The sequence below is a fragment of the Pseudopipra pipra genome, chromosome 1 (assembly GCF_036250125.1).
Source record: "Pseudopipra pipra isolate bDixPip1 chromosome 1, bDixPip1.hap1, whole genome shotgun sequence".
Lineage (NCBI taxonomy): Eukaryota > Metazoa > Chordata > Aves > Passeriformes > Pipridae > Pseudopipra > Pseudopipra pipra.
In genome coordinates, this window is record NC_087549.1 from 140,674,565 (window position 1) to 140,909,230 (window position 234,666).

The 234,666-nt window shown below is 40.3% G+C and overlaps 1 protein-coding gene and 1 long non-coding RNA gene across 4 annotated transcripts; one reads left to right on the forward strand and one right to left on the reverse strand.

The window, feature by feature from the left end:
- Positions 1–32,000: 32,000 nt before the first annotated feature.
- On the reverse strand, positions 32,001–45,294 carry LOC135403131 (uncharacterized). Its single transcript, XR_010425311.1, has 2 exons — positions 45,164–45,294; positions 32,001–44,890 (listed from the first exon to the last, which is right to left on the reverse strand). It is a non-coding gene; the product is annotated as an uncharacterized LOC135403131 (long non-coding RNA).
- Positions 45,295–45,333: 39 nt separating this feature from the next.
- Positions 45,334–167,904, forward strand: ZEB1 (zinc finger E-box binding homeobox 1). Of its 3 annotated transcripts, none has more exons than XM_064636839.1 (9): positions 45,334–45,446; positions 143,340–143,540; positions 148,773–148,835; positions 150,487–150,648; positions 153,574–153,776; positions 158,808–158,913; positions 159,979–161,789; positions 163,187–163,367; positions 165,429–167,904. In XM_064636839.1, exons 1-9 carry the CDS (start codon positions 45,389–45,391, stop codon positions 165,968–165,970), a joined length of 3,327 nt encoding a protein of 1,108 aa, XP_064492909.1. In that variant the 5' UTR covers positions 45,334–45,388; the 3' UTR covers positions 165,971–167,904. The 3 variants fall into 3 exon arrangements, with proteins under 3 accessions (XP_064492909.1, XP_064492892.1, XP_064492900.1); XM_064636822.1 differs by lacking the exon at positions 45,334–45,446 and adding an exon at positions 46,173–46,273; XM_064636830.1 differs by lacking the exon at positions 45,334–45,446 and adding an exon at positions 56,937–57,028.
- Positions 167,905–234,666: the final 66,762 nt, after the last annotated feature.

Here is a 234,666-nt window from a genome sequence, read left to right on the forward strand (position 1 = left end):
TCTGTATCTGAGGTGTTTTACCTCTCGTGACCACACCTGAAAGGCACACTTGACCATGTAGCCCTGTACAGGCCTGAGGATTAGCAGACTAAAAATTTAATCTCTCACTTAAAAGGTTAGACCTACACCTGAAGAGCTCAGCAGCTGGAGACTTGGCCAACTATATCTAGACTAGGCAGGTATGCTCCCTGGTGCACTCACAGTCCATCATCCAGAGCACTGAAATCAAGTTTTCCTTACCTTTTCCATTCTTTGAAAACCACAGCAGACAAAGAATGCATCCAGGCATCACCCCTGGATGGTTTTGGAATTTCAACAGGTTACGTAGCTAGATGTGAGGTAGGAAGTGCCCTTGGTCCTCTAATTCAGATGAAACTCAGTGGAACGGCAATGGCAGTGCAGAGGATTATGAGAAGATTTTCACCTTGACTCTAGCTCTTGTAATTTCTGGATGGATCAATCATTAAAGGGGCTTGGATGGGCTTTTTGAAAGTTTTTGAATGATTTACGAACATCCAACTTTCTCCATTGCATTCAAGAACCATCAAAGAGGCTGCCTCTGATCTAAGCTCTGTTAAGCAGGAATGCAGTATTTAAACTGAGATACCATCTCAGCTGCAAATTTTTAATAAAATTTCTAAATGGCAACATTACTGTCATTAGTAACGAAGTAGATACAATTATTGCTAAGTGAGCAGTCAATACATATTAATAGCCTCTCATTCAAATATGCAGGAAAATCACATTAGTTCCAGATAGTATCCTGCAGGGAACAATCTCTCATTGCCATGAGAGCAAATTCCCATGTTGTTCAAACCCATACAGCCAGAGGAATAATTCTGATAACTTCTGATAGGTTTGAGAGAAAAGCGTGTTCAACAACCTTCTGCAAACCAAGGTTCTGATCCCTTGTGACTGAGGGGTAAATCCACAATGGAGTATGGTCACTGTAATGCTCTTCATCCTGCTTCTACTCCACAGCCTCACTGATACTCCCTGTCACTCTACGTTTGTCAGCTGGGTACACTTCAAAAAAGGAGATGAGGGTCAGAACCCCTTCAGGCAATGACTGCATTTGAAACCAGATTTCTAAACCTCTAAAAACCTGATAAAACCAAATGTCACGGAGCAATCTGGTTCTCAAATGCTGCACAAGTGGGTGCTGAGCCTCAGGAGGAGCTCCCACCTCTGTGCCATGCCTGGGCAGAGACTGGTGACATGAAGCTCTGAGCCAGCTGTATCTCTAGAGAGCAGTGGCACCTCTGCTCATTCCTATTGCCTTGTTCTAAGTATCTCCCTCAGAAGCCAAGACCTAACCGTCCCATGCCCTCTCTAGGCTGTAAGCAGGCTAGATCTAACTCTTGCTTCTGTATCCTCTTCCTAGTCCCAACCACCTTCCTTATAGCCATCCTTCCAGGAGACTTTCTGAAGTCCAGCATCATTGCTACTGTACAAATCTCTTGGAAACAGCTGTGTGCTGAAGTTTGCCCTATCTTCAAATATTTTATGAAATCCTTATAGAAACAGTGGCTGAAATTAAAGCAGATAGAAGAGTTTGGTAGGATTTGAAAAGCCCAATTCACTGGGAGTCATGACAGTCACTTGAATCAAACCTCTCTGAAGTGGTACAGTCATCGCTCTGGATGAACATATGTTTGCCTTGCCTCTGTAGGAGTGGAGCACATTCCCCACTGACACACAGTCTCGTTGTTCTAAAGAGGGATTTTCTGAACATCAGCAGGTTGTCCAAATGCTAATCCCGAAATTATTGAAGCAACTCTCTAAAGACTAGCATTTTTCCAATACGTGTGAGGGAGCTATTCTGAACACTGTTTTTCTCTTCATTTATCCACAAAACTTGCAAAAGATTTTCCTATTTAGGGCATGAATCTGCACCTTTGAATTTAGTAGGAATGTTATTACTGAAATAATATAAATTAAGATTTTTTTACATAGTACATAAAAAAGGACATTTACAACAGCCATAACTTACAAACATCATGTATTTTCCTTTTTAAGGGGAATGGCATAAGAGTGTTGCCAAAAGAGAAATATTCCTGGTTCTCTTTCCATTTCTCTCTCATACACACATATTTATAGTGAATGTCAAGAAAATTACAGCACCATAACTGAGAGTTTAGAATTTGCCCAGAACTATAAAAATGTTGAACTGAAAAAAAACAGAAAGAGCTTTTGACTTGCTAGCACTGACCATGAGTACCACAGTGGAAGATGGACATAGAGCTTGTAGTAAGAGACTGGCAGGCTCTTTAATGAACTCTCACTCTCTGTGACTGAAAACATCCAAGATAACACATATCCCCAAAGCCATTTGGGCTGAAACATAGATCTCCTCCTCCTAGTACCAGAGCTGGATCTCTGCACATTGACAGTGGCAGTGTTAGTGCTACCAGCCATCATGTGGTAACTCTTTCCCTTCTAGACAGCTCCATTAGTATAATGCCATATTTTCTATCAGTTTTATCTCACAGTTAAAGCTCCTAGTGTAATGTTTGCAGAGGACTGGCAATCCAGGATTTACTTGGAATGTGTGACTGCTGGCAGAAAAGCCAATGGTAAATGCTGTGAATAAGCAGGAAGACCCAGACATCAAGGTCTTCACTGTAAGCACGACAGCACTGCAGCCTTCATGCCATGGCTCCCACCACATCCCGCGTCTCCTCTTTGCACCATGTCTTGCTTCCATTACATCTCTGTTTCCATCTTCAAACATCAACATTGCATGGGTGTGGTGTGGTTTTAAACCGCCCTTGTACTTCCTTCATTTTCAGTCAGGGAGTACCATCACATTTTCCATAATGTATTTTCTTAAGAATTTTATTTAAGACCAACATATCATAGCTAAGTGGCAGACATCAGATTCGAGCTTTTCAGAATCAGCATCAGCAGAATGTGTCAGAATAAGGCAGGGAGTATCTTGGGATACTTGTGTTGCTTTCCCCAGATATATGGGAAAGGTGTGGATTCAAGACACTGTGACTCTGTAATTTACAAGCCATTTTCAGAGTTTCAGTTTCACATGCAAAGCAATGACTCCTTTAATCCTGAATATTTTCCTACAGTCTTCCAAATGCTGATGATTATTTGGAAATTGCAGCTGCAGTGGTAATTTTTTGTGGGAAAATTTTTTTCAGACAGGTGAATCTACTTACTCTTTGAGGAATACACTGAACTCACAAGGAGGATGCCTCTATACTCCCCTAATGTAGAAAAACCAATAGTCTCTTCTAGAAGTGAATGTGCAGAAAGTAAAGTGACCCATAATGATTCATAATTTTCTGGGAACCCAAGACTGGGTAATCAGAATGGGCAAATATCATAAGCACAGCAGCTTTGCCAGTAGCCACCTGAGGTTAAACAACTTGCTTGAACCTCATTCAGACAATGCTGTCATGACTGTGAAGTCACCATGGCAAACGATAGATGATACTGTGTGAGTCCAAGGACATAGCTGAGTTTCATATGCTTTGTTCCTGGAAATGGCTCAAAAATATTTCTGTCCTTTATTGATCTTGTCATTATCCCAACATGAAGTTGGGAAATAACCAATGCAAGGTATTTCTCAGAAGAAATGAGAAGGGAGAGTGAGGAGCTTTCATGTTCTTTCTTAACTGAGAGGTTCAAACGCCACTGCAGATTTTCCTCTGAATTTACCGATTTTTTCCTTTGAGCTTTTTGCTGGTGGAAATATTTTCTGGGAAAAACAAGGCTCCTAAAGAGAAGTAACCACGTTGTTGCAGCAGCTGAAACCTTGGAACTATCCACAAACATTTTCATAGGTTGAAGGAGTAGCCAGGCAATAAGCTTTTTCAGATTGTTGCTATCTACCTTAAATCATCCAGAACAGTCCTGTGTACTCCCAGTTTTTGGCCTGAGGTGCAGGTTTCTTGGGCCTCCTGGAATAACTCCAAATCCCAACCGAGATGATGGTGCCAAGGCCTTAAGTGCTGCAGCCCTGCTTCTATCACTGTGCAGAGCTAGGAAAGAAAAGCAATCTGGGTCCTGCCAAGCAGACCACAAATGACTCGCTGAGCCCATTGTTGCTTTGTTTCCCTCAAAATAGGGGTTCTCTTCTTTTCCTGACCATGTTTTTTTACCCGTATGTGACACCGATTTGTTCCCAAATGGGAAAGGAGACCCGGGTGGGCTCTGAAACTGCGGGGGCTGGAGACTTGTCAAGTGAAAGGAGGATCTCATGCTTCCTTTCCCAGCCTTGACAGAGCTGGCAGCTGTCCCCAGTGGCAGGTAGATCACCATCTTCCAGGGACCAGACCGCACATTCCCAGTGTCTCAGGTTAGGCCAGTTCCAGGATTCTGGTTTATCGATGACCCGAATGATAGCAGCAGAAAAGGCTCCCTTAGGACATCACTCCTGAGCCTGTTCCTCATCATACTTTGCACTCACCACTCCTTGCAATGCGACAGTGGCGTGGGCTCTGCTAGGCTGGAGGTAGCCAAAGGGAAGGAAAGCACTTGGGGCAGTAAAACAATGCATGTTAAAAGTTAATGCCATCAGTCAAAAACCTCAGAGATGGAACATTATCAATCTTTGAAAGTTATTATGCAGAAGCAAGCTGCTGAGTGCATAAATATTTTATAGACCTTAAACTATTGAACAGTTATTGGAGCTGGGATTTAATCTCCTTCACCCTGACTTGACAAAATAACAAAAAAGAGGATCATGGTGAGAAAACAGACTGCAGACCGGTATGATGAAATCTTGGAGTCTATCCAAAGAGCCCATTCTCCTCCCATATCGGTAATTGTTGTAATTCACTGACTTTAGTTGAATTACTTTTTATTCACACCCAAAATAAGCAGGGAAAGAATAGAGCGCAAAGCTCTTTATTAATCTTTAAAGGTTTGCAGTATTTGAACCTCATCACCTGCAATGTAAGGTCTTCTGCATGGTAAACACTCCAAATGCCCTTCAGTTGCAAATGCAGACTTCATTTTGTCACAAAACCAAAGGGATTGACTTGATATATGAGGGCCTCTATGCAGACCCTGAAGTTCTTCCCACAGATATATAGGAAAAGTCCCAGTGTTTTCCTGAAGGAGTAATTTATACTGTGACTACGACCCTTTACATCACCATAACAGCTTTATTCGCTGTGTAAATTTTAAGGAAAGTTGGGAAGACCTCCTGTGTGGTTTTTCAAATGGTAAGATTGAGCTTCTCCCAGCTCCACAGAAAACCCCATGCATTTTCTGAGCTGTGTAAACCAAGGATGAACCCACTAAACTGCAAACTGGGCTTTGCAAACCCTTTCCTTTCATGTTGACTGCTTTCCAGCAAGTGGGCATGGCTTGTCCTGCCCACAGAATGTCCCTGGAAAAGTCTCTCCTTCTTCCTGGGAAGGGAAGAACAAGCCCTGTCAGACTCTTTCCTGCCATCAGGAGCTCTGACTGTTCTGTGCTGTGACTGAACTCTATACGTCCTCACAGCACAGAAAATGGCCTGCCCTTAAGCACAGCCTGACAAATGTCTTCTCTTTCTTTTCCCTTTTTGGTTGTTGGGTTTTGGGGGTTTTTTCCCCAAAATCTCTGTGTGTGTAAGGCAGAAAGGTCTGCTTTCCTGAAGTCACTCTATAAATGAGTTGACCAGCTCTGACCCTGTGGTATAAAGGCAAACTTCTCTATTAATCTACTAGAAAAGGGTCTCATTCAGGTTAAAGGGAGGTTGATTTCTAACCCCTGTTTTCACTGAATATTTTCACAGATTTTCTAATGCAAAACACTGGAACAGATTTTTGCAGTAAAGGTTAAAAACCATTTTCTTTAAAGAAAAGTGTCCCCTTCCGTTATTTTTAAGACTTATTAGCCTTGGTCATACTTGTACCAGCGCTGATTGAAGGAACATTGGGCATGATTAGACTGTGTCTGTATGATAGCAGCATAGCTTAGACCCCATTAAATTAAATTAGAACCCCCATTAAATTAAATTAGACTCCTCTTTAATTCTTGGGCTCACCTGACAAAAAGAAAGTGAATTGCTGTTATTTACACACTGTTTTGCCTTGTAGCATCTTTCAGCTTCTCCACATGTAAGATGTACATATTTAAATACATGTAAAATAAAGTAAATAAAGGTAGATTGAAGGAAACACAGAAGGGATGCAACTTTTGGTGACCTGTAAATTTGTCCTATTAGCCTCAGTCCTGGCAAGGAGGGAAGCCTTAGCAGGTAGAGCAGGCCCTTCTCCATTTCTGTCCTCCCCTGCAGACCTAGCCCTATTGCCACTTCTGGGTTTCTTTGGTTTCCCTGAGGGACATGGAATGTTTTCTATATATTCCACCTCCTTTCTTTATCCTCCCTTACTCCTACCCCTATGACAAGCAAGGAATAATACTCCTTTTATTATCACTGAAAAAAAAGAAAAACTTGTAACATTTCATTCACTCATTAACAATTTTTGGTTCTTGTTTCCCTCCTGTGTATCAGTGAAGCTGGGTAAAGAAAGAGAAACTACTTCATTTTGACTTTCTGCCTACTCAATATCCCTCTCCTGTTCTTATGCAACAGCACAGCATATTATTAAGAAATATTTTCTGCATTTAAGCAACTGTTTCCAGAAGCAGCTGGTATAGAAACATTCTATTAAACTTTAGGCTGTGTTTTATTTTTAAAGTTACTTCTTCACGGTGTAAATTCTAACTCTGGAAATTTCCTTCCGATGTTTAATCAACCCTTGGGAAACGCACTTGCAGCAGCTGTTCTTTTGAAGCTGGCACACCAGATCCAGCTCTGTGTTAGATTTAAGTGTGTTTCTCATATCTCCATTCAGAATAGTCAATATTTAAAGGCTGAGTTAGATATCTTCCAGCTTTGGCAGCGCTGGGGAGAATCCAGTCAGCCTGTGCCTTCAGTTGTATACTTTCAGACTTTCAGGACTTTATAGAGCTTTAGGGGTTCAGCACTGCATCATACACTATTTGTGAATTTGCCTTCAGCCTGGCAAGAGAATTGCCTGGATGTTGCATTTTCTTTGATTTTTCCTCACATCCTCTCTTCCTCCACTTTACTCTTTGCTCACAGACACCTGCTTGCTAATGTCTACATATTAGAGGGGGGCATCATATTTCCTCCATGTCCACCTCCATTTAGGAATGGTTCTACATGATGCTGAAGTTCTCAAAGCCTTAACCTTGGGCTGCAAGAAATCCTGCATTACTGAAATTTAACCGTATCTGAGAACCCTGCTGAATTAATCTTGATGTCAATGATGCTGGAAGGAGCTCAATCTTCTTCAGAACAAGTCCCTGACTGTGTAGGGCATTTCTTGGAGAGGTGCTGCAGTTCTCCTTCAGGGAGCTGAAGGTACTTGTTGCATCACAGGATCCTTTCTATTATAAATCCTCTAAATCACTGATTTTTTATGAGAAAATATTAATGAAATACCAAAGACACATCCAAATGCCAGTACTCTAGTTGCCTTGTGTTGTGCTATGCTCTTTCATTGTAAAATAACAGTCTGATTTTATACAACACAAGGCTGATTTACTTTTTCTGCATGTAATGCAGAAAATTTTTTCACATACAAGTGGCACTCAATAATACTAATTTCTTACCGTTATGTATACTGTCATGTCAGTGTGTCTTTATCAGCTCAGGGTGTTTTTATCTGTATGGGCCAACATTTTTGGTCCTAAATGCAGCAGTATGAGTAAAAACATTGCCAATTTCAGAGGTGCAGTGAGTAAAATGCCTCTCCTGGGAGTCACCTGGAGTGGAGAGCTCAGGAAGTTTTAAGACTCTCCAAACTCCCAGTTGAGGGAGTTTCAAGACAGATGGACATAAGTAGACTACAGATGCCATCAGAGGTTAGCTATTGTCTTAGGCTGCAGTTCTGTTTGGCTGGTGAGCTGCAAGGTACCCTGCTGATAACTACTGTCCTGCTCATGTATGGCCCTGTAGATAAGTAACGGACCTGGCCCCTGTACACACACAAAGCAGAAACAGAGTCCCCCTGTGCCCTGTCTATAGAGGAAGATAACAGCAATGGGTAGTGAGAGCATGTCAGAGGCAACAGAGGATGTCACAGGGATGATAAAAGTGAGGGTCATGACATGCAAGGACTAAAGCCTTTTGGTGCACGGCAGGAGCTGTGAGGAGACTCTCTGCTGTCCTGCACAGTGTGGTGTGATCCCACTCTCTCCCCCTTCCCAGCCCTGGACTCAGCTCAGCATAAGATATGTCATGTAGCATCTGCTCTTGTTGTGAAATAAAAAACTTAGTGAAAAAGAGTAAAATAGATACACAGCCCAAAATTCATTATAGCCAGGCTAAAGTGCCCACTGAAAAGTTTTCTATGATCACACAAGTTCGTAGAAGTTTCAGTAATAATGCAATTCAGGCCAAGAGGTTGGTAGAAGGGGAGAGGATTGCAGAGCAGAGGGTATAAAAAATAAGCAATCTTGCACAGATGGACAGTGCAAATGATAAGATCTCTGTGAGTGCAATTAGTGAGACAAAAATGGACGACCTCAGAATTAAAACACAAATTAGAGCACCGACATTTGGGAAATAAAGACCCCCACGATTAGTAGGTGGAAAATATGTAACAATTTGTCCCATCTTAAGAAGCAATATGTAAGTCACATGAGTGGGGTCCTTTTGGTTCAGCTTTTGTGTACTTCTGCACATACTTTAGGGCTCAGCAACTTAGAAAGTACTTAAGAAGTCTTCCTTGAGCCTTTTTTTTCCCTAATGAGTCTCCAAAATATAGTTCAGTATACTTTTTCCTCAGTGCTTTGATATCAGGATATCATACACAATTTAAGAACCTGAACTAAAAAAAAATGAATTTAGTAATACATACTAATACTATGCTGCTGAGGATCTTGGCAAAATTGCTATGGAATATATGCTTTTCAAGACTTTTAGCTTGGGCAAAGCAAGCCCATGGATGTAGCTCATGAAGACTCTCTAAAAAGCTTCACTGTCACTACAGCATGTGTTTTAAATGGCCTATAGTTCTCATTAATCTATTTTCTGGTTTCCTTCCAGGCCTCTTCATTGCTATCTCCACTTGCTGCAGAAATCGAGTACTTGTGTACGTGGGAGGCATGGTGTAGCACGGATTTATCACGGAAAAACAGAGCACTCCTTATTGGAGGCACACTGCTAATACCTCTGAAAGGCTACAGGGCCTGTTGGAAGGGACTTAAATCATCCACTGGTATTTATTTCAGCTCAAAGTTATGCATGCAAAATAGCCATAAAAAGGGTAGCTCAATGAATCTTTCCTGCCCTGAACTTGCACTGCACCTCCTAGGTGACCTGCTCTGGTGCAGACACATGGCACACATGCTCTCCCATCCCTGGCTCCTCCCTCCCCCTCTACTCCCGAGGTAAGAACCACAATGGGAACCTCTTAGGTGCAAACTCACTGTCAGTATCCTTTGAGGTGTGAGAGCCTCTGGCGAGAACCTGGTGGTCCAGCAGTGCCCGACTGGTGCCATCCCATTCCTCGGCTCAGACTTGCCCTGCAGGGACACCAATCCCAGTGCTGAGGTCCCTCTGGCAGCCCCCAGTTGGAGCCCCCAGCAGTGGGATTGCTGCTGCCTTGGGACATTTAGCCAGACCTTGGGGGTTTACTGCTCCCACCTCGTGCTGCTGCCCAGGACAGTTGTTATGTCTCAGCCCATATGCTTCATTTCAGAGGTGAATGGCATGACTCCTGTATACATTTGCTTTCCCAGTTTGTCAAGCACTTAAGTGCCTTTCATCTTGAAGTATCCTAGATGATAATATGCACTTATATAGCTTAAACTCCTCTAATGAATGAGGTTCTTCATAAACACTCAGTAATTAGGCTTCACAACAGCCTGAGGAGCTGAGAACAACTCTTTGTGGTGATGCAGAGGGATGAGCTGAGGCTGTGAGGAGACAGGCAGGGTTTGGGCTACCAGCTTGACTCACAATAGCAAGCAATGTGGCACAGAGAACTGCGTCTGTGCCGAGGATGGTCGCCCTTATGTCCACAAGGAAAGAGCATAGAAACCACAGTCTTTTTCTGAGAAATTACTTTACATATGAATGAGAAGAGTGAAAACTGAAAGGTTTCTGCTTCCTCAGTGCCTGCCCACTACCTCTGCCCAGAGCTTGTGATGATCCAGCCCAGCCCCTTGCTTCAGTTTTGGTGCTGTGGGTGGTGGGATGCGGACCCTGGCACAGTTGCCCAGTCCTGTGGGGCATAGACACTGAACTCTATCATTGCAGCCTCCTGGGAAATTCATGTCCATTTTGGCCAGAGAGTGACAGGAGGTTTCTAGGCAAGACAAGAGGAAATTGACTTCAGACATGTTCTTGAAGGAAAGGAAAAAGAGAAATGTTGATATAGTCAAGTGAGCATTTCCCATAAGAAAACATTCCAGTCAAAGGAAAAAAGAAAAGCACCAAGTAGGTCTGCCTACAGTCTTCTCTTGCTCTGGTTCTTTTTTTTTACCTTCCTCAGCACTGCTGTCATCTGTCACTGGCAGCTCTACTGTGGGAATTTCCTTTCTCTCTGACTTTTTTGTAGCACTTTTAGCACTGTGACAATTAGGAATTGTACGTATCACAATTGTAGCTTTCAGCTAAGGAAAGGACCTCTTCTACAAGGTCTTTCATTGTGTCTTCCACAGTGTCTCTTCCAAAGATATAATGAAATCTACTTGCTTGGGTCAAAGAAATTAACACCGCTCAGACAAATGTAGCTGCTACTTTTCCTATGGTGGATTCTCATGCAGCTTCCAGATACTGAACTACGCTTTGTGTGTGATCTTTCTATCTCCTTGCTTCTGCCACTTATTTTTCATTAACCCATAGGATTCAGGTATCCCACTGAAATATCTGACAGTAACGTTGTTGCCTTCTTTCCACGAAACGATAACTTTCCCGTTACTCATTTTTCTGAGCCCTGAAGTTACCCACTCCAGCAGCACAGCAGGACTGTGTTTTGCCTTGCCAATCCATCAGCAAAACTAAGACAGCAGCAAGGCATTGGGGGAACCTGTTCCTGTGCTTCTTCCCAACTCTGCTGTGTGTTTGCTGGTGCTGCCAAGGCATGTTTTTGGTGGCCTGTTCTACTTCCCCTCCTGCCCTACGGAGGTGGTCCCCCCCTTGTTATTTTGTTGCTCCTCGATGCACCTTTTAATTCAGTTTGTGCTTTTGTTCTCCTCCCAGCTCCCCACTTCACCTCCTTCCCTCTGTGCTGAGGGTTTTCCTGCCCTCTCAGCCCCATCTCTATTCAGCTCAGCAAGCCCTGGGCCTGCCTCAGTCCCCAGCAGTGAGGGACTCCAGCCCTGTGCCCTCGGCACACACTCACCAGCAAAGTTGCACTAATGCTTTTCTTTGGCTCCTTTTTCTCCCCTCCCTCTCCCTTGAGGTGAGATCTGTCTTTCCTTATACCAGAGAGTGTGAGCAGAGAGAAACCAGACTCAAGGCAAAATTCCCATTAACTTCAATGGAGGCAGGATTTCACCTCAAGTGTTTCATGTTCTGGGCGCTGGACAACAACATGAAAGGACTCCGCACTTGTAAAACCTGAGACACCACAGCCATTCAAGACAAGCAAATGCAGATGCAGCTCCCGGTGCCCCCTCCAAGCCCTCGCTGCAGCCACACATAGTCCTCCAAGGCCTGTGAAGGTCATTAATCTCCCCTCTTAGCTGTTTATTGTCGCCATGGTGGCAGCTATTGCTGAGCTCGGAGTCACCCCTGCACAGCCTGAGCTGGGCTCTGACTTTTACTGCTACTGCCCAGCAGTACTTAGAGCCTTTTTGTCTTTCAGGTGTGCCCCTTCAGTCCAGCCTTCCATGTCTTGTTTGTGTTATCACTACTGATGAGCCATTACGAGCCTCTTTGTCTAGTACCCTGCTGCTCCTGTGGCTTCCTGGGACACTCACTTCCCCAGCACTACTATGTCAAATCAGTGAATTCCTGAAATCTTTTTATGTCTTCCTTGTTCTCCTGTGTGCTGCCTTCTGCTGATCTATCTTCAGTTTTACCTCCACTTCTGCCCTGAGTACCAGCCGTTGTACCCACCAGTGCCCAGATCACAGTGCTGCCTTGCGCCTCATGGCTGTTCTGCCACACAGGCACTGTCCTATAGTGGCTTTACCCTTGGCTCCCTTTATTGCTGCAAGCCACTGGTCTATCCCAGAGTCCTGATGCCTGTAGCTGCTGACAGCCTGTCTGTCAGCTTACCCTGGGGTCTTGATTTTCCTACTCATTGGTCTCTTGCTGAGCTGGTGTTTAGTCCCTGGGAGGATTGCTGCAAGAGCACAGCATTTCCAAGCAGACATTTCTTCTTGTCTGTGCAGTTTTTGCTCCTGGCTCTTTACTGTCATTCTTGCCTTTTGCTTGTTTTGTAGGTACCCAGGGGAAGAGGTCTTGTGCTCAGATTCCCATGGTACTGAATGATTTGAATTTTGCTGCTGTGCATTACAACCTACTGTCTGAGGAATGTACCTTGAATTTCATGATCTCACTTCTTGCTTGAATGCCTTCCACACAGTCTATTTTTTTGGAAAGAGAAACAGCAATTTTACATGGTCATGTAGTTCCTGCCTTTAAAATGGAGCAAATCAGTTCCGACTCTGTTTTAGGGCTGGTATTTTTCTGGCCTGATTGCTCAGTGGTCACAGTATTTGATGTACATCAGCTGAGCATCCCAATCTGACTGGCAGAAATAATTATTGGCTTGCCTGAGTGTCCATCTTCTGAGGACAGTCTGCTGAGACTACTGCTCACAGTATTGCCATGATCACAGATGTTCTTTTACCTAGCAGCATGGGTAGTTTCTTTGGCACTATCCCTTTTACAAGTAATCATGAACTGCCTTAATCTCTATAGCACCTGGAGTTCTTCAGCACTTTGTTAGATGCCTAGACACTTCTAACAGAGTTTTGTTGTGCATTAAATATTATTTTTTCCTCATAGACATGCAGATTGGGTGTTGTTCTAAGGGCAGTACCTTATTTTCCAATGTAGTACTAAAAAAAAATTAAAAAATCATGTAGTTGCTTGGTGTAATTATATGTGTCATCAGGACCTCTCTGGGATACTAGTGATGCTCGAAAAGTCAAAGTTGAATTAATGAACCTAAAGAAAACAGAGGAAAGAAACTTTTCTTGGTCTTGCTCTGCCCGACAGTATGCTGGGACTCTGACATCAAACACCCAGGGCTGCTGGAATTTGCTCTGTTTTATTCACAGTTGCCCTTCTGAGGCAGAAGACTGGAGCTCTGGTTGTCCCATAGAGACCAAGGCTGGTGACTCACTGAGGAGGCCCCCAAGGTCTCCTCATGCCTCTTCCTGGGCTTTCCAGGGTGAGGGAAGGCAGATGCCTGTCTATACAAATGGGCAGGTTTCTTCTTTTGGTTGGGGCTTGTCAATCAACGTTCTTCAGAAATCAACAGACATCAGATGCGGAGGAGTAGCATTGGGCTAACTTTGCCCTAATGTTCTCTGTCTGACCTTTGGCATTGGCACGCGGCCCAGTGGCTCATCCACCTCAGAAAACCAGCGCCCGTCACTGCTACAAGTGGTGCATGCTATCCTATACACTATCAGGTATAATAATGTTATGTAATAAGTCTTTTCCATATTCAGTTTAACTGCCTTCAGAGGCTTTGGTTACCTCATAGTTTTCTCCCAGCCACTGGCAGACCCAGTCTCTGCTGGGATTGGAGGATGAACAATGCCTGTTTATGCAGACCTGCCTCCTTTATCACTGTCTTGCAGAAACAACTGGTCTGCAGCTTAGCAATCATGGGAGCATTCTGTGGAGCAGGGCAGGGGACACTATCTCTAACTTCAGCAACATCTCGGGCTTTTGAAGGCTGATCCTCAGGACCTACCTCCCAGGAGGATCAAATAGATACTGCCCATCGATCTACCCACCCTCTCTCCTTCAGCAGAAGCAGTGGGTGATCCTGGTGACAGCAGCTCTGTCTTTAGTTGCCTCAACATCTGCCTTCCTCTTCTTACTGGCCACAGGATGCGTTTGTGCTATGACCCACATGCGTTTGTGCTATGATGGCTTTTCTCCACCTAATCCTGCTTCTCAGCAATGCTCCATTCACCCGGTTGCACCCACAACCAGAGTATTTTTTTTCCAGACAGTGCAGGAGAGGACAGACAGCTCTCTCTGGTGTTCCATATCTGTTCTGCCCTTGTGTCCATTTTTTTCCCAGGACAGTTTAGTGGCCTTCGCCATTTTGAGGCCTTTATCTGCAGTTTAGAACTGTTTTATCACTGATCATTTCTGCTGGAAACACATGTCTCACAAATGACCCTGTCATTAACTGTGGAATATTTAATATCTCCAAATTCATAGTCAATGCCAGATTTCTCATCTGTGTAGTATAAATCTCTATTTTCCTCTTGGGTAGTCTCATCTGCCTGGAACAGGCTATTTGTCTGACTCTCTTATCCACTGGTTCTGTGGTTTGGACATTACTCCTTGCTGAAGTCTCACTCACTCCTTGTTATTTCCTGTGTGTGTTGAGAGCAAAAGCAAGAGAAAGTAAGTAAATAAAAAAGCTTTACCTCTAATTTTATCTTTTCATGACTATGGCCATGGCTCTGTACAAGCATTTAGGTTTTGCTGCCACTTGCCCCCTACTCAAAGAATCTTTACGGACTATCTACCTGTTTTATCTACTCTTGGAGTCTCTTCGTTAATCCTACAGTCTGCTAACAGAATGTATCAAGTGTTGCAGCCAAAGCTGGGAAAATAAAGTCAATTATATACAAAGATGTCGCACCTGTGGCAAACACTGAGCCATGTGCACACAAATTGACCTTTTACTGCCTTCTCCAAATATTCTGCCTTTCAGGCTGTTTTCCTCCCCCAGCTTCCAAGCAGGTTCATATATCCAGAGTCTAGCTCAAGACCTCCTACCAGCATGACCTCCTACCTTGAAATCACTTGTTCTATTAAAACATTCCTCCAAGATTGTCTGGGTCTATTTCACAAATGGGGAACCACAAATTCCAGAAGTTCAACTCCTTACTCGGGGGAGAAATAATAAAAAAATGAACATTTATTTGAATAAAAGCAAATGATAAGAAAGAAGTGAAGAATGTTTTATTCCTATATGATAGGAGAAGAGAAAGTTTTAGATGGTTGGATAAAATGGCAGATTAGAAAGTCAGATGCTTCTGATTTGTAATTCCTCCCAAGCTAAGAACAAATGTCATAGTATAATTATTTTAATATTAAACAAGAATAACAACATTTTCCTGGAGGGGGGAAGAGTGTGGAGGTCGGCTGATAGGAAGGGAATGCTGGGACATCGTGAAATTTGGACTTCGTAATTGCTTCATAGAGTAAAAGCTAGTTCTACTAGGCTTTTCTGTTTACTTCAGCTAGGCAATACAGGTGCTTGCAGGTCCCACTCCAAATGTATCACGTCTTGTATCAGGGCAGGATCTGGCTGGTATCTTGAACTAATAGAGTTCTGTCTGTCTTCTGCAATGAGAAGAAACCACAACTTCTTAGAAGCATATTTTGGAAAAGTAAATAAACAAGGCAGGAAGAAATTGTGGTCTCTAAGGGAGTTCTAAAGTTTCAGTGAAGGAGAAGGCTGAATACCAAGATTCTTTAACTTTTATTATGCAAGTAGCAAGAAAAAAATATATAAATTTAAAATAAAAACTGTCAATAGCAAAAGGAAAGAAATGTGTTTGAGTCCGAAGAATTTGTGTCAACATCTGGACCTGGGGGTTGAAAATTAGGTGGCTGAGGTCATTCCATTTTATAAACCCAGCTTATGAACAGTATACACAGCATATGAACAAGTGCAAAACCTGGAGTCACATAAACAGTGTATTTCATTCCTGAAAACTGAAATAACAAAAAGGGCAGAGTCAAAGGGCTCTTCTCAGCATATGCACTTTAAACATACGTGGAGGGCCTTCGTGACGCAGAAATAGCAACACTGGGAATACAGAAAATGAGACTGAGCAATATTTACACTACCTTTTCTTTTTTACAGGGGTGAAGGGTAAAATTTGGTTAATGATAGGCTGATTTGGTTAAGGATATGGGCTTCACCAGCTTTCCAAATCTTTCTGAACAAATAAAATTAATAAAATGTTTTCATAGGATCAATTTCACATTGTAATCTGAAGCCATTTCTCCTAGTAAACACATATTTACTTAAAGCAAGTAAGAACACCCTTGCTTTACAGTTAAAACTGAAATTAAAAAATTAAATGAATTGTTCCTTCAAATCTTTGGCACCCTTCTCTCCCACACACCTTCCTGCCCCAGCCAGGAAGTCAGAGCTACTCGTTAGTGCACAGGGATTAATTGTGGCAGCTGTGCTTCACCTATGACTCTATTAGCAAAGCCTGCTCTGCTCTCACTGACAATGGAGAGCTGTATCTGCAGCCATATATTGGCCTTATGCTTCTTCACTGGAATTAGCAACCACAGTAAGTTAAAGGGCAGCTCTACAAACAGAAGGTTCTTCACTGCCTCAAAAAACAAAGCCCATATCCCTCAAATCCAATGATGTTTCTGAGACTGCCAAGTCTGAACACACCAGCGTAATGCTCTGCAACAGCTGAGGAGACAAGCAGCCTGTAAGAGCTATTAGGAGAGAAAAAGCAAGCAGAAACCAGTGTGCCTCTGTGTCAGCCCTCAGTGCTCCTACTTCTTAAATGCTGCACACAGGTCCAGTTATCTCATTTCAGAGAGTACACAGCGGAACTGCAAAGAATAAAGGATGTATGATGCGGCTCAAAGATCTGGAAAAGCATTTGTAGATGGAACCTGCTGTGGCTAGGATTTTCAGTTTCAGAAAGGAGATGATTTCTCTTTTATATAGTTGCAATGGAAATTTGAAATTATGAATGGTGAAACTATAGCTGAGTGAAAAAAAAAGTGATTTGTTACTTGGAATTGAATACTATCATAGCAGGTATATACATCTATTGGTGATGAGCCCAATGGTCCAGACTGAACTTCTTATTGTAAAACACCTTAAAATATTGATTGTCATAAAACAGGAGGATAACAAGAAGTCTCATTCTATAGTTGCCCCTTTCTCCATGGGGCTCTAACATGGCCCTAAAACACATTAGGGACAGGACTTGGGGCTGAAGGGGCTGGGTCTGATCCAGGGTGCTAGTTTCTGTATTCTTAAGAGAGTTACAGGTAGGTGGCCACACAGAATGCAACCATCATGAAGGTATGTGAACACCTTCATGGTGGAAATGTGAATATACAGACTGCAGTCACTGTGAGCTTGGAGTTGCGAGGAAGCAGTGTAGAGGAAGATCATACCGGCAGACCTGATTCCTGGGGATATGGACACTATCCTTCACAGGGGATTTGCATTCAAATTCAGCTTAATTCACTCTGGTCTGAAGACGAATGCACGGTGATGATGGCATCTTTTTTGTAGATACTTATTAATTTCATCTAGCTGATGACCCCAGCTTTCTCAAAGAACATGCTAGTGATCTGCATGAATCATAGTACGAAGCATCTGTTTAGGTTTGTTTCACCAAAAATTCCCACAAGGTAATCTTTATCTCAGATTGCCTTTAAAATAAAAACCTGCCCACTTGGACTTAAAAAAGTCTTTGTCAGCTTTGAAAATAATAATTGGAAGCTCTTTTCCCTTCTCTGCCCTATGTTTGTTTTGTTGTATAAAATAGTTCTAAACCAGCACTGTCTTTCTTTCAGTTCAGACCAGGGCTCAGACAGCAGTTCTGTGACAAATAAACCACTCAGAAATCATGGACCAGAAAGCAAATGAGAGATCATAAATAGGTGATGGATGAAAGGGTGTTACTAAATTGTGATAACTTTTGATCCTGGTTGCAGCACCCAGTGGTTAGACAATGTCATTTTCAAGGTGCTATTCTGGGCCTGCAGATGTTACAGACAGGGATAATCTCTGCAAGGCAAATGAATCTAATTTACATATAGCACTCCTAAATAGGGCCAAAGACAGAGTAGAAGGATTGAATGACTTGGAGAACTGTTAGGAAAAGAGAAAGCCTTTCACATGTTGAGGACTGGTAGCAATCAAAATCTGTTCTTAGTTGATGGCTGAACTCATTTGATGCCATACACGAATTGCAACCAGCACAGCCCAGGTATCTTTCCCTTGAGTGTCTAGATAAAACCAAGGATTTATTATGTCACAAAAGCCACAAGGTTTTATCCTGATGACACTAGTTCTTTGGGCTGGAGCTGGTGCCCTGCTTGTAGGACAGGGAGGACAAAGCTGGTCCCCCACTGCAGCTGCTTGGTGGATGGGCAGAAAAACCTGTGCCTCGGCATGCTTGTTTCAGCTGGGTTTTACATGACCCTAAAGCCCAGCAAGGGGAAGGCCTTGGGTAGAAAAAGAAATGTTCAGTTCATTTTCTTCAAAATGTGAGACCGTTTCCTGATCTCATACATTCATAGAAAAATTTCCAAGAAAGCTCATGAGATTTTTTTTTTATACAATTTGTCACTAGAGACCTATGTTTTCATTCTTTGAATTTTGCCAGTGATTTCAAGGGTTTCGGCACCGAGAAAAACATCATCTCCATAACATCGCAACAAAGGAGATACCTCTTCCAATTTCAGACTCAGTCTAACAATTTATCAGAGCAAACATTTCGTAAGATTTCTGAGTGATTTGTTTTTTCTGCCATGAAAATATTTTTTTAATTAGATTTACAGGTTCGACATTTCTGTTAATGTTGCATTCCCAACACTATATCCATGGTGGGGCTTCCTCTATCTTTTTCCTTCATAAATAGAAGTTGGTGACAATAGGAACTTTTGGTATTTGTGCTTTTTCAAAAGAGGTACTACTACAGAAAAAAACGTCCAATTTTCCAATGTAAGGGTGAATATATTTGCTTAATGTATGTTTCTACTGTGCTCACAAAGTGCATATGCCTTTCCCAGCCAGAAAAAAACCTTAATGGAAAAAAATCTTACCCTGCATTCAGGAGAAAGATGGTACATCACTGTAACTCTAAGAGTTCTGTAAATGTGGAGTGTACAATATTTGCTCAATTTTTAAAAAATTGAATCACATTTTTATTTTACCTATTTTTCTCCCAAAATCTTTGTTATGACAGCTCACATATTTTAATATTAAGATTTATTTCCTTCTCATTTCTTGATATTCCCCAGAGACAACAAAACAGCTTGACTATCAGTTAACTTATATTTTACAATGAAGTCCAAATATTTAATTGAATTGGTTGTTTCAGTGACTTAATCACCTAATCACTGGGATTCTATTTCTATAATACAGATTCTCAGTGAGTTTGGAAGATGAGTTACATTGCTGAAGACTGGAAATAATCTCCTTCCAAATTACATGAATAGTTGAACAATTCAGGCGAAATATGCCCTGAATGTACATCCAATGCAAACTTTGGCTTAAGTAAGTCAGAACATCATGTCTGTTTTTCTTTAAATAGATTCTATGGAATAGTAGGTGTCTGTTTGAGTTATACTTTAAGATGATGGCATTATTAATATTAGGCTTTTGTGTGTATATGCTCAAAGCCACATTTATGATTTTTTTCCCAAATGTAGTCTTATATTACTTGGATTAAAGATGTGGGTGCAAACGGCTCATTTTTAAACAGATGCAATCAATATCACAATCTTCCAACATCTGCTGTGCAGAAATGGAGAGAACCTGAAGGGTTGAGGCTTTCCAAGAGGAAATATCATGAGATGAAAGCGAATGAGTATTTGGAAACTACATCTCATATATTTGTCTTAAAGATGGATTCTAGATAAAATCTCATCAACCTTTCTATTTAAATAAAGCATGTTCTTTAATGGTTAATAACAGCATCACTCAAAATCTCTATATTAGTATCCTTTATATGCTTTAAATGTTTTTTTATAATTAATGGTTGGTGAGTGTATATCAAACCTGGTGAACTTGGCTAGTGTTCACTCAGTTCCTCAGTTTGTCTGGAAAGAGAGCCAAAACACGTTCCTGAAACTGAAGGAGAAAACCTGAGGTGTGGCATGGAGCAAGAGCAGAGAGTAGATGTGCTCCATAAAAAGGTCCTTTGCCTGCTTTTCTAGTAATATTCACCTTTTAACACACTAACGTCTTTGGAAGTGGTAATTTTATGGCAAATCCAAAGATGTAAACACCCAACTTATGTTCCAGCACTACTAGGAGAAAAAACCCTTGCACAATGCCAGGAATTCTCTTCAAAAGTTTCGGTGGGGACTTTGGGGAGGTAACTGCTGCTGAGGAGAAGGAGGAGGTTCGTGGCTTTGTGGAGAAGGCACTCCTTCTTCATCACCCACTGACCCAGCCTTGGGGACTGTAACATCAAACATTCCCAGCAAACCCAAGGGGAGGGCATGGCAAAAAAAAAAGCATCTGAACACGAAATCCAGTGGCTTTAACAGCTTTGCCATTTATGGGACCTTTTCCTATGTGATTGCTAGGAAATCAAAGGCTGGTGAAGTGGAAGGCAGTCCAGCTCTCTGTGCAGCCCTGGGCTGCACTGAGTGGTACAGGATGAGGTGCCTGGGCTCCTGCTGCCATGCAAGGACGGAAGGGGAGAGAAGACTCAGGTCCTGAGAATAAAGGTACAAGCGTAAGTGAAACAGGCATCTCTACTCAACATCGCAGAAGGTCTGGGAGTTGGTTACGAACGACGAAAAACTGAGCTCTGCCTGCAGTGGGGGCAGTGGCAGTGCTACCTGGAGAAGTGCAATGCACAATACTTCTGAAACTCCACCTTTGGAATTAAACCCACTGCAGCGCGCAAAACTTCATTAAGCATCGCAGGCTTTGACATAGTTGGATTTTATGATGACCTTAAAAGGTGAGGCTGGAGCGATGTGTCAGGCAGGTGGATACTTCTCCAGCCTTGCTGTACAGTCCACTCTGTCGCTAAAAATCTAAACAATTGTAACTTAGATACAGCCAAACAGATACTGCATTGTTCTCACTTTTTGTAAAACAAATTCATTGCCAGACTGAGACCTTGCATGCCAAGTTTCAGACTGGAGCGCGTTTTATGGCTGAGTTATAAGCCCTTGGAAGAGGTTTGCAATGTAAATGCTGACACAGTCAGAGCTATAACAGAATGAACAGTATTGCAATGATATCTCATTTACCTCTAGCAAGGAGCATATAAGGAAAACTAAATAATGTATTCCTGCTGCTACAGATCATTTAATCAGTAAAACTTATCTCTGATTTTATTTGGTAGATTAAAACTACAAAGTTTGTGCATTGATTAAGCAAGACTAACAATAGTCTGTATATTCCTCTGCACCTCAAAATTTACACATTTGCACACAATAAAACACATATTTATTTAAAATTTATTAAAAACTATTTTACAGAAAAGGACAATTGAGAAAGAACAGAAAAGCATAACACAGAGTAAGCAAAACTGCAGCAGCTTATTGCAAATGACTATAATCATCACAAAAGGCACATACAGGTGACTTGTATGTGATTGAATACCCAAATATTAGCTGGTCCTCCTTTTTTCCAGATATGAATAATTTAGCAGAAACCCCAGAAACACTTTGCTGTAGCATGACATCTGCTCAACTGAACAAGAAAGCTTTACATTGAGCTAGGAAGTTAAAAATGGGAGGACAGTCATTCACAGGTAATCTGAAGAGAGTACTCTGGAAATTTTGACCACTGACTGCCAGTGTCTGCCACTGACCATACATGCAGCACATCTGTTAGGGATCTCCATGCTGTAGAATGTGCTCAATCAGGTTATCTCTGGGTTGGTCCTCTAAAAGAACGAGTGCCTATACTTTGTCATTCTGTATTGTGATCTCTCTGATGTCCATTACTGGGTCTAGAAACATGGGCTTGGCAATCTGCACTGCAAAATAAACCTTCTAATTCTGGTAAGTGTTTTTTCAGGCACTGCTGTCATTTGTGGATGAAATACGTTCAGCCTTCTGGAGCAGACAAATAAGTCTACCCATGCAATGTACAATGTTTTCTCCTATCCTTTACAAAACCGAAATAGTCTTTCAGGAGATGATTTTGCTCTCCTTGCTCCAGTGTGCCTTGGCAGTCCCCACATAGTGAATAGTTTCTCCAAATTCAGTGGAATGCCTCTTGGATGGAAGATAGGGCTCATGGTGAATTTAGCTGGCCTGCTGCTGCCGCAGGAATTCAGGAACATGCTCTTACACATTATACAGGAAAAATTACACAAATGTCCAATAACAAATATATATTGTCGACATTGCACCCAAGAAAAACTATTGTGTACATTAAAGTCTCCTTGGGACTTGCTGAAATAAGAACAGTCAAGAGTTTGTGGTCTCGGGTCTTTTTAAGTCTTTACGTGATTAGACTGAGCAACAGTTTCTGAGCATTTTTGCAACACTTCCCCATAATGGTCCCCTTCCCTCTCCCCTCCTCAAAAGTTCTATACAGTTTGCTGAATGTCCACTTGAGCTCAGAGATTACGGATAAATCCCACACTTTTCTGCTTAGGCACAGAAATTGAATTGAAAAACTCAACCTGATTTTCTTTTTTATACTTTGTCTATTTCTCTGCCTACAAAGCAAAGTCAGTCTTTGCTCTGTAATTTAATGTCTGCCTCTTTTTCCACCGGGTTGGTTTGGTATTTCCTTTACAAACCTCAATTGTTGGCATTAAAAACTTAGCCGTTCAACTCTACTGAACTAAAACTTGGCAAATAGATTGTCAGCTAACATTTAAATTATTCTACTAAAATACCTTTCTTTTTGTGAGTAATCTATGACCGGTTTTTATCCCTGCAAAACCCCACTACACTTCTAGGTGTCCTGAAGGTGAAACACTGGAAGCAAGTGGCTTGACAATGCTGCTGACGCCTTTCACAAACACATAAACCAGAGACTGCAGAGCCCAAGCTCTGTACGAAAGTGCAGTTTTCGTTCTGTTGGTTGGTCTGTCTGTTGGTCTGTCTGTCTGCAGGCAGCCTTTCTTACCACTTCTCCATATTAGGCCAAAGTATTTTGGCAGAAGCTAAAAGGTAGACAGTCCTTACCAAAGTCAGAAGGGCAAAGAAGCAAGAAGGCACAGAGTAAATCTCTCCTGGTGCAAGATCTGAGCTTGGTCACCTCAGTGCTCTGGCAAGGTATTTCTTGTTAGTAAAGGAGAAGTACTCTATAAAGGAGTTTCTAGCTGCAGTAATTTACAGGAGACCGTACAAACTAACTATGCTTAAAAATGGTGGGACTATGGTGGGAAGAAGCCCAGAAGAAGCAGCATAGTAGCAAAGCTCAGGAGGATGCTCACTCTAACTCAGAGCAATAACTTGCCAGAGGAAAGAATAAGACAAAGAGGTCTTGTTGTTAGGCCAGGTAAGCTAGGATGTGGGAAGAGCCCTTTACCACCCTTTGCCTGTAAAGGCAAAAGCATGAAGTGTAAAGTGTACCCAAGTCCACTTCAATGCTGATGAGAGACGATCCTGACATTTCCTGACCACCAGCTGACATCCTTCTATGAGTGCTGTCTCCAAGTGTGGGTTGTCAGTCACTCAGCTCTCTTCCTGAGTACATCAGAGTGGCATCTCAGCATGGGGAACTCACCTTATGTGGACAAACTCTCTGGCAGCCAGCCCCTCTGCCACAGCCAAGTGCAGCACATTTACCCAGAGCGAGCTGGTAATTAAAACCTGATCCCAGGGGAAGAAAAAAAAACAACAGGAAAAATAAAATCAATGCTTATTTGTCCAAGAACTGTGGGTAGAAAAGGGTGGAGCTTCTCAAAGGGGCAGCGCTAAGGATGGTAATACTTAGTTTTCTTTTTCAGAAAGCCATGGAAAGGCAAGTGCAAGTCCCATCCTCCCCATCTCTGACCCCATGGTCTCACCAGACTATGGAGCTAGTGGCAGCTGGATTCACTTTGGAAGAGCAAGGAGAACAGGGGAAAGACTTCCTGACCATGATCTGCTCACAGGATTCCTGGGAAATGTAGCAGACACTACCTGTTTCCTGGCAAATCGCACACAGGTAATCGCAGTTTTTAAAGGAACATGTCTTCTATAATTGTCCACCTTGGAGGAGAAGGAGATATTCGGGGCACTGTGGTTTAAATTCTTCATAGCAACTCCATTTTTGGTCTTCTAGCAATGAAAGGCTGCTTGGGTTCAAGCTGCACCTTAAGTTCTCCCTGATTAACATGGGAAACACTGTTCAAACCTAATATACCAGGATGGACAACATTATTTTTCTGAACCCAGTTGCAGGGTATTCTCTTGGGATAGGTGGCATACCATCTGACTCATCTGCTAGTAGGGTGTGCTGCTAAGTGACCACAAGTTAAATAAACTTGAATTCCTCAGTCATGACTGAGGGATAATGAGGAAAGTTCCCTTCAGCTTTGCAAGTAGCTTCTGCAGGTGTTGGACATCTGGAATTCCCTCAGCTCCCAAGATCTATTAACCATTGAGAAGAGAACAGATTAAGTAGGTTATTGTGGTTTTGGATGAAGCAAGAAATCAGAGACTCTTCTGATGAACAAACACTGTTTGTAAGTGCTGGCTACAATCATTGTTCCCATGCTAAATGGGTTTTCTCTAGAAGCCACCACAAAGTCTTTGGTTTTGATGAAAACCATACAAGCTGAACAAGTTACCTGGTCAGGACAGTCCACATAAAACACCCAAATAAATTCTCAGGCATGTGAGTCATTTATTTCTTCATATGTCAGAAAAACAGAATACATGTATAAAGCCACGTAATTCTGTAAAGATAACTTGTGCTGAAATTCAACAAAGCATGTTATTTTTAGTAGTTGCGGATCTTAAGTGGACATTTTACAGAGAAACCTACAAAAGTTAGTTGTGCTTTCTGGTAGTAATTACCTCCCACAAATATGACTCACTTCTGCAGTTTAAATGCAATGGTTTAGTGTCCCAAAATCAACAGTTTTATAAATAAATCTCTGAATCACAGACTGAATGCCTGAAGTGTTTAAATATTTCTTACTGGCCTGGGAAGTAGTTTGCATTTAAGGTTTTTATACTTCATAACAAATTCCCAGTGAGCAGGACTGACTCTAAAAGGGTCCAAATGCAGACAAAGTAGGAAGGCTGCAAGGATACAGCTGCTCCAGAGCTCTGAAGCAGCATAGCATAAATTAAGTTTTCCCAGTCTTTAGTACTTCTGCTAACAAGAAGTGTGATTGCCAAGTTAGATGTGAATAGGACCCAGGATGGAATCAATTTTTCCTGTTTCACAGCATCCCCTTCTATTGAAAGCGTACCTGGAACTGGGGTGGCCTTGGGCGTGGCTTTCCACACAGAACTGAGGGGTCTGTTTCAGGTGTCCAGGGAAGACAGTGCAGATCACCTCCATAAGAAATGAAGAACGATAACAAAAGAGGAGGCCTCTCCTCAGAAAGACAACTCACTACAAGGCTAAGGAAGAATATTTCACTTTGAGACCATTGGATTTTATGTTGTGAAACCATAGTATTGATATTTTTTTTCAAATTACAGGTGAGGTGCCCTGAGATTTTTCGCCTGTTTGAGTGTAGGTGAACGCACTCAGGTTTGCTGCCTGACGTTTAGCACAGAAGTGTTCCTGCAGGAGGGCGATCGCTGCCGTTGTGGCGCATCCACGGTCCCACCGGGAATCCGTTACGGTCGAGGGAGCAGAGCTGCATCAGGCATCCTCTGCGCCGGCTGCTGCTGCTCAACATCAGTTTCCAGCTCTTCCTGGGTTCGCTTCCTGGTCTGCAGCTGTTCTCGCGGCCGGTCTGTCTGCCTGGAGTTGGCAGGACGTGGGGAAACACATCGGCTCGGCGGCCGCCAAGGGCCGGCTCCCGCCAGGGAGCGGGGACGGCAGCCGGAGGTCTCCGAGCCTTCCCAGGCGGGGAAGCTCCCCAGGGCCGGCTCCTGCCGCTGCCCTGCTCACCCCCGACTGACCCACTGCTCCCGGCCTGGGCTGCGGTGGGAGGATCCGGCTCATTCCCAAAGTCCAGTCATGGCAGCGCTGCCCGGGAGAAGCGTCGTCCTGGCTCTGGCAGGAAGTTCTCGGGCAGAGCCGCGCTGCGCAGCCATGCTGGCAGCCCCGGATCCTTTGGGAGCAGCGCACTGACAATTGGAAAGGCTGTATGTGCGTGTGTGCGTGAAAGACTTAATCTCACCTGTGGAGCTTTACCCAGAGAAATATTAGCTCTCCCAAGAAAAGCATGAATTTTTGTTTTGCCCTTGTTTGGATTCTTCTAGTTTCACTGCACATTAAACTCAGATTTTCCCCAGTTAGAAAGGAAAAAAAAAAAAAAACACAAAACCAACCAAACCTGTCACTCCCCCAGCTGATATTGCCATACCAGCACGGCTTGCTTGACTAGAGGTGACCTAAATAATACTAATCTGATCAGATAGAAAAGCAGAAATATTTATACATGTACACATGTAAAAAAGTCCTGACTGACACAGTTAAATTTGAAACAAAAACACACAAGAAGTGCAGATATGCAGTTGAAACCTATAAACCTTCTATCTTTATTTAATTACAAAATGTCAGTTAAAATCTCTACTGGATCTGGGATTGCTGCTGAGAAGTTATGTATCGTAAGTGACAGCACAGAACATGCAGTCCTTTTTATTTATATTTAATTAGAGAAAAAAAATTATGGAGGAAAAGGCAAGAGAACAGAAAGCTGAAGAAATAGAAGCTGAATAAAAGAAAGACGGAAAGGGGCAGGGACATTTTAGATGTCATCCTCTAGCAATTAATCAAAGATTTCTAAAAAGTTCAAGCACAGACTGCAGCCTTATCTTGGTTTAGAAGTATCAATGTGATCTACAAAACAGCCTACTTATGAGTAAATGCATTCACCTCTTGGCTGACTCATCCTCAGACATTTGCCTTTCTCCTTTATTTATATTTCAGCTGCTATAAAATCTCTAACGCTTCTTCAAACCCACCTTCGTGAACACACGGATCACTGCTGTTTCTGCTGCGTGACCACTCAGGGACCTGCTGTACTGGCCCCTAAAGCAGCAAATACTCCATCTGTGAGTTTTTAAAATACTTTATTGGCAACAAGATAATGAATTTATATTTTCTCTCGTCTTACCTCCAGCACTTGGAAAGCCTGATAACTTTGTCAGGCTCAGCTATATCCATTTACATTTATTTTGTCTAGAAGTAGATGTTCCTCTGATATTATGCAAGCAAATATCAGGACAAAGCACATAATTACAACTATTGTAATGATGAAGCTCCATTTGTGATGACTGTGCACAATATGATTTAATCAATTACATAAACTCCCTAAAGTGATTCTCTGTGAGCTGCAGACTCTACATGTGTTGTCAGCCAGTGCAACACTTGTTTTCCACAAGCTACCAGCCCTGGTGCAGTGAGCAGGCACACACTGTCTAAGACAACCTGAATTAATGCAACTCAAAAAAGGGCAAGGCCTCCTGATTCTCCTACTTAGAGTCTTAAAGTATTATTTTACATAAAATACTGGTGCCCTGCAGAAAAACTATAGATAATAATGAGGATAAAGTGGCATCATCAACATAACTTTTTTTTTTTTTTTTTGAAAAAGTCAGGAGGGGGGAGTCGGGTAATAGAAATGAGCAGAAACTTAAAAGTAGAAAGTGTGAGATCAAGAATTTTAGCTAACAACAAGAACAAAATGGAAACAACAAAGGAGGGAGATTAGCATAAACTTGCTGGTTGACCACAGGATTAGCACAGCCGAGTCAGTATGGTACTGAGAAATTACAAACATGATTATAGGATGCAAAACATGATCATGGGATACAGAAAAGTATTGACAGAGCATATGAAGAAATCAGGTTCTTGTCTAGGGCATTGGTGATACATCCTGACATCTTTTGAATAACTGGGATGCTCTTCAGAAAAGACAGTCAAATTGGGCTAGGTGCAGAGTAAGGCTATGAGGTTAAGCAGTTTATTTTATGAGTAAATTACCTTATGAGACCAAAAAAAAAACCTGCTAGGTAAAGCCAGACAGGAGATACGGTTGCTGTCTTTAAATCTCTCCTATTAATGTTATTGATGCTAAAGGAAAAAAGAGGGTTCAGATCTAGAAATGCTGTGGCAATTAAACACATTTGCAGAACTAAATAGGTTTGAAAACCCATGCTGGCTTTTCTGAACAACACTTGAGAGCTGTGCAGGCACATTAGCCTTCCCAAGGCAGAGTCAGAGATCTTGGACTGGTGCAGTTAGCACAGAGATGGAGCGTGTGGCAAGAAGAGTTGACAGATTACTGATAACTGTTGTGCCCAAACTACCTACCCATCCCTCCCTATTCCTACCACTTAGTCAGGTTTAGAGTCTGAAGTCATAGGGGCGCTTTCATAGCCTACAAATGCTACCCATTTACTGCTGTGTCTCTCTCCCAGAAGGAAGCAGGTTTCTCTTAAATAGCTTGGGGAAAGACTATTTATCCTGTCTTGCATCATGAGTCTACGAGGTGGAAGTAAAGGTTGCCTAAAATATAAACACCCCAAGGCTTAGCACTTCAGGGAACAGGGCTCAGATACAGACTCCCCTGCTGCTCTTGCTGAGTGTAGCTGCTCTGCCATCCCCTCCGAGAACAAGTGAGTAGCTAAAGGTCACATTTCTCATTGGGGACAGCGAGTTCCTGTGCAGGTTGTGCCCTAGGCACAACCACAGCACAGCCCCCTCTGTCCTCGCCCGCTCTCTCATCCCTGCAGAGAGGCCAGGCCTAATTGGGTTCCTATTTTTGCCCTTGTTACAGAATGCCTGAAAAGGAAGAAAATTTTCTTCACAGTGAAAAGAGATTTGAAAGAGAAGAAATGCTCCCTGAGCCAACTGAGCTCAGTGGCTCTTATGGTATGTTCCCTATATGTGTTCAGACACTTAATGTAGATGCTCTAAGCCTTTCCTGGTATAGCTGCCTCTCCAATGCTCTGCGTAGACATTGGTCTTCTGCTTGAGATCACAACTGTGAAATGCTTCAAGCGGTGAGTGTGCTGTCCCATCTCTGGCTGCAGTGACAGGGGGGACAGCTACATGACTGATGGAGGCAGGAGGCTGGCACATCACCCTAAGAATGTAGTCCAAAGCAGTGAAGAAAGCAGAGTCTGATCAATGCATCTGCAGTGCAAAAAACGGACAGCGATTGTCCTTTGTTTCTCTGTTTGTGACTTTGCAATGTGGATTGATCACAGCCACCTGAACTCAGCAGATTTTCTCCCTGTGAGCAGTGGAAAACGTTGATGCTCTATTTACAAAGAATTTCTGGAAAGCCTGTTGCACACACGTATCAACAACTACTCGCTTGGATGGTTTTTATTTTTAGAGTCTTGAAAAGCCTATGGAGAAAATTTCTGTTGTGTGTGCCATGCCTGGAGGAATGAGTTCTTAGGAGTTACAGTGCTTTTGTATCCAGGTAAAGTGGGCTGGTGTAGGGATGTGTATTTGTGTCTTATTGTAAGCTCTGGGGCCTGTGGCTGGATTGTACCTTGCTGGAGAGTTCAGCCCATCTGTAGGCAAGGCTCTGTGTAGAACTTACATTTGCTAAAATGTTTTGCTCAAGGCCTTGAGTTTTATGACATTTTTTATGATGTTTTCTCTTTGGAGCAATACCTACAATATGTTCATTTTCCTTTTACTACAAGCTCCAGCAATCACCCTAAAATGGAATTATGTAACATAGCACATCTGGCCTGGAAAAGGACAGTTCAAATGTTCTATATTTGGGATGTGATCATTATTTTAATGTAGGTCTAGTGAGGGGATTTGAAGATAGATAATGTCTCTAAAATTTGAAAAATTTTACCATTTCCTTTTATGGTATGTGTTTTAACTCACCTCTCTTTATTTCCAGATCATGGGAGAAGCCCTTCAGAGTTGACACACAGGAAAAATATGGCGTTCAAGCAAGGTATATCTAGAGTCTGCAGGGACCCACTATATCCTGCACTCACAGTTAAACAAGTGGGAGTTACACTCCTTGAACACCATGGCATTTGGCTACACTTGAATTTCTGATTATTCACTCCCTACAATTAGTTTCTGAATTTCCTAGTGTGCAGTAGCAAGTCTGAACACACAAAAATCAGGTCACTGTTATTTGAACATCTTTTATTTCAAAATAACCCAGTACCTGGTGCCATTCATTTTAAATAGTACATCCTCAAATCATTGTTTTAAAAGCTTCCTTAAAATCTGTGAAGGGACTTTTCTGTTTCCCTATTGAAATTTACAGTGGTCTCTTCAGCAAGGAAGAAACTAATCATGGTCTCAAATCTAAAAAATCTTTCCACAGACAGTTAACCAAAATAAAGTTAAATATACATGTTAAGTCCTTGCAGGAATCAGATTCAGCTAACTATAAAAGAGAAGTTATAAAATCTAACTATGTCATCCAAAGAACAGAGCAAACCAAAAAAATGAGACCATTTAGTAATTTATCTCAGTTTAATCAAGTTGCAAGCACATGAAATACTCATTTCTCAGCCAGCACTGTGATTTTCAGATAGGAGGCAAACCTGCGGGACTATTCCAAACAGGTCTCACAAGTTATTTAAACGTGCATATCCATTATTTACAGCTGAAGTATTTCTCTTGTTTAACTTTCAATGAAACTCGTGTTTGAAATTTTTATAGGCTTAAAAAGCTTCATTCAGCCTGGTTAAAGACCTCACTTTCACAATGCAGACTGAAAAATTCAGCACACTCACAACACAGCAGGTAAATATGAAGGACAAACACACACATGCTAATGTGAAAGGCAACAGATCTCACACTGGGAAACAAGAGGGGGAACTGAAAGAGAAAAGACTGGGAAGTAGGCAGAAGAGGAAAGAAGACAAGAATAAGCACTAACAACCTGAGTCAACATTAACAAGAAAAGACTCCCTGAAGGGAAGAGATCCCTTTCTCATGACTTCTCTGTTTATTGATTCAAATGGAAGAAGATAGATACCACATTGTGGACCTGTTTTCTAATTAGCAAGCAAACTAAAAGCTATAATTAAAACATCTGATTTAAAGAATGCATGAAAAGCAACCTTACTGTTTTGACCGTGACCTGTTTAGTCTGCTTTGAGCTTTTTAGGAGTTCAATATCAGAGGTTACGGAACAGATGGGAAAATAATGCCAGCACATTTTTTCCCCCTTAAGCTAAATAATAGGGTAAAGAGTAGGTAGCTGCCACATAAGTGGTAGACAAAACCTTGATTTAGCTTCTAGAACTTGTAAACGCCCTACACATTGCAATTTGTAGTTACTGAAAATCAGTATTATATCTTCAGTCTGAAAAAAACCCCAAAATAAACCCAAACAAAAAACTTCGTAGATGATTTCAGGATACAGCAATGTGTCAAACTTGCACATCAAAAAAAGCCACACTTCACATTGCTTTTTCTTCCATATCTTATATAGGAAGGATGCTATCAGCATGCTGTAAATCAGCTGAATATCCAATGTCATTAACCTTAACATAGTCTCCAACAAGGTTTTGAAGCTCTGCAGTGTCCCTGGTCAGGCTCACAGCTTGCAGCAATCACGACTAAGTTTCATACATACTCCCACCAGATTTTCTAGGTCCAATGAAGCCACAAGAACATATGTGTTTGCACTGATCCCACGCTTAAGCTCACCACAGGAAAAGCTGCTCAGGCTTGCTCTAAGCCTGCAGTTAAACAGAAGAAGATGGATAACTTCTAGGGCCTGGTCTGATATCCATCAGCCTCTCATGGACACTTGGCAGTGATGGCGTTAGCCTGTCCGTCAGGGCCCTTGGTGTTTGGTGTCCAGTACACCCAGCCCTAAGAGCTGTTTTCAAACCAGGAGCGATATGTCTTATTTAAAACCTGTTGGTTCGTGAACTTATTTCCAAATACTCCCATAGCAAAACAGCGAAGTGTCAAAACTCAATATCTAAAATTATTGCCTGTGGAGGAAAACAAACACATCTCTCTAATCATGGAAACAAAAGTTTGGGATTGCTTTTGAGGAGATTAACAAGGCCATTTTTTTAACAGTAGTAAGTTCTACAATTTTTTATTTCTTAGATCTTATTGATGTCAGAAAAACAAAATAGGGGAAGGATACATGGACAATGAAGAGCAGAAGAGATTTTCACTTTGGTAGAGCACTGCAGAAACTTCAGAACCAGACCCTGTTACTACAGTACATGAATAATATCTCTGTTTGTTATCAACGAGCTGGACATTAAAAGCAGACTTAACAGAGAATGGAACTAGTGCTATATGTTGATTAATCTTCACTGACCAAGATCCCAAAATTATGTCATCTTTACAAATCATCAATGTTTTTATTATTATGGTTAAAAATGTCAGTATCCAAAGAGCATCTGATAATGCCTTCCAGAGAAATACTTAGGCAGAAGTCATTGAGTCAGGTGGTCATGTTTTTAGTTGTACAGTGATGCTAAAGACAAAATTCATTTTAAAGAGGGAGAATAAAATCTGTGCTTTAAAGTTTTGTCTGTGTCAGAGAATTTTACTGGTAACATGTGGAAGAAAAGCACACATTCCACCAGCTAAGCCCCACTACAGTTAAAATTGCTGGGAGGTTAAATATGTACATATTTCTGCTGCCTTTCAGCATTTTCACTGGTGGATCAATCGAGTGTTTCTCAGTGATCTAATTCTGTGCCTGCTTTGGAGCATGTTCAAGTAGATGGATTTTATTTTTTTCTTGGACATCCATGTGCTAAATTTGAACAAACTTCTATTGTCTATGTATCAGCTGAGACATTCCACAGAAAGCAGAAAAGACATCCCAAAAACATGGTGAGTTCTTTGACAAATTTTAAGCAAGCTTAAAATATAGAGCTTCTCTATGTGGTCAAAATAATGTATTTTTGCTTACTTGATTTATAGATACTGATAAACAATTTTGCTGAAATTCCCATTCCTTCTCTACTTTATCCCTCTTGAAAAAGTCAGACTGCAGGATTTAGCCACCAAAGGAAACTCCTGCCTGATCAGTTAAAATTTAAACCAACAGCTGAAATTATAGCCAACTAAAACCTGCCTCTTATAATGGAAATGTCAGACACCTTTAATTGTAGGTCACCACCAGTTCTATCTACAACAGAGTAATTTTATTTTCATCCACATAAATGAATGGAGTTTAGGGGGGAAAACTATTTCACCTATTTAATTCAAAATCCAGGCTTCACTGCCACTCTGCTTCAGGCCAGCCGAGCAACTACAGAATTCCCACCCCACTTGTTTGCTGTGGTTACACAGTACTGTGTTATTTCCACTATCTCACATGCGGAGCCAGAAGAACTTGGAAGATGAAAATACTTTTGCTTTCAAATATTTTCCTTTTAAAAGCAGAAAGCTAAGTGCAATTCTATTAATGCATTATTATTTTGGAGGCACTGCTGAAGTCAGGAAATTCCAAGTCAATGCTATATTATATTCATTGTGCAGATGTACCACTTTCTATTCCTCTTTTCCTTGTTAAATATAACCTGTTGTGGTGTATTTTTTATTACGGAATGCGCAGTGGGACAGTTTCTGCAGCAATGCTGGAATCTCCACCCAGGGGAGATTAGTTACATCTGAAACTGGACAGACAAAAATGAAGCATAAAAAATGGCTGAAGGAAAGGCAGTGTATGCCAAAAAATGAAGTTCATACTCCATTGGACTTTCACTTCAAGAGATTCAAGACCCTGCTCATTTTCAGAGAATTTTCTGGGATGTCTCCCTGATGTCCCACTAACAGGTAGAGCTTAGTTATTTTTTTGTAACACTGTGTATCAAGAATTTGTACTCAAAATTCTGGGAATGATTACTAAGTCGAATATTTGGCAATTCTCTTGTTCTTTATCTGTTCTTCACTATTTTGGAGCAGTTCATTCTAAACCACTTAGGAATATAAAGTAATAAATACAATGATATATATCTAATTAAAATGAGAAAACAAACCCATAAACAAACAAAAAGCCACAAAAAAACCCCTCCAAAACCAAAAAAGCCCAAACCCAAACAAAACCCAACCCAAGAGTTCTCAAGCCACTGATACTGACTTACAGCCCCACTTGTTCTTCCTGGACACAGGTCATCCTCCTGCCTCAAGGCTCTTCCTAATTGAGGATCCTTAATTACTGGCTGATGCTGTAGGATGTTTTCCAATGTGATCCAGCTGCCTTGTTCTGCTAATAGGGTGCTAATGGTGCTTTCCCGAGGCTCACGGTTCGGGGATGCAGGGGATGTCCCGGGGCTCGGGGGAGCAGTGGCAGGCAGGGGCACCCACCCCCCATCCTTTTCCGAGCCCTGAGCTGCTCCTGAGGCTGTTGGCTGCCAAATGCACATCAGAAGAGTTTTCAGAAAACTCTCCCTTATGGCTCTGCTAACGAAGCAGGAATTAAATACTAGAATGCGGTTGCTTTGCTTGCCATTTCAGGCCCGGTTTTAGCCAGCACTTTGCCAAAAAAGTTCTTTTGCTGGACTTTCTCCCCAAAGGTCGTTTTAACTTCTCCTCGTTAGTTCTCTCTGCCTTTACATCAGCAGCTTTGCCAGCTGTATGCCAGTCACACCCACTTCCACCCATCCAACTGCATGGCTGACTCCGGACAAATTTGCCTACCACTCAGTTTTGGGTGATGGATTTATTTCAGCTGGGTGATGGATTTATTTCAGTCACTCCAAGAAAGGACTATAATTTCCTTTTACTTTTTGCTGACCTTGAAGGCAGCTACAGGCTAATTATCCCCAACAAGTTACATGGAATCAATGGGAATGATGCTGAGTAGGGCCTCCAATTGTAATTCCTAGATGCCATGGGTAATGGGTCCCTCCTTGTATTTTTCTTGTATATTCAGAAGAAGAGGCTATGAAAGCACTCCAGCTCTTCTGTTTCTTTCTGTAACTTCCTAGGATTCTCAGCTGTAATTAGGACTCCCAAGGGATAATTTGTATTCACTTAATGCTAACTTGACTCAGCAAAATATGGTGAGGCATCAGCCAAAATCCTTCTTCCGTTCATCTCAAAGAGCCCTGATTTCCAGGGAACAGCCTCTTCTGTCTCTTCTCCAAGTGCCTTCTGTAGATTCCCACTCTGGGAACAGTTGGATTAGGAGTGCTGTCAGGTGAGGAGGGAACACACTTCTAGTGACAGATGTACCACCAGCAAGCAGAGCAGCTCACAACTGGTCAGATAAGCTCTGCTTGGGAAACACATGGTTAGAGCTTGACAGAGCAGCATGGAAAATTTTATAATGGAAAATGATAACAAGGTGATTACCTTTAGCCTTGTGGAATGTGATCTAATACCTAATGGGAAAGGTATGGAGACAAATCTGACACTCTCTTCCATGTATATCTTAATCCTTAAGATGTCTTAGCATATATCATAATAAACATATCTTAATCTTTCTGTGTTTTATTATTATATTTAACTGTGTCATTATTAAACCACTGCTCCTTATTATTTTCTGCATAACAATAAGCAGGTAATTTCTTAAACTTTTTGACTCTCTTTATACAGGAAGGTTATACTCGGCATCTAACAGAGGAATTTAGCTTTCATCTGATACTGATTTACATCTTGCTTCAATATATTTCAATTAAATATGGCAAGCTGAATTACTCTTTATAATACTGGAATTATATTTTCCTTATAAAAGGATTCTGGCTAGTCACGTAACAGAAGACAAGTCTGTTCACTGAAATTAATAGTAACTTAAAAATTGGAGATTACTAGTCCCTAAAATCAAATAGCATCTTCTAAAGGGAAAGATAGAAAAATGATTGCTACATCCTCATCCTGAAACTTACAGTCTCAGGCTCCAGATTAGTGTCCTGATATTAATTGATCCTTTTTCTTTTTGAGATCATATCTTTAACTAGGAGGTAGGAACGGCTCTAGAAAGCCTGCTGATGGATTGAAGTCCAAGGAGCACTGTGTCTTCCTGAGAAAGCATGAGCCTTCCCATGACTTCAGGAAATGATGGATCTCTGCAATGAAACAGCATGCTCACCTTTCATACACGATCTAGAGAATACAGGGAAAGCCATATGGCATGTCCTAAAATTAGATATCACTTAACATAGTACCTAATTGCAAGGCCACAGAGCCTACATCTGTTGGAACTGGGTGTAGCATGAAATGTCAAATGCAGATTTAGATCCAAGTAGGACCGCAAAAGGGAAATTAAATGTTTTTGACATTCTTTTAATTGAGGAAGAAAGAGCATCCTGATAAATTTGTTGAGATTCTGACAGAGAAGAGCAAAAGGTTGGAGAAACCTGAATCTTTTCCCATTAGATAAGTGGAATAAAAAGTATTTGGAACTTCTCTGCTACCTACTCCCTGATGTTACTCTCCCCTAGAGATGCAGAAATGTGTACCCATAGCTGGTAGTTATCATTATAGTAGAAGCTGTTGGAACAAGAAAGTCCAAATGAATTTTCAAACACCCTTCTTGGTTATGGAATTTCCTATTTTGGCTAGTTTCACAAAGCATTTCGGAAGCCAACTCTGATGAATGAAGTGTGCCTGACATGATGTATGACCTTCCATATATTGCATGTCATATAAGTCAAAATCAAATGTAAGCATCTGCCCAGGACTGTCTTCCATGGAAATTCGAAGATTATCTTCAGAGTGGGGTTTGGATAACCTGTGTGATTAGTATTTGGAAACTATTTTGAACAAGGAGGAAAGATACATTAACACATTGCTGAGTGACACACCTTCTCGAGCTGTAGGAAGAGATGGGGCAATGTAGCTAACATAATATGGCATAAAACTAAAGCTCTGTGACTGAAAAGAGAAACATTCATAATTCCCATTTGTAATGTTGCCATCCATGCTGGATATAGCTGGAGCAGCTGAAAAGAACACTGATCTTACAACTGGAATCTGTAGCCTCTTCAGCCACTTCAAGTAAATGGGAGAAAGACTGGGTCTGCAGCTGCTGGTCCAATGTAGCATTTTTAATTTGAACTACTGTTGTTTTCAGTTTGCTAATACATGGGGATTTGAACAGCAGCCTCAGCTGTGGTGGGAGTAATCTCTTGCAGAGGGACGGGGCAGCCAGATGTGGGTATAACCAAGGGATCATGAATCTAGGCCAAGCCAATGACTTTGTGACCTTCCTAATCTTTAAAAATAGCTTTCTGTATGTGTGTGTGTGTGTATACAAACAGATACAATGTAGTAACAGGTATACACCATAAATGTTATCTAAAATTGTTTTGCATATTTTTTAGTATTCTGAAAGGTAAGAAAAGCTAATGAAGAAAGGCACCCTGAGCTCTTGTGTAGGAGGACATGAGAGACAGCATTGAGTAGCAAGCAAGCAAAAGAACAAATAGATGAATTTACATAAAATATTTCCATTCAGTTTAGCCATGGATTTCGCTCTGGTATATTTGGTGATTCCTGGCTGGCTGGATACTGTGTCTGTATTTTCTTTTATGTATGAAGAACAGCCTGTTAGCTGAGTTTGGCATTTCACACTAGGTAGTCACAGTCATAGACAGGTCTGTCTGTTTGCTTTTTTTTTCTTCAATCTTGCCCAAGTCAACAGAAAGGGTTATCCATCACTATTCCACAGGAAAAACAGGATGGGAAAACAGCACCAAAAAGTTTGCTTAGGATTCATACCAGTATGCATCAGGAGATGCATTAAGGAGAATGGAGACCCAAGCAATGCATATATCCTTAAAATGCAGTTACAGAGGCTGTAAAACTAATGTAGTGCATTGCTGTTCAGTAGAAAATGTGACTGTGATTTGACTCAGTTTAAGCCTAGGCTGTAGTTAAAATGTCTTGAAAAAGAGCCTGAAAAATAGTTGTGCATAAGGTACCTTTCAAAGGGGAAATTAACAGTAGTTGCAAAAATTTTTCAGACCTTCTGGAATAAACATTTAAGCAAGCAACAATGTTAAGATAAAAACATTACAGAACCTATAAACACTGTTTAGGAACAGAGTGGTCTTTATGAAGAAACCAGCTACTAAAGATAAAGCACTCTAAGGTGAAGCATGCAAGTTAGGTGTAGTCCTGGATTCATGGTGAAGAATGCTATTGAAGTGAGGAGCTTTTCCATATTACAAATTAATCTCACAACAAAAATTAGCAATGAATCCTATTATGTTGTTGACATTATTTAGAATAAATGACATGGCACCAAAGTACTATTATTAATAACAATTAAGCAAATTTCTTCTGCCCTTCTCTGCAAGATGCTGCAATGATAAATGCAAATACAAGTACATCTGGCTGCAGGAACAAACTTTGAGCTTTAGAATTATACATCTCTGCAGAATAGTTATCCTCTCTATGTTAAGACTGCCCAGATGTTTTATAAACATTTGTCTGGATTTCAAATATTTAGGGGGTAAAAAAAGCATTTTTTTTAATGCCATAACAAATTCTTTTGTTGTCTTTGGTGTTGTATGATATATGATAAATTATGTGAAAATCCACAGAGCTGGTATGGCCTTGTCATTAAACAATGTCTAAATATATTTGGCAAAAAAGACATCAGTTGCAGGTGAGGCAACAAATTCTAGGCCTTTTCACCCTACAAAACTGGGAGTAAAAGTCAGAGCAGAGGGATGAAGTCATCTCCATAAACCCCAACTACCTCATGACAGGAAAACGTACCTCACTGATTGGACTGCTGTCACGAGTAAGAGATGGGTTGGAATTCATCTCATTTTACTTATGTGCCTGTAAGGTGTCCCAGGTTCCACTGACCAGATCCTCACTAACTGCAAAAGCAGTTTGGAGGGACTAGCCCAGAAGCAAAACCACATGAGGCAGGTAAGTCCCACATATGATCACCTACCACAGTCACTAAACAGGAATGAGTCATTGCCTGCAAGAACTCAACTGCTTCACTGAATATCTACCAACAGCTACTGAAATAGGTCATGAATCCTTTAAATAAAATTACCTGAAATACATCAAATTTTAATTGTATTACTCAAGACAGCTTTTTGCATTCGCAAAACAGTGGTCAATCAAGATCCTGCAAACATCTAAATTCAAACAAAGCTCTCATTTACTGTTTTCACCTTCTACCTAATTCCAGTCACTCAAGATTTTTCAGTTAAATTCTCTGGGCATGTGAAGATCTGCTTCTGGTCCTCCCTAATCTGCCTAACTCTTCATTCTACCTGACCACCTGCAGGTCTTGAGGCTTGGCTTTTCTCTACCTGACTACTCTTCAGCAACCAATTTGGACTATTCAGAACGTGCCCTGTATGCATGAAATGCTGGGTGTAATCCATCTTTAATATGAAATCCCAGTAGTCACCAAGATGCCCCAGGATAATAAAAAACAAGGTTTGATTATATCCCCTCCTAATAAAAGTCTGAACCATCATCCGTCAGCAATGATCTAAAGTCACCTTCCTAAAGACAATTCAGGTGGTCTTCATCTGTGCTAATGAATGTTTTTGGTTTCTATAAAATACTTAAAATAATCGTGGAACTAAAGAAAGACTATAACCTAATGGCCAGAACATTTATTTAAATGGTGTAGAGAGTATTTTAAAGTCCTTAAGATGACACAGGAGCTCTCGTCCCTCTTACAGTACCTAGTCAGCATCAATAAGAGAAAATGAAGGTTCTTCACAAAAGCTAAAGTCCAGGGATTCAAGCTACTGCCCACCACAGACACCTCTGCTCAAAGCTCCCCAGTAAGAACAAGGAACCTAATAAAGGAAATTTTCAAATAATTTAGTTCATAGAAACCCCTGGGCCACCTGCCCTGATTGTAACAATTGCTCTAATCCAGACTTTTAATACTCGGGTAAAAAAAGACATTTTTATTTGATCTCACACAAAATCTTTTTAGGCTTTTGCTTCCACAAGGGAAAACAGAAAATTTTATTGTTTGGATGGATCCAAACTAGGCTTTCCTTTTTGATATTGTAACCAAAAATTCTTGATATGCATAGTCCCACATGAAAATCATAATCCCTTTCCAATTCTGTATCAACACATGATCATTCTTGCACTGAACTGCTGTTCCCTGCTCCAGTAAACTAAACTCTGATATACTAGAATTTTACACTGCTCTTTAGTTTCAACAAGTTTGGTCTATGCATCTGAGTTTCAAACATACTATTGTGCATTTTAACACCATATGTTTCTAACTACCAGACAGACCTCGCCAAACCTGAAAATCAGACCAACTATGCTGAGTGCACCAAAGCTTCTCTTCACATCCCAGAAATAACCATTACAATATCCGTGTTTCTCCTTATGGCACTGACTGACGTTCTGTTGAGGTCCCTTAAGCAAAATGAGACTCTTAATTCTATTTAGTTGTTTGTTTTGATAGACTCTCATACTTTTTTCTTGTTTTCTTTATGTTAATTCTGTATATTCAGAAGACACACTGCAAGCTCCAACACAACAGCTTTCCTTTCATGTATTAACAAACATTCCCTAGAGAAGCGTTATGCACTTTACAGTGAGAAAAAAAAAGACAAATGAGAGATAACAAATGAATAATGCCTAACATTAGAATGTGTTTCAGCAACTAAACCCCCCCAAATATAAATGAGAAGAATATACAATTACATAATTAAGAAATCAATTTTAAGTTGGGATTTAAAAAGCTGAATGAGCCAGCTGTACAGATATCATAACAAAGGGAATAACCCCAAATGAGAGCCAAATGAGCAATTGCACAAAACTGTGAGACAGCAAACAGCAAGGGGGCTGGTGAGCAGAACCAAATCAGAAATAGAGTGGAAATTACAGAAGGAAACAAACATGAACCCTATGGGAAAGTATTCACAATCCATTAGTGTTTAATTAGATAATATAAAGGATAAGAACACTTATGCAGAGTCATCATAAACACAGATAAATGGAAAACGTGCTACTAATAAAGCTGGTAATCTAACTGCACTACAAGGGTAATTTGATCAGTCACAAATTCAGATGAAATTTAAAACAAAAAGTAGTATTTTGATACAGCATTTTGCTACTGCATCTAGTGGCAGAAAATAAAATATTACAGTAGACATTCTCAGCTAAAGTTTTGGGTATTTTAAAAACAAACAAACAAAAAAATCACAACTGCTCGCTATCCCCCACTTATACCCAAATCTGCATTCCAATTCCATTTTGAATACGCAAGATTCGTCTTTTGGATGAAGAATGTGAAATGACCTTTTCAAGTTTTTTCCTTTTCTCAAATAATTTTTTGCATGTGTGAAGGCTCTGAAACAGAGATCACACTGAAAGTTAAAATTAGCATAAAAATGGAACTGTAGGTCCTTGTTATGTTTTAGTACGTTTATTTTATACAGCACACCAACCTGACACAGGTATCAGCACAGGTTAATTGCTTTCAAGAGAAAAGCAGTATGCAACAAGTAGGGCAAAAAGAGAGCAAGAGAAACAAAATGGATTTGAAGGCCTTTGTGACCTTCACAAACACTTTTTCTTAACAAGGAAGATGTTAGAAAAGTCAATTGCATATATGCAAGTCATTGTAGCCATCTATAGCTATGTACATATTGATGCCTTATGGCAGTTTACATCCTTACACTTACATCTTTCAAGCAGGTACAGTCTTCTCAAATTGTGTGAGACATGACAATTTATTAGACATCATAGCCTCAAGCTTTAAATTAACAAATAAATTCATGGTAAAGTACAGAAACAGAAACCAAGATTATAAGATGAGGAAAGTGAAAAAAGATAATTTCTCTTGATAAATATTTACAAACTGTGCTCTAAGTGAATGTGCAAATTTCAAGCAGATTTACTATTTTTTGAGACTGTACAGCATGCCAGGGTACACCTTCAATATGGATTAGATTCATTTGGAAGCTTAAACAGAAACTGGAAAACTATCTGAAAGGGCACTAAACCTGTATGTTGATATCTCTAAAATCAACATTTTATTCAAGATTAGTTCCTCAGCTAGCTGCAGTCAAGCTGCGTATTTCTGTATCATTGTTCTCCCGGTAAATCTTCCAACTACAGTTTCTATAGAGGAGTGAAAATGTATTTTAAAAAAACCTAAAAGAAAAAAATAATCAATTGAAAAATAAATTTTAGGAACTGACATTCCAAGAAATACATAGAATTGAAAACAGATTTTCGCTAATGGAAATCAGAAAAAAAAAAAAAAAGAAAAAAGAATCTCCACAAACTAGAAATGAAACAAGAAACAATATACTGAGTCATTTGCCACTGTAATTCTAAATTCATTAAACTAAATGAACACCATTAAATCTACAATACTCAAGATAGGATGTGAAAGTGCATTTCATGAACATGAACGAGGAGTAGGCATACAAAGAGGACTGATTGCTTTTATTTAATGATACATACTTAAGAGATCATAAATCATAACACAACATACATGAGCATTTTTAAAACAGGAAAAGCTGTCTATAAGAGTCATTAGTTAGTTTTTGAACATCCTTACAACAGTGTGACTATGGAAGTATTTTAATTCCTATCTTCAGACAATGGAAATAAATTTCAAAAAGGGTGAAGTACAGCAGCTATGCAATCTCAGGTTTCAACTACAATATAGCTATTTAGGTTGCCTAAATTCCCATACAAATTACTAGAAATCATCTAATTGTCATGGATAACCACTGTATCAGAACTCCTCTTTTAAAGAGACATCTTCTCAAGATTACCACATTTAGGAGGATGAAGAAACATACTGCTTTGCTAAGATTTTCCAAAGAATACATTAATTAATGTCTGCATCCTTGACTGAAAAGTCAGATTGAAACATGTGCACCATAAAGAAAAATAGGATTTTCCACTCTTGCAGCACAAACCAGTTTAAACTACATATACAATGTGTTCATATACTGCAGAACATAACAGAAATAGCAAAAATTTTAACTAGTGTGTTTGCATCCGGGATTAGAAGAAAGCATTAGGTCAAAATTGTTTGTCAGTGGCTGCATCCTTAATTCAGCACATTAAACAATGAGAACTTCATATACTAAGATGTGAAGCGCCCAGTTGCTTGGATTAAACATATCAAAGTTTAAAAACCAAAAAAGCAACCCATCCACACATCTATTTACAAGTTGTGAATGAGACACCTTTCACAATGAATAGTGATTAGGGTCATCAATAACTTGATGCAAAACACTATCCTCTGTTTTTTGGTTTCTAGACCTCCTTGGTATGAAAGATAACATATACAAAGATTGCTTTGGTTTTCTCTTCTCATTTATCAAAACTATAGCAGTGTAGAGCTACCAAGGCTCCTGCCAGTTTCAGTTCTGCTCTTCAGAAACTAATGGCCAGCAGGAGTTGTCACCAGTTTCTCCCAGCTGCTTGGAAATCTCAAGAGACTAGTGCTCAAACAGACACTATGGCTATTGGAAAAAGAGCAAAACAAACACCAGGAGATGATTTCTTTCTTCATTCTGCTCAGAAATTGCTCAGAAATGAAGACATAAGAATCCTTATCCAGAAGTGGAAAGTGACAAAACTTAAAGCAAATAAGATCTTCAAAGTTGCTTAAAGAGGGCCTGGAACTTTGTGTGGGCATGCAGGGGAATATTCTTAAAAATCTACAAATATATTTGTAGATTATTTTTTATTTGCAACTACCTTCTAAAACCATGACTAATTTTAAGGAACCAAAAACTTGGTATGAAAACCTGTACGTGATATTTTGCTTAAATTCATCCACTGAATGATAAAAAGCATCCAAGAATTCTAAAGCACCTTAAGCCCTCATTTGCAAACAGTTTCACAGTGACAGGTATCTTCTGCAAAAAAACTTGACAAGCAAGGAGGTTGAAGTACCAACAAAATTCTGCCCTAAACCTTGCAATCCGTTCACTCCAAATCTTGCTGACAAGTTTCACTTTTATCTTGCAGTTGGTTTCATGTCACAGTTTTTAGCTATCCTTGTATTTGGGGTTCCTAATGCTTTTAAATGACTTCTATTAGTCCATCGAACATGTGGTATTGTTTGATTTGTTAACCTTTTTTAATGACTCTCAGGTAGATCCTTATTAAAATGTTGAGGTCAGCAGCCAACCAACACTGAGTAAAGATAAATATGCAAAAACAATACACCTAAATTTACCAATTTTTTTTTGAGATACCCGACAAATGATTTTTACCTGCAAAAATGTTTTCATGTGAAAACTTGTACACTTGTACACTCACGTGTACTCTTGTACACTTTTGCTGGTACAATTAATTTGGAAAATATCCCTTTGGATCTTTACCTAATTCTGCCTCCATTTTAGAGCAATACTTCTTTTCTAAGCACTTCTGATTGTACTGGCTTTTAGGGGGATGCAAGGTATGCCCACAAACTGGCAGTGTTCAATAGTTCCTTTTCTAGAGACACGCTATGCCACTTCCATGAAATGAGGTGATATGTTACAGAATGTGAACATACAGCATGTGGAAATGATGTAGAATTGCTAAAGACCTCAAGTTCTGCAGTGTATCAATTTCTTATTGAAAGTATCCCATTAACAGAAACACTTGCACTGAAATTTCATCTGTTTAGATAAAAGAATTCCCAAGAAGCACAGAATTTCTGTTTCTACAGAATCATTCTAGGATAAGGAGGGGAAAAAAAAAAAAGAGAGAAATAAGGAAGCCTAGAAACAAACTCACTAAATTATTTTATTGCCTGAAGCGAAAAGCAAGAGTTAATAAATAGCACAAGCGTTTGGCGGTAATGCTTTAATTTTTAATACATTTAATAAGTTTATTAAGCCCAAAGGAGGTCTTCCATTAATTATTCGTGAAAATTTTCTCCTTTCCCTTTATTATTTTTTTTTAGAGGCATAGAATTTTATACCTCTTCTCCTCTTCGCGAAAGCGGGAAGTATGACTCAGGAAAGCGCAAGAACGGCAGGTTCAGCAAGAACAGCGTCACTCTCGTCCAGCTGTTTGTCTCTCCATTGGAGCTGTAACGCAGGACGCCCGTCACCGCCGAACCAGCCCCTCCAGGTGACGGGCACAGCCCCGCCCGGCCCGGCCCCGCCGCACCTGGGGGCGCTGCGGGGGTCGCACCTGGAGGCGCTCCCGGGGCGGGCCGGTCTCTCAGCGCGGCGATGCTCCCCCGCGGGAACCCCCCTCCGTGGGCTGGCGCCCACCGCCACCCGGCGGGGATTCCCCGGTTCCCCGGCCGGGGGTCGGTGTGCCTGGGCCCGCCCGGGCGGTGCCGCCGCCCCCGGTACCTGCGGGCGCAACTTTTTCCCCCGCCGCCGTTCAAACGCGCTGCCGTAAAGCGCCCGGTCACCCCTGGCAACAAGGTTCCGGGCGAGCACTAGGTGTAGGAAGGTGATGTAAAAGTAAAACCACCCAGTGTCGTAAACCAGGTCCGGGGGGGAGGGGAGGGAGGGAGGGAGGGGGGCGGGCGGGGGAGGAGGTGACTGGAGCATTTAGACACCAGCGAGCGGATCATGGCGGATGGCCCCAGGTGTAAGCGCAGGAAGCAGCCGAACCCGCGCCGCAACAACGGTCAGTCACCCGCGGGGCAGCGCCGGGGCGGTGGCGGGGCCGGGGCGGGGGCCGGGCACGGCCGTCCCGAGCGCGCAGGGGGGAGGTCGGGCGGGCGGGCGAGCGCCAAAGTAATTCCCCCCGCCGCGGCTCCGCCGGGAGCGCGGCTCCCTCCGCACCGTTATATCCGCTACCTGGAGCCTCCCTCGCCGCCGCCTCCCTCCTCCGCCTAGCGGTGCCTCCGCACTCCGCCGCTGTCCGGGACCGTTACACGCCGCTTCCCCCGCACGCCCCGCGCCCGCCCCGCCGCCGGCAGCGGGATCGGGGCCCCCCGGCCGCGCCGCCGCCCTCCGGCCCGGGTGGGGACGGGGAGCCCCGCGGGGAGCGCCGGGGGAGCGCCCTCCGCCCGCCCGGCCGCGCCAGCCCCAACTCCGAAACTTGTTACCTGCGCGCTGCCCCGGCGGAGCGGGGCCTCCCCCGCGCCTCCCCCCGGCCCCGCGGGCGGGGATCGCCCCGCCGCCCGCCCGGCAGCGCCCGTGCCGCCCGCCGGAGTGCCCCCCTCGCCGGGGCAGCGGGCCGGCTCCTCGCTGCGGGGCGGCGGTGGGGGCACGCCGGGGGCAGCCCCGGCAGGGAGCACACACACGGGGGAGGCTCCGCCGCCGCCCCGGGCAGCGATTCGCGCGGGGGCAGCGCGGCCGCCCTGGGCCGGCGCCCCCCCGCCCGCTCCCGCCTCTCCGCCCCGCCGAGAGTTGGTCCCCGCGGCCGCCCCGCCGGGGCCGTGGGCAAGGCAGGCAGGGAGGGAGGGCTGCGCCCGGGCGGCGAAGTTTCTTCCCCTCTTGTCTTCGGAGGTACCTGTTTGTATAATAATGGGTGGTAACGGTTTGGCCGGGGGCCCCCGCTCTCTGCTCTCCGTGCGTGTGTGACCAGCTGCTGCAGTCTATATAAGGAATTACATTTACATTTCAGACTTAAGGGCTGCTGTGGGGTGGTGGTTCCCCCCCCCCCCTTTTTGGTACGTGTGTTACTTTAAGATGCATTGGGAAGGTACACGGCGGGGGGAATAAACGCTCGTAACATCCACTCTACTTATTTTCTGGAAAATGGAGAAGTAGTTCGGTCCTCGTAGCACGACTCTTCGCAGTAGGATGTAAAGCAGGAGATTTTGTAACCCTCCTTGGCAATTTTAGGTTTCATGTGGCATTTCCTGTGCAGGGTCACAAATAGGAAGGCTTTGCCTGCGATCTGAGATGTTTTCATACGCAGTGAATGGTCTCTGAAATAGATCAGAGTCACGATCGGTGCTTCACCTCTCTAATCCTGACTGTTCGGGGCGTAACGGTGATAAATGACGGCCTTTCCAGGGGCTAACGGGTTGGTTTGATTGCGTTGAACTTAAAAGGGTTTTCTTATTTTTTTCTGTGTGCGTTTTCTAGCAAGTATTTTTGTTTGCACGCTCATGTTATTAATTCCTTGTCCTTGTGTAAATATTTATATTTAGCTCATGATTTGGCTGTGCTAAAGGTAAGTTTGGAAAGTGCTTTTCTCTTTACCTTATTAAAAATGTGGATGATCAGAGAAAGGGGCTTTTCTTGTTGCTGACGACATGTGTGTGACATGTGAGTCTGAACCACCCAGTGTCTGTGCAGGAGCTGTAAACATGTTTACCTGAACAGGAAAGAAAATGGATTTTTCTCTTAAAGATCCAGTGATACGAATATAATACTCTTAGAGCCTATCAACAGATGACTTGCGAGAGAAATTTTCTGAAAACCTAGCTTTTGAAATCAACGGGGAAAAGGGATTCTTGATTGCTGCAGCAAATGGCAACTTGTGCAGGTAGAAAAAAAAAGATGGTGTTTAGTTTTCTCCTGCATGCGTGTCAGCCCCCTCCTGTCTGCTGCTTTCGTTCTCAAGGGAGGGATTTATTTACCACGCTTGCTGTCAGTGTTTTTCCTTTGTGCTTAATATTAGAAAACCAGATTTAAGGCTGTTTAGCACAAAATGTTTTGTCTGCAGCGTGTATCGCTCAGAAAACAAAAGGTGTATAAGATGCGATATCATTCCAGGTATCTTTCATCTTCATCACTTTTGGACCTCGTTTCTGCACTCATTTTATTTAAAAAAAACCTCTGAGTCTTTATCAACTAGTTCTGCAATGTAGAATGTAGTGTGTCTTGCTTTAGGCTGGTTTTGGTTCCTCTTTTTTTAGGAATTAAAACCAACTTAAGTCACTGTGCATTGAAGCATCAGGATCAGTTAGCTAATAGCTTCTGGTTAATAGAGATTTCTCAGCAGCGGGTTTATTTTTGACTTGCAAATATTTATTAAAGAAAAAGGCTAGAAAAATGTTAACCCTTTAACCTTTAAAATAAATAGGTATGAGACTTTTTTTCCCCTAGGAGTCTAAATGCACTTGGTTCTTACAGGTGAGTATCATATGTTAGTGAGAAGTGAGCATAGAGGAGATGCATCAGTAATGGGCTTGTCTGTAGTATAAAAAGTAAAAGCGCAAAATTATGCTGTGCTTTCCCACAGAATATGTGATTATTAAAGAGAGATTGCACTTCCAGTATGCTAGTTAATAATACTGGGCTATGGCATCGAGTTATTATACTGTAAACTTTTCTTCTGTTTATCTAGTGTTAAACTTAACACGACTGTTCTTGTACTGTAAACTTTTGTTGTGGAGGCTTGGTTGTTGTTTTGGGGTTTGTGTTTTTTTCTTTCCCCTCCCCCCGGCTTTTTCTCTCTGTTTGGGAGCCATCCTGGTGCATTAACTCTGGCTGGAAAGACAGTCTTATCTTCTTACCTCTAGAGCTGGTTCCTTTTCTACCTTGTTTATTGGTCCCTACAGAAGATCAGCAAAAGAGGCGATTGGCCCTGCCATTAAAACCTCCACTTACCAGGAAATCTGGCACTTCCTACCTGAAGAAAACTATCCTGTGTCATTGTCCTTAGTTCTGGCCAATACACAAAAACATCTGCTACGGCCAAGGAGTTAACAAAGTGTTGAGACCATATGATAAAGCAGAAAGGTAGTGCTGGTCGGGATTCCCTATTTCTGTCCGCTTCTTCCCGTTCTCTCCTTCTTTTGATAGAGAAACAAAAAGGAGAAAAGAGGGTTTATTTTATTTATTTTATTTTTTTTTGGCTAGTCATCTGCATAACCGTGCCATGTGACTTCTTTGTAGGTTTCAAATAGATTCAGCAAAAGTTTTCTCATTCCGAGTTGGTTTGCAGGGTGAGGATTAGTTCCTTTCTTAGATTCTCTCATACATTATAGGATTGTCTTAGCTCTTATTAAACAGCAAAACATCCCGTTCTTCAGCAATGCTGTGAGACAAATAAAAAAAGCACAATATTTAAAACTTCCCTTACTAGAGGGTTAAAAAGATGTTCACCTTCTATGTAGGTGTTCTGAAAATAACATGAGTTTGCATTCAGGTTTTCAGATACATATTTAATGGCAAAAGAAGACTGTATGAATCTGAGTAAGTTCTGCATGCTGTCAGGTATATGAGAGGAGAGAGTATGAGCCAGCTTTTTTAATTTCTGGGTTTTTTTACCCCCGGTAACAGTGAGATCATTGTTAAAAGGTTATGTAGATTGACTTGTTAGAGTGCTGTTTCAGTTGCTTTACAGTTGGATCTCCCTTCTTTTTGTTTCTATTAGATAACAATTTCATATAAAGTTTTGTTACAAAGCTAAGGACTGTAAGGAGATCTTAAGTGCCTTTGAACAAGGCAAAAGCATGGTGTATTTCTGTTAGCTCCAAGGTGTTAACTACTGGCAGGATGTCAGGTGTTAGTGACGCTAGGGATACATTCCTTTTTGTCTTCTCTTGCCCCCTTGCCTTTCTTTTTGACTAGGTATCATGTTTTCACTGTAGCATTAATTTAAATTTGCAATTTGGGATTTGTGGAATGTAGCCCGAGTTAAAATTCCAGGCACAGTGAACAGGTCTACATGGACAACTGAATTAACTGTTTGAGTCCAGGGAAATCTTCTCTCATATAAACAAATAATACTTCTGTTTTAATGTTAACTACTGAAATATGATGGAAAGACTCTTTAAAAGGTCATTATGTCTTCATTTTTCTCTTAGTAGTCAGTGCTTGTTATTTTAACAGTTGTGAAGTAGAGTATTTTAAGGCAATTAACTACCTGAGGCAGGTTTTTTTAAGATGACTAGTTGACTGAAACAGTTTTCCCTGCTTGTAGGACTCTGTAAGTGTGCTGCTGAAGAGGTTGATGAAAAGTAGCAAGGAGATGAAACTGTCCTTCTGACATGGTCTTCCCTATCATACAAGTCATTGAAATTAAATATTTGAGTTAAAAGTCTGAGGATTTGACTTCTTTGAACACAGTCCAAATTTTCCGTTGAATATTTTCTGTTATACCAGATACCCCTTCTCACCGAGTCTTTTTGTGGACTTTGGGCTTCATTACAGGCCCTGTTAACAGGCGTTACTGACTTTGGTTAGCTCCTTGCTGTATGTGAGCTCATCTGTTGGTGGTGCAGGGGGAAGGGGTTCTACACTTGTCCCCTGCCTCCTTCCCCACTGGGACTCAGGTTGTGGTATTAACCTGTCATTTCTTCTTATAGAAGTTTTCTGGTGGTGAGGGGAGAGGCTGGCGTATTCTGAAGTCAAAATATGACTGTAATGCCTTTCTTCATGTGGAAACAAATGTTTTAATAGGATTTAAGATGCCAGCAAAGGATGTCAGACACTTTTAATATTTGTGGCACTCTATATTATTATGTTATAGACATAAAACTAACTTCCATGAAACTTGGATTGCAGTTTTTTGCTTGTTTGGTTTTTTAACTGATTTTTGAGCAGCTGCTCTGTATTGCAGAGAAAGTGCTGCAACTACAGTATCTGGCTGAATGGCTCTTAAGAATCCCTACTTCTAAATGCAGTCATTATTATGTACCAAAAATATAAGCTTATTGCTTTCAACTTATTATCTGTTTGTAGTCATTTCAAAAACTCTAATTCATTGGCATTGCAAACTGATTGAAATATGATGTCCTTTGTTGACTGTAAAACCAATGTTTAACAGTACATACTGCATCTCTGGAGATAGATTCTATTTGTTATAGGTTTCACACAAAAACACAAAACAAAGAGATTGAAAAATTAAAATAATTCTGGTTTTATGTAGGCTTTCATACTATATTTCGAAGTACAGTTCCAGATAAACTTTCAGCTGCTAAGTATCAATATTTCTGAAGTTTTGGTGTTGTTACGCACATCTTTCCAAAGGACTCACACCAGGTAGGATCTTCTTTTTTTTGGGCAAGTAAGCAGGACCCTGACTTTAATCTGTGGTCTCAGAAACATTGGTCCTTCATTCTGGCAGCTATAATAGGCCTGTTATTTTTGAGAACTGAATTCTCAAGTGACTTACCCAAGGTCGCACAGGAAGTCCATAGCAAGACTGAGTCTCAGTCCATTTTTAATTCTCAGGACTACCCTTGCATTTAGCTTGATCTAGAGCCTTAAAGGGAAAGAGCAATTTTATCATTTAGCAGTTACTATTCCTTTCAGCTTAAGTATTTAAGTTCTTTCATATTTGTTGTATTGAAGTATTTGTACTTTCAGCAAACAAGTGGCAAGATACAAAATTCAATTCTGTGTTTAGTCATTTTTAGATGATATTAAGATAGTGTCTTCTCTGGTGATGTTTCCTGTTTTCATAGTCAGTGTTGATGTAATGATGTGCCAGAGAAGTAGAATTTTGTCTTCTGGTGTCTTTCTGTATTCCCAAATCTTAAATTCAATTATGTGAGGATAGATAAAAGTGAAACACATTAGGAGGGAATTAGCTTAAGACCTGCAGTTAACATCAACATATATACTGCTATGTGGAGGATGTTAAGGGGACTGTTTTCTTGGGGTTTAACATCTGGGCAGAGATGATTTAATCAGATGTTGGCTTTGTTGTGACAGTAGTGACTAAAGAAGAGTCTCAGCATGTGACTGGTATTTCTAATACTTGAAAATGCTAGGTAAATAAAAAAGCATAAGTCCTCCTTAAAAAAAAAAAAAAAAAAAAAAAAAAAAGAGAGAAAAAGAAAAATTCCCAGAAACTTGTAAGTAAGTGTCTGGCCTGGTAAGTCTACTTGACTAGGACAAACACATGCAAGTCTAACTTTTTTAGCATGACAGCTGCTTGTCACAGGTGGAGTCGTGTGGGAAGTGGCTGTGGGTGCAGGTGGGTGATGCTCCTGCCTGGAGGGCCTGGGCAGCATGAGGCAAGGTGGGTGTGAAGAGTATTCTGGTATCTTCATTTAGTGAAGATGTGTGGTTAGCTCCAGTCATGAGGTGCTGCAACAGATCAGTTTTGATAGGGATTCATTCTTGTGGAGGGAAATGCTGTTTTAAGTATTTAGTAATTAAAAGTAAAAAATAAAAAATGAACAAACCTCCAAGCACAGCATGAAGAGCAGAGGGCTGTGTGTATGAGCAGTGCATGGGCAAGGCAAAGAACATGTGTGGGGAAGGAGGGAGGATGGAATGGACAAGGGAGTAGTTTGCTTCTTGCTTAAGGGCTGATACCTGCTTTCTGGTCCACCTTGGTGGCCTTCCAGGGAGTGGCATTTGGTTGCTGGCTGAGAAGATCACAGTGGTAAATAGCTTTGACCTCAGCTGGTTGAGTGATGCCTCTAAGTACTGGAATTGTTACTGAATTGTATAGGGGGGTTCATGTGTGTAGGTTTTTGTAATGCTTTCTGCTTCCATGTTATGTTGGGAAGGTTTTTAAACCTCTTATAAGCCACTGCCTCTAATATTCTGTTTGAGTTGATTTCTTGAGCTAATTATCATGTACTTGTGTGTTTCTCAGTCTTGGTTTGCTTTTCTAGTTGTCCAGTTCCTAGCATCTTATTTTTAAGTTGTTGGAAAGAGTAACAGAAGTTTGGTATTTTAAAAAACCATTCACAGTTGTAGCTTTTTAATCTTTGCATGACCTCCTCCTTTAAAGAAAGATTAGAGTTATTTTCAGTTTTCCTATTGTATTGAGCCACAGTTTGTTTATTTAATAACCCATTTTTTCCTTTCTTGTGTAGATAAGTAATATTTCTGTAGGACAGTCAAGGAAAATGGGAAGCCCAGTCAAGAGGAGTGAGACTTGATGGTTAAAATACTGACTACAGTTAAATGCAGCATAGCTTTATAAACCCCAGTACTCCTGAGAAAAATACTACCCCCATCACCACAGTATGTAAGCACCTTTCAGGCAGTAAAAATATATGTCCTGAGTCTTCCTTTATCTTGGCCTATACATCCAATTCCTCCTGTGAGTACCTGGCAGCTTACATTCACGTGTTAGGAGGATAGGTGATGGTAGAGTGGAAAGAAGAAACTTGCTAAGTTTGTATCTTTATGTGTGGAGCAGCTAGGCAGTGATTCAGATGTTTCAGTTGGTTAATGCTGAACATATTAGCCAGGTTTCTTTAGACTTGTAATATTTGTTCCCAGAAGGGATAATAGGGAAAAAAGAAGGCTTTTTTTACTGTGCCTCACTCTGTGATTTTCTCAGATGCCATTACTATAAGGTAACTGTATCTTTTATTTTAACATTCTTTTTCAGAGCAACAGAAGTTAACTAAAAATATGCTTTCTCATATTTGAGAAGTTTAAAAAGCAACCTGTTTCAGTTCTCTCCTTTTCAGCTGTCATTCCCAGCTGTCACAATCTCCTTGATGTGAGGACTTTACCCCTGTTGTTTCAAAGCAGTTTGGTTAACAGCTGCTGTCACCCAAAGGTTAAAGCCTGAAAACTGGCATCCTTTATTGCTTCCTTTACAAATGTTTGCTTTCTGTTTGGTAGCATCTTCCTCGTTGCTGTCTTCAATGTGTTCCACTGATCCTATTTTTGGAGAACTATGTAAAGCAAACGAACATGTCTAATGGTGAATGTATCCTTCCGGATGTGTTGGGGTGCTCAATTATGGCTGAGAAGAGAGAGTAAAAAAAAAAAGGAGAAATTCTGGGCTGTGCTGAGATGACATTCCATCCTGTTCAGTTAGCATCTGTGAGTATGAGTAGCAGTCCTTGTTCAATGAAAGGACATATAAAATCACTTGTGTATCAGAAGGAAAAGAAACAACTGTTCCTTAACTAACTGCATAGTATTCTGTACTTCTTCTAAGTATATTTGATTTATTTCATGCAGATGTCCTTCTTTCTGCAACCTTCTCTGTTCTTTAGCTTCTCATAGGTCAAGCATTAGATCAGGAACACTGAAGGGGCTGGCAAGAGCATTGGAGGTAAATGGATTATAAACCTGGCCTTTCACCGTGAACCTGAGAGTAACTTTCATGGACAACACTTGAAGTAAAGGGGTTAAGAGAGTCTGATGTGATAGAGTATTTTTACCTATGAGCTAGTGTGCCTGTCCTTGTTAGGATCAAATGCTGGTTGGGCCAGTGATGCTGGGAATACCTTCAGTTATTGTGATATGTAATGTTTTCGTTATTTCAGCAAACATCCCTTTTCAAATTCTCTTTGATAGACAACTGACAGACACTGAGGGCAGTTTTCTGTTCCATTTTTCAGACATCTGTCCACAACATGTATATGGGAGAAAGCAAAATGAAATTACAAAACACCACAAATGTGATATGATTTTAAAAAAGGCCTGGGGAAATCTATTCCATCTGAAAAGGGGCAAACCAAGGAACAGAAAAATCAGACCTTAATTACAGGGATTAAGTTGCTTTTTGCTAAACTGGCAGATTTGACATAAAGAAGCAGGTTGTATTTTTTGTTTGTTTGTTTTCCTAACACCTTTCCCCTTCCCTGATCTAATGTAATTTTTCTTCATGTCCAAAAGATGAGTTGTCCTATTGCTGAAATACACTTATCTTTAAACAGTCTTTCTTAATGTCTTGAGGAATTTCTGCCTTGTGTAGCTTTCAGGTATACATCAGATTTTCCTTTTTCATGCCTTTTAGTCCATTTTATTATTTCTCCTAAGTTCCTGTAAACTATCTACTGTAAGTCATGTGAAGTCCTGAACTGGATTTAGTCTTCCATCCCGTTTTCTTTGTCTTTCCGTAGCTTTTTTTTTCTTCCTAGTATTCCCGGTAAAGCTATTTGATAAAGTGAGGCAAAATAGAAGTAGTTACATACTACTGGATTCATTCTTGTGTTATTGTTCACAGGAAGGACCTAGGTACAGTTGGCCCCACAAAGAGCATGAGGTGGTGAATAAGGACTTTGAAGCAGATTTGGAGCTGTAATGACTGGCTTCCTTCCCTGCTGCTGTCCCTTCCCCTTCCTTGCAAAGCATTTTCATTTGAAAAACTAAGGTGTGGTCATTGGGCATATCTGTTCTCAACTTCCAGTAATTTTTTGCTCACTGCTGAGCTACACCATAATTACATATGCAAATGTAGGGGTTTTTTTCCTGCTTACCTTGTACATGTGGGAGAAGAAGATAAGGTTGCAGAATACTTGGGGATGGTGCTGTTTTTGAGGAGGTGCTGCAGACTGCCACAGGAGAAGTAACTTGTCCTGCCGGACAAGACTCAGTGGGGGATTTCAGAACTTCCAGGTCTCAAAGGCAACAAAAAAGCAATATTCTTGCCAACTTTAAACTTTAGATAGTAGCAGATTTTGGCAATTTGTTATAACAACCTATTTTAATACATTCTAGCTGCTGAAAGTGTATTTGCAATTGCAATAGATATTTGTGTTGCAGACATTATATATATCTCTATATGTGTAGTTAGATTAAATTATTGGATATATTACGCTTGCTTGAATGCTCCTTCTAATAACACAAGGTAAACTATTGTTCATAACAGTGTTGTAAGGATACTAAAACCACCAAGACTAATTCTATGGAACAGACTGTTGTGACAACTCCTGCCCTTCATGGTAAGGCTTACTTTGTACTTTTTCCATATTTGAAATGCACAGACCTGCTGTGTTCTTGGAACCCTAAGTATGACTTAGAGCAATAGTGGATAGAATTGGTTCTACATTGCAATCAAAATGCTGGGAAGCTCTTTCTGGACAAAAGTGGAATAACTTAGAAATGAGAAACAAAATTGAATTGGTAGTTGTGGCATAGAAAAGGGAAATAGTTCCAGTGACACATAAAACAGTATGATGTGCCATAGTTCTGTGGTTTTCACCATCTGATTAATCACACCTTTAGGGATCAGCCTGCATAGCTGATGTGGTAGTTACATGATGGAGGTAGGCACCTTAAAAAGATGAGCCGGGTTTTTACCTCAGCATGTGAATGACTAAAACTAGTGGCAGACTTTGCTTCTGTGAGCTAAGCCAGTTCACACAAGGGGAATTTTGTCTTTCCAGCTCTAAAGGTCACAAATAGACTTGAACAAAAACCATGACACGCAACAGAGGTTTATAATCCTGACAGAAAATTTTTACAAGGTATTTGATGAAAACTGTTGTGCGTAGATCTGATGCTTAAAAAATATTTTTGCCAGTACTGCCTGTGACAGTGCTAAGGTGCTTTCCTTCAGAAACAAAATAAGTAAGGTAGTTAAGAACTCCAGGAAACATGGGTGTCTTCTTTATTTTGGTATGAAGTTGCAAGCCTTCTCAATTTGTTTATGTCAAGCACTTGAGAAAAGTAATTAAAAAGCTCCTTGTTGCAGTATGGTATGCAAATCATTTCACTGTATTTTCTTTTTGCATATGTATGTGTCACAACAGTTTGGCATATAGGCAAAATACAAGTTTTCTAAAAGGTCTGAGTTGTTTTCTGAGCAGGTAAGAAAACAGAAGTGCTGAAATTGATTACTTGCCAAATGTCTTGTTCTAATAGTTTACAGTTGCCTATTTAACCTTTTTTTCATTTTTTTAACTTTTGACAATATTTTTAAGCATTTTGAAGGTCTTGTGTAGCAAATTCTCAGAACAAAAATATGTTTGACTTTTCAAGTTCCAAGTTGCTTGCTTACTGAGTAAAGTCTTCCAGGTTGTGCCTTAGTGTACCTTAAATGGGCATCCTAATTAAGCTTTTTTTCCTTTAAATATTTCCCCAGCCTGTCTACCTTGAAAGATCTTGTGCGTCTTCCTTCAGCCACAGAAGTGTTAAGTAGGACTGTCAATCAAATGTGTGTCTTGTTCATTCTTGGGTCTACTGTCAAAACAGTTTGTAGCTGAAGAGGGTGTGCGCATGTGCAACTGCATGTGCTGTTTTCCTGCCTTTTCCTTTTGTCTGTCAAGCTTCTGGCTGATAGCAGATTAGCCATCTGAATGTGGGCAGCAAAGAGTAATGGGCTGTACAAAGTGCCTGGGGCTTTTTGCATACAATAAAATGACTCAGTTATAAAGCAAAAAATGACAAGCCTGCCATGAGGATATCTGTATTGGGGAGATGGAGAGTAGCCTTTGGTTTATGATCATGTTAATTGATGTAAAATAAACTTTTTTTTTTTGCAACTGTCAAAAGTATTCCTATTTGCTTTACAAAGTAATAAAGATTCTTCTAGCAGGAAAATACTGATGAGCTAAATGGGTGATGTACTACTTGCTATTCCTGATTGCTGCATATGTGTGGGGAAGGAAGGGAGTAACAGCATGATGGCTCAGTTTCATTTTCATCGTGCAGGTGTGTGTGGTTTTTTTCTTTCTTTTCAATTTTTTTATTTCAAGTGTTTTGCTTAGTTATAGGATTACATAATCTCCCCTGCAGGAGTGTTAGGTTTATTAAGTCTTTTGGAAGATGTACTAATACAGATTTGAAGGAAATTGGGCCAGAAACATGGTTGACTGAAACAGAGGGAATCCAGATGTTGGAGGAAGATATAAAATATAAAGCTGTAGAGAGTTGGATCAAACAAACACACGAGTCTGTGTGCAGAAGCACAGTAGCAGGAAAAATAACTATGAATCCTTTTAAGTTTTTCTGACAGCTGTTCTTACCCACTGCAAGAATCTGGTGTTTAAAAAACCCTCTCAATTGTCTACAGTTTGTGTCCATAAGTAGTAGTGGCTACTTGTGCACTTCCAACTTCTAGTTATAGCTTTCAAAAAGCCTTTTTTGTTAGCTTGTTTTTGTGGCATTCAAGTTCTAAAAGGTGCTCTCCCCACTAAAAAAGAGAGGTACACCACGTTAATTTGTGCTAAGTGGAAGATCTTCCTGGATTTCATCTGCTCAGGAAATGAAGGCAGCTTCAGATACATGTTAGCTTCCAAACTTAACTGGCAATTTAACATAAAAACAATTTGTTATATAGAGTATAAATGAATTTAACATTTCCATGTTAAAACATACAAAGTTTGTCCTAAAATGCTTAATTGTAAAGAAAAGCCTTAAATGTCTGTCTCACTGTTGAAATCTGTTAAATACGTCACTGTGGATACAACCTAAGTGGACTCTGCAAAACTATGCTTTAGTAGCAAAATGTACAAATTGAAACTTTTAATAAATAAAATGGGAATACTGTTTGAACAAGCTTTGTGTTATTTATTTTTTTTTTTTCATTCTGTTACCAGATCTCATTGTGACTGTTCTGGACATGTAGGGTATTTGCTGTAAGGTTGTCATCCCTTGAAGATCTCCTTTTAGCCATACTTTACAAACCAACTTTTCCCCATGCTGTTGCATTGATTTGCCTTAAGCAAAAACCATTCCTAAAAAGTTGTGCTCCCTTTCTCTCCTCCAATAAAATCTGCCAGCTCTGCATGTCCCCCCAAGAAAAAGGAAACAACTGAGAATGATTTTGAGACTGATTATATCACAGAGCTCCCCAGATACTGCTCCCTTATGGCAGTATCAATTCACTTTACATGCATTTTTATTATGTAGTTCAGAATTGTTTCTATGATCATATGAGCTTTTTATGGTGCTGAAGACTGTGGCTGCTTAGGAAGGAAGCTGGTGATAAAACTAAAGCTTAGTTAACTATCTCCAACAGTGGGTAGTCTGTAGCTGGTGACAAATAAAATATGTTCCAGACTAGTTTAAGAGAGATTTGTGGGGTTTTTCTTATCTCCTCTTTCCTTGTCCCATGTGATTGCTGTGGTTTACAGTAGGAAGCCACTAGTTTCTGCAGTCATAGATGGAAAGGGAGGTGTATGCATGGGTAGGTCATGCAAAGACATCTGAGTAAAAATAAGAAAGTGAACTGTGTTACGGAGGAAGGAGGTAGCTACATTATTTCACAAATCTTTCAACATCTGTAACATTATTGGCACTACTGAAACCAGTATGCTGCATATACATGCAACTTTCCTAAGCTGCATTAATGAATATGAATTAAAAAAATCTAAAACTGTTTCCATCTTCTATGTGATTTTCATAATTGCACATCAACCAGAGAAGGGTATTAACTGCCTTGGACTGACCCAAGCCAATATCGCTACAGTGATGTGCCATAGCTGGTTTTCAGGACAGATCTGGAAAATTGCAAAATATTCCAAAGACAAAGTGGTAAAACAGTTGAAAGCTCCACTTAACCAAAAAGAACTGTAGGAAATATGGCTTTCATTATCTTAAAAGTATTTAGGTAACACAGAAAAAATATTCTTCTGGCAGATAGTTTTACTTGCTGTTTTCTGTGTTGTATAGGCTGCAAGAATGGCATAACTGGTTCAAACACCATGCATGAGGAAAGTCTGCTGATATGAAAAGATCTGTGCTAAAATATTCCAAACATTCATAAAAGAAGTCTTGTGATGGGGTATATACCATTGTGGGTGGGGAGAGAGGGGTGTGGAACTTAGTGTTCTTGTTTCCTAGAGTTGTATGATTGCTCTTCATCAGTGACCAGTGATATGACACATCAGTCTGTCTGACTAAGCTGTAGACCATTTCCAAATGTCCCTTTCAGACAAATTCAATGCAACCAGGAATTTCTGAGAACTTTAGCTGGGCCCCGCTAGTATGGAAATAGGCTTTTAGTTAACTAGTCTGATTGAAGTTCTTTATTGAAAAATACACTAGTAGAATGTAGTCCTAGTAATAATAAACAAGGTTAGCTTTCAATTTTATCAGCCTTTGTGTTGATGCTTAAGATCTCTTTGTAATTTTTTATTAGCAAATACTAGTGCAGTAGACTTGGAATCCTGAGTTTAGGATGATAATTAAGGCCACCAGCTGCAGAGCTGTGGAGTGCCTGAGGTGGCATGGGAGAGAAACCTGGAAATCTATATTTTCAGGCTTAAAAGGTAGCCAGTTCAGAATATTTACTACTAGATTTAACTCAAGCTACAATATATTTTAAAACTTTCTGTGAACAGATTGTCTTTTGTTTGCTGATTGGAGTGAGGAGGAGGTGGCAAAAGCTTAGTGTCTCCTCTGTAAAGTATCCAGTGTATGAATTTACAGAAGGCCTTGTATAAACAAAAGTGCAATGCTTGTCACAAAATGAGATGCCTGCAAGGTGCGTTCTTGTACCCTCCCCTCGATTTTCCTTTTGTGAATCCTGATGGCCAACCCTTGTATTAAGCTTTGACAAACACAGTGCTATGAAGATGTGGAAACTCATAGTTTTTACAGTGAATTGCTTTTGCTCCCTAGTTCAGCCTAGAACCATGCAGTTTATCTCAGTTTTATTTGTGTGATGTTTTCCATAGGTAGAACAGAACTGTGTTTCTGCAGTAGACAAGTTAGAGTATGCGTTTATATGACTGAGATATCGCTTGTTGCTAGCTTTCTGTGTGTTGTAGGCCCTATGTGAATCCTGGTGATTCCAGTTTTGTGGGATTTCTTTTCTGAAAATAGTCTTTTAGATGCACTTCAGAAACAGATGTTAAAAAGCCTTATGTTTTTTTCTTATCCTGGAGTTGAGTTGTTCTTAAGACAAGTTAAATGTGTCAGTGCTCTTGCATTCTCTCCATTCTTCCCCCTCCTCCTCTTCCAAGCAAGACTGTTTTAGAGAATGGAAAAAAATGCTACTAAAAAAACCAAATTGATGTTTTTGAGCTTAAATAAGGCTTATGATTATTGCTGTACTAATAGGTGGTTGAGGTTTCTTGGAGCAAATCATGTAAAACCCATGTGACTGTTGCAAAGTACTTCAGTGGACATTGTCTGTTACAGTTGGGAACTCTTTAATTTAGATAACTTGCAAAGACTGAAATGTAATCCTCAGCTCATCAGCCTGTAGCATATGAGAACAAGGACTGTCAAGTTCTGTTTTGGAGGAAGCATGTGTTCAAAGTCTTTCAGGTTCATTCATATGTGCTTGCCCTTAGATTTCCTTTTGATTCGTAAGCGTGTTCTGGAAAACCATACAGCCAAAAGCATGTTCATATTACTGCCTTGGGTGTTATTGATGATACCTAATAAATACCTCTGATTCTTTTTTTTTTTTAATTTTGCTAATTGAATCTTATTTCTCTGTACCTTGCAAATTCCCAAACTATCTGGTAGCCATCACAGCCATCTACAAAACTCAGAATATTCTAAAACTAGTAAGCAAATGCATCAACATGACAAATCTGTTTGCTTACGCAGCATGATAGAATAGGAGGGATTTCTGTACCATCCTGAACACAACCTGCCAGGCATTAGGGAAGCAACGTGCTTTGTTCCCAGAGGACAGAAGGGATTTGGAGAGAAGTGAGGCCTGCATTGCTTTGTGATGTTTGTGTTGTCATCCTTATAGTCTCACAGAGGAAGAACAAGGGTTTTTTAGTCATCTCTCCTGTCTCAAACCCTTTAGAAGTGTGTCCCTATTTTTTTGTTTTTCTCCGTTTCTGCAGGCGTGACACTCACGGAAAGCCTATTACATGTGGGTTTCCATTTAGGCATGAGGACTCTGACATAACCTCAAAGACTGAATATTTTGTTCCAATCTTTTACTTAAACTGGATTCTTAGTTATTAATAGGGAAGGGTGCAAATGAATGTCATACTGAGCATGCAGAGGTTTAGAGGGCATATTTCCTTAGCCAAAAAGAACAAGCGTATTTTGTGCTTCCTTGAGTGTTTTTTTCCCATTTGTCAAAAGGATAAAGACTGTCTTCTGCCCAAAGGTTATTTAAATCGATGCCCTAGTGGATGAGATGAGAGCATGTAATGCAACTAATTCCCGTCATGTAATGGCGAGCATCCCACTAATAATGACTGTCTTGCTGCTTCCTTGAGACGTAGTTGGTGGGGGGATCCTATGTCTGCTGTTACCAAATTTTATGGCTTTGGTGAAAACCATAAGGAATAGAGGCTGCTTTTTGGCACATGCTCTCACAGTGCTTCAGCATAGGAGCTAGGAGCGGTAGTAGTAGGAGATGTTGGTGCCCTACTCATCAGCTTTGGAGAAGTCTGGGTTGCTGACAAAGTGACAGAAACATCTCTGCCAGCTATGGCAAACCAGCATCCTTATGTGGAACCACCTCCTGTAATAAAGTGAGGATTGAGATTTTCTTGAGTAAAGATGTCTACTGGTGGCAAAATGCTGTAGTTTATGTAATACATAAAGGCATATAGTTATTCCTAGGAAAACATTGCCTCGGAAATGCCCCTTTTTAAAGAGTAGACCTCTTCATCAGCAGTAAAAACAAATAACAACTTGCTTGCTGAACTGTGACCTGTATTGGAGTGACAGTCTTGCAGCTTGCTGAATCGACAGCTGGGCTTACCACTGTGCTGCCCGTAGCTGAGAGCGAGCTTCACAAAGGCTTTGGAAGAATACATTTGTTTTCCTGCACTGTTGTTATTTCTCAGCAGGTTTTTGGTTGCTGCTCCCCCACTTTTTGTAGCCCTGAAGCTGCCTGGCCTGCTACTGTTTCAACATAGTTTCTAATGCACCTTCTTTAAACATCCTTAATGGCAGCTGGAAGACTTGAATAATATTTGATAAACTGAGAAAATCAATGGCAAGTTATTTGATAAAGCTTTTTGAGCTCTCTGGTTTAGCTAAGTGATTGAAATGTGATGTTTTTCTGCTTGAATCAACTGATTAACCTTTAGTTAGGTAGAAAAAAATGTGGGTTTTTTATTTAAAGAGGGAAGGTGTATAAATGCTTTGTTCCGACCTTCTTTCTAATAATAATTCAATATTCTGCAGATGAGTTATGTGAGTTGACGTGAGGAATCTGGCTGAAAAGGAAAATTATCCATCTTTTCTAGATGAGACAGTGCCAGTTGCGAGGATCAAGTGTTTGTGCAAAAATTATATTATCACTGAGCTAAATTTTGCTAAACATGCTGTGACATATATTTGGCTGGCATAAACTCTATGTCGATGTTTGTGGCAGTGGGGGTTTAAACTAGTTCACTTCAAATCCTAGCAAGCAGCAGCTGAAACACTGCTGAATGACCTTTGACATAGGGACCCATGAATGCCCCAAGTATGATTTCACTTTCACCACGTTCTTTGTGAGTCTGAATGCTTGTCAAATCAGATGTGTGTTTAGACCTTTTCACTGGATGTGCTTGGAGGGAAAGAACAAAGCCTGGGGTCAACTTGGCATAATCCCTGCGTTTATCTTTATTCTATTATAGCGGCTTGTGGGGGATGGAGTAACTATTCTCTGTGAGGTGAAAGTGCAAGTAGAGTGTAGGTAGGCTATCCGTCTTTTCTTCCAGACTTTCCCAACAGCCTAACTGGTCTCTCATGATTTACTTGCATTAATGTGCAGCTGACTAGGCAGATTGCTGGCTGATCCATGTGATTTGCTAGTTTTTCTACCCATCACTGTTTAGTAGCTGCTGTGCTTATCCACTGGTGTAAACAAACACATATAGCTTGTCTTGGGTATCACATGCAGAAATGGATCTGTGCTACACAGTGCTTTGTTCTCCCCAGTGGACATGGGGGGCAGGGAGGGGGGGGCAATGACATGGGTTTTTACACTATGGCTACTTTTGCTTCAGTGCAAATCATCTTTTTATTTTAAGAGATAAACAGCTTCATAGGGTTCATATGTATTCTTTGCTTTTGCAGGCTATTAGTCACAAAAGTAAGGAGTGATTAAGTCTGTTATTACCCATTCAAATTGGGAAAGCCTTTGTCTCTAAGGGAAGAACCGTAGAGTTCTACTAAATGATTGTTATAGACTTTTTGCAGTATTTTTAGATTTTTACTCCTGTGGTAGATTCACTTCACAATACAGGATTGTTTCTGTGTGGAGCTGGAGTGGTCTGAATCTGTAAACGAGCTATTGTGCAGTAAAGTACAAGTGGGTGGAGGAACTATATGACAAAAGGCCTAGTTACCTTTACAGTTTGTTCGCTGTACCTCATACACTTTGTTTCAGAAGAAAAGCACTATTCAAAGACTTGAGGATAAGGAGGCAGTCTTTCACACGAGGCTTGTGGGAAATTTCTCTCCAACTTGTGGGGTTTCAGCTTGTGTAGGTTTGCCTGTGCCTTCTGAGGCTTTCCGTGGAACGACTTAATGTGTCTCTGAACCCCTCACACCTCATGGGGTGAGCACTTCCCAGTCTGATACTTTGATCAGTATTTTCCATCTTACATGCACGCTTGTTTGGGGTTTTTTTGTATACTTTTTAATTAAATTTTGAGAAATTTATTTTTAAATAAAGAGGCGTTTTTTTTTAGGTAAGGGCTTCCAGACTCGGAAATAATTCACCCTCATTAACTTCAGATATTAAAAGCACATTAAGCAGCAAGGAGAGATCTCTTTTCTTTTTTTTTTTTATAACTAAACTTAGTAAAAGTCATTCTGAAAACGTATGCTTTTTTTTAGTTTTAAAACTAAACTTAAAAATTTGATGTCCTCTGTGTTAAATCTCCAGTTCCCTTCAGCTTCTTCCATGTGTTTCATTGTTTACTTTCTCTTTTCATAGCTTAGAGGATAAGTACTTAAAAACCTGTTCATTCTGCTTGAAAACAGATACACTTCCCTCAGCACCGAATTTTCAGATTTAAAACACTTTCACATGAAGAATTGCTGATGAACTGGATGTTTTTGGGGTCTGTTGTTTGTTTTCTTTAAAGGGGAATTGAGTTATTTCAGTCCACCTGGAGAAGAGAACAAGTGCTCTGGGGAGAGCAGGGCTCTGCTTCTCTTGCCCGACCCAGGTGAGCAGGGGTGGCTGAAGACAGGCAGCTGCTCAAAGCTCTTGCAGGACATGAATACCCAGAGCTGGGTCCTGCTTCCACAGAAGAAATGGAAAGAGTACTCAGCCCCACAGGTCACAGCCCTGCACATGAGCTGGAACAAACAGGCTCCAGCCCAGCAGAGTAATTTAAAAATAAAGTAGTGGAGGCCGGGACCTATGCCTATGTTAGCTGTCTGGGCTATGGAAGCACTAGTCACTGGCAGGAGGGCAGAAAAGGTATTTAGAGTTAGGAAGAGGTCTGATAGGGTTTGAGTAATGGCTTTCATTCCTTGTTAGGTGCATCCTTTCAAGGTTTGTGTGTGTTGGAGAGGGATGTTTTCAGCCTCCAGTCTGCTTGGTGCTGCTCTAACTGCTCTAGTAGAGTAATTCTGGGGAACCTACTTCATCATCGTCTTTTACTGCTTAAGGAATAGGTTTAGTGGCTCTGTTTGGCTCCATTAACATATTTTTGCTGAGAATCTCAGGCTGAGCAGCATGGTGTGCTTTTTTTCTGTGGTTCTTGCCCTGATGGTTTACCCTTCCCATCGCAGCCTGCCATCCTCTACTTCTCTGGATGTTGCACTTTATATACCTGTCAATAGCCTGCATAGAGGAGCCTACAAATCTGCACGTAGGCATGTTGCATGCTTAGTTTAATTGTATAACATTAATGCCAGCAAGAACTTGCACCTTAAAACTCCCTTGAGTGAGGCTATAAATTAGCAACTTATGTCTAGAGTATCCACCTACAAATATGTGCCACAATGTTTGCCATTTCACAGTATAGCAAAACTCTGAACAATTCCACCATAGTTGAGTGAAACTGATACATGTTTTTCAGAGCTGTTTATGAGCTCTCATCTACTTATCTTGGGTACTTGGAAATAATACCAGAAAATCCTTTGCTTGTACTAATCAGAATGAAAAGGCAACAATTGAATGTTCACTTTTGCAGTTTCAGGTTTTTTAATTGGTAAATCAAACCTTGCATTCTTCAAATGCTACTTATACTGTTATGTAATGGCATTTCATTTATTTCTGCTTCCCTCCTCTTCTGTCAGGCTATGAAACTACATGCTGTGTAAGAATTTCTCTTTTCTTTATGTTCTCTGTTTCAAGACTGTTTCAAACTTGAAATGTTGAGGGAGGTTTTCTGGTAGCTGATGCTCCCGCGGCTTCTCTGTTGGCTGCCAAAAGTGTGTTCTCTCATTTTTTGTGGAGTGAGGGTGGGATTTGGAGAAGCATCTCTATCAGCTGGGAAGTGAAAAGGCTGAACTGGAGAGGAAATGACAGAGGAAACAAACCTGCTGGTTTGTACCTAGTTGTGAAATAGTACATCCCTAGTTGCTCTTAGGGTCTTCCAAGAAGGTCAGCATAACTGTTCTCCTTCTGCCAGCTTGAGGTGGGAAGACATGCAATAGAGAGGTGAAACAAGGGAATAAATTAGTGGCAGGGCAAGGAAGAGCCGGTCAAACCTGCTATTAAGGAGTATTTCTTTTAAGTTGTATGAATATTAAGGAGGTAACAGCTCTCTTTCTTTAGAACTTATACAATGCTGAAAATCCATCATAGAAGCAGCAAAACAATCTAGCTGGGTGCTGCTGATCTAATTTCACAGTTGATCTCAAATGCAGTTTAGTTCAAAGAGGCAGCTATATACTTTAGTCATACCAACAGCTGACAATTCAGGAATGTAGACTTGTTGGATTTTAAGTTTCTCTTACTGTCCCAAGCAAGTGCCTGGGGGATTAAATGAACTCTAATATGCCTTAAAGGCTGTCTAATTTGAAATAGTTTAGACCATAAAGGCACAGATAGAAGCATTCAAAGCCGCAGTTCCTGGCGGAATAGCTGACCAGAAGCCTGCCATGTGGGAGTCCTTCAGCTCATCTGCCCCTTCAACTTGCCACGCTGCAGAATCTTCTTGCTGATTTGGAAAGCCTGCCTTCCAAGGCCTGCAGCCCACTGGCATGAAGCATTCCTTCAAACTAGACTGAAATCCATGATTTCAGTAAGCTACCTGCTTTAGTTTTGAGCTCTTAAACAATGTGTGTTGAGCATGTGAACAGCCTCATCTCAAAATTGAAACAAGTGGGTTTCTCCCCAATTTTCTTTCTACCTGGGAACATTGGAATCCCTGTAGCATGTCTGGCTGCTGACAGCCCCAAGGCTTTTGTTCTTACTTTGAGCTTTAGTTAACTACTTTAATTTGGTTATGTTGCAGAGTACTTCATTCCAAAAGTTACCTCAGCTGCTCATTTAAAACTGACTCTGATCCTATTTAAGTAGCAACTACTAGTGACTGAAACAAGCTGACAGCTCTGCGCTACTAGTACTGTGGAATTGTTTTCCTGGGTCTTTATTTGTTGGGTGGTTTGGTTTATTTCTTGAAGCCAGTCCTGTCCTAGTTGCTAAGAGAGGATACAAGGCAATCAAAATTGGGCAAAAATAACAGAGAGCTTGCTTCTGGGGATTACTTGACAAAGTATTAGATGAAGGAAATAACATTCAGCTAAACAAAGGTTTAGGGAAAGTATTAGCTCTGGTGGTCATGTTGAAAAAGTGAAAGTGTGGAATGAACAATTCTTGTGAGACTTCAAGATGACAGAATAATGCAGGATCACTGTCATGTTACTTATGGCAATATTTAGTTCAAATATCCCTGTAACTGCTGCTTGAATCTATGCTTTTACATTCTGATTCTTTGCTGAAAATCATTCCTGGTCAAGGTGACAGGCAACCCAAAGGAGAAGGAACTCATGAATTGGAGATAGAGGTGTCAGTCCCACTCTGCCATGGAGAATCCTGGTCACCAAGAAAGCTGGGGGTAGATGAACGCCTTGGTAAGCCAACTGTTGGCATCTCAAGGGTTAAGAATGTAGCCTGTGCTTTCCTGCTTCTGTACTTTCCTGTGGCTCTGTGATACTGAGGAACTGAGAGAGAAAAGGATGTTAGCCTGCATAATTGTCAAACAAGTGGTCCCAGTGTTATTCTATGGGCAACCAATTGATGCAATCTGTGGCTCTGTCAACAAGTGGATCCGTTATCTCACAATTGGGACAGATTAAGAACAAGTGGTCAATTTACAGCAATTCAGGGAAGTGGTGCTTTGTTGTCTTATTGTAGTGTCTGAGCATGCCCTAATTCAAATTCTGACTTTTGTGGTTTTAAGGTTTTCTTTTTTGCTTTTGTTTAGAATACATTATTTTCTTTCACTCGACCTTTCTTTGTTTATTTAATATTCTAGATTGTAAGTCCATCACTAGATACTTACACATCGCAGCTGGGGAAAATGTTGCACAACTATAATGCATACTTATTAAAAAGATAAATCCATGTCAGCCCTTCCCTATTCATGAATGAGGGATATTTTCCCTCAGCAGTTGTGTGTTGGAAGTCATTCAGATGTGTTGCTATTTTTGAAGACAACTTTTGTAGGGCAGAATCTCTCCTCCTTATGTATATCTAGAAACTATTTGCTTTTCATGCAGACTGAAACTTGAATGGAACATAATTCAGGAATTTAAACTCTTGTTCTGTTAGCAGGCTTTCTTATTGACTTGTATTTTCTCACCAGTCCTTTTTCACAGAAGGTTTTTTGTAAAGGACTGTTCTCCCAGCAGTTGCTTTACAGCATGTGTATGTTTGGCCTATCAGCATGCCTATGTACTTTGGCTGTATAAATTGTAGGGTTGGCTCACAGACTTGAGCACCTAAATTTAGATGCCAGGGTGTGAGCTCATTGCCTGCACTCCCGTTATAGTCTGCAGAGACCTAGTCAGTGGACCTGAAGAGCTGTTCAGCTGACTGAACACAGGTATCTGCTTTTAGGGTGAGCAGAATAGTTCTTTAGAAGTAATTCATTATAGTTGGGAACTTAAACAGCTATTTGGCTTAGAAATGCCTAAATCTAGGTTTTGCTATCGTGAGCTGTATCTCACCCTCATGATTTTTTTTTTTTAATCTCTAACAATTGAAAAACTGGCTTATGGTACTTCGCTATTAAAACTCCTTAGTGAGTTCTCTCCTATGTTACTTCCTTTTGAAAATAATAATAGTGGTTGAGTCTTAAGTGCTAAAAGTTACATCTTGAAGATGATACCTGTCTCAGAGCTTTCTCTAATGATCTGATCTTAGGTTTATCTTTCAGTTCTCTGGGGCTCATAGACTGGTATCTTAGTTCAGCCGGGAAATGGACTTCCTGCCTCCCCTGCCCCATGTACCCCCCTTCAGAACATCATAGTGTTAAGTTGTAGCTGGACCCACCTGACTCAAGCAAGGTTTCCTGTCTCATAATGGGAAACGAGTGAGCAATCAGTGTACTATCTCGAACTGTTATGAGGAAATTGCAATGAAATTGTACTGTTGTCTCTTGCTCAGTTGCATGTGCTATGAGAGTTGGTCACAACTAACTTTTAACTTAAAATATTAAGTTCTGTTGATTACCTAACTAGTGCTTTTGTACTGACACGATGATGATAAGTGAAACTGTGAGCATGTGAGCAGGGAGGTTTGATAATGGGAAAAGCTGCTTTGAAGCTTTGAATTGTGAGAGCTGTATGAAGAACTATTTTTTTATTTCAATAACAGTGAAATTTTCAGTGCAATGGCCTTGAGTTCAATGTGGTTAGAGTAATTGCTAGTTGTTTCAAATCAAGGAAGAGTCAATTCTGTAGCTGAGCAACTTAGACAGAAAAATGTCTTTTTTTTACTCCGTTTTTCTTCCTATTATATTAATAGTTGCTTTCTAAAGGTTTCTTCATAGCCAGAGTGCATCTCTCTGGACATGCAGACAGCTTGGACCTTGCTGATTCCCACTTAACCACAAGATACAATCTGTACTTAGTGAGTGAAGTGACTTGTGGGGGGCAACATAGACAAGAACCTGAAGAATGATGCTTAAACAAATGGATAGTTTTAGTTAAATCTCCCACGTTGTGCAAAGTTCTAGCTGAAATTGCTCCATCTTCTAATCTTCATGCTGTACAGTGATGTTTTACAGCCTTTTTTACTTCATTTATGGAAATGGAGAGAATTATGTTAGAACAGGAGTATGTTTGCACTATGGCATTAGACCAGTGGACTGGTGGAACACAGATTAAGTAATCTAGGAATTCAGCCTGTAACCATCTTGTTTTTAAATCTCGGATTCTGAGGTTAAGTGATGGGATTGTTTGAACCATCCCTTCAGGTACAGATTTTTCAAGAGGAGGCTAGGAGGGAACTGTACCACTCTTCTCTCAAACTTCATATTGATTTTTTTCTTCAGTGTCTTATTCTGCAGATACAAATTCATGAAGCCTGACAATTATCTTTACTTCCTTTTCTTCTCTCCATAAGTGTATCAGAGTAGTATCTGTCTGCTTTGAAACATCAGTATGTAACTGATCTTTTTTTGTGTCATGGCTTTTACTTAAATTGTCTGGTGATTAAAAATTACAGAGGAGATAAGTCTATATGCATAACTGCATTAGAAGTTTTACATTAATTTTTCCAAATTTCCATTGAAAAGAACTAGTTTAATTTCAAGAACCAAACAATATATTAATCTATTTCTGTAGAAATCAAAACCTCTTGAAGCTATACACAAAAATCTATTTAGTCACCACATTCTGAAAATAGTCTGAAAATGTGATATTTGAGTGAAAATGGTCTATACAGTGTTCTCTTCTGATCCTTTTACATTAGCGTAAATTTTAGGAAATCTTTAGGAAATGCCTTTTAAAAAAAAAAACAAAAACAAACAAAACCCCCCCCACACCCCTACATATTTTTTGTTTTTGCAAATATCCTTTTGAAGAATTCAAATCCACATTTGATAATTAAACTTATGAAATGTAATATGAAAGAAACTGGTGATCTGAAAATAATTTGTCCAATATATAGCAGTAAGTGAGATTATCTACTCAGAAGGAATCTTCACTCATTAATTTTCAAATTGACCTTTTGGGGATTTTGGTCTCGAATAGCTTCAGCTAGAGTATAATTACAGAAAACACTAGAAAGTTCTTAAACTGTAGTTGCTTGCTGCTGTTAATGTGTGCATACCTTAGAAATGGCGGTCCTGAAAGACCTTGAGGTTCATGGTGACCAGCTGATTGTAAGCTTCCAGGACTCTGAAGTGGCTCCTTGTTTGCAGGAAAATGATAAGAAGGTGGTGCTGCAGTTGTATATGTCACTACTGAAGACCAGAGCTAGAATATCAAGCCTACTTCTTGTGCCAGCTCTTCAGAATGGTTGCCAGCATAGCATGATGTGCAGCAAAGATTCTGTGTTTGTATTAAAAATCAAACCAAACTGACAAGCAAATTAAAAAAAAAAAACAAAAACCAAAAAACAAACCGAAACGAAACAAACACCACCACCGCCAAACCAAACAAAACCACCTCATCAGAACGAAACACCGAACTTACAAAAAAATTGTAGGAAAACTATTATTGCTGAGAATAAAGAGGCAGTTTACCTGGAGGAAGGGTAGGAAGTGTTTGGGTAAGCATCATAGCCCAAAGGAAGATGTGAAAGCTGAAGTTGGGTAGTTCTAGCAGGCAAAGGGAGATGTGCATTGTTTCTCAGTAGTTACTTTTAGCAGAGTTTCTACTTCTACATGCCAGATCTTGAAGACAGTTAAAATTGGGGAATTTACCAAAAGTTGCCTTGTGATGTTCGTAAATTAATTTTTTAAATGGGCTTAATAAGCCCATTTTTAAATAATAAGCCCTTTTTAAATAGTAGGTTCCAGATTAACCAGAAATCATGGGCTTCTTGAGCTGATGGGTGAAACTTCTCTGTTCTGTGCTACTTGAGATGTCAGACCAGATCATTATGCTGGTATCTGTTTTTAAACCAGGGCTGGGGGCAACACAAATCTTTGCACATTTGTAAATGAATTACAGTCTAGGTACAAGATTTCAGTTTTTATGTTCTGAGAAATGTTTCCAAATACTGGTTGCTTAAGAAAAGTTAAGGAAAACTTATATGCAGTTTAGTTAAGCTGACGTGCATGCAGCGCATCTCTAAGTGCGGAGAATATATGCAGCCTTTTTTATAAGTATTCTTTTATGTGATAATTTGTCTTATGTCTTATACAATTTGTTTAAAATGATGGAGCCTGCATCCCTCTCCCATAGCAAAAGTATATTGCAGTGAAAGAGTTGGTAGGTAGCATTGGTGTCTGTGATGGCTTTCCACAGATAGTGGAGATGTTGGGAGTTATTATTTGCCCCAATAGGTAAATTGGGAAGTTAATCAATAGCTGATTCTTACACCAACTCCACTATTGAGTTTTGTATGTTGTCTAAACATATGTAGGAGGATGTCTGGATTCTTGGGGTTGTGTCAGGAGAACAGCAAGTAAATATACTCAGGTAGAACTGTAAATTATTTGATACTTATCTGTTCAAGTATCAGACCTCTGAGTTTTTGAATAATGCACCTGGCCATACTTTCTCTGGGGTCTGGATGGTGCTAGGTTCTTTCTTGGTCACATGTGCAGCAGACTGCCCACAGTAAGCTGGAGATGCTCTTGGTCTACACCTGGTATCCCAGATTTCTGTCAACTACATTGTTTTATTGGGAAAAAACACAGAGAATTCCACTGTACAATGTATTAGTTGCTGTTGGCTTCCAAAACTCAGCAAAGAGTAAGTATACTGTTAACATCTTCTGTTACAAGATTTATTTTATTGTTTTCCCTGAAGAGGTTTGAGGGTTTTTTTTTAAAGACAGCTTTAAACAAGACATGCTGTTGAGTGGAGTGGAAGGGGAAAAGATGCCTTGCTAATACTGTCAGTGATCTTTTCTGCTGTTTATTGAGTGGAATAAATGATGAAGGTGAGTGTTTTGATCCTTGCTCATGTGCTGATGCACCTTAAACCTCTGCCATTACCAAGAAAGGCTACGATTGCACTTTAGAGCACTGAACATACCTAGTATTTTTGATTTATCCTCCAAAAGGGAAGAAAAGTAGTTGTGGTGTTTCAAACGGATCAGAAAGGAAAAAGGAACTACGCTGGTCATCAGCATCCCTGCAACTCTAATTGCCAGCTATTTTGCAAAGTGATGATGTGAAGTAGTCATCTTTTTCCCATTCCTCTCTTGAATGCACTCTTCTGTAGGCTCTTACTAGTGCAGTTGGAAGCCAGTATATAATGGTTGTAACCTGCAGTGCTGCCAATCCAATGTTTGCTTTTTCTCTGAGCTGGTTTTCTGCTGAATGTGTGTCCTCTTTGGTTACGTTCCCTGTGCTTCAGCATATCTAAGGTGCCTGGCCCTCTGGAAGCACAGCCCAATGTGACCCTTTACTGCACAGCTGGCAAATGGCACCAGTGTTGGCCAAGATCAGCTTTGAAATGCTGCCAGCCCCAGGAGACTGTCTGCTCTCTGTACTGTGCAGGAGCTGTCTGGGGGACTCTACTTGGTAACAGCAATACTGAATGAATTTGCACCCCATGGATCAACCAGCATCTGCTTTACTGGATATGAACAAGTAATATTTCATAACTCTACTTAATAGCATCCTCCTGTAAATGAAGCAACAGAGGTTTTTGGGAGGAAGAGTTATCCAATGAAGAATATCCACCTGCAGTGCAATTCTGTTAGGTGTAGAACTTTTTGCAGAAGTTAGTGAAGAGTTACAATCTCATAATTGGTTGCACCTCCACAAATTACTTTGTTGCAAGCAACAGTGTTATAGTTACAATGGTTCAGGAATTCCGGTTCTTAAATTCTCGAAAAGAGCAGGTTTACTTAAGGTCTAATCCAGTGCACGTAACATACATCACAGGCTTTCCACAACTGCATCTTGTTTAAGATAGAATCTCTCTAGGAAGTGTATGCTACTTTAATTTTCTTTTTAGTTTTGGGAAAGTGGTGTTCTCAGCTAAAAAATTGTGCTTTTAATAGTATAAACCAAAAATGTCTTCAAATTCTGGATGTTGTAGGGATTTTAATGTAATTGTTCTGTTCCAAGTGTAGGGACATACATGACAGGAGAGCTCTGTTTTTTGTAAATTGGTTAGACTTATTTCTTCTTTTGAAGGATGTGATTGTTCTGGTGTATTCTTGTTGTAGTAGTGCGTAACAGTAGTTGGACTGAATCAATGCCATCAGTCCCTGTTGGTATAACTGCAGCACTGAGGTGTTGATCATGTGCAGGGGAAAAATCCCATGATCTGTGCTAGAAGAACTCAACTCACGTTTCAACCAGGCTGTATCCATTTCATCCAAACATTCTCCAGAGTCAACTTACTACTTCTTTGTGTCTTTTTTTCTTTTCTCTCAGTTTTTGCATTCTTGCTATGCTCTTTTACAATTTTCTGTTTATATTCCAAAGGTAATGAAAGATGGATGGTTTTTGGATTTGGGGTCCAAGTGGACCTTACTGCTTCTAGACCTGTGTGAGGTTTTTTTCCCCCTTTCTTTCCTCTTCTCCCTGCCCCTTTCCCCTACTCCTACCTAACTAGTGTAGGTTTAGCTCTAGCAGTGCTTTGAACATAATTTCTGGTGAAGTAGGAAAAAGGCTTCTGCTAACCATGCAAGTGTAGAAGATCTGTATAAATTTAGGATGGTGCACTGAAGTTAAACTTGTAATGTTTTTGGTAAGGTCAGTAATGACCTAGAACAGTCCTGTAACAATCTTGTAGAATTGTGTAATATTTGTGTGTGAAAGGCTAGGGACAGGGACATCTGTATTAAATAACTATTTTTTTTGTAGTAGGAGTTTCTTTGAACTAGTTGAGTACCTTCTTGTTACTTTGAACAGGTAAATGTTCATGCATTCGGAAAAATGCATGATTTCTTTTAATGTAAAAAGGAAACCTCTTGTTTACAACTTCAGCAATTTAATAGTTTCCTTGCTGCCAATTTACAGCAGCAAGTTCCTGCTGCCCTGGCATCAAGATAAAAAATTAAATAATAACAATCTTGGTAACTCATAGGCTCTCTTGACCTGTGAGTGAATTAATTGTTAACAACATTATTGTATCTGTCAGTGATTTCCTTTGAGGTATATCAACCGATTTTGTAAGGAAAGATGCCTGCTGTGATGTCTACTGGAATCTGGACAGCTGGTCACTATTTTCCAGTGGCTATTCTGAACCACCAAAGCAGCAGTTACATGATAAGGGACCATTTCAAACCTGTATGGTCTGCACTTACTTTAGCAGAGCTGTTTAGTCAAGTGAAGCAGCTACAAATGAGTCCCGACAGTTTTTTTTAGGTAGGTTCAAAGTGTTCCCTGAGGAGTAACTTCTAAAAAGGACACATAAGGAATTTCTTTTAAATGCTTAGCAATAGTTTTGATACCCTGAGCTGTACCAGATTTTCAGTGTAGAAAACAAGCAACTGTGAGGCAAGGTTTGGGAACTTAAAGATTGTTGAGGGACAAGAAGGAGGCAAAAGCTTCATTTGGATGAGACTTTTCTTATCCTAAAACTGTTAGTACTACCATAGATCCAGCCCCCTGTGTAACCAGCATAAGAAGCTGGAACAAATGCAGTTTTTACCTCAAGCTTACAATATGTAGGAGTTTGGAAAACGTCCCACAAAGAGTGTTTCTACAGCTTTGAGCTCCAAAAACAAACAAATAAACAAACAAAACCTAAATGATCAAAAAAAAAAAAAGCCCCAATTTAAATGTGAAGCAAACTAATGCAGAAATGTCTGGCAGTTTGTTTTGCAGCACATTTCAAGGTGAGATGTGTGGCATTTAGCTGGTGGTAAGAAGCTGTTCAGGCTCCAATTCAGTAAATCAGGGTTTCAGAATCCAGGTATTCACATTTAGAAATAAATGTTACTGATGTTAGTTCTGTGGTTTCTTATTCCTAGTTCCACCTGCTATTGTTATATTGATAAATAGCACAGCCAATAAAATATATGGGTATAGATATGGCAAAGGCACTGTTTGAAGCTTCCGCTGTTATCCATGTAGGTGAGATGTGAATGAAGAGCTCGATTTATGTTTTGAACATGAGAACACAACTTTGCTGCTGTATTTCCACTGATCCAAACCTGAAAGTTGTTACATTGTTGAGTTAGCGGCTCTCTGGGGGTTGTAATGCAGCTTGCTAATAAGTTCTGTTTAAAATGACCAGACTTATTGAACTGTTGCAATTCTCCCATGTTATTTAACTATATAAATATGTTGTTCTGCCTTCATCCCTTCCTTCCAGTCTACCCCTGGAGTGAGACAGGCAAAATCAGTAATTGTCTTCTGTGATGCTGTGCCATCAGTAGTCTCAGTAGAGGGGTCTATTGCAGTTCTAATTGCAAGCCCAAGAAGTTGATCTGGTTATGTTTTGGCACTTCTGTAGCATTTGTATGGATGCCTCTTTGTCATACACAGGAGGCACCAAAGAACTGTTTTTCAGACAGTACAAATCTGGACATAGGTGGCCTCCTAGATGTTTTCTGCTCTTCCCCCAGCTTGCTCCACTTTAATGAATGTTAGTGGATGGAGGAGAGAGAGGATCACAAGTACGTGCAGGTACGTGTACTTTAGCTGGTGAACTCTTAACTTCTTGAGGTGTAAGGAATGATACTTAGGCTTGAGTGGGCATTCCTGTGGTTGGTTCTTCTGTTGTGCTATAAATACTTTTAATGGTATACTTAATAATTTGGACAAACTTTCTGCGCAGAAGTATCTTCAGAAGCCAAGTTTTGTAATTTGTAACTTTTATTTAAGCTCATAGCTTTCCATTAGAAAAAGGGTAAGCAATTCCAAGAATAGCATGTCCCAAGGCAAGAGTATTTTCTACAGATAACTGCTTGATCCTGTGCCATGAGAGGAAACTTTTCTTTTGAGGCATCTCAGAACTAACTGTCAGTAAGATCAGGAAAGTAGATGCATTGTCCAAGTAGTGCTATGTAGCGACTTGAAATAACAAATCAGGACCAAGCTGGTAGAAAAGGATGAAACCCCTGAATCTATTGCTGCATGTTGATATGTCTCATTGTTCAGCATGTGTATTGCCATATGTTCTGTGGACTCAAAAAGGAGTGTTCTGAAGGTTTAGAAAACAAGGCTTTTTGCTGTTTCTCAAGCATGAGGCTGCCACTGTATTCGGACAAAAAGCTTTGAAACACAGCCACCTGTTCACAAATTGCTTTATGAAACCAATTATTTCGTATTTCCCCGTGTAGATAGCGAAGCAGATTTATACAGCATATTCTTGCACTGTGTAGTACTTAATTGTTATGACTTCAGTCAGTGGTCATGTAAGTCATCTAGGAGTGATCAAATTTAGAGGTGTTAAGTAAACAAAATGGTTTTCCTCTTTCTCGTAGTGTAATTCCTGTACATTTCAAGTTCTGAAACTTAAAAGCCTTTTCCCCAATATGGAAGCATCCACAGAATTTTCTCAACAATAATTAAATGCATTAAGAAGTAATTTTTTGTTTTGCTCCAAAGGTGTCTGGCCAAGATGTGGACAAAGTTCTTATCATGATACTGAAGCACTTCTTGTAAATTACATGTTCACTGACCTATGTGAAACAGAAGAATTCTCTTTGAAAGGCTTTTGGTGTGATTTTTCACAATTGTCATACCTGCTCTGTTAATATAAAGATTTATTTTGCTTGTTTTGAATAAGAAAAGAGATGTCTGCTGTTATATGCAATTTAGTTACTTTAAATGCACTGTTTAGAAGGGAAAAAGTTTGGCTTGATAAAAGGATTTAACTGTGAAGTACAGAAAATTGTCTGTGAAGCTGTGGATGGGAGAAATGAAGTTGATGTTCCAGCCATCCGTTGATACCTTGTCCCAGAGCACTACTGTACTTCCAAGAAAGTAGGACACCAAAGGCAAGATTGTAGTGTACTGGAAATTCATCCCAATTGCATTGGTTCCAAAGGTGTTGGCAAGAGGTATGGCAGTTTGACTTGTGACTGATATAGTTATGGCAGTAAAAGTTCCCTGAATCACTTAGGAGTTTATATGGACAAAACTCTGATTTTCCCGTAACGCATTTGGAGATACTGAGATAAGCCAGTAAATGTTATTAGATCTGTCCTTTTCTTAGGCAGACAGTGCAGGTCATTACTTGACTAGTTGTATTGTAATGGCAAAGCCCTTTGGTTACAAATCTTGTGCTGCAGAGTGGAACGGGATTCTTGAGCACGTGGAGTGTGGGGTTCCTTACCCATGAATCTGAAGAATGGTGCAGCATGACCCCACTTTTGTGCTGGTGCGTGGTGGCTCCAGCATTTGTCGAACACAAGAACTGAAGGCTGAACCCCCTGTGAGTTTGGAGAACCAGGCTTTTCTCCTCAAGCCTGATTAAATGTTAATTCCTTATCAATTTAACTTCTGCTGTGTCATGCCCTTGCCTTTAATAGCCGTGACTCACTATATGTGCACCAGCATATTACGCCGAGTTCAAGTAATAGCCTTCACTCGGTCATGGCCGTGCTTCGGCGTCTGGGTCGGGCTGTGAGCGGCGTTGGGTTACTCACGAGAGGAAGGGCGTGGAGGAAATGTGATACAGCTTGACAAATGGCCTGTAACCCTTTTAGCCTGAACCTGCCAGAACATACACACATAGTCAAGGCCATATGCTGCCTAAAGATTATTTTATATATGAAAAGAGAAGAGCAGCTGGCAGACATAGCTAATATGGGGGAGTTTATGGAGTTGAGATGTCCAAGGCCTGAAGCTTCAGGCTTCTGGGAACCAGCCTAGTTGCAGGAGAGATGACATGACTTAAGGCTGTGCTTTAATTCAAGGGAAAAAAATTATTTATACGTTGTTTTTTATAAAAGGAGCATAAGAAAATGAGGAAGAATTATCAGAAATGGTACTTTAAATACAGGTGGTTGGTGTGGTGCTTTTTCTGAGGGAATAGTAGCTGGCAAAAACAGAATGAAAAGACTTCCATACAAATGCAGGGACTTACAAAGTGTTTCAACATACACTATAAAGCCTGAGTGTGAAAGAGCAACCCTGAGCAAGAATTAATAGTGTTGGAATAAGACATTTTTGGCCCAACTTGGTTTTGTGTTTTTCCCTAATAAACCTCACAGTTTAATATTTGAATGCTGTCATTTGTTTTCAGCTAATAGTAGGCTGATCTCCAGCCAAGCATTTTCATATTCTTAAGTCTCTTAAGAGAGTTACACGCTGTTGCAACAAGAATACATCAGAACAATCATATCCTTCAAAAGAAGAAATAAGTTTAACTAATTTACAAAAACCAAAATGTTTTCCTGTCATGTAAGGACCCCCTGTCTCCCTGATGCATTGAAGAAATGATGCTAGGCATTATGACTACATCAAAACTCTAAAGGAAAGTATTCATGTAACTGTCAATAAACACTGTCTTGAGAGGCTCTAGGCTTTATTGAAGTCTCAGTGTTCCTCTGACAGCCTTGTTTGACATTATGCTAGTCAAAGAGCAACAGAAGAGGTGATTTAATTGGGGGTGACCAGAAAAGCAGTGGAAGAGCTATGTTCCCAAAAACATTTATTGTGTGCTTTTTAACAATTTTACCTTGCACTTACCTGGGCTGAAGATGTTTCTGTGTAACTATTAGTTTGTTGTAAGTTCATCTTCTCCTCAGCTGCTTATGTCCTGTCTCATACAGTGAGTGAAGATGAAAAGTAGGAAAATTTTCCTTGGAGATTTTTTTTTTCAGAGTAGATTCAGCCAGAAATGGCCTTGAATTGTCTTTTAGAGCACAGAGATGGGCTTAAGTGAAAAGAGTGCACAGGGAAGCAGGCATGAAAGGAGACACAGACTCTGTCCTGTAGGATGAGTACATTAGTTTCATCTTAATTCAATGTGAAATGTGGGGGAAGGTTGAGGATGGGGATTGTAAGCTCTGTATTACATAAAGGTATGAGATTTTGGAACTTTGCTTTGTGTGAAGGAAGCATTACGTAACAGAATAAAATATTAATATGAGATTTTTAGCAAGGAGACAAATTTAAGATTTAACACTTGTCATAGTCAACAGTATTAAAGTAACTGGATTTGTATGATTCAAAAATCTAAGAACTGTTTGTTATGTTCAAAGGAGTCTCTCCCTGTGTGTCTTGTCTACTCCCATCCCTTCCTCTTCAATTTGTTTGCTTCCCCTCTTTTGGGGGAGAGAGATGTTAGATGACTTTTATGGACTCGAGACTGGCTTAATGCATTTAGATTGGCAGTAATTCTTTGTAATTGTTAACTGTTAATGATGGTTTCCTTCTCCTCCTGAAAATACATTTTATGGTTGGACAAGTTGTGGAGAAGTTCACTTAAGTTTTCTGACAGTGATTTTTAATGCTCCATTTGCTGGGGGGCAGCTAAAGTGGGGAAATCAGTTTGGCGAGTTGCATGTTGGACGAATTTTGTTAACAAAGGTCAATGCATACATTTTCACTTCAGGAGTGTTTGGAACTTGTCTTTGCTAGACCTCTGGAAGAAGCAGTTTGTTAGGCTTCATTGCCTGTTGAATAGGATTTTAGTGAATGGTTAAATTACTTTGTATGTGAACTATGACTCTTTTATGACCTGCTTAAAACTAATTAACACACCGTGCTTACTTGAAGCAACTTCTGAGTTTTGACTTTGAGCAAAAAAACACCCACTGAAAACTTAAGCAAGTGCTAAACTCTTTCAGCTAGACTTTAGTCCACTTCAGAAATATTTCCTCTGCATCGGAAATATGAGACATACATGCTCTCTTTTCTCTTATTTTTCTCTTTTCTCTCTTATTATATATACATACTTTTCTCTCTTATTACAGTCATGCTTTTTTTTTTTTAAATCTGCAGCCAGACACAATAAAATACTTTGTTCTACCATGGGAGGGATGGCAATAGCAGCACATGTGGAAGTTTGACCTTTAAAGGCCCCTTCCAACCCAATCTGTTCTATGATTCTAAGTTTCAGGGCAGAAGCATATTCAGGGCCTGACACCTACCCCCAAAACCAAACAAACAAAAAACCCAAACAAAAGAAAAGCCAAAACACCCACCAAAAAACCTGAAACCCCAAACCCTGCCATGAAGCAGAGAACTTAGAAAAGGAAAAAAGTATCAAGTACTTCTAATTGTGCTGCTAATTGAGACAGGCTGTTCTTGAATTGAGAGAAGGTTTTTGTCACATTTGGTGGTATAAAGAAACATCATTTGTAGCAAAAAGTAAATGAAGTATTACTACCAAACTTGAAATCACAGTTGATAGGATTCAGTTTTGTTTGCTTTGGTGGTTTGTTGTGGTTTTTTAACTTGTATGTTATCTTTTAATTTCTTACCCAGTTTTTGCAAGTCATGTATAACATTTCAGGAGCAGTATCACAATAGGTACCTTCAGTTTCTTTGTCTAAAACATGTCATTCTTTCGGGTGATCCTTTGCCTAAAGAATGCCTGAAAATTACTTTTAATATCAATGGCAAGGGTGTCTTATGTCTTATTTCTTCTGTCTCAATATGTGTTTAGAACATATAATTTAAAATAAAGCTCCTTCTGAGGCTTTCCCAAGCTCTCTGCATTCAATATCGGAGAGTCAGTTCTAATCACTAGTAGAGTGAGCAAGCCTCTGTGTTGGAACATGTAATTGTGGCACATCCTGCCAAGAAGAAATTTGATTTCCAGTAACTGGGTGGCAAAGAATCTGAAGCCACTACAGCTAAAAAATAAGGAACCTGAGGGGATGAAGAAAACTGACTGGGTTATATCTTGGTGTTCCCTTTTAAGTATTTTTCTACAGGAACTGAGTGTAAGTTTAATAAAAATACATGTTGGGTTTTTTCCTTTCAAGTCTTGAGACATAATTCCAGTTTCATTAACATTAAGCACCTGGGATCACTCTTCTACTACTGTATTACAAAAAAGCCCCACCTATCATGATACCGGGACACACAACTCTGAATTTTTGGGGAGATTAGGGTATTTAAAAGCAAAGCATGTATACAGGTTAGAGATCAAAGTGTGATAGCAGTGTTAAATGTTGAAGGGTCACAGTTTGTTCTTCTCAGTTCTGAGAAAGTAAGGAAAAAATACTTGGAGTGGAACAGCAATATGTACATCTTCAGATTTAAGAGCCCTCCAGTGGCTAAGTATATCTCTCACTTATGCAGATGAAAACAGAGTAGACTAATATGGTTTTATAGAGGTGGTACTAAATACATTTGTAAGATTTCCTTTTCATTTATGTCTGTTTAGGCTTTATCCTGTTTAATGCACTGCTGTATTGCGAAATGAAAAGGTGACAGTAGCGTTTCTGTTGTGGGCATCTCCCCCTCTCCCCACACCCTGTATATTGGTTTTTGTTTGGTTTAGAGTTCGCTGATAAAGTGGCAGCATTTACCAAAAGCCCATGAGATAATTGCTTCTTAAAACAGTGATTTGCATGTGTTGTTTTCTTAATGTGGTGATGTAGGCACACTGAATCTCTTTGATTGTAAGAGTACTGCCGCTGCAAGTCAAACACTGAGTTGCTGCTGGGACCATAACTTGCTACTGTAGCAGGATATAAGGCTCCGTCTCATCCTTGCTAAACGATAAGGAAAAAAATTTGCTTGATTTTCTTACAATCTTCCTGTTGATTTCTCTGTCTTCCACTCTCTTCTGGAGAACAGCATTACATTATCTTTGCTGTGGTTTTGCATGTGGGTATGGGTTTGGGGACTTTTGTGAGTCTTTCAGGAACTTCAGTATATTAGAGATCAACAGCAGAGACAGCTGGCTGATTGCTCCTGTGGTTTTTAGCAGGCAGATGGAGCAAAAAGCATGTCAGTCTTTTTGGCACTATTTCAGCTACACTTGCCCTCTGCACAAAGGACTTTTGTATTTTCTGTTACACTGAGAATCCTTGTATAGCAAAACAAATCATGATGGGAAAATTAAGTATATGGGATATTTGTACCCCTTGTGACTCTTCACTATTGTAATCCTTCTGTTCAGCTTGTGATAGACTTCATATTGAAGCCTTTATTCTCTTTTAGGGAATAGTGCAAGACCTTCTCTTGAATCTAAAAGTAAAACACACAAGATCTAGAAGCCTAGAAGGCTGTGGAAGGTGTAAAACATTTTAAGTGATCAGGCAAGCTGCTCATGCAGTATGGTTTAAGTGAGTCTTTGGATTAAAGAGATGTTTTCAGTAAATACTTGTAATACACATTCTATTTATCGCTTGCATTTTACAAGATGTGAGATCTGTAGCACATAAAACGCTTTAATACCTGTTAAAGCAGCTTTGAGCCTTTCTAGAAAAGCTGGTTCCAGGTGCACTGGCAGAATAAAATGAGATTTAATATTTTTTCCCTGCAGTTTTTGGTTGTGTTCCTCACATACTACTGTGTCAATCAGATGCTTCTGGGACTGAATAACTGTAGCCTGAGGGGGTTTTATGTTACCTGTCTCAATGTATGGGCCTGCAAGTTGTAAAGCACTATGTGAATATTTGTGTGTGTCTGTTTAAGAAGGGATGGTGTTGCTTTAATATGTCTGCTTCTCAGAGCTACCTGTAGTCATTCAGCTTGGTGAGTTGGTTGCTGCACCCGAGCAGCTCCTGAGGAGGGAGGATAACACTTTTTTTGCTTGTTGGCTTCTGCTGTGATAGAAGCCTATCTCAGTTCAGCTAGGTGCTGTACACACCTGAGTGTACAGCAGCTTAAACCTGAGTTTAAGTTTACAGTGGCTCTTTTAAATGCATTAAGCAGAGCAGCCTTTGCATCTTGAGTGAGTAGGTATGAAAGTCGTGGCCATGTCTCAGAAAATCCTCAATCAAGTTACCTTTGTTCTCATGTTGAATAAAGTAAAAGTTATATTTTTGATGTTGAAAAAGGTTAATTCATGATGTATATAATGTTGAACAATTGAAACTGAGAAGTTGAAGGATGAAGCATACCACAGCCAGTTCTGTGAAAGCATGGTCAAACCATGAGCAGGACTTAGGGGTTTTCCTTCTCTTGTATAATCCTGTCTCAGAGGATTGAAGGATATGTGGTATCAAAGAATAAGCATTCTTTTTAAATAAGCATAACCAACTTATCTTTAGTCACTTTGATCTGCCTGGTTGAAGAAATGAATGCCTGTCTCATATTACAGTCTTCAAGAAATTTCACAAGGTGCAGAAGTTGAGCTCAACTTACCTAGCTGTGAGGAAGCCTGGCTTTTTCTATCTAACCACTTCAATATTTCCACACTGAATCTCACTACTGCTTTTGTTAGTCATTTTTCCACCTGTCTTTTTGTTCTTTCTCCACTAATGTGCAAATGTGGAAAAAGAACTTGCTGAGAAAGTGAAACAGGTGACTGCTTTTAACCTTGCTGGAACTGTCTACTTTGAAGGATTTGGTATATGTCCTCCTCATAGTAAACACTTGTCGTTTCCTCACAAATTACACTCTTGTTCTTCCTTGCTACTCTGAAAGGACGATAGTAAGTAAAAATCTGTCCAGGAAAAATAAATCTCATCTTCATTTTTCTCCTGGTGTCTGACTCCTGTGCTGCACTGGCTTTAAGGTTGTTTCTTGGTGAATGAAGAGCATGTGTTTGGTTTTGGGTTTTTTGGGGGTTTCATTTTTGTGAGGTTTTATTTGGTTTTTTGTTTTGTTTTGTTTTTTGTGGTTTTTTTTTAATTTTACTGATACTTTATGTAGAGCATCTCCCTCTTACTCTGCCTTCTAATATAACTCAATAACTTAGAGCTAATTAGGTAATTTGTAGCCCCTGAATATTGTCAGCAGCATTCAGCCCCTTACAGCAAATTGCTGTTAGGCATCAGGTTACTTTGGAAAATTCTATACAATAATGATAATCTGCCTTCTGTAGTTATCAAGAACATACTCATCTAATGTTTAGGTTATTACTTGCTGCTTTTGATTGACATTTTTATATAATTTTTAGAGGTACTTCATAGGCTAATGTGGAATTACTTGTTTGTTTTTTTGGTGAAGATACTAGCTTCTTGCAGTGGAATAGATAATTGAGGAAGTTCCACGTATCTATTTAAGGCCAAATTGAAAGACTTTCTTTAAAATGAGATGGAGAGTTCTTCAAAGGCTTGATCCAAAGGGGCTTCACCTGGTTTTAGTCTCTTCACGTTGACTTGCATTTTGGTTATTATCTGCATAAATAAATAAATTGTTTTGTCTATACTGCTTATTCCATGGCTTAACAAAAGTTATGATGGCCATTTTAAGCAGTGGAAAGAAATGATGTTCTTTCAAGAGTCTTTTTGAAATTGTTAGAAACTTCTTCGCAGTATTTAGCTCCTGATGTCTTTTAGTTTCTGACTTCAGGTTCCTTTTAGGTAAATAAAATGGTCAGAAGTTAAAACTTGGGTTTGCTTAACTGTGTTTCATAGGCTACCCTGATTCTTTCTCAGTGTATGGATATGATATCTTTGTTGTAAGTTTAAAGAAAAGTTGTAGGATGTGTTAGAACTTAAATCTACTTGAGGAAGCATATGCAAAAAATGTTAAATCTTCCCAGACTGTAGAGAAAATGCCAATTCCTTACAGTAATTGTGTGGTTAAGTTCAACTCAAGATGCCATAAAGTGATGGGGAAATCAGACTTTGCTGGTTTTTTAAAGATTGTGATGGACTGGAGCTGTTGAGAGCAATCCCTCCGGCAGAGCCACTTTGAAAATTGATTATAATTATTTTAGGGTTTTGCCAAGGCTGTTCTTTATTTTGTTTACTTTAAAAAATTAAAGTATTTGAGCCAGGTTATTTACCAAATTAAGCAGAAAATTATAATTTGAATTATAGTTTTACTAGTATTAAATCCAACTGTGATACAAGAGATGCCTAATATAACAAAACCACAAATTATCAGAACACATCAACTAACTCCATGAATGCAGCTTCAGAAGGTAAGTCAAAACTACTCATGGTTTGAGTAAATCCTGAGCTGGAGTGAGTTCCTCTAAGTGTTTTACAGACATTTTGTGAAGTATTGTGTAACTCAGAGTAATGCTCTTGATGGAGAACAACTGTACACGGGAGGCATAACTAGAAGTGGTGTTATTAATAATTTAATTCAGCTTATATTAGGAAAATAATAATTTACAGAGGTACATGTTACAGCATTTCTTGAACGAAGTAAATTTGAAAGGCAGCTTTTGTTAGTATAATAAGGGCTGTTACGGTATTAATAGATCTAAATAATACCTGTCATGATTTCAAAACTGGACCTTCATGGCGAGACCACATTCGGAAATACTTTGGCTTGAGTAATATGAAAATAGGCACGTGCAGAAATGTGAACCTTTTTTGGTGTCTGTTTGTATTAATAACCATTTCTCACACTGTTCAGGATGACAAATAGTGACAGCATACCCAAACAGACAAAGTATTGGAATAATAATGATGAATACCCTTAGATACTTGTGCTTTGAAGTCTGTCAGCTGTAAAGCTTTTGGAACGTGTAAAGGTCATGGAAAGCTAGGCAATGTAGTTGTTCAGAAAGCTAAAAGAAATACTCAGATTATCCAGGTTCTTCAAGCTGTAATAGTTTGTGTTTGTCAAGCTTTCAAGTACCATCTTAAGGCACTTCAGTACATGGAAGAAAAATGCTTCTGCAGGAGCCTGTAGTCTCACAGCAGAACTGTGCTCTCTTGATGAACTGCTACCAACTGTGCCTGCGGAGATTCCACGGGCCCTTGTGTCCCCCAGTTTCTGCTTGTACTTAAGGCTTCAGCTCATGAATGAAGTTAATGCTAGCAGTCTTCAAAGATGGTTTGAAGCTGTTATTCGTATTTTTCCCCTTCCAGCTGGTTGTCTGTTCACTGAGCTCACAGTTGTGCTTGGGAGCCTGCTTCTGGTGTGAAAAGCAGCCAAAGCAGTAGTTTCTACAATGTAAGGGATTGTCTTATTGACTCAAGAAGCAGAAAGAGTATGTGAGTGATTATCCACCTAGGATGGGAGTGCATCTGGGAAGCAGGACAAATTAGACATGTCCCTTATTCTGAAAGGGTAAGGAGGTTGCTGAACTAATTACAGTAGTCTGTTAATTACATTAGTCTGTGTCCTAATGTATTAGAGGATCTGTGTGTTCTGGGAAGATAGGTCCCCTACTAAGTTAAAATAGCATTCCCCTTGTGGATCTCCTGTGGGGTCACAAGTCCTGCCAGCAGACCTGTTCCAGCATGGGCTCCTTTCTGCAAGAGTCCACAGCTCCAGCATGGGCTTCTTACTGGGTCACAGCCTCTTTTGGGCATCCACCTGCTCTGGCATGGGGTTCTCCACAGGCTGCAGGTGAATATTTGCTCCAGTGTGGAGCTGCAGTGGCACAGCCTGCCTCACCATGGTCTTCACTGCAGGCTGCAGGGAATCTCTGCTCTGGTACCTGAAGCACTTCCTCCCCCTTCACTGCCATTGATGTCTGCAGAGTAGTTTCTCTCACATACTCTCACTCCTCTCTTCACTGCTGTTATTCCAAGCAGCTTCCTCCTTTCTTAAATACTTTGTTCCAGAGGTGCTACTGCTGTCACTGATGGGCTTGGCCTTGGCCAGAGGTGGATCTGTCTTGGAGCTGACTGGCATTGGCTCTGTCAGACACAGGGGAAGCTTCTGGCATCCTCTCACAGGAGCCACCCCTGTAGCCCCTCCACTATGAACACCTTGCAATGCAAAGCTGATACCCCCTTCTATCTTGTGATGTTCCTTGAGGAAAGTTTGAAGAGAGGAGGAGCCTGACTTTAAGCAACATTGACAAGACTGTCATTCTGTTGCAGGGATTCTGCTGAGGCAAAAACCTCCCAGCAAAACTAATGTGGCCTCCTGTTAGCTTGGCTCATCCTTCCAGTTGTCCAAGAGCATTAATAACAGCCCCTTTTGCTGAAATTGTTTTGTTTATGGTCACCCTACATGCTTGTTGACAGGGTGATGTGTATTTACACCACGCTGAAAGTGAGAGAAATTTCAGATGTGAGGTTTAGAAGTGTAATTGTGTTGAGCCACTGTTGGGATTATGTGTGGAGATGGCCTTGGTCTGTAATTGCATTGTCTTGGGTTTTCAACTGAGAGGTGCAGTAACTAATAGGGTTGTGTGTAAATGCCAATAAAAGAGCCCTTACAGTATTTAATTAGTATAGTAGATCATGTGTTTTGCAATCTGAAATAATTAACTGATTTTGGACTTGGGAGCTCCATTTTATATAGTGATGATCTGTGTCTCCTAATTTAGATGAGATGCAGGAATGAGAGGGCAGAATGAAGGTTAATACTTAAATTTAGAAAATTTATACTTAAATTGAAATTCAGACTGATATTTGACCTTTTCTTTTTCTTTTTTTAAACTGCAGCATTCTATTTCTCTCTTCTAAACAGGAAAAAAATGGAGATCAATATATTTCATAGTTTTGTGGTGGTTTGGGGGTTTTTGGAGATTGGTAGACTTTAGGTTGAAAAGGAGAACCTTTCCATAAAACTGATGCTGGAATCTCTGTAAAAATCTCGTATCAATTATTATCTGTCAAACACTGTCTGTGATACTTCTGTTAGTATGCATGAGCATTAGCGTTTAACCTGCTGTGCACGCCTCTGTATTTAGCTAAGCTGCATTGTTCATAGGGAAGTTGAAGATTAACAGGATAAAATATGAGTCTTCCAGCATCTAATCAATTCAGGATGGGATTTTGATCTTCAAATGATGGTATTTATTGGCAGCTGGTGACTAAATTTGTTGAATTGCTAAATATACATTTTATAGGAGTTAGTTTCAGTGATCTTTATGGGTACCTTTCAAATCAGGATACCCTGTGATTGTTTGGGGGGATGTTCATATTTGGGAGGCAGAGGGAAGTGTTTTAGTACAGATTTGTACTAATGCTTGTTGTCTTTCATAATCTACTTGGGCATCATCTTGGTTTAGGTAACCTACTCTTGCATCTCTAACTATTTAGGTTTTTCCATTTATCCTCGTCGAAAGTGTCTTCTTGCAGTCATTTGATATTAAGAGCATCATGATGAGGACAGTGTGTCTCCTGTAGCCTGCTGCAGGAATTTTATCTCTTAAAAAGGCAGTTGTCCTTGCAGAAAAAAGTGTAGAGCTACATATTAATCTCAGATAACAGTTGCAAATCAAGTTTCTGGAGAAAGTATGAGCTACAGCAAGTGTTTATATTTCAAGGAAAAACTTAAAAAGCAATGCAGAACAGACATTTCAGTATCCTTCCTGAGCACTTGGGCTCATAGACAACTAAGTGCTGTTGCACTTACTTGAGTGGAGAACAAGTTGAAATTATTCAAGACTATTTGTAAAAAAAGCACGACTAGCTCCCACCATAACAGGAAAACATAAACAATCACAGTTTGACTAAATCTTAAATTGTACATTTATTTGCCATGGAGAAGATGGATGGATGAAGTAGGTACTTTGCAGTCCCACACCTTGTGAAGGTATTCCTGTGGTAAGATTTAGGGGGTTTGGTTTTACTGGGGGTTTTGTTCCTGCAAATTTTAAGTAGTTCTCCTGCCTTACTCTTCAACTGTCTCTATGATAATCTTTCCTCATCGGTATGTTTATGCTGCTTTCAACTAAGTTTTTGCTCATTTGTAACATTTCCAGATACTTTCTAGTTACAAATTAGCATCTGCATGAAACAAAACAGATTTAGAAGAACAAATAAGTTTAAAGAAAACCTACTTTGAAGAAATTGAGAGAAAACTAGAGAAATTGCACATGTTTTGTTTGTATGTAACTTTCCATGCTTCATTTAAAGGGCACAAGCAGTCTAGTAGTGTAGTTTGGTTTAAAGGTTTTTTCCTCTTCGGTCTACTGCTAGTACCCCTGGTTTGAAAAATGTAAAGCTACTGGGCCAGATTAAAGCATTGTTATTCTTATTTCCATAAACGTCCTCCCTCCTTATGAAACACAGTTAAAGACTACAGGTGAACAGTGCTCTGGATTAGTGATGTAACTTGCATTATGTATATTCACTGTCATTTTGTACTATGAGGGTTTTTTAAAAGTCCTTTCAGACTATGCATTGTATTTCTCAGTGTAAACTACCATCCTTTGTACTAGCTTCCACTTTTTTGCCTGCATCTCCCTCATCAGCTTGTAGAATAGCAGCAGGAAGAGGGAGGAATGGAAGCTGGACATATCTCAGTTGCTGAACAAGTTACAAAATGTCCTTGTGAACTACTGAGACAGGCTCTGCTCTTGCAAGATGTGTGCAAGCAATGATGCTAATGGAAATTGCTGCATTATGGTTTCTACCCTGCACAACCTGGCGTAGCAGCTCATGGGCGTTGCTTTGTTACCTTCCTTTTGCTGCAGCACTTCTGCAGGAGAAAGTTGTTGCATTCCTGCTTGTGGAATTTTATTGTTTTATACTTAGTTGTCGCTGTCTGGGAATGGATCGAGTGTACAGGTTGAACACTTATTGCTCCAGATGATGCCACCCATGCAGTGTGTTTTTAAAACCTACATGTTTTCAGTTGAACTTGGGAACACTTGTCCAAACCATTCTATGGAACAGGCTTGGATGCAATTACTGCATTTGTGTTTGGCAAGTAGAAATATTTAACATGCATAATCTTGCAGAAAGTGAAGTATGTTCACTGTTAATAGAGAGGCAAAAGTTTATGCTGTATATCTGTGGCTTTAACAGTTCATAGTTGAAAATAAATGATGGTAATAAATGAGAATATTTGGCAAAAGTTTTGTATGCTAAGTAGAGAGTCTGCAATAATGGTGTTATATTGATGTTAAAGAGTGTGAAGAAAAAAAAGTTGAAATAAAGTTGTTCCAAGTGCAGCGCAATGATGGCATTAATTCCCACTGCTCTACTGTGCAGAGAAACAATAACCCCTGCCAGTCTCCTCTGTTTGGGCGGGACAAAAGGGTGGGGAAGAATGTCAGACTGATAGCATAGTTTTCCAGTCGTGTTTCAAATATTTATTGAGCCTACTAACAAATACAAAATGAGCCAGAGTCCTTGACAAAGAGAGGGCTTGACTCTTTTTGTTGCCCTTATGCCATTGTGTAGTGCAATGTTACACAGAAGTGGGTCAGAAAGATAACTTCCATGTTTCTTGATTCTAATGGCTCTTCATATCGTACATTGAACACTTGAAGCCAAAAAGTAAGCCAAACAGGCTACATTTAACTCCACAAGTTTTTTTTCCTGTTAGCATTGCTGTTGAGGGCTTTATTTTCCCCCACCCTCGGCATCTTTAACTAGTAATTTTAAGGATTTATAAAAGGCTTGGAACCAGGATAATTTCACATGAAAATTTTTGATTTGACTAGAGAAAATACTCAAGACGACCATCACGATTGTTGTTAGATGATACAGATCTTGAACTTTCTTCCTCCTATTTCCTTTTATTTGTTGTGTTCCAACTATATCTTACAACTTCAAATAAATATTTCTAGGCTAGGGGTAGTATGTCAGTGGCAGCAGTGTCCTAGTCCATGAGGTCCAGGGACCTTCTCTTATGTTATATTAAGTCATAAAGACTTCCTTAAGAGTGTTAAACATTGAGTGGATTCTGACCATAGACAGAAATAGTTATTTCATAAATATCTGAAGAGGAGTGATATACCTGTTTCACTACAGGCAGAAGCCCGCTCGACACCCTTCCCCTCCCCCAAACCTGGAACAGCAAATCTCTGTGTGCTCTGAAGCTCCCAACTCTGCACAATCCTAAACATCCACTGGTCAGATTATGTGACCAATACATCTGTTCTAGAACAAGCAGCGATCACAAATATTGAGGCCATATTACTGAGAACACAGCTGCGTTGGGCAGGGCACGTCTCCAGGATGAAGGACCACCGCCTCCCTAAGATCTTGCTCTATGGTGAACTTGCCACCGGCTGCCGCAAGAGAGGAGCCCTGAAGAGAAGATACAAGGACTCCCTGAAACAACATCTCAGCCTTGGCCATATTGATCACCATAACTGGTCTACTCTGGCCTCCAGTCGGGAGGCCTGGAGACACACCATCTATAACACTGCTGATGCTTTTGAGAACGCACGCAGGATCACTCTTGAGGAGAAAAGACAACGCAGAAAGAATCGTACCTTGCAGAATATACCACCTGAGGAGTCTTTCTGCTGTGCCTTTTGCAACCGGACATGGCTATCTCGTGTTGGCCTCATTAGCCACCAATGCACTTGCAACAAACATGGGTAGAGCCCTCCCCAAATTTTTGTTCGCAAAACCCGGCCATGACACGACAGGCAGAAGAAAATATGTGTGACTTCTGAATGATGGGATCACACCTTGTCTTTTGTCTCCTAGTTTTCTACTGCTACGCTGAAGAGGTAAAAAAGCCCAGATGATTCTACTGAGTTTTGGATCATAGTGTGAAATGTGAGCAATAAGTCATTTGACACTTCCTCACAGAATAATTTGCAACCTAAACAACAACTCTATACACTTTCTGGTTTACTGTACATATATATGCATTTATGGATAAATATGCTCTTACAAAGGCTAATGTATTTATGAAAAAACCTCAACTGAAACTGTTGTTTCAACTTTGCATGTATCTTTCATGGATTTACAGTTTGGGAGATGGGCTTACCCTCACTAGGAGAGAAAACAGTAGGTGAATGCATGAATAGAGTGATATTACTAAACACAAGAAGCTTTGAAATTTATAAAGCTCATGTGCAAATGTAATAAACAGAATTGCCAGAAGGCTGCTGGTGTCAATTAGCTATAAGATGTGGGGGGATGGGATGGGACAGGTCTGGGAGCAACCAGTGTAAATCCCTTTCTTCCCTGAGTATTTTCTAGTTGAGGGTGCTATGATTTTGCTTGGATTGGCTTCTGAGAGATCATAAACTTGTCAAAGGTTCAGAGGAGGTCTTATTGCTCCAAACTGTCTATTTAACTTTTTTTTTAATTACTTCTTGTTTTTCCCCTTTGGTCACTGCATCTGTAATGTCTTGTAAGGGAATATCAATTTTCACTAAATACTACTTCATAATACGCAGGGTGAAAAGGACCAGTACAGTATTAGCCTTCTGCCCTCTCTTTCTGGAAACAACTGCCTTGTGAAGAAATTGTGTCTACTGGGTGTGGGGTTTTAATTTATGAGTTACCAGCTCTCTGAGTCTTGTGGGCATCTCATTGGCATAAGCTGAAAACAAGATACATGCAGAGTTTTCCCTGCAGCTGTTGTCTGTCTCTGTGACTGTAAGAAGTGAACTGAAAAATCTGCCCAACAAATAAACAGGTACAGGCAGAATTCCTTTTTTTTTGAAGTCTCTTCTTAGCCATCGGTCTTCCAGGAAGACTTCTGAAAGCGTGTTTCTTGTGGGGTGCATTAGGAGATACAGAACTCATTTGTGATTTTTACTGGTTGAGGTTGCACTACATAGGTTTGATTTAGTTAGTTTATTAGTTAATCACACACACGCACACAAATGCTTCACCATAAGAAAGTCTTTTTGATACCTTTTATTTAAAAACAAAAAAAAAGTATCTCTAAGCTTAAGTAAACAAAATAAAACTCAGAAAACATGTCATTTTAGGATGTCCTTCAAAGAGCAGTTGTATGTAACTGTACTGTCTTGACCTAGAGAATTGTATGGAAATATTTATGCAAGTCTTTCCTCAGCCTGTGCTGAGAGAGAGGCAGTAAACTTTGGCATTGTATGTCCCTGTGTCTGTTTTGGGGTGCTGCTTTCTGGAATTCCAGTGTCACCCTTGAGAGCATCTCTTTCTCATGTTGGCCCTTTTAATTGCATGCTGAGTGAATTATTTTGTTTAAGATTCATTTGGTTTCTTTTTGTAACTAGCATGGGGTTTAAAAGTAAAAGCTTGCCTCCCCTTGTTAATTTGATCTAGTAGTCGGGATCTTTTATGCTGGTTATTACTTTGAGACCTTCAGTGATGGGACTGTTTTGCAGGTTTGGGTATGTGAGCAGTGTGAAGTACTTGAGAACTGGGAATTATAAACTTAAGCAGCAGTGTTATTTATTAAGTATAAGTAAGGCAATTCTTTAAGCAGATGTTTATCCTAGGTAATTAAACAACCTGTAATAGTCACACTAGGGAAGCATTTTAGCTGATCAGGCCCTGGCTGAGGTTTAATATTAAAAAATTAAAAGTAAAACACCTTCTTGTTTCTTGTAAGAGTTTCACCGTCTGGAAATGCACATGACATTGTGTAACACAGGTTCAGGTGCTGAGCTATTCGGTATATATACATATACCGAATGTATATGTGCCTTATGGAGGTGGTCTGCAGGTGTTCTACTGCAATTGCCATGTTATAACTAATGCCCTCGTTTCAGCAATGAGTGACTGCTTGTAAATATTGCAGTTTTGGATTTGTCATGTAGAACTCTATAGGCAGCATTTGCTTTAAAATACTCTGTTTATTCTGTTTTTTCATAGGAATTCTTGCTTGGTTTGTGTTACACATACCAAATAAATAGTCTATTAGGAGAAAAGCTTGGCACAGTACTCATTTTAATTGTCAATACTTGTGTGTAGTATGAACACAAACAGATTTTATTCTAATGAAATATTGTCCTACATTTTTATTATTAAAGGCAAGTAAAAAAATTAGTCCTTCAGTGTTTGAGTACTGAAGCTACACATCAGTATGTTCTGTGACCCACATACTTACCCTACATGCACACTTTTGCAGGGGCTCCAGAAAGTTAAATAAGGCATTTCAATGGAAATCAGAAAGGTCTGGTAGAAGGGACTTACCATACTTCATTGGTAAAGAATGCTAGCCTTTCAAAATCGTGTTACACACTGATGAAGATGCAGATGCCACTGTAGTATCCAGATTATTTTTTATCTCCTCAACCAAATGCATTAAAAAGCATTTCTTATTTTATTTCCTACTCTTTCCCCTCCCTCCTGTGCCCCTTGTGAAACCACTCCTGACCTCTGGTTGCAAAATATTGTTCTATTATTAACTTGTTTTTAAATCTTCATAAAAGAGTTTTATAAAAGGCCCACTTACTACCTTTGATACTGCAAAAGATCTCTGTATTTCTCCCATGCAAGTTGAAAGGGAAAATCCCCAACCCCTGAAAAGGGATCATTCATTCTCCTCCTCCTTTGAATTAATTTAGAGCAAATCACGAGAACTAACAATTTTGATTTTAACCCCAGTGATTTTATTTCCTTTGTGCTTTCAGATTAAAGATAAAAAGTAATTTTACACAGCTATGTCATATTGAGGAGCTCCAGCTGTTTAGATAGGAACCCACAGCATTCAAGAAACCATTATCAAAGAGAATAGGTGTCCATGGCAATAGATAAAGTATTACTAAATTTGTCTCTATCTATTTAAATAGATAGAGGTATCAAAATATGCACTATAATGAATAGTAAAGAACAGTACAATACAGCTGAGGCATATATTGCCTTAATTTTCTGATTATATGACTGTACGCAATTATTGTGACTAGTAATGAAAATGAAGTATAAATGGGGAGGAAGAACAGATAGCAAAGTCAAATTTAAGTTTTAAAAACATTACATTTAAGAGAACTGACCTGTTACTCTGAACATGGATACAGAAGTTTCAAGGAGGGTTTGAAGCATCTTTGAGTAAGAACCTCAGCATGAGCAAAGCTTCAGTGCCAAACTATTTAGGATATTTTTGTATTAAAAAAGCAAGCTAATAGAGTCTGATCATACTATCTTAATCAGAAGGAATTATTATAGGGTAAAATACCTTTTTATTGGCTCTTTGGGAATAAGAGGAGTTCTTCTGACTCCTTGCCAACAGAAAATCTCAACTTTTGTCCTACACCTCTACTGTGTCCTGGTTGGCTGGCCCCTGAAGCAGAGTGAAGTTAACATAAATTACCTGTAGTGTTCACTCCTGTATGTTAAATTTTAGCTCATATTCTTGCTAAATTCTAGACTTAAGCCCATCATAAATTAACAATATGCTTTCAGTCTTCTGTCCTGAACTACAAGCTCTAACCCTCTTTTGTTCATGAATGGGTACAATCTTGTAGTTTTTTTTAGGTCTGGATTTTTTGTGGTTTGGTTTTTGAGGGTGTGTGTAATGAATAGTTTCACCTATTCTTAGAACCATATCAAATGTCCCATGGCCTACGTTCAAAACCTCAGAGCTGGGATCTTGCTATTAGCTGCACAGAAAGACCACAGGATGATTTTGTATGGGACTTGTGTCAAGGCCTTGGATGTGGCCAAAAGTTCTCTGCTGTCTTCTTGGTCAGATACTGCTTTGGTGTGTCAGAACGGCACACACCCACTGTACTGTGCTCTGCAACAGCTTTACTCCTACAAACACTTGGTAATTTCCAGTGAACCAGCCTTTCGCAGCCTGTTTCCTTTCTATTTCCTGCAGTAGTTGGTGAACTTTTGTGTGTCCTGTTTGAAAAATGCGTGGTAAACTTAGGTTAAAACATTTGTCTAAAATGAAAAAATCTTTATCCCCATAGGGTAAGAAAGAGATACATTTATGGCAAAATTCTTCAAAAGCACCTAAAGGCATAAAATGGAATAGGTGAACCTTGGTCAACTTTCGAACTTTTTCGAACTTTTTTTTTGTCTTTAAAGCTACTCTCTAATTTTCATGGCTAGAGAGCATCTGTAGTTTCCACTGAAGCTGATATAATTACCCATGTTTATCATCAAGCGAATCAGCTTGCTTATTGAGTGGCTTAGCTTTAAATCTAATGGAATTTTATTTTAATCAATATGGAATTTAGGAATGCTCAAAGTGAAAATATGCACTTCAGAAGTAGGAGGGGAAAAAAGCAGTGCAACTTGGCAGTACCGAGGCAGCTTGAAAAATCTAATAGAATAATGTTTTCCCAGCTTGTTTATTAGTCAACTGAGAACATATTTTTCTTAATCTGGAAAGTATATTGAAATTTTCTGTATAGCAAACACTTCCTGCTGCTAATATGGATTGCTGAATAGTAGTTCTGATGAGGATTATAGGGTTTAATGAATATATTATAGTTCTACATATTTATACATTCTAACAGCTACTGAAAATTTTTACCTATCTGAGAGTTCAGTACAGTATTCAAGCCTTGATGATTCAGATATTTGAAAATATGAAATTCAGAGTTTCTTCAGCTTCAAGATATCCTGTCAAAATATTTGTATATTTTTTACTTTTGATGCGTAATAAACGTCAATATTTGGCTGCGAATATCTTTAATTTTAGTGTCAATTCGACTTAAAATTGCTTTGATTTGAGTAGGGTTTTTTTGTTTTGTTTTTAGGATGCAACTAATCCCTTCAAATTTTACCTCATGGCTTGAGGAAACGGAGGAAATTATTAAACGCATATGAATAACAAAGTCTGAAAAATGAAATTCTGTAAAAATTCCAGTAGACAATGAATTTTTTCACTTTTAAAACTTTTTTTTAAGAGGAGCTGTCAGGCTATTTTAGTTGCAGCTTAATCTCAGTGGGTGCTATCGAGATGCATAAAAGTAATTCATGTTTTATGGCTTATGGCTATTGGTAGGATTTTTTGTTCTATAAAGCTGTCCCTAAGGAATTTTTTTATGTGTACATAGAGACTTGCATATTGTCTCTGCTGGCTGATGTGACCTTCTGACAGTGTGGTCTGATACTTGTAGGATTCAGGTTAAACATGTTTGCAGTGTATTGATCTTGAAGTCCCTTAGTTATGTACGTGATAATACGAGTGTTGCTGGTATAAGGAACTTATTACTTCCAAACATCCTGTTTTAGTAATTATTTCCCATCAGTCAATACTGACCTGGATAACATTGAAAGGAGGTGGACCTTCCCATAGCTAGATATTTCTAATATGAAAGCTAATTCTAGTTGCATATGTCAATAGGAGACATGCTTTTAAAATAAAATAAAGAAAATACTATATTAATAGACCTGAGTCATCTTATTCATACATCTTTGGTGCTTTTATTAAATAAAAGAATAAATTAATTTTATTAATGCCCAAACTTAACCCAAATGAATTTGTTTTCAGAAGGAATGTTTAATTTCTTGTAAACATTGCTGAGTTCTCACAAACTGAAGAATCTTTTAATGCAGTATATGGTGGGGAAAAATTATTACGTTTTTAATTAGGTACTTACAGTGGAGAATGCAGCATGTAAGTTAGCTGCAGAAGTGCAAAAATAAAAGCTGTGATTCCTGAAGGGGGGTGATAGAGCTTTCACTTCAGGCTACTGTTGTGCTCTGGCATTAATATGTAAATATATGCACATACACACAATCACATCCGTCCCCAGTTGAACTTTGTTGTCCCCTCAAGGTCACAATAAAATCATTCCCTACAGTGATTTTTATTGATCCTTAATATGATTTGAAGGATCTGGAGGTGCCTTTTAAATTACTCTGTAAGACTGACAGATTCCAGACAGACCAAAGAAATGTTTGGTCCTCCTTTTAGAGAAGATGATAAGTTTGTATAAGAAGTTGTCAGTATCCCAGTACACAATATGACACTTTCATCAGACAGCAAAAATATCATGGACCAGATTGTTGGAGATCTTGCAAGGAAAAGTAGTTTTGCCTTGTCCTAAATTATGTACTGAACCTGAATTAAGATATGGGAAATGCAGCTATCGAGGAATTACTCTAACAGCAGTCAGACTGTATTTCATTCCTGCAGGGATGTTTCATCTGTCCAAAACAAGTCCTTTGCCGTTGTGTTGAAGCCACACACCCCCCCCCAACTGGGAAATCTGTAAGAATATTCCTTAACTCTAAGAGGAAATGGAAAGGGGCAGCTGAGAGTGGTGTGATTTATCTTGAAGCCTTGAAATGGCCACGTAACCTGCAAGTGGTTGACTTCCATGAAAGATCAAGAGAGTTTGTGTGATTAGATGGTACAATAAATGGATGTACAGAAAGAGGAAGATAACCTTCCCTCATAAAGTTCAAATGGTGCCCACCATAGGGAATAGAAAGTATGGTAAGTTCTGGTAGGCTTAATCTGGAAACACCAAAGAAAAGGCCAAACTAAGAGTCTGGGAAACAATTTACAAGGTGCCTGAAAACTATTAAAGCCTATTTTTCAAGCATCAGAAACAAGAAGCTTTCTGTAATACTAGAAACTGATTAATATATGAAAGTGACACTTGAAGAAAATAAGGTTGCAGAACAAAAAGAGCTACGCTTTTAGGTAACTGTTCACAATGTAGGAGGTGGGGCAAGTTCAGTCCAGCTCTGCTCCCTTGCAAAAGGAAAGTGCCTTAAAAGAGGTCATTAAGAGTTTGGAGGTGAGGGGAGTGAGCAGCCCCCCAGGTCAAATGGGGTCTTCCTCATGAATGACATGAGAATGAAACCAGTGGCCTATCTGTGGCATATAACATACTGCCCAGGACTGCTTCCCTAGGGGGCAGTTGGGAAGGAGGGTGTGACTCTGGGATGAGTCTAAAGAGCTCCAGAACTCGCAGACTTGATGGTGCACTCCTGATTTCTCCAAAAGAGTCACAGGACAGATAGACAAGAGGATTATGCAGTTGACATGGTTAGACAAAGCTCTTGTTAAAGGTTCTTAACTTGTAGTCTACAGTAAGATAATGAAGATCTTTGGACAGAGAAATTAATTTGAAATTGAGGGTACCAGAAAAAGGGAGCGGTGCTAAAATAGTTTTCTGTATTTGTATGAGTATTCATCCTGGAATCTATGCTGTTCAATACACTGCTAATGTTATAAATTATCTGGAAAAGAGAGTAGATAGCAAAAAGAATAACTTCTGCTAATGATTCAGGGTCGTGGAAATAAGGGTGACATGGAATTGCAGAGAGAGTTCATACTAGAGTAGCAAAAAGGACAAATGAAATTCAGTGTATTTAAACACTCTAATACTGAAGCAGGGTATTTGTCCTATGATAAAGGACAGGTAGCTGATCTGTGATTCCTAATACATGCATCAAAAGAACAGGTAGTTGTCTCATCTTTCAGAGAGACTAAAATATAACATAATAAATAACATTTTTCAACATTCATGTAATAAAAGGAGTTGTGCTTTAGCAGCTAGAACAGGAAAATAAATATTAAATGTAGTAGTATTAATATATATACTGTAAAAGAGTGTAAAATCCATTTTTTGAAGTACAAAATCAGCTGATGTAAACTATATAGCTGCTTCCAATGGTAAGGAAAATTTTATGAACATAGAGAATGAGAATTGGAGAGAGGGAACTGGAGTTAAATGTGGTAGATATTCTGTTAGGAAAACTCCTGACTTCTCTAGAGTCTTCTAAGACTCTAAGAGAGTCTTGATTTATATTTAAAGCATTTGTTTGAGGCAAATGGTCCTGATTACTGCAGTTATGATTAGTTTCTGTCTCCAAGGAAATAGATACCATAACACACCATGAAACTAAACCAAAATTGTGATACTGCACAATAAAAAGGTTTTTATAGTTCATTATATATCAAATTATCATATTTATCAAATTACATAAAAGAAAAATATCAACAACATTTCATGTGGTCTGTAACCAGCATAATCTAATTTAAAATGAGTATGATACAAAAACCAATGCAGAATGGGAAAGAACAATAAAAGGAAAAATTACAGCTGAAGAGGAAAGTGTAATGCAAAGAGGAAGAAAAATTCTGCAATATAGTTGCTTTACACAGTTCTTGCTACCACAGAATTACTTCTCTTGTACAAAGAACCAGAAGAACAGATTAATTCACTGTCAAATCCAATTTTCCCCTTGAGACTACATATAACATTAAAAATGAGAACAGTGGATTTTTAGCAACTCTCCATCTGAACCAGAGTGCAGCAGACTCCAGAGAGTCCATCTAGTTGCTGTAAATTCTTTGTTTTTCAAGACAAGTACAAGACATACCATTCTTCAACATTTTCTTTTCTGTTACCTCTTCATGAAAAGACTTCTTTTAAAATATACTCTCTGTTCAGTCTTCAGCTGTAGGAATGGAATTTTTTCTTTCAGATGAAGCACACCCACTCTAAATATGCAGTACGTGTTGGGTTCCAGTGTTTCTCTGTGTTTCGTTTTTATCCTTTTTCAAACCTTTAAGACCAAGCTTTTCCAGTACAGCTCAAGGGGATGCATGTAGCAAAGGAGAAGATGTGTCAGCAATTCTGCTAATTTATATTTATTCTCTAGAAGTGATTGACAGGTGTTGAAGTTTATTTTGGACAAAGAGTTACTATATTTTGCAGGGAAATTCATCCTTAGTCACGCCATTGATATGCATATAAACTGAGTCACCATCACCTGTTCTTTATTCACAGTGCAGAGGTAGAGGACATGACCTGTTTCCTGCGTAACATTAGTTTCTTCTCAGCTTTTGGCAGATCTGTGGGTATTCTGACCCAGAAACAAATGCTTACATCTGACTAGAAAAGGATTGTTTTTAAAAATCCGTTGTTTTTTTCCTGGTAATTTTACTTGTTAAACTTGAGCAGCAAAAGAAGCTTTTAATGTTTTAAGTGGGCTGTGAACATAATTTACCACTCTAAGTTTAATTAATTGTTGATATCTGAATCTTGTCAAATGTAATTTGCTTTGAAGGAACCACGACAGCAAATGGAGTACCTGGAGATAGTAGTCTAGGACTTGAGAGCCTTGTTCTATTAAAAGGAAAGAAAGAACCCTTGAAGTGAGACCCCTCTAAATTCCCATCCTTGATCTGCATGCTCTTGTGTCTTAAATGGTTTTAGTTTTTTTTGCTTTAAGTGAACATTCAGAGGTTAAAAAATGGGAAGCTACGTAGTTAATTTGTATCTCACTACTTTTCCCCTCCATTCCGTCTTTTCATTCCAGAAGCATATTCGTTACTGAATGTATGTGCATGTCTGGGTATAATTGCAGTTAGTTTCCTGATCACTTGCATTTTTTTCCACGGGACTCAGGTTTCAGTGCAGATGTTGGGTATATATTTAATGGAAAGCTAATCACGATGATTTTCTATCTTAGCATATAGCTTTATGTCTTGCAGTGTAATGTTCAATACTACTCTGAAATAAAAAATATTTCTAAATAGGTGTTCCTAAACCCTCTCTCCTAAACCCTCAACTGTCTCTTTTCACAGTGCTGCTTTGAGGTGTGATTGTAAAGAGAAGATTTTCCATCAATTTTGGGTGACTTTTTTACATTCTTAAATACTTCAATACTTAAACATGCTTTACTTGGGACTTAATAACAGAAATACTATGCAATACCAAGAACAGCTCCCAGTGGCAGTAGCTGCAACTGATTATTTAGTAGTTGTTTGCTTTAGCAGCAAATTCAGATGGATATCTGAAAAAAAAAAAAAGAGAAAGTAACATGATTAATAAGGTTTAAAAAATTTGACCTGAATGGCCTGCTCTGTCTTAACAGAGACAGTAACAAAGACAGGAACAGCACGTGGTTATATCAGCAAGAGATTGTCTTGCTGCAATCCTGGTGTCATTTATTGCAAGTTCTACAGTTAATGAGCCATAGATTCTACAGTCATGGACAGTTCTTTGTTCTTTCCTAGTGCAGGTGCATTCTCTACAGTGAATAGAACTATAGTTTTTTGGTGGGAAGAGCCACATAAATGATGGTTTCATATCACTTTATTTTCACGTGGAGTGGGAGAAGTGGAGTTCAGTTTCATTCTGTCAGCCTGTATGCAGTTCATCAGCAGGTTGTAAACCCTTAAATTCCATAAAAAATTATGCTGCTTGGGCTGTTGCTGTTAGTTACATTGACTACTGTAGGAGAAAGCATGTTTTGCAAACAAGCTGTACAGTCTTTGCCAAGAGAGAAGATAGGTAACACTTAGGAGTTATGCATTCTAGTAGAAGCTTTGGAAAAGTCTTTCTGGAAAGCACAGATGCTTCTGCTTCTTTTTCTGCAGCTCTAATTTCTCTTTTCCAACTTGCTTTCATACTCCCTGCTCCTTCTCAACCTTTGGATGTTTGTCTTAGTCTTGTTCACGGTACCAAACTGCGTTATTCAGAGTTCCTGTGTCAAACACACTCTCTTTGATCAGTCTGTACCAGTATCTTCATGAAAGCTTACCTGGTTCCCTTCTCCCTTTTTCCTGACTATGATTCTTTATTTCCTTCCTTGAACCTCTTTTTTTTCTTCTTTTGTTCTTTTTTTAAATATTTTTCCCTTTTGATATGTTCTGTCTTCTTGTGCCTCCACCTCACCTGTGTCTCATCAGGAGAAATGGAAAAGAGCTACATGAATCTGTCTTCTTCCCACTGCCTTTCAGCACCAGTGATGGTGTCTCCGTGTCCCTCCCTTTGCGTTCCCAACTATGTGATAGTCCCTACTTGTGCCTTTACTTCTGTTTCCAGAATTTTCCTACCTTCTTGGCATCTTCATTCTCCCTCTTCATCCAACTGCTTGTTAGTCCTTTATCTACCATCTTACTAACTCTTAGTCACCTCTTCTGTCCTCCGTAATCTTTGCCCAAATGATTTGGCTTTCCATTGACCCGCCCTCCAGTTCCTACTGTCCTTGCCAAGGAGGCTCAAATCCTCCCTTGCCAGCTTCCTGCAGCTTCCCACTCACCAGATCTGCTACAATCTACTTCTTTCCTTTTCCTCACTTCATTCATGCTCTTTGCATTCTAGTCACATTTTCCTTTCTATGTTGCCTAGGTGTCAGCACAGAGTAGTTGAAAGCATAGGAGAAACTTTCTGTCTTCTGGATTGTATTTTCAGTGTTTACCTAACCAAAGAGCTAAAACTGTGGCGAAAATCCATTTTTAAAAGACCAACTTTATCCTTGAAGTCATGGTTGTTAAAGAAAAATTGTAAAACTTTCTTGATAAAGTTCCAAAACTTTTTCTAGTGCCACTGTGGCAGCACTCTTCCAGATAATGTCAGTGCACAAAAGTTACTCAGTTGCTGAGGCTGTGTCTGTGTAGTATATAAAACTGTTTGGATGCTGTAACTTGGAAACTTTTACTCTGTGGAAAATGGAGCATGGAGACCCCTGACAATGCTGATGGTGTACACAATTTTTAGAAAGCTTAGCTGGTAAATTTGAAAAAAACCCCTACTGAGACTTGCTATGTGGTGTTGTGGATCACATCTTTTTTTATTATCATTAGTATGTACAAATTTCTTATTCCCAGAGTACCTTGAAGATGTATTTTAGGCCAACTCTAGGGGACGAAAACAGTAAAAGGCAAATTCCTTCCCTATAAATTGCACATTGTTAAACATATCAAGTTCTTTCTACTAAATATAGAGATGCCACCCTGCTCAAAGATGAGGTTTCTGTGTGTGTGCACATGCATTTTGCTCAGGTTTTAAAATATTTTTTGTAATGATTGGAGCTGTTTTGTGACAGATGAGCTACATGTTGAGTATTTGCCTCAAATTAGATTGTATGTCAAAACTCTTGCAGAATTGGTTGATGTTACCTTTTATAAGCAAGTGAAAACAAAATGTTCTAATAGCAACTTGAGTGTTGAGTAATCTTTAAATTTCATTCTAGCCTGCATAATTTTAAACAGCTCTTGTGGAATAACAATAAATGCCTTGGTTCGGAGCTATGCCTCAACCATAATGACAAGGTAATTAAAGCCTCTCTTCTGCCTCTTGACCGCAGCTGTCCCACCCTTAATGGTGAGAGTGTGCAATTCAACCAGAGCCAAACCAGTAAAGTCCGGCCTAGGCTTCGGATTTTTGTTGTCTTTTAAGATAGAAATTATTGCCTCATTTTCTGCAACTGAGTCATCAAATCTGATTATGAGGACTGTGTGCCCTGAATCGGACCAACGATCCAGCTGGTGAATATCCTTCACGGATTCTCTGTATGGTTTTTGAGGTCCCTCAGGGATGGAGGGTGGGTTTATACCTTCTACTTCCAGTTTCCACAGAGATTCCTGCGTGGTGGAAGCTTCCTGCACGGAGCATTCTGTTGTGACCTTTCCTCTTTCATGTTTGAGGGCTCCAATGTGACCAAGCACTTTTTATCTTCATATCAAAAGATCTTTTCCAAGACTATTATGATCTGTCAGTATTTCACCAAAACCACCTCACAACCTGAAAGCTTCTCAAAATGACTGGATCCCCCTTGGTCATTGAGAAAGGAGGAGAAACCTTGCTGAGAAGCTGCTGCACAATCCCCAGCCCTGCACAGAGACCTGAAGGTCCCCTTACCATGCCATGTGCTGGTTCTGGCAGGTAGTGCCAAGGCTAAAGAGCCCATGGACTATATGTAACTAGCCTTGGTGGATCCCATGCTTCTTGTCTATCCCACCTCCTGCAGAAGTTGAGCACTGCCTTACATCTTGCAATCTTCTATCTCAGGCAAGTCTTCCTAACCTTGCATTTCTGGGCATAGCACCACTGGGTATCATTCACCATCTCCTTGGACGCATTCAAGCATCAGTGGGTGTTGGCAGTGTTGCTCTGCTTGGCATCTCCTCAAAATCCATCTTTCAGACTCCAAACCCTGTCAATGTTTTGATTTATTGTCCCTCTGACCAATGAGGTGTTTGATTTCGCAACATAAATGGAGAAAAACTTGAAAGATAGTTACTAACTGCAGATGCTAAGGGAATAGAGTGAAAAAAAGGAGAACAGCAAACCATCCACATTGAGCAGAGTGTGGTTCCTGTAAATTCCCAAATCAAAATCTCTGCATACAGTAAAAGTCAAGCTAGGGGGTTTTATATATATCTGTTCTATGGAATATCTTCTATATGATCAAGTGTGCTGAAGTAGATCACATTAGAAAGTTTTCTCATCATCCCTGTGTACATGTTGCCTTTCTATTTATATCTTCTGGGTTTTTTCTCTTTATTTCACTCTGCTTTTTCTAAATTGTTGGGTTTTGCTCATAGGGAGAGATTTTGCAGTGACAAAACAACGGTAATAACCTCTATTTTGTATAGCAGTAAATTACCTGAAATGCCACTTACTTGGTTTTTAATGGATAACAACTGATGTTTCTACCTGAACTGCCATACACTTCATAATTGTTTTGTTTAGTGTGTTAAAGTAGGCAATGATTTTTACATGTTTTGAGTTTGAGCTCTGTAAACATGAAACAGCTATTATGAAATGCACTGAAAGCATTCTCAATGAATTAAGCACTCAATATGTGGATGCTTCCAAAGATTTTAATTTTCTGTATTAATATGGCTGTATGAAAGTTGATTTCGATGTTTAACTTTTTATTTTAGAAACTTCATTAGCATAGTTTTGCTTTTTACCAACAGCCTGTAGCAGTAGTTGAAAGGCCTTTGATGTGATTGTTTCTATATGCCTTTATTGAAATTACACTTGCTTTTGCCTAAGTTTCACTATGTGTAAAACTAGTTTAGAATTTCAGTGCACTGATTTTTAGTTTTATCCCCTTAGGTGCAAGGCATTTGTATGTATGTATGTATTTTTTTTTATCATTATGACTTTTTAAATATCTAATTCCTAAAAGTAAAACCATCCTGTGACATAGAGGGGAAAAAAACCCCAGTAACATGCCCTTACATAAAAAATACCTTGGAAAACTTCACATCTTCTGCCTTTGAGGTATAAGAATAGTTCCTTTTCTGTATTTCTGCCTCTTTATTAAGGCTGTGCAAAAAAAAATATATATGCACACATATTAATATATACACACACATATATATATATATTCTGTCTTTCTAGTTTCAGTGAATCTGGGAGAAAAAAACCCAACTTATATTGATGGTAGTAACAGAGGATTTCCTAGCATGATACATGAGCTGGAATTGAATGTGACAAGTGGAGCAGCAAACAGTCTTGAGGAAATAGATTATTTGATTTTTCCTATTTATAAGTTTCATGCTGTTTTAAATTAGGTACACCTGTAAAACTGAAAAGGAATACATTTTAGTGCACTTCCTTAGAGAAAATATAGAGCATCTTTAATTAAATGGTGTGGTGACTAGTCAGCTTGATCTGTTCTCCGTGGAAATTTTGCTAATTTTTTATTTCCATGACACCACTTATTTCTTCCCTTCTGTTTGTGCCTCTTTAACCTGTAAGAATCAATCTCTCCCCTGTTTTTCAGTGTTTACTTTTACATTACAGTGCTGAAAACATGACTCTTTGAGATCCTTCCTAGCTAGCATATGCTGGTATGGCACAGATTGCTTAGGGAAGAGGAGTTAGAAGGAACCCATTTGGATTTGTTTTTTTGTTTGGTTTGGTTTTTTGTTTGTTTGGTTTTGTTTTTTTTCCCCTTGGAACAGCTTCAACTGGTGAAAGTTGTCAGAGTTGCAGTTTTACTTTGCAAATAGCACTTTGATTTAAACATCGTAAGTCTGGAAAACGGCAGGAAACTGTGGCTAAAAATAGCTGTAAATATTTCCTTATCTTCTAAAGTATTAATTGACAAAAATCTATACTGCCCTCATCTGTTCTTTTCCTTTCAATTCTTAAACATCTGCTCCACCAGATTTTCCTCATAACAGTAATTCCATACTCTCAGATTTAATCTTACAACTGACATCTGACTGATTGCTTAAAATATATATTTAATGTATGCAGCACCTGAGTAACACTTTACCTTGTAAAAGCAATATTTTTTTGTTTGTTTTGTGGGGTTTTTGGTTGCTTATTGCTTTGTGAAAACTTCAATCTTTATGCTGGAGTTTGTGCTATGTTTCTTCCTTAGTGTGCATTTCTCTATTCGAAATTCCTTTTTGCTGTGGATTGACTTCACAAAGTTTATGAAGTGAAATTTTAGCAAATGATTTGTCTTAAGTTCTGAATGCAGTGTTCTGCAAGTTTCCATTAAGACTTTTCATTTGCTTTTTACCTGAAAAAAGGCATCTATATGTTACAAAAGGATGGCATATTGAAGGTCAGGAAAGAAGGTATTAATATGGCTAGTAATGTACCTTTAATGACACTTTATTTGGAATTGAGGGTCCTCAAGTGCAGTTTATAAATGTGTACTATTGTTAAGATTTAGTTCTTGTCAGAGATCTGTTAAGTAAGGTGTGTCCCCTTTTAAATAGTTAAATGATACAAATCTTTTACTACTAATCATAATATCTTATAATTTCAGGAGTCCTAAAAATGACCATTTTTAGGTGTCCTTAATGTCTCCCAAACTGGATCCATAGCTGCAAAACTACTCTGTTCAGCAGGATTTAGCTGCTGGGCCTCAGAGATGAGTGTGGTTCTCTTTAGCATGGTTGCCTTAACTGCTTATAATCTTGGGATATAACCTAAAAAGAAAAATACTAAAACAACAAAGGTTTTTAGAAGTGTGGAAACACTGCCTGCAAAATCTGAATCAGCCCAATCATGCATGCATTTGAGAAAAGGCTTGGAGTAGTATTTTGTACTTGAAATTAAATTCTGCTGTCACATTACTTTATTATTTTGTCAACCTCTTTGAATTCTGGGGGTTAAAGTAAATAGGAACTGTAAAGAGGTGACCTGCAAACTAACTGATGAGGAAGAGAAGGCTCTGAGGAAACGATCAAGGAGCAGCTGCAGCTCCTTGCCAGGGCTGATATCGACTGAACTTGCAGGGTCATGAGGAGTGTAAATGTTTGTAGAGGCTTTTAAGGTACTAGAGAATTCTGTACAGGTAGAGCTTTATATTTCAAACTTTTGCTTTCATTCACATGTCTCTTCAGAATTTAATGAATAGTATCTTTTGAAGACGTCCCTGCAAAGTTATTTCAGGTCTCCGACTGGAAACTCTCAAGAGCCAAAATAAGTTTGTCAACATTACTCACAGTGTTGAAGAAGAAAGGAAAGGTGCAAGTCTGGGATCCAGTCTGAGCACTGAGTTATCGCAATTGTTATGCAGAGCAGACAAGATCCAAGGAATCAGCTCGGACACCAGCTGAAGGAGAAGAATGTATGTAAAATGTGAAGTATACCCACTCCATACTTGGAATGGTAGCGGTTACAATGGTCTAAAATTATGTCTGTGTACTTTTCATCACATCTGTTCCTCATTCAATGGTCAATGAACAGAGTTTGCTCTGCCTGACTAGCTGCTGCTCAGGTCACTTCAGTAAAAGCACTTGGTGTTCACAGGAGCAGTTGCACTCTCTTGAATTTCTCATCTGCACACGTACATGGCTGTCAAAATGATAAATACTTTTAAAAACTTGGACTTATGTACTTCAAATTTAACTTCCAAATTATTGAGCGCTTTGTTTTGTGGTGGTGCCCTTTTTCTTTATTTTTTAAAGCTGACCTTACTTTCTCTGTCAGGTGGAGCCTAGTCAGAGTGTTGTCAGAGTGATGTTGGGAAGATGTTTAAATACACGGATACAAAGGATCACAGAATATGCTGAGTTGGAAGGGACCCATCAGGATCATTGAGTCCAACTCCTGGTCCTATGCAGGACACCCCAAAAATCACACTGTGTGCCTGAGAGCATTGTCCAAATGCTTCCTGAACTCAGACAGGTTTGGTGCTGTGACCACTTCCCTGGGGAGCCTGTTCCAGTGCTCAACCACCCTGTGGGTAAAAACCTTTTCCTGATATCCAGCCTAAACTTCCCCTGACTCAGCTTCAGGCCATTTCCTTAAGTTCTGTCACTGGTCATGAGAGTGAAGAGATCAGTACCTGCCCCTCCACTTCCCCCTGTGAGAATGTTGAAGACCCCAGTGAGGTCTGCCCTCAGTCTCCTCCTCTCCAGGCTGAACAAACCAAGTGACCTCAGCCATTCCTCATTCAGCGTCCCCTCCAGACCCTTCACTATCTTTGTGGCCCTCCTTTGGACACTCTGTAATAGCTTTATATCTTTCTTATATTGTGGTGCTCAAAACTGCGCACAATATTCAAGGTGAGGCCACCCCAGTGCAGAGCAGAGCAGAGCAGGACGATCCCCTCCCTCGACTGGCTGGTGATGCTTTGCCTGATGCCCCTCAGGACACAGTTGGCCCTCCTGGCTGCCAGGGCACTGCTGACTCCTATTCAACTTGCCATCAACCAGAACCCCCAGGTCCTTTTCCATGGCACTGCCTTCCAGCCTCTCATTCCCCAGTCTATACGAACATGCAGTGTTGCCCCATCCCAGGTGCAGAATTTGGCACTTTCCCTAGTTAAACTTCATGTGGTTGGTGATTGCCCATCTCTCTAATATGTCAAGGTCTCTCTGCAGGGCCTCTCTGCCCTCAAGGGAGTCGGCAGCTCTTCCCAATTTAGTGTTGTCAGCAAACTTAGTATTCCTACGAGTCCTGCATCCAAGTTATTAGTGAGGATGTTGAAAAGAACTGAACTGAAAATGAAGTCCTGCAGAATCCCACTAATAACTGGACACCATCCTGATGTTACCCGATTCACTGTAACTCCTTGTGTCCAACCTGTGAGCCAGTTGCTCACCCATCTCATAACACGGTTATCCAGCTGTGTGCTGGACATTTTGTCCGGAAGGATCCTATGAGAGACAATATCAAAAGCTTTGCTGAAGTCCAAAAAGATTACATCAACTGGGTTCTCTTGATCAGCTAGGTGGGTTACCTTGTCATAGAAGGAAATCAGGTTGGACTTCCCTCTCATGAAGCCATGTTGGCTGTGACCAATGACAGCATTGTCCTCGAGGTATTTTTCAGTACTTCCCAGAATAATCTTTTCCATGATTTTACTGGGCACTGAAGTGAGACTGACAGGCCTGTACTTTCCAGTGTCCTCCTTCCTGAAGATCGGGACAAAGTTTTACAGCTTCCAGTCAGCTGGGACCTCTCCAGATTCCCAAGACGGCTTGAAAATCGAGAGGTTTTGTGATGACATCAGCCAGCTCTTTAAAGATTCTTGGATTAATCCCATCAGGTCCCATAGATTTGTAGGGATCCAGCTGTTTCAGCAGATCCTGAGCAAGTTCAGGGTCAACTGGGAGTTGATCGTTCTTGCAGTCATGGTCCTCCAGCAAATTTTGGGTTGAGTGAGTGATCATTCAGTGGTACCTATGCAAATTAAGTCTGACCACCTGCCTAGCGAGAGAGCATTGCCTGTCTTGTATGTGGGATGAGACAGAAGTCATGTGGAAAAATAGCAGGTGGTTATGTGAGTGAAAACTGTAGTGTAGTGTTGTAGGGCCTCAACCTGAACTTCCAGAAGGAGCCATTATTTTCCCCTCAGCTATGCAGTTGTCTTCCTTGCTTAACTTCTGATTATGTCTTTTATGTAATCTAGGCTGAGTTATTTTTATATGCTGAGTCTGCTCTTACCTCTTCTACAATGCTCAATGCTTTTCCAATTAATCCCCACAATTGTGTATTAGTCAGAATGTTGATGTATCACATGCCATGCAGAGGGTATCTGCCAGTGGCTTTCAACATTTGGTTTGTACATCCTAAAACTTTCCTGAGGATGATGCAGACGACTGTATGATGACTGCAGATGAATTCCAAGTTTTTAATACGCTTTCTTGGATACTGTAAGCACAAGTTTTAAAAATAACTTACCTGTAAAATAAAAACTAGTGGGTTTTCTCCTAATTGTCCTGTTTCCATCCTACATACCCCTGAAGTATGCTTGTAGCAATATAGTTTTGTTGCAAATAGCAATTTAATCTGTCCTGCAGAAAAATTTTAAAAATCAACTTCTAAAGATGACTTAATTAAGTCAGGAAAGTTAGGCACTGACCTAAAAAACTTATTCAAGGTAGAATCAGAATTTAAAAGTACCCCAAAACCAAACACAAAACTTAAATCTGCTTTAACTTTCTTTTCCCTTAATGTGCATGATTTTCTGCTTTTCATCTCAAAGCTAGCAGTTATGTCTGGTCACACGTCTTTTAAAATTGGGAATTTAGTACAGTATCAAAATTAGAATACACGTTTCCAGATTTGACAGGGGTTTTTTCACTGTCTAAAAACTGTTTAATACTGTTAATTTTGGATTTGCTTTAAGTTGCCAACTATTTTTAGCCTCTAAAATTTCAGACCTTTTCATGTCCTTCTGAGGTGCAGCTTGCTTACCTCGTAGCTACAGCAGAGCAACTGGTAACAGGATTTTGTTCTAAGTATCTAGGACATTAATACATTGCAATAATAAACCTGAAAGTGTTAAAGTAGCTTTGTACATTAAAAGGGAAACATAAGAATTATGTCTTGCAGTTTTGAAAACAGAATATTAATAATGTTGAGAACTCCAGGAGCACTTCTGTCTGGGCTCCTTGGAGCTGGCATGCAGTTCCTTCTTTTGCTGATGTGGAGCTCTCTCCTCATTGCAAAAATGAGGACCCGTGTATTTATCACAAATTTGTTGACTCAGCAAAGGCTGTTGAACACATTTTTTTGAATGTAATAGATTCTGAAAGTAATTTTTAATGTAAATAAAAACTTAAAAATTGGACAGAATATCAATGAGCAGGACAGAATGGATTTCTTTTTCCAGTGTAACACTGGAAAAGCTGCTTGCAAGTTGATACCCATCTTGCTGCCACTTAGTCTCTTGGAGAAGATATACAGTTAGCCAGAGGCCTGGAAGAAGCAGGAGTAAAGAATGTTTTAGTTTCTTCATCCTAGCATACTGCCTACTCCTGCTTATTATTAGGGGAGTTTGTCCAGCTACTTGTTCGCCCTTGGTCTCTCTTTTTTTCTGCTTTGAAGGAGAATAGTAGACTTGAATCAGGCTGAACTGATTTTCCATTCTTATAGCAAAATCTAGGAACAAAGAAAATCCTAAACTGTAAAGATCTGAGAGGAAAACAGTTCTTTGCTGTCAGGGGTGGGAGGCTGACAGACCTGTGGAAGAGGGTGAGGGAACTGGCAAATCAGTGCCACAGGAAACCCCTTCTGCTCTTGCCCTCCAGTGAATATCCACCTGTCACTGAAATGAACCCTGTAATTTGGTGCTTTGCAGTGTGATCATTGGGTGATCAAACAGTTTCCCTGTCAATTATCTAATGCAACATTATTTTTCAAGTATGTTTTCTGATGCTTTATAGTTCAGCTTTAAGATACTAAACATGAGCAGTAGCAGAAACTATTGCTTTAAGAGTTTCTCAAGTCTTTTAGGGTTTGCTGTCATAATGGTGGTGTGCAGAGAGAGGGTAGGATGTAGAGTCAGCCAGCTTTTCTTTTTACTGTTTAATTTAATTAGGTCTAATTTAATTCTCTTATCAGTGAAATCCCTAACTGGCAACAGTTCTAGCTATTACATGTGGCACTTGAATCTTTTTTGCTGGGATCAAACAATACAGTCAAAACATTAATTTTTCCCAAATATGCTGATGTGAGGTTGTACTGTCACATCCAGAGCCACAGACTATTTCAGTGTCTTCCCAAATGTTTCAGAGGAGGACAGTCAATGAACTTAGTCTTGAAGTGTTTCATTTTTTTTATCTTCCTCCCACCTGATGTCAGATTATCATTTCAAGGATGTTTTTTTTAAATGTGGTGGGACAACCAAAATTGGTTTATATAATAATAAAATGCCTCTCACAATTAACATTGGAACAGAAGATGTAAGATTTCTGTAACGTTAGGAGGAATTTCTTCACAGAAAGGGTTTTCAAGCATTGGAACAGGCTGCCCAGAGAGATGGTGGAGTCACTGTCTGTGGAGGTGTTTAAGAAAGAATGGCACTTAGTGCTCTGATCTGGTTGACTTGATGGTATTCAGTCAAAGGTTGGACTTGATGATCTCAGAGGTCTTTTCCAACCCCTCTGATTCTGTGATTAATTTCTTTGAAGCTCATGAATATGTTTTCTAATGAAACTACAAATGATGATAATTAGAAGACATTTATATAAATTCTGCATTTTTGAAGTTTTGCATGAATCAAAATACCTCCTCAGTCTTTTGTTCTGCTTAAAGGATAAAAATGCCTCTGACAAAATGTTGAATTTTCTTATTTTAGTAATGCATGTGCTAATACTTACCACTTATATTTCTCCATCGCTCATTGCAGAAAATTTTTTCAGTGTTGAAATGAATGTTGCTGAATGCACAGCTGCTTCTAACAAGGGCTGTAAGGACTCTATCTGTTTAAGTGACAGACACAATTCACTTATGGGTTTGAAATTGCTATCACACCTAAAGACCAGTATTGTGGAGAAGTTTATTTTCCTTACTATTGAAAATTTAAGTATTTTGTGTAAGTATCTCTTACCTGTAATTTCAAAATTGTGTTGTCATGATTTGTTTCCTAAATTTATGGGCACATGTGTTGTGTATTCAGTAGGTGGGCTGCACAGCAAGGGGAGGGTGTGCAGTGTCCAACATTCAGCCACTCCTGCAGAGATGCTCTGAATCGTGGAGTTGCTGGTGATTTGTGATGATAATGTGTTATTGAGATACTATCCAAAGTTAGATTAAATAAGGAAGCTCTAATGAGAGAAATGATTCTGTCCTTCTATTCCATTCTTGTGAGACCCCACTGGAGTGCTGCATCGAGCTTTCGGTTTCTCCCTTCTGGACAGGAAGCGAGTCCAGAGGAGGGCTACAAAGATGATTAGAGGGATGGAGCACCTCTCCTCTGAGGAAAGGCTGAGAGAATTGGGTGTGTTCAACCTGGAAAAGAGAAGGCTTTGGGGTGACCTAATTGTGACTTTCAAGTACCTGAAGGGAGCCTACAAGAGAAATGGGGAGAAACTCTGTACATAAAGGGCATATAGTGAGAAAACAATGGAGAATGGCTTCAAATTGAGAGTAGGCTTAGATTAGATATTAGGAAGAAATTCTTTACTGTCTGGATGGTGAGGCACTGAACAGGTTGCCCAGAGAGCTTGTGGATGCCCCATCCCTGGAAGTGTTCAAGGCCAGGTTGGATGGGGTTCTGAGCAATCTGGTCAAGTGAAAGGTGTCCCTATACATAGTGGGGAGGTTGGAACTAGATAATCTGTGACTGGGATATAGGGGATATTACATTACTGGAAATAAATTAATTTGCACAACTGGCAGATGGCTGTTGATCTGGTAACTGCTTGTCACTGATTCTGGGGGAAGAATTTATTTGGCGTCATTTCTTATAAATCTATTTTTAGAATCTTTCTGAAGTTAGAAAATAGTTTTTTTAAGAGCTAAAGTTAATGTATAAGCATTTCTTAAATAAAACCTTTAATTTCAGATGGTACCATGCAAAAATAACTTTCCACTTCCTCTTTTGTAATCTCTAAGATCAATTCATAGTTTCAAGTTTAAAGTTGACTTTTTATTATGATAATTTTTTTTCTCACCTTCAAACCTGTCTATTTGTCATTTGCTTAAATGTGACTATTTCAAATTTGCTTTTAGAGAACAATTAAATGAAGTTTGTTTGTACACAGATTTTTCTTAACTAACCTAGGGGAGGGGGAGTTGCCATGTAAGTACATCCTGAAAAAATTCCACTAGAGGAAATAAAAGGATATCTTCAGAAAAATTTTTAGTCAAAGAAGACAAGGTCCTCATATGTGTACAAAACACACTCTAAGCTGCTAATTAATAAGCATAGGCACCTGCAGATGTGGATTCCAGACTTTAATTTAAGCCTGTCTTGGCGCTGCCATCTCTACCTGTCCTTGGGATTTCTTGAGCCATTCACTTAATGGGGAAAATTCCCTTCTTCCCACTCTCACTTCTCATTCTCATGTGGTCAGCAGAAACCCAGGAGCTCTGGGAAGCTGGAGCCCCAGGCTTTGACCTTTCATAAAGCTGGCAGAGATCTGGGGGACTTTGTGTTCTCTCTCAGCACCCCTCACCTCCCTTGTGCTGTGTAAGGTTCTCAGCAGCTGAGAAAAGAAATTTGAGACTCTTTACCACTTATCTTATAAATGTATGCTTCTCTTTGTCATTAGTCAAGTATGACCATCTTTATATTTTAAAATAATTATTAAAAAGCAAAGATGGAAAAAATTGTCTTTCTCTGAAATGTGCTTTTCTATGTTCTGAAAATAAAAGCAGTTTATCATTGCACCTTGCAAGCCTAACACAGAGGGAACCTGTGAAATTCTATTCATATAAAGTAATTTCAAATGTAGTTGCTACAGGTTTACTGTCTGAAATATTTTACTAGGTTTAATAAACAAATATTTGTTGATAGGTTAGTTGAAGCTCTGGCATAGGTGCTAAGTTGAGACTTCATCTAATGAACTACTTTAAATATTATAGTGCTTTTTTGTCCATAGCAATGGAATGTTTTATGTTCCTCATGCAATCAGGTTATATGGATCCTAAAACACTTGATGACATTGTTCAGTTTTTCTCCAGGAAGCAGTACATTAAATTCAAGAGTATCATATTAATTCAATGGCATTTCCTACCAATAATAAGCTTTGCGTAGTCTGTCGTCAGTGTATGAGGTTAATAATGAGTTTAAAAAATTGAAATTGGTATAGAAATCACTCCCATGTATTTTCATCTTAAGCTAATTTCTTCTTGAGGATGATTTAAATGTGGACCTTGAAAAGGGAAAGCATAAACCGACATTTTTAAAAAGGGAAAAAAGGAAGACCTGGGGAACAACAGCCCAGTCAGTCTCACCTCAGTGCCCAGCAAGATCGTGGAGCAGATCCTCCTGAAGACCATGCTAAGGCATATGGAAAATAAGGAAGTGATTAATGACAGCCAATATGGCTTCACTAAGGGCAAATCATGTCTGACAAATTTGATGGCCTTCTGTGCGGGGTTATGGCAGTGGTGGATGAGGAAAGAGCAACTGGTGTCAACTACCTACACTTGTGGAAAGCATTTAACACTGTCCTACATGACATCCTTGTCTCTAAACTGGAGAGAAATTGGCTGATTGGTCCCATTCAAAGTATTCAAAACCAGGCTGGACGGGGATTTGAGCAATGTGTTCTGGTGGAAGGTGTCCCCACCCATGGCAGGGGAGTTGGAACTAGATGATCTTTAAGGTTCCTTCCAAACCAAACCATTCTGTGATTCTATAATTCTGAACACATAACTTCTAAGATACAGACTAGGAAAAAACTTTCCTGTCAAACTCCTTCTCAGAAGACCTACCAGCTGCACCAATGTGTAGCTAATTCAGAATGACTTTAGAAAGCAAAGTAAACCCTCCTATAGATATTTTCTGACAACTGGCTCATCTTTTCATGTTATTGGCAAGAACCACATTAAGCTATTCTGTCACTGATCCTTTTTTCGTTGTTCTAATTCCTTTGCTCAGCAGGGTAAACTACATGTTCTCTTGGAAATTCCTTGCTGGTAAGCTGAGAGAAGATGTACTCCGTGTGACAGGACAGCTGAACGTGGGCTAATGTGTCCACAATGAGGCCAGTTGTGTAGGATGGCTTCTGAGTAGCCCAGGTTAGCCTGAGGATAGAAGACCAGAATTCAGAACTGAAGATTAGGTACCACCTTTTTGTTTTGTTGAACCTAGTGGCAAGTTGAAGTCATCATAAATATCCTGATTCATTTCTCCAGGGATTTGATAAAACATCCATTGTACCTGGTATATTATCTGACAGCAGCAGTGTAGACATAGACATTAAAACAAAGGAAGCAACACATTCTAACTCCAGAATGAATTTGAGCACTTCTTAGTTACATGCAGTAGGGAACACTGAAAACAAGCAAATTAAACTTTAGAAAACAAAACCTCTGATTAAGGTATTTTGAGCTTGGGAAGGATCCTTTTCCTTTGGTGCTGCACTAGTCAGCTATATGGCACTGTGTATTTCTCTCTGGGCACGTTGGCAGTTCTTGCTGTACGTGTGTGCTCCTGCAATCACTTATTGCAAAATGCAATAAGAAAGCACTGAAGGCTTCCTGAAGAGCAACATTGCACAGCAGTGTCCAGTGATCAAGAAAACATTTGACATGTGTGGGAAAAACTAAACTGGTCACAGGTCCATGGAAGTCTGTTTGAGATCTTGCATGTCATACCTGGAACAAAGACTCGCCTAGATTAAAACTTCGAGACATCTGTTTTCTGCTTTTACTGTAGCCTGTGTTTTTGAAGAAAACTTTTACAGTTTGAGTAGGTGTAATAAGTTCATAAAACTTGTATTTGTGTGATCTCATCAAACTGAGGAAAATGTCTTCACAAGCTGTTATTTCTGATCAGTGTCATAATTTCTAAATAAAAATTTTCTTTAAAAATCTTCCTTCTTCTACAACAGCAGCAAATAAGCATAAGAAAAGTGGTGTCTGTATTACAGTCACGTTAGGATGCTCAAAACTTCTTTAATTTTTCAATGTGTTTTAGAACTTCTGTTGCTTCTCCCACTGCTATTTTCTAGCAGTCTGTGACTGGATTAGAGACCCAAGCATTAATATATGGAGGTAGAAACATGGGACAAAATTAAGCTCCCTACAATGACAAGCATTTTTTTGAAAGAAATAAGACTGGACACTCCCTTTACATTCATTTAATCTCTAAGTCTATACATTGGTCTGAAGAGGGTTTGGAGTGGCAGAGCTTGACTCATGAAAAGTTCTCCACTCAGAGTACGACACCCACAAGCAGAAGGGTGAAGCTGTTTGCAAGCTTTAGGAGCTCCTAAATGAAATTGCTGCCTTTTGCTTTTTTCCTCCCTTAAGCTTATTTTTAGTTATGTATTCTTTTTTTTATTCCCATTTGCCTACACTACTGCTCTGACTGAATTTGAAATAGGTGATCTCTTTCTCTATGGCAACACCCCTGCACTAATAAAGCAGGCTAAATAGCAGGATGGGTTTGCTTGGCCTGGCCCAATGCTGTGACACCTATGGGGGTTTTTGCTTTGATGTTGCCTTCTGTCAGGGCAAGTTGGAACATAATGGAGTTCACTTCTCGCAGAAGAGCCTGTATCCAAAGATAGGCCCTTCTGTGCAGTATACAGCATGCCTTAGTTTTCTGCAAGGCTAGTTTAGTGATGGTAATACCATCAGCCTTTTGTAGTAGCTCCTAATGAGTTAAACTTGGCCAGGATTACTCTCTCATGGTGCCATTCCCCCCCTCATACTTTCTGCAGGTGTCACTCACAATTTTTGCACATTTAAGGGAGTTAAGGCATCTCTTCCCAAGTATATTTAAATAGAAATGTTAGAGAAGACTAGGGATAAAACTGAAAGCCAAGTGAATTTTGTACAAGGAAAGTTATCTCAGTTTGCTGATAAACGTTGTCTATCTCCTGGGTGAAGGTTCAAGTACACCTTAACCCAAAAGTGTCTGTTTTCTTTCAGGTTTTTGCCAGTGTCTTCTCCCAGGTATGTTCTTCCTTAGGTACCTTGTCATAGTCACCTGGGCTAATGAGTTGTCAGCATTTTAGATGCTGAAATCTGGGGTGTTCCTGCTATATTCATTCCACTTAGTCTTGGAGAGAAATAAGCACTCCTACAGGGCAGCCCACCTCTCCTGAGGCAGATGGCTGTCAGGGTACATTAAGCATCCATTTGAAGCACCAAATATATTCTATAAAAAAAGTGTGACATTCTTTGTTTGCATAGTCATCAAAGAGGAAAATAAAACAACAAAACATAATTTGAGATGTTGTTTACTACTCATTCCCTGATGCCATATCCAATGGAGCATGAGTATTATTAAGGTGTAATTGATAACATGCTGTATCTCAATCCAGATATTACATCATGACTGGGACACATATACCTGTCCTTAAACTATTTAATTCAATGTAATTTGTATTAGTGTATCTATTAAACTGTGTACCAGATGAGTTATAATAATGTAGATAGGCATTTAGAAAAGCACTGATATATGTTATTGATAATAACAGCTTGGCTTGAACTGTGCTATCAGCAGGTGGGATGACTAGGAAGTGTTTGAAGAAAGTAGAGTCAGAAGTGAGAAATGAAGCAGGGCTTTTCATAAGCAGATCAGCACACAAGACTGTGTATTTTATAAGTTTATCTTGAATAGGTTAGGGTAATTTAGTATAACTGATTTATAAAGTTACAAATAATTTTATTATGGCATGATAAAAGGAGGGCTGTGCTTTTGGTCAGTGTTCCTGTTGTAGTGAACTCATGTTCATGTGCAGATTCCTGTTTGCTTGTGCCCAAAGACCTTCTTTGGAATGTTATCTCTAAACTTGAATTTAGTTAGCTGATATTTCATCCCATGTGGGCTGCCCACCTGCTAGTGTTTAAAGTTTTTACTGTGTAAGTATTGGTTTTCTTTCTCATTTACAGCTCATATAGGCATAGCTGTTGCGCTACTTTCATCTGCATTTGTGTATCATATTCCTTTCCATTTACTGTGTCATAGTCTGAACATATTGAGTAATATTCTTCTATCACATGAGAATTGGGTTTATTTTTAAGTCTTTCAGTTCATAGCTGAGTTGTATCCTTTCTGCTTCGTTGTTCCCTTTTCCATTCCCACTTCTATTCTCAGCTCAGATGGTTCGAGTACAAACGCAGCAATCCCTCTTGCTGGATTATAATAAAATTGTTTCCCTTGCAGGATTAGTTGACTGTTAAATAGATTACAATAATTTTCAAGGATATTAAGCACTTCATAAATAATTATAGTTATTTATATGTATATGTGTGTAAATATATATGTGTATCTGTATTCTTTATATATTTTAGAAAACTCAAACCATATTTTTTCTTTTTTACTCTTCATAGAAGTCACATCTGATGCTAATGAATACAAATAACAGGTATAAGTTTTTTGTGTTCTATGACTTTACTGCTATTCATTGGGTTTGGGGCTCATCTTGCACTAGGTCCTTCTATACTTTGAGGTGAACTTGCCTTTTTTGGTGTTGGGAATATGTAGCATCATTATTGGTACCCAAAGGTGATGGGATTTGACCAGTTTCATTTGCATGATCCTTTCATACTTGTTTGTGGAATGCCACTGTGGGGTTGCAGCCTTGATCTCTTAATGATAGTGCTGAGTAGCTTTGTCCTCAAACATCTTCAGTTCAGACCTGTCACCTCTCTCCAGTTCTTTGTGCTTTGTGGATCAAAACTCTGCTCTTCTCACTGTGGCAGAAAACATATTGCAAATCTTTCTTTTGTTTATCAGAATTTAATATTCCTTGATGGCTTCCACAAGGTCGTGAAGCAGCTGAAAGCAAACTATCATGAGACTCACAGGAACCACTGAAACTACTGTCACACTACACCTTGCCCAATTGTCAGGTTATAAACCTAGTTGTATATTGAATGAGAAGAAAAGTTTCTTTTTGTTGAAGATAGTTCAATGAAGATATCCTCTCTAATATTAAGAAAAGCTTGAAATCCTCCCTCTCAAAATGCTCCTAAAGTAAGAAATCATGTATAGTTGATTCTGTGTTTCTTCCAGAAAACTCTCATTGTGAACTTGCTGTAAACAGCATGTAAGAGGCTTTGTCATTACCAAAAATTTTTAGGATAAAGAATCTTCTACAAAAAAAGAAAAACCACGGGAAAATCAGGGGTGGGTTATCAATAAATGTAGAATAACAGATGATGATGCACTTAAAGCATGTAAGATAGTGCATATTTTTGCAGGAAAATAATTAGTTTGTATTCGAACGTACATCTGTTTCCCTGATACAGGTTAAAAAAAATGCAATTAATAAAACTTATAGCTATCTGAAATACTGTCCTAGCTCTTATAAACAAATTACAGAACTTAAGGTAGATGGAAGGCATACACCTAATAAAGTTTTAAAGCTTTGGAGCATGAACCAAACTTTGTTGGTTTTAAGGCTGAAAGGGGATATTTCTTTGTATAAGCTATTTCCTTTTCTAAGTATTCAGTAAAGGTTGTTGTGAGGGAGATGACACTGAACCAGATGAAAAAGTAACATTCCTAACGCGGAAATGAACATGTTCTGAGATGCCTGTTGACATCTGAACCTTTTCTAGTTCTTTATTGTATGGGAACTGAAATAGTAAAGCTTGCTCCTTGCTTTTATGTAGAACTTGCTGTAGTCAGCTGCAATTTTATCCCTTCACTGTGTAAGCTGCTGTAATATGCTTTATTTAAGACATGGGAATCCAGTTAGAAGGTATAGCTGCATAGAACACCAGTACTGCCTCACTGTGGGAAAAGACTGAGAACAACCATCAGTGGATCCTTTACACTGATTTCTAGGGTGTTTATGGATGTAGGTAGAGGTTTTGATAGTTAACAAGTTCTTAATTGATGTGAATACCCTTTACCTGGGAAGTCACTCTTGCTTTATGGTGAGATCATGAAAAGGCAAGATGAAGCAGGGTGGATAGGTTAGGCATGATGCCATGGGAATGCAGCTTCTGGGCACGGCCAACTCCGAGTGCAGGCAGAATTAACTATACCTCCTGTGTGCCCAGATGCACGAATACTTAAATGTGACATTTTAATATTAAGGTATGTTTCAATCTAGGAGGAAAATGTAGATGGTTGTGCTGCTCCTGGGCAATATTAGGGTTTTTTAGAATCAGGTACACAGCAACCTGTGAACTAAATAAACTTCCTCTCATGTTCAAAATACCTTTGAGCTAAATCTGAGAAATAAGTGAGGCTTTAATTGAAATTGGGTTAAATACCTCGGGAAGGTTTGGGGAGGGGAGAGTACTGGGATTCTCCCACTTACGGAACCCTTTTTCTGAAATAGGTTGGGCACAATGGAGCAGGTAAGGACTATCAGTATTTGGGCGGATAGAGCACAATGTATCAGTAGGCCTTGAAAACCACAGAAAAGTGTCTGTCTAGAAAAACAGCACGAAAATAGTGAAGGGCCTAGAGGGGAAGCTGTATGAGGAGTGGCAGAGGTCATTTGGCTTGTTCAGCCTGGAGGAGACTGAGGGGGGACCTCATGACAGTCTACAGCTTCCTCATGAGGGGAGGTGGAGGGGCCGGCACCAGATCTCTTCTCTCATGGCCAGTGATAGGACCCAAGGAAACGGCATGAAGCATTGTCAAGTGAGATTTTTAGGTTGGATATTAGGGAACGATTCTTAATCCAGAGAGCAGTTGAACACTGGAACAGGCTCCCCAGGCTTAGTACTCTGACCAGTTGCCTACCATAGTTCAAGAAGCATTTTAACAATGCTCTCAGTGTTCATGGTGTGATCCTTGGGGCTCTCCTGTGCAGAGTCAGGAGCTGGACTTTGATGATCCTCGTGGGTCCCTTCCAACTCAGGATATTCTATGATTCTCTGAGTATCAAGTTAGAAAAATGCAATTCGAAGTGTTCCAGTACTTCTCACAGTAACAACTCAGCAAGGGGTCAGTAAAATGAGAACTATCGGGGTTTTTTTTCTTCTAATTCTTTCTTTACCTGATAGTGCTAAATTAACTTCTTTGGATTGCTGTCAGGTTAATTATTATAATGTTTCTGAGAAAAAAATTGCATAATTATAAATATTTCTAATTTTTATCTTTTTTTCCCTGAGCTTATTTGTCATATACTTTTATTGAGTAATCTTCCATTTGAGAAAATCTGGGGACGAAGGGAAACTTAGAACTCACTTCTACCTGTGCATTTCTTCTTTTTTTTTTAGGTATAATTTCTAATTATTTAAAATCTCAAGAAAAATAGAAAACAGGGTCTCGTATGAATCAGGGTTCAACATAAGTTGTTTCTTTGTGTTATTCTTCTGGGAGAGCACAGAGAAGCTGTTTCATATGCGTATGAAATGTTTGCATAGTACATTTACTCATGCAGTGTGTGTATTGTATTAATTCGTATTACTGTATATTTGTAAATAATGTTTTTGGAGCTGGATTTTGTAAGCAAGTCTTAATAGTTTCATTTCTTTCAGATCTGTTTGCAAACTACCACATAATTGGGCTGGTTTATTGATCTCACAGAGATACGTGTCTGACACTGCACCAGTTAATAAACGGTTTTGTTGGCTTTCTTTAAACTGAGTATTTGAGAACACACAGTTCTGTTATGCTGTAGAATTTAAATTGCTTATGTACTGGAATATTTACTACCCTCTTTGTTGTTTCATTTCAGAATGACCTTATTTAAAAATGTATGAGGCTATTTATAATCGACTCTGTGGCAGTGATTAAAGAGGTGTGAATAATAGCTTATTGGAAGTTGACAGCTCCTTGTTTGCTAAACCGCTGTTAGAACGTTTATGCTGCTCAGTTGTACCTCATTTTTCTGAGGGGAAGCTGCGTTTTGACAAGTGCATAGAACAGGTATATGTGGCTGACATTTTTATTATTTAAAGAAAACATTTTGGTTTTATTTCTTTAACTGCGTAAAGTTAATTAATTGCTTACTCTGTGTCTAATGATCTGTCTGTAGTGTGCTAATAAAACAAGATTGAACAAATCCATTTTTACTTGGAAAAATCAGATGTTTTTCTTCCTGAATAGAAATAGTAGCTCCAAACACATTTGATCAAGCAGTCAGGCATCTGTCTTTCTGATGTTTTTGATCTGAGATTAGGATTCTAGATATCTCTAACTCCAGGGAGGCAACCAGGTACTTCTTCATTGCTATTCAAAAATAAGAATCAAGGAAAAAAGAACTGTGACTCATTTATTTGCATGTCATGTTGAAGTAATTCAGTTTTTTGTAATAGCATACGTAGATACCAATGAGCTTGTAGATAAGACTGATAATCAGATAATACTCAGTGTTTATCCATACAGCTGATAAGCACAAATAACTTTCTGGCTTCTGTTCTGCCATCACTGGTATCTTATTTGACCTAGTGGACCTATTTTAAAGGTGAACAGTAATTAAAGCCTCTGTTCACTCTTGTGTCTTGGCCTATGGGAATAAGTAGTTTCTTGTAGGTCTGTACACCCCATGGTAACAGTATAAAACATAAAACTTTTTAACTTATTTTGGAGAAGGTATGTCAGAATATTGCAACAACTTCCATGTGCATTTTAAGTTTCTCGCAACCAAAAATTGGTAGTCAATTTTCTTCATTTTCTTCTTTTAGCAATGACCTGCCCATACTTTAAATGCACATCAGAACTGTTGATTCAAATTATTTAATAAGTGGTGCAGAAATTAGTAATTTCATATTGCCTTATTACTAAGAACATGATACAGATATTACTGCATGTCTGATGGTACAAGGCACAATAGAATTATAGGCTTTATAATTTTGCTAGATCCTTTAAGAATTCTTAATAGTGGCTACTAACAAAATGCTGTCATACAGGATACCTCTCTATGTGCTAGCTCACAGTTTCACAGGTTTTACCCCTTAAGGCACTCAAATGAGATAGTGCAAAATTAGTATTCGGAGTGCACCAAGTTAATGGGCTACTATAAGATCTTGATATTGTTTAAATATATACATTATACTAGTAATCTTCATTACTTCTGTTGTCAAGAACTAGATTGTGCTTTTTACAGAGAGGGGATGCTGTTTCCTAGGTGTGTTCAAATTATGACAATAAATTTTTTTTAGCTATTCTGGTTGATAATAACATTTTTCACTCAGTTTCCTCAATATGCCGTGTCTACTTTAGCTGGCCAAAAATGAATGTGATGTTCCACCCAGGAGTTGGCTGAGTTGTAGCACTGAGTGTTTCCTTTGTAAGTAGTCAGTCAAAATGCCTGGGAATTCTCCTAGAGAAAAGAATCTGAGTATCATATGGCTTGAATTTTCCTCAAGCATGTATGTCAAGTAAGTGTCAAAAGTATGTAGCTTTTCAAAAAAACCCCAAAATTTCATTTTTAAAAAATACTATTTGGAATATCAAAATTCTAGAAATATGCATGTTTTTTTAAGTGCTTAAAGTGCTTTACATTGCATTTATGTTGTATATTTGTGGCTTATTCTCACAAAAATGCCCTTAGATTCTACTTTGTCATCTAAAAACATATTACCTGAACTTGCTGAAAATCATAGCATTGACTTCAATATGTACTGTCATGTCTTTTTTTTTTTTTTTGGAAATGCAGTGCTGCTGTCCTTCCAGGACAGCAGACATATTACAATTTGACTATTTATCTTAAATTCTTAAATTTATCTGAAATTTTTTCTTAAATTCTTCATCATCCTAGCCACTCTGAAAGTCTTGTGTCTCAAAAGTCACTGCCATTGTTCAGGACTTCTAGTCACAGAGAGTTTAAATAATTTTTGCGTTATGAAAGTTTGGTTAATTTTATGGATTTTAATGGCTTTAAGTTGATATGAATGGTAAAACAACATTGTAGTAAGTCAGAGAAGGAACCTGGACTGAAGCCAGTGTGGGGAATATTCACATGTGTTTCTGTGCACTGTGTAGTAAACGAAAAGTTTAATTACCCACTCTACTCCCTCTTTATTTTTTTCTCTTTCCTTGTGTGGCCTTGAGTTTGTTAATCAACAGACCTCATAAGTGAGCCAGATGATGTATTGTTACAGCACCTTTACAGCTGCTGGTTTCCGGAGCACAGCGATTCCCTGCAGTGGCTAAAACTAGTTGCTTCCTATTAGAGTACAGTGTTTACTAATTGATCTAAATTTAGCTGGTAAAACAAAGTCGATTTTTGCTTTTACACTAAAGAGTTTTTTAAGTCATGTTGTATTTAAACTGTAATGTGGAGCCTTGTGGGTCTGTTCTAAATTCTTTGCTCTTTATCTCTCTAGTTCCCTTGTCCTCCAAAAAGAACCAATGTGTCATTTATGTCAGCTTGCAAAAAGATGGATGATCTGAAGGCAAGGGTATATTTATTGACTCATATTTTCAGGGAGGAATATTTATTTCACTTCACATGGCTCATGTGGGACTTAAAAAAATAGGAAGAGATTTCATAGGTGTCTCTCAGATTTTACCAGTCCACAACAGATGTCTCAAGCTTCTACACAATGTCTTTGACTACAAAGGTTCATCCTAATAATTCTCTTTCTTAACAGTCTGGGAGTTCAGAAAAGTTGTAGGTCTGACTTTGGATCCCAAGAGCAGTATGGATGTATTTGACTCTTACTGATTTCTGTAATACTTTCAACTATTTCTTTAGACTTTTTACCAGGCATTGTTTCATGCTGGCCATAACACCTTTGAGTGTTGTACTCTCTATGGTGAAGGAAAGTTAGGGCACAGAATTTTTCCATAAAATCCTTAGCACAGTGGAAATGTATCTTTTTCCCTCCTGCCTTTCCCAGAAGTGCTATTTCTGTCGGGCAACCTTACAGACTTGTGAGCTTTTTCTTTTTAAACCTCTCATTTCATCCTTCCACCTTCATTTTGGCTGTTTGTCTCTCATGGGTATATTGATTTCTTATCCAGTGATGACTTCTCAGTAGCATTCTGCTAACTGACTGTGCTTGTGTTCTAATCCTCTAATCCCTGCACTTCTCTTTCTTGGATGGTATCACAGCTTCCAAAAAAATCTAAATTCCCCTACCAAAGTAGTCCAGGGTTGACGTAGACCCTGCCCTGATCCCGATTGCTCTAGGAACTCATGTTTATTTTAATTACCTGTAAAAATAAAGGTGTCTCAACTGCTCCTAGGAAAAACAGAAGATTAGGTAGATCTTAAAAATGGGGGTGCATATGTTCTTGGAAAAATCATCATAGATTGGGAAACGTATTTCCTATTTCAGAAGATTCAAAAGTCAGGTCTGATCACATTTGAATGCTTCATTCTTCTTCAAATTCCGTGTTTCCTTGCTCTTTTTCCCTTAGGAAAGTAGAGGTTTTAAGACTAGAAATGTCTAATATCTGAGATATTAACAGTCAACTCTCCATTATTAAGACTCACCAATGGATTAACTAAGTTAAAATATTTAATGTTTTTTAGCATTGTTATTATTGCTGTTATTCCTTTTTGAGTACGTCAGTGAATTGTAGTTGCACTGTTCTGATAGAGCAAATAAGATTATTACGAACTAAAATCTGTTACAGAAATGCTGTCTATAAAATTAAAGTATTACATACTCTAAAGTAGCTACAGGTTGCGCTATACCTTTGCTATCTTCAGTATCTCTCTGTTTTGTAATTTTAACCAGATAGCTCTTGAGAAATCTCTGAGACACTGGCTGTGAAGCAATTAAAAACAATTCAAAAGGTATTTGGAAGTTTTTCTCTCTTTTTAGAAGTCCTGTCTCTTCATAAGAGATCAGATAAAGTAAGTATGAAGATTATTTACCCTCTAAACAAAACATCTTTACTTGTAAACCACATACATTGAGGCTTGTTAGGGCTCAGCTGTTTTTGTAGTAGCCTTTACAAAGAATCTTTAGGAAGAAAAGTCTCTGTCTCGAAGTGACAGCCAGATGTTTCTTATTGTGCTCTTCAGTCTACTGTCTTTTTCATTTGTTTATAATAGGCTGGCAAAACTGAAGAATGCCTCTAACGCATGTCAGGTCATTTACATGAATAAATACAGGGTTGGATATTTTTTCTTTTTTTTTTTTGGTGTAAACTGGTCTCTTTGTTTAAGCTACCCTGTAGTCGATCCTTTGTTAGATTGTTCTTTATTGCTGTTCATTCACCTTACATATGAATTTCAATGTCAAATGAAACAGATAAGCTCTTTTAAATTGAAGCCTCAAAATGTTTAACTTCATCCTTGTGTAGACAGTGGGAATTTGGAGGTGTTGGACTAAATTGAATACAGTTACTCATCACAATTAACAAGTCTTGGAACAGCACCTTATTACAGTAAATTCAGTACAGTACAGTAAATTCCAATATCATAATTAAATCTTAGCTTTCTTTTGTGGACTGATATTTTAAATCATCTTCATTTACTGGACTGTTTTTTAAAGTATTTATTGGAACCTTTTACAAGCTTTACTTTGCCATGTGTTGATCCTGTATGAACATTGGTGTGTGCTTTCTTGGAAATCATCTAGTTGCATACTATTAAAAGTAATTATGAATATTTGAAAAAGGTTTTACCATTAGCTCATTAGCTCCTGTTCATTCAGCTCATATTACACTCAAGTTAACACTAATGGAAGAATGTCAAAAAGATCGTGTTTCTCCCTTCCCCTGTTTTGTGCCAACACTTAATTTGCCCCTCCAAAAAATAATTATAGATAACCTGCAGTCTCTCTTTCATATTAAAAAAAAAAAAAAGTTAGCAACAAATGAATGAAAGAATTAGAAATATTTTTGCCTGTGGGATTTTTTTCTGTGACTGGAAAATATGAAATAGTGTAAGGAATAATTCACTTTGGAGTTTATGAAGAAATAAATGTGAGGCTGAATGAAGCAAAGCAGCTGAGGGAGCTTCTCCAGAGATGCAGCAGAGGACAAGGGACAGAACAGCTTTATCTGGATCTCAGTCACATTACAGAACCAATCACTTCAGTTCTGTTGAGTAAGGAAAGCTATTTCTCTTCTGATTGGAAAAGTACTTTCTCGGCCATTCCTTCTTTAAGCTAGATAAATTCATAAAATTAGGTAAAAAATAAATAAAAATATTGAAAATCCTTGCACTTGTGCCAGTTAGAGCCCTTTCTTCCTGACATATGTTTGTTTGTGAATTCCACATCTCTCTTGAGGCAGATTTTTTCCTAAAATCGTCGAGTAATACACACGTTTTCAGCAGTTAGCAGGAGTTTCTGTTCCTGGTAGAATTCAGAAATACAAGAGGAAACTGTAATCTGTGTAGTATAAGGTTTAAAGGCAAGGATTGCCGTTTGGAAAGTACCCTCATGCTCAGGAGAGTAGGAGCCCTCCCTGGAGGTGCTGGCTGCCTTCAGGACTGCAGGAATGGCGGCTGATGGCCTCATTTGCCAGCTCCAGTGGTCACTCATACAGGGCTTAAGCTCAAAGAATTGGACTTATCACATTTCAAGCTCATATTCATTGACAGGTCATCAATTTCTACATGAAAATGTGTTTTATTGCTGTCTATCGATGCTTATGGCTGTTAGGAGAGGGGAAGGGGTACACTTGATTTGACCGCAGAAAGCTGCAATGAGGAGTCCGAGCAGGTGCTCATTTAGTAGGTGCTCATTGGAGCAGAGCGGTGTGCTCTCCTGTGCCATGCTTTTTTCTGTGCCTATGTATTGAATTAGACAAGTGGTTCAAAGAATATTTTACTAGAGATCCTGTATAGACTCAATATTTTCAGTAGTCAGATTTAAGATTGTAATTTTTTTTTTCTGAATAATCATAGAATTATAGAATATACTGAGTTGGAAGGGACCCATCAGGATCGAGTCCAACTCCTGGCCCTATGCAGGACACCCCAAAAATCACACCATGTGCCTGAGAGCATTGTCCAAATGCTTCTTGAACTCAGATAGGCTTCGTGCTGGGACCACTTCCCTGGGGAGCTGGTTCCAGTGCTCAACCACCCTGTGGGTAAAAACCTTTTCCTGATATCCAGCCTAAACTTCCCCTGACTCAGCTTCAGGCCATTTCCTTAAGTTCTGTCACTGGTCATGAGAGTGAAGAGATCAGTACCTGCCCCTCCACTTCCTCCTGTGAGAATGTTGAAGACCCCAGTGAGGTCTGCCCTCAGTCTCCTCCTCTCCAGGCTGAACAGACCAAGTGATCTGAGCTGCTCCTCATGAGGCTTCTCCTCCAGACCCTTCACCATCGTTGTGGCCCTCCTTTGGACACTCTCTAGTAGCTTAATATCTTTTTTGCATTGTGGTGCCCCAAACTGCACACAATATTCAAGGTGAGGCCACCCCAGTGCAGAGCAGAGCAGGACAATCCCCTCCCTCGACTGGCTGGTGATGCTTTGCCTGATGCCCCCAGGACACGGTTGGCCCTCCTGGCTACCAGGACACTGCTGACTCCTATTCAACTTGCCATCAGCCAGGACCCCCAGGCCCCTTACTGCTCTCCAGCATCTCATTCCCAAGCTTTTTCTGCCACAAAAGTTCAGACAAAGATAATATCATGTCATCATGTTATGTCTGCTCTGAAGTTCCTGGCTTTGCAAGATATTTTCTTATTCATTAAGGCTGTTTTGATAGACTTATCATTCTTCAAGGATAGCAGTGCTGTTTTCTCAAGATGTTATTTCACATTTTAAGGAAAACATTCTGAAATAGTTTGCTAGAACATCTAATAGCTTGCTAGTTCATCTAAGTAGTTTATATTGAGAAGTGAATGATTTTTTTTTTTAATTTAGGCTAGTGCCTAAATTTAGTATTTCTTTGTGCTAGAGTGCATATGTGAGTGTATTTCAGCAAGAGGCTCTTATATATGTTCCTCTTCATTCTTGCAGCACTTTCTCAATGCTGGTTTGAATCTTCATGTCTCTGATGGGGAGGAGCTGTAGGGCCAATGTCAGCATGGCTGTGCAAATCCTGAAACCTTATGGCGTTCTCTTCTCATACCTTCTTTGTGAACCTGACTTCCTTTGAAGCATGTGCTGACAATGACTGCAAAATATTTTATTGGATAGATAAGGGTTATTCTTCAACATGGGGGCTGAAGAGTTGGTTTGTCCATTTTTTGGTCCAAAAATCTGCGTGTAATTGCCTCTGCAGGGAGATTCAGTAGCTGTATATGAAAAATCCAGATTATAGTTTTAAAGAAGTTAACCCTGCCTTTGGAAGCATCTATCATAAATTACTTGATTTTCAGAGAAAGATAAGCTCTTGCTAAAGTGTGCTGTGGACTACATTCACAGTCTTTTGAAGTGAAGAGGTTAGTATGGCAAAACATGTTTATTTCCTTCATATAATATCAGAAATACCCATTAGGTTTCATTCTGATTTGTATAAATATACAGAGTTTTATTTAAATGTATAAAAATTCACTAACATAAAATTTCCCATTATTATTTTAGCAATGTAATGTAATCCTCCTGGAATGCTTCTTTTGAAAATTAAACTATTCTTTTAGCTTTATACTTCCATTTAAACAGGATAAATGAGACCTTTCATAATCTCATGTAGCCACCTGTTTAAATAGAACACTGGGGATTGTCTACCCTTGAAATGCAGTAAAACAGAGTAAATCCATTGCGTATTTTTTGACTGTCTCTTTATTCATGCTCCTACACTGCAATAGGTTTCTGGGAATGATAACTGTTCATTATCTTGCAAAGCGAACAAGCCACACTTAGAATTTAGATGGTGCATTATTTCCCACTTCACACAAATAAATTATATAAATAGCCAGTGATTTAATATTTTAAAGGAATTGAAAATCAGTAACATGAAAAATCTGTAATCTAAAAGGGAGTATTGCAAAAATATAGTAGATAATTAAAAATTGGAGAGACTTCAAACTTGTCATACCACTCCCAGACAGTAATTTTCTGCTGCCAATGTTTTGGTTGATTAGCTGTGAATATAAATGCAAAAATTATGTACACATCATATATGAATATGCATAATAAACTCATATTATTCAAGGTGCAAAGCTACCTATAGCAAACCAGATCATCCAAATTACATACTGAAACTGTGTTCACCTACACTGGTATACTAGCATCTCTTTATAATCTTTATTTTCACAAAAAGTGAATTGGGAATGTTTACTATAACAATCTGTCATGATGATAACATACCATCTCTACAAATAAGGTAACCTGACTCCAAAAGTCAGGACACATATTTTGAAAACTAAAACCTTGAACACCATTAAAATGCTATTCTGTTACTATTTGAAATTAGAGTGAAGCCAAAATGTAGCTTGTCAACTTAAAAGGCAAGTAAAAAAAAAATTCCTTCACTGTGTTATAAGTAGGGAACAGCCAGGGGAGTTATTGAATACTGTAGTGTTTAAACCTGTAGTCAGAATAAATAGGTGACCATTATGCATTTGACAAACTAGCTCTCTTTCAAGTGATATATTTAAGAAATTACTTGGAGATTAGGAAAAAGAATGTTGTGAAATATGAAATGAAAACAAATTTATACTTTCTAAAGAAATTCATGTTGATAATTTATTAATTTAGGTTATATTTATGTGACATCTGTTTAAAATTGCCTAATTTATTGTTCTATTAATTTAGGAATTAATAACAAAAAATGTCAGGGCTTCATAAGGCATGTGATTGATTACAGTGATATCTCTACCTTGTATATAATTTTCTTAACGGTGAAGACTTTTCTGGTGGCACCTTATGATAGTCATAAAACTTGGAGGGCAAGAAAGAATTGCTGTCATAGGCTATTCCTGTATATCAAATGTGCCATTGGAGTATTCACTCTTCAGCTTGTATCTAAGAGAGTCTCAAAACTTTATAAGCCAACCCCTGAAATAAATATTTAATGTATATAAACCTAGGTAATTATGTAAAATAACCAATATTATGAAATATATAATGCTCACTTACATAGACATGTCAACTGTGTCTTCCTGAAGAATTAACCTGGCCTAATAGTATCTGAACTGATTGAGGTATTGAGTTAGCACCATGGAGAAGTTTGTTTACAGGTGATAATTTCTACTAACCTGACTTTGTACGTACAATGCTGAAATGTGGCTGTCAGGTTTTTCAGTATGGATTAAGGTAATTATCCAACTGTAATTCAGATTAAGTCTTTAATGAGGATAAATCATAAGAAACTGTGTTAGAGTTGTCCTCAGTTTATGCTACAGTTGTGAACAGAAATAGGATATTGCACCTCTTTAGCAAGCTGGTCAGTATGAGGGAACTTGTATGTGACTTTGGTGTGTGTGGTTTATGCCTGTATATATCTTAGAATTGGTACCTCCATCTTGCTGCAACCAAGTAAGTTCCTCTTACCAAGCATATTCTCCCAGGTGATTGGAACCCATTGAGACCTAGTGCCAAGTAATGATGAGACAATTTTCTATGGCTAATCTTTATTGGTGGCATTTTTCTGTGTGTAAGGGTTATTTTTTACTGTAGTAATAAATCATCTATTTTTAAAAATATATCTTTGAGAAAGTAAGCAAATGCTTCTCTTGGCTAACTTTTTTTAATATGTGAAAAATTTTATAATGGAAAGAAATGTCAACTATCTGGAGTAGTAGCAATTTGAACATAGAGCAGAGTGGTACAGTCACCAGTGGAAAGGTAGATTTTAAAGAGTAAAACAGACTGTGTAACACATGGAAATACTTCTTCCTTTTAGCCTTTCCTCAGTTTAGTTCACTGTTTCCATTTGTTCAGTAATTGGAGGTACTAAAAGATGAAGGCTTCTCAGATATTTATGCATCTTATGCTTAATTTTTATGATCACCACACTCAGTTGTCTTGGAGGCAGCAAACCACTGCAGCCCTCTGACTGTCCTTGGCTGTGAGAGGCACCATTCGGATGGGTAGATCCTTTTTTCCAGTCTTCTGAGTAAAGTGATAAACTCTATAACTAATAACAGAAATGCAAACTTTCCAGCGATGAAATAGGACATGAGGGAAAGGTTTCTACTTTTTTCCTCTTTAATTTGGAGCAGAGAGTGCCTGTATCGCTGCCGCCGGCCCAGGATTGGTCCCTGCAGTATATTTTTGAAAATGCAGATTGTTTTAAAAAATCATAAACATCAAGATTTTCTATTTATGCTCGTTCAACGTTATGGGAAAATTATATGTTCTTTAGAAAGTGAAAAATGGGAAGAGAGAAGGAGATTTAGTCAAAAGCCTGTGCATTACATGTCTCTCCCCACCTTTTGTTTGATATTTGTTTTGTCCACATGCGTTTACAAGTATAAATACTTGTAAAAACTTCCATGTTGAAGAAAAGTTTTGTCACCTATAATGAGTTAACACTATTCTGCATTTTATGAGGCTACCTGAGGGACAGCATGTAAAATGGGAGAGTCAGGGAGAGATAAAAATGAACCAAGGCACACAGCTTCTGCCTTGCTGAGTGTTTAAAGCTGCAGTGAAATTATTGAAATTATTTTTTTCCAGTAGATATTAAAAAAATGCATGGAGGGGATATAGTTCTTTTTGTTCACTGCTCTAAGTTTTTATAAATCCTTCTTTAAAGTATTAAACTTCTTGTAAGTTTCTGTAAAGCTTCCTGACAGCAGCAGTTGACATAGAATTACACAGAGTTAAGTTCTCATTTGTAGAAAGCTCTTGACTTGTACAATGATGATAACAGGTGAAGGATACAGTTAATGTTTTCATACACCTTTGGCTATCTTGTTTCTGAATGTTAATTTCTTTATTATGGGGCCATTTTTAGTATTTTCAAACCAATAAGCACCTTGTAATAATACCATTTTTCAAATTATGCTGCCACTGAGAATTTTCGTATTTGCATGTAGAATTTTGATCAATCGAGAGACTATAAGGAGAGAATATTTGGACAACAGTTAGCTTTTTCATTAGTAAAAGGGCCATCATTTGCAAATCCAATAGAGATTTTACTATTGCAAGTCCCTCTGTGTCACGGAAAGACTGAAAGTCTTCATTTTGCAAAGCTATAAAGTTTCCATTTTTAGCACAGAAGAGCTGCAAAGTAATGAAAAGTCTCAAAGCAGCATGCTGAAAATTACATTTCTTAAGTTACTTTTCTAAAGTAGCCCTAGTAAGAGAAATATTTAAAAATCAGATTTTTTTATTATTATATAGGTATACATTTCCAAATCTAATTTTAGGCTATCAAACCTGACAATACATATGTAAGTATGTATGTATACATTCATAAACATATGTTTTCCTGTATTTTAAGATTATTGTTGGACCAAGGCTAAATACCTTGGTATTTAGTGTGTACTCTTTACTTCTCCTCTCTGAACTCATGGCAGTTCTACATACAACTAAATTCTCATATGAGCACCGGAATTAATTTTCGAAGTTGTTTCTCACCTTTATAAGACTTATAAATTTATAACAAATAGCATTAAGTCACCACTGATGGCAGAAACTCCACTGTGTCTGCTCCACTGAGAAGCCTTGAACTCCTGGGTTTCTAAACAGTACACTACCAGAGTGTCCTGTCTCAGTGTAATTTTGCATAGAGGATTAAGTTACTCTAAATTGACCTAATGATAAGAACAAAGGCAACCAACAAAAAATTTAATCACTGAATCTGGAATATTTGCCAGATTTGCTCCAAGTGTCACTTATGTCATCTTAGAGTCTAGTGCCAGAGCTGTAGCCATTACCTTCATTCTGGGGAACTGATCCTGACTTAGATCATCAGGCTTTGCTCCAGACTGTGCCATCAACACTGAGGGTCAGTTTGTTTTTAGTGTCAAATACTGATTGATTTTAAAACTGTGATTCAAAATTGACAAGCAGAAAAATTCTATTTACACCACTGATTTTAATGTGTGTTGGGTAAGCCAAGCCAAACATCCAGTCTCCCTTTTGGTAAAGCATTTTTAGTCTTCAGCGTGCTTGCAAAGCATTTATTTTAAACTCAAAGTTTCTTTTAGTTGACCTGAAGACCAAATAATCCAGTACCTGTGTATTGAGATGATTTATATACCTTAGTACTTTAAGTACTAAGTTTCTTTAAGTTTCTTGAATCTTAAGGGGTTTAATGTGTCAGAATATTCAGTTAAAGTGTGTGTCAAGATTCATTTGGCTGGACATAAGTGTTCAGTTAAAAGGTGTAAAAACATTTTGAAAGAGGTTTTTACTAGTTAAACGAAATTATCAGAAATGTACTCAGTACATGTAAATATTTAGACTTTTATTTTTTCGACTTCATATATTTATATAAACACAAGTGGGAGATGTAAGTTTGATGACTTCAGGCAGAGGAAGGACCGAATCCAGTTTCCCTTTTCCTGTGTGAGCACACTCGTGTATACGTCTAAATAAAAATGAGGCAACCTTTTATATATATATATAGTTCTGTTCTCCACAGTTACAGCACATATACTGTTCTTAAAAGCAGAATTACTTTTCTGAAAATTGCAACTATGTTCTTAAATTAATTTTTAAATGGATTGTTTCAGAAACTAATCTCTAGCAGGGTTTTTGTTCTTGAATGACTTAATCGAAAGTATAATACAGTTTCCTCACACTTTGCACATAACAAGGTCTCATTGTGTCTTTTTACTGAATTCAACAAGCTACCTAATGGAATGTTTTTTGCTGCCTCCACTCTCATCTGTAATGCTGCTGGCCATTCCAATGCTATGGGAAGTCAACCTGCTACCTTGAGGGAGGCAATGACATGATAATGAAGCAGCAAATATTTTCACTAAGGGTTGCTTGTACTTGTTTGGGAAATAAAGTGTTCCCAAACAGTCAAACCAGTAGTAGGCAGATAAAATTCTAGGTGCATAAAAGTGAAACGATGTATGCGAGGGAGTGTTCTGAACTGATTGTTACCATTCAAAAACAGAACTTCTGGGTTTACAGATAATAAACCTTTAGTAATGCTAGTTTAATTACTTGTGGAAGTCAAGAAAAGTCCTAGAATATGCCTGCATTATTAGAAAAGTGATAGAGAAGAAAACAGTGCATTGTTGCTGCAGTCTAATCCGAGATGAATGCTGGGTGCAGTTCTAGATTGTCACCTCTCCCTCTGTAAATACAGTAATGCAGCAGAACAGAAGAAGGTCTAGAGAGATGCAGCCAAAATGATCAGTGGAACAACTTTTGTACAGGTAACAAGTGGACAAAAGACTCTTCACGTTGTAAGGGAGGGGAGTGTGATGAAGCACGTAAATCATGAACAGCATAGAGGACACAAGTTGGGAGGATTTGGGGGACACCCACTGAATACAGTGCAGAGCAGGGCCAAAAGCAACAGAAGAAATTTACTCTTCCTACAACACAGAGCTGTGAAACTGCTTGCCTCAGAATAATGTGAATGCCAAAATTTTCATGAGTTCAAGAAGCAAGCAGACAAATTCATGGAAAATGAAGCTATTAGGTATGAAGACAACATGTATCATTTTCTCAATTCCAGAAGCCAAAAAACTCCAGGCAGGAATTTTAGTAGAAACATCAACATATGCCTTCTCTTTCCTTAAGCTCTTTCCTGTGTTTCTGCTTCAGATGGTAACATGGTTCTGTAATATTATTGTATGTCAAGTGTATATATTAAACTGAGAGGAAAATTAGGAAAATAACGTAAAGGTCTAACTTTACTGAAGATACTGGGCAGCTTATCAGTGGAGAGGCAGAAATATGACATTTCATTCAGGAGTAGTAACAAAATTAATAGTATACCCTAAAATCTAAATATAAAATATTGAGTGCTAAATTATTAGGTTTCAGACTTTGCAATATATTTTGCTTAAAATATTTTTTAGACTAGAGCTTAATAATATATAGGTCAGTTGGGCTGACAGAGAGTTTAAATGGTTTCCAAGAGATGATTGTAGGCTGTCAGACCAGAAATCCGTGAACTAAGAATTCACTTCAAAGAGCACAGGAGTTGTTCCAGTTTGTAGAATCAAAGCTTTCTTTCTAAGAATATTCATGCATAAGCTTTCAAAATTTTTCATTGGAAAATCCTTTAGAAGTAGGATTTCTAAAAGATCAGAATCAGAATCTAGATCTCCAGCCTGTTCAGTGTTGAGATACTGAGCCCACACAAATCTCTTGGTTGCATGCTGTTTAACATCTTGAAAAATTCAAGGGTGTTTGTGTTAACTCACAAATTCCTAAAAGTTTGTGTTTTTTCCTAGTGGAAGTAGGTGGAATTCTTGGATTAAGTATGGAAAGGTACAAAAGAGGCAGGTAGTAAGAATGTTGGACCAGACTCTCCATAAAAGACAGTGACCATTGTCAGGTACTGAAGAACAGGTTGTAATAGGTTCAGAGCGTCCTTCCCTTCTGTGGGCTTCCAGATCCTGGTATTACACATTAGACATTTTGGCTTAGTTCTGTGGAATCCTGTTCTCTTTTTAGTTCATTTCTGTCCTGTTGCCACCTGATCTCAAATTATTCTGATGCATAAATCAGAATAAATTCCACCACATGTTTTTATCTGGTTGAGATGAGTAAATTTCTATCAGAATGTGAGTGACATGAACTTGATGGGGTCATTCTTCATGTTGGGAATGTTGTCTTTCATCTAATGATTCTGAGGGTGGATCTGGATGGGGGAGCAGTGAGTGGGTACCTGCTGCCATCTTCCTTCTGTTAGCACCCAGGTCACTTGTCTTTTTGGAGATTCACCAGTTATAGTATATATTATGGAAACAGTGAGTCCTGTAGTCTTTCATGTCTACAATATGAGTGTTTGCCTTGAATTTCCTGGGTTGGCTGGTTTTAAATCAAAGAACTAACAACTTTTTTCCTTTTAAATATCATGTTTGAATTTGACTAGACATATGTATCATAGTTTCCTAGCAGTATTCAACCAGCAAAATAATATATATGTCTTTTTTAGCTCTTTAATCGCTACTTCCATTTGAACACGTTTCTTTTTTAATTAGAATTGCACAACATCATACATCTGCTGTGCATCTAGGACTGTAAAAATTCAGAAAGCAGAGCTCATTTTCTGCATTTCATTTTGCAGTCATTTGCTCTTAGAGCAATGAAAGCTTCAACTACAGATAGTCATTTATTCTTTAAGAATCAGGATGCTGTATCAAGAAAGTGATCAACAGGAGAATAAGTAATGTATTTTTAATTACTATTTCATAATTCTATCAGGTGTTATATAGTAATTATATAAAAATTGGGGTTTATAGGATAAATAGTCTTCACTGTCATTTGTAATTTGTTTGTTGAGGCTTTCTATTAATCTTTGAAAGTAAAACTGAAATTAATAATTAAACTTTAATAATTTAAACTTTTTTGCTAAGCTTGCATACTATACATTGAATGGAATAGGCCCGTATGTGTGTGATAAGTCGTATGTGCTTGTCTGGAGACCTGTTTTCAGTGGTTTACAGCCATGGTTCATGATCTGAGTCTGACTTAACTTTTACAGCTGAAGATAAGATACCCTTCAGTGGTCTGCTTCTTCTCCCCTGTGGCTGGTAGCCGTCCCTGGAGCGCTGGTGGCTGAGGGTGACGTAACCCCTCTAATTGTCCTGGCTTTTCACAGAGCAGTATCTCATCATGGAGACACTGACTGCTGGTGGTGCCAGTTTTCTGTGATCCAGGCTGAATTATTTTATTTACTAGTCACTGCTTTTAAATTACGTTAACTAAAAGTAACTAGCACTGAAGTCTGAAATATTTGTAGCTATTTCATCAGGAAGCCATAACTGTTCCAAGTGAGGTTTTACGTGTGGTTTTTATTTTCTACGTGGAATATTTAGCCAAATTAGAAGCCCCTTGGAGTCATCATTTATGTATATTCAATTGAATTTCTTTCAGAGATTGTAAGCAGTAGTCTCTACATATTGCTTTTGTATTGAGTATATTTCATTCTCCATCCAAAAAGGTTTAATTAAATGTGTTCCTCCTAACTTCAGCAGTGGTGTCAGGCATTGAGCAAGGCTTGTGGGCTTCTTACAGTGGTGACTATTCTGAAGAAGCATCAAGGATGAGAGGAGAAAACACCCAAGATGATGTGCAGATAGGGGAGGTCTACATTTGGCTCTAGGACTGAACTGAAGAAGGGAGAGGGGGAGGATAGTTACCCCTGGAATTGGATCCCACATGCCATAGTTCCAGGGTTACTTAAAAGTCTGCAAAGAGCTGTGAAACATGTAGCCAAAACCTGCCTGACCAAACGAAGGTAGCAACTTGCTACTCCTGCCCCTTAGTCTGGTAGGGCACCAGGAGCAAATTTGCATTGCTAAAGGTAAGCTTTGCAGCCGTGCAGGGATCAGTATGGTACCATGTAATGGGATTTAAATTTTAATTAGCTAAAAATATAGTAAATTACAGGGGCTTATTGTTTTTTAAACCATCACTTCTATTAAAGACTATTAATACATCCTTTGAAATCGAACACTTGACTTTGAAAGCTGAGCATTCAAAAAAAGTTGGAAAATGTCAAAATGAAGATTGTTCAAACTGTTTTAATTTGTCCCTTGCATGTAAGCATAATGATAAGATCTTTAATTATGTGATCACATAATTTTTTCACAGGAGGAATGGTGCCCAGAAAATGAATCAGGGCTGTTTATTAAAGGAAGCTGTTGCCTCCAGAACCCTTGCCTTAATTGCTGGAAAGCATAGTAATTTAAGTAGAGGGATGCAGGAATCAAAAACACTCTCTCTAAGGTGTTTGAAAGCTCCTGTGAAAGACTAGATTTTATTCTCTGTCTTTCAAAGAGTTTTTATGTGATTCTGGAAGGTCACTTATTTGAAGGTGATCTCTATATGTTTCTAGTTGCTGTGGCACTCGTGCCAAAGTACCTGGGCTCTGGGCACAGCTGCATTTGGAATGAAAACAAGTGAGCTTTGAATATATGAAATGCTGTATAAATGCAAAGTCCTCTGAAAAGTAAGGCCTGAAGTGCCTTACACTGACGTGGCTATGCCAGGATTGCCAAAAGACTCCTCTGGTTTTTAAGTTGACAATTTCTTCTCTGTGAAGTGGAGATATCATCTTCACCCTGCTGCAGTTCAGTTAATTATATGTTTTGAAGCATTCCTGCTGAATGCCATGTAAGGAAATTTTATATAATATAGAATATATAATCATATAATGATACAATATATAGTTATAATATATTGTATATGAGCATATACAGTATATTATAATATGTAATATGCAATCCCATTCTGGCTAACATCCTATTAGTGAAGCTTTGGGAACACTGCTGGCTGAAGGGGATAAAAAGAATGAGCAATCACTTTGCAATCTGAACAAATGGGGTAGGATGCTACAAGTACTCAGTTCACTCTATAAAACTGAGCATTCTCTTCATATTTGCTATCACAGCACTAGATGAGGCAGGGATCCTGTGGTCGGAAAACAACATGTAATAATTTAGTTAGTTACATGTAGGTATATGAGTGTTTCCATCATTTTAAGTGCTCAACTTTCTGCTGTGTTTGGGGGTGGTTTGCCTGGCCATCCCAAGTGTGCCAAGGCCTTTTAAATCCAGGTTTGGCTGTTTTATTTTCCCCAAAGCTTTTTGTAAGAGGAAAACAGGAATGTTAGGGCCAGATTTTTTACTGGGTTTATTGTGTTTCCTTGTTGACAGTTGATTTTTAGTGGAAGGAACTGACCATTTGTTCCTTGCTTTTTATGGAGAAGGAGGATTTTTAAGTTTTGCAGAGTTGGCACATGAGTATAGTGAGAATGTATGAAAATGTTTCAAGGTGAGGAGAGCCATAATGAATAGATTATATCTGAAATCACAAAATGTGTGATGTGGAAAAGATGGTTTTTTTCTCCATAAGTGTAATTCTTCTAGACAAACTTTTTGATTATGTTTTTGTTTTCCATAAAACCAATCCAAATATAATATAAGGGATTCCACTTAATTTCCCAAACTAAACAGGAAATTTATTTTTAAAAAACCAACTATTCATTATCTACATCACTGAAATCTGAACTTACGCCTATAAATTTTGATCCCTTATCTTACTGATCTCCTCTACATGTGCCAAATGTAAATACATTGTTATTTTATATTAATAATCCTCTACATCTAAGCACCACAGTAAAACCCAGTCAAAACAAAAGGCTAAAATGATTTTTCCATTTCCTCCTGTTTTATGTCTGTTGTTACACTTTTTTTTTTAAATTGCATTTGCCATTTCTCAGGAAAATAAATTCATAAATCTCTTCTGCTTTGGTGAGGGAATACATGTATGCCTTCTATTTCACACAACATTCTGTTACAGCATCACTTACAGTAGCTATTTCACATTGCAAAATCAGTTACAGAAAATTAATTGAATAACAATTTATCGTTAGAAATGGACCAGATAGTATTTTTAGGTAATTTGCCTTCATTTTTGGTTTTAGAAGGTGTCAATACCAGGAATAGTGGGGAGTTAGTACATTTTTCAAATAACACTAGGTAAAATATGGAAACATTGAATGATTGTTTAAAATTCAAAAGGCTCTTTTGTCATGCTCATGCATGTTCTAGATGAGCCATTTTTCTCCTGAATTGGAAGGAAATGAGATAGTAGCCTGTCAATTCATAATGTTACTCACTTTTCCTGCTTACATGCATTTTTAAATGACTAAAATATCTACTTAAAAAGAGCTAGCTTCAGAAGAACAGGAGTCTAGTTTGCTATTTATCTACCTTAATAGGCAGTATTTCACATGAAAGAATCAGTGTGACTTCTCGTGGGCTAAGAGTGACAGGATGCAGATATCATAAAGTACTGTAATTATGTGCCTCCCAGGTACAGTCCTGATAACCACTGAAGGAGTGCTGCAGCCAAGACAAGTCGTGTTGGTTTGTTCATCTATAAATTTATTCTTTTTCTTAGACTGTATTTTGAAGCATTTCCGTAAGAAGTTCAAACTTGACAGTAAAGAAGTAATACCCATACAGATATAAACGTTTCATAGTTTAACTTCAGTGTAACAAGATATTTCAACAGATTGTGAAAGTAATTTTTTCTTAATACAGTTTACTTTCAGTTCCTTACATTTTAAATTGAAATGGCTGTAACTGATCTTTTGTGCTTACAAATGAAGACTATTTTAATAATAATCTGCTCCCATATGGCAGAAACATATATATATTGTCATATATATAAGTCCACAAGACTCTCACACTATGTTCTCCAGGCTGAAAAAGTAGAGTTATTACCTGTTCTTGGTGGCTGGGCAAATGTCCTGTGAGATTTCCTCTCTAAGTGATCTCCGTGATTTTTCCTTCCACATTCGTCCTGCTGAGTCTTTAATGGGCGTAACTACAAGAGTATTTTAGCTTGGATCAGGAGCACTTAAGCTCTTCTGAATCAAATCTCCTTATTGTTCCTTGATTCACACGGTGGGAGCAGGAGGTGCCACTGGTTACAGGAGGAGCCAGCGAGAAGCTGGACTGGGTGAGCACAGCTGGCATGTGCACCAGCAGGCCAGGACGTGCTCTCTGGGACCTGACCAGAGTGACAGAGCTGCCCTCTCTAGAGGTGCTCAGCCTGGGGTCACTTGGTCCTCAGTGCCAGTTGTTTCCCTACAATTTGGTTCCTTCTATGCCCCACTGATTGCTATGTGCATACATCCCGTCCTCATTATACACATCTGTCTGTAACAAAATGTTGTTTGTCAGTGCTGTTTCACAAACTATTGTCCAGACCACAGTAATCTTAAAGGAGACATACAGTAATGCTGGCATCCAAATTGGAATGATCTGGTTGGAATTCTGTTGCTCCACTGTGGCTCCAGCTCTGGAGTTGTGCAGTGCTTTTCCTTGTGCAGCCTTATGCTGGGTGTGCACGAGTGAGAGGTACCATGGTCCCTAACAGTGGTGGAAGCCCAGCAGCTGTCAGTTGGTCACAAGGCACTGCCATCCCCATGTGGAAAGAAGAAATAACAATGTGACTCCATGGAGATGCCCCAGATACACCATCTGGCCAGAGTACTGAAAGCTTTGAACCTCCAAGCTGTCAATTAAAAGTATATTGATCAGTATTTTGTTTTTGTCTGTCCACAGTCACCAATTATAATAACGTGGTAGAAGCAAACTCAGATTCAGATGATGAAGATAAATTGCATATAGTGGAAGAAGAAAGTGTAACGGATGCAGCAGACTGTGATGCTAGTGTGCCAGAAGATGAATTGCCAACAGACCATATAGTGTTACCAGAAAACAGTGAAAGAGAAGGGAGTACAAACAGTTGCTGGGAAGATGAAGGTATGTTTATTTTCACTGATAGTGGTACGTAGAGAGAGTTTTCTAAAACAAAGATTCAGTAGAACTTTTTTGATTACTTTATTACTGAAATAACATGTAATATTCACAATCAAAAAGGAGTTTTTCTGACATATTTATTGTAACATACTTTGTGTTCTTTATTTAGTATTTGAAGCAGATTCAGAGGTGCATTAATTCCATTGGCATTGTTAAACAGGAGTTTCTGATCTGTAGATGCAGCATTCTGAAGGGTGATCAGAGCTACTTCTTTTAGTTTTTCCAAGTGTTTTTGCCTGGCAGGTCTCTGACATAGCTCCCTGTAAGGCTGAGTATTTGCTCAGCCTGGGGAGTAAGCAGTAAGCCAAAATCATGAAAAGAAGTAATAGTCAGATGTAAATTTCTCCTCATGAGCTGCTTCTGCCTTTTTCCTTGTAAAATATAGATAGAAAAAAATAATTTTTTGATTATTCATTTTAGAACTGGCCATGTAAGTCATAATTAATCTCTATTTTGAAAACACTGGAAGGAGGTAGATGTTGTGCATGTTATGCAGCACCTTTAGAAGCTGAAAATTCTAAGCAATCAGGAAATGGGCCTTTTTTTACTGTGGAATCAGATACTGAGTTTCATAATATCACACAGCATGCTCACATTTGAGCCAAATTGGTATGCATAAATTAATGGAATTTATTGTGGAATTTGGCCTTAATGCCCTGAAAGATACAGAATGTTTTCCAGCGTATCCCTGTTTGTGTCTGAACTCCAGCCGCAATTCTTAGTATCCACCTTTTAAAACTGATGGTTTAATGCACAGTGCATGACCTCACATCTAAATAAACAGAAAGCAGTCATATGGTCCCTAACTGCAGTCCAGCTGAGAGAGAGCAGCTGAGAGTTCAAAGAATAGCATCAACTCAGCCTGTTTTTACATAGCTGTTATTGCCAAGGTATGCTGTGCCGGGAAATGAGTATTTTGGAGCTAAATTATTAGGTAGGTAATTTTCTTAGTTCTCCTGTAATATTTTTGCTCTCCTGCAGGCTGTATCAATCAGAAATTGCAGTTACATTAAAGTGGGCTGTGTGTAGACTTGAACTCTGCAAGCATAGGTGTAGGAAACTTGAAATAGGGAGGGAAGAAGAGCACTGGCTCCCAGAGGTTCTGAGTCAAGACCTTTTGGCCTGGGTGTTTCCTGGAGATGTACCCATCACACAGCTTCTTGCCTCAGACAGCCTTCTGTGGGTTTTCAGGGCTTTAGACACATGAAGGCATCTTTTTTTGACTCAGTATTTCAAATGTCCATTTTTAACCTTTAAAAATTTGTTTGCTAAAATTCTAAGTTCTATTTAATTTTAAATTCTACTGTGATTGTAGATTCACAATGTAGGAAATGTCTCTCAGCTTTGGTCTTTGCTGGTGAAGATGGTATTTCATTGCTGCTTAGACAGACAAAAAATTAATCAATTGCCATACAGGCTTGCTCAGCTACCATAAATTTCTTCTGTAAAAATTAACTATTCTAAAACCTCTTTTGTAGTGGGCTGGAGGTTTTTTTTATTTTGTAATAAAGTTTTTTAAATAAATTGTTTGAATTTCTGGCAATGCTTACATGAGAAAATGAAGGATACATTAGGTTTTATGGAGCTTTGATTTGCTATGGTAAAGCACTATTTACTCTTTTTATAGCTTTCCTAGAAGGAAATGTCTGAGATGAAAATCATATCATCAGTCTTGGTTGTCTGTTAGAAATCTGAAGAGAGAGGTACTCAATGCATGATCTCATACAGGGAAAGGTACAGGGGTAGGTGTTGTGCAACACTAGTATCATCTTCAGGACTGGTGATTATTTTTAGAAAACATACACTACAGCAGTTTTACTAAGTTGTGTTTCAATGGTAAAGTAGTGCTGAGCAGTTCTGAGTTTAGCTGAACTTGACAGAATGAGTTTTTTACATATTTATTCTATTCGCAAATGCCCGAGAATAGAAACAACACACGTAACATCTCTTTATCAGAGTGGTTTCCTTCCGTTTCCAGTCATTCTAACTGAATTTCTAAAAGACCTTCAGAACAGGTGTTTTATATATAAGGTGTGTTTCTCAAGAGGTTTAACTGAAACAGTCCTACAGCTTTAAAACAGTGAACCACGTGTATCCTGCACGAGTTGTTGAGACTGTGCCAGCATTCATGTGTGCAATGATTCTGTAATATGATTTTTCTTTGCTGTAGTTAGAAATAAAACCTATGCTACAATTAAAAGGAAAAAAAATAAACAAGGGTTACACTTCCTGTATTAATACACTTAAAAAAGCATTATTGTGTACTATAAGTATTTAGCAAATCTGGAGGTCTCAGAACTAGAACTACAATATCTTTGAAAAACTAAAAATTTTAAAAAAATCCAGACTTTGAAATAACCTTTAAAAATTAACAAAGTTATATTTCATGTTTAAGCTCTTCCTGGAACTCAAAAATTCCTTTAACTCATGAAAATTTAGGTAGAACCTATGTGCTCAAGGGTGTATTCTAACATTTGGTTGGTTGTTGAGGGATAAAACAAAATCTTTAGGAGGAAGGTTAAAAAAGTGTGGCATATTTTTGATCAAAAAGCAAACAATTAGTCAATACTGTAAGCTGCAAATAGTGCTTGCTATATGCATATCAGAAAATAAACTCTAAAGAATTTAAATTAGAAACTGTCTTGATGGGCTTTGGAATTTATTCCCTTCTCTGCAGATAAACACTGCAGTGGAAATTTCAGAGAAGTTTGTCTTTCGGCCTACAACCATAATTTCCGTTTTGCTAGTGGTTTAAATTTGGTCAGTTGTCTTAGCCATGCAGAGATTTTTACAGGCAGCCTATGACAGCAGTTGTCATGCATGTTTGCTGCTAGTTAACACTGTTCCCTCTGACCTGAAAATCATTAGTGTTTAACCCTCGGAAGCCCCACCATATCTCTAAGCAGCAGTTCATAAGCAGTGATGAGATATAGAAACTCAAGAACTTGTTTTACAACTATTTGGTATGTCCAGATTTAATGCCAAGATGGATATTCATGCCCTGGTTGCTATTCATGGAGACCTGTATTTAAGCTGTCATTTAGCAGGTAGCTTGAGTTTCCTCTGCAACTCAGAGCTTTGACTTCTGCTTGATGGAACAGTGTCCCCCATCTTCACATCCCATTCTGTTGCTTCCCAGCAGCTCTATTTGCTGGTTGATAACTGGGATTGAGGGCACGACTGCAAAGTTACCTTTCTCTTTGGACCATACATAACTATAAAGAAGGAGCTCTACTTAACATTTTTCAAATTATTAATTATTCCTACAGCATTAGGGAAGATCACCCGCTGTGGAAAAGGGTTCCTCCCTGTCTTATACCCCACTTTTAGCTGTTGGGAAGAGACAGTACCAAAGAGAGGTTATGATTATTAGAATTGAGAGGTATTTTAACTTCACTGACATTAATCTATAATGCCATAAATTCCTTCATGTTCCCTTGGGAAGCATAGCTTTTATTAGTACTGAAGCCAGTGGAATTTACTAGAGACACTATAATTTAAATTTCTGTGAGTAATAACTTATTGATATTACCCCTCTTCCATAGACCCTATTTCATAATGGAGAAAAATCACAAACCCTTTTTAGAGGAAAACTGTGAGTTTGCATCATGATTGATTTTAAGAAATTAAATTTTGGATTTAAATTTGTGTTGCATCTAGTTATCCATCTTACAAATTCTGAACCAAGTCTGGTATTGTGAGCCAAAAATGTAATTAGTTCACGATCCAATATTGAACAATAAAATACAGACTATTTGGGTTTTTTTAAGATGACAATTGAAATTAATGTAAGTTTAAAGAGTTACAATTTCCTTTTAAACATATTTCTTGTTTGTCACTATTTGCAGATACTTTGGGTCTGTGGGATTTGGTCAAAGTATACAGAATTAGCAAGCTTTTCCTTTGAGGAAGCTGGTACTATCTGAGAACTTAAAGTTCTTTAGAATTTATCATCTTCCACATAAAGGAGAAATTGCCTTCTCCTGTAATTAAAAAGCTGGAACGTCCTGGGCTTTTGACTTGCCAAACCAAAGGATTTTTTCCTGCACTGAGGTAGAGTGAAATAAGGTAAATAACAGTCTAACAGTTGCCGTTTCAGATCATAGCAGCTGTGTGGTCTAACCTCCTGGATCACCTGGGAGTCTTTTTCTGCAGTATAGGTCTGAAGCATCCAAGGTTTCCCTACTGGAACTATGAAATAATGTTTTAATTTCACATATGTTAGTGTAGCATACGACTGATAAAGAGCAAACCAACCAACATAGCTTTTTTATGTACTCCTGCTGTAAGGCAGGTACTGATAGAAAAGTCAACAGTGGCTTTTCCTATGGGAACTTCCCAGTCCAGGGTACCCAGTGAATCGAAATGAAGAGCAACTTGGGCCGTGTATTGATTTGAACCAACAACCTGTAGTGAGTTAAAACTTCCATGCTGCATCCTTGAATGCTGCAGCTCAGCAGAGCTGGCAGAGCTTGGGTGGCAGGTTGGCTCTGCACTGTTAGTTCTGAGGATGTCTGGGACCTGCAAACTCATACTGAGTATTGGAATCAATATATGAGAGATTTCTGCATGCACAGAAATCTTGCACAGTTGTTCTGAAGTGGACAGCACATGTTTAAAATCCTTTTTTTGTTTAAGCAATCACAACCATGAGTGGTTTCTAGAGGATTTACAAGAAAGGGAACACATTGAGTTGCTGTTTGCAGACATTACCAGCAAATTATCAATCCCTTCTGAAAACTGCTAATTGGAGAAAATATTATAAATGTATTTGTTTTATGATAGTCTGGTTTCTGGAAATAATATGCCAGTGTTTCAGATAGCTACATCTGTAGACAGGGTCATTTAAGTAGCTGATTCTGTATTTGCTGGAGAAATGCACTGTCCATGTCTTTACCTCTCTTGAAATAATAGTGTTTAGCACTGCTTCCTTTTAAGATTTTGTTTCCTTAACCAACAAATATCTTCGTGGTTTAGCTGATCACACATTGCTGAAATAATGTGTAATCTGTATTTTTGAAACAACATTGTGTTTAAATGTAAGCAATACATACATTGAAAACATCACTGAAAAAAATAAATATATTAAGTTGTTGGGGGGAAGCTCTTTTTTGGGTGTTTTTTGTGGGCTTTTTTCAATAGTTGTTCTTCTTTTTGTGACATGTGCTATTTCAGCTGGAAAAGAAACAAAGGAAATCCTGGGGCCTGAAGCTCAGACCGATGTAATTGGATGTACAGGTATTTCTTTATTAATCTGAGTCCCTTAATCATAAAGTTCTGTTGAATTTTGCCTAGGTGAGTAACCTTCTGAAACCTTTGGAGTTCTCACACCTCTCTTTATAAAATTGCTAGAGGTCTTAAATTGTAAACAGTGTTTTAGCTGAGGAAAAATAATCCGGGCACCTTTTGTGTGTCTGTGACCTGGAGGTGTCGATGACCAGTGTCACAGAGCAGCCTCTTGCCCAGGTCTGACCACGGAGCTGCTGCAGCACCGTGTCTCTGAAGGGCAAAACAGGGAATAGCAATGATTAACATGCAGCTGTACAAGTCTAAAGACAGTGTTTTAAACTAGTAAGGATTATACAAAAATAAGCTTAAGCTAATACTATATTTTATTCTCAAATAAAATCAAACTCCTGTTTGTAATGATTACTCAGAAGGCAAAATTAAATGTGTACTTCAGTTTCAGACTCAAAAACGGATGCTTTGTTATTTTTTCTATTTCTCTTCTTGACAAAATGTTATCATGTAGCCCATCCAGCTTTTTTTAAGTTGTTTGGGTTTGTTGTTTTTTTTTTTTAAATGCCCTTACTAGATATTATCAGAGTAAGCCTTATTTAGAAACAAACAAAAAAGCAACCAATGAACCAAACCCTACATCTAAACACTGATATGTTTAAAACTGTAGATTCACACATTCCTTTCAGTTTCTATGAAGTCAGACCTCTCCACACAAGTATGGAGAGCTACATTATGCATTGCATTACAGTCTGTATGTGAGAGACTGCCTCATATCATAAAAGGATTGTGTCAAATTGTAAATTGAATATGTGACTTCACACTGAGAGATGAATCATAAAATTTTTTCCTATTAAAAAGATACCTCACATTAATAGTGGAGAACATCTGTCATGATTTAGTGTGCTGCAGGCAGAGCTCTCACAGAATGTTTTACCGTGGTAAAAATAAACTCTTATGAACAATGTATTTAGGCAAATGCTCGGTAGCAAATATTTGTTATACAAGCATTAAGTAACATATTTATTATCTGCTAACTTCGTAATACAGTTGTTCATTGGGTTTTTTTCATAAGTTTTTAACTGGAAAATGTTGCAGGTTGTTAACTAGATCTGAAGCCTTTTTGGTAGCCATTTTCAACACCAGAGAACAAGACACTTGGAGTTCAAGTTTGCTGCATTTCATCTGGCCAACCCTTGTTACTCAGAGTTTAAATATCTTCTGGGCTTGTGCTAATGAACGGTTATAAATAACATTAAAGATTACATCTTGAAGGCAACACGTTTCCTTTTGCAAATGTAGGAGCCAAGATGGTAAACTGGCCTTCAAACTACAAAGGTTAAATCATAATTAATATTGCATTTAAGATTTGCAGGGAAGTTGAGAGGAACAGCTAAATCTAAAATGATAAAAATGCACTGAGTTGAAGGGGCAAACTGTGTTAAGTTTTTAAATATAATTATGCTACTGATTCTCCGTTTTAAAACTTGGAATAATCTGGCATCTTAAAGGGCTTGACCTACTGTAGTATTTGTAAAGAGTTTTTTAATCTTTGGATAGAGGGAGATCTGGCAGTGTGAATTACTGAATCTCATTTACATTCTTTTTGATCTCTTCATTTCATATCTTGTGTCTTGTTTTTCACTCTTAGTAAAAGAAGATGAATGTGATTCTGATGCAGAAAATGAGCAAAACCATGACCCTAATGTTGAAGAATTCCTTCAACAAGAAGATACAGCTGTTATCTACCCTGAAGCACCTGAGGAGGACCAGAGACAAGGCACGCCAGAAGCTAGTGGTCAGGATGAAAATGGTAAATAGGTCACCAGTTCAGTTCTCATGAAATCAATTTACTAACTACTTCATCCAAAAGTTCCGTTGCATTTTACAAGACGAATATGTAACTTTAAGGGAAAAAAGCCCTTTGTTTAATAATTATAAGAGGATGGGATCATCATGCAAAAAACATTACTACTTGATTTGTGAAACAAAGCATGCACTGGTATTCAATTGTATGAGTACCTAAATTATAACCTCAAGTAACTGGAAAAAAAATTCAAGCTTTCATAAATCCATTCAACATCATTATAACAGAATAAACATCTATGAAGTATAATGGGAGTAAAGCAAGCTATTGTGGTTTTATGTAAGAATAACTTAAGGGGAGTTATGTTTATTTTCTTTTTTGTATTTCTAAACAAAGCTACCAAAGGAATCTATTAGATAGGTTTTCTTTTATTGGGTACCCAGTCTATGACAGGCTTTGGGGTTTCTTCGCCTGAAAAGGCAACAGTGGAGAAAAAAGAAGCATTGTTTATACAAAAATGTTTATGGGAAAATAATGACCTGTTGTTATTTAGAAGTAGATGTGGGACTTCTTCTCTGAGGAAGTTTCATACTTAAGGTGTTCTAAGTGAGATGGGGAGTCATACTTTGTTCATTTCTTCATCATGAAATATTTGAAGGCAAATACTGTTCTGATTGATTTTGCATTTTGTGCTGCTTTCTGAAGTGTTCAGCTTTCATAATCTATGACAACTACAGTTTCACCCAGATTGTGTTCCTTGATTGGAGTATTTACAATTTTTCAAAAGAAAGTAACATCCTGCATAAATGGTTAGGAGTTGCCGTGTCCTAGTAGTTTTAAAAATATATATAACTGAACAGATAAATGTCATTGTAGCTGTAGTACTGTACTGGAGTCTGAGGAAGAGCAGTGAAAGAGGTAATGCTAACCTTTTGTTCTATTCCTTGAGAGATTTTATGTATTAGAGATTTTTTTTTAAAAAGTGCATGATTGATTTAGGATTTTAATTTGCGGTTGCCGTGGCACAGATTGTCAAATCAGTTTTGCAATGTGATTTCCACGTAGTCAATAAAAATACACATTTGCAATAATAAATTAAATTGGACCTATCCCAGTAACTTCACAGAGAAGTATTCTGAAGATGACAATGCTGAACAATAATGTTCATTGTTTTAATCATTTGGGAACAGAAAATGCCAACAATATGGTGACATTTGCTAAAGATACATGCTTCCAAACTGGTGGATTGGAAAGAGAAGCAACAGAGTCAGAGTTTTTAGTGACTTTGGGAAACTGCCGTTTTGCCATTTACTCCAATGGAAACAGACTTTAGGTTAACATGCTTCTGACATTTCCACTGAGTTGTATTTGTGCTGAAATGGAGTATTCTTTATGTCAGGTGAATTGAATTGTAGATGGAGAAAAGAGAATTGAAAGGAAGCATACTGTGTCTGTATAAGTGGGGATGGATTCATTTTTGGACAACCCAGCTAAACTAGGAAAAACAGCAAGGGTAGAACAACAAAAACCTGTCCAGTAGGGGTGGTAACTTGATTGTTATTGTAACAAGTGTAAAAGAACAGATATGACAGAAAAGGTGGTGGTTTTTAGTAATAACAAAACCTAGTCTGACTCTTCACTGTTGCAAGAGCAGTGACACATTCAGTAAAAATAAATCCAGTAAGTTCCACACAAACAGAATGAATTGCTACTTCATAGAACATATAATGAGTCTATGGTGATAACTGCTGGAAGAGGTCATGAAGGTAAATAATTCAGAAGTACTTTCTAGAGTACTGGTTAATTTTATGAGTATTAATAATTCTTATAGTTCTGAAACTTTAAATGACAGTGCATACAAATGTGTCCCTCGTGCGTCAGAGCATAAAATGTTAATCAGTAAAGACTTTCCACCTTTCCTTCCTCCTCATGCTCAGCACAGTGCATAGGTGCATCCTTGCAACGTTTGCTTCCTATTTGTCTTGGAGCGTGGAAGAGTAGCATGGTCATTCAAAGATATCACACCTATAAGTTGTTTGGTTGATCAAATACAGCAAACCCTACATTTATTTAAACATACTTTTACCAATTTACAAAGGAAGATTTTTTCAACTCTTTAAAAAATTAATTTTTCATAATTTACTGTGTAATTTTTCATAATTTACTATGTATGGGGAGTAAATGTGTGCTAATAAGAAGGGATGGAGTTAAAACTTCATAAATGATGACATGTCAGAAATAGACTTGTGAAATTATTATTCAGTTTCAATCTGATTTCACTTTTCTTTGTACTAATACAGAATAACTTTATGAAAGCCAGCAAAATATATTCACATTAGAATCATATTTATGACCTCATGTTTGATCTCTCACCTTTCTATTCTGCAGACAGTGTGTTCCACTAACATGTACATATCTGTATATTATAGAATCATAGAATGGGCTGGATGGGACCATTAAAGGTCAGGTAGTCCTGCAATGAGCAAGGACATCTTCAGCTAGATCAGGTTGCTCATAGCCCTGTCCAGCCTGACCTGGAATGTTTCTAGGGATGGGGTTTCTACCATCCCTCTGGGCAACCTGTTCAAGTGTTTTACTACCCGCATCACAAAAAACTTTTTCCTTATATCTAGTCTCAATCTACCCTCTTTTAGTTTAAAACCATTCCCCCTTGTCCTTTCAGCAAATTGTGCTGACTCTCTCCAGTGTACACGGCGGGAACGATACCACAGTGCAGTTAGTAGCATAATACCTGTGGAAAAAATCTAAATTATCATTAGTCCTTTTCTAAAACAAATGGAGCTTCTAGCAGCTGCGTGTTTTCTTACATATTTACACATTTACATATGTAAATGTAAAGCCTGTTTGTTGGTGGTAATAAGTTTGGAACTTGCATTTATTTAAATATGGTGTATTGTCTCTCCTGTGTAGGAACACCCGATGCATTTTCCCAGCTGCTCACTTGCCCCTATTGTGACCGAGGGTACAAGCGTTTTACCTCCCTGAAGGAACACATCAAATATCGCCATGAAAAGAACGAAGATAACTTTAGTTGCTCCTTGTGCAGTTACACGTTTGCGTACAGAACGCAGCTCGACCGCCACATGACATCACACAAATCAGGAAGAGATCCAGTAAGTGGCGTTTGAATTAAGGATTTATTGTTCTCTGTAACAACACTGCAATTTCTTATGTGGGCAAAAATGTCGAGAGCAAGTAAGCTGTAAGCTGTTCACACCAGATTATCTGTGTGCTGAAGTTCCAGTCCCAGAGTGCACACTTTAGCTTGCTGCTCAAGTCAGGCTTTTTTTGTAGCTGTCAAAAGTTGAGATCTGAATTCCTATGTTTTCATTCATCTGTGCAGTATGGTTGGGCTTAAATTTTAGTTTTCAGAAGTTCTTTATTGCATTTATAGGTAATTAGTTGGAGTTTTTTCCTGTTCATTGGCTAGCATTGCATAAAAATTATGACTCAAATCTAATTTCAAATCTTTTGTGAAACACTTCCATTTTTCTTTCATAAATCCTGTTTGGATGATTCACAACTTACTGTAGCATTTTTGCCCTTAAGAAACAAATCACTGTGTTGCTTGAACTGTGAGGTACAGTTTTTAAATGCAATTCATGGTAGAAGACAATATACAAGTAATGAATGCATAAAACAGTGTTTCACTACTAAATGAAGGAACAAAAAAGGCTAAGGATATTATGAGCTTGTTTTCTCTGGTTCATGGGCTGACCTGAGGGCATGATTCCCTGAAATGCCTTCCATGAGTTAACCATCTGATCACTACGGAAGATCCTGAGATTTTCTTCTTCTATCCCTTTTTTTCTTTTCTTCTTGTATCCCCCACTCTCCCATTATCCATCCCCAGCACATACTTTCATAGCTTATCAGGGCACTCTAAGGCTCAGGAACCAATTGAAACAATCAGGAATTATCCAGATTAAAAACTGTACAGATTTTCCACCACTAGGTTAAAGGGGCTTGGAGATGTTCTTTCTGAGGACAGACTAGAAAAATTGATAACCTCCAGAGATGAAACAGGAGACAAACATAACAGAAAGACACAAAACAGAAGGTAAAGTGCTTCAACATTTCTCACAACCAACATATATTTTGTTCAACTGAAAGGCTATATCCCAGGGTAAGGGAGATGCTTTTTTACACAGTGTCTATTAACCTCCATTCTACAAAGTATCACTAAGTCCAAGAATGTAACAGGCTTAAAAATTTATTATACATTTTTATACCTGAGCGTTCACATTCATGGGTAAATTAAAGAGGTAAAAGAAGTATTGACCATCATGCTGCAAGGATATTACTGTCTCACAGGGTTTGGAATAACCTCACCAGCATATTCCGGTGTGGCAGTTCTTTTTTATTCAAATATGTTTCCTATGAATATATTTCCTATTTCTGTCTTGCTCTCTTTTTGGCTTGGCTTCCGCTTTAAAAAGTTACTGTCACCTTGTATACATCTTATATTTCTAACTATAAAATCTATGAGTGCTATTTAAACAATGCTTTTTTGTGAGTTACCACATTTATTTTCTTTTTTTTTTTTTCATTTACAAGCCTAAAAGCAGAAAAATAAAGTAGTTGGGGGGGATAGAAGCCTTTCCCATATTTGCGTGTAGTTTGAATGAAAAGATAAAAAACAGCAAGTGAGTAAACAGTCTCAGAAGAATTGCTACAAAGGGAAGCTTAAATCGTATTCCTGCAGATATATTTTAATGGGTTTATACTTTTGAAGGCACAATTGTTTGATTAATGTTGTTTTATGAAGTATCTGAAACTCAATATTATACCTATTTGTGTTCTTTTCTCTAGAGCCTTAGCCAGAATTAAAACTACAAAAGTTTAGATATTTGGCAAATTTGAAATATGTATTTGTTTTTGCTATTATTACTAAAGTTGTCCTATCTTCAGAATTGGCTTCATGTGCATGTACATGGTTACATCCTTTGTGTAATGGAAAATGAACTTTTGTCCTTAGTAAAGTATAGACCTATAGTTGTGGATCTTAAACAGCTGCATGTTTAAAACATAATGCCTTATTCTTAAAGAACTTCACCTGAAAGTAGATTATTTGGGTAGCTTTGTTAGCTGGTTAATGTCTAGCATGTGACAATTTTGTAATTGTTCTGTATGAGGAAGCAAGAGCAAAGATAAAATCTGATATAATGAAGGCAGTGAAAGGGGTATGTGCACTCTGGGCCTCCTTCTGAGCCCGGGGGAGATATGCCAAACTGCAGCTATTTGTGCTTCAGCAGAGAGCCTGCACCTTCTCCTTCACTGTCCCCTGTGCCCTGTGTCCCTCATGGCTCCCTTGACTGCTCCTACACCTCTCACGGTTTGTAGGAGGTGATGCTGGGTATGTATGGTCTGCCTTGACATGTGAAGCACCAGAAAAGATTTTGAAGTATGAAAAAGTGCTTCTTAAATTTGGTTGAATTTTTTTCTCATCAATTTACAAAGCACCTGTAGGTTGTCTTTCAAAATGTCATAGTGCCATGCACACTGCTGAGAAATGGCAGTTCATGAAGACCGTGGTCAAAACCATCTGTGAAAAAACCCTGATATATCTGTAATTCCTGTCCTCCAAAAAGCTTTTGAGGATTCTTATAATCAGTTTTGGTTCTCTGGTGTGAAAAGAGTGGCTTCAGTCCTAAGCACAGTAAATATTTGATGCAGAGATTTATTAGTTGCTAGTTACAGACCTTAATGCTGGTGTTTCTTCTTTGAGTCCTTGAAGGAGTGCAGATGAGTATTCTTTGACTGCTGCAGTTAATTCCTTAATGAGCAGAAAGTGGCAGTTATGTACAGTGTATTAAAAATATATCACACATCACAGACACAAAATATCACACATCACTGGCTTTAACAGTGCTGAAACAGGGAAAACCATTTGAATCTGAGAAAGTGAAGGTGAAAGAATATCACAGATAGTGCTTTAGAGAAGTGTTATGATTTCTCAGTTTTAAAGAAGATCCTTCAAGGTAATTCTGAGGAAGTCCCGGATTTATAAAACAGTATAGTATGGACAGCAAGAAAGCTGAATAAAGAATTACAGATATAAGAAGGTAAAGCAAAATAGATTTGGAAACACTACCTAGTAGAAAGCTCGAAGCACCTTATAGCTATGACCAGGAAAACAGGAAAACTCATTAAAAATTTGATAAGATAAATGTGGACTTCCATGCCATAGAAACAGAACATCAAATTTTAAAGACTGGAGCAGAAATGTTTCTGACAGATTGAATACACACACTGATATTTAGTATGAATGTTTATGTAGTCCAGCGTCTGCAGTAACTGTATATATCCTGAGAGCCGTTAACTTGTGTAATCTCAAGTCAAACGGTAGTAACTGATTCTCTGCAGGCTTAAGTAAATCCTGACACAGTTCTCTACACTCAGTGCAGTTGGATCATTAAAGTGAAATGCAGTGAGTCAGCTGCAATCATCTAGAACATCATCTTCAAGGGACTTAGTCAAACAGAGCTGAAAAGCTGTATGGACTAGCAAAAGACAGCTGACAAACCCAGGAATAAGGGTCAAGTGCTAATCAGGATAAGTCAGAGTGGAGACCTCACTGCAGAGCCTGAGAGGAGGCAGGAAGGAGCCCACCCTGGGGAGGATGGGAGCAGTATCTATTGAGAGGTAAAATCTGCAGCTTAACCAAATGCTTATCCCAAGGGAACTGTCAAATTAGAGTACTTGGAAGTAATTTAGATTATCTTGCTTCAATTTGTCTTCTGTTAGCATTTGTAACATATAAAGGAGGACAGGGTGTTGAACGGGAAGGGTTGATAATTTGGATTTCATATCTCAGAGAGCTCAGACTTTCATCCAGCAACCTGCACAGCCATGGGTTCTTCAGATCTGCAGGCATAAGTCAGAACAGGATCATCATCCTGCATTTTTATCCATCCACGTTTCTCCAGTGCGGTTTTCAGCCCACAGTTGTCGTGTCTGCACTCAGGGAAGATCCTTAGCACTCAGTGAGCATCTGCTCCCAGCGCTGCCAACCACAGCAGAACCAAAGTGAGAGGTAGGAGCTCCCAACCATGGTTTCATACCAGAGGAAGCTAATCCACACCAGCCTGTTGGTGGTGGCTACCCGTGGGAAGGCTGTGTCCCCACAGCACTTGAATAGTTCCATTAATGAGTTTATGAAATTGCTTGCTCTGGTTACCAAAAATCTGCAGCTGCATCCAAATAGTGGTAGAGTATCTTTTTGCCAAGTGAGGTCTACTTAGAAAGGAGCTGCTGGGGTTGTTTTAATAAACAATTTGTTTGAACAGAAAAATTTCTATTTCCTTCATTTCATGTTGGTAATTCAGCTGCTTCAACTTCTAAAGTGCATGTAATTTTTGTCCTTAAAAATACGTGTTCATAAAGTTGTACAGTTTGTGATAAAATTATAGATCTTACATATACATGTCACATATGTACTACATATATTTACATGTCTGTCTTTTGCTTTTTTTAAACTAGCAAATAGTGAAGAGATTTGATGTTATGTACTTGGGAAATCCCTCCATATTTTTATTTATTTTGATTTAGTTTTTTGCATTTACTTTGTGAATTAATTGTGGCTGAGGGTACCTTTTTTGTAACTGAGCTACCTTCTCTTGAGCAATCCTGTGAAATCATTATATAGAGGAATCCAAGGCCAACAATAAGCACTGGAAGCATGTAAATGGAAAAACCAAGTCAACTGATTAAACTTTAAACAGGCTTTTATAGGCTTTAATGTTTTTCTGTCCTGCATTAAATATTCTGTGGGTGGTGGGCTTGGGGTTTTTCTTGGTGTTTTTGCTTTCACAAGTAGCATTAGCATGCATCCTGGAGCTTCTTACTCACATAATTGTCAGTGTAAGCTCCAGCTGAACTGAGGAGAAGGGGCAACTGTATTTTGGGTTTCTTTTGTTTTTTCTTTTTAGTGTACCAGATTTATTCAGAATACATGTGTCTCAGTTTTTACTTGACTTGTAATTTGTTTCTTTTTCATGCATTACCCATACCACCTTCAGTCTCTTACAATTATGATTGATTCTTTTCATTTTTGTATTGCATTTTTTCTCTTACAATGTGAAAATACAGGATGTTTCTCCAACATGCTGGTCTGTGCAATAATTAAGAATTCTTTCTTACAGAGACATGTGACGCAGTCCAGTGGTAATCGAAAATTCAAGTGCACTGAATGTGGAAAAGCTTTTAAATATAAACATCACCTAAAGGAGCACCTACGAATCCACAGTGGTAAATAAATCAAGCATTGAATTGAGTACTACTGTTGCCATTTTTATTCTTTATTACTTTGATGTGATAGCAGTCTTGTACATCTAAGTTTAAAATACTAGTGTTTTCCTTATTTTTTTTCTCTTTTGGACACTGAAAGCACTGACTGCAGCCTTCAGCTGTGTGCAGGGAATATGTAGAAAAACTCAAGAGGATTTACATTTGCAACTTAAGCTCTTACAGTTAAGGAAAACTTGACTTGTGAGAAGAAATGGGGACATCCTTCTGGTCCTTTTTCACATATCTGTTTTTGATTCAATGTTTGCAGATCAGTCAGTGTGTTATAAGCCTTGCTAGAGAATTTTAATTGATAATGATCAGGACATAAGATCTGTGTGTTCCTACCATGGCTGTGATTGTCACCATTCAAGACTAGTCATATTAAAGTAGAATCAGGACACAGTGACATACAATTTATTAAAAAAGTTCTGATTTATAGAAAATGTTATATATAATATATTTTAATATATAATATAACAATAGGTTAAATGTGACCACTCAAAAGAGATTCTCAATTTCTGTCTTTAACTGAACTGATAAGTATTGTAGGAAGCTATGGGTAGATTGTACTTGAGTTTGCTACAATAAAATATGCATAGCTTCTTATACAGTTATGATTTGCATTTATTGTAGTTTTTCTTTAGATAATCATATTCTTCTTTTTTCCCATTCTGAAGTAGTTTATGCAGCTTCTGATATTAGTAGTGGTACTACTTGAATGGAGTTTAATGAAATCTGTAATTGTCATATAGACAGAGAAATCCTGGAACACATGATCATGTGGGCTCCATCCTATATCTACTAGTGGATCACACACTTATTAAAGGAGGCTTGGATCAGAGCTATAGATGATGTAATTACTCTTACTGTTCAATTCACTGTATGAGACTTTTTTTCCCTAGGTCTGTTTGAGAGATCACTTCGATGTATTCTCTCTGGTTACTATTGTTTGATGAATTTACACTGTAACATAGCAAACTGTTGCATATGCCTTTTTTTTTTCCCCTCTTTCTTTTTCATCTTTAGGAGAGAAGCCATATGAGTGCCCAAACTGCAAGAAACGTTTTTCCCATTCTGGTTCATACAGTTCACACATAAGCAGTAAGAAGTGTATTGGTTTGATGCCCGTGAATGGTCGAGCCCGGACAGGGCTCAAGATGTCTCAGTGCTCCTCCCCTTCCCTTTCTGCATCACCAGGTAGCCCAGCAAGACCACAGATACGACAAAAGATAGAAAACAAACCTTTGCAAGAGCAGCTTCCTCTTAACCAAATTAAAACTGAACCTGTGGATTATGAATTCAAACCCATAGTGGTTGCTTCAGGAATTAATTGTTCAACCCCTTTGCAGAATGGGGTTTTTAGTGGTGGTAGCCCATTGCAGGCAACCAGTTCTCCTCAGGGTGTGGTGCAAGCTGTTGTTCTACCAACAGTAGGTCTGGTGTCTCCCATAAGCATCAATTTAAGTGACATTCAAAATGTACTTAAAGTGGCGGTGGATGGTAATGTAATAAGGCAAGTACTGGAAAACAATCATGTTAATCTTGCGTCCAAAGAACAAGAAACAATCAACAATGCATCTATACAACAACCTGGCCATTCCCTCATTTCAGCTATCAGTCTTCCTTTGGTTGACCAAGATGGGACAACCAAAATTATCATCAACTACAGCTTGGAGCAGCCAAGTCAACTTCAGGTTGTTCCACAAAATCTAAAAAAAGAAAACTCTGTTCCTGCAAATAGTTGCAAAAATGAAAAATTACCAGAAGATCTTACAGTGAAGTCTGAGAAAGATAAGAACTTTGAAGGAGAGACCAATGATAGCACTTGTCTTCTGTGTGATGACTGTCCAGGGGATCTTAATGCACTTCAAGAACTAAAGCACTATGAAACAAAAAGTCCTCCTCAGCTTCCCCAGCCCAGTGGAACAGAAGCTGAGAAACCTGACTCCCCTGTCCTGTCAGAAACTGGGGAGAACAACTTATCTCCTGGTCAGCCACCTTTAAAGAACCTTCTATCGCTCCTAAAAGCGTATTATGCATTAAATGCACAACCAAGCGCAGAAGAGCTTTCAAAAATAGCAGATTCAGTAAACCTACCACTGGATGTGGTAAAAAAGTGGTTTGAAAAAATGCAGGCTGGACAAATTTCTGTGCCGTCTTCTGGACCATCTTCTCCTGAGCAAGTTAAATTAAGCAGTCCCACAGATAATGATGATCAAGCAGCAACTACAGATGCGAGCGAACCGCAGAGCAGCACAAATAACTCACAAAATCCTGTCAGTACAACGAAATCTCAGACTTTACCAGGGGGATCAACTCCAAATGGTTCACAGAGTAGCACGCCATCTGCATCGCCACTAAACCTTTCTTCATCAAGAAATTCACAGGGTTTCACGTACACAGCAGAGGGTGTACAAGAAGAGCCACAAATCGAACCTCTTGACCTTTCGCTACCAAAGCAACATGGAGAACTGTTGGAAAGATCTACCATAACTAGTGTTTACCAGAACAGTGTTTATTCTGTCCAAGAAGAACCTTTGAACTTAACTTGTGCAAAAAAAGAACCACAAAAGGACAACAGTGTTACAGACTCTGATCCTATTGTAAATGTAATCCCACCAAGTGCCAATCCCATAAATATTGCTATACCTACAGTCACTGCCCAGTTACCTACAATTGTTGCCATTGCTGACCAGAACAGTGTTCCATGCTTGAGAGCTCTCGCTGCCAATAAGCAAACCATTTTGATTCCACAGGTGGCTTACACATACTCTACTACAGTTAGTCCTGCAGTTCATGAGACACCACCAAAACAGATCCAAGCCAATGGAAATCAGGTACTTCGGTCCCCATGTTCCTCTATGATGTATGTATTATGTATTCAATCTGTATCCATACTGAACTAGCAGAAAACTATCAGGATAAATTAAATAAAAATATAAATACAAGCTACTGATTGTAAATAGGTAATAGGTGTTACTGTTAAGCCTTCTGCAAAGCTAGTTAGCTCAGGCAGCTTGAGTCCAGACTAACAGTTCATTGTGCATGAACTACTCAGTTCTTCACTATATTTAATTTTCTAGGACATAGTGCTCACTGTTTAAAGGAGAGTCTAATTCTTCTAATTCTCCTGATCAAAAAGCAAAATAAAACCATGACTTTTGTCTTTTGCTGGCTGCATATCTACTCTTTTCCCACATTCAGAAAATAAACTCTTTGGAACTTTTTGCTACTCCTTTCATGCTGCCCTTCTTCCTTGGCTTACAGAGTAACTGAATTCATCCTATGCCATAATGGCACTTTAAACAAAATGCAGATGTATTCTCAATTGAAAGTCAGGCAGGTATTTATTTTCTTCATCTGCCATTCCTGTATCTGGTCCTAATCCTTCCTGGAGTACATCCAGATGTGATCTAATCAGGGTCAGTCCTCCTGAGAAGTACCTGTGCACATTGGGGTAGGGACAGGGCAGAAAAGTGACTCACATGTAAAGACTGAGCCTTGAAGAGTTACAAGTTTGCTTATACATTAAAGTTTATGAGACAGACATTTGAGGTAGCTAACGTGCACTTTTATATTCAGATTTGATAACATATGCTAAAATCTGTGTGTAGTGGTACTGCTGATATCACTAGAAAATATTGAAATGCTTAGAAATAGACAACAATTATAGTATTTTTAAAACTATTTACTAATAAAGCATTCGAAGTCCCCAAGTTATGGGTTAAGTAGTATTTGTGGTAGTTTCATGAGGAAGAGGATAGTCAAATATGCAAATTCGAATGGTAACTTAAGTACCTATTTGTGAAAACTTCAGTAAAAACGTACAGTCTTGATAAAATCTGTGAGACAGCAAAAGGTGGGTGACCAACATTAGCTGAAAAATGCAATTAGATGATGAATTTGCTCTTCCAGCTTACTGAGGTAGTTTATAGGTCTATAATCTTTTCTTCCATCCTAACAATGCATTTATTTTATCGATGCTAAAATATTATGTGCCAGTGCAGCTTAGACCTGGCCAACAGTCAGATATGCATGTGATTAAAGCCAGTCCCATTGAGAATTCTGTATTTGTAAGGTGGCAGGGACTTCAAAGCTGTCCATTTTGACTATGGAAGTCTAAACAATTTTGTTTGGCTATTTATGAACTTGAATAACAAGTAGTAGTGCAGCTTCAGTTTACATGAGTTATTGTTTTTCATTGAACTCAACCTTTTTTGTAATTTTTCTGAAGGAGGAAAGGCAAGACACTAGCTCAGAAGGAGTATCCAATGTAGAAGATCAAAATGATTCTGATTCAACACCCCCAAAGAAAAAAATGAGAAAGACAGAAAATGGGATGTATGCATGTGATTTATGTGACAAAATATTCCAGAAGAGCAGCTCATTATTGAGACATAAGTATGAACACACAGGTATGTACTAGGAAAAGATGTTTCCAATCATTATTTTTGTGTAACTGATAATCTCAATTATAATCCAGTTTTCAGACACTGTAGGGAAGTGTAATAGTCCTTCTTATTGCTTGTGATCAGCTTTCTTTAGAAACCCATGTTTTGTGTATTTTTTTGACAGAACAGCAATTCTTTCTTTCTTTAAATTTGTAAGACCTAAATCCTAAATAGAAAAAGGGGAAGTTTTGCATCTGGCTTATGAATAATCAGCTTCAAACCGCAACCTGTAGCTGAGGAAGTATTACTTCTAATTTACCTTGCCTGGTTATAAGTTAAGAAAAATTAAAAATATGAATTAGGAAAAAAGGATCGTGTATGTACATGAAAGGCAGTGTATCTATCTGGCAAGAAGGATTTTCAAACTGAGCCACATTTGTAATGATCTGAAGTTAATAGCTTCAGCTATTCATTGGACATAGAATCTAACCCCTAAAGAACACCCTTTTCACTTTGATTTTTATTTCTAATTTTTCATAATTGTTCCTTTTGGCTCCAGTTCTGGTATCTTTAGGATTTTATTAGTAACTCTTGCTCTCTTATTTCTTCTGTGATGTCTTAAAATAAAAATTCTTTTTTCTTACTGGTTAGGTGCCAAATATGTATTGGATTTTGTATTATATATTTCTTTCCTACTGGCTCTATATTTCCTCTTTCCCCACATCCAGAAAATAAACTCTTTGGAACTTTTGGATACTCTCTTCATGGTACTCTACTTTCATGGCTTGCAGAGTAACTGAATTATTATATTATATTATATTAATTCTATTTCTACATATTATTGTTTTATTGTCATCTCACATATAGAATTAAAAAGATCAAGTTCTCAAGTTGTATTCATTAGGCATATCTAATTTCACACCTTTCCTGTCCTGAGACTCTTTTAACTCCTCCTTTTCCTAACACAATTGTTCTTTCCATTCCAGTTTTAATAATGAAATGTTCAAGTCATAGAATCATTTAGGTTGGAAAAGACCTTTAAGATCATTGACTCCAACCATTAACCCAGCACTGCCCAGCCCACCACTAAACCATGTCCCAAAATTGTCACATCTTACATGTCTTTTAAATCCCTCCAGGGATTGTGACTCAACCACTTCCCTGTTCAGCCTCTTCCAATGCTTGATAACCCTGTCGGTGAATGAATTTTTCTTAATATCCAATGTAAACCTCCCCAGGCACAACTCGAGGCCATTTCCTCTTGTCCCATCACTTGTTATTTTGGAAGAGAGACCAACGTCCACCTCGCTGCTCTTTTGGCATAATGGATGTGCTGATCATCTCTATTGTGTGACCAAAAAGCTGCTGTCTCATTGTCTTCAACTTTTATGTCTGGGCTACGACTGTGAACTTGTTTTGTGTAACAACTTTGGATGCTGAAATCAAAATAACATTACTAGGCTCCTGATAGGTTTATGAGAGACTCTAAAAACAAGACAAAGTAGAAAGCTGGAAAACAGAGCAGAAAATGAACTGAGTGAAACAAAGCAGATTTTTCTTGTCAATACATGTGTAGTCAGCAAGTTTTGTAGATAAAGCATTTACCTGTGTCAGCCTAGATTTTAGAATTATTTTTCTTTTACCTGTCACATGGAAGAAGGACTTGGTACACAAAAACCAACATAAAAGCTTGATTGATTTCAAATTACCATCAGTATAGAAAAGTTAAAATGGTTTTGAGTTGAAGTAGTTTACTGCAAGAAAAATGTTTCCTTTTCTAATTTTTATTTGCACTTTTTTGTGCTAAAAGTTATATCTGAGAATCTGTTTGTCCTTCTATGATCAGATTTCCTGAAAAAACTTGCAAATTACCCTTGTAATTGTGACAATGTAACCTTGCACCCTCCTCCTTTGGGCTCAGGTGGGAAACTCAGGCTGATAATGTGTAGAGTAGAACATCTTGTTAAATAAAGTTTAATCATTGTTGCTAACACATTCACCACCAGTATTTTACAATGAAAACAACAGGGTAAATTTTTAGAACTTCAGCTACAAGGTGCCCATTGTTTGTGCTTTATTTTGTAGGTAAAAGACCTCACGAGTGTGGAATCTGTACAAAAGCATTTAAACACAAACACCATTTGATCGAACACATGCGACTGCATTCTGGGGAAAAACCCTACCAATGTGACAAATGTGGAAAGCGGTTTTCGCACTCGGGGTCTTACTCTCAGCACATGAATCATCGCTACTCCTATTGCAAACGAGAGACAGAGGAGCGTGACAGCACGGAACAGGAGGAGACGGGCCAGGAGGTCCTGAGCAGTGAGCATGTGGTTGTCAGGGCGTCTCCCTCGCAGATCGACTCAGATGAGAGAGAGAGTCTAACCAGGGAAGAAGAGGAATACAGTGAAAAAGAGGAAGAGGAGGAAGAAGAAAAAGATATAGAAGGACTTCAGGAAGAAAAAGAATGTAGGGAACTACAAGAAGTAGAGGAAGAAGAAGTAGAAGAGGAAGAAGGGAAAACTGAAGGTAACAAGAACGATGAAGCTGTAAATCAAGCAAGCAATGCAGAACCAGAAGTTATACAAAATAATGGGCAGGTGTCAGAAGAAAATAATGAATAAAGCTTAAATGCTAGGTTTTTTTCTATATGGAAAGAAAATGGTAATGAAGTTCGTTCTATATTATACATGCTTTTCATGGAAACGCAGTAGCCTGCATACTGTGATTTCTGTTCACTACTGTGTAAAAAAATATATATATAAAAAAAAATGAAAAGAAAAAAAAAAGAAATCCAGGTGTGCCTGAACCTCAAACTTAGTAATTTTTCACACAGTTTTCAAAGTTAGGAACAAGTTTATAACATGAAGCAGATTAGAAAAATACAGTGACTCTGGAAGCAAAGATTTAACAGGTTGTAGGAAACCTGATTTATAGACAAGCATCTGGCATTGTTTGTTTTATCAGTATTAATTTTCATTCTTAAGTTGATTAATTTTTAAACTGTACAATTGGGAGAGATTTATATGATTTTTTTTTTTTACGGTAAAACATTTCCTAAATCCGCTTCAGTATTTTCTTATGTTTTAAAATGTGAGAACTTCTGCACTACAAAATTCCCTTTTGCAGAGACCTGTAATGCAGTTGCAAACAGTGCTTGGCTACCTTTGTAAATTCAACCTAGAAGGTAGCAGTTTATGACATTAGATGTTGTAGTAGAGCATATTATCATTTAAAGTGTATTGTTAGCCTTAAGAAAGCAGATGATAGAAGAACTGAAGTTTCTTACTCATGTGGTTAAAAATGTAGTTGAGAAGATTGTCGTTGAGTTCTGATTGCAGGGACTAACAGTGTTAATACTGGTAAGGACAGGAAAGTCGTCAAAAACAGTGTTTGTAATTGTGTTTTGAGTATGTAGTAACAATATGAAGGATATGATATGAAGCTTTGTATCTCCTTTGGCCTTATGCAAGACCTGTGTGCTGTAAGTGCCATTTATCAGTATTACGAAGGCTCTAAGCAGCCTTTATCCAATGTGTGGCCTACAATAACTAGCATTTGTTGATTTGTATCAAACTTCTAAACTATACATGGGGAAAAAAACACTCAACCATCAGAGAAGTAAGAACACTGGTATATTTCATTATTTAATTATTTGGTGGTATTTTGGGTTAATACCTGACTTGCAGAATTTCTCTACAATAATTACAAGGGAAATTTTCTAATCTGCTTTATTGCTTTATTGGTTTACTTTAATTTCAGACACATACATGACATGTTATCTGGCTCATAAGTATTTTCAAATGTTAGTTATTATGGACCCCATTTATTAACAATGTTAGCTGATTTTTACCTATCAGTATTATTTTATTTCTTTTAGTTTATAGATCTGTGCAACATTTTGTACTGTATGTCTTCAAACCTGGCAGTATTAATACCCTTCTTACTGACATATGTACCTTTTTAGTTTTAGAAAACTTTTATATTTATGTGTCTTATTTTTATATTTCTTTATTTATTACACAGTGTAGTGTATAATACTGTAGTTTGTATTAATACAATAATATATTTTAGTATGAAAATTTGGAAAGTTGATAAGATTTAAAGTAGAGATGCAATCGGTTCTCTTGCATTGAGATTTGATTTAACAGTGTTATGTTAACATTTATACTTGCCTTGGACTGTAGAACAGATGAATTAAAATGGGAATGTATTAATTTTACAATTGCAATTAATTCATTTTACCTTTACCCAGTTTTTAATATAAAGCTCTTAAATTTTGAAATTCACTGTGTGACTAATAGCATGATGCTCTGCAGTTTTCTTAAGAGATTAGTCTAACCATAAAACTCTCATTTCCTTAGTAAGCCAAATTAGAATAATCTTATAAACAGTGTTGGGAACAATGTTTAACATTTTCGTGCCAATTTGTTCCTGTATTCATGTATGTATGTTACAAATCTGAAACTTCATTTTTAAGTTCCTTGTTACATCATGGTCATTTTCTAGTTTTTTACCAGACTCCCCATCTCACAATAAAATGCGTCAACAAGTCTGACTTACTGTCATTATTCTGGTGATTTAGAAAATGGGTTTAAATTACTTCTATGAGATGCTACTCAGAAACACAGTTCCTGCTTCAGTGTCGATACTCAGTTTCAGTTGTACTTAAGGAGCACGGAAGTGAAAGAAAGGTTGGACTGTGTGCAGGCACAGGGATTGCTACATTAGTTTATTGATTTACCAGCGTTAGGAGAACAACTGAGTTTTCAAAACCAACCGTGTGGTTTTGTGATTTATTTTTTCTTGCTGTATCTGTCTAATATACAGTTTAATGCTCTCTTTCAATAAGACTGCTTTTAAATGAGGTAAGTCTATGCCTGTTTTCTTGACTTAGCAATAAGCTAGTTGTCCATGACAAGGTTAATGTATATATTGCTGTTGAACTTTCCAAAGAAATAGTGACAACGTTACAGATATAGAATTCCAGCAATGTAAGTATAAAGCCTTGAAAGTTGTATTACATATGCATGTTTACAGTGCTTTGGAGTTTAAGCAAAGTTCACAGATTGGTCTTTAAGCCAAGTTCTGTTCTTTAATGATCTCTAAAATTCAATCTCAGTTGCTAATTTGGGGGTTATTTTATATGAACATCATGTAAGGTTTTTTTATATTTACATACTTAAATGTTGGATAATTCTCAATCTTTTCATCTCAGCATTAATACATAGGAAGGATCTACCCCATATATTAATCGTTTTACTTTGTCTGCATTTTGCTGTACAGTATTCCAATATTGCACTTCTAAGTGCAGTAAGCTCCAACTCAGTAGTATCATTGAGGTAAATAAGAGAAAGCAGTTTTGAAAAATATAACCGTTTATATTGCATCAACATTGCCTTGTAATTATTATCATAACAGAGTTAATCAGGTGGTTCAGAATTTCTCACAGGTAAAACTGTCTCTGCTCTGTTCTAGGTAATGAAATGCACTTTTTTGCAACTATTTGAAGATTTTCCCTATTTTTCATATTCCAAGATGTCTATGGTAATAAACCCAGTGAGACATTTGTTGAAATGGGAAAATTTTGCTGGCTTTAGTATTAGAACAAAGAATTTTAATAAACCCAAGGTTACTCACGTAAGTGACAGCTGAATGTGAAAGGCCAGTAGCTTGGATAGAGAATAAAGTCCAAGCAATTTTGCTTCAGGAAATGTCATTGGTTTGGGGGAGGAAATTTATATTAATTACTTAGACTGTGAAACCATTATTAACATTTTTATCTTCAAGATGGATCTGTGTATTGAATTTGCTATCCGTTAAGCTCAGAGATGTCTCTGGTGTTTGTGACCTTATAACATCATTTATTATCCATTTGAAAAATGCAAAAACTCTGATGTATCTTCATTTAGCTGAGTAAACTCATCTGGAACCCAGAGGTGCTTAGGAGACACAGGCTCTGCTCCCAGCCCTGTCAGTGAGGTGCCTGCAGTGCAGATACCCAGTGGTGTAGAGATGGCCAGGCAGTTGTGAAGGAGTCCAAACTCCAGGGCATCAGCAATCCAGCTTCTGCCACATGGACCTTCTCTAAATTAATGGCAAAGCAGTTTAAGGGACAGCAAGTCACACATGGGGGAAAAAAAAAGTGAAAGCAAAAGTGTAAAGCCTTTGCGCTCTGTCCTTTAGACATAAATAAAAGTTGGGGAAGAGCAGCAAACATGGAATGTGTAGTTTTAATGAAACTCCACTGTCCTATGACCCATTTTTCAGTTGGAAGATGAAAAGTTAATCAGTTGCCCTGTGAGCCCAGGCTGGTGCCTGTGCCTGCTTCTTCCTCAGGCTCACCGTGCATGGCCCATCTTAGCACAGCAATCAGGGACAGGCGTCAGTCCAGCCTGACAGAAAGAAAAGTGTCCTTTGGATGCAGCGTGGGACAGAGCACTGCTGTGCCTGATGTGCTGGCTCTTTTTCTGCTACTGACCCATCTCTTGGCTCCAGAATATGTGTTACTGTTTCAAAATCACTTGCAGTTGCAAAATTGTGTCAGTTGCTATGTCCTCTTTTATCGAGTAATATGAAAATAGGAAAAATACTACAGAACTATAGGAAGAATGTCACAAAAGTAAATACTAATTTAATACCCTGGGAAGTGGGATACCCTTCCGAGATCCTGAGCTAATAGGAGTAGAAAGATGGACTTAAGGCTGCTGAGAAAAGTAGAAGAGACCTTGAGGAGCAGTAACTGCTCCTTCTCTTTCAGTAATATTTGTGTGGCATTCTAGTGGTGATTCTGGTGGCATTCTCAAGTTCTCCATAGCCTCACTGCTGTCTACTTGCTGTTTTTCTGGAGCAGCCTATCCATATGTGTAATTGGTAACAGCAATATTCAGCAATGCTAGATACATGAGCTTAAATGAATTGTTTTGAATTACAAATAAATAAATTAATATATACTAAAAAAAGAAATGAGGCAGTTTTGTTACTGTGGCTAATCTCAGAGTGACAGTGTATTTCAATAACTATCCTAAATTTTAGTAGAAAAATAATGCACCATGGCATATCATCCCAGAACATAACATAGTTACCCTGAAAGGCACTGTTGTTCAGACTGAGTAAAATGTGCTTAAACTGGCAACAAATTTTTTGTTCACACTCTTGAGTAAAATTATTCTAATACAATTATTGCCAGTAAACCCAAAGTCACTGTCTATAGAAGCAGCACTTTACCAATGTTTGTGCTGGCAGAGTGTACCTGGTGCCTGGAATGGTGGTGGCCACCAGACCGAGTGGCAATTTGAAAGCTAAGCCATTTACAAGAAAGAAAATATGACACTACTAAAAACACAGTTTTTGCCACAGCAAAATGCTACACTGGGGTTTTTATCATCAAAGCAATGAAAGATCAGGAGTTCACACTCCAAACCAACAAAGAAGTCTATAATAGAGAAATGAAAATACCTTCTAGAAAACCATTAGAGGTAAAGATAATGATTTGAGGATGAGAAAAGTTCATTTTGGTCCTGGAGGCTGTAGTGAAGATAGGTAATGGCTTTTGAGCAGAGAAAGACAGAGGAAAAAGCTTAATCTGCACTGTCCTGAGCACTTTTTCAAAGTGTGTTCTTTTTAGTTTATTTACTACCAGTGTATAAGTCTGTGCACAATTCTCTGCTTGGATAGAGGCTTTGTTGAGTGTTTTGCAGTTCACTTTCTAGTACTTCAGCAAAAAAGTACTTTTTTTTTCTCTTTCCTTTGCAGAATATTTTGTTTAATTGTCCCTACAATAATCTCTAAATTTCAGAGTGGAAATTCAATATTGGAGTATAATTCAAGTCTGTACTTTGTCGTTTATTGCTCATGTTTTTCTTGGACAGTTGTTCTAACAATATTTGCACAGTCTAATTATCACCAAAAAAATTACAAAAGAGTGTGATGATCAAATTAACTCTTAAAAGTGATCAGATATTTACAACTTTTGTTGCTCTTTCATGACCCCTGGTCACTAATCTGTCACACAGTCAGATGTATGTATTATGCCTATCATACACATTGTATACATGTTGTCCCTAGGGGAAAGAATATATTTCATTGCTTCACAAAAAATAATCTGGTGGGGTTTTTTTAACAATATTTAGAATATATACAGATAGTTGGGATTAAACATGAAATGTGCTGGTGTCAGGAGCACTTTTGTGGCAGAGCTTTTCCTAGTAGCTTGCCAAATGTGAAAGTCATGTAGTATTAATCTACAACTAGGTAAAGTTCTCCAAGGCCTTACCTCTACACTAGCAGATCCCCCAAAGATCTTTAAAAATTGTGAGGACAGTGCAAAGTGATCTTTAGAATAAATATATTGAGAATGCCATTTTGGTCTTTCCTTTGGTTTTCTGGTGAGTCTCAAGTTCTGTGATTCTGCTTATAGAGTTTAACATTTCTGTATTGGGGACTGTCCTTGGGTTTTGCTCATCTTCGTGTAAACTAGGGTTTGTGTAATAATCAGAAGATTTGCGTGACATGTTAATTGAGGAATTAAGGGGATAAATTATTAAACACAAAAACCCCTGAAACATGCCTACACTAACTTGGTATCATTCCTGCTGAGCTTCTGTTCCTGTTCTATTTGAAAACTTTGCTCGCTTTTAGCACACTGTGGGCCCAAAGAAAGGCCACAAGTCTGAGAGCACTTAGTGTGACTGAGTCCTGTTTCCATCTCTTACTCTTCAGCTGCTCTCTCTTTAGGCCAAATTCTGCCGTGACTGGTGATGAATATCACCAGAACCCTTGAATTCTGTGAAACTTTATACATTTTTTATGACAGGTAAGCTATGGCAAAGGTATAGAGGGAGCATTTTACTCTTTCAGTGTCCAGAATCTGCTGAACCAAATTGTTCAAGAAATAAGTTAATTGGAAAATCATGCAAAAAATAACAAGGGCTTCCAACAGCATTGAAGGACCATGTCACTGTACACAAAAAGGTGCTTAGAATTCTGCCTCCTTCTCAGTCAAAGCAATCCAATAATGGAAAAACATCTCTGTGGACAGTAGTCCTCAACTACTTCTGTCTGAGTGTAATGCTGTTGCTGGTCTCCTCCAAACCAGAAGCTGAGCAGCTTCTGACTTGTACAGACTCTGTATGAGTCCTTGTGAGCAGTAAATGTTGGAGTGAAGAGGAGGACAGTTTAACCTTTCCAAGGGTCAGAGTTGGTTGTCCTACCAGCAGCACTTTTCCATGAGCTGCTGCTGCAATGTTTGAAGTGGTCATGGTCACAACCCAGCCAGGGCAAATGATCTCAGCTGTGGTTGCAGAGGTAACAGGGGCTTCCATCAAGGCAGGCTGACTAAGTTGACCTCGAATGAGCTTTTTTTCCTGCATTTGGATGGCTCCAAAGAATGCCTCTGGCAGGAGTCAGCAGCCGTGCTTTGGAAGACCTGCTGGCCTGCATCACCCAAGCCCAGAGAAAAGCCACCCCTCACTCTGTAAATTACAAATTCTTGAGAGTAGTGACTTGTGTGTGCCTAAAAGATGACATTGTCTTAGAATCCTCTTTTCATCTTTTTAATCAGGCTTCTTCTTATTGACATTCTGGTCTCTCAAACAATCTGTTGTGTCAAGTACTCTTAAAAGTCCTGAAGCTTAGTGAAAGGCACTCTACAAACCAAGGAAGAAGGAATTCTATCACTTGCACCTGTGATGAGTATTATCACCATTTTTGTATCTTTTCCAAACCCGATTATGAGTTTTCCTCTCTTAGGAGAATAAACACCAAACCAAAAGACAGATAGAAATAAATGCTGAATGATAGCATAACTTGCACAGGGTTATTCAGGCAGAGGTGGGAACAGAACTGAGGACTCTAACATGGGAAAGCCTTATGCCTTTAGCGTGCAGCTTGTTCTGAAGGATTATGGCAAGTGGAGCATTTCTGTGATTTTCAGCAGCACAGGGAAGCTCAGCCTTTAGCAGCTACACTGCTTGGCAAAGTTATCCTCTTACACTGCAGTCAGAGGGCAGTTCTTCAGCTCAACCAACAGTCTCAGACTTTGTATACAGTAAAAGTGTCTTGTTCAGGGCTTGCAGATGCTGAAAAAAGGACCCATGGGACATTTGGCTAGGTGATCAGTTGCCACTAGCAATTTACTTCCAGAAATGTTTCCAGAAACCAGTGATATTTGTGCCTTGTTGCTCCCTGCACAGGCTGATGCTGGGATCACTGCTATAAGTGCTGAGGATGCTGTCAGTCTGCGAGGAGCTCAGGTTCTGCTGGTGGCTCTTATGGAAGGGAAAGAATAAAAGCTTTGCTGATTCTCTATGGCTGCTGTTGGCACAATACATTATCTTGTTCCTTGTAGGGTTTTTTGTGAAGGCCACCTGTCAGGGACATGTTATTTGGGTCCCAGTGGCTCCCCAGTGGAGGGTCCTTCTGCAGTCCTCAGGGGGGAGGAAAAAAGACCTCAGTGCAGTAAATTACATATATGTTCATAACTGCCAGTTGTTCCATCCTTCTTTCCAGAAATTGCTCAACTCATGATTACTTATGTCAATAAAACCATTGTAGGATCACCTTTTTCTCCTTTGCTATTAAAGTATTCTGATTTTTTTTAACATTAAGGAAAATGGAAACTTAATTCCTGCTTTACTGTAGTTTATTATTTAGTTTATAACTGTTGCCTCACCATCTGTATTTAAGAAGGACAGTACTGCATTGCTTACTCTCTGATAATGGAAATACATTCGGTTCTCTGAAATGGGAATCTGTTCAGTTCATTGCATCTAAAACTAATCAAAAATAGCTGGAGAATCTAATACAAAGAATTGCAAATATTTCATAACCAGAACCCCAGCATGTGCTACTGCTTGTCCAGCCAAGAGAGATAGGGAAGGTGATAATGGCTTCCATTAGTTCAGTTGCCCTCTTGTTAATGCTGTTATTTGAGAGGACAAAAGATAAAAGAAAAAACCAAAGCATGAAAGAGCAAGTATGAATGTCTAATTAGTAATTTACTATTGCACTGCCTTTAAATAGGAGAGTTGAATTATGGTACAAACTACAGTGTCTGGACGTTATCCATATGGGACACTGCCAACAGGACTCACACCCTCATCTCCATCACAGACTAAGAATCATGTTTATTTGTTCGCTCTCCAGCCAAACAAATACGAAGTTCTGTCATGCAAAATAGAACTGGCCCAACAATAGAGTCTTTGTCTTCCAGGAGGACCAGAATGGAGCATGTTGCCTTGAAACCTCCTCGTTTCAATGGAAAAACTGAGTGCAAGTTTCATACGTCCCTCATGAATGCTGTAACATGGATGTAATCATGGATTATCCTGTTATTCTCACACCAGTGTGTAGCTCAGTCCAAATGGTTTAAGTGGGTTTAAGCCTGTTTCACCGTGCTCCCCAAGTGATATAGGTGAAGGAAGAGATGATCTGTGGGCTCTAATGGATTACTCAGCACACTGATGGTGGTGCACTTCTGGGAATGCCAGAAGCAGATGTTTAAACCCCTGAGAACTGTATTTCCAAACTCTGAGCCTGCAACTCAGCAACCATTGCAATCAGTATTAGCAAATGTTGCTGCTGCTGGAAGGAAGAATCCATCTCACTCTCATCCTCTGCCCTTTCCCAGGCTGGTTCAGCCCCATCAGGTCTGATCCTTAACAAGTAACAAGTAACCAGCCATTTTTCCCGAGTTATTTTTCAGCTGAATCAGTTCACCAAGTAACACCAAATTTTTTGCCAGAGCAAGAGAAAAGAATGTTGGGATGTGGATTTTTTCCTTTTACACTGGTGCAAAGCAGGCACTGAACATGTCCCAAAATGTTCTCCCCTTTAATTTAAAGCTGGCTTGCCAAAAAGCAACAACTTGTATAGTTTATTTGGCCCAGATATGTTCCAGTATCAGTATTGAGAAACATTTTAGGAAGGATCCCCTCATTGCAGTCAGTAGCAGTAACAACTCACAGTTAGACTACTGGATTTGTTCTGTTTTTACTACTGCACTGACACTTGTTACTCTGAAGTGCCATGTAAGTGAGCAGTGTCATGTAAATGAACGTCTTGGTTGCTTGTATATATGTGACTGCACAGACTTCCAGCTAAAAACTTCATTTATTTTGTGATGCAAGCAGATCTTTTTTGTTTTGAGCTAAGAACCCCTTCCTGTGCTGGTTGACTTAAAATAGTGCTTCCCCACTCTCCCACTCCTATGTCTGTGCTCTGCATTCTGCTGCTTTTGATAAAAATACAAAGTAGAGTCTGGATTACAGGTATTCTACTCTTCTGGGTTTGCTTTAACCATCACAGGATTTCTGTATGTTCTTGTAGATACCAAAGTGAAGCCAAAACCAGTGTTGCTTAAGATTGTACTGAAGGCCAAAAACTGAAATAAATTACAAAGATAACCAAGACCCCAGCAAGAGTGGGCTGCTGGCAGTGTGGCACGTTCTCTGCAAAGTCACAGGGCTGCTTTGATCTGGGCTACTGAGTTATTGTCAGAGCTAGAAAATGTCCTTTGCCCTATTGCATCAACTCTCTTTTTCACTTTCAAGCTGTTACAAGAGCAGAGGACACAATTAGCTCTATTAGTCATTTTGCCGATTCAAAATCTGAATGAGTTGGGTTTTCCCTTGCTTATAAATGAGGCACTGACAACAGGATGTCATCATGCTGAGACTGCAAGCTAGACATAGCAAAGGACTTGAGGGCTGACCCTGGAATAAAGTCCAGGGATCTCTGCTGGGAAGCTGCATAGTGCAAAGGGAAAATTGAGTGCACCAAAATGAGATGCAAATCATCTGGCTTTGCCTTGGCTCAGGGATGCACTTGGGTCCTTCTGTCCATACACGCTCCAAAACATGGATTTCTCCCAGAGAATCTGTGTTTTTCTGGACCTGGCTGGACAGGGCTCGCTGCACCCTTTCAAACCCTTCTCCTGCCCATGCCCAAAAGGTAAAACTATTTGTGTCAGGAGAAGGAACACAACATCCTAATTAATCCATTCATTATCACCTCAGTGACTGATCACTCTAACCCAGCAGACACAGACTATTTCAGAGCATCACTGGGGTGGCTCCTTTTCCTTTTATTGAGGATATTTTCCTCTTAGACAATATTTCAGAACCTGAGTGAGAGGAGAAGGTGGAGAAAGGAGGCAAGAGTCATACAGTCAAGCACAGGCACCAGAGGGAGCCTGTCTCTGATCCCATGGCAAGAGCAGTCCCTTGGCAGAGAAGATACCCCTGTGCTTATTGCTGTATCCCAAGGATGGGTCCATCCACGTTCAGCCACATGACAAGCACCAGTCCTTGGTGAGTGCTCTCATTACAAGCTGCTGCATAAGGAGCAGGTACCTCCTCCACCCAAGCTTTAGAGGAATACACCGGCTGTGCCTGTGCTTCACAAGCAGCAGAAATCATTACTACACATCAGATGGCCTCGAGGCACAGCCAGCAGGTCAGACTCATTAGGAGATTTTGATATCTCTCAGAAACTAGTCTCTCACCTTGTAACTGTGGGCAGGAAAAATATGATGACCCACTGGCACCGAGGTGGCCTCAATCATCTGGGCAGCAGGGACCTCTGGGTATCTGCCAAGGCATGTACATTAGGTCTAGCTTTTGCTATCTACATCAAGTCAGCAAATACATAAACTGTTTCTGTCAACCATGACAACAAAAAAAAAATGCTTCCATGTCCATTGCCTCGCTGGCTTACTCCATGTGAAATCTCTCCAGCCAAGAGTATGGCCTTGCAGTGTTTTCAGACCTGACCCCACATAAGTGTTTTATAGCTATCCAGCAGATGGTCAACAAAGCTTCTAAAAAATTCCCAAAGATCAACCTCATTCCCTGTGCCCCCAGGTGACCAGTGTGCTGCCCTACTGGAAAAAAACCCCAACACAACAATTTTTGTGATCATCTAAGTGGGTCTTGCTGCCTTATATTGTCTATTTCTGTCAAAGCCAGGTGGCAGAGCTGCTGAGGGGGCAAGTCAGGTGCCTGCATCCTACCCCTGTGCAGGAATACACGGGGTGGAAGGCGAAAGTCCTGGATCACAAATATCACTTTCAGGGATGGTAACAATTGAGCCATCTCTGCAGCAGGAAAAAGAACCTGTCTTTTCTCCAGTTTTCATATCTTTAGAGGAAAGATAACTCTAAGTCATTATCCACAGGCATGCTGTGGCATCTAATTGCAGTAATACCTAGCTGGTGAAGCGTAGGAGCTCTAGGAGAGTGAAGCTGTTGCTGTGTGTATGGGGTTGGAGTATTGCCTGTGGTATGGAGGTCACCTGGTGCTCAGTTGCCAGATGCCCTATGCAATATAGACTGTCCTGTACTTACTGCTCAAATCCCAAGTCTCCTCTGAATCCACAGGCTGGGGCTTTCCTGCACTTATACTGCAGCACGTGAAATCCCACATGCATGACGCAGCTCTCCCATGGCTACAGCAGCACCAGGGCACTGGGCTTGAGGCAGATGGATGGATGTCTCTGGGCCTGATCAATGTTTAAAGTCTGGCAACTTTGCTTGACTCTCCCCCAGCTCCTTATCAGTTTTTGCAAAAGCTCCGTTTTCCATGTGGAGACTCGAGTCTCAGATGGTTTTTTAAATTTTTTTTTTTTTTTTTTTTGCTTTGAAAAGGAGAGAAGACAAGCATCTTGCCCTTTGAGAAGATGGGTCATGAATGTGTTGGTGGAGCATCTTCAGTATAATGTGAGAAGAGGCAAATCAATGCTTTTTTTTCAAAGGTGGGCTTGTCATGGCTCCTTTTTCCACTGGAGTGGGTGGGCAGCAGGTTTGTATAGGTCAAGTCTCTCCTGTCTCTTTGGATGGTACTAAGGTAGAGACTGCCTGGATAGAAAGGAGCGTGGCAAACCCTGCTAAAAATGTGGAAGAAGGGGCAGACCAACCAGGCAGAGAGATGGGGGTCATGGGCCTCTGCATGCCCAGGCTGGAGCTCCTGGGCACTTGGGGACAGGGTATCCAGTTACTTTGATTAACCCCGTGGTCCTTGCCCCTGGTCGTCCTCCAGCTCATGCTGGCAACTGAGGCTGTCCACACACATGGTAGGAAGAATATGTTCTACCTTTCATTCAGCAAAATATGTAGTTTTTCTTTCTATTTATTAATGCAATTAGCTCAATATTTATTTGTAAAAGTAAAGAACCTACTTCAATTTTAAATGTTATGAGAAAAACACTCAGAAGAATTACTTCAATATGTACTTCACCTGCTTGTTACTGCAGTCAGGCAAGAAGGGTTCATGTGCAAATACACTGAAGACCAAAAAGGCTTTTGTTCTTCATAAACAACCTTCTCTGAGATGCAATGACCTAAGGAGAAATTCTACAGCCAGATAAAAACTGGAGGCAGTCATACTTGGCCATTATTTAAGCTTGTTGTGCAATACCTCACAGTAAAACCACCAGTCATAAAGCAGCAGAATTATTTACCTTCATTTCACAGAGGAAAATCTTCCCTGGTGTTTCTGGGTTTTTTTCTTCTGGTATTTCCCACTGAGCTACTCCTGGACAACTTGTTCTAGAGACAGGAAACTGCATCTGAACATGATCGTGGATGCTTGCAACCACCTCAGCAAAGAGGCATCAGGCTTTGTACAGCTGTTTCCTCAGCTGACTCAGGAAGAAATATTCTCACTCCTTATAGCCTTTTACTTTTTGGTGGTGGTAGTCATGATTCCAAGCTACCTTTTTCACTGGTAGTAACAGGCTCTCTGGAAGAACTGCCACTAAAGCCTCTGAATGTTGGGCAGGAAGGTCACAGATTATCTTGGTGGCCCATGGTAATGCCACCACTGCTCACCTCCAGTGGTGGTGTTCCATTCATACAGCAGTGTTTCCCTTGCCCTGTTTTCAAGGGGGAGCCAAAGTACAGCAACAATGACAATATTTTAGTGTGATAACTACGAAGACCCAAATGAGAATCAATTGTCCAGAATCTTGCACAAGAAATGGAGACAAGGGGTAGCTGAAAATCTAGAAGTTGCCTATGTTGCCTTAGAGACCACTGCCAGCAACCTACATCTGTGCACCATATGAGCAAGTGAGAAAGTGTCTTTGAGAAGAGTGTAATGTTGGTCCTGTGTCAATAATGGATCTAGTCCAAGGGACTGAAGCATCTGCTCTATATTTCAGTATTTTATTTCTTACACTTGTAAGGATATTCGAGAAGGTGAGTATCCACACCAAAAAGACTGCACATGAAAGTAAAGCTAAGATGTGGTCACCACCAGCCAAAATACTTGCTATGCTAGGAGGTAATTTGGACTCTCCTTCAGGTTACATGTCAACATTGGAATCAAATGATCACCATATGTAGGTCTGTAAAGCTCTGAAATTAGCTGTGCAGAGAGCAGCTCTGTGATGGTTACTGCTGGATGGGTAACTGCCAGTGCAGGAGAATTAAATTATTATTGGCTCCCAGTGTGACTCCTATATGCTGTTAATTCATTACCTGGGGCTGAATTGCCAGCACAGTGAGGCAAGTCTCTTCCTTGTCTCAGGAAGTATCACCAAAAGAAAAGTGGTTTGTCAGTGGAGCCCTAGCAGAGAGGCCCATAGGCCATCCTAGATGTGAGATAAGTGCAAGTGAGAAGTGGGATTTGGAAAGCAACAGTTTAATCCATGTCCTATACACTCACACTATTGAGAGCAGAAAATATGGACTGGTACTGTATGTGACATTGAAGGGAATGAATCTCAGCCACAGTTTTTCCATCCTTTTCTCTTCTACAGCGTCTCACTGACCCAACACCGGAATTTTTCTCTTCTACTTTTACAGCATAATTTGCTATGCACTGGCAGGGGTGAGATGCTCTTTTGTGTTGGGGTGTTCTCTCCAGCAGCACCAGTGGAAGGCAATTATGATGCTGGTGATGTTCTCTCCTTCCCTGAAGAGTTAATGAATTCCATCCTCCTATTGTTGAGGAGTTTCCCTGGGACCTGCAGCAAGGCAAGATCCTCCACACTCTGCAAAGGGTTTGCTTCCTGGTAACAGAGCAATCCATTAGCTCTTGTAGCTGTTGTTCTTGAACTGAAAGCTCTGTGCTCTAAAGCCCAGCAGGAAGAGATAATTAGCACTAAATTGTGTATTCTGGGCAAAATCCATCCACTTCTGCCAAGATTACACAAGGCCTCAAATACAGTGGAAATACGTGTGGGGTGGCTGCTTTTTGCATAAATGTGGAAGGAAGTGTGCATGATTGCACTCTTGGTCAGCGTGGCCCAGAAACAGGATCTGGGGTGGATGTTGGGCTGTGCCAGCTCCACACCCTGGGTAAGCAGCGGGTTTGGTGGTGGCGGCTCCAGCAAGGGACGAGGAGGCAGTGCCTGCAGGGACTTGTGCCTGCACTAACATGCTGGGGAAATAGTCCCTATCCCAGTTGTTCCCCTTGTCCTGCTGCCTTCCTTGGCTTTCACATGTGCATCCTGCTGTCAGCCCTGCTGGGCACTGCATTGCTCTTGGTCCTTTGACTAGTTGTGCTTGAGGATGGCCCAGGCTTCAGCTGGGGAGTCTTTGTTGTAGGACAAACAGAAACCCTGTCTCCTGCACAGCAGTGCCACTGCAGCATGGTGTAATTCTTTATCTATGCACTGGGTGCCCCTGCTATATATGCTTTAATAAACACACTGATGTTCCAATGCTTATTCCTCTGTTTAGGCAGCAGGCACTGTTTAGATATTAGGACACAGACTTATTGCTATTTGTCCCTAGGAAGTGCCACCTGAATCCAGCTGCTGGTCCAGGAGCATGTAGGTCTTCTGTATGTCCTGTGTTTTACCTGCCACCCCTGTCAGGTGCACCACTGGAGATGCCCATGTTGGAAATTACTCCAGCCCTGTGTGTCCAGGTCGTGTCTCCAAGAGCAGGCTGACTGGTGCTGTGCAGTAAGATCCATTGTGTCTCAGAGCCTGTCTCAGCTTCATTGCATGATTTCAGGACTAAACCATACAATATCCCATACAACTGAATAGGTTCCAAAGCAGTTGGTCATGATGAATGTTGGCTGCAAAACCGGATCCTGAGGGGAATCTTGAGGGACTTTGATCTGAGGAAGGTCTGGTTTCTCTAAGGACAGATAAAAAGTCTGAAAATTCTCTAAAAGGTAGTCTAAATTTGCACTGAAAAAGCAGTCTTGCTGTACCAAACCCTACCAAACGAAAACAGAGATTGGAAGACATCACACTTCACATCAACAGTTTATAATGGATAAAATGATGCCAGGTTTCTGCATGACAGCTACGTGTTAAGTTTTCCTTATCTTCCCATTTCCACACAGAAAATTCCCATTCCATCAGCCTTTTGTCTTGGGTTGAATCTTCTAAATTTTTTGGCTTTCACATGAGCTTCCTTGGCCCTTGTCCAACTTCCATTTTCCTTAATGTATGATGCTGAGAGCTGGACACCAAACTACAAGAGAGAAAGCACCGGTGCCAATTAGAGCACAATAATTTCTTCCCTGTCTTGCATGAAACACACTTGCAGGTGTGTCCCAGGATGACATTTGCCTTTTCTTTTGTTGTGGGCAGACCACACCAAGAATTCTCATGGTTGCTGGATCTCTAAAGGCTGTGGGTCCCTCTCTGCACAGTGCTGCCTGGCAGGTCACTCTTCATGAGGGCCACAGATTTGGCTTGTTTCCTGGGAACTTTTGCCTTTGACATTTCCCTCTTAAGTGCTTTTTACTGACATCTGTTTGATTTCTGACAATTCCTTGGGAGTTTTCAGGATCAATTTGAATTCCAACCTTGTCTTCCTGTAGGAAACAATATAGATGGCTTGTGGACAAGATGATCATTTATCTTAGTTTGGGTACTAAAAGAGTAGCCAATCTGCATGCTTGAGAGGCAGGAGAATTAGTTCACTCAAAAGGCTTCAGAAAAATTACTATTGGTTTCCTTTCTTCATTAGATGTCATAATGATTTGGATATTTAGCAAACAATTCTCAGATTAAAAAAAATGTACAGATTGGTCACTGCTTCATGAGCTGCTCCCCCTCGTCCCTGGCTACAACTAGTTATTTCAGAACTGGTTTTTATTCCACCCCTGCCAAGAACTAGATGTGATGTGTCCTGGAAGCTCAGTTCTGTACTGGATTTGCCATCCAGGTTATTGGGGCAGCATGGGAGGTGGTGAGCAGCCGCCAAGGCACAGTAGGATCTATATGAGTGTCCAGCGCTGAGCGGTTCGTTCCTCATTATGCCCAAAATGCTGAAAATGACCCAGGGTAAGATCTGCTTCAGGCATACAATCTCACAGGTTAGCACATCCTCCTCCTGCACAGCATTGTGAGTTAACATTGGACCTTTGGTTCATTCCACAAACTTAAGGCTGAGATCACCAGGCCAGGCCTGGGCAGGGTGTCACTCCAACTCCTTTGATACTGCATCATGCCGTTAAGTAACCTGCAAAGAACTTCCTGGCATCCAGCTGTCAAACGTATCATGATTAGATCAGAGCGTGTTATGAGTCTTCATGTTTTCTTAGCTGATGCATGATGTTAAATGCCAGCTTTGGCTTTTAAAATAGCTTTGGGCCACTGCCTTTGCCTAGTCTGTGCCAGATTTGTGACAAACCTTGTTGGAACATTATTTAATCCTCCCAATATGACAATGAAATGTTGACTTTTTTTAAAAAAGCAACCCACAGTCTGTTTTCCAACTAGTTTTATACCTTTCTTGATATTAAATCTAGACCTTTTTCCTGCTAGTTTCCATGCAAGTGTGTTTTCAGGATGACATTGAGGAAAATTAATTAAAGTAAGAGGATGTACAAACACGAATATCCAGCAAATGCTTGCTGCTTCAATCCCAGCAGGGCTGTTTGTATAACATTCCTGCAAAGTTAGACATGGAGCTATTATGGAACCAAGTTTTTTTCTATTAAAAGCAATAAAAAATGAAGTTATAGGAGACTTTACTTTGGAAAAGCAGTAAGGAAGAAACAAAGAAGCTTGATGGTAGATGTGTCAGATGCTGAAAGCCTGGGGAGTGGTGTTAGTTTAAAGAACCTGAATGGTATGAAATAGATGGTCTTTCAGCAACATAAGAGGCAACACAGATTTTTAGAGCTATTACTGTGGCAACATTGTCATTGACTTGAAAGGTGCTGACTGGACTTGAAAAGCGTTATCAGGGCTTTCTGTGGAGCATCAGCTATGGGACTATGGTTAAGTTTGCAAGGATTAGAAACCCTTTGAAAGCATGATCCCAAGTGTATCTCTCGTTATTACTAAATAGCTCTCTTTCCAGTTACTGGTTGCTTACAGTGTTGGGTGGCTCTGGATGCCTGAGAAATAGAGGTGTGCTAAAGTTTTATGAAGATTTTTTTTAATTCCCATACCTATATGCAACTTCCCTTCCCCCTTCATTTCCTAAAATAATTCCTGTGGGATTAACAGCACCCACGTGTTGGATTTGCAGCAGCTGCTCTCAGATGGACTGTGAGTGTGTTCCACAACATAAGCTATTCTGCTGCAGAAAAAAAAGATGGGAAAAGTGGCTTAACTGGGTCCTTCATGGCTTCAAGAAATGTCTCGGTCTTTGGTCAATAATCCACAAATGAAGCAGATGATCTTGGTATGACAAGTAAGACCTTCCTCCAGTGACAGCATTTGTCATGATTCATTTGACAAATCCTCATGAATTAATGTGTGAATAAGAAAGGTGGCAGGTCACTTTAACACTCCCTCTGTGTCCTGATTTCTCAGTGAGAAACAAAGATACTGCTGTTTGCTTGGATACCTGGGACATTTCACTGTATTAGCTGAGCTCTTCCCATGAAGGAGCCCGAATGGGAAGGGCAAGTGATGATGTTGGCAGCAGTAGCTTTTTGTGCAGTCAACATGTAAACAAATCTTCCCTCAAAACCCAGAACAATCTTCATAGATCCACCACCATAATGTTAAGAGAAGGAAAAGTGGCAGCTTGGATGCAGCAGCCTTCCCCCAGCACCCGGCTGCCCCAGCCCTCAGCTTCCAGCACCCCAGACCATCACAGAAAATGCTGATGACATTTACAGCCTAACTGCATGGTATAAATTCAAGGTTATTGAATTACAGTCTTGGTTGTGGGTCTCCTGCTCACAGACCTCTGGAGCCAGAAGGCAAAGGCTGTACACTGAACCCCAGGTGACAGGTTTGCCACACTCTAAAGGGTGAACTGCCAGGGCTGCCTGAACTGCACACCATGGCTGGTCCCCCCATGGCTCTCTCAGTGGGACCTCAGAACACACTGTTCATCCTGCACGGTGAGAGCTTCTTGAGGGGGTGCAGCCTTGTACCCATATCTTTGAGAGCCTAGGTATAAGGTGACCAGAGATTGGTTTGTGTTTTTTCTAGTGCATCATCATCTTTTCCTTTTTATTGCTCTGAGGCTGAGCCTATTTGTGCAGTAGAGGTGTCTCTCTTTCCTTCCTGCACCTGAGCTAAGAGGCACAGCTCTGGCTCCTGGGCTCTGACTGGGAAACACCCACCTCTGTCTCTCTCACCCTCTTTCCTCTCATCAGCACCTTCCAGCCATGCTGGGGTTTGGAGCTCTTGGAAGGAGTGATGCTTTGTTTAATCCTTCTACATCTTTTCTGCCTGGAAACTAAAAAAGAAAGAAAAAAATTAATGTTTTGAGTAAACACATGAAACTGTTTTGAACCCCCAGAGTTAAGCTGTGTTTCACAATTAATAATGTTTCTCTACAAAGAAATGCAAGAAGTCAAAGGACATGGTGAAGTAATACATTATGGGGAAGCTGACAGGAGAACAGTAAGTTTGGGCTTAAGTGAAAAATTTTTTGCTTTGCTGGCTCTTGGTATGGAGCCAATAACAACAGAGCAGGAGCTGTCTTGAAATGACCATGGAGAGCAGGTGTGCCACAGACAGTACTGGAACTACTGAAAATAATACTCCGAGTTAGTGCTCTTCTGTTCATTGTCTTTAAATAATAATAATAATAATAATTATATTAAGGCAGTATTGTGGTAAAGACTTGCCCTTTGTGGGATGCACGAGCACTGAAATGCTGTTTTATAAGCAATCACTTTGCATTCCTGGGAAGAGTCATATGGGACCCCCTCCACACCACGTGGAAACAAATAAGTGTCTTTGTTTTAATCTAAGTTTCGGTTTTTATAACATATTGAAGAGTCAGGAGCACAAAGCCATATGAATTAAGAGATTTTCCTTCCTCCAGAGAGCCACGCTGGCGTCTGCTTCCTACCAGCCCTTCTGACAGCAGCTTTTTTTGTTCCCCATTTTACACACTGTTCCCCCATAGCAAGTGGAGAAGCAGTACTGTATTCCCAAAACCAGGAGTCGTGTCCACCATTTCCAAGGGAACAGGTACTGCTGTTACAATCCCCAACCTATGCTGCCTGCTCCACAAATTCAGGAAAAGCGTTTCATTGTGCTCAAAACCTTTTCACTCTCCACCCAGTCAGTGAAGACCTTTTCATTAAGTAAAAGACCTGTGTACAGATCCTGAGGGCTTATGAGCACCTGAAGTCCTCTTGAAGTGAACAGGAGTTGTTTGTGAGGGCTAAAGACCTCTCAGGATTTGGCTGTGTGGGCTTAACAATCCACCAACTGACATGATTTTTATTTCCCCCTAGTGTCTATTATTTTAGACCCTGTACTTGCTGCAGCATGTGTTTCTCCTCCAGATTCACGGCATATAAAAGTGCTTTGATTCCTGATACAAATTCAGCTGGCTCCTCACCACCCCGCCGGTAAAAGATGAAAAATTATAATGGTTTCTCCATGCTGCAGGCACAGCAGAGCACACCCAGATCGCCCCCAGCTCACTCTGTACAGGGAAAAGGAGTGAGATGAAAGACAGACAGCACCAGAAACCACAGGGACAAAGGAAAACTTTTGCTCAGGTTGGGCTTCAGTGCCTTTTTTCAACAGTCAAACCAAAAACATAAAGTCCATGTACTGGTAACAATGAGATTTGTACCTGTACTTATGCCAGGAACTGTAACACTACACGAGAGGCGAGCTTTCTCCCTAAGCATATAACCTTATTGTGAGGCAGGAAAAAATTTGCCTTATATCATGCAAGTGAAGCTTAGACATTCCTCTGAAACTTCCAACACCAAATATTGCTGGAGAATAGCTCCTGGGCTGGGCTGTTCTTCATGAATGGTGTGGCAAACCATTATTTCTGAAGAACAGGGCTCACACAAGCAGATGTGCTGCATATAACTGAGGTTATATAGCACCAAGGGACTGAAAAGATGCATTACTGTATCATGATGTCAGGATGGCTAGTGTTGTGGGGGTTTGATAGGTTTTTTTTGATATGGCAAGCTTTTTCCTAAGACTAGATTGTTAAATAAGGATGGTGCTAATTGCATGACAGCATTGTATTAGTCATAGCAAGATCTTCTGTAACTTTTTCTAAGTGCTCTTCCAGATGAGATTACAAATATGCAGAGGAAAACACTCAAAGTACTTCGATTTCATGTCACCTTTTTTTTCTTTTGACTGGAAAGAGAAGCACAGTGATACAGACTTATGAAGACACATAATTTTTGCTAAGAAATGAACTGAAATGATCTGCTGTTGTGGGGGTAAGGGACATGGCATAGCAGGAGAGATGTGGTCAGTGTCAGAAATAAAAAGGTAAGAGTGAATCTTACATGGGATAAATAATAAGCCCAGAGAGACATATTGGAAGAATAATTTCATCAAACCCAGCCGAGTCCAAGTGTGTGTCATTGCTGAGGGCAGGGCAGGACACAGGTGGGGTGCTTCAGTTTCCCAGGCAATAGATTCATCTGTTACAACATCACTGAAATCTGCCAAGACCAGAGCATTGTTGGAACTTAAAAGGCACAAGCTTCCCCAGTTCGTCTAATCTAATATGCCTTTGAGCATAAGATGCAAGAGGGAGGGGGAAAAAATGGGAGGAGTCCTTTGAGAGGCAGGGGCAGACAGAAAAGCACGAGGTTGAGAGAGCAGAAAAGGTTTCTGAAAAAGTGACAAAAATTCCTGAGAAAATAAAATCACTTTGGATCAAGAAGAAAACTGAGCTAACTACCTCTCAGGGTGAACTGAAAAGCCAAAGCAGGGCATATTAAGACACAAAATCTATGATGGAGGGAGGGACAGTGGGGGAAAACGAAAGAAAAACCTGGCAAAAGGAAGAACAGGTGGGGATTGAGGATAAGCTTCTCCCCTCAGTTTCTTGGCAGTATCCTGCCACCATGGTGGATGGCTGGTCTGAGTTAAAGAGCAACAGCAGGATGTAAACTTGTGTGTGCGGTGCTGCTGGGCAGGTGCAGAGGACAGTCAGGGCACAGCATGACTGTCAGTGAGAGGTGATGGTGCAGTTGATGCTGTCACTGTCAAGTCATTCACAGTCCACAGAGGATGTCAGTGGGGAATGGATAGTGAGTCGCAGAATGGTGGTGAAGAATATGAGAAATCAGGGTCAAAGAGCGCAGCTGGAGAGGGAGGGAGAGAGAGAGGCAGTCAGGAAAAAAAGCCATTTCTCCTGGGGCAATTGTCCAGCAGAATCTTCTAGCTAAGAAGATTCTTTCCATATGCTGATAGAGAAGGAATCCCCAAATCTCCACTTCATTTGAGTTCTGTTAAGTCTAATGCTGCCTCCAGGCAGCACGAGGTTTCCCTGAGGCAAATGTGGATACAGGGAGGCAGTAGTGGAACTGGACTTCAGTGCAGGAGGTCACGGGGAGACAGAAGAGGGTAGACCCAGCAGAAGCTGGGTAGACCTGATGGGGAGAGAACAAAGCAGCCCATATTCAGGAAGTGCCACTTCCCCGGGGGCACAGAAATTTGGGGAGGAGATGTAGGAAAAGGCGAGAGAGGCTGTGGGGAAGACACCAGGACACAGACAGCAAGAGATTTACAGGAAAGAAAATACAGACATTGTGAAATAAAGATGAGGAAAAAAAGAAACTAACCCTGTGCTAGGCGCAGGCAGAGGTCAGCAGCAAGAGGGGACTAGAAAGAGGGACAGGGCTGTGGAGGCCTTTGATGAAGGGCTTTAAGCCAAGGGTTTGAAACAAAGAGAGAGTGCAGTTCAGGCAGATTGGTGCCCTGATGGTCTGCTTGTGCTACGGGCTCACTGGCTGGGGCAGAGAAACACTACCTGCAGCCAGCATTGTGACACAGGACTGTCATTGTTGCCCTATTAATGCTTTTGCAAAGTACCTCTGGGACTGGAGCAGCATCTGCTTCTTCCAGGGCCAGTTACTGAACACCAAAGGAGAGTGGCTTTAATCTCACTCCATTTTGTCATCAGCCATAATTTCTGCAATGTCAGAACAACCTTAAATAGGTGTCCTGGTAATATTTGCAATAGCAGATGGTACTTAAATAGATGTTTTGTGTAGAGCAACCTTTTTCCATAGCAGTTTGTGCAGTGCAGATTGGTGAGCAAAATTTCTGAGTTTCATTTCTGCTTTCTGCCTCTTGTAGATTTATGCACTTTAGACTCTGGCCTCTGGCAGATTCTGTAGGAAGAGCATTGCTCTCAGATGCCTGTGGACAAGGCATTGGAATTATGCCTCCTTTCTATGACACAGCCCCATAATTTAAAAGTAAAATTCCCTTTAAGTGTTTACAGTCATCATAAGTAATAACCCAACAGGAGACATAGCCTTGAATTTTCAATTAAAACTCTTTTCAAATAAAAAATAATCTGCAATTTCCAGGGGCAAATTAAAACTTTGCTGAAGTTGTACAGTTCTGTATTAGTTCGATGGTTGCTGGACAAAATCCCTGGGAGCGTCCCTCTACCTTCCATCCATCAGAATCACTTGACTGAACGATGGGAGGAAGAGCTAGGGATGATGGTGTGTTGGGAGAATTGCTGAGAAACACACTGCAAAAGCAGAAGTAGTGGGAGAGGAGCCAGAGGGCACAGAGCAGCTCCCTCATGCAGGGCAAGCAATTCCTTTTGCTGGAGAAGCAGGAAATACTTCAGCTTCTGCAATAGGACTAGTGTTCCTTGGAGTGTTTCTAGCCCAGTCCCCTTGCTGGTTCTTCTTTCATAGCCAATGCTCTGCTTCATACCTGTGCTTCTCCCATGCAGTCCAGGGCACTGGCTGCTGGCTGTGGTGGGCCGTGCTGGTACTGCACCCCCACCTCCAAGATAAGGAGTGCCAGAACCTGAACCTCAAAGCAGAGCCAGAAACAGGGAAGCCAGTTATCTGAATCACAGCGTCCCAGTTTAGCCTCCCCTGATCACATGCCGTCTGCTCCCTGACAGCCTTGCACTAATGTTACAGACATCAGCAGAGCCCTGCTTGGAGGCTCTGCCTTCCAGTCAGAAGTAGAGTCATGAGCTGGAAAAAAAGCAAATACAAGCTAAAATTGCAACATCTTGAGGCAAAGAGAAAGAAATAGGAAAAAAAAAAAAACCCAACACCTGAAGGGGAGGGATGGCTCTAATGCTCTGCTTCATCTTACATAAAAGCTCTTTCTCAGCTGTCCCAATTTAAAAGCGTGGGTGAGAGTTTAGTCATGGTAAAACTGGCATCTCTGAGGTTGCTGTTGTTTGTCACGTTACTGAAATAAGGTTCAATTATAATGGGAAGAAGACACTGGTAATGATTGGGGTCCAGATATTCAGAGCAGGAAAGAGAAAAGATTGCTGAGAGAAACAGCATTAGCCCAGACAACAATTATAATTGCTGTATCAAACCAAATGTTTGCAGTATATTTTATGGAAGGCAAATATGTTCTGCAGAACTGTTTCCAGAGAACAACTTCTTTCCTTCTAGGATGACTGCATTTTGGTCAGCATCCTCTAAGCCTGGTGGTGGTGCCAGACAGGCCAAGGCACTGACTCTATTCTGACAGTGAAGCTGAGGCCAGACACCAAGGGTCTGCTGCCTTCCAGCTCTCAGGAGCTGGGTCTTGTGCAGCACCATGGCAGGCTGACCTCACCGTGCTCCCCAACATCTCAGTCCCTTGGGACTCACCCTGCATGTGCCCTGCATACCTCCAGGATTCCCACAAGGAAGCTCTGGTACAGTGATGGGGGCAGTCACCATGTGCTTATGGGACCATCAGTGACCAAGAGGAGACACACCAGTCAGTTCACAGTGAGTCTTGCCGGCGATGGGCAGACAACAGAGGCACAAATCCCTTCCAGCTGGGCTTTGTCTCTTCCTTGTTCCCCGTATGATGGTGAAGGTGGTGCAGAGCTTCCCACAGTGTTTGGTCATGAGCATGGGGCAGCTCTTCTGCACTGGCTCTTTCTGGTAAAGCAGCAGCAAGCAGAAGCTCCAGTGGCCAGGGTTAAGAAAACTCAAAACCCCAAAAGGGAAGTGAAACCACCCTTTCTAGAACATGGAAATGCTGAGGAGGTGTTTCATGCTCCAGCAGCCAGACAGGTTTAAAGGGCAGCAGAAATCCCCCGATGTGTCAGCTAACAGCAGCAGCAGGTGAGGGAGAAGGGGCAGCACTGCAGACACCAGAAGGAAGCAGCTGGCAGGTAGTTGAGGGAGTGATGAAGAGCCGCTTAGTCCCTGCTGGCACCAAGGAAGGGAACAAGGGACAGGAAGGGTGTCCCAAGACACTGAGAAGGGCACAGTGCAGGAAGACAGTGACTCACAGCCAGCCTCAAACACACAGAGAGGAATGGAGTGGGATGTGTAAGAACTGCACCGTAACTGTCCTGGGAGAGGTCAGGATCAGGCCTCCCTCAGGAATCCCTGCAACAGCTTTTTCAGATTTCGACTGTAATCCCTTGTTCTGCTTATAATCTCCCCACAGAAAGGGTTCTTAGCAACACTACAGGGTATGTCCACAAGGAAAAGTTTTCAACATAGGTCTTTTAATTAATGTTTCCTGAAAATTGTATGTTATAGTACAGTGCAACATTTAGAAGAGAAGAGGCACTTAAAACAAAAAGCATAACAGAGGTTTTTGTTGCAATAACCAAATTACAATGACTGCAAGGGCATGGGCCTGAGATCCTAAGGCAAAAGAGTATGCAATGTATCTTTTTTTTTTCTTTATAAATCAAAGGTAACAAAGGCAAAGAAAGGGGCCTCTGGAAGGAATACTTTTTGCATTAAGAGATTATAAGTAATAACAACCAGCTGGAGAATGAAAGATCTCAAATTTATGTAGAGATTGTCAAGCTACTCAGACACAGCATGCCAAGAAGATAAACCTCTCTCTTCCAGGTCAAGTTACTGCCAGGTAAATTATGTCTAAGCCATATTTGTAAGAAGCAATAGTGACCTCACATGGCTTTCTAAATTATTCCAGCACATTATGATCCCAGATCTTGTTATTACCTTGATGGAATAATCTAAATTCAAATCAGGCAATTAGGTCTGAATGCCAAGGCACTCCCATTCTCCTAGAAATGAAACTTCATTACATGATAGGAAAGTTGTTGACATGGGGTGGGAGACAGGAAACACTGTTCAGCCCTTGAAGGATCCTGAGAGGCCATGGACAGGGGCTGATCCAAGGATCTAATACTTACTTTGCATTTAATATTTTCAGTACCAGTGATCTCCTTGCAACTGACTTGGGGCAGGGAAGGAGTGATACTTGACCTTTGACAAAATTTTTGGGCAGGAGTGTCTATTTGAAAGAAAATTATTATTTTCACAGCTCTTTTGGTGTAACAGGCAGGCTATTTCATTTCCAAGACATCAGTAACTGTTCAGTTTAGGCACCAAATATAGGAGTTCCCAGGAAACAATCTCCCTTTCTGTCCTCCATGATCCTATTACAAAGCACTTATAGGGCTTGGGCCAGGATCCTTCTAGATGGGAAGAAGCACTCTCCCACACTCTGACCCACAGAAAAGTCAGTAGCATTCTTCTGCAGAAAATATGAGGCAAAAATTCCTACTAATGCCATATAGTAGTACTACAGTCTTGGGGGCTAAGGCTTGCTGAGCATCCAAGGCCAAGATGTGAGCAAGGCAGCTTTCTCTACCTGTGTCCCCACAACAAGAAAGATGTATTTTAACAGCTGCAAAGTAGACAGCTCTCCAGTATAATCAGAGCTCACAGTCAGAATAAGATTATTCCAGCCAACTGCAGTGATGGTGATGATGTGGACAGTACTTAAACTTCCAGCCAGGAAGCTCGTGAGCACAGAGTGCTTCAAGTCAGTACCAGTGTGATTACAGCCATCTCCTAGTTAGCACTAAACCTTACTCCAGCTTCAGTTTGGTCCTGGAGGTCTAGATTCAGAGTGTCTTTGTACATGGGACACTGCCAGATCAGCCCATGTCACATGTTCGACATGAGCTCCAGGCAGTCTGCAGCGAAGTGGGGGATAAAAACCTTAGACAGGGTTTGTAGATGCTCAGGTCTATTCACAGCCCTTTGGCAGAGTCTGAACATACACTGGAGCCACAAAACCACTCTGAGCAGGGTGCCTGCCTGAGACACTGCCTGCCAAGTAGCTGCTCACGTTGCAGTAAGTGTGCACAGGGTTTACTTTATAAGAAACCTGTGCGTGACTGCCCGTGGAAGAAGGGGAGAGGGCCTGAGGTCACCCTTTATTCAGAAAGGAAGATGCTGAAGAAAGTCGGTGCTGCATGTGCAGCTTTCCACTACCCCTGAAAAGCATTCCTGAAAGCTGACACTGCCAGTAATTTTTTGTTTTGTTCCAAGGTGTTCATACTTCAGATGGCGACATCTTGACATTCACATCCATTATGTGAACGGATTGCGGAAATAACTCAGCTCTTACTCTGTCTGTGATATTAATCCCCAGCTGCTGGCTGCAGCACAGAGCCTGCCTCGGACAGCAGGCACCCCGAGCAGCTCACTGGCTCCCCAACCCCTGCTGTGCTTGGCCCCAAGGAAGGCAAAGGAGCATTTCCAAAATCCTGCTTTCCCTGCTTCAAAGTCTGAATCCAAGTTGGCACGTTAGATCTTTCCTCCTTGCTATGCAGCCGCAGGTGCTTGGGGTGAAATATAAGGCCTTTAACATGAGCATTGTGATAATATAATATCACATCATGGGAACCTGGCGGGCTTCATTAAAACAGTACAAATGAGAAAGGAGCCAGCAAATTAAGATGCACAGCTCTTGTTCACACAGCAAAACATCATTAGCTTTGAGGTGGGAGACACTGTTACCTTTTACACCCTGTTGACTTTTAGTGCCGGTGTTTTTAATACACAGGCTGTAAGTTGGTTCGGAAAACACAAACTGTGGTAATTGCTTCAGAGTTCAGTTCATCATTCCTTGGAACAGATGTCACTGGGGAAGGAACCTGCTGAAGGAGAAGGGGAGGAGCGATGGAAAGGGCTGGGGAGAGGAGCAGAAAATCTAAGTAATTTTGCATGAATGAAATGGGTTACCCATCTGGACAGAGAAAGAGGGCTGGCAGTGCCACAATGCCTGATACTCACTTTTACCAGTGGGCACTTGTGTAGTCAACAGCATTTAGGAGAAAACACATCAGATGGGGGATACATCAAAGGCTGAAAAACAAATGCTCCCTTTGCTTAAGCATTCCCACAGTTTAAACCTTGCCTGGCTGCAAAAAGCAAAGGTGATGCATTTTCTTTCTTTCTGTCTTTCTTTGGGGATGGGAGGAAAAAATAATGGAGGAAGACTTGAAGTGGAAAAACAAAATAGAACCAAAAAAAAAACCTCCACGGAGCCGTATGTGTGAATGCTGCCGAGGAGAGCAAAGACGCGCTGACAAAACAAGCCAGGAATGCTGAGGCCTGAGTTCTGAAACACATACGGTTTATGTTGTTCTTACCACAAACCAAAAATATGTTCCCATTTGAAATGGTTGAATCCACAGCTGTTTTAAAATCCCTTGGTACTTCTGAGACAAATGATCCAAGTCAGACTGTGCTAACAGGGTCAGTTTTAGAGCCAAGCGAGAGCTGTGACTGATGCAGAATCACTGCAGCTCCATCCCTTTCCACATCAATCATAGCTCAATGAAAATCCTGTGGGGCTGTCAGGCTCTCTTACAATATTGTTTACATTAGAAGATGATGTAAAGCTCCTCCAGCAAAACTGCACTGCTGGATTATGATCTTCACTAACAGCGAAAGAGCTTAAGTTGCAGCTGCAGGACAGCACAGAAAGATGCAGGCACATACCCCCGAATTTACATCTACAAAAGCAGTCATTAATGTTTCATAAAATATACCCATTGATTCATCTCTGCAGACAAATTCGCTCCCTTTAAACCAATGATTATAAAGCACCTTGGGGTGAGTCTACATTCTAGGTGCTCTGTAAAGTAACCACCTTGTATTACCATAAAAGCCAAAATGGCTTTAATCCATTTCCTCACAATAGCAGTTTTAATTCACTCCAAGAGGGCTGGCTGTCAAGAAAATAGTATTTTTCTCAGATTCACACCTGAGGTCAAAACCTTGCCCTCTATGCCAGAGCTAATAAATCACGATTCTTTTTTCCTGCTCCTTTTGAACAACGAGGACAGTCTCTTGCAGAAAGACAAAAAAAGGGTCTTTGCAGGAGCCCACGAAGCATCGTGGGGGAGGGATGTGGAAAAAGTCCCAGCAGCATCCCATAATCACGTACTGGGGAGGGCAGACTTGCAGCTGTGCTGGGCCTTGAAAAGAAAGACTCAGCACCTGTTTACTCTTGACTGAAAGGTCTCAAGTTATGGCTGTAATGCTCTAATACACCCCATTAAATATTTGCATATTAAACATACAGAAAATAAAACCTTTTTGAAGTGATAAGGAGTGAATAGCATTGCAGTCTCTCCCAGTCTCCACGAGTCCCTCTAATTGGTCCTTCTCATCCTGGCATTTGATTGTTCTGAAGACAGGGTGGGTTTTAAGGCAGAAATTCCCCAGGCATTCCAGTGGTGCGGAGCAGCCACTGCTCACAGACAAAGCCCTGGCAGTTACCATCATAGGAACCTGGTTGCTGGCAGCCTTTGCCTCAGCCAAGGAGAGGAGACTGAACAGTCTCGTGCAGTGTGAACAGCAGAAATTGCAGCAGGTCATGAACTCTCTTCAGCCCAGCTTTCCCACCATTAACATCCCTTCCCCAAACCAAGGAGAAGCCTGAAATCCAGACATATTTCCTTTTACTTACAGACTCTGCCTGCATCACCTGAGCCTCTGTGAAACCTCCTAACCACCACAGCTCCTGCTGTAACTAGAGCCAGAAAAAAAACTTTCTCTGGGCTGCTCAGTGACGTGCCAAGGTGCCCACAGAGTCTGCTGCCATCAGCCACCCAACAGCTTTTCCTGCCTAGCAGCCCGTGCTTGTTTGTGGCCATCCTGCTCACCAGCAAAGTGCCCTGTACCAGTGACAGTAGATAGAATCGGGTCTTGCACAGTGATTGAGCACTTGGACAACCCATGTAGTGCTGGAGAGCAGCCATGGGGCTGGGGAGCACTGGCAGCAATGGGAGCATCCGTACTGAAGTGCTGGAGGCTCCTCCATCCACTGGACAGTGCTGTTGGGATGAATGCTCTGCTTCATGGCACTGCAGCACCTCGGACCTGAGGACAACAGGAAATGTGGTCGGTCACACCAGCCATTTTTCCATGCACATTTGGCAGACTCAGCTGAAGTCAGACCTTGCATGTGGTTTCAGAGGTAGCTGATGTCTGGTTTGATATTCTGTTGACCTGGTCTGTTTTCAGATGTGGTTTCAAGCACCGGCCTCACAAGTGCTCCTGCCTGGACAAAGTGCTTTTCATTTGGGAAGAGTGGTAGCAGGGGCTCCCTCAGCTCATGACTTGGGTCTGGACAAGCATCAGGAGAACATTTAAGGAAAGGCATCTCTGCCTAGGGTGTGAGCACTTGTTTGGGACTTTCCAGCTCTCCAACCTGCATGTGAACTGAAACCCTGGCCTTGCAGGGCTCAGGAGAAGGGACCACCAACTCCTGGTGTCCTGCACATAACTGGCATTCTTGCCAGAGGTCCCAGGATGGCCTGGATGTACCACAGCAGCAGCTCATCTTTTCAGAGACAGTCCCGCAGCAGCGAATCCTCAGCTCTGCACCCCTGGGCTCCCTGATGCAGCAGTGTGACTACCAAGGGCCTTGCTTGGCTGGCCTGTGGCCTGGGGGGCAGAGGCAGGTGCAGAAGAAAGCCCTTTTTGGTAGCCTGTCTCTTTGTAATAAATGCTGCTGTGTGCTTTCCAGCATCAGAGAGAGATGCCTCATGCTGGGAAAGGATGCCTGATGCTGCCCAGTCTCTAGGGGTGTTCCTTCCACTGCTACACACTGGAAATGCTCCGCTCCTGGCACAAAGCAGCTTTATTCTTATGGCAGAGACTTTTATTGTGCCAAAGGAACTTGTTCAATACAACAGCCCCCTTTGTGCAGCTGCTTCACCCAGGAGCCATATGCAGTCCCAAGGCAAGGCTTGAATGCTGTGGAGGGCATTACATGATCCCTCTACACAGAGATACATTCAGCTCAAACAGTGCTATTTTTGTCTTACTTTTTGGTGACTGCTGGGGGAGACTCAGATGAAGACAATGGCAGGGGAAGTGTGTGTGAGCCCTGCAGACACTTTATGTCTTTTCACTTACAAACATGTAGAGAGAAAAAAAAAAATCGCTGAGTTCCTGATGTGCCTAATTGCCCAGCAGCGGCAGAAAGTGAGTTGGCAGCGTCTGCATCAACCCACACCGGCTGGTTCCTCGCCTCACCATATGTCTGCTCAGACACTCACGACTCCCCTGAACAAGCCACATGGCAGCTTGGGCACTCCATAAGGGCTGTGCATGCTGTTCTAGAGGAGTAATCAAAAATAATTCCAAACGTTCACTGTCCTTGCTGGAGAATAGAACTGGGCTGTTATGGTGCTTTTCTATTCCGTACTTCATTATAAGCATTACAGATGTTGGGAATGTAACCCTACCCTCTTACCAGTCACAAATTTCAACAAATGGTTTAATCACAATGACCAATTAAGTTGGCATTTCCTATTGCTCTTTACTGACTGGATTATTTTTCGGTCACAAAACATCTACAATCACGTTACCTTGCAAGAAATGCCCTCTCTGTCAGGTGTTATTGCTAAGTGACCTTGAGCTAGAATGGTCACAGGCTCTCAGAGGTCTGGAAGGTTCAGCTAGTGCTGCCGCTCAGCTACCAGGTAAGTTTCTGGAGCAGTGCAGCCTGCAGATCCCTGCCTTCCTTCTGGCCGCCGCCTTCATCACACCAGCAGAAGGCAACATTGCTGGGTGTTGCAAAAGTTGCCCCCTCCATCAAATCAACATTTTTCAGAGTGACATTTAACAGTGCTCTGAGCTCCTATCTTGTTGGATAGAAGTACCTCTTTGCCAGGATATATGCCTTTCCAAAATCAACACAGTGGTCTCAGCTTACTGGGTTTTGCTCCTGGAGGGAGGAAAATGCCTGCAAAATCTTTTGACATTAGTGTATCACCATTAGATACTTCAGTGTGATACAGAGTGTTTTGGTCTGACACAGTCCTAAGAGTGGCAAGGGTTAATAAATGTCTTGGCGTGAGTATTGTACGCATCTCTCTCTCTCTTGGCATTTGGCTTCCTAGCAGCAAAAAGTTGACAAATGTCTTTCTCTAAATCTGCTGTCCTGTTACAGGGTCAATCAGGCAAAAATCCCGATTCCCTTCTTAGAGCAATGAAATAAAAAAAACTTTACCAGCAAATAAGACCACAGGTATGGACTCAAACATTTGTTGCCCATTGGAGGCTCGACATTTTTCTTTAAGACAGTTTTATACCCCCTGCCGTTCAGATATGTGAGCTCCCCTTTTGAATTATCTTCAGTGGGCAAGCGCTCCCTAGAGGCAGGGCGAGAGCTCTGCCAGCTCTAAAAGCACTGGGAAGAGCTTGGATCTGGCAGTGAAGCCGCTCAGCCCAAGGCATGCCAGAGGGAGATGGGATGAGCAGAGAGCTGTTGGACTCCCAGGCCATGCTTCTCTTCTCTGGCACCTGTGTGCAGAAACGCAGATGGAAATGTTTTCCACACAGGCACTTTGCAAACCCTCACCCAGGGGCAGGCAGCTCAAATCCTCAAAAAGCTACCAGCTGAGGGTAAGTGAGCAGCATGGCTGTTCCAGAGCTTTGGGTCCACCACTACCGCTGTGTCTGGCGTCTCAGCCTCCCTCCCACCTCTAATCCCCTCGCAGCTATCTGCTTTAGTGCAAGGGTAGCCTTGGCTGGGCTGCATTTTTTTTTAAATCTTTTCAGGCTGCCAAAACCCAAGCTGTCAAATACAAGTTAACAGACCGAAAACACAGATGTCCATTCTTGACTGAGTTTTCCATACAGACTGGACGTGCTCAGAGCAGCTTTTAAGGTCAAAGCACTGGTCCTTTATCATGCCTGCCTTCCTCGGCAGTCAGTCACTCATCGCCACTGGCGTTCACCACACCAGTCTTCTGTGAGCATTGCTTTTCACACACACTAGTTTCACTGAGCACACGACATCCGTGGTTACAATTTATTAGGGACAAAAGCAAGGGCTTCATGACACATATATTTTCTGTAATGTAACACAGTGGGGATCAAAGATTTCTCAGCTGAAGTGCTTGAGACTGGCCTGAGGCAGGGGGATTCAAAATGTGAAGGAAGTATGTCTAAATGCTCTTTTTGCTCACCTGGAATCACAGATCTGAAGAGGTTTGACCTGCACAAGTGCATGCAAAGATACAGCATACTTGTGTTATTTGTGTGTTCCCCATAAAGGACACAGAGTTGTGGGTCTCTAAGGTTTGCTAAGAGCCTCTATTATTTGCCACTCAATCCTGGGCAATGAGCACCTTCTTCATCAGTATGCCTCACATCTTCTCCAGAAGGCAATATACCTGAGATCATTACTCAGCTTCCATGTCATTGAAACCTCAGTTTTTCTCCTGACACAATAAAACCATATACTTAAGGAGCATATCAGGTCTGTCATTGTACCAGTATGGGAGAAACCTGTTAATTTTATCCTGATGAATGTACCAGTCCACCCTCCACCTTCACTGCTGGCTTACCTGTTTCATTCTCTTGCCACAAATTCTCTTTTGGACAGTAAAACCTTTGAGGGCAAGGGTGTCAGAACTGAGATAGGCTTGTGCATGGGCAACCACAGTGGGTCCTGGGCAGAGTGGCCTGATGAAGCCTTAATACAGGATAAACTACAATGATAAAAGCATAACCTAGTTTTTGGAATCCAACTATTTCTGCCAAGGCAACCCAAGCTGGTGACTTCAGGGACTGTTGAGCCGTAAGTGAAAGGTAGTTTTTGTGTATCAAACTGCCCCAGTGAAATCTGATTGATTTCTGAAACATTCACCCACCAAAACTATCCTGAGAAGCCTCAGATCTTTTTAAACAGTGTCAGGGAAACTCAGAACTGCATAAATATTGAAGTAAGATCTCTCCTAATGAAATGATCAATAAAGTGCAGCAAAAATAAAGTGAATACAATAATTCCCTGCAATACCATATTAAGTTATTTTATTCTCTGTTACTCTAATCCCAGCTACTTTAACATGAGGTAGTAAGTCTGAGTTAAGTATCTGGAATGCATTTTCAGACAGGTGCATTTTTTTAATTTTTTTTTTTTTTTTGCTTTTGTCTAGAGCATAAAGAGTGGGCCACTGCTAGAGGCAGGGTACCAGGCTTGACAGACCAGTGGTCTGATCAAGTCTGGCATATCCTTTGTTCCCCTGTTCCAATTTAATGCCTGCTGGGAGTGAATTCCAGTCATGTGGGGATGTTTTTGCCAATGAATATTTACCAACATCCTGACTACCCTGGGAATACAGTTAAAAAGCTAACTCCTAGGGAAGTGAACACATACTAGGATAAAACACTTAGAGATAAACCATGAGCTTTTTTCGTTAACACTGTAGTGAACAACATTTTATTCAACTCCCACGTACATTTAGGATTAAACCAGCACAAAGGCACATACTCCTTGTGTCATTGTTGCTAGACCTGCATTTTTAGGCCAATTATAAGCATGCGTATCATGTTTAAAGAATATATTATTTTAACACCTACTACATCCTAACAGTCCAGGAGTCAAATAGGCAGGTGCTAATCTGATTTCCTTAACTGTAGAGAAAGTAACTCAGTAAAAACACAGGGTTTGTGCAGCTAACCCCAAAAATTCTAATCCCAAAATAGTTCCAGGAACTCCTCCATCATGTTGAGTCCATGTATATGTCTGTATTTGTCATCTTTATCAGCTGCTTTCCCAGTTACAGTTTGAGGACCATTTGGTGCTTATCTGTGAGAACTGGTTGATGATGCAGAATTTGTTCTACCTCTCTTTTAGCTGCTAAACTCCGTTAAAACAGGCAAGAAATCAATGACATTCTTCCCTGATGTCACATATAAAAGCAAGTAATTGCAGCAGCTATGGGAATGGCATGTCAGTAGTTGAAGAACATGAGATGTGTTCTCTGACCATATGAGGAGGTGAACAACACTGTCACTGGATGGGTGATCTCTGCTCCAACCAGTTGATGAGTTTCAACTACCACACTGCATCTTTTTCATCTCTTGAAACAGCATCAGGAGTAGGCAAAAGTGAACTGTTCCTGGCCTCAAACATATCAAGTGAGACCTGTGAGGACAAAGGGCATCTAAGGTCTTCCTCTCCACATGAAGTTCACAAGAAACACACCTGCATAGAAGCTTTGTAGCACAGCTCTGCTAACACAGTGGCTGGAGGAATTCCAGAAGTACACAATTGCCCTGGCCTATGTTGTGCTCAACAAAGCAGTGCTGGCAGCCTTGACATTCAGCCTGTCCATCTGCTTAGAATTACAAGATTTTACGATAGACCACAACAAGGATGGGAGACTTTTGAATTTGAAGTCTCTTACGTGGCATTTGATCATCTTTTCTGTCATTTCTCTATGAGAAGAAGGATTAGAAAGTTAGTGGGGAGTTTTGTATATATTTTAGTTTTTTTTATGCTGAAAACATCCTGTAAACCCTTGTTGCAGAGTGTATGACTTCAAGAAAAAAGAAATCAAAGTCTCACCATGAAAGCTCTGGTGCTGGCGGCACAAGTGCTCTGTTCTGCTCTGTGATGTTGACCTGCTGTCCTGCACACAAATCCCCAGTCTCTAGAGGGGAGAGGGTTTCACCTTCCTGCTTTCCTGTACAAAATCGTGACAGGGTCAGGATTTTCTCAGGTGAAAGTGGTTTTGGGCAGGGAGGGATCTAGTGTTGCCAGTTTCACTTTGACTCACAGCACTTCAGAGGTGTAATAAAACCCTCTTCCAAGGCTCCTGGAAAAGTGTTCCTGTTCCCATTCATACCTTCACTGGCACTGAACTTTTCCCTTCCCATGCAAGAAGACCTCACTATAGGTATGGAAAGAGGAACAGCTCGGAGGACTTTCTGCTTCTTCCTCCTGCCTTGTTTGGGTCTCACATGTACAACTAATGAATATCTGAATCTCATCAGTGAGAGTAAATGAGCAGCACAAGGGAGTTGATAATGGGCAGTCTGGCATAGGAATGCACATTTGTACCACCTCTAGTCCTGGCTAATTTGGGGTGGCATGGATCTGATTGTGGTGGAAGGAATGAGACAGAACTCCAATATTTATACAGGTCACCATATAACCACGAGAAAAGTAGGACAGACGATTTTGCATTAACCTCTAATGTTAAGTACTTAATCAACAACTTAAATATTCTTCGAATTCCCAGCTTGACTGACAGCACCTGAATAGCTTTCTGCAAATTAAGTGGGCTTAAATTTAAGCACATTAGGGTTCTCTAGTTAGTATTGACAGTCATAACCAGGGTTTCAGCTATGCATATTTATGCTACAACACATATAGGATGTTCAGTCTAGATTTGGAGGATTTAGGAATTTTTAGAGTTCCAAAAATAAATGTAATGGACCAAAGTATCAGAAATATGACATCTGCTTTGGTGTGTGATTTGCAAGAGACTGTAGGTCTGTTCCTTTGAGAGCTTTATCGTTGCCAGAAAATACTAAGTCCTAAAAAAGTGTCAGCTCTAATTTGCAAATACCAAGCCACATTCCTCACTCATTCCTTTCCAGGGCAGCCTGTCTACTCTGTATCCATTTAGGACACTTCTCTCTTTTTAGCACCAGAATGTCTCAGAGTATTAAATGTACGTATCTTCATCATCCTTGCAGGGTAGCAAAGTGCTGTCACCAGTCTTTAGAAGATGGGGAACATGAGCCTTCAGCTTGCCCACAGTCTCTGAGGTAAAGCAAGGAACAGAAAGACTGTTTTCAAAATCCTAGTTTCCCTTTCATCCTTCCTACCGGGTGGCTCTGCTCTTTGGGCAGCAGCTTTTAATGTGTAAGTCTGCTGGTGAGAAGTGCGGATGAAAGCAGTGGTTCACCCTTCAGCCACAACAGTCTGGCTGCAAGCTACTGGCTAAAATAAACAAGGTTCACCCGCTTGTAGGAACAGGCTGCTTCTCTATTTTTACACAATGCTCAGCAAATAATAGGCAATTTGCAAATGATTAATATTTTATCCCTGTTATTCATAACTCTGCCTGTCATTTCCTTGTATGCCCCGAGTGTTACTGCCATTTTATCATTTCCAAAGTGATGAAGTCAAGTCCTGGTTACAGGGATGCAGTTTTTGGCACAGCTTCCACACCACTGAGAAAAAGCTGCATAACCACCAGCAGAAAGGAACTGTACAAGGGCTTTATAGAGCTTGTGAAGGCTGTTTTTAGTGCCTCTTACTCAGTTCCAACTTGCTAGAAGATATAGTTCTCAGTTAGACACATTAAATGCTGCCTACACAGTGGTTTTCAAAGTCTTTTTTTTAACATGAGTTAAACAGAACCTGAACAATAAACACTTGCTTAGTGTTTCTTTCCTCCCCCCACCTCAAAATGGCATCAAATATTTGATATTTACTGCATCTCAAAGCCTAAACCTTGCCATATGGGCCATGTAGGCTGAGAGATCCTGAAAAGAGCAGTGTGAATAATGGATTCTTTTTTAATCTGGCAGACAAAACTGTTACAAAAGAGTGAACCCCCAAATATTTCCTCAGACCAGAGATAAAGCTTTGGTTTTTGGGTTTTTTGGGGGGGTTTTTGTTTTTTTTTTCTGGCTTACCTGCCCTTACCATTATTATAAGCATAATTCAAGGTTAAATAAAAATGAAAAATGATTACTTTTTTTAAATACAAAAATGAATTATTCAGAAGTTTCAAAGTTTTCTTCCTGTTTTGAGGGAACCTGTTGGGATACAGCTAGGTGGTTCACTGTTCACACTTCTAACAGTTTTGATTGTCCTGCAAATTTCTGGACCATCCAACTTGGCAAAGGAAACTGTGGTAGCCTGAGCTGAACAAAACTGCTCAGCCAAAGGCTCTACCTACTGAACCACATGTATGACAGTAGCTGTTTTCTCCTGTAGCAGTTCTTTGGAGAGCAAGTGGCCTTTTAGACCAAAGTTAGGTGCTAAAAAAAGCAACACCTTTTGTCATATTATTATATGGAAACAGTTATGCAGCAATTCTTAAACCACAATGTCATGTCATCAATCTCTGTTTTCAGAGTGTCACTGAGAAAATGAAAGATTTTAGTTAGAAACTTATTAGACGTTTTGAATAAATACCAGTTTGCATTTTCAAAAGTGCCCAGTATAAACTCTCCCAACATCTCTGAAAAAGCTGATACTTCATGCATGATGCCAAAATACCAAACTCAGTATACCTCTTTGGGGGAAATAAAAAAGTCAGCAGGCTTCAGGGGTGGCCTCCTTGGGTGGCAGACTTGGCATGAGTGAGGCAGAGACAGAGTGCATCCCCAATCCCAGTCATGCTTGCTCCGAGCAAACAGTTCCGCAAGATTTGCCCCGAAGGGGACACCTTTGGTAGAGAAAAAGAATATTTACTGATGTAGCTGTTAGCTGCCATTAACAGGAAACCAGGTGTAGACTGTGAGAATATTTTAAGTTTAATATAATTTGGCACTTGGATTAGGTGTATGCTATTTATAAGCAAGCAATGCCAAGTGATTCCTCAGGTCTTGCAGCAGGAGTTAGTTGTGGATTCAGGGAGTTCTGTGCACACTGCAGGGCGAAGCTGGGAGCTCCATGTGGCCGGCACTGCCAAAACTCAGCATTTAGGGAGAAGACTTAAGTTGTCTAATTAGCGGAATGGTTACTGATAGGCAGCCCGTGTGTGTCTCCTCGGCTTTGTAATCACATCCCTGGGAAACCTTTTGTGCTGAGTAACATTTGCATGAGCTTAGGACAAGTGGTTTGTTCTTGCCTGAGGGCTCGCCCTGGTACAAGGAGAGGTTTGGTATCTTCCACCGGACACAAAGAGCCATTCCCAACCATCTGGGCAGGAGGCTGTGGCGAGGAGCTGTGCGGCACCGCTGAGTTGTGGAGGCGATGAGCAGATCTCGGGCTCGGTGTGTTCCATGCGCAGTTTGCTTCACCATCTAGATACTGTGACTCTTATTAGATCACATTCAAACTGGAGACGTGGCCCTGGCAAAGTTTCCAGAGCAGTAAAACATTGTCAGAGATAGGAACAAAGCTTTTAACCCGTCTGATTTGGACCAGCTGCAACTTTGTCAGTGGAGGACAGAGTTGGTCCCAGCAAAAACACTCAAAATCAGGATAAAAAGTGGTATAGGGAACTGCTGAAATGAGGGAAAACTGTCAGGTCAATTAGGGATTCTTATTTCCCATGCCCATGGTTATTAAAAATTTTGTAATAAAGTCTGATGGCAAAAGGATTGATAACAAATATAATGACATTTTGTCTCCTGCTTACTGTCCTAATATTACATTATTGCAACAATAAATCCTTCGGATAGAGCAGGACGCATTCCCCAGACATTCAGTCACCGTGGTCCTACACTTCTGTCTGTCTGAAACACGACGAGCACCCAGAAAGGCCATCTGCAAGTGTCAGGACACTTTGTAGCAGTGGACCTGGCACTGCCAGGCGCTGTGTCTGTCCTCACAGCTGACTTGCAGGAGATCTGTGCATGGCTGCTGCTACACTGTGTTGTGCAGAGGAGACCTCAAGCATGGCTTGTTTGGAGGCTTTGGATGCAGGTTGTCCCACTAATTACTTCCTATTTCTATCCCCTGCAGTTTGCAGGGCACGGAAATGGGAGGGATCATTTACATGCTGGAGGACAGAGCTGCTGCAGTTCAGGGCTAACTTAACAACCTGGATAAATGAATTGAGAATAATCTCATGAAACTCGACAAAACAAACACTAAGTTCGCTACCTAGGGTGGAAAAACTCCACATAGCAGGACGGGTGAGGGTCAGGAAGACAGACAGCTGTTCGGCAGAAAAGGATCTGAAAGTCCTGGTGAACCAAATGTGGGATGTGAGGCAGCAGTGTGCCCCGCAGCAAAGGCAGCCAGCTCCACACTGAGCTGTGTGAGCATGAAACAGAGATGGTAGGCCGAGGGATATAAGAGTGTATCTGAAGCACTGCATCCACTTTTGGACTCTACAGTACATCAGCTAACAGGATTGAGTCCAGAGGAGGCCAAGGAGATAGCGAGGAGGTTGCAGCAGACAATGTATGGGGAGAGACTGAGCTGGGCTTGTTCAGCATGGAGAAGGGAAGATTTCAGGACAGGTTCCCCAAAAGGGCAGATGGAGTCAGACTCTTCAGTGGTACACAGCAATAGGCAATAACCACAAGCTGGAACATGGGAAATTCGAATTAGGTAGTGGGAAAACCTTTTTCATCAGTGGGGCAGAAGAGGGTCCTGACACTGCAACAATTCTCCCAGGGAGGTTGTGAAGTCTCCATCCTTGTAGATGTTCAAAACCCAGATAGTCAAAACCCTGAGCAACTTGCTGTAGTCGACCCTCTTCTGAACAGCAGGTTGACAAGATGATCTCCAGAGGTCCCTTCCAACCTAGGTTAGTCTGTGTTTCTAAGGCACTGTCCAGGCTAACTGGTGAGCTGGTCTCCTCATGCATGAATAGCTGTTTAGGATTTCCTAGCACTCTTTTATCAATTTATCTCAATATCTTTTACTAGGTATTTTTAGTTACTTGTCATGAAGCTACTAATGCATCATCATCATGGCTAGGCTTCGCGAACGAAGATTTGGGAAGGCTCTATCCGCATTTGCTACAGGCACGCTGGTGGCTTATAAGGCCAGTACATGACAGACATATGCATCAGAACTAATGCATCAGTGCATAAACTACCTGCGGGCCAGTCCACATTGCTAATTAGCTGGAGACTGGTCCAGGAGCCTTCTTATCCCATATTCATTTATATCTCAGCCCCTAAACCTAGATTATAGTGTAACATCCCATTGTGATCTAGAGCTTTCTCTAAACCCATGGACGGTGAGCTTGTTAAAAAAGACTGACTATTTTCTTCAGCAGAAAGGAAAAATACTCTCAATTAAATGATGCTTCAGGGAAAAATTCAAAGTTTAGAACTTCCAAGTACCTGAAGCTACCATGAGCTTATAAAACCTCAGGCAAGTTTTTATGCCTGCTTGTATATGGTTTTATGACACAGACTTGTAAAACAAATGCATATTAAAGCCTCATCCTTGCACTGCCCTGCATGAGAGTGTTTTAGTCTGGTGTGACAGAGGGCTATGCTTTTCAGTACGTACTTGCAGGCTCAGGCCACAAAGCTGTACAAATCACTCTTCTGCACACATTCAGCTTGATCTGAAATGAATAGAGATTAGCAGGTTCTGCCCAAAGCAGGAATTCAGTCTCCTTCTGGAATATAGTTATATATAGACATTCATAGCTGTAGTGAGATAATGAAACAGAAAGAGTTGAAGTATCTCCAGAAGCAACCTATCTCTCTCTTTATGTTCTAGATCTGATTGTCTCGAAAAGCAGAAAATAACCTCCTTGTCCATTAGCTTTCGAACAGCAATGATTGCTTTTGAGTATTGAGGCACTTTATGTGCTAAGGATATTCTTAGCAGTACTTTCACTATTCCAGAATGAAATTAGAAAATTATGTGCTATAAAGACTTGTTAGATCTTTCTGCTGTTTCCCACTGATGAAAGGTACAGGATGGAGTAAAATAACAGCATCACATTTCATCTCTTCATTCTAGATAAGATTGATTGTAGCACAGAAACTTTCTGCTTAAGGTTACCACACAGGCAAACGCTGAATGTACAAGTGGAAGAACTTGTCAGCTCTTCAGAGACACTTTCTTTGTAAAGGTGAACTCTTTACTCGAGCATTTGACACACACAGAGAAGAAGGTGTTAATCTGTTCACATCCAAGGCACAGTTTGCAAGCTGCTGGTAATTGCTGCCCCATAAATGTGCCTGTCATGCCTCCTTAGTCTTTAAATACCCAAACTCAAAATAGATGTCTGTGCAACATGTTGAGCCCAGCACTATTGTTTTGTGAGGCAGTATTATTCATTTAGCTTCAGCCAGCTGCTCTCTATATTCAGCCTGGAGGAACAGACTGGAATTTGTAACCAGACAGGCAGGCTGGAAAGCCATAACTTATTCCCTGGGCTGATAAACCAGTGCATCTAAAGTACAGTAAACAAACGCCCACTGGAAACCCATTCCAGTGCTGTGTCCCCTCCTTTCCCCCTGCCACAAATAGCAGAGATCACAAGGGAACCTGCCTTCATAAACAAATACCCTAGACCTTAATTCTAGTATCAGCTGCATGACACAGTGTTGCTGGTATGTTAAACACGACACACCAAAGCAGGCAGGAGGCACTGTTAGATCATACAGGGCAATATAAAATACTAGGTAAGGTCTATGTCTTCTTCTGGGTGTGGACCTGTAGCAGGTCAGTTATTTGTAACTACATTGCCCTCTACTGACAGATGCACAAAGAGGTTGAGACCCTAATTCTGCTGAACTCAACTCGGGGAGAGGCTGTTCTGCCACTTGTGGTGAGGCAGAAGCACGAGGTGCTGTCATGGCCCAGTCTGGCAGGACATACCAGCATTCATCTCCTTCGGTGGAGGCACCATTTATTCTAGTTCCAAAGACACGGACTTGGCCATGAATTGATGCTTTCCACTGAGAGAGTCTCTTTCTTTTCCTTATTTGAAAACAAATAAACAATTGCCTGAGCTGTTTTCTCTGCATTCTTCAACCTTTTGTGGACATTGGAAGCAACCATGTGCATAATCCAGCTGCAGGCGAATAGTCATTGTGAGTGGGAGTGCCTCCAGCCTTTCTGCAGCACCCTGCAGCTGTGAGGAGCCTTAGCACAGGCACATCCTCTTTGCAATTGTTACTGCTGCTTGAGAAATGGGAATCTTCACAGGGCTTCACAGGGATAAACTGGGAGGTCTGCCTGCATATCTCCCTACAGGAAATATCAAAGCAGCGAGTGAATTCTCCTAGGCCAGTTCTCACTCAATGGTTGTCACTCTGTGGTTGCCTGTGGGAGTTGCCAGGGCTGACAGAGCAGCGGGCTAAGAGAGCACATTTTGGTACATCACAAGCTCTCATTTGGCTTGTGTCTGGCCTTCAGCAGAAGCTGTGCTGTCTGCTCCTTTTAACAGGCTCTCACTTCCCATATGTCTTTGAATCACCTCCAGCAACATGTGGGTTGCAGAGGAGATGGCACTTATCTGTGGAGCTGCAGTTCAAAAAGGTGAGAATTGGCACATCAGATTACAAAGTCTGTGAACTCCTGTTCTGGGACAATGGTGTATTTTACTAAAGTAGTTAGATTTCTTTGGCTTCTGTTTAGTTGAGGTGTCAGGAAAGCTTTAAAGAAGGCAAATGCGATTCTATGGCTATGATAGCAAGGGGAGTTATACTATATCTTCTCAATTAGTAATTCATACAGTCGACTCCTTTATATATGTTCATTAATGTAGGGAGAAATCTCAGGTGCCATGTATTTTCTCAAGGGAAATTTCTATCAGTGCCTTTTCCATAACAATTCAAATAATACAATTTTCTTGGTACTATGCAACAGTAGATCAAAAGATACTGCTTCACACCAAGAGAAACCAATAGAAGAAATGTGTTATTTGCATGAGAAAACATGTACACATGCACATTGTGAAAAGAGTGTGTACAGTATATGTGTGTGTATGTGTCCCTCTACAATAGGATGCATATGATTAAAATCAGCACAGTTGCTTCAGGCACAAATTATTTTCTTCCAGTCACTGTTGGATTTGAAATGTTTTCAAATATTCCGTGAAAACAAAACAAGTGGGAACATCTGCGAAGCCGATGAGCTGTGGTGTGTGTGGGACAGGGTGAGTTCAGAGGAAGGAAACCAGCCATTGATCAACTCACCATCAGGTGTCATCTCCACCGCTGGAAATGCTGGCACAGAGGGAAGCTGGACACAGGAAGGAACTGAGCAGCAAACAAGCCGTGCCTGAAGCCCTGGAATAAAAAGTGTAAAAAACAATGAAGCTTAGGTAATGGAGAACTCCTGCCATGTAGGAAGAGGAACAGTCTGCAACTCATTCCAGTCCAATCACTTCAGGACAAGCATGTAAATCATCTGAGTGTGCGCACAAGATGCTATTTATAGCTGCTAGTTGAAGTACTTCTTATTTATTGTTGTGTTTATGCAGAAGGAAACCCACTAGTACAGGAAAGATGCTACTCCAAGTCTCCAGTGCTTCCTGCAAATTTTATATATACACTTTCCCTGGCTTTATTTATGTTCATGTTCTTTATTTTAAAAAGCATATGGACTAATGGTGTAGTGCTGATAAATGTTTATTGATACCAGTGTGGTCCCCTCCCAGGGAGCTTTCTAAAGGTGGGCGGGATCCCCGGGCTGATGAGCATGTGCATCTCCTGCCAGGTCTTCCATTATCTCCTCCCTCAAGGGCACAGGAAGATGAAACGCTCCAGGCTCATCTTCACAAGATAAATAAATAAGAAGCAGGCAGAGGGCTGAGCGGGCTCTGGGCTGCTGGAGGCCTGGAGGAGGAGGTGGCAGGTGAGCGAGAGGGCGCAGTGAAGGTCAGCACTGGCTTTGCTCTGGGGAGTTTGTACAGCTCAGTTGCTCACCACTAAATGCTCCAGGCCAATGAAATGTGTTACTCCAGCAGCCCCAGGAGCCCGCCTGATGAGAGCAGTCCAGCAGCTGTACTTTCCCCCCAGGGCTGTTTCCCCTATGCCACCACAGCCTTGCTGAGGACACTGGTATGGGGAGTAGCACAGAAGGCCAGGCAGCCAGAGCCTTGGCCCAGCAAAATGGTGTTCAGCCCTTGCCTGTCTGTTGTCCCAAAGGGCTTGGGAAAGCTAAAGATGCATCCTGAAATCGATAGCCCTACAGTACTGACAGGTTTGGTTAGCTCCCAGAGACTGCTCCTCTGCCCTTTCTGTCAGTGGGACACCCCCCTCACCCCCCAGTAATGGCCATGGAGAAGCAGGATTGTTTGTGGGGCAGATCTGTTTACACTAACACTTCTCATGGAATGAGACATGGGACTGGCTGGTGGTTCCCACTTCTCCTGTGCCAGCTGGCCCCCCAAGGGCAAATTTCTGTCCTGACCAACTGCTACAACTCAGCAGGGTCTTTATCTGGTGGGCTGGACATCACCACAGATCGGGTGACATTATCCTGATTTGATAAGAGGAAGCTGAGGCAGCGAGATAGTGCTCAGCTAAAGGAATTGTCCTCCCCATTTGCATGCCCATATAATCCCATTTCAGTGCCAGCCCTACTGTAACCATCCAGCTCTCCCTTACTGGGGATGTCTGTCTAACCCTTTCCTGAAAGACTGGCTTCACTTCTGTCCTTTAGGAAGGCGTTACAGGGATCTCAGCTATTGACTGAATGTGTCAGTAGTCCCTGTTAACATCAGTAAGGCAATACTGTTTCGTTCCTTACTAAACAAACATTTAATACATCATAAAAACCCCACACAATAAGTATTATTTAGAATACCAGTGCTTTAGTTTAAACAAAACCCATTCAGGTAGTAAATCCATTGGCTTTTCTCATACAAAATATCCCCTTTGTTACCATTACACATACTTGTAGTGCAAGGTCACATTGTAACACTTGCACATCTGCACTTCAGTACACACATATAAACACAGTCCTCTCTGAATGTCTTTTAGAGATAATTTTTCTGTCTTTGTAGTATAACTATGATTTGTAGTGTAGACCTGAATTTCTTAGACTTGGAAAAGAAGAGTATCATCTTATTTGGTTTTTAAATACTTCAAAACACTTTCAGCAAGCAGTCTGTGTATCTTCATAGCTAGCAATATTTTGCTGTTATGACTTGACCAGCCTCTTCAGCTCCAGTGAAACTGGTCTTAAACTCTGCTTTTGCACCAACACTAATATTAAATCATTTGGCCAATTAGTGCACACACCTAAATTTAATTCCTAAATTTATAACCCCTCTCTAGGCTGAGACCTCACGGTCAATGAAGAGGAGAGACATTCACCTGATTAGTTTTTCGAGCTGGGTGAACTATATTAGAAGTTAGAAATTGGGGACTTTCTTTACTTGTGTCCTTCTAGCTGAATTGTCCTGTACACGAATTAGTCAAAAACACATCATCATTTTCATATGATTTCTCTCCCTTTCTTTGCATTTCCCATTACAACCTGAAGTGTGAAGAAGGTGGATTGTTCCTCCAATTTTAGAATCACAGAATGATGTAAATTGGAAGTCACCTCGAGACATCTCACCCAAACTCCACTTACAGCAAATAACGTCCAACTTAGTTGCTAACTGGAACTTTCCATGTTCCAGTTTTGATCCATTGCCTTTTGCTGTTCATCTCTGGAAAGAGTATGGCTCCATCTTCCTTCTTCCCACCTCCTGTGCAGCTGTAAACAACAGCAAGAACCCTGACAAGCATCCCTCACCAGGCTGGGCAGGCCCTGCCCTCTCAGCCTCTCCAGATCCACACGCACCAGCCTCCAAACATCTTGCTGGCCTCCACTGGGCATAATTCAGTATATCAAGGTCTGTCTTGTACTGGAGAGTCCAAACCTGGACTCCCAGTGTGGCCTCACACATTCTGAGTAAAATGTAGTCACTGCTTTCCTTGGTCTGTTTCTTCCTCAAAACATGAAAAAGCATTTCAAATAGTGGGAACAAAAGCAGCCATTGCTGTGTTACTGGGAATGGGGACATCATAAACAGGAATTTCGAAAACAAAGTAACCTCTTCCTTTTCTGTCTTTAGCTGAATATTTAAGCTAAGCACCTGTGAGCTTCTCTTTAGTAGTAGAAACCTGCTTGAAAGCCACCATTCATGCCCAATTTCCCCTTCTGACAATTTAGAAGAGGATTCACTAGGAAGGGTAGAAGAAAGCAGCCACTCTTAACTTTCTTTTCCATAATTTCTTTTGTCCACAAAAGTCAAAGCAAGATGCTTTTTTAATGTCTTGGCAAAAAGGAAGAGGAAGCATTTAGCCCAGGTGCTGTATTCTGTGTACATTATTTTAAATCACTTGCATTAATAACGTCATGATAACAAAGTGCAAAGAAGAAATTTGGTCTGCTTTGCTCTCCCCTGACGGGAATGCATTTCCCTCTGCTGAGTGCACCTCCCAGGATCCCGCAAGCATATGGTCTCTTAGGTGTAAGTGATGCTCACCTGCTTTATTGTCTTTAGCAGGAAGGAACTAAATATATAACAGATGCTCAAGTACCTTGAAATGAATGCATTGTGCAAACAGAACTGTCATCACAGCCCTTGCAGTCACATTTTTCACCTGTTGTTTGCTTGTTTGTCTGTAGCTTGTTTTGACAATGTGTTAGGTGTTTTTTTAAGAGCTTGGAAAACTCCCAGTTTCAGAGCTGGGCTAGCATCTTATGTCCTAATAAGTGGCATTTTCATATCTAGGCTATTTAATCTCTGCTTAAATATTGAGTAAATGTAGTCTACTGCCCCCCTACTTTTTTTCCTTTTCTTTTTTTTTTTTTTTTTTAATTGTTCTAAATTCATGCTTGGTAACAGACAGTTTGGCAGAAAAAAGTGTCTAATCTTCAGACAGCAGAAGACTTAGTCCATTTTTTGTTTTGCTTGGAATGGATCCAAATACAAAGTCTGGACCTGAATTTTAATTCCTTGCATTTTAGATGCTTTCAGATCAGACTTCAGGTTTAGAACATCACAAAACACAAACCAAAACATACATTCTGGCTCTTGACTCAGGGGTTTTTTTTTCCTTTCTTCTCTCCACATCACTTTCAAGTAGGGTTTGGATGAGGATTTTACTTGCTCTCGTGTTCCTATTTGCTGAACTAAAGCTGTGTCATGTCATCAAATGAGCAAGGTCCTCAGCCAAAGGGCTTCAGCAGGTCTTGCATGCAATTAATTTTTCCTGGTTTATTAAATGTTTAATCTTCATAGCAGAAGAGGAGGAAGGCTTGCTCTGGCCTTTAGGGCCGTGATTTTTATGCTTCTGTCTGTCAGGTGATTTGTACTACAATTCTCTTGGCACACAGAAGTAAGAAGCTGGTACTTGTGTTCCTCCTGTGCACCACTTTCCAAGGTCTCTACCATTGCTGGGATGGCAGTATAGGAAGAGGACCCATCTTCTCCTCATCTGTTTCATGGTTGCCCCATGTTCATGGCTGTCAGCTATGCTGCACACAATGTGTGACAGATGTACTACAGGGTTTACCTGTCCCAGGGCTTTTCTTGTGGAAACAAAGAGATTAGGAGATTTTTTTTTTCCTCTCCAGATGTATAAAGGTATCAGGGAAACAATGGGTTCATGGCCAGTTTGCTTAGTTTGGAGGCATGCTTGTTGCATTGTTGAATTTAAACACGAGGATGCAAAGCACAAGGAAGCCATATGGCAAAGCTTTGGCTAAGTGATGAATTCTCAGGAGATTCTGTGCTGTCAAAAACTTCTGGAACATGTCTGGTGGGTTGTTGAGCTGCTCCACAGCTCACATGTAGGGCAAGACCTCTGTTCTTATGCCCAAAATAAACAGAGAAAACAATGAAGATCTGCTGATATTCAGGTAGTTTTAGCCTCTATTCTCTCTATAGGACGTTTGAAGGTTTCTCTCTCCCCAGTGCAGCCAAGTCAGAAGGACCAGCTTTCCCCATGTAAGGCAGTTTATTGTGATGGTTAAATGGATAGAGAAGAGAAGCTCAGCTCACACTCTGTGAAGTCTGCCACAGAACTGTCATACCTGTTTTACTGACTAAGTATTTTGTCTCTTTGCTCCACTTTGGCTCCAGCTCTCCAGCCTTGTCCTATATCATGCTGCAAAAGAAAAGACTTCTGCTACAAGGACTAGAAGACCCATATCTTTACTGCAAGAGCACCTGGGACTGTCCAGGGACGTGTGCGAAGCCACTACAGCCAGGGAGAGCTATACCTCTGCCTCCTGCCTCACCAGGCAATGTGCCATTGCAGAATTTATAAAAGCTGCAGACAGCTGTGCCTGGAAGGATATAGGCTCTGTAGCTCCAAGGGTGTGAACCTCAGATGGAGATTAGCCACTGCTCTCGCTGCAGGACTTCTATATCTTTTCTGGATACATAGGCAGGTACACAAGACAGACCTGAGTGTTTCCTAGTTGCTGTGCTGGTTTACTCCTCACCCTGCAGGTAAGGAGTTTTCATCATTTGTTATGCAGAGGTCCTTAACTCTCTGCATTTTAGAGTGTGCAGAGAGCTTAGGGACATAACTAAGGACAGTGGGTTCTAGTTGGCAGATAAGGTCTTAAAAACCACTTTTGTTCATCTTGCCCTGAGAGATGTGTACTGAGAGCGTGGTGTTGGCAGAGGTCCATTTCTCATGCTCTCACACCCCTGATCCACAGCTGACCACTACGCACACTGGGGCTCTGCTGCAGTCTTCTGGAAGTTGTTCAATCCAGCTCTGGGATGGTCCTCCCAGGCGCTGTGCAGAGGACAGCTGTGTTAGCTGACTTGCCTCCTTGTGTATGCTGTGACTTGGGCCACTTAGTCCCCAGCAGAGGAGGAGGTGCCTGAGCCCCTTCCCTGTCCAGCTCACAGCAGAAATGGCAGCTTATCTCCTTCTCCACACACCGACCAGATCAATCAGGTCCCATAAATGGTGCAAAGGCTGCTCTGCACCTGCATGAACACTGAAACAACACACAGATACAGTGCCTTAGCTGGGGGAGGAGAGATCTTCTAACATTAGCGCACTTGCAGTCCAACTTCCTTCTCTTTAGCTTCTCCAGTATCTGCTTTAACTTCAATCGGGCTATCTGGAAAGCCAAAGTGAGCAGAGGTTGACTTTTGGCATAAGAGACTGGTGCCTTTATCCCAGACTTTCTCCTGCTGTTCTGTGTGTTAACTGATGGGGTTCATTTGTGTGACACCTAATTTCTGGAACTAAACCATGACAATCTCATCTTAAAAAGTAACATCTTCCAGGATTAGTCCCTGCTGCCACTGGCATGAGTGACAAGGTGTCTAGAGGGCTCAGAGGTGCAAGTCTTGAGCACAGACTGCATGAGCATGGTTTGCAGGGATAAAGCAGGGATTGTCTCCCTGTAGGCCCCTGCTTCAGGGCTGCCTGTGCTTAGGCAGGCCTGGGTGTCTCGAGGTCCTTTAACCAGTGGGCAAAGAGCCTAAATTTTAATTCGACGTGAGACAAACAAATCACAGCTTAGATACTGGAAGTTTCTCTGTTTAAACTAAAAGGACTGTGTCTTGCTTTCATTGATTTATTCTTTTTTAATAGTTTAAGAATACCCAGAAGCAACACAATAGCTGTCCAAATCCTCATGCCTTGAAATACTTTCGGAATGAGATAAAACAAAAAGTCTCGTATTGGTAATATAATATCTTTAGAAGCCAGAAAAGTCTTTGGAAGGTACATGAGAATAATTCTGTGTGTTTATTTACTTAATGAAGAAATTATCTAAGAACAACTCACCCTTGAAAAATTGTTATGGTATACTACTACACATGGGTAGTTAAGCTCCAGGCAATTTCTTTCAGTTCTGCAACTTCCAGGCACGCATTACGCCACCTGTCTTGGCACCTGGGCTTTGCTCTGTCATTCAACTACTTCAAGTTACATCTCTCACAGATTTTTTGTTTACAGCTTCATTAAAGGCAAGGCACTTTGAACCCCTCTTGATTTTGAAGAACATATGACATCTTGCTGCAGTGATATGTGCAGCAAGCAGAGGTGTTCACTTCTTCACTGTAACACCAGAACTGTAGAAAATTGGGAACATTTGCAAAGCACATTATGTTCTGGCTGAATTTCAGTGGGTGTTTATATATTCAAGTAACAATGACTTGAGTTAATCTGACCCTCATTCTCACCTACAATCTCTTGCATTTTTCTAAATGTAGGTTTTTGTGCCTATTGTTTAAACTAAGATCAACACTGATTGATACAGGTTTGAATACTAGGAAAAATATACCCAAACACAACTCTCTGCTAATCCTGAGGATCTGCACCTTGCAGAATCTACTGGCCTGAGAACAATCTCATGAACAAGGAATAAACCTGCTCTTGCAGCACCAGTGAGGGTTTGGCAGCAGAGCGTGGCCACTACACTGCATAGCACCCTCTCCTGGGAACTGGCCCTGCTCCTCCACTCCCTTCAGACAGAATGGTGCAATCAACATTTTCATTGCAAACCTGGAGGCTGATTTTTCGATGATAACATGCCTAATTTTCAAAATCCATTATGGTGCACCTGCAGATGTCAGTATAGCCTAAAAAATATATCCTTAAAAACAGGGCTCCTAATTAGTGAAGGTTAAGCTTACACAAAGCTCATGACTTTGCTCAAAACTCGGGGGTTTTGTAAGGGAAGAGGCTACTGCAGTAAGTGTCCATATCTTTCAGTCCACAAAATCAAGACAATCAAAAGGAGACAAAAGGGGTGGCGGCTGGAGAAAGTGGCTTGCACAGCACAGGTAGGAATGGGTTGGGGCTTTTCTAGTTTGTGCAGCAGTGGCTGTGGCTCTGGAAAGCACAGGTTTGATGTCGCAGTTGTCCATCAGTGCACCTATGATTTGTCTTTCAGCCGTGTTTCTAATAGGAACACATGCTGAAATACTGTTTCAGGACATGTTATTTGTTTTTAGAACCAGTATCCAGCTGGTTCAGCCTGTGCTGTCTGCCCAATACAACATTTGAAATAAAAATATGGGCATTGTCCATCACCTTTGTGTATTTGCAGGAGGTTAAAAGTGTGACCTTGGGTGAAAAGCTGGAGCCTTTTTATTTCATGTGATTTCTGCCTTGGAGAAAATGGCAATTACAGAGGTCAGATTTCCTGCTACATTCTGAATTTTTAGAATAATAATGAAGACGGGGTGGCTATTCTTAACTGACTCATGAAGTTAATCCTCTGTGCTCAAGGGCACTGCCTGCCCTCTGAGCTGATGTCTGTGTATTAGAAGTGCTCCTTTTAAAACCAGCATGTGGACAAATTATGGATGAATGTACAATGATATCTCTAACCACAGTGGTTCAGGAGAGGATGTGGGAAATAGGACTGTGAGGTGTGGGGGAGAAGAGTGTGATTGTGATGGCTGCATGGCAATGTAGTCAGGATGACTGTGATCATGTATGGTGCAGGAAGGAGGAGGCTGTGACACTGCACCAGCTGTGAAGCCTGAGGCATGGGGTTGGACTGCCTGCCAACACAGCAGCCTTGCTGCTGCCGGGGAGGGCAGAGCACTTTGCAGGAGGGTTGTGGAGGCATTTGCTGGGTTTCTCCTGCATGCACAGAGTTGGGTCCCCAGCCCAGCTGAGCTAGCTCTGTAATGTAAAGCTACACGTATTTACATCATCATTTTGCAGCCTACCCGAGGTAACCTTCCCTGGATCTGAGCAGTAGATGAATGTCAAATAACTTTCCTATAAGGGACTTCATGCTAAGCCTTTTTGAAGCCTGGCTTATAGCAAATACCGTGGGGATATAACACAGCAGCAAACAGCCTGTGCAAAGAGCTGGGATAACTCAACCATATAGTATCTCTGGAGATTACTTAGAGGAAAAGCAGCATATCTGACTGAGCCCATGCCTGGGCAAGAAAGTGCATTATGTGTGTACATGTGTTGCTTTCCCCCTTCCCCGAAAAAACAAGGAGGTTTTTTGGGGTTTTCTTTTCTGTTTAAAGGTTGGAGGGCTGTAAAAATTTGTGTCAGCCAGTGCCTCAATCCTCTCAGCAGCCTGCACACCAGCACATGGTCTTTGTGCCCATGAAAATCAGTGCAGGGATGTCTAGTAAGGTTTTACCTTACACATTAGCTCTCTCCTGTGCCAGTTGTCTGTTGTTAGCTAAATAAGATGAAATGAAAATGTGTGACCAACAAATACCTTCATGTCTTATTTATAGAGTTTTGTGTCAGGGGCCCTGGACTGAGTTTGCCTGAGGCTTTTTCCAGAAAAGACATTGAAAGTACTTGGTCAGGATCTAAAATTATGTCTAGAGATGTCTAGACATGTGCAGACACAGACCAAATGGGCCCACACAAACCTACAAGAAGGTGAGTCCAGGAGAATAGGACACGGATGTGACTTCTCAGAGGTGTGTGTAGTGGTGCTTGCTCATGACTGTGATGCCCCAGGGATAGCTGAGGTGATCCCAACAGTGGCAGGCACTGGGAGGAATGATGCTCCCAGGTGTGGATGCTAAGGTGGTACTATGCACTGCATCACCATCTGCTCCAGCCTGCGGAGTTCGGTGCCTGTTTGTTGATTATTTTATCCCCTTAATCTGCATGTTTTAATCCAATAAACCAGTACATGCAGGAGCCAAAGACAGCAGAGGAGTGAAACAAAAGCTATTTATTCTACCCAAAACAGTCACAACGAGCAGTTTAAAGCTGACAGCACAGTAGTAAACAACCAGTGTCTTTGGCTCTGAGAGTTTGCTCTAAGCCAAACGGAGCTGACAGAAGTCCCCCAAGACTGGATTTGTTTTCTGCTTTGGTTGTCACCTATTCATAGGACAGAGAGGAAAAACCTTGCAGGTCCTTTTGCTAACCTCTCTCCCACAGTGTGGCAGGATACCAAACCCTTCTGCTCTCAGATTAAGTTGAAAAATAAAGAAATGACTGTAGAAACAATAACCTGAATATGTCTTGTCTTGCTGATCTACTTTAGATCTCCTGAGTTTGTATATAATAATATTGAAGTGTACAGCAGACTCAGGTCATAGCTCAAGCCTCAGGTCTAGATAGAAAAGTAACCTCTTTGCTCCCTCCTGGGATCCACTGCATGTCCTCTCAAACTGCTCTTGTCAAGAGTTTCTGAGGCTGTGACAACCTGGCGACCCACAGCATCCTTGTGCCTGAAGTTGGAGCAGAAAAGGAGAGCGTGTCAGGAGAGGCTGAAACACCAGCTGCATGATGCTCTAAAAGTATCATTTTCCCTCCTTGAGCCTCAGAAAAGCATCCAGGGCTAAAACTGTGACAGAAACAACAGCTTTTCAGGAGCCATCTCAAATCTATCCCTTAGGATAATCTGTGTCTGAGTTGCCCGGTGGCCTATGGCGGGTGACCAGTAGTAGATGCTGAGAGAAGGAGTGTGATGGATCTGTCTATACTGCAAATGCTCCTTATTCATTCTTACCTGTTATTCCCTGTCCTGTATTTGGAGTCTTCCTTGATGTCCTCAGTAAACTTCAGTTAAGGGACAGGCCCTGAGATCTTTTTTTTCTGCCAAACAACACAATTTAATGAACTCCAGCTGTGCTTAAAAGTCAAGTTTTGCTGGAAGCGCAACAAATTAAAGGCAAAAGGGTGTTAAGCTGTTGTGTGGCCTTGTGTGCCTGGGAAGTGTTGTGTGATGCTGAGCTGCTTCATCCCACCTGTTCTCTGATAGCTCAGGTCCTGACTGAACCTCTGGCAGCTCTAGATCCTACTGCTCTTGCAGGCCAGCCTTCAACAAGCAGCGCTGCAGGCAGGCGAGAGTGAGAGTCCCAGGGGAGCACTTCCCAGCATGGGAAAATCGTGCAAAAGAGAAATTTCTAACTGGAGTGCTTTCCTCCTATTAGGTTTTTGAATAACAGATGTTTCCCTCTGACATTTCGCAAAACCTTCTCTGGGAAGTTTTCATGGCTTTCAAGACAGTTTCCAGTTAAAAGAAACTTATAAAATTGCCTACTGTTTATCACCTGTTTAACATCAAGGCGAGTGGAAACTCACGAAGCCTGTGCTAGCACTACATGACCACTCTCTAAACATGTCACTTCCAGTTTCAGCTCCTGCCCTACTGTGAACCAGGACACGGCAGCATCTTTGATCTCAGATAGGGATAGGGGGAGCGTAAGGCTGTGTGCAAATATGGAGACATTGCTATAGTGAGTGTTCTGGCTGTGCCAATCTGTGTCTGTAGCAACAGTCAGTCAGAAGCTTTTGAAGAATTTCATAGCAGGCAATTAAGGAATAACCTTACTAAGCTTTGTCACTCAAAACGTTTACATCTTGAAATATATGGGCTTAAATACCATGAATAAAGTGGCCTCTGATTTCTTTAGTGATATGAATAGACAGCATGTTAACTTGAAGGTTTCTGGCACAGCAAGCCTCTGACTTTGTGGGTTATGCTGCAGAGAACAGAAAAACACCTTGTTTTCAAAGTACATTAAAGTACATAAGAGCAAAATGATGCTGTAATTGCTATAGTCTGCTTTGTGCTCCACTCGTGCTTATTGACCTTCCCAGCTCCCTTTGGCTTTTGTCTTCTTCCTTCTTTGTAACCATCTCTTGCCCATCGTTATCTCCTTCTATTGCTGCATTGGGTACTAATTTCTAAGGCAAAACATCTCAAAGCCTTTCTTTAAAAACCTGTGCTTAAAGAGAACTCTTTTGCACCAAGGAAGCTTCAAAAAGCACCAGCATGTAGAAGACTGAACTGTTCTGTGAACAGCTCAGGTCCTTTTCTTTGGATGCGTTCATTTCCTTTCAAAGTTGTTGAATCCATAACCCTACTACCCATCTTTGCCCTTGCACCTGATGTGATGTTCCCTCTTGGGGGGGAGTTTTGTGTAAGTGTAGTAGGCAGTTTGCAGTGTCAATGCAAAACTTCATGGCTTTTGTATTGCCTTTATGCTGATACTTAACTGTCTTCCTTTTATAAATCAGCTAACAGGTGGTAGGATGGTCCCTGGAGGTCTCTCTAGTGAGCCAATCTTCAGACCCTTCCAAAATGCCTTCCAAAAGGCAGCATGAGAGTAACAAAAGTCCCAAACCTTTGTGCATAAGACTTGTAGTGTTGGGTTTGTTTGTAAATTCAACCCATGGATCAATACATCAGGAGACTGAAAAACACAGGCTTAAAATCCAACCATGCTTTGCTGAGGTTCACAGTGAGTTTCAGCCCGCAAGTACCAGCGATGTCTTACTCAGCTGGGAGCTGAAAAACTTGATCTTCTGCATACCTGCTCCCAAGGCACTTAAGAGTTCTCTGACAACCTGCCATGTCTAGGCAGAGTAAGGTGAGCCAAGGATAGCTTAAGATAAACCTCTATTTTCCTCTTCCCTTATTTGGACTTACAGTGCAGTCTTAACTTTGTTATTGACTTTCTTTGGCTTGGCAGATTACTGTGAGCTGCACCATGCTGGGATGACATTGTAATATTAATCTCAGTGAAGGACCAATTTAGGGCTTCGTGTGTTTTCTGAGAAGTTCCCAACATCTGTTAACAATTTGGGCTTGAACGTTCATTTTGCTTTGTCAGTGGGTACAGCCACAATTACAGTAGTCAATAAACTTGTGATGGGAAAAGAGGAGGCTGGAGACTCATTGCCTGCCAGCCACCAAAGAAGCCCTGGCAGGCTGGGTTTCATTCCCCTCTGCTCCTGCTTCTTCACAAGAATCTAAAGCCTAAGTACTCAAAACCTTTCAGGTACTGCAATGCCACTTCTTGCAGCACCCAGTCTTTAGCCATTTGGAATGTGAAGCCCTTGTTTAGCTCTGCTTTCCCTGTGATGGGCATGTGGCCCTCATAGAAAAGGATCATTCAAGGGGGGTTGCATGACTGGGCACCCAGGAGGTGTTTTGCTTAGGGCTACGGGTCCTGCCATTTTGAGGGGTCATCGTGCGAACTTGTTCCTCAAGTAGTCACTAAGGATGGGCTGAGACAAAAGGCTTCTTTTCCAGACCTGGCCAAAGGAAGACAGGATGGCCACAGCCCTGTGCTGCCTGTAGAAGTAGCACCAGTTGTAGAAGTGCAGTTTGAATGATAATTCCCCCCATCTTGGGTAGCTACTACTGCTCCCCTGAACACTGGACTGTCCCAGGCCAGAGATGTGGCTGTGCTTTCCTGTCAAAGTGCCCCAAACCCAGAGGAAGAGCACCATGGGATGCTCTAGAGGAGGGATGAGGAGCAGTCAGAGATGCTGGGATGTGTGGCCTGTGATAGCAGATGACTTCTGTCCCTGTGGCTGTGTCCATCACATGATCAACAAGTGAAGAGCATCCACGGCATGGAAGGCTCTGGTACCTTCCAAGCCAGACAAGCAGCTGAATGCTGGGCTTGTCCATGCTGTGTGGTTGTTCTAATGGTGAAGCCAGAGAAAAGGGAAGTGAGGTACCAGCAGTACTGATACTGCCAGAAAGTGCTTATTTGGTGGGAAAGGGGACTTTCAAATGCTGATGTGTTTTCTGATGTGTTTCCTAGATCACGTTTCTGAGGAGTAGAAAGCAGGTGGAGATAGAGTATGCCAGATTTGGGTCTTCAGGTCAGATTATGAAAGGCTACAGGTTCAGTTCAGACCAGCCTGGGGTGCCATGAAGTTCAACAAGGAGAAGTGCAAAATCCTGCACCTGAGAAGGAACAACACCAGCATGGCCACACCTGGAGTGCTGTGTCCATTTTTTTCTGAGCTCTCCAGTACCCAACACATGCAAGACTAAAACAAGGAGAAGTGCAAAATCCTGCACCTGAGAAGGAACAACACCAGTATGGCCACACCTGGAGTGCTGTGTCCATTTTTTTCTGAGCTCTCCAGTACCCAACACACCCTCTCCAAATGCTGGAGAGGGTCCCATGAAAGGCTACAAAGACGATTAAGGGACTGGAACATCTCTCCTATGAGGAAAGGCTGAGAGAGCTTGGACTGTTCAGCCTGCAGAAGACAGGGCTCAGAGGGGAATCTTATCAATGTATATAAATATCTGAAGAGAGCGTGCAAAGAGGACATAGCCAGGTTCTTTTCAGTGGTGCCCAGCAAGAGGACCAAAGGGAATGGGAGCAGACTAAAACACCAGAGGTTTCCTCTAAACATCAGGAAGCATTTTTTCACTGTGAAGGTGACGAAGCACAGGCACAGGATGATCAGGGGTGTAGTGCAGTCTCCATCCTTGGAGATGTTCAAATGCCATCTGGACATGATCCTCGGCAATGTCCTCTAGGTGTCCCTGGCTGAGCAGGGCCTTGGATCAGATGACCTCCAGAGGTCCCTTCCAACCTCAGCTCTACAGTGATTCTGTGATTCTGACTCTGTTTCCAGCACGGCAAAGTTCCAGAGACCCTACAGCCATGGATGACTGGGATGGTGGCGCTGACTGCCCATTTGTATCACAAGGCTCCTATCATGGGTCTTCAGCAACCTGCTGCTGGAGTTTTAGCACTGGCAGGAAAACTACACAATGGCCACTGGCGTGTCTGGCATTTCCAAAGCGGCCTGAGCTCCATGTGCCAGCCCAGGGTCAGACACAGGGCGGACACTCAGGAATGTCCCTCTGGGTCTGTGTGTTTTGGTGCAGCCTGTAATTTTTCGTTCCTTTCTAATTTTTGTAACATGAAGAAGCAAACATGGAAAATCTTGTTTCAATGCCCAGTTTGTTGTAAAAGATCAGGAATGTCAAGGCTGTGTACAAGGCTGTGTAGCTGCACTTGTCTGGAGAGCTGTTAATGGCCTGGAGGAATCCATGCTGGGTTAGAGGTTTGCCCTGCTTCTTCTCAAAGCTTTTTTCTCTGCTCACTGCTAGAATTAAATAGAAAAAAGTAGGAAAGGAGCCTTAATAACAAGAAGCACAATAGGGTATTTTTTCCTTTATAGACTTTCTAAAAGCAGCTTTTTGTTAGTTGTATGACATTTCTTCGTGTGGCTCACAGGCATTCCTTTACCTGGCCTGGGTGGTTCCCTCTGGCCGCCTCACACCTGGAGGCTGTGGCTCCATAAGTCGCCTTCCCCTGGCTCCGCTCAGTGAGCACATGCCTGACATTTCAAGGTGATGGCTTTGGCAGAGTTGTATACTTCCTGACACCTTTTTGAAGGCCAATTTCTGCAGCAGCCATGGTCTCTGTAAGCTATAAGAGCAACAGTACATTCACAGTACATTAAATCCTTCATCCTCCCATCACCAGTGAATGAATTGCAGGGTGGAGGGTTTGGGCATTTTTTACAGAATTGTCTTACCTGCAGAAAAATTCCAGGAGTTGGTCTCTCATCCTGCTTTGGAGATGCATTCATTTCTTGTGGATATTTTTGTTTTGTTTTCATTTTTTTTCCTGCCCTTGTTATTTTTATCCCTTGCTTCACTTTTACAAAGGTTTTTGCTGAGCCTGGTTTCCAAACTGCTCAAGGAGAGAAACTTGCTTCTGCAGGCACTGTCTCCCTCATTCCCCACTCTGAGCTTCAGTCTGGTGGACTCTCCTTTTTACCCTATGTCCCAGTAATTTAATATTATAGACAATCCATGATAGAGACCAGACAAGAGTTTATGTCAATTACATAAGCTTTTTCTATAAAGACATCATCTGGCTCTTCAAGCAACTCTGTTACTTGAACTAGTGTGTAAATCTTGGCAATGCAATGCAATGCAGAGTTATAAATAATTAAACAATTATTTTGACAAACAATAAAGACATACCTTTGACATTTTTGGTGACATGAACATGTTTCTTCACAAGCTTTATTTTTGCATACTTTAAATACAGCGAATATTATTTTCTCCAATGGCTCCATTACACTGGGAGTCTTCATCTTGTCTGTCTGCACAGCTTCAAGTAGGGTTGTTGAGCCAAGCACTGACTGACATAAAGGGAACTTCAAGATTAAGGCTGCTAAAATAACTGTAATTTGGTCCTTTGCCCCCCAGTGCTTGCACCCCACAAGGGGAGGTGTGGAAAGCTCAGTTAGCATCTCGTGACCCCTGAACAGGAGCATGTCCAGTGCAAAGACATTTCAGCTGGTAAACTCCAGCTGGCATTTATTGCCCATGTGCAGTCTGGAAGTTTACAGAGACTGTGTGGAATGACAAAATCCCATCAACGATGTAAGAGTGATCTCTCAGCAAGTTTCTAAATTTCTGCCTTGAACAATAGATGTGCTAATTCTCCCTAACAAAGGTCTGTCACCTCAGGGTCTTCCCCTGAGCTCCTTCTGAGATTTCTCTGAGCAGGTTTTGTGACGGCATCTCTCCAGGATTATGAACCAAAGCAGAAATCCCACATAGCAAATCTTGTCAAACTTTTCTGCTTTTTATGCTTTCATAATCCACTGGAATCTTGTCTTAAAGAGTTTTGGACTGCCTGAACTACTTATAGTTATGCAAGGTGAGGAAAAAGAAATGAAAGGAAATGGCTAAGAGAGAGAATTGTTTAAAAGAACTAAAGATAAAGACAAATTGTAAGCTTTTCCATGTATGAGAAAACCCCAAATGTGTGCCAGTGATTGAGCTTGGATGAAACATCCCCAAGGACCTTGCCTAACCATGTCCTGCTCCCAGGTCCTGGACACTCCCAGGGGCTGTGACCTTAAAGCAGTACTTACCTCCTCTGGTGCAAAGCTTGTTTTAAGCCCTGTGTGTGAGCAGAAGCTGCTTTCAGTGACTTTCTAACCAGAGAGTTGCTCCTTGGCCCATGTTGGGTACTTCCTCTGTGAGGGTGAGCTGGGATGCAGGGAAGATGGTCTGTGAGTGAGAATTGAACTCGCTTCATAAGCACAGTCTGTGCTTCTGGCACACTCCATTTTGTGTTCCTTGCTCTTTTGGCTTGTCATATTCAATGACACACTGGTCTCATTTCCTCTTCTTCCCTTCCCTGCAAGCTGCTATAGTTTTGGTGTGTCATCAATTATCCTTGTGAAGACTGGGCAGAAGCTGATGGTGTGGTGCTGACTGGAGCAGACAGAGCTACATGAACAAAGTATTTTCTGCCTGAAAGAGTCTGAGCGGCACTAGTCAAGCCAGTGCTTGTCCCTGTCCCAGACAGAAAACTCATCTTCTTGGCTCTGTGCAGGGACTGGGTATCACCAGAGACCTCTGTTAGGGACTAAGAAGAGGACCAGGAGCACATGGCAGCTGCAGGGAGAGGCAGCATGAGCCTCAAGTGATCCTTTTGGAATGTGATGCAGCATCTAACTGAAATGCTTCCTTATGAGAACCACTTTGTAGTGCTGACCTGTGATGATTCATGAAGCTGAGGCAGTACCTTCTTAAAGCAGCTCTGCTCTGTTAGGCTCCCTTTCAAATATCTTTCCAGCAAAGATAAAAGATGCTAAGAAGGAGGTCTTAGAGCTGCCTTTCAGACTCCACTCTCTCCTATATTAATCCAATAACCTGTAAAACAATTGACATGAGTTCTCAGGAGATGTAATACAAAGTGTTCATTTTAAACCAAACAATAACCAGTCCAAAATGAAACTACAGTAACTCACAGCATGTCCAGGTCCACTAGTTCTAGAAAGCTTTATTTAGGGGGAGATTTAAGACAAAACAGTGTTTAAATACAAACAGGTAAGAGGTGCACTAGATTGTGTGCCCACCCAGAACTGGGATCCAGGCTTGGGAGGGATGGAAATCTCAGAACTGGGTAGCTACATAAACTTGCATGACCCTGAAGCTGCTTTTCTTACTTTATGACTTTTGGGTATTAAATATGCAAGATTTTTAAAATAATGTTTTGCAGTCAACACACCATTTTATTATCTAACCTGTTGGAATGAGTGGTGGTTGTTTATGACCTTAATGAATCTGTACCTCAGGACAGGAGGTTGGCATGTGAAGCTTAATTAAGATTTGCCAAGCATTTCTGCCCCCAAGCCCCCCGAGGTGCTGGTGCAACACTGAAGGATGTCGTGGCCTCACTGCTGACCACAGGCAGAGGAGTAGAGTCGTTGAGTTGCTGTGGGCAACACCCATCTGGGAGTGGTGTCGGCAGCAGTAACACACTCAAAAAGCATTCCCATGGGGCTGTAAATGTGTTAATATCAGCGCTGAGGCTGCAGACAAGGTAGCCAGTCCAACACAAACCTTTCAGCACTAGCCAAGGGCAACTTTTAAAAAAGAAGATGTTGTCTGCACACTGCTTTTATGCACTTGCACATAATCACATACCAAAAGGAGAAAGGGGAAAATTTTTTAAACATTCTCTACTTTCTGTGTTTGCTCTGGGAATGGATAAATATTTTACATTAACTATGTTCTTCTGCCAATTTTTGTCATGAGAGCACTGTCTTTGAATTGTAGAGCCTGTGAATTATAGTGGTAAATGCTGTATTGCTTTGACCTTTTGAAATGTCTCCAGCATGACTGGCTGCCTGTCCTCCCCTTCCCCCAGAAGTCAGGCAGGTTGTAAATATAGGCGAAATGGAATAGCCAGATAATCAAATTGAACCTATTTCACTGCAGTGCGGTGCAATCACAGCACAGCGAAATTCCATCAGCGTCGGAGGCTGCATTTCGAGTGCCTCGGAAATCGCTTTGTAACTGTCCACGCAACCTGAGGAGCAGTGTTTGCCATCTGTGACAGTGTGGGCTCTGCATTTTTAAGCCTCCTTTAGCAAAGAAAAAAAAAAGAAATCCCAAAGCCACGTAAAAAATGATGAATAAATAGGCTGACATTTTACAAAAACACATCATCTGAAAAAAATTACCTTGACATATAGGATGATTGATAAGTTATACTTGCCTTGTTGGTTGATTGTTTTTTTTTTTCTTTTAAAGACACTAAAATGATTCCTCTGCTCCAGAGCAGATAACAGAATTGCTTGCTGCATCACCTGAGCTTGCCTTCTTCAGAGAATAAGTACTTTAGTCATTATATTAGCAACAGCATTGAAGTGCAGTGAATAAGCAGTGATACAAAGAGCACCATAACTCTTGTTATTCATGAGGATGAAATTTAGGAGCAATGTCCCCTGACCAAGCAAAATGAAAACATGGACATTGAAATCTGTATAGATGGTTTTTTTCAGTAGCAGGAGCCAAGCACAGCACTGTGCTTCTGTTTCTTGCAAGCCCAGCGATGCTAGCAGTGGGGTACCAGGGCATAATTAATGTTTACTTACAATCAGCATCTTTCTGTGCCAGCAATCATGGCAGACTGAAACTAAGCAGGGGAACCAGAAACCCTGCTGCTTTCAGCTGTCTGGAACAATAATTACACAGTGCCATGGCACCTCTGGGAGTCTGGCACCATTTATCCTCCGCGACTCTCAGCGTTGGTTACCTGCCACAGAGCAATCCCCAAAGCAACCAATCCTCAACATCATTTTCATACAAAAGGTGGGGAGAATGATAATGGCTATGCTATTGCTCTGCCTTCAGAAAGCCAAGCTGATGGCTTAATTGAGGTTAAAATAAGCTCCAATCAGAGAGGTAAAAACTTAACAGGGCTACTTAATCTTATATAAATACAAGAGAGATACAAGTGCATGAGGAGAGAATAATAACTGACTCTGGTGGGGTTTCTATGGAGAATAATCATTAGCCAGGCAGTGAACAGATTGGACTGGGAACAGGCTATTTAGCATTCATGCCCTGGTGGTAAAGGCTTTGAGCTGGAGCCTAATTTGAATTTTAGGGCTGGGTTTAAAACTAAAGGACAGAAAGGGAAAAAAAAAAAAAAAAAAGAAAAAAAACCCCACAAAACCAAAGAACCTGTCTAGAGCAAAGCAGCACCAACCTAATTTTTGCCCTAGACTGTACTAAAGAAAATCGACTGACTTTCAGTCACCTAAGTGCGGACTGTCTAATATAAGAGAGAAGTAATTGCAGGACAGGAAGGCGTTCAGTTGACTTGCGAGCAGGGATTTGCCCTGCCCAGAGCAGTGTCCCCAGCCCTGTTTCTACCTCCCCCCACCACCCATACACTTTCATCAGCACCACTGGGAATGCTACCAGAAAAATAAATGAAAAGAGAGTTTATTTTTTGCTTTACATCTTCATTCTCAGAGCTAATTCCCTTTTTGGAGCTTGAAATTGAAATACTTATTCTTTGGCAAATCACTGGAAAGGTTTGGCAAAACTCAGCTATTTTTATTTTTGGGGCCTCTGGATTGTTGCTTATCTGTTTCGGTAAGTTAAATTAGATGTTAAATTTCAAAAGTATTTGAAAACACTTATTGCATGCAATGGTATTTCAAATCAGTGCTATAATTTCAACCCTTTTTTTGCTATGATTTTTTTTTACCAGCTCCTTGCAAGACCAGTTTCTGTTATAATTACTTTCTTTTAAAGAGACTATGTGAAAAAATGCAATAACTGCTGGAGATGTGCAGATCCTGCCAAAGTACAGCTTCTAGGCTTTGTTTTCCTCAGTGTGTATCCCAGAAATGAAGTGATACCTTTTCCTCACCAGCAGCTCAGCTGACACAATCCCATACCAGCTGCAGCAGGGATCTGGCCTCTAGATCTGTAGCTGGAGACAGATAAAGTTAGAAGCATGTATGATAGTGCCGATTGTATTTCAGAGTTTATTTTTTTTTAATGTAAGTCCAGATCCTGTCTCTCCTGTTACTTTTTGCTTAGTATTTGGTAAAACATATCTTGTTATTATACGATTTCAAAATCATTTTACATCCACCATGACAGAGTCTGTGATTTGCTATGGGCTTCCTCTGTTTACTTAATAGCTTTGCTTATACCTCCCCATTTTCCCAGTCTTAGCTGGAAGTCCTTCAGCTTATGTCCATCAAGAGATAAAAATAAACTGTAGACTGCAGCTGAGTGTAGCTGGATGCTCCATTACTGTTGTGAAGCACAGGAGTCCTCAGGAAAGCAATGAAAAATTACCCCTCTCCAGGCAATGAAAAATGTCAGGAGCCTCACAGTCTCTGAGGCTTTAAAGGAGAATAATTATGCCATGAAGCAATTGCTGTGTGGCAGAGACCTCGCAGCACTCTCAAAGGGAAGACTGTGAGACCCCTTTAAAAGGGAGATCAGAGCCCTCACACGACACTTTTTGGGAGAAAGTGGGTGAGAATAAAAAAACCATATGTCCAGACTGGCTGCCTTCATTGAAGTGAGTGGTCCTGTGCCTTCCAGAACTACTTGCAGCCAGGAAAATAAAGGATAAACATGGCCCAACAGATATGGGTGGGTATTCTTAACTGACCGAGCTGCGACCTTAATTCTGCTGGTAGCCAACCACTGCAAGACAATCAAACAAACAAAAATGAGGTCTTAGGCAAGGAGAGAACTTGGCCAAATTTTCCCTGGAAAACCCACTTGCCCCTGTGCTGGTGAGCCTTGCCTGTCCTCTCCAGGGCACTCTTCAGTCAGAGGATACAGCCTACCCTTGGCCTGGGCTGTGCCTCCTGCTTGTGCAGGTGAGGGCTGTGGTGGGGTGAGTCACAGCCAACCCAGAACCTTGCCCCTAGCTATTGTGGCTGGCTTGGCCAAAAGCTGGGGCCCTCCTGACCATGTGGAGCTGCATCCAGTGTACAACTCAAGGAGCAGGATAAAAAGGGGGGATTTTTGTAGCCTCATAGCATTCTTGAGTGCACTCTGCAGAGGAGATGTAATGAGGACGATGACCAGGACCAAGGATGACCGATGTGACCAGGTCAAGGCAATTCTGGAGCTACTTGTGCTTAATGGGTAACAGGGGCCAGAATTTGTTAGATATTTCACCTCCCTAGGAAAGAATCTGACAGACCCGAGTTCATTATCCTGGGAGAAGGTGACAGTGCTGTTCTGCTAGATTGAACAGGAGCAGGGTTAAGGTTGCAAAAAGAGGATTAGAATCCTCCTAATTGTGTCTTCCCTCTCTTTTAACCATAAAAAGTGACTGTGGAAGAGTGTGAGATGCTGCTGGGCAGCTTGGTGGGGAACGGAGCGTTGGGGGAGGGCAAGTACTTTGCCCAGTGTTTGTTTTCAGGGCAGGTGGGAAGGGGGCCAGATGGTGGGATCAAAGGAGCAGTAACTCAGTCACTATGACTGTGCCATCTGCTCTGCCCTGGGTTATAATTTCCAGCTCTTCCAACTTCACCCAGGGCTTTGTGACTTGTTTGGGGACTGCTTTCTGCAAATAAAAAGGGAAATGGAGGCTCTGTTTTGCAGACCTTGAGCTATCTGTCAGGAAGGGTATTGGGGCACATATTCTGCACAGCAATGCACTATGGGGAAATTGTTACTAGCCCCTAAAATACCACTGCATGGCTTTACAATATTTTCTTTTCAGAGTTTAAATCACAGCCTTTTCATGGGTGCCATGCTCTTCCTGATAATGCAGTTGTAGTTCTGATCACCAGCTCAGGTGAAATAGTAATAAATAGCACCTTTGTATGTTCTTTTAATTTGTCAGGCAAATCTGCTAGACTAAGCCAAATGTGCTAGTACTTTGTTTTTATTTTAATATTGGTTCTTAATATTCAGAGCCTTAATCTTTTGTACATAATTGTAAGATGCTAAGACCCGCACAAAGTTAAAGAGTTGTCACAACAAGCTTTGTCTTTGAAATAATAATCAAGGTGAATGTTTTTGATGTTTGCCTCCCAAACCTCTTCCAGATGCCATAAGGTAGCTAACAGCACTGTCCTTCAAGTGTTGGCTTTCACGCCCTGAGCAGAAATGTAATTCCAACTTTTCCTTATCTCTCCAGAGCGCAGCTAGTGGAGCAGCTCTTGCCCTGATGACCTGACTCATGGCAGCTACAGGTTAGGGCAGGACAATGTAGCAGCTATCATGGTCACCACTGTGGGAGACACAGAGGGATGGGTCCTGGCAGAAGCAGGGGAGGGAAACCCCAAGGTCTGCCCCATTTTGTGGCACTGGCCCTATCCAGGATGTTTGTGAGGCTTTGCCATGTGCTCTAAGGAGACAGCAGCAAGTAGTGCCAGGTCTGCTGCTTTAGGTGACAGCTCCTGAAAGTGATTCTTTCTCTTCTCTCTCCAAACTCTGTGTTTCAGGGGTCAGTGCAGTCCATTTGCAGTGCCCTGGTGACAGCAAGGGAGGTAGTTTGTGAGTGCTGCTTCAGGCTCCATCACCCTCACCCATAGCCCAGCCCTTGGAGCAACACTTTCTACCAGTGCTCTGGTCCCTGGTGCTTCAGCAGAGCTTTTGTTCACGTGGACAGCAAGAGTTGCAGTTACCTGGGTGTTGACATCATACAAACATCTTGGTCTGGAAAGAGATAAAAGTAAACACCTCATCTGCACAGACCCAGTGCCACTGCCCATGATGGCTTTCACTGTCCTCCCTGTTAGTTAATGCTGGCTTTCCTTGCCAACACTTCTCAGTAGATGTGTAAATTTTGGAGCACTTTGATATATCAGCTGTTTATCTGAGCTTTTGCTCCTCACAGGGACGTGTCCCTACAGATATCAAGCAGACTGATTTGCACACCCTTCTCCCTTTCTTTACTTACTCTAGAGAATGAAGAAGTGAGATATGGTAACCTTTTATCACTTCATGGACTTCTTAGAGACACCAAATACATTGCAGAATGGGAAAAGAAGTAGTGGATAAGGACAGATCAAGAGCTACTTAGATGTGCAAAAGGAAAAACTTCTGAGTGAGATGTTATGTGCTAGATAAGACTGCCTGGAGGCTCTACTCTCTCCATCAGTGGACGTCTTTAAGACAAGCCCAAACTGCTTCTGGGCCTGGGAGAAACACAGCTCTGTGACTCCAGCCTTGTTCTGTGTCTGCATTTGCCTCCATCAAACCCTGAAGGGCTGGGGATGATTGTGCTGCTGTGTCCAGGTAGGGCTGAGCAGGTGTGCTGGGTGCTTGCTTTACCTATGTTTTTCCTGGAGGGGCTTCCCTTGCTGAGCTGGGAGAGAGGTTGTGGTGCTGGGTGCCATGTCCCAGGGCAGGCTTGTCTGAGTGGGGGCTGACAGGGCCCATTCATGCCTGGATCTCTGCATGGTGGCACCTGGCAGCAGTTCATGGCTCCAGGATTTCTTTGTCTCACCCAACTCTCGCATCACAGACTATGGTAAAGAAAGAATAACTTCAGCTGGACTTTACTGAACTCATGGGGACAGGGACAGGACCTGGTTCCACCATGACCATCCCAGTCCCCAGGAATGCTCCAGCACATCGTAGCTGTGGGTGATGAGTCATTTTTGCTCAATTGAGCAGCATTACTTTAGGAGATAAATGGGAAGGAAGATTTGGCCAGGAGAAGCACTTTCATTTGATATAGGACATGAATGGCCAAGTAGGAACAAGGAAGCTGATGGCTAAATGGAAGGCTACGTGCCAATTCCATTCACAGATTCTTTAAAACCAGAGAGGACCATTATAATCATGATGTCTGGCCTGTAACACGCCACGAGCCTTAGTTCATGACCTAGCAAATTAGAAAGGCAGCAGGAAGGAAGGAAAGGCACTGGTCTCCCCACTTCTGGCTCATACAGCATAGGCAGTGCTTCTGCCACCTGAGACTGATGCTGGCAGAGAGGAGTTCGCCTTGCCAGCAACAGCAGCACTCAATGTTTCATTGTGTTGCATCCTGCTCTCATGTGCTCAGGCTTTCTTTTTATCTCAGGGATGCAAAGAAAGCCCAGGACAACCACCTGGGGAGTTAGTTATGATTTTAAAGAGCTAATGATGCCGCCCACTGTTCAATGTTTATAATAAACTGTCCTCTCCCCCTCTTAACTAAATTGTGTATATACAGGGTAAGAAGCTGTACCCAAGGACACTCTGAGCACTTGGCTTGCTGCATGGAGCTGCTGTACTCCACAAATAGGAAAGGGGGACAGAAAGTAATTTATTTTCGTGCATTTGAATGGGGTAGGCTGGGAAGCTCCGGCAAAAGAAGGGGACAAGCATGATTGTGGCCTATAACTGCAGTGTTCTAATGCAAACCTGAAGACTGTGCAGTCCTTTTGGCAGCTGGCTCACAGCTCAGCCTACACAAGTGATGTGGATGGGAATTTAAAGGTTGCATGGAGTTATATTGCTTTCCTTCAGTCTCGTGGCAAATATAACACCTAATTGCTTAGCTTACGTGCATTTCTACAACACAGAAGAAGACGCAGCCTGCGAAACAGGGAGCAGCACACAACCTGCTTTACCTATTACCTGTAAAGGGACATTTTTTAATTCTCTAGTCCATGCTTTTATGATGATGACTGCTCTGTAATGAAGTGTCTATGGCTGAGTGGCCTGTGCCTCAGCCTCCGCAGGCAAAGCAGTGCTCTGGGCAAGGCACAGCACATTCCAGCCCCCAGGCTCCAGGCTGTTGTACAAATAAGGAAGCAAAAGGTCCAAGCTGGACTGACTTCCAGTGCAGCAGGAATAGTAGGTGGATGAATAA

Coding starts and splice junctions, on each gene's coding strand:
- ZEB1 (XM_064636839.1), top strand. CDS start 45,389: ATGGCGGATGGCCCCAGGTGTAAGCGCAGGAAGCAGCCGAACCCGCGC. Junction 153,777..158,807: donor ACAAATCAGGAAGAGATCCA/GTAAGTGGCGTT, acceptor TCTTTCTTACAG/AGACATGTGACGCAGTCCAG. Junction 163,368..165,428: donor ACATAAGTATGAACACACAG/GTATGTACTAGG, acceptor TTTATTTTGTAG/GTAAAAGACCTCACGAGTGT.